The 243793-nt window shown below is 33.9% G+C and overlaps 1 protein-coding gene across 13 annotated transcripts, besides 3 other annotated features; it reads left to right on the top strand.

Moving 5' to 3' along the window:
• Nucleotides 10349-10548: a silencer, noted in NCBI's record as "silent region_17402". NCBI's record gives its function as "represses an Ori minimal core promoter by ATAC-STARR-seq in GM12878 lymphoblastoid cells {active_cell/tissue: GM12878}" and the evidence as "EXISTENCE:reporter gene assay evidence [ECO:0000049][PMID:35858748]".
• Nucleotides 10596-190135, top strand: EPHA7 (EPH receptor A7). 13 transcript variants are annotated; one of them, NR_164810.1, is made up of 17 exons: nt 10596-10910; nt 15388-15452; nt 18985-19654; nt 71744-71899; nt 73103-73438; nt 157733-157857; nt 160495-160663; nt 165453-165561; nt 166240-166295; nt 170688-170801; nt 171871-172056; nt 172632-172693; nt 174118-174327; nt 175359-175577; nt 183170-183363; nt 184702-184857; nt 186615-190135. NR_164810.1 is itself a non-coding variant. In NM_001376466.1 (17 exons), exons 1-17 carry the CDS (start codon nt 10814-10816, stop codon nt 186727-186729), a joined length of 2970 nt encoding a protein of 989 aa, NP_001363395.1. In that variant the 5' UTR covers nt 10596-10813; the 3' UTR covers nt 186730-190135. The 13 variants fall into 13 exon arrangements, 12 of the variants coding, with proteins under 12 accessions (NP_001363395.1, NP_001275558.1, NP_001363394.1 ...); NM_001376466.1 differs by having other exon boundaries at nt 175359-175508; NM_001288629.2 differs by having other exon boundaries at nt 170676-170801; nt 175359-175508.
• Nucleotides 203921-204090: an enhancer, noted in NCBI's record as "experimental_97174 CRE fragment used in MPRA reporter constructs". NCBI's record gives its function as "activates a minimal promoter by MPRAs in K562 erythroleukemia cells, with activity observed for the introgressed 6:93935868 variant allele {active_cell/tissue: K562}" and the evidence as "EXISTENCE:reporter gene assay evidence [ECO:0000049][PMID:34662402]".
• Nucleotides 231089-231589: an enhancer, noted in NCBI's record as "H3K27ac hESC enhancer chr6:93908284-93908784 (GRCh37/hg19 assembly coordinates)". NCBI's record gives its function as "activates a minimal SCP1, AML or CMV promoter by ChIP-STARR-seq in naive H9 embryonic stem cells {active_cell/tissue: H9 hESC(naive)}" and the evidence as "EXISTENCE:reporter gene assay evidence [ECO:0000049][PMID:30033119]".

Here is a 243793-nt window from a genome sequence, read left to right as displayed (position 1 = left end):
CTAATCACAGAAGAAAACAGTAAAAAACTGGATTACAGTAAAATTAATATTTATCAAAAGATACCATTAACATAGTGAAAAGACAAACCACAAAGTGTGGCAAGATACGTATATCTGACAAATGGTGCATATCTAGATATAAAGAACTCTTAACAGTTTATGAGAAAAAAACAGATGACTCAAATAAAAAGGCAAAAATTTTGAACAGATTCTTCCCAAATGATGATATCCAAATGGCCAATGAACATATACCTATACATACATATGCAACTCTGTGAACAAGTATTTCAACTCCTAAGAATACATCCAATAAAATGCACATATATGGTGTATTGCTTTGGGCTTCTATAGGAAAAACACCATAGATTCATTGAGGCAAACAACAGAGATTAATTTCTCACAGTTCTAGGGGGTAGGAAGTCTGAAATCAAGGTACTGTCATGGTTGGATTATGGTGAGGGCTCATTTCCTGGTTTGCAGATGGCCATCTTCTAGCTGTATCCTCGCATGGCAGCGATCATCTCTCCTGTCTCTTCTCATAAGAGCACTAAATCCATCCATCAGGGTTCCATGCTCATGACCTAATTACCTGCAAAGATCCCACTTGCAAATACTAATATGTTGGGACTTAGGCTTCAACCCTGAATTATTGGAAGGCACAAACATTCAGTCTTAGCATATGGTCATCAAATTAGAATTCTAGAACATATCATTTATAATTTTCAAGAGCAAGGAATTACTAAATGTATATGAACAGTAGGATAAATAAATCAATTTGGTTTATTCTTGCAATGGAATTCTGTACAACCATGAAAATAGAGAAACCACAACTACATGCACTATGCTCAATAACATGGACAAATCTCTCAATTGGTTAAGCGACTACACCAGACACAAATTACATAATAACAGATTCAGGTCACATAAACTACACAAAATGGAAAAACATTTTATTGGAAGTAGAGACTGAGACTTGACAAGAAGGGGGATTTCTGGAAGTTCTTAATGCTCTGTTTCAAAATTCCACTACTGGTTACGCAAGTGTACTCACTTTATAAAAATCAATCAAGCTGTATACTTAATAATAAGTACGTTTTCCTTGTATGCATTACTCTTCAATAAAATTTTTTTTTAATTCTAAATGATAATGGTGCCTCTTATCATTGAGAAATATTAATGGACTTTGTTGTTCAAAGTCTTGAAATCATCTAAGACTTGGAAGTTGAAAGTTAAGCCACAGCTACCACCTTTCTTTTGGCTTTATATTCTGGCAGGAAAGACCATGAAAATGTCTTGTGTTTTTGGCAGCAGTCTTCCACTGACTTTTCTTCAGCTTCTTGCTTGGTGAGAACAGTGGCAGCAATGATAGCTGAGGGAGTAAGGGTTCTTGTTTTCAGCTTCCTGATTCCAGAATCGCTGCTCCAGAGATGCATTCCGAAACCCGCTCCACAGGTGGTTTTAAGTGCAGAAGTGTCAGTGTTGAAGAGTTCTGCACGGATCTGGTGATCATTCTTGGAGGACCAGTCTAAAGCCTGTTTCTTCAGACTCATGGGTGACAGCCCCTAAGATGACCCCAATGATCCTGAATCCCAGTACTCAAGTCCTTGTGTATCATTCTCCTCTTGAGTGTGGACGGGACCTAGTGACTGCCTTGCAATGGGCAGAAAAGTATAGGTATCACTTCTGAGATTAACTTACAAAAAGATGGTGACGTTTATCTTTCTTGTGCCTTGCTGACTCTTTTTTCCTTGTGGTCCTGGCTCTGGATGTAAACAAAGTGTATGTTGTGAGTAACCCTATGAAGAGGTCTGTGTGGCAAGGAACTGACATTCGGTTTGCAGACAATGAAAAATGAGGTTGCCACTGTCATGCTGAGTGATCTTGGAAGTGGGTCTTCTGACACCTAACAACAGTCACTTGTGTTTTAGGAAACAAATCCTCCCCTTCAGCTTTGAGATTATCACGGTGCAGACTGACATCTCAATTGTGACTTTGTGGAAGACCCTGAGACAGAGGACTCAGCTAAGTTGATTGGATTCCTGACACACAAAAACTATGAGATAATAAATATTGGTTTTTTTAAGCCTCTGAGTTTTGGGCTAATTTGTTATGCAGTTATGTATAACTAGTACAATAATGTTCAAAAATTTTGTGAGCAGCTAATTTTCCAAATTAAATTTATTCAGCTTAAAATGCCTAGGGTAGTGTCTGTTTCATCAATAAAGTGTAACTTTTATACTCCCCACTGTGCCCTTTACATATTATCTTGCTCCCTGAAATTTCCTTTCCCCTATTCCCCTTGGCGGACCACCTATTATTGGCAACTCAAGGTCAATCTACAATGCCAGTCCCTAACAGGATGCTCTCCAGTCTGATTTATTGCTCTGAATATATCTATCAGATATCTACCTATCTCAATTAAAAGGCAGTATCCGTTAATTGTGTATTTCTGCCATATACTAAAATAAGTATTTCTTGAGGACCACAATGGAGAACATTTCCTAGTCATTTTTGCATGCCAGTACCTAGCCAAAACCTGGAGAGCAGAATGTATTTCTAAAGTGTGATGAGTGAAGGGAAATAAAGAATAAAAGAGGGAAGAAGCAAAGAATGGAAAAAGAAAAGAACAATTAACTATAAAACCAGTCATTTTTCAAATACAATATGGTAACTACAACATGATGCCCCAAAATCTGAATGAATTCTTCAGTGTCTCATTATGCAGCAGAAAACATATTTCAGGCTAAATGTTGCAGAATGGGATAAAATGAAACGGGTCAGGGCCGCAATAAGATGTACCTAGGTTTGCTAAGGGAAATGCTTGGATCTGTAGGTGATGGAAGTAGCCTAGAAAGGCAGGTTGTATATTGTCCAATAAATATTTTGACAGGAAGACTGGTACTATCTGCAAATGGTTGACATCAGACAGATTCAGAAAAACATAGTAGTAGTTGTCTAAAAGGTGGCAGGAAAAGTCAGGCATTGACGAGCAGTTCACATCCAGGCAGATGGCAGTTGTCCACATCAAGACAATGTATCAGTAACTAACAAGGCCTAAGGCATAAGGCCAGGTTCTGGACAAGGATCCCATTAGAGGGATGGGGAAGCAAAAAGTTAACCTATGGAATACACACTGTAGTTCTTAAGAGATTTGAATACCAATTTTAGAAAAACAGACATAGACTTTAATTCAAAAATGAAACAATGGTCCTCTGAATATTTAATTCGTGATCTTTGAATGTTGTCTTCCTAAGGCTAGGCTTAGTTTGCATAGAGACTAAGATGGCTTCTACTGGGTGTAGAGAAATATGTAAAATCTATGCATCACATAGACCTTGGAAATGATAGATATGTGTATTTGAATAGGTAAATATTTCTGGATCTATGTTTATGATGAATCAGACACCATTAGAGAAATACATTTTAACTATTTACTTTAGCATTGAGATAAATGCCTTATAATGGTAAGCCTTGAAAATTTTACATTTTGAATTACAAGTATTACTAGAGAATACATTTCGGATTAATCTATAAAGCATAAAACTGCAAAATTACACATTTCGTACAATGGTACACAGAATACACTATCTTAGTCAAGTTTTAACTATAACTTTAAAGATATATTTATAATATAGCTCTAGCAGTACAATTTATATAAAATTCATACTTTCATTCTCTGATCAAAAAATTTATCTATTTAAGTCTTAACCTTGATTAAAAATTAAAATGGCTAAGTGTAGGGCATTTGTTTTTAAATATTCATCATATTTTAAGATATTTGACTAGGTAGAACTCTAACATGGACTCTAATGTGTTACTACTTTCCTTTCCTTTTCATTCAGTATCATTCCGCTCCCTGTTTTATAGCCTTCTGACCAAGTATAACTGATTGGGCCAGAGCTGCCAATTCTCTAAAATGGACACAACTACCATTTATCTAAAACGTGATAATCCACTGGACTTTCTCAAAAGTACCTAAGAATATGCATGTAATTATTGTACTGCATTTCTTTATTAAAACTTAGAAAGTAATTGTTCCCTCAAAAGTTTAAATCAAAGGTATATGCAAATATATTATAATTTGTTAAAATAAAGACAAAGATATGATAGTATAGAAAAATTAATTTCAAGTTGAGATCTTAAAGAACTCTCATAAGAGATCTTGTACTTCTTATTGAAATGCAGGATAATTTCTCTTTTCTCTGTACTTGTGAGGTAGATAAAGTAGGTTTTGTCTTTTATGGTTATCATCTATCTTTAAATGAAGGAAATTTCTGCCAGAATTTTCATGTTTTTAAGTTTCACAGACTTTGCAACCAAAGCCTGCTTGTTAAAAGCTTGCTGAAAGAGTGACTATCAGATATTAAAATACTTAATTAAACTGAGATTGACCTCAGTCATTTCATCAATCTAAAATCAAATAGAGAATGTGGCAGGTTAATTCTGTAGCTTATCTACAGCAATGAGCCTATGAAACCAAACAATGATAATAATAAGCTCATAGAATCTGAGATGATGTAAAATTTTTATGAAATTTTCTGTCTGATATGAGTGCAGGGAGGGGAAAAGAAAACAACTTTAGACAAGTCAGATGATAAAAATCCTTACTGTGCATTGAATTTTCTTGCAGTTTATGGTCAATAGTGCAATTATAAAGATATCATCACTGTTGAAATCAACACAGAAAAACTGAATGGTTACCTATTTCTCTAAGTATATGATATTCTCCCTGTTTTCAAAAAGAAACATGAGTCACAAAGGCATCATGATGGGTGTTAGGTCTTTTGTGTATTGGGTTATGATTTATTCATCTGCGTATGTCCCTAGTGCCTTTTTGTATTTAATAAATACATGAAAAGCCTACTTTTGATAGAGGTTTTGGTCACCATTCTCTCTCTGGAATCTTATGACAGATTGTGAATCTTTAATCAGTTTGATCCACATTATCAAGAAGAAATACAGTCACTTATCTTTTTTAAGTTTGCTTGTCGAAATGGTCAAATCTAGCATCTCTCTTTTGAGGGCTTCTGCTCTCCTTAATTCCTCCTGAGAATCTCTAGGCATACACTCAGTCGAAAGGGATCATATTTTGTCCAGATGATTATAATGTTCAGTGCACTACTGACTTTAGTTACATCACTGTCATATCATATATCTTTTAAAAATTGGCTGTACTTAGTATTACTACAATGATACCTTGTTATATAGATCCCTCCATGCTATAATGTCACTTCACCTTTGAGCTAAAATGGTACAGCTCTTTTAGTTCATACTTGCATAATCAGCATAAATACCATAGCTAGGTTGCTGGGTTCCAAGGCCTTTGAATATCAGCAAATGTCTTCACCCAGTAAATTTTAAGCTCAATTGTATTTCCCTTACAGTAAGCACTTCTTTGTGATACTTGGGCTCATTTCTTTCTCAGTCAGAACCATTCTTATCTTTCAGAGCTTCTAATACTGTTAAAACTCAAATGGGATAGGTTTGGGATCCTCTCCTCCCAGGAAAGTCCTTGTCTCTTATATAAATTTGTCTTTTCTTCAAAGAGAACAACTGCATGCCAAGTCTAGAGGTATTATAAGACATCACCTCTGGTATGTATAGAATTTTACCCTTCCTCCATGGAGAGAATGTCCACAGCTTTACAATTTCACAACTAGGGGGCACTACTCCCGCATTTCTTTCTCTAAAACAGAAATTCCAAATTATTACCATACATAGAAACTCATTATTTTTTAGACCTCTTCTTAGACCTTTTTGAGATTAGTCAGGCAAGTTTTGACAGAATTTCATTTTTAGTATTAACCACGGCAGAAGATTAGGATGAGGTGTGGTGTCTAAAATACTCCTCAGCCTAGAAAGTTCTCTGGGAACTTCAGAGGATCCTTAAAAACTCTGGACTGTTAAGTCCCAGAGCATGCTCCATCCCAGCCTGGCCCTGTTCTTTGGGTAAAAGACTAAGATAAGTGGGAACAGACTAAGGAAGAGAGTATCTGAGGTCACTCTGGAAACTCAAAATTCTTCGGGTTAGTTAAAAAAACAAAAACAAAAACTGGAGCAAGCTTTTCCATAGTATAATTCACCTTCTAATGTGCCTTTGAGCCTATTCATTTAACTTGGCCTCTATGGACTAAAATAGGTCATAGGACATCTCACAAATTTTTATGAAGGCATTTTGTAGCCTGGCATAGGTACCGAGAGAAAAAGAAACTTAAAAGTAATCAATGAGACAAATATTATATATTCATAATATATATGTATATATACATGCACAAATACACACACATACAATTTCACAACTAACTCATCTTTACCTTGTACAGGGTGGACTTGATTGTCCAGGACACCCAGAGGTCCTGTTGCCCCCTGGTGGTCGCTGAATTATCACAGATCTTGATACCTAAAAATCCTCTGGGTGAAGAGCTTAAAAATTACAACATGAGAAACCATGGAAGCATGTAGAAGTAATTTGAATAATTTAAGCCAGTTCATCCTATCAATCCTGGTGATTTATGGCAAAATGAACTGGAAGTAATGGAAGAAAAGAGCCTCCCCATGCAAAATCAAGTTTGAAAAAAAAAAAATCCACTAAGAGCACCGAACATGTGCTACTTGATTTCAGGTATAAAGTGCTACATTTTCCTAGCTACATTTTGTTATTTTAATATTACTTAAAAAAAGAGTAATTTGACTGAACACTTTTTAATATTTTAGGTGATTAGAAAATTTCAGTGGTACCTCAGCAATAATATTCAAGTGGACTCATAATTTAGATATAAATTATATTTTTATTTGTTAAACTGTCTGAAATTAACTTGGAAATTGTACTTAAAGAATTATAATTGTAATCTTCTGAACTTTATTTATCTGACTTCACAAAAGTGTGTGAAATTTTACAAAGGCACAAAATAAATTCTTGACTTATGGTTTGATTTCTGACCTCTGACTTCCTATACTTTCAGCTAAATCTGAGCTTAGAAAAATTCATGAATTAATATGTTTTTAATGAGTTTAGGTTATGCACATTTTTTACATTAGACTGCAAATAAATATTTTATATACACTACATAAATCATGTTAATGTAAATATGTAAATGATTTTCCTACACAGTGGAAAGATTGTTTATATTTTGACTGAAATCACAGAATCCAATTTTCTGTAATATCTGTTAACTAAGACATAATGCTTCTTTTCTGCTTATAATCAATTTCTTCTGCACAGTACCTTTTCTAATTCAGTTTAAATTACCCTTTTTCTGTGATGAACTTGCATTTTCACATTTGCCAGCTGTGAATGCATTTTGATGATAAGTACAAAAGTAGTGGGTTCAGAAACAGCCCTTTGATTTCATTGTTGTTAACTATTTAGTTTGACAGTCTTGGATTTGTAACATACTGAAATCTCCAATTGTCCCTTTGCCCTCGAATGGCCTGAATACTAGACACACACAGTATAACCTTTTCTTTCATTTGAAAATTCATAGAACTTATTCCCTGAAGTCATTATAATTTACTCCTATTTCTCTCTTAAAATCAGAGAATATTTCCCAGAGTTAAACAGTGAGGTAAATATTAGTATTGTAACAAGTTAAAACAAAATAGCAGGTGTACCCTCATTTAGAATGTGTCTTGAATTTGGACATTTCCCTACATGTACAGTCATGTGATTATTGGTAATTATACAAATAAATAATACAAAATGCATTAAAATTGGGTATATCTCCTTAGTATCTGAAGAGAGGCGTTTTTCATCTTTCCACTATACATTTATTATAGATGTTGCAACAGAGGGGATATAAAATTGAAATATTAAGGTCTTAGTCTCTGTTTCCATTTACTTAAAATTCACTAAATATATGTGGACGACGCTATCAACTTAGTTGTACAATGAATGCATAAAAATGTAAAACTAGTTTTCAGAATTATTGCTTTGGCGCACAGGTGTTGGTCTCATACACTATTTGGTATTGCTCAGGAAGACAAGTTCCTTTTGAATTCACTTTATATACAAACACATCGCATTATTAAAAATAATTGATTAGAAATAATATGCTTAAATCATAAAATGAAGCTAAAATAAATTGTAATGGTGTGAGGAAGTTCACCATTATGTTATTTTAAAATGAGAAAGTTTTGTATACTGATAATTTTTATGTCAGTGGCTTCATGTACAAATAGGTCTATATGCTTTATCATTAGTCAAATACAGTCGAGTGTAAATTTATATATTAATCATATACTGTATGCTGAACACTGTCTTCTTGACTGTCATTTATTTTTATTTAAATGCTCCGAATTCTTTGTCAATATATCTAGATACTACAAAAGAAAGAAGAGAAGTTTGAAAAACCTAAAAATCAGTATCACTGTGCAGCTATGCAGGGAGAACTGTCAGCAGCCTGGCACATGTGCATTTAATGTGAAGCTTCTTGTCTCTAAAAATAAGAGTAAAGTTACACATGCCCCTGTGTCTGACAGAGAGAAGGGACACAAAAAGAGGACTCACTATACCACCTACACTCATCAGAGGAGTGAAGGATGTTACTTCTTTGGTTTCCTGGTTTTAATGGAAAAGTATTTGTATTCACATCATTGAGTATTAGTCATTCAATAGATGAAAGGAATATTTTAAACTTTAAAGGCCACCTTGGTGTCATTTTAAGAAGTGGGGATGAGACCCTGGGGAAAGTGTTGAAATCCTGGAGAATTCGTTTTAACTATTAGAAGTGGTTTAATATTTGTAAGTTTGTAGTTCTGTGAGTTCTAAAGACTAAGTGCAGGGATTTATGTTTTTAACTCTTATGTTTTAGTTTACAAGTTTCATCCTTAAATCATCTATTTGTGTAAATAAAGCTTCATCTCCTCTATAACAAGTGTGTTCTCCCCATATTTTTTTTTGTCTCTTTCTAAGGTTAATCTATTACGCATTTACATTTTCTATGCATCCTTTAAGGGACACTGAAGATGCTTTTTGATACACTTTCTAAAATATTAAATAGGCATAATGGCTAGGAATATGTAACATTGAAGAAATGTTTCAGAAACTACAGAATCAAAGAGGTTTAAAGAATAAATTTCATATCTCTCTTCCATGTTATTTTATTAGGCAAATAAAAACTACAGGAGACAATTTAACATAAAATACAAATAAATATCTGGGGGTTGTCATCTTAGAGAACTCCCTACTATAAAAAGCAGAAACAACTCAATTTACTTTATATTTCCAGATAGAAAGGTTGGAAAAAGTTTGGAGCCTTATGTGAGATCAAACTTTGGATCTATCGGAAATAAAAGGAAATCATAAATGACTGAGAAATATTTTTAAAGGAAGAAATTATAGGACAAAAAAAGAAATTCATCTTAAACATGTGATCAAGTTACTCTGTGTGACCTTTGAAATTGAAGATTTGGCAATTAAAATTTTAAAGTTCTTCCTCTTATTACCTACCTCTTGAATACAAAGTGTCCGAAACTGCCTAATGGAAAACAGATTTCTCTACGCAGCCTTCCTTGCCGTTCGGGTTGAATGAATTCAACTGGAGATATTGGTTATGACTTTTTTTATTCTTAGTTTCTCTTTGAAAGATAAGCATTGAATAATTCCTGAAAATGGTAAATACTTGCGAAGAGAAAGGTCTTGCTTTATGAATTTAATACGTAGTGGCATTCTTTAAAATTCAGTGTAATTTATGCAGCGAAATGGAAAACTATCAAAGTGGAGGCAATCCAAGGAAAACCTTAGAAAATGATAAACGCGTAAAAAAACGATACGCAACCATCAGAAGGTTCTCTCCTAATGTCTCACTTCGCTCAACAAACTATGGTGAAAAGACAGGGCGGAGGAGAAGGGGCGCTTAAAACAAAAGACTTCCTTTCCCACTCCCTTTTCCTCTGTTTCTTTTGCCAGAGCTTGTTGCAAACTCTTGGAAACATTGTTTAAACATAATACACTTGGTTACTTTATTCTTTCAGGGATTGTGGTGGGTGGTACCTAAAACTGACGGCTCTTGGAGTAACAGAAAAAGAGAAGTAGAAACTTTTCAAAAAGGCAAAAAACAAAGTTACCCAGCCCGCGGAGGTTCTAACAACAAAAAAGTAAAACACACTTTACTTAAAGGCACAGCTCATTTCACTGTCCGGGCTCCGTGCTTGGTAGCTGAGAGAAGGCTTGCTTCGCCTCTGGTTTCTAAAAGATCGCGCGGAGTACAGCTATAGAAAAGAGTGTAAGTTGGGAGCGTTATTCTCGGATTTATTCTGCTACGCGAAAGCTGCGGTTGCTAAAAGCAGAGCGTCCAAAGCAGCACACACCTCGGCTACCATCCTCGTTCTCCTCTGAACATCCAGCGCGAGCTCAGAACCTGGAGGGAATCCTGGACCAGCAACCTGACTCCGCTCGGCACCGATTGGCTCCTGCCTCGGACCCCGCCCCCGTGGCCGGGGCGGCCATTTCGCCGGGACCCGCCCCTTGGCCCTGGGAATCGCCTCCTGGCAGGCCGGCTGTGCCTGCCACTCAGCCCGAGTGGCGGAGGCTCTCAGCTCGGAGCCCCGCCCCCTCCCCCCCTAATTGATATTATTGGAGTGTGGAGCAAGCGGCCGGTCTGCAGTCGGAGACTTGCAGGCAGCAAACACGGTGCGAGCGAACAGGAGTGGGGGGGAAATTAAAAAAAGCTAAACGTGGAGCAGCCGATCGGGGACCGAGAAGGGGAATCGATGCAAGGAGCACAATAAAACAAAAGCTACTTCGGAACAAACAGCATTTAAAAATCCACGACTCAAGATAACTGAAACCTAAAATAAAACCTGCTCATGCACCATGGTTTTTCAAACTCGGTACCCTTCATGGATTATTTTATGCTACATCTGGCTGCTCCGCTTTGCACACACAGGGGAGGCGCAGGCTGCGAAGGAAGGTAAGGTGATGGGAAAGCAAAGTTTGTTCTGACTTATTTATTTAGATGTCTACCTGCACAAGCCAGCTCGTCCGCGGCGCTGCCGGCCGCGCCTCCGGCGCCGGGCGACCCTCCCCCGCCGGCTCCCCGCCCCCTCACCGCTGAGGCCGCTCCTGGCGGACCAGCGAGCGCGAACCAGGGCTGTTCCGAGCCGCCTACAGCCCTGTGCCCGGAGCCGTCCATCCGACGGGTGCGGGATTTCTGGCGCGGGCAGTCTGGAGGGCGTGAGCAGCAACGGGGGTGGGGTGGGGTTGGAGGAACTGCCGGCGAGCTTATTTCTTAGTACCTCAGGCGGGTCACATCTCTCTCTAGCTCGGTCTTCCTTGTCTCCTTATTCGCCTTCTGTGGGAGCTGCGGCCAGAGTTGGGTTGGAGACTGGGAAATGCAGCCCCTACCGTCTCCGCCAGCCCGCCGGCGAGTGGCGGGAGCCCGGAGCCTTCCCAGAGGGACCGAGACTTCGATGAGCTCGGAAAGCTCGGGTTACTAATGAAGTGCTCACTGCGTCGGAGGCGGCGGCGCGGTCCTGCGGTTGGCGCTCGGCCGCCAGCACGGAACAATAACGCCGCGGAGGTGAAGCGCGGCGTGCGGCGCGCGACCCGAGGGCCGGGGATGTCTCCATTCAGCGCGCGCTGCGCGTCGGGCCCAGCGGTCATGGGGGCAGCGGCAGCCCAGCGGGCTTGGTCGGGCCGTGGAGGCAGGGGGCGGGCTGGAGCTGTGCAATTTGTAAGGATGCCGCCTGGGCGACTCAAAGTCCCCAATTATTTGCCCCATAGTGCAGCAATTGAGGAATCCGAGTGCCCAATCCTTGCCAAAGACCTGAACCCTGAGGGTTGGTTCTGGTAGGAGAAGGCAGGTTTTATTTGGCAAGCTGTTACAGATACGCCTGTATATGGTTATGTTTTCCTTCTTTGAACCTTTGACAGAAGGTAAAATACCTTTCGGTGCCTGTAGTTGGAGCTGGGGAAAAATAAACCCTGTCAATGGAAGTCTCTTGCTTTTGAGCAGTGTCACAATCCCATCCCCAACCCCCCTCATCCCGTCGCCCCCCTGGTCTTTCAGGCTGTGTATCTAAGTTTCATTTTTCGATCTGTTAAAAGCAGAAGAGAAATAATTACTTATTCCTGATGTGTAGAGGGAGAGGAATCTGTTATGAAATTTAGGTCATGGTGGTTATCGGGCGGGGTGTTGAGGGGACTTACATATAGGTCCTTGATTCATCTATTTCTGAAAACTTAGTGCACCTTTTCTTTATTCTCATCGTGCACTCCTCTTAGTTCGCTCAAGCCCCCCTCAAACCCGGCGCCAAATTCTAGTCCTTCTTTCAGCCTGACCTTCTGACCCCACTTTCCACATCTGCAACCTGTATAGATGCTGAACCCATTCAGAGAACCCCGTGCCTCCAAGCTGGCGGTTACGCGTTTGCAGAAGGACGGACATCTGCTAGAAACGCACGCTCATCCCCTCCAAAACCACATTTCTACTCCCCTGACGTTAGCGATCAGAAACCTTCAGCCCTGGCATACTGTGATTCCTCTGGAATAGCGGACCAGAGGAAAAGTTTGCACCGCCGCGGCGAAACCCCGCGCGCGAACACACGCAGACTCGGGCTGGAGTTTGGGCTATAAATAACTGCATCACTAGGGGGAGAGGTTCCTGCAGCCAGAATGTCTAGTTCTCTTTGCTCTTCTGGGTGCAAGCTACGTGAAGAGGATTCTGATTCTAAGAGCCTGAATTCTTTAGATGCAGAAGTGTGATGTATAAAAGGCGCGGGGGTGATGGGAGGGAGGGTGGTGATCTGTGGCTGGCGGGCGGCGAGTGCGCCCGGCTTCTAGGCGGCGACGCCTCTAGGGCGCAGCGGCGACCAAGAGCTGGCGTTCTAGGAGTTCACAAGCCCCGAGGCGGCCCGCAGTACCCAAGGGCTAGCGCTGGGAACCGCTTGAAGCAGGTGCCGGGCCTCCTGGGGCATTTGGGGGTGGCTAGAGGAAGATAAGAAACCCCCTTCCCTCACTTTCCTTGTGCACGTTCTCTCGGGTTGGTCAGTTATCATCGCTACAGGGAGCGCGTGTCAGAGTCTGACGCTTGAAGGCAAAGTGCAGCTGCTTACTTTTTCTCTCCGTAAATGCCGCCGCCGCCGCCGCCTCTTCCTCAGAGGAGATGCTTCCCGAAAGCCACTCTCCTCTTCCCGAAAGCCACTCTCCTCTTCCCGACTCCTTCTCGAGCGAGGGCGCCACCGGCTCCCTGGAGTGCCCAGGTCTGGCAGAGGCGTAATGGATGCTTGGCGCGGCTGGCGCGCCCGTCTGGCAGCCCCCGCCCCGCCCCTCCGACGGCCCCGCCCCAGCCCCGGGACGCCAGCCTTTGCCCGCGCGGTCGTTGCCTGGGTCTGTCAGGGCGCGCCCCCAGTCTAGCCCCTCTCCCATCACCTGTTGGCCCACAGGACTCCGGGGCGCGGAGCCCTGGAGTCCTAGGCCTGGCCCCCAGCGTCCGGGTGAGCCGAGGGACTGCGCCTCCGCGGGCGCAAAGGGAGGTCGGCACTCTGCTCCGAGCGGGAAGGGATACGCGCTCTTTTGAGGGTTTAACCAGAGAGCGGACCGAGCAGAAGAGAGACGCACGGATCACTTGAGAGCGGCTTCCGATTAAACGTTCTCGGGCCGGGTTCTGTTTTGTTTTAATTTGTTAGTTTGTTTCTCTCTTAACTTGGCCATCACTGCTGTCTGCTTAGGTCCCTTGCTTCCACCCCCAGGCTGAGCTGAGGGGTAGCAGAATGGCAATAAACAGTAATCTCGCAATGTTTATTTCACTCTCAGAAATGACCCAAGAAGGTCACCTGCATTTAAAATCCTGTTGTCTATATTCAGCACACAAGAAAAATAAAATAAAAATTAAGAAAGCATCTCAAAAAGAGTAGAGTACCTGACCACCCACCTTGTTTCCCTGTGCTTCATGTCTGTTGTTGAGGATAAAAATAAACTTTAAAAATTACTTTTTATATAAATTCGCTAGTCCAACGATTTATCGATGTTACAAGTTGAAATTCAAATTGGCATTTTGAAAGTGTTGTGGGTGTGTTTCTCATTTGAAAGGGAGTCAAATGTTTCTGATCAAGTTTTTTTTTTTCCTGTCAGTCTCCCTGAGAGTCTTAAGTGTAAAACACTAAACAAAGAAACAACAACAACAACAAAACAAAAATCCTGGGTCTCTATATCTATTTTCATTTACAGTGAGTAACTTTGACTAGTGTGAAGGAATTAAACACATAATCAACTGTTCCTTTAAACAGATAATCAGTTGTTCCTTTGTTTTCTTATCATAACACATTTTTGTCTTTCAAATACATATTTTATCCCTAGTGATTGAGTTGTATAATTATTAAAAGTTCATATAAGCATGTATTTTAAGTAAAAATTTTAACATTTTTCTGAGGCTGATGTTAAGCCTATTGACATACTTAAAATTTATTCACTATTATTTCTGGACAAATTGATGCATTTGTCAAAATGGTGTAGAGTCAGATAAATATTTTTAAAGTGCAAAAACTTATGTAACTCTGAAACCAGTTTGACCAAAAGAGTGAGTGCTTTAGAAGAGTAATTGTCCAAAAAAGAAATAAAATATATCAAATAGAAATATTATGTGTATTAATATATAACATTCTAATGCATTCTCATACTGATAGTATCAGGAGCATTTATAACACTTTATATACATTTTAAATTAATCGCATTATGCTTTTTGATAGCATAAAAGTGAAATACAAGTGATTAGAAGTCAGAGTTGATACCATTTTGAGAATTATCTATCACTTTGAAAATTAAGAAATTAAAAAAAATGCTGAAAAAACTGATGCTTGACTAACCTGAATAAAATCTTGCAAATAATAGGCAATTTGGTTTTCTGATAACATTGCTTAACAGTTTTTAACATTTCTGTATTCATTTTAGCTTAACGACACTGTATGTGGAAAGATTTTTTAAAAGATAAACTCCAATTCTCAAAAGACAATAGAAAATACTGCTGGCAGAATGTTACAAATTAATGACTGGATCAAGAGTAATATAGGAATTATACCTTATTATGTTCATGTTATTGTATTTGACAAATTTGAACAGCTCAATGGTTTACAAAACCGTAATATATAATTACTGTGGAATTAATGTATCACATATAAAATTTCTACCCTCATTCTAATATTGCATTTTAAGATTTAATATTGTAATTAAAGCATACCAAATATAATATTGGTGTCTTAATATCTTTTTTCCTTTAAGGAAGTGGAATATACATGTATCAGGAGGGTGTTCATTTCACCATTGATTTACATAAATAACTACAGATCTTAAGTCATATAGTGATAGTTATATGAAAAGATTCACCTTAAAAATGTCTACATGTGTGCGTAAGTGTTTCATGTAACATATGGAAATACAACTTTCTTTTTCAGTACTACTGCTGGATTCTAAAGCACAACAAACAGAGTTGGAGTGGATTTCCTCTCCACCCAATGGGGTAAGTTTTTTTCATCATAAAATATCACTTTTTTAAAATAAGAAACAAAACGTTTCCCTTCCCTCCAGGGTAATTATTCACACTCTTCATGTATAAACTGTTTAATTCCAAATATCTTGTCCAATATTATGTTGCATTTATAATGAGACATTGAGTTCCCTGATTAGAGAGGGTATACTTAGAACTTGGGGAAATGGAAAAAAAACCTCATAGCCATAGTCTTTTGAGTTCTTATTGTGTGGAATCATACCTCAGGGTCCAGGCTGTAAATGCTAACTAATTACAGGGAACATTCCTTTCACAAACTCACTTAAACCTCTTTAGTTGCTTTATATTTCTAGTATAATCACCATGTCAGTGGTATATAATTCTTTAAATCAGTATGTAATCAATCTGTTTTCCTATTTTTAAAAGTTTCAGCATCATTCAAAATGTACTTTAAAATATAACTAAAAATGTACTATGTTCAACATTTTGGTATACAATTTACTATAAAATATTATATAGATTCTCCAAATTTATATTATGTGCTATCCGCTGTTATTAATCAGAAATGATGGCAAAGCCTGCACATATTACAATAAAAATCTGCAATAGATATGAGTGAAAATTGTCCAGTAATAACCTACCAAAATATTAGTAAATCTTTAAAAATACTAACCATTATTTTTCATATGTAAATGTAGCTCAGTATCCGTGTCTTCAGATCTTATTTTTAATTGTGAGAGAGGGCACATTCTTTATTCCTTATCAAGTAAGAGGGCTTTGAGAAAGGAGAAGATACCCTATTGCTATTTGTGTTTATCTTTGGCTTATTAAAAACCGTGTGGAGTGTAAGTTATGATACAAAAACTGTAGCATATTTTGCAAAGAGAAGAATGAAAGTTTGAAAGAGATTGTTGAGATCATAAAATCAGCATGTCAGGAACTGAAAGTTTAAGAATGTAAAATATGAACAAAACAAATCTGTTTAAGATATTTAGAGTTTTCATTAAATTTAATTTTTAAGATTCCTTTCATTCATATTGTGGTTATCTGTATTGGTTATGATAAATTATAAATCAATGACAACCATTTTACAGATTAAATATAAAAATTCCATGAGTTGGAGGTATGAATATAACACCTTTCTTGAGATAAGTGGTTTCTGTAAGTAAAATAATATACATTATAGACAGCCATTCATGATAAAAAATGAAACACCTTTCTTGCCAATGACAGATGTAGCCCATTTTCTACCATCCATCAATTAAAACAAATAGAGATAGAGGATGGTTTTATCTCTGAGGAGAAGTAAACTGATATATGATTGTAGTATTTCATCCATGTAATACACAAAATGACAAATTATGACTGTCAATGTTATCTTGGACTCAAATGGGCATTTTATCAGTCCAAAGTATCTTAACAGTTAACCCTACATGTCTGTAAACATCAACACATAATATTAGAAAACAATGATGGACAATATTTTCTATATCTGTGCAATAGGTTAGTTTGCATGTGACTAAATACCTAACTAAAAAAAATGTTCTTGAGATATAAGTTTTGAGAAAATATTTCTATAAACGTACTATAAAAATGCAGTGTCTGAATGAAGACATTTTTCCCAATGGCGTCATTTGTGGAAATGTTCATAATGTCTTAGAAAGTGAGATAATAAAACAACAGTTGTGTTAAATGAATTTATGTAGTCTCAATGTTTGTAGTCTACATCATAGTTTTCCTGAAGCATTCCCCTCTGGAATAAAATTTTAAATAAAAATAAAAATTAATTGGGTTTCAAGGGTAGTAAAATTGATTTTTCTTATACAGAATAAATGAATAAATTTGTTCTCGAAGTTAGATAAAGGAATTCTTAGGCTATATTCTTTTAAAATAATTAGCTTTGGTTTCTTCAAACTGCAGAGTTGTTAAAAAGGAGCACATTTATCTTTGGAGCTTTTGATTTTTTGGTAGATATCATTACTAGTTTTACTTCTTTCAGCAATTTCAATCTAATTAAGAGACTGAAATCTAGCCATCCAAATGGATGAATTTGGTTATGTTTGGCTGATTGCCATTCAGATTGTAGGCAGCTAACTGAAACAAAGGGAAGCTAGGCACACTGTTAACTAGTCACAAATGCAAGTTGAACTGAGTAAAAGCTGAACATTAAAATGGGTTCTTTACTACATTTGAGTACCTTTGATGGTATTAGACTGTGTATAACAAAATCACACCAAATATATAACATCATCAAAGAAATTTCTGAATTGTATTATATTGCTAATTTGTCAGTCTTGTTAATTTTCTAAGGACTGGTTTTAAAAGTATACATTAATATTGTACAGAACATTTAAATAAATCAATACTCAAATCAAGTATTTAAAATAAAAGTATTTACCCATGATTTTTATTTTCTCATCTTTTCTTGAAACAATAGTTAAAATATTGCATGCTATGCAACTTTGGACTTGAACACAAATGTTTTGTATTTGAATTTTTTATTGGGGAAATTAATATTAACATGACAATTTCATTATTAAGACATCATAAATACAAAGTGGGAAAATTATTAATAATTGTACGAAGAAAACAAACCATTCATTTAGGCTTTTAAGATTCCTAGGTGAAATGATTTTATTGATTAATGAGCGACAGAATATTATATATGGTTTAATAGTTTGAAATTGTTGCAAATTCTGACAAATGCACTTTTTTTCCTTTTTTGAGAAAATATTTAATATAGATTTGTTTGTAATGTACATTATATCAACATATAAATGGACATTTTTAAACATCTGATATTTTTCCTGTCAGAAGGTTTATACTAAATATGATCCAGCATGCAGATTTGCCATGTACATTTGATTGTCTATTGAAAGCAATTTATTTATAAAAATGAATCATACTCTTATAACTACTTATTTATAGTTATGTGGCTTTGTATGTGATATTATATATAACACTGGAATAAATAAATAGCTCTGTAAAATGTTACTTCCTTATATCTCATTTTGAAACGATTGTAAAATATTCCAAATTATAAATATCAACAGGTTGTTGAATGGTTTATTCAGAATACCGTGGGCATTTTCTTCTTCATGTTTTTAAGTACTCTGTAATCGTAAGTATGATATGGCCACTTAAAATGTCAACTGAGTTATCAAAAATTCTGCCAGGCATCCATATGTATATACTTTCACTGATAATTTAAATAATTGTGAGCTTTAGTCTATAAAAATTATAATCTCAATGGAGAACATAAACATAAGCAAACATGTAAAAAAGAAACACTAATATACTCACAGAAAGATATTAAACAAAATGAAATATTTATTGTATGTATACACAAAGCAAGCAGCATAAGTATGTTCCACCACCAGGATGAAGCAGAACCTGGAATCTTACATTCTCTGGTTTATAGTTTTGCCAGCATAGGAATCAACCTAACTTTTTCGAAGATCTGTATTTGTGAAGTACTTGCACTTTCAAAAGCAAAATGTTATTTTTTGCTGAATGACTGATGACCTTTTTTCAAATTTTACAGTGGGAAGAAATTAGTGGTTTGGATGAGAACTATACCCCGATACGAACATACCAGGTGTGCCAAGTCATGGAGCCCAACCAAAACAACTGGCTGCGGACTAACTGGATTTCCAAAGGCAATGCACAAAGGATTTTTGTAGAATTGAAATTCACCCTGAGGGATTGTAACAGTCTTCCTGGAGTACTGGGAACTTGCAAGGAAACATTTAATTTGTACTATTATGAAACAGACTATGACACTGGCAGGAATATAAGAGAAAACCTCTATGTAAAAATAGACACCATTGCTGCAGATGAAAGTTTTACCCAAGGTGACCTTGGTGAAAGAAAGATGAAGCTTAACACTGAGGTGAGAGAGATTGGACCTTTGTCCAAAAAGGGATTCTATCTTGCCTTTCAGGATGTAGGGGCTTGCATAGCTTTGGTTTCTGTCAAAGTGTACTACAAGAAGTGCTGGTCCATTATTGAGAACTTAGCTATCTTTCCAGATACAGTGACTGGTTCAGAATTTTCCTCTTTAGTCGAGGTTCGAGGGACATGTGTCAGCAGTGCAGAGGAAGAAGCGGAAAACGCCCCCAGGATGCACTGCAGTGCAGAAGGAGAATGGTTAGTGCCCATTGGAAAATGTATCTGCAAAGCAGGCTACCAGCAAAAAGGAGACACTTGTGAACGTAAGTAATGTGTCCTATTAAAACTCCACTTTGCCTTTTTAAATTTCAGTATCAGACATTTTAAACTTTAATAGTTATTTGAATACGTGAATCTGCTCTGTACCAGAAGCGCAATTCAGTAGATCTTAAACAAAGTCACCGTTGAACTTAGTGATTGCCCTACAGTAGCATCTGCACTAAGTGTATGTAATCAATATAGGTGATAATGAAATTTGTTACTAAAATTTAATGTGTCCTATGCTTAACATGGAAGTCAATAGTTGCACGTTGGGCTATGGAGTTTAGAGAGGAGTCTGGGTAGTTGGACATATAGCCTGGCAAGACTGAGGTGACATTTAACAGGATTTAATGAGATGCCATTCCTCCTGTTTTTAAACCCATATTGTCTGGGCCCTTGAGTAGCAGTAAATAGGAGGTTAAGAGGGCTGTGAATAAGAGCTCTAGTGACAGGCAGGGCATAAACGAATATATTTACAAACTTTTAGAATTATCTTATATAAATACTATAACTTTAATACAAAATTTTCAAATTTCACTTACAAAATCTCTGTGGTTACTTCTGAGAAAGGTGTGTGTTTTTTTTTTTTTTTTTTGGACTAAGTACCAAAATGACCACATTTTTGTGAAAGTGGGCCAAAGTAAAGTTTTAATTATTATAGTACACCAATTGCATGTTTTGAAACAATCATGTATGAATTAGTAAACTTTTTTCTTTGTTTTATAAAACCGTTTTTTTTCTTTCCTAGCATTATGTGGCTAAATATTTAAAACTATGTCATATGGACCTTCAAGATTGATAGATATTCTGTTTCTAGGTTTCATGAAAATAAATTATAAAGTTATGTTACTAGTGTCTCTTTTTAACTTATATAAAACATAATACATTAAAAATAACACATATATCTATATTTATTTTTACACCAGAGCCAGAAGCACAGGTTTTATACTTGGAATTCTTAGTTGAGCTAAAGGAGACTACTGATAATAATAACTATTATAACTAATTTTTCTTGATAACTTAGTATGTGCAGACATCCTCCATTTCCTTTACATACACAAGCTTATTTAATGAGGTAGGTATCATTATCATTTATGTTTTACACAATAAAAAAATAGAGGATATCAAGAGTAAATAGCTTGCTTGCAGTTACGTTAGTAATATTTGTCTGAGCTTAAATTCAAACTTGAGATATTCTGACTTTAGAGCCTAGGCAACGATATTGCCCTAGTTTTAATCACAAAGCAAGGAGAATCCTAGGAAATACTGTTTCAAGGCTCATAGTGTTTAGGTGCCTCATATACATATATAAATTGGATTACTTCCCCATAAAATTCTCATTCTAGTAGAATATTTTTAAAATTAAATAATTTTTAAAAAGTTTAGACCTGTGCTATATAGTACTGAACCCAGCAGCCACGTGTGGCTCTTTAGGTTTTGAAAAATGACTATTAAACATTGAGATGTGCTGTAAGTAAAAGTTACACACTGGATTTCAAAGCTGTACTGCAAGAAAAAAAAAAGAAAAAAAAGTAACATATGTCCTTAACAATTTTTAAATGTTGATTACATGTGGAAATAATCATATTTTAGGTATACTGGGCTAGATAGAGGATAATGTTAAAATTTCAGCTGTTTCTTTTACTCTTTTTTAGTGTGGCTAGAAATTTTAAAATTGCATTTGTGGCTCACATTGTGTTTGTATTGGATATACTTTTCAAATGGAGTAACTGAGCAAATACCTTTTTCTGTCCTATTCAAAGAGTTAAATACTTCATGTGGATGGCTGCTAAGCATGTAAAGTACCTATGGCTCTGCACTCAATTATCATCTTCACCAGAGGTGACATTGTGAAGTGAACTCTGAGCAAAACAAATGGAGATGATATAGGTTCAGGTCCCATAGACCAGTTTAGCAGTCTCCTTTTATGTCCCTGAAGGAGTCAAACCTGTCTCCTATTGTCCTGTTTCCCTTTCCCTCACTGGCAGTATTTCTAATTGAGTAGAAAATCCTGCAGTTTCCATATATGTGGAAATCAGAAACTGATGAAGATTTATCCCTGCTTGTAGGCAAAATGCTATTCCACTGGGTAAGTAGAGAAATATTCTCAGTGAACTAATCAATTCAATGAAAGGCAGCGTTCCTGTTGACAGGAGGTTAACAGTTACTTGAAAGTGATGGTGGATTCAGCAGTAACTGTTACAAAAAATTTTAGGAACATTATTGCACTTTAGCTATGAAAGGAGCAGTTTCAATATTATGCAGAACTTGATTGATATGAAAAAGGAACTTAAAACTTTTACACAATTAAAATGGGAAAAATAACGAAGTAGAAATACATATAAAAGTACACAATTAAATTTATCTGAGAAAAGATAGGAAATAACATTAAAGGCCCTGTGTTTTAAAGGTTTTAAAGAAGATTACGGGTTTTTGTGGCAGTTGTTTCACTTTGTATAATTTAACTCATTTATTTGTTAAGAAAATGTGATTTCCACATTTATTCATAAGAAAATGTGAACAGGAGCTGTTTGAGTTTTATGCTTCTAATTATAGAATTTAGTAAGAAAAGCAGTCTTAAACCACAGTAAATAGATATATTTATCATGAAAAATAAACCTCAATTTATTTCAAATGAGAAAAATCATCTCATCAAACATGGTACTGTAAAATTACTTACATTCATCAAATTTAATTGCAAGAATTGAAACATTTTACTACCAAAATTATTGTTACCTGCAAACTATACCAAGGTATTTAAAAATAAAATAAAATTACTCCACTGTCATCTTCATTAATTCTGCTTTTGAATACTTGAAATTAGGTATTAATATTATAGTAACATTTAATTAAAAATAAAAATACACGGTTAAAGGAGGCAAGATGCTGCCTTATGGTTTAATCGAAAGAATATGTGTGCGTTGTTATAAGTCAAGTAAATTGCTTATGACATAACTTTCTTAATTTTTAGCCTTGGTGATGTTGACAAAAGAATTAAATACCTTCTACTTAACCATGGAACTATGTTCATTTGCAAAAACACTTCCCTCCTTGGCATAATTCCAATGCATTGCTGCAAGAGTACTTGCCTCTGGAATCACTCCAGGCTTGCCTTTATAGTATTCTTCCTGTTTCCTTTCAATGATCCTGTTAAGAGTTTGAAAACAAATTCCAGTCCTATATTGAGGAAAACTAATGTGTTTGGGAGAGGATGCTAGTGAGTCCCTAGCCAAATGAGAGTGGTTAGCCACTTAAAGGCAAGTTTATCTGGGCACATTTTGAAGTAGCAGCCCATTGTGATGTTTGCTAGAAGACAATATGAAATATAAATAACTATAAAAAACTGATTGTAGGTTTGATGAGTTGATGTAAAAGCTTTTCTTCATGACTGAAAAAATAGCTCAATTTTGAAAACCAAATGCTTCTCAAGTCTAATATGTGGAGAACTTCTGTCCAATTCTTAAACATAGTATTTTTATGAGGACATCTCTTTATATTGATTTAAGAATTTATAATTTCATTTAGTATACTTTTATTGTCATTTTTTAAAATTTACAAGTTATGTAACAACTTTGATGCAAACTAGCCAATACATTTTCTTAGATAAAAAGTATAGTTATTTTAAAAATTGAGAGATCCTGTTATATTTTACATATGTAAATATTTCGGGAAGACTAATAAAATAAATATACTGAAGTATATTTCAATTTTTGTAACTTTTATGCAATTTTATTCGATTTAGAAAGTAGAATAGTGCTTGTCAAAGTGTGGATCTGGATATTATAACTTGGATTTGCATAGACAGTTTGCAGTTTATACTGAACAGTCACATTCATTTTCTCATTTAAACCTCACCACATCACTAAGATGTGGAAAATATTATTATTTTTCTCTTTCAACATATGAAGAAACTGAAGCTCAGAGATATTAATAAGTAACAAAATTGGATAAGAATTCAAAAATCCTGTTTACCAATTCAAGTCTTTTTTCCTCACTCCACTACTTCTCTAAAATTTGTTCTGGACTTTACCCAGTAGATTTTAGTTACTAAAAAACTAATGAAACTTTATTCTATGTAGGGTGACCATATGCCCGATATGCCTGGGATAATTGTTTTTTTTAATTAACACTGCTTCTTTTTGCTTTGAAAAATGTTTTTTTTTATTTGGATGATAATCCTACTTGTAAAAAATTCTTCTCATTTGGAAGTAAAAAATTCAAAGACATAAGATTTACATGCACATATATCAGAATATAGAAATGTGATTTACTTGCATTACTATATTGCTTAATTTAAATTTTCTGAAAGCAAATATGTAAAATTTTTCTTTCAGATGATTTCATGTAAAGGGGAATTCAAGTAATCATACACTTATAATTTTTATGAGAACTTTTCCTAATAGCAGCTTTTTAATAGTTTCTGTTAATGTTAAGAGGTCTATCATTATTTTAATAATATATAATTTATGAACATATGTATAATTTAACAAATGAAACAATACATTCAATTTTATAGCATCAGCAATATTTAAATTCTGTTTCTTGATCAAAGTTTTTGAAAACTGCCTTTATTTTCGCAGACAAGTAGCATGTAATTTGTACCATGAAATTTTCATAACAAATGAGTCTTTATATAGTATTTATAATCATTTATATATATATATATATATATATATATATATATATATACACACACACACACACACACACACACACACATATATACAGAAATATAAGAAACACCAGTGGGTTAGTAGCTCAGATGCCGGAGTCACAGTTTCAAAATGCTGGTTTCACAACTTATTAGGTGCATAAAGTAGGACAATCTCTCCAAACCTTAATTTCCTTAAGTATAAAATGGGGCTAATAGAAACCCTCATAGGGTTCTTGTCAGAATTGAATGAAGTAATGTATGTACAAATCCTAAAAATAGCATGTGGGACATAGCAAATAATCAATGAATGCTTATCATTAATAATAAAACAAGGAATTTGCTAAGTAAAGAAACCTCATGGTGATGAACAAATGAACATGTATCTCACAGGCCACAAATAGTTAAATATCCTTTAAGCAAGTAATTTCACACCTGTTAATTTATCTAAGAAGGCATTTCAATTAAAAAATATTTTACATAACCCTTTTTTTCCACCAGCAGTGTATGCAATTTTAATTATTGATAATAACCTAAATGTCCAAAGTTAAGGTGTATCACCTTGATTGAACTTACTCTATAGAATATCAATGATATTATAAAGGAATTTTGAATTTCTATTAATAATTTTGAATGAAAAACAAAAATTTGTATAAAATGACATTTAGAATTATGCAAAATATACATAGGAAAAAGAGTAGATGGTAGTCTAACAATGAATGTATCCATGTAGTGGGATTGTGGGTGATCTTTTGTTCTGTCTATAATTCAAAACATCTTGAACATTAACTTTTATTTTTGTACACTATAATTTTAAGTTCTAAGTAACCAGGTAGCTTATATAAAGACAACTTGAATTGTATCTCCAAAATATGGGTTTTTAAATTAAGTTTGTTTATGTATAAACACAGGGCTCAGGTACTATAGCAGTAGTAAGTGGCAAATATAGTTTAAATTATATAAAAGGTAGAAGATATTAATAGAAGGCATTCAATAAATACAGCTCATAGATTTTGTTCGTTTTTAGTTGTTAATAGATACCAAATCCTATTTTAAGTACTTGCATGTATTAAGTAATTTAACCTTAAAGGGAGGTGTTACTAATTTAGTCTAATAGAATGAGACTATTATTACCCAGTTTAAAAGAGAAAAAATACTCTTACCGTGAGAAGTATATGTCTCTCTCTCTCTCTCCCTCTCTCTAAACATGTGTGTATATATATATATATATGATTATATGTATACATGTATACATATATATGGTTATATATCTTATATAAGTTTGTATATATATAAATTCATGAATAAAAACAATGTAAGGAAACTGAAGCATAGTTACTTTGGGTTAAGTACTTATGATCACAGAGTGGTGAACTGCTTTTTAATCAAGCTAGTCTGGCTTCCGAATCCTTATTCCTAACCAATACCCTGGATCATGTCTTTATAGAGGAACATTTTATCTATTGCAAAGTCTTTTATGAACATAAACTTTTTTCAGAACATCTTGAAAGGTGATACAAATCTGAACATTTTCTTTCATTTATCATAATTTCGAAATATGTGTCTCTACCTTTCCTAACATCCTAAATATTTCACTTGCTTTGTCATTCTCTTTTTGATTCCAGTTTTTTCTTTAGATGGCCATCAGATTGTATTTTGTAAAACACAACATAGTATCATTATTCAGAAAGCTTCAGGCTTCTAATTACCTAGAAAAATTGTCTGTATTTTAAACTTGCATGTAAATTTCCTCATCTTCACCTTATTTTCTTTTCTAACTTTCAGTCACATTTTTATCACAGTTGAAGCCCCTGCTCCCTCTGCCTGATACTGTTCTCTCACTCTGCCTTAAGCATGCCCATAGATATTTCTACGATGTCTCATTATTTAACATTTGGCCTCAACTAAAAAGAAAAAAATTAACAATTATATATCTCACAATTTTCTATTATACTTTAATTATATGCATTCTTGAAGAGGCTTCCCTAGCTTCTTTTTCAAATTCTGATGTTGGTTACTGGCGGTACCATTCTCCTTGTTCTTAATCTATCTTGTTTTTTCCTACGTAGTTACCATATATTTTCTTATGGTCTCCCGGTTGTAGAAATTCTGCCTTTCCTTAAAATATCAATTTAAATACCACGTATACCCTGTTAGGTGATCTCTCCTTTTTCTTTTTTTTTTTTTTTTAAGAGATGAGTGTTGCCATGTTGCCCAGGTGGGAGTGCAGTGGCTATTCACAGGTGCAACCATAGTAGATCATAGCACACTACAGCCCAGCACTCCTGGGCTCAAGTGATCCTCTCTGCCTCCACCTCCCAAGTAGCTGGGACTGCAGGCATCTGCCACTATGCCTGGCTTCTCTTTTTGAGTACTTAAACTTTGCCCTTTCCCTAGGGGAATCATTGCATGCTATCTTATTTTATTCCTTGTCTTTTCCTCTTAAAGATTCTATTTTTTTAAACAGCTAAGCCTTGTGATTTTTTTTTTTTTACCTACCCGCCATGATACCTAGCAGTTTCTTACACCACCTTAGCCTTCCAATAAATATTTATGAAATTTCTTAAAGAATTACTCATAAACTATCCACTGGCAAAGCAAAGATTTTCTTTCTCTGAATTCATTTAATTCAGTGAATTTAAATTAATTTCAATGCAATTAATTGAATTTCTTGTATATGGCTAGTCTGTATGAGTAGTCTTCAACTTTGTGAGGATGGGAGTCCTTAACTACATTCCATTTTCCTCATAGCAAATAACAGGATAAAGTGCTAATAATTAGCAAACATAAACAAGACTGTCTTCTGGAGTTGAAGAATTTATTCATGTGAAGATAATATAACTGTTATCTATTGTCACATTCTCATGCTTTCTTACTGTCTTTATGTGTCTTTTCAATTTCTCCCTTTTCTTCTCTGAGGAAACAAAAGGCATTTCACCCTTGTTAGCATTATTTATGTCTTAAGAAACAGAGATCTAAGAGCCTGCTAACATTTTCTATATTAAGAAGGCCTTGAAGTGTGTTTATATTTATATTATATGGGAAAGCAACTTTTGTTATAAAATTATATTGTTTGCTTCCAAATTATATATTATAAATATTAGTTTGGATTGCAAAACAAAAAATAACAGAAAGAAACAAAACATGATAATTATCCCTAAGCTAATATTACCCTATTGTCTCTGTAAGTGGGAAATTACATAAATTCCATATTATGTCAAAACATTTTTCTCCTATTTGAGTTATACCTACACATATTACCTTTACAATTTTTTATGTCCTTCATTAAATTATTCACATTCAGAAACTCAAAATACTTGTTTTAAGACATTTTTGGATAGGTAACATACACAGATCTAGAACAAATGTCATCCCTGTGACCCAGTTCCACAGTATATTTTTCCAGGTACAACTATTGTTATTAGTTTCTTGTGTACCTTGCAAAGATAATTGCTCTTACCTTCCTTAAAAACATGGAGAAATATCATTTTGATGCTTAAAATTAGAATCATGTCACAATTTCCAATTAGAACATTGTAGGTTTTATTTGAAATTATACTTCTTTTTACCCATATTTAGTCATCTTTGTTCTCACAATGCATTTAACATGGTACTTGTTTCAGTAAATAAAGAAGGATAGAAAGAACTGATGAAAGGGGGGAGAACATAAGGAAATACGGAAGGAAATAGGAAACTAATGTGTCTGATTTAGTTTTCTGTGGTTTGTTAGTTTAGTGTGACTTCAGAGTGTTTCTAATTAACCTAGCATTGGGAAGTATATGGTCAGTCTTTTATAAATTTCTAGTGGAAGTTTAAATTGGCATCGGTTTCTGGCAGGCAGTTATAATACAAATCAATTATGCCTTAAAATTTTGCATTTGATTTGTTTTTCTGTGTAATTCATAGCTATTTTCTCTAAGATAACCACTAATCTATGAAATATTCATGATGATATTGTCTATCATTAGTTATTTTATAGAAATAATATTTTCATGGGAGAATTTTGACACAGCTATATATTTGATATTTTTCTCTATGTCCATACAAATATGATACATGAATACCAAAGGAAAGATTTCAGAAAATCTTTTTGTTTCAATTTTTCTCACATTTAAATAGCTTTAAATTACCTCATCCCCTGCAAAATATCTCACAAATTTAGTTTTATGGATGCATGTCTTCATTAGGATATTAATGTAAGTTTAATATGTGAAAAGTAGAAGGTCACATGCACATATAAGTTTTTATTTTTTAATCTGGTAGTAAAACAACTCAATTTAGAAATTAGTTCAAATTAATGAGTTATAGATGTTATTTTTTTTGTTTTCTACCCGTGTTACACACTTTGGCTAAAGTTATAGAATCTGTAGGTATATGTTACAATATTAATCTCGAATGATAGCATTTCTCAGGAAGCCAAAGTGATACATCAGCTGAAACAAATGTACATTATTTTTCTTATATTCTGTGATTTTGTTAAGAGTTATGGAAGGTTTATTATTTAATTTACTTTGTTTAGCGTCGATGAATGACATAAGAACAAAGAAACCCAGGGAAAATGCACTCTGGGATGTAATAGTTTGAAAGTTTTTTAATGGTTATATTTTTTATGGATTTTGAATTTTTTCATGTTATTTAGTCATTTAAGTTATTTACTGCTGATGATTATGTTATCTCTTGCTCCTAATGTATTAGAAAATCAGGGGGCTTTGAAAGGACACATACTGTGTTTAATATTTTGTTTCATGTGTCACCCAATTAGCACCTAGTTTAACCCCTGGCCTGTGGTGATGGTAGCCTCAGACTTACCCTGAACCCATTAACACTGAATTACAACCTTACAGAGAAAACCTAGATCTGGAGAAGAGATCACTGTGATGCTTTTATGAATAAAGCATAATATCAATCTGATACAATATTAACTACATATCATACATTTATCATTTTTAAGTTGAATGATTCAAAAATCTATTACATTAGTATAACCTAGTCTACTTTTTAAAGAAATCATTCTTGGTAGGCACAGCGGCTGATGCCTGTAATCCCAGCAGTTTGGGAGGCTAAGGTAGGAGGATTGCTTGAGGCCAGACGTTTGAGACCAGCCTGAGCAACGTAGTGAGACCCCAGCTCTGCAAAAATTGGAAAAGTTATTCAGGTGTAGTGGTGTGTGTCTGTAGTCTTAGCTACTCAGGAGGCTGAGTTGGGAGGATTACTCCAACCCAGGAGGTTGAGGTCACAGTGAGCAGTGAGTGATAATGGTACCACTGCACCCCAGCCAGGGTGACAGTTAGACCTTGTTTCTAAACAAAACAAACAAAAAAGCAGGGCAGGAATCATTCTTTCTAAAAGAGAGTTGGACCAGGAGAGGGATTAGGGGTGAATGGATAGGTGTGGAGGGATAGAACACATCTAAAAAACACTTGTATATGTGGAGTTGCTTGATAAAATAAAAGCTTATTCTGAGAAAAATAAATGAAAGATTAGTAATTCACTGTGCAATTCTATATTTCCAGTGATTTATATGTTCCCTGTTTATTTTAATAGTAGTTTACTATCATTATTTGCTAAACTAGTTCTCATATAGAAAATAATACCAAATGGCATTAGCTTACTTAATGACATTAACCTAATATATAGGTTAAATAAACCTAATGGATTTTTAAAATGTTTCATAATATCTTCTACATTTATCCCAGTAAAATAAGTGACTTGTATTATATAATGTCCCTATTTTAGTTGACATTTTCCTATAAAGTACTTTTATCCTCGAAGAGAGATGTGCGGTAGGATATGCCCCTCACCCACTCAGATATGATACACTCTTTATAACACAAAAGTTCTTTGGGCATTCTTGTACTCCTTTAGGGCATAATCTCTTTCAAGACAATTAATATTACAAATTCTTCAAGTTTGAGTGTGCCTTAAAGATCATCAAAGATAAATTAGAGGGTTTTTTTAGTCTTTTTATTTTTAAATAAATGGGACAACTAAAGTCCTCATTTATACTTCCAACAGTTCATTAATGACAGATTCAAAAGTAAGTCACATCTTACTCTTTCCAGTTTCCTTTCTCCTTTGCCAGTACACACACATAATACATATACACACACACAACCACAGATATCCAAAAGCACGCATATATAAATACACTCATATGTATGTGCACGCGCACACACACACAGAGCCAACAAGAGGGGAAAACAAAAGTCAACATAGTGGAGCAAGAAAACAAAATATCTTCTTGAATCATTTTTAGATTTCCAAATTTCTATGCATTAATTCCTTAATTTGGGAGTACTGAATAGTTAAGATTTCTTTTCTATGGAAATCTCAATTTACAATTAAAAAGAGGCTAAAAAATCCTGTAGAATATTATTGAATTATTTCACATTTTAAAAATAATAAAATAAAGCTACTTCAATAAAATCTTTAAATATTGCTTCACAGAACAACAAAGGTGTAAACAAACTTCTTTATTTTCAAGTAGATATTTAGGTTTTCTTTATCATATGGAATACTTGAAGGCTATTTATGTCTGGGAAGGGAAGAGAAAGTAAACTTCACTTTTTATATACCTCTAAGTTTCTGTGGTATTTTAGAACAAAAGAACACAAATTTTAGCAATTAATGATTAGGAAATGTGTTTTAAAATGAGAACAGTGGGCACCTCTTACGTGATCAGAAACTGAAGATTTGTGCAGGAGCAGAAGTTTTGCTGTTTTACCATGTGATTTCTGACCAGATCTCCTCTGAGAAACCTTTAAACTTTAACCTCTCTGCCCTTGCAAGGGAAAAGGGGCAATCACCCTTCTGCAATATCTGTTTCTCAAAACTGACTTTTAAAATTAACACATGTTAAGCTTAGACATTCAGGCTGTGAGCTGGAACTGGGAAAACACGTGGCTCAAGAGTTATGTTGAGACAGTGTTTTAGTTTGCAAAATAAACCTGACAGGAAATTTTAAAGTTCACTATTTAGCACATGTTCTTTACTGTGTCTAATGTTTATTCTGCACAAACATTATATACAGGAGAACTGTGTTTTTAAGAGCTGAACATAACAATTGGATCATTTCCCTCCTTTGTAAATTTTTCCAATGAGACAATTACTACTCCAAATTCAAACAGCTCTCTTGTTGATTTTCAAGATTATTTACTAGGACATCACTGTGTATGTATTCATCCTCTAATATGCCTCATCCTTCATTATAATAAAGTGTCTCTTCTTTTCAATCCCTGTTCCATCTGATTTCTTTTTTTTTTCCTTCTCCATCTTCTCTTATAGTGTTTTAGACACTGGCATTAAATGTTCATTTATCTTTGAGAAAATTCTACACTATTCCTTTAATGGAAAGATAAATAGTAATTTCAAAATAAAAATTACAAATCATACGGTATGGCACATTTTCATAATTTGAATTCTGGCCTTTTTTATAGAGCTAAGAAAATAAATCACACTTTGATCAATGCTGAAGGTTATAGTCTCTTTTGTAACATTTGGACGGTGACTTGTATAATTCCAGAATTACCACTCTCAATCAATACTGTAAAGGAACTCAGCCAAGATGTTTATAAGAGTACTTAATCAGTTAAAGTTCTTAATCTTTATTTTTTCTGAAAGCTGAAGTAGTTCTGTTATGGTGTGTTTCAATTTGAGAAAGAGAAATGGAGACCAATAACAAATAAGAATATACAAATAATATATAGAAATAGTTTTTGCTGCCAGGAAGATAGATTAAGGGTGAAGAGGTAAGAGTGAACAAGGTTAAAATACTGACACAACTTGTTCTGATCTTTAGTTTTTAAGGATTTTCTGTCATTATATACTCTGTTGCAGAGACAAAAACTATATGTTAGATCTGTAAAAGAACATACATATTCAGGAACCTGTGAATACAACTCATTTAAGCTTATATGTTACAAGCTGGGATAAAGTTGACTAGAAAAACAAAACACTGATACATACCAGAGTTCACATTAAGCACACTTTTTTATTGCAGCCACTTTCTTTTTCTTCCTTTTTTAAAAACCACTTTGTAGTGTATAATATGAAAGAAAATAACAAAACCAAGTCTGCTTTTGAATATAGGGTAATTTACACAGAAAACAATGTACATTATATTCATATAAACCTAAAGGGCACGGTTATTATTCATTAATGTTAATAGATAACTGAGTATCGCTTGCCAGTCAGACTGGAATCCAATGGAATGTTGACATCGATTGATGGACATACGCATGAGAATATTCGTAGGTAGACTGCTTAGGTCAGTTGAACACATAACACTATCCTGGACCCATCTTTGGGGGTGATAAATCTTGCTATTTTTCTTTATTCTTAAAAAACATTGCATATTCTTCAGAATTCATATAATTAAGATTAATTTAGAGTTTTAGGACCATATTTATCAATTAAGAGTAATGATTTATTTGATTTAAAGAAAAACTGGGTTCCTGGTGCTTCTGGCTCCCATATTGGAAGAAGAATTTTGATTTTGTTTACTCTGTTTTATAGAAAGAAAATTCTAAGTAAAAATTGATAATTACTTTTCATATACATATTTGAAATTATTGGAACTTTTCTTGAAAAACTATTTACTTGAGAGAATAAAAATTGAGCATCATGGATGCACAGCCTATATGACATTAAAAATAGAAGGAAACTGTGTTCTTACAAGTGTTGGTATTGTATTTTTTTAATGGGCTTCTCCACCTTAGTAAGTATACTTATTTTAATGATTGCGGTTAATGATACATCTAGAACAAAGCTTTTGGCTGAAGAAATTTTCATTGATAGTTATTTTCAACTATAATTTGATAATGTTCTCAATTTTAATGAAAACAGTAACACTAAAAATAATATTCAGAATATTCAGAATATTTTAATTAAGCTCATTAATAGATTCTATTTCAGAATCATATAATATATTATCATATATTTTTCTCTACAGTCTAACAAAAGGGTTAACATGGTTAGAATTAGTAATTCTTCATTTTTAGTGAATTTATTTTTAATTTCCCCATTTGTACTGGGGATTGTCATATTTATATTTATGTTGCATACATTTATTGGCTAACTCTGAAGTTCCAGATGTGCAAATATATTGTTATATTTTGTATGGAATAATTTTGATAGCTATATATTGTAGTACTTTAGAGCTGAGTTACAACTGCATGTTTCATAATAGTCATTTTTCCTAAAATGTGTTACATGTAAATCTATTCGTAAAAACATTTTATCATTTTAGCATATGCGTTTTTGAAAAGTGGAATTTGGGGTTATGTAATCTCTTTAACATTCAAGTATCAATAACAAATCTCGAACATATTAAAAGAGCTCACAGTCAGGATCTCAAGCAGCATGTAATTTATTATATCGTTATAGCATCTTTGTTAGGTATTAAATATTTTTATATGCTTTTAGTCAGGGTAGGATCTATATCACAGCTTCAGCCACTAGTAAAAAGCAAAATATATTTCTGAAAATTATGTAGAATTTTTTTCAGGTATGTACATTTTAAAATATGGTTGTCAGTAACAGTTTATATAAAATGACTAGAAAAGTACATTTTTTCTACCTACTGAATAGTTCTGTATAATTATTGTTTACACATTAGTCATCAAAATGGCATGAGATTTTGATTTTTCACCTAGAAATATGCTGTGAGATTATCCAAGGTTAATTTCGACAGATAAATGACATGTCACTTTCATTAAAATGACATTGGGAAACTGAGATAAATAGTTTAGCATTTTCTGTGCTGACATGATGTTTGCCTGTCTGATTGCATCCTTTCCAATAGACAGCAGAGACACAATTACAAAAAAAGACATCTGTGCCAAGGTTTAGCTAGCCAAAAAGGGCATGCTCTTGTATTTAAAAAGGTAGAGAATCCAATCGATGAAAACGTCTGGACCTGTTAGCACCAATAAAACTGAAGGCCACTGGGAAGCTCAGAGAGGGTCTTTGTTGTAGAGATAGAAAGAGACCCAAACTATGACACTTTCAGAGGAGAAGGGTCAGCAAGGAGGATCATCCATCTTCTTCAGTGGCAGCTTTCTGTCAGATTCTAACCCTATTTAGTGGAGGAACTAAGCCTCTTCTGTTGACACCAACCGATTCTCAGCCAAGTGTAAATGAAGCTAATATTCACTGACCTTATGCATAGCAAATGAAGCCCTATGTGTCATTTGAGAAATAATGTTATCTGACACTTCAAAAAGTGAGTGACGGACAGATGTGTGTGTGTGTGTGTGTGTGTGTGTGTGTGTGTGTGAAATAAGTAAAGATATATCCTTATCCACTTTATATTTTTAGTTGACTTTCACAATAACCACAGTTTTACCATTTTGACAGAAATTTAAGTTTGTATTATTTTTGTTTACATGTCATGACATTTTACATGCAGAGCTTGACTGTGCTGCAGAACAAGCTCGTTTGGCTTTCTTCTGTCTCTAAATGCAGTGCCTAGTTACAGAAAGAGAAGATTCAGTTTCTACTAATAAAAGCTGTAAATTTCCAAGACAATTCTGAATTACTAGTTCACACTCAAAACATAATGAAGGAATATATACATCTTTCACATTATTAAAACATGTATTGGTCTTGTTAGAGATCAAGTCAAAAAGGCTTTTTTAAAAACCATTTTTAAAGCATTGTCTAAAATCTTTTCTTTTTAGTTAGTAATTCTGTTAAAATCTAATAATCTTTCTTAGTCTTTAAATCAAGATTTTCATGTTTTGCTTACTAAGGATTATATTTTAAATTGCATATTATGCATTTCTTGTTTGGAAGGATTTTCCATAGTACTGTAAAAAAAATTCTCACAAAAAATAAAGTTTAAAATATGCCAGTAATAAGAAAAATGCTGTACATAAAAAATATTAAGTATTTGCTGTATTTTGTAAGTAAAATATTAATATTAGCAGAAATGAAAAATAGTGATAAAAATTAAATAATTTTAAAGAATGTATGGAATTTAAGGATTTGGGGAAAAGATAGGTTAAAGCATAGCACTGGATTTTCTGAGTTTCACGGAAGGTAATTATCTGACACGGTAGATTTCCTGAGAATCACCAGGACAGATCTGCATCTAATTGACATCAATCATGTTTGAACTGAAAATAAACAGTTGTAAAATTTTTGGAATCTGTGGATTGATTTTTGTTCACCTCATCAGTCTTGTTTATTTGTACTTATTAAAGAAGTGAACTTGCTTTTTGTTCTACCAAACTTAAAAAGACAGCATCTCATCAGTAAGATATTCTCTTCTTAGTTCTTTTTTGACAAGTATCTAAAATCAGATGAGATCTTACATAGTTTCCTCCTGGCATTGTTCCTGAACCTAATCATACAGACACTAAACATGTGTTTAGTCAGTTCTTCTTATTTTCCTCCCACATTTTTGTTAATCTAAGCACCTTTCTAAGTAAAATGGTGCTCAAAGACCACAGAGAAATTATCTGTGTTGATAGTAACTTCGCTGAGTTCTGACTTTTCTCTCTCTCTCATCAATTGTTTATCCTCAGTAGGATTTAGTTATGATATATATATATAAAAGGTGCGTATTTGAGTTGTAGCTTTGTTTATAAAAGATATGCAATATCTGCACATACAGCTACTAAATTCAGCCAATGAAGCCATTATTTTTGAAGTAGTACGATAACAAAGAATAACTTGAGAAGTTTTGTTATTGTTAGTAGTTGTAATGGTGGTTGTGGTGGTGGATTAAATTGAGCTAATTTTCAAATCTTTAGAATTGCAATAGTTTGTCTAAAAAGTCAAGATAAATCCGATGGACACAATTACATGCAAACACATACACTCAGAAATGACAGGAGCCTCTTATTATGGAGATAATTTGTATAAGTGATCTACACAGTCTAGTTTAACTCTACTCGTAAAAATTTATGAAAAAGCTGTCTGGAGTACAGATACAATTTGCTGTGCATTTTTTACATTAATTTGTGATGGACTTTTTTTTCAGAAACCTCATTCAAAGAGTTTCCATAAAAGAGGGGAAAAATATGATTTGGCTAAAAGGCAGTGGATTTGGCTTCATGGAATCACTGGTTAATGGATTTAGCCAGGTGTTCGAATCTAAATTGAAAGGGCCAATTGTACTTTATGATCTGCAGAAGTCATATTAGATTAGTAACACTGAGGTTTAGAAAGCAAAGTGGCATTTCATGCTGCTGTCAAGTAAGTTTCTACCCCTTTGCCCTGGGAGCTTAGAGATTTCAGTCTAGTTCAGTCCTAGCCCAATATAGGGTTTTAAAAAATATGTTAATCAGTGTATTTGGAATCATAAAGTCTTCTGTTAACTTTCTAAAATTATTCTTTACTGAATCATTTGAACCAGTGATATCATCTCACTGGACCTCTTAGTTTAATCTGAGAGGCGTTTTTTTTGGATGGAAACTTCTAAGACTAAAAGGGTACTAAATATATTTCATATACTAATTTAACAATCATTGATTGAACTACATCACTCAAGATTATTTAGGTACTGTATTTACATATGATACTGATTTATATTTCAGATATTTATTAGCCAAACAATTCCTAAAGTCACTAGGATTCTAGGTTCTGGAAAGCTATCATAGCTGAGGGCTATGGTTTGAGAAAAAGATGCCAATAGAGGGTTATTAAAGATGCCTAAACAATTCACATCACTTCGACATGAATTGTAATTTGTTAAAACAGGTCTTAAAAAGAGTTTCAGAAATCCTTAAATGCAGTCAGACTGTAGAATTGAAGCACCCTTATTCAAAGTTGATTGCAATTACAGCCACATATGATTATTTAATGAAATGAGATTTTTTTCTTAAACTAGTATTAGTTTCATGATCCTGTGAAAAGTAAGGTATTACTATAATTAATTTAATAAATAAGTTTATGTAATTGTTATTCCTAATAAAGAATTTCTGTTTCTATTCATTTTCAAAGAAATATTGAAAAATATTTAAGAAAATTGATTGTTGATTTCATATTTTATGTTTTTGTAAAGTCCTTGTCTGAAAAATATATCAAAATAGACATTATGCATATTGCTTTTAAATAATAAATGGTGTTTTATTATGTAATGGATAGGTTTGACATGCATACATTTTGCAATATGAAATAAATTATTTTGCATTTAAGCCATTAAAATCAACCTATTCTTTGGTGGCAATTTGCTATGCTGTGTTAAAGAATGCAAAATGTTATTTTGTATCTTTAAGGAATTACTTGTAGAAAAATAAGGTAAATGGATAGTATGCACTTTTAAATGCATTTTATTTTTTTCTGTTTAAAAATGTATTTAAAAATTTGATAAGATTTTTGTCATATAATCAGTTAGAGAATCATCAGGTGAATAGTGACATCTGTAACTGAGAGCCATGGAATTTGCTGTTTTTTTCTTTTGTGTCGATCTGGAGGGAAAAATAAATCAGTAGTTCCTATACCTGGTTTGACATTTCCCACCTTTTCCTATTGAGGCAGCCAGGCGAAAGCAGTCAGGACAACTGAAAAGGTAACCATCCCTTTGAGGGCATGGTTGATTTTGCTCCTGATTCTTACTGTGCTATAGGGGTCAAGGATATCTGGAAAGGCTTGACCTGTGTTTCCTGTCAGGAAAAGTGGGTGATTTTCACTTTCTACGCCTGCAGATCTCTGGAGTTACGTGTACATTGGAGTTTACTCTTCACTGCTTTGTCAGCATAGCTGTGGCTTTCTTCAGCAGTTGTGAAAGAATCCTGAGATGGAAGGAATTGGGTGTAAAAATTGCGTTATTCTGTAGAGCAGGAGAATGTACTGTATAATTTTTTACAAATTTAGATTGTGCCATATGATTTAAAAAATTTAGATTATTCCATTTTATTTAAGGAAATTGAGTCTAACGCTGTCTGATATGCTCCAAAGAATTAACACTATAATGAGTCAAAAACCAACTACAACTCAGAGTTTATATTTTTAGTTTTTTTTTTAATCTCATAAACCGTGAAGAGTTTAATTTTTATTCTATTTTTAGGTAATTGGAAGGTAAATTCGGAAGCAATAGGTTAGAAAGTGGAGTATTTTTTTTCTGTTGCCTGTGTCTTTTAGCTAGGTAACTAATTAACCAGCTTCCCCTTCCTCTGTTTCTCCCTCTCATCCTTCCACCTTTCTGTCTGTCATTTGTATTCATAAATATAATAGAGAGAGTTCATAAACCTATAGATATATTCATAAATATATAGATAATTTTCTCAGGTCAAGAAGTTCTGTAGTAAATCCTTTTCTTAACTGTAACTTTTCTTTGTGACTGGAGGAATAGTTTTTTAGTTTTGCCATGTTCAGGCTCCTTGCCTTGGTCCTTCTCTGTCCTTTTCTATGGAAGCATCAACGTCCACATGAGAAGAGGTTATGTTCATATACAAGAACAATTTGTTCTTGGTAATACCATATAATTATGTTTCAAAATTTGAATATTGGGAAGTATTTTCCAGTTTTCTTTTCCTCTCTTGCCAGTTGTCTCTTTTGGTTTGTTTCTTAGATGGTGATACCATATTAGTAGTTTCTCAAGTAAAGATGCCACAGAAGTTTCCATTTCCACTTTTATTCCTATAATGACCTCTCTTGCTCCAAGGTGTAGTTCCATCTTTCAGAACCTCCATGAATCTCTGGAGAGGTAGCACCTGCTAGAAAATTCTGAAGGGATTGTACTTTTCAGAGTACACTTATAACAAGGCTACAGGGATTATTAGACTAGATTTAAATACTTGTTGACAATTTAAATTATTACCAAAATTTAATGCATTTTAATGAGGGAAAATGATTAAACTGATGGGAATGTAATATATTGGGGGATTAGGAATTCTGCAGTGCTTCATGGAGAGTAGATCAAACACAACAAAAATATTGGCATTAACGAGAATTCAGTACTAAAAAGACTGTTGGGAAAAATGTTTGGAATTAAAACCAATTCAATTTAGTTCAATCAACATTTCTTGAGTGCTTTTTGTTTACAGATTAACTATGATAAATTTTGGAGAGAGAGATAAACCTGCATGAGTTTGTAGGTTGCCAAAAATACTTAAAACTAATAATGTTAACAATCCAGCAATGCATTTTCAACTCCATTTGAGAAATTAAATTTTGTTTTATTTATTTCCTTTAAAAATGCCAAAGTAACAGGAAAATAGAATAGTATAATGAACACCCTTATGGTCTTCAGACACTCTAATTGTTACAATTTTTCTACATTTATATCCCCACTCCCCCCAGCCCTGTATGTGTATAAACTTTTTTTTTTTTTTTGTCCTGGCTGAACCATTTGAAAGTAAGTTACAGGCATCATGACAGTCAATGCCTAAAGACTCTAGCATATGTTCTCAAAATGAAGATGTTCTCTTACATAAACACAATGCCATATTTAAAATCCAGGAAATTTAATATTTATTTTAAAATTTATCTTAATGTGTAGTTTCTATGTAGTTAATATGCCAGTTTCTGACCTACTTCAAATTGCCTTTTTTATGGCTGATTTTTTTCAATTCATGATTCAGTTAAGTATTTCATATTTGTTTTGTTGACATAATTTTTTTCTTTTCTTGTAATTTGAAACTTTCATTCACCTTTTTTTTTTACTGTACTGATTTTTTTTTTGAGAATCCAGACCAGTTACCTTTTAGAATATTCCACATTGTAGATTTTCTTATTTCTTTAAATGTTAGATTCAAGTTGAATTTTGGGGGCAGGGATACAATATAGTTGATGTGGTTTACTTTCCATTGAGTGACAGCATGCTGCTTTGTCTCCTTATTTCTGATGCTAAAGTTTAGTGATTTTGTTAAACCAGAACCCTGTATTATAAATTTACAAATTTCAGTGATACTTGGGGACACAGAAATTTTCCAATTCACTGACAATCTTTTACAAACTGCTTTATCATTAAGATGTCAACTGGAATCATTTGTTACAGATAGTACAAAGTGTTGATTTTGTGTATCTTATTCCTTCTGTATTTATTGTTTTATTCTGTAAGAAAGTTTTTTCTTTCTCTAGTCCCAACTTCTTGTTGTTATTGTTGAATAGTGCTGTGGACTCAGATTCCAATATCATTTTTTTAAGAAAACTTTCATCTTTTTAATTTCTAGTTGAAGAAGGGTGAAATTAAGTATTCATTTACTTTTGTGGCAGTTCATAATTTTTAGGATTGAAATTATAGCTAATTTATTCCAACGTTTGTTCTATTTTTACTTGCTTATTTTTCCTCTGACAAGAATTTAATGATACTTTACTTTTATGCATCTTTTGTAATGCGTAAATAAGTATTCCATTTTCAGGAGACTTTTTGAGACATATTTCAGATTAGATTGACAGCATAACCCTATTAAAGTAAGTAAATAATTATCAAGAATATTTCTTCCAGACGAATAGACAGAGGTGCCAGTCCAGAACCCACCACGTGATTAGCTGTGTGAAAGCGAAAGCTATTTAATCTCTCAAGACCTTTGTCTCCTACTTTCAAAGTGGGAAATATTAGCAGTATCTATTTCAAGAGGTTGTGTATGGAACAAGTGATGTAATACACACAAAGTACTAGCACATAGAAAATGGACAATAAATATGCATAAAAATGAGATGATGCTTGTAAAGCATTTAACACACTGTCTAACTCATGGTAAGATATCAATAAATGTTAGCTACAATTGTTATTCTAAGAATTGCTTTCTGGGTTTGTATTTTGGTAAATGTGGCTGGAAATGATACAGAAATCTTATTGATTCTCTCTCCAAATATCTCCAAAATCTATTCTGTCAATTTCTGTACATCCTACTGCACTATTTTGGTTTAAGTCTGTGTCTTATCTATCTTACAGAGTGTCAGTAGCCTCCTAATTTATTTGTGTGCATTTGATCTTGCTCCCCTTCATTATTTTTTCTACTCACTCTCCAGCGTCATTTTTTAAATTGCAAATTCAATCATGTTATGATTTTCTTTAAAATATATCATTTCCTCCCATAGTTTCTAAGATCTTTCTTAATATTTAATCAAAATCCTTTTTTTACTTACCTTTGCTTATCTTTTTATGCATCACCTAATGACACTGAATAAATATCCTAAATGTTTTATTCCCCCCTGTGATTATAATATATTGTAATTTTCTGCCTGGATTGTTATCTCTTTACAGAAGGTTCTTCTAAGCTTATCACCCTTCACTATTCTCCCCATTTCCTTCTGAACAAGCCCACAGTCGTGCTGGTCAGAGAGGCTTTCAATATGTACCCACTTTACTGTAATGTGCCCCATTAGATTATAGGTTACTACAAAATAATAGCATTTCTTTATATCCTTCACATAGCACCCTGCCTAACTCACCTAATGAGTAAATAGAAGAGCAATGATTACACATATAAATGAAGTCATTTAGATAACTTCTGTAAAGCAGGAAGCACCGATTATATGTCCTTATCCAAAATGTAGTGAAGTACCAACAAGTGATTTTGATGATGGTAATATTGATAATAATAGGGATTCTCTTCCAGGGTGAGAAAATGCCTTTTGACTTTTGAAAAGATGTCAACTTAAATGTCCAAGAATAGGGGATTAAGACTATTATGAATATCCTTATGGTGAAATGTCATTGAAACTCTTAAATTATGTCATTAAATTATATTTGCTTTCATGGAAAAATGTTAATGATATTAGACTAAGGAAGAAAGAAGTGCACAAAGTAATGTGATACATGTTTTTAGGAAAAGACTGGAGGAATATACAAGATAATGTTCATGTGGGTCATCTTTTGTTGGTGGACTATTTGGATTACTCTATGTTCTTTATATTTTCCTCCTGGATCATGAATTGCTATATGTACATGTGTATGTCTCTGTGTCTATCTATCTATTCTATCTATCTATCTATCTATCTATCTATCTATCTATCTATCTATCTATCTATCTGTCTATCTATCTAAGATGGTCTGGCTTTATGTCCTACACCAAATCTCATCTTGAATTGTAATCCACCGGTATTGGGGGAGGGACCTCATGCAAGTTGATTAGATCATGGAGGTGATTACCCCATGCTGTTCTTGTGATAGTGAGTTCTTATGAGATCTGATGGTTTTATAAGGTGTTTTCCCCCCTTCACTCTGCAATTCTCTCTCCTGCTGCCATGTGAAGAAGGATATGTCTGTTTCCCCTTCCTCCATGATCATAAGTTTACTGAGGCCTCCCCAGCTATGCGTAATTGTGAGTGAATTAACCCTCCTTCCTGTATAAATTACTCAGTTTGGGCTATTTCTTCATAGCAGTGTGAAAACAGACTAAAACAGTCAGTTGGTATCAGGTAGTGGGGTGCTGCTATAAAGATACCCTAAAATGTGGAAGTGACTTAGGAAATAGGTAACAGGCAGAGGTTTGAACAATTTGGAGGGCTCAGAAGACAGGAAGATGTGGGAAAGTTGGGAATTTCCTAGAGACTTATTGAATGGCTTTGACCGAAATGCCAATAATGATGACAATGAAGTTCAGGCTGAGGTGGTCTCAGATGGAGATGAGGAAATTATTGGGAATTGGAGCAAAGGTGACTTTTGCTATGCTGTAGCAAAGAGACTGCTGGCATTTTGCTCCTGCCCTAGAGATTGGTGGAACTTTGAACTTGGGAGAGATGATTTAGGGTATCTGGCAGAAGAAATTTCTAAGTAACAAAGCATACAAGAGGAAACAGAGCATACAAGTTTGGAAAATTTGCAGCCTAGTGATGTGGTAGAAAAGAAAAAAAAATTTTCTGGGGAGAAATATGCTGCAGAAATTTGCATAAGTAATAAGGAGCCAAATGTTAGTTGCCAAGATAATGGGGAAAATGTCTCCAGGGTATGTCAGAGACCTTCACAGCATCCCTTGTCATCACAGGTCCAGAGGCCTAGGAGGAAAGGACAGTTTTGTGGGCCAGGTCCAGGACCCCCCTACTGTGTGCAGCCTAGGGACTTGGTGCCCTCCATCCCAGCCCTTCCATCTGTGGCTAAAAGGGGCCAAGGTACAGCTCAGACCATAGCTTTGGAGGATGCAAGCCACAAGCCTTGGCAACTTCCATGTGGTGTTGGTCCTGCAGGTGCACAGACATCAAGAATTGAGGTTTGGGAACCTCCTCCTAAATTTCAGATGATGCATGGAATCACCCAGATGTAGGTGTGGAGCCCTCGTGGAGAACCTCTGCTAGGGTAGTGCAGAAGGGAAAAGTGGACTGGAGCTCCCACACAGACTCCCCACTGGGGCATTGCCTAGTGGAGCTGGGAGAAGAGGGCCACCATTATTCATACCCCAGAATGGAATATCCATGAACAGCTTACACGTGCACCTGGAAAAGCCACAGGCACTCATTGCTAGCTCATGAAAGCAGCCAGAATGGGGAGCCCCCCTCTTACATCAGCGTGACCTGAATGTGAGACATAGAGTCAAAAGAGATCATTTTGGAACTTTAAGGCTTAATGACTGCCCTATTGGATTTTGGACCTGCATGGGGCTTGTAGCTTCTTCATTTTGGCCAGTTTCTTCCATTTGGAATGGGTTTATTAACCCAATGCCTGTACCCCCATTGTATCTAAAAAGTAACTAACTTGCATTTGATTTTACAGGCTCATAGTCAGAAGGGACTTGCCTTGTTTCAGATGAGACTTTGGACTTGGAATTTTGGGTTAAAGCTGGAATGAGTTAAGTCTTTGGGGAACTGTTGGGAAGGCATAAATGTGTTGTGAAATTTGAGAAGGATGAAATTTGGGAGGTGCCCAGGGTGGAATGATGTGGCCTGACTCTGTGTCCCCATCCAAATTTCATCTTGAATTGTAATCCCTATGTGTTGGGAGCAGTCCCCCTCTGCTGCCCATGCTGTTCTCATGATAGTAAATGAGTTCTTATGAGATTTGGTGGTTTTATAAGGAGTTTCCTTGACTCCACTCTGCACTTCTCTCTCCTGCTGCCATGTGAAGAAGGACGTGTTTGCGTCCCCTTCCACCATGATTATGTTTCCTGAGACCTTCCCAGTTATGCAGAACTGTGAGTCAATTAAACCTCTTTCCTTTATAAATTTCTCAGTCTTGTGTATTTCTTCACAGCAGTATGAAAATAGACTAATTATCTATCTATCTATCTAGCTATCTAATCTATCCATCCATCCACACATCACCATCTCTATGTATATCTAATATATTTATATATAATTTTACAAAGAAAAAGCCTCATGGGAGTAGAACAAGACAAAATTACCCATCATTGTCTCATTCTTCAGTCTCATTAATAAGTGGGGTGCAAGTACTTTTTTGGTTGTTGTTAAATAAAAATATGAGATACCATTGTAGTTAATAAATATAGGGTTTTTTATTTTCAAGAATATTCCAGTATAAATTAAAAAATGCAATCTGGACCAATTTATTTAATATACTACTATAAATGTAGAAGGAAAACAAGTTTTGCGGGAGTTAAAAGTATGAAAGCGTTTGATTTTTATTATTCCTTTCTGACTGCTAGATGACATAGAGGTGGATTATTTAGACACACTGTATTACATAATATGTAAATATCTATTATATATTCATATGCGTACACATATATTTTTTCTCTTCTATTAATACTAGTTCTTGAGCTATTGCTGTTACTAATAAACCATTATACATTTGCAATCAGTTACATTGTTTTGTGGGAATGAATTTCATTTATAGAACAACATGCAAATGGGTAGCATGAGTTCTAATAGTAAATGTGCCATTTTATGTAAGGAAGAAATTGGTATATAATAGTGTATTAATCCCTAAAAGGAAACCAAATTAATTACATAGCTAATAAAAGGAAGTGCATACATTGCTATAATCTTCTTCAATGGCATATTAAATTTTGCCATATATTTTATATTACACACATATTTGTGTTTGTAGTGCAACTAGTTTTTGATGGTCTGTTATTTCATATTCCAAATCTCTGGGTTTCTTCCTTCTATTGAAAATATAGTAATATAGTTTTTTACCTTCATGCCATTCAGTAGGTTTGTTTTAAGAAATTAACACTGATTTTCATGCTAAATTACAAGAAATATTTTAAGAAGACAAATCGTTCAATAACAAGTTACAATATAAGTCAGAAATTAATTCTAATTAAAGTGAGGGAATAAATTTCAAGGAGGGAACAAATAAGGTCTTTCAGGAGATAATATGTGCATTGAGGTTTAATAGACAAATGTGCGATCCTGTGAGGGCACTTCTAGGCACAGTGAGCATGATGAACAAAAGTGGGTGACATATGAAATCGCAGCTCTTATTTGATGATCAGATAGCTAGGGCTTGAGTGAGAAGGATTATAGTGATAAAGCTAGGAAAGTAGAAAAGTTGCATTAAGTTCTGGAGGGCTTTCTATGTTGTACCAAAGAATTTGTACTACTCTTTGTAGTTATGGAACAATGGCCAAGAATTCTTAAGGAGGGCATAATGATTAAATTTTGGCTATAGTAATAACTTTAAGGGAAGTTAAAGTTATTACTGAATACTGAACTAGATATGAGAGAGGCTGAAGGCAACAACTTCTTTTGGAAAAATTTTAGGCAAAGACTCTGAGCTAAGATCCTGTTGCTGAAAATGGGAGAGAAGGGAGGGGGATGTGTTAGGGACACATTATGGAGGTAGAACTAGTGTTTAGTAAAACAATGAGATGTATTAAGGGTAACACATGACATTAGGTTTCTGAGTTTATTTTTTAACTATTCTTTTTAAGCCAAATTCACTTCAGCCAAACTAACTTGGTCAATAATTTTAATATTTTTGAGTGTGCTTATTTTACTTTCCTGATACTGATTTTCTTCCATCTCCTCATAAAAGGTTTATATATTATATGTCCTCCAAAAACTCATGTTGGCCATGCATGGTTGCTCATATCTGTAATACCAGCACTTTGCGGGGCTGAGGCAGGAGGATCCCTTGAAGCTAGGAGTTTGAGATCAGCCTGGGCAACAAAGCAAGACCTTGTCTGTACAAAAAATTAACCAGGCACACTGACACTCCTGTAGCCTCAGCTACTATGAAAGCTGAAGTGGGCAGATGGCTTGAGCCCAGGAGTTCGAGGCTACAGTTAGCTATGATGGTACTACTGCAGTAAACTGGGTGACAACAAGACATTGTCTATAAAAAAAGAAAAAGAAAAACCTCAACTATTACTCCTCCAGGAAGCCCTCTCTGATTTTTATGATCAAAACTAATATCTCCTTAGAAGTCCCAGAATATTTTATTTTTACATTTTTATGACAAATAAATTATTGCCTAAGATATTACATTTTGGTGGTGTAATTTGATGTAATCCTAAATGCAAGCCCTTAGAAATACATTTTGTTGGTGAAGTGCAAGAGTTCAGGGACCAGCGTTTACTCTACCACTTACCAGCTGTGACCTTGGGCGAGCTACTTAATCTCACATAACTTTAAGTTTCCTCACGTTAAACTGAGGAACCATGATAGAATCTATGCATTGAGTGACATCCAAGATTATTATTAACATTAAATTATACACACACACACACACACACAAAATGAGTTCTGATATAAGTCATTGTACACACACACACACACACACACACACACACACGAGTTCCAATATAAGTCATTGTATATTTTATATATATGTATATGTGTATGTATATATGTATATATATACACACACACACACTACAGTGTAATGTCCTTGGAACAAAATAAATGCTTGGTAAGTGTTAATTATTGGGTAGCATGAGAGTTTATGTTTGAATTATTTAGAATATTTAAGGGAGTGGGGAATGGAGATTTTCTTTTAAATGATGGGTCCATCAAATTAAGCTCTCTTAACATCGGGCTCTTAAAACAGGATAAAGACTTGTTGATTGGGTTCAGTGGACAAAGAGACGGAAGCAGTTTCAAATACTCACTTTCCCTAAAATCTCCTTGGTCATTCAGAAAGTCAAGTAGTTTTTCTTAGAATGAATGTGGCTCTGGATAGTGGCTGTGTGTGATGGTAGTGATACCTTTTGAAAATGACTTGGCTATGTTGGGACCTTTTCATGGATATTTTTAAAAAGAGTAGTGGTAGAAAAAGCTGGAAGGACAAGTTAGATTAAATCCTGGTGGGAGAGTTTTTCACGGACACCCACATGGAGCGAGTAGGATCTCATTGTATCGCTTAAACAGTGGTGAGGGAAAAAACCTCGTTCAGTAAACCGGGGACTGAATGGTAAGGTGGGGAAATGGCTGGAATAAGAATAGAGAGGTGTCATGAAGAAAGAAGAGAAATGACAAAGCAAACTTGTTAGCAGAGTGAATAAAAGTTTATTCTTAAATTATTTATATTGTCTATAGCAGGGGTCCCTAACCCCCACCTGCAGACAGTAGTGGTCACTGGCCTGTTATGAACTGGGCTCCACAGCAGGATGTGCGGGGCAGGCAGGTTCATTACCACCTGCGCTTGCGCTCCTTTTCCTGTCAGATCATCATCAGCATTACATTCTCATAGGAGTACGAACCTTACTGTGAACTGTCCATGTGAGGGACCTAGGTTACATACTTTTAATGAGATTCTAACTAATACCTGATGATCTGAGGAGGAACAGTTTCATCCTGAAAACATCCCTTCTACCCAGCCCCCACCCTGGCACCCATTTATGGAAAAATTGTCTTCCGCAAAACCAGTCCCTGGTACCAAAAGGGTTGGGGACCACTCGTCTACATAATAAGGACTCCACCTTCTTTATACTGTGAGATAACAACATTTGAGAGGTTAGTTTTAAGGAATTTTTCTATCCAAAGTTTTCTAAACTTATTGGATTGGTATAATGTGTACAGTTGACTTATATCAAATTCTTTTTATGTAATTCTTAGTGGTATTTGGAGCAATGTTTGTGAACACATTTGGCGAAATGATTATCTAGGCATAGAAAGCTGGATTAAAGTGGAAGAGGAACAAGATACAAGGCTGAGATCAAAGTGAGGAATTTCAGAATTTGTGACTGGAAATGAAAAATTTGACTGCTGATGATGACTTAAGTATGGCTGTGCTTGTTGACAGATGGAAATGCCATCAATTTCTCTCTCCAAAAGACTGAGCAGAGGAATTGGGATGAGAGGATCACAGGTATAAGAAAAAAAAAAGAAATAAAAAGAAAAAAATCTTTGTCACAGAATTCCAGGATGTAATTGTTTTTTCTCCTAACTTGTCAGTTTATTTGTTCCAACAACCATTGACATAAAGCTTGTAAACTTTTTAATTTGTGGTTAATTAAATTTGTGACTAATTTGCTGTTTATTAATTATCCATTTGTTATAATTAATAGATACATGTGTTAATTATGATGCCAAAAGTAGCAGCTTATTTGGTCTATAGAATAACTCAAAAAATCCTAGTTTTTAAGGGCCATATTTTAAGTGAAAAAGATTTTCTAAAATATAAACCTTTAGTTTGTTTCAGATAATGTAATAAAACACAATATGATCTTTTAGAGGGATATTGCATTAGATCATATTTGGGTTCCCCACAATTTCTTCAGTCCTAGATTTATGAAAATGAGATAGGTATCACTTAATTATACAGTAACTTAAAATAATAAATTTTATTGCTTATTTTCCTTTCAGGTGAGAACTTATTGCACTAAAGTTTCTCAATTTGTAATTGTGTTGTCAAGGACAGATGTGCATGGAGCACTAAAAATAGATAAATTTTAAAATGGCAAATGTAAATTCTTTGAAATAAATATACCCGATAACTGATAACATTCAGAAAAAAATAATTATGTATTGTATCTAAAGAGGTCTTTATTATTTTCATAGAAGATATATCTGAAAATATTCAGGAGGCATTGCTTAATGGCAGCTGAAACAAGTGAAAAGCAAATGGAAACAAGGCAGTCACCGTCTGCAGAGCTTTTAATAGTTTTGGTGAAAAATTAAGGACCACCTGCCATGTTGAATTTTATGAGTGATGCAGAGGTACTTGCCAATACATTCATGAATAAGTGAAAAAACAGGGTTTTTAATAGTAACACAAACCTTCAAATGGAGTTAATAAAAGACAAGGCTCTTCTTTACTGGGTGGAAAGTTATCTGCTATATAGAAAGGCCTATTGAATGAAACATTTGTCCTCAAATTCCCTTTAATCTACTGTGAGGTTCTGCCTGTTACCTCACTTGGAATAATGTGCCAATTTTGTAAGGATAAGGAGAATTTTATCCTTTTTTCATTCCCTTAGCTATTTGCTGCAGCATTTCCTTGAATTTCACAGTACCTGCCTGTTTTTAGCAGCTCTAATTTCAGACTATCACTTTCCTGAACTAATGTGTAAAAACTGATATTCTCATCTTTTTGATGGAGAATATTCACGAAATGCAATCCCAGTGAGAATGCCACTTACTAATGGATATTTCTTTCTCCGGACATCTTAAAAAATTCTGTTCAACTCTTTATACCTCTTGTTCTTTATAAAAATGGATTAAAATGCCTGGTACCATGGTGGAATGCTTTTATTGTCGCATATTGCTTTTGTATTATATACTGTAAGTGGTTATTGTTCACATTTCATGCCTTTAACAGTTTGAGTTAAACTATATTTTCGTTTCCCCCTCCCAAAGTATTTGTCTTGTGGCAGTTTAGAACTGGAGCGCAGGAATTATGAGAGATATTATTAGATTTGATGTGTTTGGTCTTTACTCTTTGCTTTTCTAAGATAATTGGGTACTGCTCCTACAGATTGAAAGGGTTAAATGGATTAATAATGGATTTTTTAAAAATGTTGCTGGAGAATGAAATCTGTTTTGTCACTGAGGCAAGAAACCCAGATTCTTCATACTAAATCAGGGTGCTTTAGTTAGTATGGAGGAATGTTAAAAACAAACAAAGAAACAAAATCTTTTCACAGTTTTAAACTTGTTTTTGAGCAGATTGATACTGGGAAATATATTGATTCTAACTCCTAAAAGCATTGGTAGAGGAACTGCATGGCAAAAAATTTCACAGAATCTCTAAATTTCAGAACTTTGGTGTATGTTTAGGTTATTGTTTGATGTATGCCTGCTGTATGTCTAGGTGTATGTCTTTAGTTATTATATTTAGAATGAATTTTACTAATGGACTCATCACTATAATTTCAAGAACGCTTTTATTTCCCTTTATTGTTATTTTAGTGATTATGGTGACATTCATTCTGCTATTATTAATAGCTCTTTTTTCACTCTTGAAAGGGTCCTGGTTTGATTGTATAATCACTGGCCGTATAAACCTTTTGGCATTCTATTTCCACGTATTTTATGTTTCCAAAACAATCACTTTTCTAAGTGTATTCTTGCATATTTTAGCTTTTTAAATATAAAAAGTTATTGTTACATATCGTATCCCAAGTTAAATTGATCTTCATGTATCTGATAATTACATTCCCTAAAAAAAGTTATTATAATGCTCTAAAGTTAAGTTATTAAACTGTGACTCAAATATTCATATTTCATAATAGCAAAATGCCCAACTATAATTTTTGGAGCCAAATCTAGAGCTGAAAATGTAAAGCATTTTATAGAATTATTTGTCAAATTTAATTAAATGGAAAGAAAAATTATGTTTTGGAGGAAGAGGCAATTCAAATTTTTAATTTTTCTTTCTACCTACCAGAATTAACCTTCAATTAGAGTAAGTCTGTATTAAAGCAAATTTGATTTTTATAGTTCATTACATATTTATGTTCTGATCATAGTGCCAACTATCCCATGTGTAACATAATTTTTACTTGAGTAATGCTAACGTATTTCTTTTTCTTGTATTACTTATGTTAATATAAATACTTGTTTATAATTTTATTCATTTCAGCCATATTCAATATATGTTTGTGTTTTTCATCTCCATTTCTATGTGGAATGGCTAGTGAATAAAATGTATACATTTATGAAATGATTAGAAAATTGTAATTGACAGTAATGAAGTACCAGATTGTACAGTACACACCAAATAACACAAGACTTTGACAGAAGTTTAGAAGCAGAATCCAGAATCTAGAATTCTAAATCCTGAAGCACCATAATTTACTAGAAACAGAAATGGATTCAGAAATGAATGACTGGGTTCTAAGCCTATTTTTACTACCTAGTCATATTTCAAAATATAGTAAGTTACTTAATCTCTCTGAGCCTCCACTTTTGTAATCTGTCTAATGTGGGAACTTTACTTGTCTTGCCTATCTCATATGATGCTTGAGGACCCTACTTGCAATTGTAAATCAAATTGCATTTTAAGTTCCAGTGTTTTAAAATGGAATCTGCTTGATGTATTCTGGATAAGTGAAAAGTATAAGAGTAGAGACTAGGGAATATGTTAAACATCTCTTGATTTCCCTTCTCAAAGATTTTCTCGATGTCCAGTTCCCGCTAAACTAATTGATGCATACTGCCTCAGTCTGCCGTCATCTTCTTACATGTCATCTTGCATTACCACCGAAGCCCTCCCGTTAGTTTTCTGCCTCTTGCTAATCCATCATGGCTACAGTAATCTTTCCAAATGCAAGTCTTATCATAACACTATCTTTTAAAATCCCTTCAGTAGCTTTCTTTTCCTCTTAGAAAAAACAACATCTTACCTCCTTTTCCTGTCTCTCTTTTCAGCTCTGACCTTTGCCTCTCTTCCACTTGTATTTGGCACTTCAGCCACTTTGACATTGCCTCAAGGCACCATGATCATTGCCTTAGATGTGCCATGATCTTTTTCCTCTCTATTAGTTATTTGCCTATGAATTGTCTCTTTCCAGTCTCTTGAATATCTCTTACATTTTCTGCAGGTTTCAGTTATACCAAAGAGTCCATGTTTCTACAGTGATCTCCTTTCATAACACCTAATGCTTTATTAGAATGGTTTAATTTATTATTGGCTTTCTACAAACTGAGAGGTCTATGAGGGCAGGAACTGTGTCTGTTTTTCTTCCTACAAGGGGTCTAGTTCTTAGCATAATAAGAACATAAGAAGTACCCAGAATATTTCTTGAATGAATTAGCGAATGACTGAAACAAATCAGGAATGTAGGATCCTGAATGAGGTGAAGTATGATAACGATTTGACACAGAGTTACTGTTATGAGAGGGTCAAAAGAATAACAAACAGGAATTGATTACATTGATATGAGAGGTAGAAGAAAGTAGAAACTTTTAAGTTTTCTGCTGTTAAAGGAATGACAAATTTGGAGGGAGATTTTCTTCTGGTTTTCCTTTTGAAATTTGAAATAGGGACACTGATATAAGATAAGGGATGGTGGAAATAACAATAGTTCTGTCAACTTAAATCTATGTAGCACATTTTTTTTTTTAGTTTTTCAAAGCTTTTTTCTTATTTTACAGAATTATTTCAAAGTTAATTTCCAAGCAAATCATCTAGGGAACTTTGAAGAAAACCTAATATTTTAAAGGATGAAACTAACTTTTCTAATGAAATTATGGTTTTTTTTGTTTAAATATTTTGAAAAAAAAACTAGCAATAACCATTATTTATTTTGTTTAGTTAGGATGGGCTCTATTACAAGGACATACCTGGAGCCTAGAAGTAAAACTGATACCTGTTTGTATTAAAACAGAATTTCTCAACAGTAGCACTATTGACATTTTGTACAGGATCATTCTTTGTTATGGAAGGCATATAGGATGTTTAGCAGCATGCTTGATGTCTACCAACTAGATACCAGTAACAGACCTCCTCCACACCCAGTTATGATCATGGAAAGTGTCTGCAGATATTGGCAAATGTTTCCTACAGGGCAGAATCACCTTCATTTGAAAACTATTGCACTGGAGAGTTAGAAATTATATTCCATAGATAAGAAAATTTGTAAAGTGTTGGAGCCTTGTAATTATCATGTAAATTTTTTATGGATCTTTGATTTCCTCATGGTGGTTATATGTAAAATGTAAAGCATCAAGGTGATTACTTTCAGATACTTCCAGGAATGCGGAACGCTAGGGATGCAATGCTGCTTGTCTCAGGAAACATAGACATCCGAGCAATAGAGTAGGTGATGAGAACTTAAGAAAAGAAAGACAATTAATTTATGTTTTGAGGGTCTTCCTCAGAGATGGAAGGAGAAAGCACCTGAGTCTGCCCAAATCTTTAACTTGAAGCCCAGGGCTGAGGAGTCAAAAAGCTCTTACATTTCCTCAAATGTGGGGCTTCCGTTACAGGGTATGCATTTATGCATACAATCTACTTTATTTTTGTTCAAATACATTGATACGGAAGACATTAAATGTTATTTTATAAGGGAAGGACACGATTTTCCAGACAATCAGCTACATGTATTTCAGTAGTTGGAAGAAGCATCTTCTGCTTCTGTTCTCATATATCATGATGATCAGTTATGTTCTCAAAGAATTCATGTCAGTTATTTGGTGGCAGACTTTCAGTGCTGAATTGGTTTATGAAAATGGACCAGGCGTGGTGACTTATGCCTGTAATTCCAGCACTTTGAGAGGCCAAGACAGGTGGGTCGCCTGGCACCAGGAATTTGAGACCAGCCTGAGCAATATAGCAAGGCCTTGTCTCTAAAAATAATGTTAAAAATTAGCTCAGTGTGGTGACTCATGCCTGTGGTCCCAGCTGCTCAGGAGGCTGAGGTGGGAGAACTTGAGCCTCAGCAATTGAGGCTACAGTGAATAGTGATCATACCACTGCACTTCTCCTGGGCGACAGAGTGAGATCCTGTCTCAAAAAAAGAAAAAGAAAATGAAACCCCACACAAAAAAATGTGTCCCCTGATAATTACTGGTGACAGTATAGCAGTGTGCCCTCTCTCTTCCTCTCTTGATTATTTTCAGACTCATTAATGATGAGATGACCAACCCCCACCTCCTTCTGACTATCTTCTGCCATGTCCACATGGCATAAATCTTTTATAATGAATGTTCTGTGGACCCACTGGATAGGAGAAATAACAATGGAAGAAATTCTAAAATATTTTCCTTTTGTGATCATGAATGAGGAAAATGGGAGCTTTTGTTTTTCTTAGTTGCCTTTAGAAGAAAAATTGTCAGATTCCTTAGGTTAGGTGGGAAGCAGATTAACAGCAAATTGTGTATAGAGACTTACATCACTGTTTAGGGTAGCAAAGAAAAAGCATGAACTGACTTCAAATGTAAGTTATATTTTCACAGAACTCTATTCTTTTTTCATTACTTTTTTGATTAGTGAATTTTTTATCTATACTAGCTGCCTATTAGGAGTTTGTTTTTTTTTTTTAATTCAGGCTTCCAAATCTTGGAGTTTTTTTTTTGTTTGTTTTTTGAGTCAAGGTCTCTCTGCTAGGCTCACTGTAACTTCTGTGTCCCAGGCCTAAGTGATCCTCCTGCATCAGCCTCTCGAGTAGCTGGAACTACAGGCACATGCCATCTCACTATTTTTTTTATTTTTATTTTTTTTTAGAAAGAGAGTTTCACCATGTTTCCTGGGCTTTTCTCAAACTCCTGAGCTCAAGCCATCTGCCCACCTTGGCCTCCCAAAGTGCTGGGATTACAGGTGTGAGCCACCATGCTTGGCCTCTCTGAGTTTTTATCAGTCTTGTTAAGTTGTTTTTGTTGTTTGGTTTTACATTTCAAGTTACACATATTGGAACATGAGTTTGGCATACTTTCTTCCATTATAGAGTGGAGGGTAGAGTTGTACTTCTACCAAAATAACATGCTAAACAAAGTAAGTTTATGGAGATCAATAACAGAAGGAAAACAGGCTTATTTTCAAATGAATATTTTTTAATGATATTATTTTCAAGGATCCAGTATACATTGTTTCCTTACTTGTTGAAATTATTAAAGGAATTTCTAAGTTGAAACTTTCAGACATTTAGTTACATGGTTTATATAATGAGGCAGTTAAACAGATTGCAAAAATGTTAAAAACTATTCAGAAATTTTTGTATGTTATGGAGGAAGCAATATTATCTTTTTTGAAATGATATTCTTCACTATGTTATAATAATTATGATGATAATATTAACTGATATGTGTAAATTACTTACTGTGTGCCAAACACTCTTACATTGTTCTTTAATTTAATCCTCATAGTGATCCTATTAGGAAAGTGTCACTATTATTCCTGTATTACAGATGAGGAAACCAAGGCAGTTTCCTATTGGTGATCTAATGATGGTTCTAGCACTTGAACTCAGGAGTTGAACTCAAGGTGTTTGGCTCCATAGCCAGCAGTCTGAGCGACTAGTCTCCACTGTTGTTTAATTATTTTCTTAACCATCCATATGCATTCACAGATACAAGTTTCTTCTATTTTGGCAAATAAAATTACAATGACTATAAATATACATAAAACCACAACATATTTGGCAGTGTCAAAGGTTCGCTAGTAAGGCATGACACTTAAAAGGAAGACTTAAAATGATTAAACTGTGAAATATAAAGGTAATATATTTGACACTTCTACATTTAGTTAGAAAAATATGATCTTGCAAGATTTTAGTGAGGGTATAATGTACTCAGCATGAGACAGATAGATGATAGAGAGATAGAAACATAGAGTATTTGTCTATGTATATAAATTCATATCTCTATTCTTGTCTGTAGTGCTAAAATAGAGGAGTGGGAAGACAGATGAGGGACTCAATTACCTAACCCAGAGGTCAGATATGGCTTCACTAAGGAGGTGACGTGTTTTAGAAATTTAGCAAATATACCTGTAATGACTCTCTTCAGGGAGTTAGCACTACATAGTGTACTCCTTCATAGAACTATCTCTAGATTTGACCTGAATATTTTTTTTAAAAGCTCTGGTTAAATACCTCTAGTGCGACTTCATGTTATTTTGAGGCTCTCTGTTGGTTAGGAATTTAATATTCTGTTACATTCTTAATAATTCTTCTGACATGTTATACATTTTTATTTATGTAGTGTTATGCTTTATTTCTCTGAAAATTAATTGATGTATTTATGAAACATGAGGTATATTGTGAAAGCCTTTATTCCTTTATGTACTAGTATATGTCAAATGAGCTTTGAAGTGATTTTTTTTTTACCTTTTGTAAAACATGTAACAATATACTAATCCATTAGTAAATGGCACACTTATGTTAAGCTTGTGATTATTCGAAAGAGAATACACCAGAAAAAAAAAAGAAGAGTGACAAATAGAGCATAAACCTTTGTCATTCTACAGAAATAGCTTTGGAGATATTGGTGAATCATGAGAGCTAAAAATACTACTAATCTTGATACCATCATCTAAGCTCTCTAATTAAACTGTCTCACATAATACTGTGTGATAATCCTATATGGTAAACAACTGGCAAAACCATGAAATATCAGATTCCAGAGAATCATGAGTAGAAGTCAATGGCAAGAGTGAGAACCTATTCCATACAATTTTCACAAATGATATTGAATATAAGAAATGCAGTGTAAAAGTACTAAATTACACGCAAGTTTCCCTGACCTGCCTTATGGAATTCACCATTTCTAATAAGTCAGGGCTTCTGTTCTTGACTCAAGTCTTTTTTTCACATGACCAAGTTATTGAACAATTACTTTACACAGAACATTTAGATTTTAAGAAAAGGTCAAGAATTATTGCTCTTGGAGATGTCTGTTAACTTTGTAATTTTTCCCTTTTGATATTGAAGCAATAAAGTAGAATTTGTGATTATTTTAATAAAATTAAATATAATATAAAGAGAACTAGTGGTTTCTAGCTGTTAATTCCAAAGATATATTACTATAATTATTGACTATATGTCAAAATACAAATATATCTTCTGTTATATAATCATGTATCACAATTAAATATTTGAACAGAAAATGTATGTATTTTAATCCAGACAACTATTTTGACAATTGTTGAAGACATATGCACTCTAAATTGTAAGAGTATATACCATAATTCAGAAGGAAGTACTACATTTTCAGAATTCTCCATCTCCTTTTAGTATAATTTTGTTTAAAAAGGTAGTGGAAGAAGTAATTTACTAAAAAATTAATGAAATCATGATATAGATATTAAGGCAAAGCCAATGTATAAACTTAACTATTATATTTTTCATGTGAAAAGTGGAATGTTTAACCATATTGAATAGCACTTAGGCTGTTATAGCTGCAAGCACAATGCTTTTGAGTTAGTCACTCAACACATTTCATCAACAAACAGAAAACTATTTAAAAGTTTGGACAACCTATGCCATTTGAGGCCATAACTTAGAAGGAAAATTTATAAAGCAAAGATGTAATGGAAATAACAATCAAAAAGCAATGCATCTTATCTTGCTAAAAATTGTTTTCTCTAAATTCTAACTTTGTGAAATATTTTATAGCATTCAACACTAATATATGATAAGAGTAGGATTTCAGTCTGGGAAAATCAAAAACCTTAAAACCTTATTGATTCTATGTCTAGACATTATCTTTTAACATCTGTAGCATGAGAAGATTCACTTTCTAGCCTCTTATTTAAACAGCTGCTAACTTAAACTGCAAAATAATCATGTTGAAAAATGGCAAAAGGAATAGTCATACTCTTATAAGGTTGTAACTCCCCTTTCTGTAATTGCTGATATTTGGCAAGTATTACCCTTTGTTTTGCTGTGCCATAGGTAGTATGCTCATTATGGTGAAATGAAATGAAAGCATAAAGGAAATGTTCAAGCATCAGATACCTCCTTTATCATTGGTGTTCATCCACTCACAAATGTTTATTTAATAAGTTCTTATACAATGCTTGATTATTCCTAAGTAATATAAAGATAAATCATTCACCCCTTAGCTTTTAGATATTCTGTTTATTTAGATGCATGTAAAACTAGTTTTCTTATCAGTCTTTTGAACATTTACCCAAAAGGGTAATTTAACTTAAATGTTGAAAAAAAATTGATTCTAAAAATATTGTCTGATCCATTCCACCTGGTATCCATCTGTGACAGTATGTCTTCACAATCTGTCATCTGCTTTTATCCTGTATGTTCTTAACCACTTCATTTGGGTGCAATCTTTGAACTGATTTTTTCCCTTCCTTATTTCTGGTGTTCTGGTTAGTATAAATTGACATTTTCAAATCTTTAGTCAGGTTTTGGGATGATGTATACTAATTAATTAGGAAGATGTAATGTACCATCAGCTCTCTATACATATTCGTTTATAGCACCATTAATATAGAGGTAGAATCAATCATTATATTCTAGTTTTTCATTTCCTTTGTAAGAACTTTCAATGCATTTTTATTTGGAAATGTATACATTTACTTTATCATCATTTCCTATGAGAAAACAGTACTTCACTTCTAAATTTCTAAATTCTTTCAGATTGAAATATATGCACACATAGGTGTTGAGTCTAATACTTTGTAGCGCTTGTCATTACAGTTGCCTCTCAGTATCAAGGGGGGTGAGTTACAGGATCCCCTTGGATACCAGCATCCACAGATGCTTAAGTCCCTTATATAAAATGGCATATATAGTATTTGCATATAAACTATACACATCCTTTTCTATACTTTAAATAATCTCTAGATTACTTACAATATCTAATACAGTGTAAATTCTAGGCATGTAGTTGTTATATTGTGTTGTTTTTAAAATTTGTATTTTTGTATTGTTGCATTATTTTTTGTTATTTTTTTCCCCAAATATTTATTATCCATGGTTGGGTTAATCCATGGATGCAGAACCAGTGGATACAGAGAGCTGACTGTGCTTTTTCTTTTTTTTTTTCTTTTTGAGACAGAGTCTCACTCTGTCGCCCAGGCTGGAGTGCAGTGGCGCGATCTGGGCTCACTGCAAGCTCCGCCTCCTGGGTTCACAGCATTCTCCTGCCTCAGCCTCCTGAGTAGCTGGGACTACAGGCTCCCGCCGCCACGGCTGGCTAAGTTTTTTTTTCTTTTTTTTTTTTTTGTATTTTTCGTAGAGACAGGGTTTCACCATGTTAGCCAGGATGGTCTCGATCTCCTGACCTCGTGATCCACCTGCCTCGGCTTCCCAAAGTGCTGGGATTACAGGCGTGAGCCACCGCGCCTTGCCGACTGTGCTTTTTCTGAGTTCACTCTGAATATTAAGGTACTTTACAGTTTTGCCTAGTTTATAACTTGAAAAATGTAAAGTAGTATATGTACATATAAATAAGTTTTCACCTTTAGTTTTGTCGTGCCCCTCCATAGGTCATAAATCAAATGAATTAGTATGTCTTAGAGACATATGAAATGTAATAGGAAACCAAATGTACAGAAGGGTGTGTGAATATATATGTGTATTTATGCTCATAATAAAAGAAAACAAAAGATGTAATATCCCATTGTTTTTAAATCAGTGTTTTTGCTTACTCTACAATTGTTTAAATATTTAAAAGAGAGCCAGTAAGAAATAAATTGAAATTATTTTTCATAAGAATCAGTGATATTTCTGTTTTCCAATAGAAATGTTAATTATTAGAATTTATTTTAATAGTGGCCTGTCTAGTTCCAAATTACCAACAGAAATGAAAGTATTGTGTACTTACTGTATGGCAATTCTCAGTAATCTAAAACTAGAATATTACTTTTTTGGGTTTGGGTAGGTCATGTATTTAAAGAGAGATAGTTTCTTAAATAATCCAGAGCAGGAAAAAACTATTATTCTTTAAATTTTTGCCTTGGAAACAACCCTGAAATGATAGTTTTGTTATAACTTATAATTCTCAGCTTAGTTGTTTTCCTTCTCTTGGACCTTTTCTCCCCTGTGTTCAGAGAAGGTATTCAATTATATGCTCCTAAAATGCTTTTAATTTCATTCGTATACTTTTTGTTGTTACTGTATTAAGGATGCTTACAGAATCATGTTAAAATCATCTAAAGTATTAGTCTAAACATGGCTGTGCAGTTGTCTCCCTGTGCAGCATAACAGGGAGACTTAAAGACTGAAAGCCAGTGAAGTGTCTCTCCTTACTTCTGTAGCCAAGGCTGCACTCCCCTCTACTAAGAATGTGCCACATCAGTCCTATTGCTCTGATGACTATGAAAAATTTACTAAGTGGTGTCAGTGAATTAACCTTTGGTAAGTGGGATGGTGTCACCAGATGCATAATGCTGGAGGATGGATAAGATTCCTTCATTCGTCCATTCAATAAACATAGATTAACCTCCTGCTATGTGCTGGACATTGTGCTAGGCTTTGGGAATCCATGGATACATATATTATAATCCCTGAACTTGAGGGTTTCACGGTGAGTTAGAGGACACATGCATAAAGAAATAATTATGGCAGTGTGAATGACATAGTGGTGGTATGTTGTATTGAGTGAAACTGTTCTCCTAAGTAGCCTTAAGAGCTCAGAAAAGATGGAGGAGGCAAAGCGTTTAACTGATTCATGAAGAATGGATGTTGCTCTTTTAAAAAGAATGAAACTATATAGGGTTATTCTTTACATATGTAGCTACTTTTTCTGCAGAGTTTGTTTTAACAGACAATTAAATGATATTCTGCTACTGGCTACGTTGTCTTTTTGCAAAATTCTATGGATGCAAAGTTAGTAGGATAATGGATACAAAGAGATGTGGCAAATTATTTATTTGGGTGTGGAGGTAAAAATCAGCAATTAATTAACTGGTTTTCTCTTATGAAGGAGTAGAAAGTATGAAAATACAGTCAGAATTCTTACTAGTTTATTTCTAAAAATTCTATGTATCTTGCAAGTGTGTGTGTGTGTGTGTGTGTGTGTGTGTGTGTGTGGCCTTTATTTTTCTTTTCTTTTCTTTCTTTTTCTTTGCCAGCTCTTTTTTTTAAAAAAGAAAGGATTGAGCTCAACAACATTTTTCTAAGCATTTATTCTGCTTGTTATTTTCTTTTATTTCTAAGAATTAAGGATTGAGTGAATACACTCATTGTCCTGACGCATCCATTTAATATGTCATGCTTCAGGGTAAACTGATTTCTTTATGATCTCCAGAAAATTTTCCACTGACATAACAGAAATGATTATTTACCTCCCCACATGTTCAAACTGCCTTAACCTGCTTTAGGGTTATTTGCTTCACAAGACTTAGTATTGATCCACATTTTATAACTGACTAAATAAGGAAACAGAGTCTTCACCAAACAGCTAGAACGATTGCTTTAACTGACAATTTTGCTTTAATCATTTTTAAAATTATCGCAGAAAACTGATAGTGAAAAGCCCATGTCTTGGACTGCTTTGCATAGAAGTATAGCTCTTTATTTTAGGAAATTAAGATGAAATTAATTATCTTCTTTTTAGCTGTGGATTTTTCAAGGCTTGCACCACAAATATATAGATTTAAATATATTATGGGAGAAAAATTAATTATTGACAAGCCACTCACAAGATAGTCCAATTTTAATCCTTCGAATTGGACTAAAGTTGCAATTTTTATTAACTTGAAGTAACCTGACCTTATAGAATATTCTTATATTGCCAGATCCTTCATTAGCCTCATTGAAAATCAAGCCAATAACTGCCACAGATAGCTCTCCAGTTTATATATAAAATTGGTCAATAATGTGTCCCTGCACACTTCCTGCATGTCTACCTGTGCTGAGTAGTTTTCTCATTTCACATTGATGAAATGCTACAGCTTTGGCAGGAAAGGTGACTTCAGAATTTATAGTCACCTCTGAAATAGGAGATAATTGGGCATGCTGTAAAAGATACAAGTTAAGGTACAATGTTTATAATTTATATAAGTAATTTACTATTAAATATCAGAAATTTAATTAGCTTAAGCTCATAATCAACTGATTATCCATACCATTTGAAGCCAGTGGTCAAAAGGATAATGTAGTGTTTAGAGATCCTCATTATTTGTCTTTTTAGCTGATATACCTTTTTGGTACATTGCCTGCCTGACACAGTAATAGATACACAGTATGCAAATAATAATAATTTGGTCGAGGAATGAATACTGGGCTATATTTGGTTAATAACTAATTTGTATTTCTTATTTGCTTACACATTTGGGAATAGGGAAAGTGGTTCAGAGGTTGTCTGGGGTAGAAACTACAGTGGGATCAAAACTTTGCTTGGAAATTGACATTGTAAAATAGTCACAGTACTTAACTAATTATTGAGTGCTTAGTCTATGCCAGGCAGCATACTAAGTTCTTCACGTGAACTATGCACTGTAATTCATAACAATCTTATAAGATAGTCTTATTATTATTTTCTCTATTTTATATATGGGAAAACTGGACTCAGAACTTGAGCAAATTTGTAAAGACCACACAGTGAATACGTACTAGGAGAGCAGCCAGTCTTATAATTTGTGTGTGTGTGTGTTCTAACAGTCTTATAATTGATATAAAGAACAAGCCATCCTACCTCTTTAGGATCATTGAAGTGAGACCTTATATAGTGAGACTGACAATGTCTATCATTCAAAATATGAATTTTATCTTTTGAAAAATGTGTTAAAATTATGTAACAGCAAATGTAATGTTACTTAAAAAGGGGAATTATCACTCATATTTTTTAACATAGAGCCTACACTCTCTGACCTTTCTCAGTAGGTTTTCATAATGAGAATGTATAATAAAACTGATGTGCAAAATTTATGATACTTTAGTAAATATGAGAACAATTTGAAAATAAACTTGGCAGTGGCATAAATGCTATTGAAAATTGTGCCTCCTGTCTGAAATCTTCCAAACACTAATTGTGGGGTAAGAACTCTCCTAATTGTTGCCTCTTGTTCATAAAGACATGTCCTCAAAGAAGATTTTTAGTAGAATAAAATGGTGCTGTGTCACAAATAAGCCAGACTTTTAAGTTCCTACAAATAAATAATTTAATGTTTGAGTTTATTAAGCTAACTTCCTCTAATTTAAGTATTTTTAGTCCATGGGAACCCCAGAATAATACTGTTTTGTCACAGACTTGAATTAGAACTAAAAGTACTTTATTTTACTGCTTTTCCTGTCCAGCTACTAGATCCTGAGATTTCATAGTTCATTTTTTTTAATCTATGGGGTGAACTCTCAGAGTAAACCTATGAGGACATTATTGAGTGACATCCAGAAGGGTTTGCATTTCATTTTGAATCTTTCCTTTTTTGCACAAGTTGATTCTTTTTAATAATTTACATGACTTAAAAATTCTATTTCTGGATACTTACCTGCATGAACCAAAATGAATGTGCACATCTTCGGAAACACAGACAAGGTTCAGCAACAATGGCACGGTGAAAGCGAGAGGTAAACCGGTTGGCAGACGGATCTCTGACAAGAATCAGACACCATCAGGGGTGCCGTGTGGATGCAGGACAGCCCCTGTAGAACCTGTTTTTTAACACTGTTGCTTGCTAAGGCATCTCTGAAAGACTAAGTGGGTGTACTGTATGTTTCTATATGGTATATTTGTAGGGGCGGTTAGGCTGATGATGGTAGAAACATGCATTTTTTAAAGACAGCATTTCAATTAAAACAATTGGAAGGTAGTTTAGCAGCTAGACATTTCATTACTGTGTTCTTGTTATAAACAATCATTTGCAGATAGAAATATAAATAAAAACTACTATGTCTGTAGCACGTTAGAGTTAACAAGGAAATAAGGAAGTAGAAGCCTAATGTGAAGTGGCTTTGCCCCAATTGTATGCTAGTAAATGGTGGAGTGTATTTGAACATAGATCCTTTGAATTAAAATCTGAATCTCTTTCACTGTATCATATTACCTCTTCAACACAGGCTCGTATTTATAAAGTAGAATACATAACAAGACAAAAATAATACTAGAATATTCTAACTTGACTTTTTTTTTCTTTTTTATCATTTGGATAATGACATCAGAATTATAGTGATCATTTGATGAAATAAAGAGTCATAACTCCAGACCTCAACCAGATTCTTAACATATTCTAAGCTGAAAATTTAAGTAAAGATGTGTTCACATAATGCTTTGTTTTATTTCATTTTACATTCTAAACTTTAGAAACGAAACTTTTTAAAGCTTCTTATTTTACATGTTTTTCTTTTCCACTATATGTTATTAATAAAACATCAAATAATTAAATAACACAAATTAATAACAAACACACACGTAAAATGCCTTGAAATGAGTTTTTCTTGTTAGTTTTAAAAATCCCCATGTTATCATCGAGCACTTAAGTACCTGTTATGAAAAACTTTATATTCTGCATGCTGTCTTTTCTAAACTCTTGCATGTTAGTTCCAGGGTGATAGGGATGTTGTTCCACAAACCATAATGTACTCATTACATCATGTTGTTTTTATCCTCCCTGCTCGCTGTTCATTCTCAACGTGAAAAATCATAGAATATTAGTGACAGGAGGTCTGTATTTTAGGCAGACTTTTGTAATTATTCCCACTGAGGCATAGTCAATAGGATTAAAACACAGATTCTGGATCTGTCCATCCCAGATGAGGTCAGTTCTTTGAGCAGTGGGAGTACTATTTCTATAAGCTGTGCTTTCCCCTTTGCCTTATAGAAACATAGATATTAATATGACACAAATATTTGAAAGCTCCTATGGAAACAGACTGGCTTTGCCTGAATTAAGATGAATATTCATCTGCAATAAATAAAATAACAGCATTCATTAGAATTCTTAACTACGTTTGTATGTAGATTTTACAACAATGTTAAAGCCCAGAAAGTTTCAATTACAGAACAATCTACTTACAGTTCATAATTAATAAACTCTTTACAGCTGCATAACTGTGGCCAGCAACATCTGCAAAGCCTTATATTTTACACACAGACATACATAATTCCTTCAGAAAATGTTCAGTTGTGCTTAAAATCACAGGTCTGGAAATGGGGTAAGACCTGAGGAAGCTGAGTCAAGTTGTATTCCTTTAGCTCAAGGGAGAGAAGTGGAGAGATGGGAGAAGGAAACCAGACCTCATCTGGCAAAGTAATGTGGATGAAAAATAAAAATGTTTAATATCTATTCAGAAATTCAATCACAAATATTTCTATAAAATGTATCAAAAATCTCCTCTAAATATAAGCTTGGTTTTGGTAAGACTGTTTTTTAAGTGATAAAATTATTACTCCTCAGATAAAAGATAAGCTATTATTTATGAAACTCCAAAAATACATACTAAATTAACAAATAGGTTAAAACAATACCTTGATAATAGATTTCTAATAGTCTTAAAAGTAATCCATAGGTAATTTCTTTTTTTAGTTTTTAATTTTTGTGAGTACACAGTAGTTGTACATAGGTAATTTCTTTTACCTAAATGCAACTTTATAAAATTTGATGCATATAGAGTATATATGTTAGAAAAATAAACTAATATAAGCAAATAAAATTTACTATTTTTTCTTAATGTTTGCCTGTTTAAGTGTTCAGATTTGAAGGTACATTACTGATGAATTTTTTTTTTTTTTTTTTTTGAGACGGAGTTTCGCTCCTGTCGCCTAAGCCCCACGCTGGATGGAGTGCAGTGGCACCATCTCGGCTCACTGCAGCCTTCACCTCCCGGGTTCAAGTGATTCTCCTGCTTCAGCCTTCCGAGTAGCTGGGGTTACAGGTGCCTGCCACCACGCCTGGCTAATGTTTGTATTTTTAGTAGAGACAGGATTTCGTCATGTTGGCCAGGGTGGTCTCAAACTCCTGACCTCAGGTGATCTACCTGCCTTGGCCTCCCAAAGTGCTGGGATTACAGGCATGAGCCACCGTGCCCGGCCCTGATGGATTTTATAATGAGAGCTTTATTAAGATATAATTCACATATCATACAATTCCCCCATTAAAGTGTACAATATATGGATTTTTGTTATAGTCACAGAGTTGTACAACTGTCACCGCAAATCATTTTTAGAACATTGTAATTACCCCAAATATAAGCCTTATATCTATCAACAGTCAAATGCCATTTTTGCTTACTACCCCATCCCCTGAAAACTGGTAATCTATTTTCTACATCTATAGATTTGCCTATTTAGGATATTTTATGTAAATTGAATCGTACAATATGTAGTCTTTTATGATTGGATTCTCTTATGTAGCATGTTTTAAAGATTCATCCATGTTGTTTTATGTGTCTGTATTTAACTCCTTTTAATTGGTGGATTATATTCCATTGTTCTAATTCATTCAGTAGTTGATGGACATTAGGTTGTTTCCACTTTTTGGCTATTACAAATAATTCCACTATGAACATTAATGTACAGGTTTTTGTGTGCATGTATGTTTTCATTTATCTTGAGTATATACCTAGGAGTAGAATATACTACTTGGGTCATGTAGTAACAATGTTTATTCTTTTGAGGAACTGGTAGTCTTTTTGAAAGTGGCTGCACCATTTTACATTCCCACAAGCAGTGTAGGAGAGTTCTAATTCCTCCATATTTTCACCAACACTTGTTATCTTTTTGGTTATAGCCATCCTAGTAGATGTGTGGTTTTGATCTGCATTTTCCTAATGGCTAATGATGTTGAACATCTTTTTAAGTGCTCAGTAGCCTTTGGCACATCATTTTTTATGTGTTTATTACTCATTTGTAAAGCTTTCATGGAGAAACATCAATTCAGATTCCTTGCATATTTTTGATTGGCTTATTGATGGATTTTAATTTTTGCACTTTTTAAAAATTATTGATAATATCTAATTTTACCTCCTCAGTGTTATAGGGGAGATATTTTATTATCATGTATTCTTTAGAGACTTTGATAGTCCAAGAAAATACCTGGAACCTCCAGGATGTTGGTTCTGAACACCTATACAATTTTTTTAAAATATAGAAATGTCTAGGCCCTAATAATGATTTAATTATTTGGATAGAGTCAAGACATTAGTGTCCTATCAAAGCCTTCCTAATGTTCAGCCATGGAGGATAGCCAAGCAAGATATGGATTATCAGTGCCTTAATGTTCAGGATGGTGTGAAGTATGTCTGAGATAAAAGTTGGTGCTTAAGAGTTCCAAAAAATCAGTCCATTAAGGATCAGGAAATCTTTTTTTGGCTGTAAAAGAACTCTAGAAGTAGGTGGATTTTCTAGCAACAAGATTGTCGGAAGGGGGATCCTTAGAAATATAATCAGGTAAGATTTCTCCCAAGCATGCAATTATAGGTCATAAACCTAAAAAACTGGACCAAGTATGGGTATCTGTGCCCTCATTCAGGAAGAAGATACATTCCATTTCTACTTAATTGCTTAAGTTAAAGAGGCATGGGAATGTATGGCTTTTGGGTGGCCTTTAGGATTGTTCATTTACAGTTGTTATACCAGTACCCTGATTGGTCCACTGACTGCATAATGCAAGTATAGTCTCAGTGGCCTGGCATCCCATTGCTTAAACAAAACATCTATTGAAGACAACTATGGATTATGTGATTGTTAGGAGAATTTAATGGAGAATCAGCATAGAAGGTTTTGGTATCAACTCTCTTGTATATTTAAATAATTTGATTTCAGAATTTTGGTGCTTTTTTATTCTTAAATAATTTATAAATGGGAAACCTGATTGCCTTTCATGTTCTTTGTTAAAAATTTTAAATTAAAAATATTATTTAAATCAACTTTGTGGGACAATATTTAAATAGTTGAGATTAAATACAATAAACTACATTTATTTCATAACAGTAATATAGCAGATCTTATGACTTAATGTGTTGTAATATAATTTAGTAGATATATTGCAGTAAATAATACTATTACTCTGGTATATAGAAGTTTCATGTATCTCCTAGATTTCCTTTTTCTTTGGTGGTTTTGCATTTAAAGAACAGACTAAGCAAAAACTTGCTTAACATATGAAATCTGACAAGATTACAGGTTTTAACTCTAGGATAATGAGCTTATTTTATTCATTAAGGCCCTAAGGACTAAAAGAACAGTCAAAAGAATCAATCCTAGGCCTTCATGGTATCATGTAAAAATACTGTTATTAAAATAAGAGGTGAAATATTATTTTTACAAAAGTAATTAAATATTTAAAACAATTTTTATACATATCCCTAATTTTTATCAATATAGTGAATGTTCAGTTAGAAAAGCAAAAACATCAAAAGACACAAAGTTACAATGCTATATTTTGTAATGTCACTAACTTTATCCATAGGGTACATACTATATCAAAGGGCACATGCTATATCAATTAAAGTTTGCTTTGAATTCATGTGCTATTGAACAGATTGAGAAATAAAGCAGAGGAAAAATTTGTAAAACTGCTGTTGCACAATTCCTAGAATGTTGTTGTATACTACATAATTATGTATGAAGGGAATTTAAGGTTTCAGAAGGCATTTACCTCTGAAGACTTTTTACTAGTAGTTTCCAGAAAACCAGCTGCATTTAGAGAGAGGAGAAATTGCCTGGATTTCCAAGTAGCTTTTCTGGGAGTAGTTGGTGAGCTCGTCTAACTTTCCTGTATGTATGTATCTCTCAGATATGCCACTTTACCCTGCTTTATCTCATTGAGTATTTAACTCTAAGTATTTCGTGTAGATATCTTATCACAATTTCTAATGTTAAGAGCATCTGTTACTGCTTTCCCAAGCTTTTTCCACCCAGTAGATCACTGTTATTATAAGAGGTACTGCTTTTGTTTTTTTTGCATGTTCTTGGCTTTACTCTCAACACCATTGCTCCAGCGCTTTTGTACTTACTTTTAATAACTCTAAATTGGTAGTTTCCTTTGAGATCAAATGAAAACTGGCTTGCTTCAACTTATTATTTTCAATATTAACTGAACTGAGACAGAATATTACTTCAAAGAAAAAATGTTAAGACTTTTATGATCACATTTTTCCGGTATTGCCTTTATCTATTTAATGATAGTCATACATATATTCCATAATTGTGCAGGTATCATCAGTGTCAAAATTCATAGTGAAATTGACAATATCTGTTTAATATCTCTTCTTAAGGTATGTTGGGATATTATTTCATAGCTTTCTAAGTTAAAGTAATAGCTTTCAATTAGTAAAAATGTATAATAAAAATAATAAGGATCCATTGAAAATTAAGTTTTAGGGTAGCTAAAGCCCTTGAGTCCCATTACGTAAGTGTCAAACTTTGGCTCTTTTAACAGTAAATGATGATGGTAGAATAGCATAAGGCTGAGTGTCAGTAGTCCTGTGTTTTAAATCCAGTTTTATCCTAGACAAACAGAATTATTGGAAGAACTCAGGTTACTTTTGCTTTAAATCTGTTTTCCCATCTGTTAAAAGGGTAACAAAATTCAACGTAATTTGAAAGTTAAGTGATAAGAGTTTGAAATTTCTCTGCATTAGTATCATATAGATTCTTGAAATCATGTAAGTTGAGCAAGGAATGCACCTCATTTGTGGAAAAAGGGGAATTAGCCTTTATTTAGAGGCTTTTATTTGCAATGGGAGAATGAGAATTCTGAGGAATTCCACTAGTAAACATCATTTTGGAAATGTTAAATCGTGTTGCCATTGTCCCCCCATAACCTCCTTGCCCTGTAAAACAGTAAACATACACACAATGTCATCAAAAACTTGTCAGCACACACCTCTTATTTGTCTGTATGTCTACTTTGGTTGTTTGTTTTACTTGTCCAGGCCTTAATGTCTCAGACAGCGAGTTGTGAGTAAAGCATTGCTTTCTCTGTTTTATGGAATGTTGTCTCTGATCTTTGAATTACAAATAATACATAAAGCAAGATACAATGAATATTTTAAAAAAGAAGAATTTCCATCCCGAGAAATCTAAGCTAAACCCTTTATCCTTTCTGTTAACCATATTTTTTAATGTGACAAGATCATATATTTAGAAACATTTTAAGGTTGTATATTTTTGTTATGTTTAGTAATCAATATCATTGTTCTCTCTATGCCTTATATTTGCAATAATTGCTATTGAAAACAAGTGAAGATGCATTATGCATCTTTGCTTAATGTTTTTGTAACTGCTTTCCTCTTGTATTAATTGAGAAGCCAACTAAAGACAACATAGCCAACTGGCTTCTGAGGGCAGTAGTGGGTCATAAATTTACAATGAGATGGTTGTAGCCCTGTATAAATCTATCTGTCTATCTCTATCTATCTATCTATCTATCTATCTATCTATCTATCTATCTATCTCTCTCTCTCTCTCTCTCTCTATCATCTATTGATCGATGGATCTATATTCACAACATAACATACCTTTAAATTGAGTCTTTAAATTATATAAAATACCTATCTTGTTAATGTAAATCTACTTTCTTGATGCCCCCTAAATTATTTTGAGCTCCCAAATATATCAAAATTGTGCATTAAAATTCAGCATTTGAACAGAAGTTAAGGGATGACTCAACTGTTTTCTGGAAACTATGACATCTCAGTACTTTAGGATTGTTCTTGCTTTCCATGCCCCGCAGAGTGAAAAATGTGGTTAATTTTTTGCATAATACCCAAGTGGAGAATATTAAATGAACTTTCAGCCAATAAATTAAATGCTAAATTTTTATTTATGTTAAATTTTCACTAACTTTTCTTTACAGATATGATTTTCTTTTAGCTAAATATGAAGGTTACTGAAATTTAAGTAGATGTTTATTTAATAAATATGAAGAATAGATTGAATGTCTTCAATATATAATATATTATATTAATAAAAATTATTGAAATAATGTAAAAATAACTTGCTAAATTTTCATTGAAAATAAATATAAATATATGAAATGTCCAGTGATATTAAATGGTACACTGTTACTGGATTTAATTATAGAATCTAAATGAATAAGAGCAACTTCATTAGGAGGTGGCAGAAATGCTCGCTGTCCATCTCTGTTCGTTGCTGAGAAAAGTTGCTGTGTTAGTGTGATTGCACCCTAACCCTCTCTCGGCAGAGGACAAACAGGGCCATAATCTACTTGCCGTTGATGGCTTTCCCCTTGTTTCTGGTGGTGCAGCCATCTCCTATTCATAGGATTTCATTATTTTTAGTAACAAAGAAGTTCACTTAGTGGAAACCAGCCTGCCTTATAACTTAAATTGGTTGAAATTCTATCTTGGAGTTTCCTGAAAATTTGGGAAAATATATTTCTATCATTTTCAGGTGAAAAATTTTACATAGTTATTTATTTCTAGTCTGGTAATTAAAGTTACATTAATGTTTTTCAACATGAACCAAATCAACATGTCAAAAGTTAGTTTAAAGCTATATTATATTAAGAAAACATAACTTGAAGTGTTCTAATGCAGACCAACAAACAGTTAATTATGTTGAAATCCAAGTTAAATTTGAATTATATATCGGAATTAAATGTTCTAAGGTTTTGGCTAAATAAATTATGCCTGTATTCAGTTTTCTGCTCCAGACTTTGGCCTGGTGCCAACTGCAGGTGCAAGTTTGCTGTATCATTTTGTTTGTATTATTTTGTTTTAAGATGAACTATCATAACATTTGGCTAGTGAAATACCCTAAAATGAATATTTTATCATCAAGAGCTTGTTTTACATACATCACATTTAATATTTGATTCCTTGCTAAATAATACAATTTTTTTTTAAAGATCGATTTGCTCTCATGTCTCAATTTTTGCTTTCTTTTGCATTCCCAGCCTGTGGCCGTGGGTTCTACAAGTCTTCCTCTCAAGATCTTCAGTGCTCTCGTTGTCCAACTCACAGTTTTTCTGATAAAGAAGGCTCCTCCAGATGTGAATGTGAAGATGGGTATTACAGGGCTCCATCTGACCCACCATACGTTGCGTGCACAAGTGAGTTGTATTATGAAAGTAAAGGACTTTCCAATCCCTTCCACTCATTTGTACTGTTGTGACATCAATGAAATAGATATTGAATTTGTGATACATTCTTAATTATACTTAAATATTAAAATTATTTTAAAATATTAAGATAAAATTTTCTTTCATAAGCAGATAGGTTTAGTAATATAAATATATCTTACATCAACTTTGGTGTTATTTCCGTGTCTGCAAAATTAAGATGCATTTTAATATTTTTCACATGTATCTCATAAGAATCATAAGTAAAATTAAAAGTTATTAGGGTCAGTCAGGCAGGGTGGCTCATGCCTGTAATCCCAGCACTTTGGGAGGCCAAGGCGGGTGGATCATAATCACCTGAGGTCAGGAGTTCGAGACTAGCCTGGCCAACATGGTGAAACCCCGTCTCTACCAAAAATACAAAAATTAGCTGGGAGTGGTGGCGCCCACCTGTAATCCCAGCTACGCGGAAGACTGAAGCAGGAGAATCACTTGAACCTGGGAGGCGGAGGTTGCAGTGAGCCGAGATTGTGCCACTACACTCCAGCTTGGACAATAAGAATGAAACCTCGTCTCAAAAAAAAAAAAAAAGTTATTAGGGTCTTGCATGGATATTAAATGTTATTAAAAAGTAATGGTTTCTGAATTAAAATTCCATTACTAAATAGAGCAGACCTCACTAAATAGAGCAAATCTCACATCTTGGTTCTTCAATTAATGAATGTTTGAGAGATCCAAATCCAAAGCCAATCTCAGGCATTGCTATAAATCATTCTTGAGTACATTAAAATGAATAAATGTATTCCCTGTTATGTGGTTAAAAGGAGAACTATTTTTAAACTACTGCACAGCTGTTTTTTTTAGGTGCATTAACTGTACTGTTTTAATTGCTTGGAAGAAAAATAGTTAAAGACTGTGGCAAAAGTACAAAGACAGTTGTTATCCTGTTTTCATTTTGACGTATTAAAAGGAAAATAAATAAAGCCTCTTGCCAAGTGAATTCAAGGAGGCTTTTATACAGCTTCTCTAGTAAAGGTAATGAAATGTTTATGTGAAAGAAAGCATTTCAACTCGTTTTCTCTTTGGTAATTGAGCCACTAGCTTAATGCCCCACACAGATCCTTTTGTTCTTTTTGTTTGTATGTTTTTTTTTCTATTTTTGCTTATTTACTTATTTATTCTTGGTTTCCCAAGGGCCTCCATCTGCACCACAGAACCTCATTTTCAACATCAACCAAACCACAGTAAGTTTGGAATGGAGTCCTCCTGCAGACAATGGGGGAAGAAACGATGTGACCTACAGAATATTGTGTAAGCGGTGCAGTTGGGAGCAGGGCGAATGTGTTCCCTGTGGGAGTAACATTGGATACATGCCCCAGCAGACTGGATTAGAGGATAACTATGTCACTGTCATGGACCTGCTAGCCCACGCTAATTATACTTTTGAAGTTGAAGCTGTAAATGGAGTTTCTGACTTAAGCCGATCCCAGAGGCTCTTTGCTGCTGTCAGTATCACCACTGGTCAAGCAGGTATGTTTTGTGTTTATCTTCACTGAATGAAATAATGTGACTACCTAAGTGAGGTGTCTTACTTGAACATTTAGTTAGTTTCTCTGCACAGAGCTTGATTCTTCCAGCTTGTTGATTATTTACAGCTTTAACTTTTCCTGTTGCTTGTTACACCATTAGTGTACTCATTAACATCTTCAGAGATCTGGCAGGAGAAATAAAAGGAGATAAAATTGGCCAGGCGCGGTGGCTCACACCTGTAATCCCAGCATTTTGGGAGGCCGAGGCGGGCAGATCACAAGGTCAGCAGTTCAAGACCAGCCTGGGCAACAAGAAACCCCATCTCTACTAAAAATACAAGAATTAGCCGGGCATGGTGGTGCACACCTGTAGTCCCAGTTACTTGAGAGGCTGAGGCAGGAGAATCACTTGAACCTGGGAGGCAGAAGTTGCAGTGAGCCGAGATCGTGCCACTGCACTCCAGCATGGGTGACAGACTAAGACTCTTGTCTCTGGAAAAAAAAAAACAGGAGATAAAATTGTAAACCCTTAAGACTGCTATAAAACAAATAACTCCACTGAAAGATCTAGAGGAGGGGAGTGAAAATAGTGGTCAAAATGAAGTAAAGGATGTATTCACACTTTTACCTTTTTGTTTGTTATGCTCATGATCATAAACTACATGATAATTAGGAATAATGAAAGAGTTGGCTTCATTGTCTCACATAATGTTACCCAATTTTTTACTACATAGACTATGATCTTTGTAATACATGACGAGTCTGCATTTTAATATGCATGAGGGAATTTTAAGTTCATCAGTAGATTTGTGATCATATTAATTTGCATTTTTATATTCGAATAAATGGCAGATTTCATGAGGATTTCAGAAGAAATGGCATAACCATGATAATAGTGCACTTGTAGCTTAGCCTAAAGGTAGTTTACACTTATTTTCTTACTGGCACTTGAAATGCCCTCCTTAACTTATTCTTTGTTGTGGTTAGTTATGTTTTGGAAAATACGAATTGGAGACTTTCTAAACCTTCAGAAAAATCTTACTGCTGAAGGAAATCTCAGAAATTAGGGGCTTTCTCAGTCTTTTCAAAAATTCTTATTGCTGAAGATAGATGCTATGTAGTAAATGCAACAAAGTGCTACGTTATCAACAATATTAAAATCGGGCCTTTACTAGAGTAGTGTGTTGTGTGAACAATGTAACAAGCTAATAACAAGGTCCTCTTGGTCTTTGGCTGGCTGTCTAAAAGCAACCAGTGTTATCCCAAATTCCTGGACACAGACTAATCTATTCTTCATTTCCATGCTAATTTTAACCAACTGTTACCTATTTAGATTATATCTACATAATGAAAACTATGTATATGATCTCAGACTTACCATTTTTTAACAAATTAGTGGGTTTTTATTCTAAAGGTTTCATTCTGATGCTTATTTCAAAGGCTGTTTGAATCAGATCTCCTATTTATAAGAGCAGATATCGGGAGGTAAAACATAGAAATGTAAATCTTTAATAATTAGACAAAAAATAAGTGATTTAGCTAATTACCTGGACTTACCTATTTTACTTTGGACTTACCTCTTTTATTAGACATATTTATCCTATTTATTTTAAAATGCTGTTGTCATAAGATAGTTCCACTTGCGTTGTTTTATATATAAATTTGTTGTCATAACTTTGCAGTGAGTGGATTTGAAACGTTTTTAGGTTTATGATTTTGACATAAGAGCTATCTTTTGGAAGCATTAATATAAACTTGGTTCTACTAAGTTAGAATGACATTCTTTTATTCCTGCTAATATCAAGAAGTGACATTTTTATTTTTGAATATAACCAGGAGATGCTGAACTGATACCAGAAATAGTGTTTGTCAAATTGGCCACTTTGGGGATGTCTTTTCATGTTCCTAAAATGTCTATTGTTTGATTTCTCAAGTTAATACTATACAGGCTAAATATATTATCAAATTTCTGTAAGTTTCTGGAATCAAATATTTCGCAGTTGTTATGTAAAATGGCTTTGGATGTTGACTCCCTTCTGGTTAAGAACAAACTAGGTTGGCTGGAGGGTTTTTTTTTTTTTTTTGCTTTATTTGTGGGGGAGGTTGATTTAAATGTACAATAAATATATTGTGATGATTGTACAACAATCCTGTAAATATACTAAAAATACTTAATCGTATATTAAAATGAGTACATTTTATGCTATTTAAATTATACCTCGATGAAAAGAAAAAATGATAAAAAGAATACCTATACATTTATTAAATAACATAAACATAAATAAAGGTTAAAAAACTAGGTTTGCAGTTTTGTATTAAAATACTAATTCATGATTGCCTAGTCTGACTACATCTCAAATGCTAAAACTCATGAATTTACAGTTAACTTTTTCTAACAGAGAAAATTTGGAATGTGTTAGTGATTATTGTTCTTTTGTGTGAGTATACTCAGTTCCCTCCATTACCATATTTTTGCTCTTCCTAAAGGGGGGTGATTTGAGACTTTGTCCGAGTTCAAAACTATCCAAGGAACCCTGTAAAACCCTTGAAATTATCATTCTCCATTAAACAAATAGCATCATTTCCAACCTAGTTCATGCTGAAATCACTTCAACAATGAATTTAAGTCTATATTTCTGGTTGGTTATCTTCCTCCTCAGCAATCCACTGATGCCTAGCATAAAAGGGTTTATTAAGAGAATTTCATGTTTCTGGGAAAGCTTAGAGAGTCAGGATAACAAATAATCAGCCAGTGCTTGAAAGGTAGTGTGTGTACTTTGTAGTTCCTTTTCTGTTAAGTTTTGAGTTTGGAGCACAAGACCCTTTACCAGTATTTGTGTGAGTAGAAGTGTATTGAATATCCTTTGCTCACAGGAAGAATAGGGCCATTGGTATCAAGGGCCCTGAGTTCTAGTTTCTAGTCTACCACTATGAGGTATATACATTTTGGGTTGATCACTAAACTCCTCATGAAAAAAAAAATGGGGATAAAATAATATCTACCTTCCTGTATTATCATGTTAAGTGAGATGATGTTAGAGGAAACTAAACTCATACATTGCCATAAAAATGCTAATGCAGTGAATAGCAAAATGAATGCCAATTAGTCCTCTTTTTATGTAACTCTTTGGGAACCTGTCAAGGCAAAATGGACCAATTTCTTTATCTGCAGAAGCATGAGGGAAAATAATGTGAGTGCAGAATTGGCAGTTAACGTATTATAACATTGGAAGAGGGAGAAATTAATTTTGTTTGGCCTGTAAAAAATATGACTTATCTAGTTATCAATTATCTTATGATAGAGGTTCTTATGTAAATCTTAGCTTTAAGATAGATTTGTATTGAAAAGCATATTTTAATATTCATATTTATATACTTTTAATATTTACTTATCATGAACATGCCATACACAAGCTGGCTGAACCATACATTTTTGTTCTTGTTGTTTTGTTAGTAATTATATTGACCTATTAAGGCTGAAGTCACAAAGATCAAGTTACGTACAACGGAGATATTTTTTAAAATATAGAAGTAGGGGGAAAACATATGTATTTAATTTATGACATTATGACCCTTATTCTTCCTTATATTTAAAAGTTCTCTTTAAAAAATGCCTTTTTTAACCTTTTATGTTAAGTTCAGTGGTACATGTGCAGGTTTGTTACATAGGCAAACTTGTGTCATGGGAATTAGTTGTATAGATTATTTCATCACCCAGGTATTAAGCCTACTGCCCATTTGTTATTTTTGCTAATCCTCTCCCTCTGGCCACCCTCCACCCCACAGTAGGCCCCAGTGTGTGTTGTTCCCTTCTGTGTGTCCCTGTGTTCTCATCATTTAGCTCCCACTTATAAGTAAGAACATGTGGTATTTGGTTTTCTCTTCCTGTGTTAGTTTGCTAAGGATAATGCCCACCCACTTCATCCATGTCACTGCAAAGGACACGATCTTGTTCTTTTTTGTGGCTGTGTAGTATTCCATAGTTTTCCATTCTTAAGCACTATTTAAGTGCTGCTTTTTAATATTAGTTTGTCCAACTACACTAAGTACCTAGTGCATGTCAAGCACTATGGGGGATGCTAAGGATAGGAAGGTAAAGAATGGTTCTCTTCTTAAGTATCTAACAATAGAACACTTTATTATAATGTTGTAGAACAACATTGGGAACAAAATACAAAACTCTGAAGAATGATTCATTCAGAGAACAAATGAAAGCCCTTCCATAAAAGATGTTAGTCAGTCTAGAGTTTCAGAATGGATGTGATTTTGCTAGATGTAAGAGTATAAAAGTAAATCCTATTCTAGGCCCTGAAGAATACTACCCCTTTTCTGTAATCAGAACATGGTAATTGCCACTACCTTCCTTCCTGAGACTAAGTATCGTAGCACAGAAGTAGTATGCAGAAGTATGAACGTTAATAAAAACAGATCACTCAAAAAATGCTGTTTCTTTCTTTAATACTTCATTCACTCTGGGATTATTTAAGCAATTGTAATATGTGGTCTCTCCTCAAAGGGAAATAAATGACTTAGCAATTATCCTTCAAATCAGGAACTGTGTCATGTTTATCTGTGTCACCACCATCAAATACAGTCTTTTCTGCATACTAGCTGTACAAAAAATGTTGTGGAATTAGGCCAATGGGAAAACCAGAAAAATTAAATCATTATACAAGAGTGAAACCATTAAGGCATTAATAGAAAAGACTTATTATTTGATATTAGATGACATAATTACATGATTTTAGACAAGTTACTTCACCTCTTTATACTAGAATTTTCTCCTCAAGTGGTACACTATTTGACTCGTCATATTGTAAAAATTGAGCAAATAGCTTAATTCCAGGTACATTTATTAGAATAAAAAGGTGTGTTACTGTCCTGAAACAATTATAAGAGCAGTAATTAAAATATTACTATTTATTGAACACTTACTATGTTCCTGGTACTTTTTGAAATGTAAAATGTGCATGAAAAGAGTGTCAAAGTTGAGTCACCTTTTTTGGCCTCATATTTTCCCCATAGGCAACGGAGAGATTTGGGACATAAGACCTCTCAGACCTCCACATATATTTATAACTAAATAAATAAAGTAGTAACTCAGTATAGAGTACAAACGTATCACTATGCTACACTATTCACTGTACACTATTAATAGGTGAGTGATACTGTACATATACTACAGTTCTTAATGAGAGTGATAACTATTTTAACGCTCTGGAAAGCATCTGGAAGGAATTAGGATGAAAACTGAAACCTCTTGAAAGAGGTTAGGGATAGTTTCTCAAGTTGGGCTCCCCAGGAAGCAAATACTTATATGGAGATTAGCGTGCATGAGTTTTATTAGGAAGAATGTTTGGGATCAACACCATCAGAGAGAAGGGAAGCAAGCAGGACCAAGCAGAGCAGGGCTGAGCTGTGATGGGGTCTCATTGGAATCATCAGCCAACTCCATGGGGAGTGCTCTACCTGTAATGAACCCTCAGGTTGTCCCTAGGTGACAGTTTTATACGTCTATGTTGTCCAGACATGGGTTGCAGTTTTTCCTAGGAGTGAGCAAGGTGTTACTTTTCAGAAAGGAAATTCTAAATGAGGCAGGGAACTGAGGCCTGTTTTCTGGCAAATATCTCGGCAGCTGGGCAAATAATTTCTTCAGTGCTTTTCTAAGGAGAATGTGGGCAGCCCATTACAATATCCATTATAGAGGGTTAAATTATGCAAAAGAATAAGAGTGGCAGCATTCAGAGTGTGATTATGGAATAATGGTATGAACTGGATGAATAAAGATTTGTGGGAAAGATTACTGGGGAATTTTTATTTTTAGGAAAAGAATCTTTTCTGATAGACAGCGGGGAAACCGGAGTGTTTTTGAACAGGAAAGTAACAGATTGACCCTGGTTTAACTTAAACTTTTGTGTATCTTCCGCAGTACATTTCACATATTACATATAGTCGTTTGTTAAAAAAAAAAATTCCTGCCTAGTGTTACTGTGGAAAAAATGTGCAAAACATACAGTTTCTGAAAATATAAGAAAGCTTCAAAGAATCTGCCATCAGGGTGTGGAGACATCTCAACTATCTTCAAAGGTCTCTTTAGAGTCTCTCAAAAAGAATTATGTTTTATCCCCATCATCAATTTTGTTGTGTATGGATGAATGATCTATATGACACTCACTCAGATTATATTAAAATTTGAACTAAATTTGTGGAGTTGTTAAGACAAGAACTGATATCATTTTAAAAGTAAAATTTTGAGGGTTCGAATGACTTTACAAAGGTCACACGGTAAATTATATAGTGATGACCCAAATGATTGCAATCAAATACACTTCTTACCTCAAAATTATTGTTTATGCAATCTTACCATAGAGTGCTATCTTTAAAAATGTAGCTCCATAATCCATTACACGAGAAATTGCAGATTGGTTTAATGGTCAGTGATAAGAGCTGTTAAGTGAAAAGGAGACCTACTAAGAAGTGTTATTTCCTGAGAATATTAACAAATGTAATCTTTGTGGGATAGCATTGCTAAATATAGCATTTGCCTTCTCATTACTGTTTTATTATCTTTCTTCAAGAAACTTTAAAAATAGCCTTGCATATTTTAAACTGACCGACTTTCCTGTGTTTTTCAATGCCCAGATCTAATTTCTCAGCCAAAATAAAGGTTTGCGTCAGTATTCCCTTTACTTTGATTTGTAATGTTTATATAATGTACCAGATGAAATATAACCTGAGTCATGTGATATAACATTATACATAAGCAAAATTATCCCCAAAAAAGACAAAACCAACAATCATTTTCTTTATTTGTCAGAAGTAGCTTCACTCACATGAATTAATGTGACTCAACTGTGACTGTTTTCTCATAAATTAACGTAGATCGTCTCTTTTCAATGATTTAATGGACACACATCAAGTTATATGTCTTTTAATAAGTAAATTAATTCCATTTAAATTTGTATATTTTTATACTTGTTAGGAATATATAAGATTGATTTATATTTTAAAGGAACATGATATTGAGAAAATATATTTTCTTATTTTAGAACATTTATTGGTTATATAAAGTAATATTAAACACAGCATTCTCCACAGGGTGAAACAAGGCATAATTGTTTTATCACTAGGTTAAAAATATATAAATGCAAAAAACAGGAACCATTTTGTAGAGATAGTGTTATTGTTATTAAAACATACATTCATATGTACACCTATGCCGTCTGCAGCAGAGAATCAATCGAATAAATTTCCTTTAACAGTAAACTGTTCAAAATATGCATTTCTGTTACATTTAGACATTTTATAAACCTGAGGTATCCGAAAGTGCAGGATTTAGTCATTCTAATTCATGCCCTGCAGGGCATGACATTTTAGTAATTCATATGCTTTGCTTAAACAAGGAGTAACTTTAGACTGTTAGTGAAATTTATTTAAGTATTTTTGTGACACCATAAATATGAAAACATATATATATAGATACATTTACATTTTTATTTAGTGGCTGTAAGTTATTAAAACATACAAAAAGGATGATATTTTAGATAACTATTTTAATAAAATTTTAATTAGGTAACATACTACCATGTTGACATTAATACTAATAACCAGGATTTATGTAGTGCTTAGTATAAAACATGTTGATTCCTTTACACGTAAAGGCCCATATGTTTGCACAGTATCTTCACATTCCGAATTTATCATGTAAGTTTAAGAGAAAATTACATGTTTCTGTGATATGGTCTTATACTAAGTGTATCATATATTTGTAATATTCTTCACATATTAGTTGTGAAAAGTTTATCTTTCCTCTTAGGCTTCATTAGGGGAAAATGGCGGTACCTTTGATCATACTCTCTAGCCCCATCAACATATTGGGCCCAGGGTAGATGGTTAGTAAATATTTGTTGGCTGAGTACATAAATTCTTTGTATACTGTAATATGCAAAGAAAATTTCTTAGACTATCTAGGTTGTTACAGAAGACATTAATTTAATTCAAATGATATAATGTTATTTAAATTATGCAATGAGTACATAAGTTAATAATTTCAAGTATAGTCATTTTGCAATTTGGTCCTAAAACTGTAAATATATTTAAAATCTTAAACTGTTTACAGCCATAATGTGGTATTTACACAGGAATTTTAAACAAAAGCTTAACCTTCTTATAAAATATTAAAGGTACAAATAAACCTTAACTTTGAAAACTTTCGTAATGCTTCATATTTTGAAAGCTTGTTGAAAATATAATTAATTTATATCTTTTATATAACATTGAATATGTAGAAGCACAGAGATCAGGATTGGAGATGCTTTCTTTAGTACCTAGGAACATAATATCAGCTTTTCATACATTATTTTAATATTTTTTATAGTTTGGTATATTTAGGTTTTAATATTTTTGTATTTTTTTTGGTTTGGTGACAGCTTTAAGGCTACAGCACATCACTGTGCCATGACTCTTCTCAATTAAAACATACATAAGGAAATACCTCTAAGTAACCTGTGTTCTCATCCCCACACCCTAATCTTGCCACCTCAACTCCCTGATCTCCAGTCCCAGTATCTTTCTGAGTTGTCAAAACTATCCTTTTCTGATATGGTTAATATTTGTAATGAAATAGGCTTATGTTGAGGTTATGGTGACAAGTTGATCTGCATACTGTTTAATGGACATGCTCTTAGTAGACTCTTGAAAAAATCCTAGTATAGAGTGTTTTAAGTTGCGTCTCATATTTCCAATTTAATGCTTCTTTATCTTTTCTTAAATTATTTGATCTTTGAATTGCTACTTTGTAAATAATGATGTTTACATACTTGGGAAACAAGAGTTCATTTTTTGCAATAACCCAGTTATTCTACTGCTGTGATGGAATTGTGTCCCCTCAAAATTCCTATGCTGAAGCCCTAACCCCCAATGTAACTGTATACTTTCCTCCACACACACTGAGAAAGGCCATGTGAGCACATAGCAAGAAGATGGCCATCCCCAAGCCAGAAAGAGAGGCTTCAGCAGAAACTGAAATCTGTTGGACCTTGACTTGGGACTTCTAGCCCTCAGAACTGTGAGAAAACAAATTTCAATTTAAGCCCCTCAGTCTGTGGTATTTTCTTATAGCAACAAATGCAGACTAATACTCATCCCTGAGATAATTTAATTCCATCCTGAAAAGTCTTTATTTTCCATATGCATGAGGACAGCTAAGGCATGTAAAATTTTATTTATGGGACAAGAAATGACAGTGGTAGAAATTTTATGCATTTTTATGATTTTTCCCCTCCAAAAAACCCTTAACTTGTTTAGTGCAGTACCTTTGTAAGTAGCAGAAAATGACCAATAGTAATGTTTTATTTTCAATGTCCAAGACAGGTTTTTATTTTTTAACAGAGCCAGTTAATCATCTAATAAATTTTAGAAGGTGATACATTGATGGTAACAGAACATCCAATATAAAAGTTATAATAAATTTTGTTCCCAAGTTTTGAAGCTTGGGTAAGTTTGTCAAATTCTTGGCAATTTTAACCTAATAATTTCTACAAGATTAAGAAGTCAGTACCATTTCAGGATTTTCTTAGGAAAAAGTGTTTATAGCTCTATATTTTGGAGATACAAATTTGTAATTTGCTAAATTTAAGCATCCTCTTCAAAAAATATGACTTCCCATTAGGATCATTATCCTGGAATAGTCCATAATGATGGAATTATGTAAAGTAATTCTTATTACATGCATTGCCCTTAATAGAAGATCGTTTATTTTGCAATTGCGAGTTTATGTAGTAGACATTGTAAGTAAGCTGAATATTCATCTACTAAAATAATATTTGCAAATAAATAGCCACTTTAGAGTAAAGAAGTTTGTAAGCTGAATATTCATCTACTAAAATAATATTTGCAAATAAATAGCCACTTTAGAGTAAAGAAGTTTGTTCAAGTGATATATAGAAAATCTGTTTTAAGTAAAATGTGACTAACTGGACCACATGCTCTTTACTTTTAGGGGAAAAATACAAAAAGCAAGTTAACAGGAGGAACTTAAATAAAATATGCACAGTTTTTCAGGGCATAACCTTAGGTAAATATATATTGAATACAGTCTCTTTTTCTGGAGATAGTAAACAATTATAAATCATAAAAAATAACAAATATGTTATATTTTAGTAATACCCTGCCAAGAATACAAACTAACACATTTGTAATAGGTTTCCAATATACATTGACTAAAGAAGTGTTTTTGGTTAATCCTTCCTTGACTGAAACCAGTTACCTGATTTGCTTGGTTCTATGGTACAAACAGGTTTTGTTCCATGAGTCATGAATTAGTTTTTATGTAGCTAGCTATCGTGCCCATTTCTCTAAGTGTTATTGAAGCGGTAGCATTGTGGAGACAGACGCAGTTTCAGAAAAATTTCATTTAAGAGCAAGAAATCAATAAGCTGCATTTCAGAGAATGAAAAGCCAATGGATAGTAATTTCATACATTATTCATGTAAAGACAAAGACACATAATATGAATTGGTAATAATGATGACGACAGTAGTAAAAACATGGGCCCATAAATTTTAAGTACATATTTAGGTTTTCCCCCAATCCCAATTCCTATGCACTGCCACTGTCAATCATATACACCATTTTCAGCCCTGGATCAGCTAAGGGACATAGCCTTGAAAGCTATGAAATGTAGGTGAAAGATAGGAGATTGTCTTTAAATTTGGACAAGCATTTAGTTGTTGTTCTGTTTTCACTACATGAGTTCAGAGGGAGTAAATGTTGATTATTTTATCCCTTGCTTCGTTGGTGATGAATTGAAGCAAATTTGATCCAGACAAGCAATCTGGTGGAATGATGCAGAGCCATCCAAAAAAACATCTGTACTAATCTACCAATGCAGTAAATTAGAGCTACAAGGAAAAGGCATTGATCCACAAGAATCATTAACAGTTTTAACCAACTGATCCAAGTAATAGGGTAAAGGAGAGAACACTATCAAGATCTTGTTTTTCAGATCTGTCAGTTACAACTGCTAAAGCATGATTGTTACTTGTTTGAATTTTAACTGTTTTTATGACTTTGGTTCCCTTTGTACTAGTGTAAGCAATGAACAAGGATCAATTAAGAACCCTGGGAAAAAATTACCCAAATTCTCTGCACTTAATTTACAAATAGGTCAATCACAAAGGGAGAGATAATTGCTGCAGCCTTAACAAAATTAGTCAGGGACAAGGCAGAGCAGATGATGTATGTTCTGTGGCAAAATACATGGCAGAGATGTACATACAGTCATGTAGCTGCTTGCCTTGTTTAAGACACAAGGACTACAGAGGAAGATTTGTGAAAAACAATTAGCATAGCTTTAAAGCATGCAGTTCTTAATTATCCATAGCGTGTTGACATCAGATAATTAGTGTCTTAATTTTTAATATTTCGTCATTAACTTCAGCATATAGAAAGATGCAGAACGTTGTCTGAGCATAGCATCCATAATGGAAATTGTATATGATGATAAAAACAAAACTGGTTAAGCCATATCACTATTGTATTATTCAAATACTGCTAATACTCTTAAACTCAGCACCCTTAACTCTAGTTACGTCAGACTATAACACTGTGAACTGATGTATTTATGTGTATAGACATGTATAGACAGTAATAAACATATGTTCTTTAACCTCATACATTTTATGAGTACATATATATTCCTAAGAGAATGGGCATTCGAATGGTGGTAGGGCTTAAATGTTACAGCTTTAGGAATCTTTTGCCTATAGATGGTGAGTTAATGAGTGGCCTCTCCGGGGAAGAGGAGTGGAGGTATAATTTAAAAGTGTGACAAAAAAGTTTTGAGAAAACAAATAGTTAGGATGGAAGAATCTCAGAAGCACATGACAAAGACCAAAGAGGGGTGGCCAGGCCAGTTGAATAAGGGGGCTGTCACAATTACCAAAGGAAGGGAAATTTTCTCATTAAGTTAATCATAGAATCAAGTGTCACAGGAGGTCAATAGAATGAAGACACAAGAAAGTCTACTGGATTTGAAAATTTGGAACCATGAGAAACAGTTTTTACTGATAACTTGAGGTAGAAACTATCATAATGATGTTTACCATGGTCAAAAGCAAAGCCTGACACTATGGCATACGTAGTAGAGTATTCAGCTCAATGATGGCTGAATTGAATTGTAATAGATTACTTTTTATGCTGATTTCATACAACATTTATCAGACTGGTAAAGACTTTAAGACAGAGAATGAGTCTGAATTATGTTTGGAAAAAATTACTGCCTTTGTTCTTTTCTAATACATTATCATAACCTTGTTTTCTCCTTGTTTTGACATCTCATCCTATTTTCTCACATCCCTGACATCACCAAGAACCCAAATATAGCCTCACACAAATTTCATTGTTGAGAACCTGATAATCTCAGAAATAAAGGTCATAAAAAGAAAGATGTTAATTGTACAAAGATAAACTATGCATTTATAACTATCTGTCATCTAAGATAGTATCATTAATATTAAATGCTATAACATCAAAGGACTGTTTATACACATCTAATACAGAGACTGTGTTATGCTAGATAGATGATAGATGATAGATAGATAGATAGACATATATCTCTTCTTTCTCCAGTAGATTTTAAATTATATGTCCCATATCATGTACTTGCCAATATAAAAAGTATAACCACCTAAAAATTTGGAAATTTTATTTTTGCTATGTGCAGTATTTGTTAATACTGATAAATCTTTTATTTTTAGACACATTTCCTTTATCTTTGAAAATTATATAAACAAAGAACAGAAAGCCATTATCTTATTTCAACAAATGTCAGATATTAATATAATTTGTAAGTGACTTCTGGTACACTTGCTGCATTAAACACTGGTGTTATGTTTGAAAATACAACAGCTGACCTCCTTTAGACTGCTGCCTGCCTACTTTGATGTTTCATTATTTTCTTCAATCCAAGGATGAAATGGATGAATGGATCTTAATTATAGTGTCCTGGTGACTCTTTTTTCGACCATTTTTCTGGACAAGCATCAGCTAATCTGACAAATCATGAACAGTTTACTTTATAGTTTGGCTGGGATTAAGTTACTAACTGGAACCTGCAGGGAACGCAAAAAGCAATGTCTCCTGATAAAATGCACTGGGTGTTTGCTATGCCTGTTTTCAATTTTAATTCATAACCTTTAGGAATGAAGAACTATAAACAGATAATTCTCTGACAGATATATTTTTATACACTTAAATTTATAGCACTTCAAACACAAACCCTGTATATCCAATTTACATATCTAAAATCTACATCATGTGTTTGACTTTGAATTTTTTTATTTCTGAAGTTTTCACTGTGTAAAAAGAGCTGCTTTGTAAATTTTTTTATGTAACACAATTTTAGAAATATTTCTTTCTTAGAACTAGGTTAAAACATCTGCAGTTATTATTTAAATTGCATGTAAGTGATTATAAAAATTTGATTATGTTTTAATTTGAAGTATTTTTATGTGATCCTGGGACAGATAGATTGTTGAAGGAATTTGAGTTCAAATTTTGGATGTTTTTCAAGTTTAAATTAAAAAGTATAAAGTTTTGGAAAAGTCAAATGACTATTTGAGGGTTTGTAGTAACTGTTGTAGATCAGTATTATTCAAAGTTTTCCAAAGAACAAAAAGTGTTCAACTTTTATGCTTAGGTTATTATTATTTCTTCTAATAGTAATTGATTTTTTTGTGAATTCCATATGCCATCTGCTGGATGACACGATTTTCTTGTTCAGCATGAAGTTTGTTCTTGCAGACAATATGTGTTTTCTTTACACATATCAGTAAAGACGTGTTCATTAGTTAGAGTAGGCAAATGAATAACATGTAAAGCCATATTTTCTAATAACTGTCATTTAATTGGATATTTTGTTTCATCTTTCTTCTCTTAGATGCATAATAAACATATATACGATAACTCAATATAGAAATTAGATTTAGTATCCTTCTAGGTAACTGAAATTACCCTGCCATCCTTATAAAACAGTATTTTTTATTGTTCTTACACTGTAAATAAATGTACTGGCAATAAAGAATTAACAGCACATCCAGGAGGACTTTATTTAATAATGACAATGTAAAATACTTCTTGTGCCATTCTATTTATCTAATTTATAACTCTATTTGATTACTCCAGCATGCCTTTATCTGTAAGAATTGCACCCTAGGGACTAGTCAACTTATTAATTCATCACTTGTCATTTTTTATGGTTGCAATCTCCATTATAGTATGAGCATAGAGTGATACTCTCTTCTGAAAGCTGCCAGCCAACTGGTTCCAGTCTAGGTGACCTTTTGTTTGTAACTATGGTCCTAATGGTTTTTCTATTGGCTTCTATTTCTAATAGATTACATTACAATCTACTTTTTTGTCTTATGGTATCATGATGAGGATAGGACAGCAAGAGTGAATTCCACACCTGCAATTACAGAGTTTTAAAAAGAGGAAAGACTTGCTTCAAGTTAACCTGTAGGCTTTTTAAAAAATGCCTTTTGATTTATCTGTCACCTGATCCATCAGCAATGAATAATTTTCATGGAAGGTGCACTTTAATTACATTCCCATTTGACTTGCATTATCAAGCCCTATCTAGGTAATTAATCTCACCAAGTATCCAATTTCGGCCTTTATTGCTGGCAGACAGACCTTCAGAATTATGTGTGCTTGAGTGGGTCTTGGGCCTTTTTCACCAGGCAGGCCCTGAAAGAGATCTGAGGCCTTCCAAATCTTGAAAGTATGCCTATGAATTTTTTCTCTTAGATATTGTGAATAAATTAAATTATATTTGGCATCACAAATATACTTCCATAATCAAAGAAACCTATAGATTATTATAATCATGAAAATGATATTAAAATTGAGTCACCTTTCACTTCTAGGTATAACCAATCTGCATGTCATTTTGTATGTAGAGGACCTGTGCTGAATTATTAACTGTAGCTAACATTTGTATCAGTTTGCTGGTGTAAGTTTGCAAAAGCTACCATCTAAACTTCAGCATGTTGGTTTAGTTCAGGATTTAAGGTTTATATGAATTGAAGTGAATTGGGGTTAAAGATGGTTAGATAAAATTAGAAACATTTACAATTAGCCTTGTACTTTAAATTCAGTTATATACTCTGTTTTCTATAACTTTCTTTATTCTGAATTAATAGATACCTCACTTTTTATACTTTCCTATCTTTTGATTTTCATAATTTCTATCTCTTAATTTCCGAAACTGATTAATGTCAAAGGTCAGTGATCCTAACAACTTAGTTGACACACACACACACGCACACTCAAAGTAAGTTTGAAATATAAAATTTGCCTTCTGTTGTAGTCTTATTTTATGATCTTGTGCAAAAATGCATAAATGTTTTATGATTTGTATATTTGGAAATTATGATTACTGTATATGTAATATTTTGCTTCTCTGAGAATATTTCAAGAAACCCTGGGGGTTCTCTGAAAATCAAATTAAAATATAGAGTAGATGGATTGGCTGTCTGTTTGAAAGTGACCTAAATATCTGCCATTATTTTAAGCTATAGATTGTCTGATTTGCAGAAGAGAAGGCAGTCCAATCTTTAATAGACTAAATAGGTTATAATGCTTACCCAGCAAGAATTTTGGAAAATTTGGACTGATGGTACTAGGAGAAAGGGTGAGTACTTTTCCAGTTTCCACTGTCATTCCTATGCAGGTGAGCCCATGAATCTCTGCCTCTTGCCCTGAGTTCTCTCACAGACTACTACCTGTATCTTCACAAGGCCATAGATTGTGATGGCATTTATAAGTGTTCCACTATAAAAACCAACTTTACACAGCTAACTTTGTTTTTTTTTCTCTCAATGTATAACTTTAATTGGACCTTTTGATTTTTACAAAAATAATTGAAGACATATAATATGGATTTCTAAAACATTTAACATTTCTTTGTAAAAATCACATGGAACTTTTTACCCAAGTATTAGTTTCCCTTGTCATTTAGAAATAAATCTTCAATTTTTAAAAAGTGGCTTACTTGCAATTATATATAGAAACGTTTTACTACAGGTTGAGTGTCCCTTATTTGTAATGCTTGGGACCAGAAGTGTTTCAGATTTTGAATTTTTTTTTGGAGTTTTGTAATATTTGTATTATACTTACTGTTCCCAGTCTAAAAGTACAAAATCCAAAATGATTGAATGAGCATTTCCTTTGAGCATCATTTCGGTGCTCAAAATTCTTTTTAACTTTGGAGCATTTTGGATTTTAAATTTTCAGATCGGGTATTCTAAACCTGTATCCATAATATTTCTAGAATGAAGATGTGATAATTTAATAATGTTTTCATTAGATACATTCATGATAATTGTTTACAAACCACACAGTAGGTTAACTCAGAATTTAAATTGGTCAAGAAGATTCATTACTGAATGATTTACTATTGTGAATTCTGTAGTAAAGTTTATGTATGCACATACACATATACACACGTATACATACACACTCAGATATGTATATATCCTGTTTGAATATATATGAATTCATATTTTACATTTTTAAAGAAATTGTTTTGTTTATATAGTATTGACATACTTCCTGTAATAATCAGGCATATATAGCTAAACAAAGAGTTTGTGGCTTATTAACATCTGTCCCTATGTTTATTTCCCTTTGGAACCTAGGAATCATGAGAATTTATATTTCTCAGTAATTGTTATTGTTCCCTGTAACACCATTTTGAATTGGAATATGGCGAATATAATTGATCTGACTTATATAGATAAAGGGAGAGATTATTTGTACATTGTATAGTAAATAAATAGGGTCCAGTTTAGTATTTAGGAATGATTTGTTAACCAGAAACATTCCCCAAAGTTATTTTACTTTTGTATATTCTTTAGACATATGTTTTTTCAATGTATTGACATGCCAAAAATATGTATTGCCTGGGCTGTTTACATAGTCAATAAATATATCGAGCCCAGTGGATTATTTTTCTATATCAAAATAAAATCAGTTTCTATGTAATAATGCATCTAGAGAAAAATAGACATAAAAGACATATCAGAGAAATTGGACACTGAATTTAGAATCAAAATGTTTGAATCCCAGGTTGATCAAGTTGTTTTTTGACCTTGGGCAAGTAATGCAATCTCTTTATCTTATTAGTTAATCTCAGTATTACATGAAGCAATATATGAAAAAATGTTTTATAAAATAAAAACCTCATTCAGTTATGAGTTAGTGGTGTTGATGTAGTAGAATTGAATTCTTTGCTATAAATTTAACTGTGGCAAAGTGCAGTTTTGGAAAAAGTAACAAAATAATGCTGATTATTATACAAGATTAATGTTGTCTTCAGTCTCACAATATGTAACCCTCTCAATAACCGGGACTACAAAAGAATAATAAATCGTTGACTATTCTTTAAACAAGTAATGTTGACACTTTTAAATACCAATCTCTAGGCAAAATTTTACCAATTAATGAGTTGTATTAGATATAATCAGTTTCTAAAAATGAACTTTGAATTCTGAAGACACTATCTCCCAATAAATTAAAAACTTATTTTATTGCCAGTTTTTGTATTATATGTTTTTAAAAATGATGCTAAGTGTTCATGTAAAATTTTATTCCTGTACACTTTGAGAAATTGTTATTTAATAAAATGTTGGTATCCTACGGTATTATATGTGTGCATATATTTATATAAAATTTAATATTTATTTAATTTAACATAAAATTTGATTATCTCTCTGTACATATAGATATAGCTATAAGGAGAGATATATAATATAGAGATATATAGAGATATGTAATATGTATTACAATATATAATACATATGATTTTCTTCTCTATCAGACTACAGGACCTCTTCCATCATTGCACTCAATTTATATCATGTTTTGAGGTTAGATAGTATAACTTTGGAAGACAATTATTTTAAAGGGGAAAATTGAAAAGATTCTAAAGATCAACTCTCTGTAGCTGTTTTAAGTTTTTAAGATATATTCTGTATCTCACCTCCATTAAACAAATAAAAGAATGAAAAATAACCATTTTATTGTTTCGATTATTATTTAATATTCAGGTATAATTGAGAACTTTGAGGAAATTTTAAACATTTGTGAACATCTATTTTTGAAATTTAAGCCTATTTATAGCCAAACTGGGCAAAAAAGAAACATGATTTATTGGAATACCGATTTGGAAAGAGAGTTGAATTTCAATGGTTCAGAGGTGACATAGGAATCACAAGCAGAATATCCCTCTGTAACTTTGTAGGAGCTTCCAAGGTACCTGAAAGTCACTCTCTTATTTAATATATTTGATTGGTTTTAAGCTATTGAATCCATACACACTAACACATACACCCTGCTTAGACTATTTCAAACTATTAAATGTAAAAAGCAAGAATTAGGAAGCTGAAGAATGTAAAACACAAGAAAAGAGAGAGAAGAGAGAAGCATGTGATTTCCTCAAGCACTCTGAATTTGGATGGAATTGCATATGAATGACAGCAGTCCCAGACTTTCCTTAACCGCAGAAAATTGTTTTTTCTTTTACATTTCTACTCCCAGAGGCTGTTGGTGGGGATTTGGGGGCAACATGATGATATTCTTAGGCTTTCTGTTCAAGACTTTTGTACTGTTTGATGAGTTATCTCCCTTTTGTTCTCTCCCTCCCAATGCTTCTTCTTCCCTCCCTCCTTTTCTTTGTCTCCTTCCCTCTTTTCCTCACCTCCCTCCATCCTCACTCCATTTCTTCCTTCCTGTTTGTTTTGGTGGTAAGGAACTATGTACAGAGGAAAAAGCATGCTACAATATGAAATCATTATTCCAGTGTCACAAGAGTCATATAAACGGTGAACAAAGAGCAAGCTGTTCCTGAGAATTCATTTATTTGCTTCCAGGATGCTGCTGCTTTTTCCATCCTGTGATACTTACTTCTCTTTCTGAGGTATATCTAACTTGAGAGCTCCAGGTTTGAGATCAGTGGTGAGAACAACAGGCTTGTCTGTGATACTCTACTGTTTGACATAGAAAAATATTGAAATATTTTCTTTTCCTGCCAGCTCTCTATGAGAGAAATCTCTCAATTATCTACTGAATATGTTTCAACAAATCTGAGTGAGTTTCTTTTAAAGTAGTTGTTTGAGGCCCTTTGAAAATAGATTTTCTTTCCTTTGACACTTATACATTCTTGTAAACAAAATACAGCACAATGCCCAAACTGATTTTATGTTTATACAAGTACTTTTTTTCTAAGGGTAGAATTGGTCAAAAAACTATCCACAGAAAATTAGGTCTCATTTCTAATCTATATTCCAGAGAATAAAAATAGACTTTTGTTGCAGCCTTGTGCAATCAGTGTGTAAAGACATTCACTTACTAAAAGAACTTGTGATTCTGACCTTTTGGAAATGGTGTGCAGTCACTGGAACCTTGCTTTTGATCACTGGTAATCTTTGACATTATTGAGCAACCTTATCCTTGTGGATCTTTCTTCAGTGTTCTGGGTCAGTCTCCCATGGGAGAAAAGTGGAACTTTGAATTGCGGATTTGAAAACACAGCAGCAATATTCTCTTCTGTTGTTTAAGGTATTTTCTGTGAAGATTCTCACTGTACTGACTGTGCATTCAGCCAAACACAGTAAAACAAAACCAGCAGCCACTTTTAATTAGTCATTGATACTTCCTTTTTATGTCTTTTTTCTAACTACTTCAAACTGCCACCCCTATAGAGGGCAAACAAAAGGAATAGGTTGGCTGATAAAAGCTTCTTTGTTTTTCCTTTTTTTTTTTACAAAAATAATACTTTGTAAACTATCCAATTTATATTACTCCACTGATCCTTCAAATTTATGGTAAAATTGTTAAGTTGGAAGAAGGATGCCATTCAAAGCAAGAGGTTACTCTTGGTTACTTGAGCAGTGGCTGCTATTGGAACTGGTATTGGGGATGAACTATTCACTTCTGTTCTTAAAAGGGTAAAAGGAGCTGGGCAGGGTGGCTCATGACTGTAATCCCAGCACTTTGGGAGGCCAAGGCGGGCAGATCACAAGGTCAGGAGATCAAGACCATCCTGGCTAACACAGTGAAACCCCGTCTCTACTAAAAATAAAAAAAATAGCTAGGCGTGGTGGCACGTGCCTGTAGTCCCAGCTACTCGGGAGGCTGAGGCAGGAGAATCACTTGAACCCAGGAGGCAGTGGTTACAGTGAGCCAAGATCGTGCCACTGCACTCCAGCCTGGGCAACATAATGAGACTTCATCTCAAAACAACAACAACAACAAAGTGTAAAAGGCTTTGAACAGTTGTACATTTGACTGCCCACTACACTTTCAAAGTGAGATACACATGAAATCCAAGCAATTTGTAACATATGAGATATGAAGAGAATCTGAAACTTTCATGTATACCTTGCATTTGCCTCGTTTTCTGATGCTAAACTCATTGAAGAGGTTGTGAGAAATATTTTATTGGGCAACCTTAAAATATAAGTTATGTGATGATTATATATTATTTTTCTTTCTTGTATTAAAATACTTTTATTCTAGTAGTAGGGTAGCAGTAGGCTTGAAAGTTTTAGTGCTCAATGTACTACATGAACTATTTTTTAAACACTACTTTAAAAAGGCTTTTAAAGGTACATCAATTATAATGAAACATTATCCAATATGTTTTGGGTACCAAGGATAGTACTTGTGCCTCTCTTGTAGGTTATAGCAAGAAAGATTCATTATATGTCTCTCATATACTGGATACATGTTCAGATCTCTATCCAGCCATTTCTGGATTATATCAAGAAATGAATTAGATAATTTCACTATGTGTGATTTGAATTTTAATGATCTCTTTCTAAATAGAAAATTTTCCATTTGTCTATTTAAATTTTCACAAAATACAAAGAAAAATAATGTAATTTATTGTTACTCATACCACAATAAGAAGCTAATAAGGATTCAAAGAGTGTAGTTTCCATGTCTGTATTTTAATTGTTATAGATAGATAGGAATGGGATTAAAAATTTAAAAAAAAAATGAAAACTGTGGATGATTATTACTGGTTAAGTTATGGGTCTAACAGGTTATTCCTTTTTGCTCCTATTTTCCCACTACTATTCTACATCTTTGCTGGTGGTCTCCCTTCTAAAACACAGGTGCTTTTTAAAAATATAATTATTTCACTTTTTAAAAAGTATTTCCTTATGTCCTTAATGATACTGAGAACTTTAACAAATCCTTTGGAATTATAATATAAATACCAATGAAACTGTAAAATTTGAAATATAATTACTGTGCCAGGTTTGGTCAGGGCAAAACACTTACATTACAACCCTACACGGATAGTGTATCACATATGTTGATGATTATGTTTTACATTAGATGAAAAATCTCATTTTGTTCTAAAACTAAAAACAGAAGTAGAATAATTTTTATAATATTTCTTGAATATCTCCCATTTTTGGAAGCAGAAAAAAGTAAGACTAGATTGACGTAAAATACATTGAAGGATACATTCTGGTCTGTTAACACTTAATTGACCCTCTAGGAATCAAACTTGCGATAGTTTTGTGAGGAATATGTTATTACTCCAAATGCTGAGAGAAGTTAAACAAATTGCCGAAGGTGATAAAGCCCATACAGTTGCTGGGTGAGACAACACCTGAGGTTATATGGGTCTGTGGCCTGTCTTGTTGCCTTCTAGGTTATTTATTTCTTCCTGTCCTTGATTTTCACACTTGTGTTGTCCTATTTCTGGGGAAAAAAAATCAATTCTAATAAAAGTGATGCATACTAATACTGGAAAATTTTAAAATATGAGCTACACATCGCAATCTTTACTAGTTTTGGATTAAGTTTAAAGGTGAAACATGCAAATATGTTCATGGTTATCAGAGAATGAAATGGATTTGCATCACTCGTTTAACCTTGATATTTGTGGATTTGAGTCAGAATAGCCTAGTTATAATGCATGGAAAAGCCACAGGGATACAGTTTTCTATGCACAGTAGCAGAAATGCTAACACCTTAATGTGCTTCTTTGGAGATATTTTTTTCTACATTATATATTAAGTTTGTTCTCTAGTAGTTGGAAAGTGTTTTAGATTGTAGGTATTATATATGCTGGTTAGAGAATTATCTTTAGAAATATAAAATTAGTTTAAGTTCCTAATAGATTCTGGCTATTAGATTTTTGTTGGATGCCAAATTTGCAAATATTTACTCCCATTCTGTAGGTTGTCTGTTTACTCTCTTGATAGTTTCTTTTGCTGTGCACAGGCTCTTTAATTACCTCCCATTTGTCAATTTTTTTGTTGCAGTTGCTTTTGGCATCTTCATCATGAAATCTTTGCCAGGGCCTATGTCTGGAATGGTATTTCTTAGGTTATCTTCCAGTGTTTTATAGTTTTAGGTTTTACATTTAAGTCTTTAATCCATATTGAGTTTATTTCCGTATACGGTGTAAGGAGGGGGTCCAGCTTCAGTCCTCTGCTAATCAGTTATTCGAGCACCATTTATTGAATAAATAGTTCATTCCCCACTGTTTGTTTTTGTTGACTTTGTCAAGGATCAGATGACTATAGGTGTGCAGCTTTATTTCTGGGCTCTCTATTCTGTCTAGTTTTGTACCAATACCATGCTGCTTTGGTTACCATAGCATTGTAATATAGTTTGAAGTCTGGTAACATGATGCCTAGAATTGTCCTGAGTAAGTCAGCTCTTTTTTGGTTCATATGAATTTTGAAATGGTATTATCTAATTATGTGAACAATTTCATCGGTATTTTGATAGGAATAACACTGAATCTGTAAGTTGCTTTGAGCAAATGGCCATTTTAACAATATTGATTTTTTCCTATCATTTAGCATGGAATGTTTTTCTATTTGCTTGTGCTATCTCTCATTTCTTTCAGCAGTGTTTAGTAATTCTCATTGTACAGATCTTTCACCTGTCTAGTTTGCAGTATTAAACAATCCTATTACAAAGTGGGCAAAGGACATGAAGAGATGCTTTGAAGAGAACATACAGGTGGCCAGCAAATACATAAAAAAATGCTCAACATCACTAATCATTAAAGAAATGCAAATCAGAATTGCAATGAGATCTCCCAACAGTCAGGATGATATCATTAAAAACTCAAAAAATAACAGATGCTGGTGAGGTTTTGGAGAAAAACTTATACACTGCTGGTGGGAATGTAAATTAGTTCAGCCATTGTGGAAAGCAGTGTGGTGATTTCACAAAGAACTTAAAACAGAACTATCATTTGATCCAACAATTCCATTATGGGATATATAATGAAAGGAATATAAATTATTCTGCCATAAAGAGACATGCATGCGTATGTTCGTCACAGCACAATTTACAGTAGCAAAGTCATGGAATCAACCTAAATGACTATCAGTGTTAGAGACTGCATGGAGAAAATGTGGTGCATAAATGCCATGGAATACTACATAGCCTTAAAAAAGAATGAGATCATGTTCTTTGAAGCATCATGGATGGAGCTGGAGGCCATAATCCTAAACAAATTAATGCAGGAAAAGAAAACCAAATGGTACATGTTCTCACTTACAAGTGGAAGCTGAACACTGAGTACAGAGAGACACAAAGAAGGGAATGACAGATATCAGGGCTACTTGAGGGTGGAGTTTTGGAGGAGGGAGAGGATCAGAAAAAATACCTGTCAGATACTATGCTTATTACCTGGGTAATGAAATAATCTGTACACCAAACAACCATGACCCAAAATGTACCAATAAGACACCTGCATATGTACCCCTGAATCTAAAATAAAAGTTTAAAACGATATAAATTTAACATAAAAATAAATATGAAATTAGTTTCTATTATTTTGATGAATTTGAGCCAGCATTTCTTATGTTTAAATTAATACTCTGCACAAGTTAATTGCTTTAAATCTGCCATATCACGATGTTGATCATATCAGTTTATTTGAAATTCAAAAATACTCTAAATCATATTTTTTACTTAATTGTATTGAAATTTTAAGGCATTTTCTGAAATAGCTCTTGCTTTTGTCTTCAGAATTTGAGATGTATTAATCCAATGTGCACAATAAACAATGTTTTTATAAACTTGTTTACTTTTGTCATGCACATATATATTACCATATAGCACAAAAATTAAATTTAACATTATAATTGAGTTCCTATAAATTGCATATAAAAATATATAAGCCACTTAGCAAAGAGAGAGATGGAATTTGTAATATAAGTATGTATCAGATAAAAGATTACAAGTATACAAAGCTCATGTTCTGTAGATAACTGTTCATTATTTATAGTACTTACTAGAAATATAATTTGCCTGAGTTGGGGTGAAAAGAGTTATAGTTACCATTATTGTACTTATTTTATTTTATTAACATTTTTATCAAATTATTGCTTTTCTCAAGTTTTTTTGTTTATTTTTTGCTTGCTTTATTCAGTTCTCCTTGTCACCTTCCACCGGGTCCACTGAGCTCCACTGTACTACACTTAATCTTAGCCATGATGCTGACAAGCAATTGAGCTTCACTGTAAATACACTTTGAAACCAATTCTGTGAGAATATTTTTAAACAAGTGCTATTACTAAAAGTCTTATCAAAAGTCAAGTACCTGTTTCCCGTGATATCAGTGAACAACAAAAAAGTCAAGCACCTAACAATGTCAGGTGTGTAGCAGTTGTATAGTATGTATTTTTCTGAGAAAATAGATTAATATATTATTTCTATTGAACTGAACTGTGTGAGGCAATGTGGCATGTTGTCTACATTTGCCTTAAAGCAGAGTTATATAATGAAAGCCTATTAATTCAGCCTTTGCTTGTGGATGCTATGAAAAGATAAAATGACATAGTGGTTTACAATAGTAGCTGAAAAATAGAAAGTACGTATCTTTGAAGAAATAATTAATTGATAAACTAAACAAGGTATAATATGGTTGAATTGCTATTTGCCACACACATACAAATTACATGGGGAAGTTATTGGATGAGAAAGCAACATTGCCTCAATTGTTTGTATATTTCATGTAAAGTAATAATTTGTCCTTAGGTATTCAGATGATTTCCTTAACTCTCCATGATCATTTCTTTGAAAAAATGTTTATGTGTGTACATGAAATAAATTTAGTATGCATTCTAGACAGAATCTCTGTTTCTAAATAAGTTATAAATCAAAAAGTAAGACTCATGTCTAGGTTTGGTTTTTAAAAGCTCTGAATTTTTTTTTTTGTATTTTTCTGCTAAATATATAATCTGCATATTTCAGGAAGGCATGTATTCAGGAGTTGCAGAATTTGGAAAGGGATTAAAGGTAAAGAAAACTGAGAAAAGACCTTTGTGTTTAGCAAGAAAGATATTATTGAAGATCTTAAAAAACACGATTTTATTATAGTGGTGTGACTATATATGTGGAATATAAAACTAGGGAGACTTGTTTAGGCCATCTCTGTTTACTTCTTTTCTTAAAATACAGTGATATCCTTCATTTTTAATATTGTAACTTATACTTTTGTTGCCAAAGTTATAACTAAACTTTTACAGATTTACTGCATTTCCATGTTGCTAATTTTACAATTTGGCATCTGCAATACTTTTCTCCAAATAGCCATTAGTTTATCAAAATGTTTGACATATATGCCCACTCTTGACTGTGAACCTAAACAGACCGATCATCTAATGAAAAGCCAGTTAAGAAATGTTCAATATTGTGGGTAGGTGTGCATGTTCTCCATACAGCAAAGTCCTAAGATCAGTTATAGAGTAAGGAGTTAATAAATGCTTTACACCTTTTGAAATGCCTTCTCAGCTGATACCCAAGGTAACATAAAAAAGAGAAAAGTAAATATTTTGCCCTTGGAGAAAATGCTGTTGATTGGCTTGGATAAATAACTTTCAGAAAGGAAATCAGCATATTGAAGAGCTATCTGCACCCCTATGTTTACTGTAGCACTATTCACAATAGCGAAGATATGAAATCAACCTAAGTATCGATCAACAGGTCAATAGATTTTTTAAATGTGGTATATATCTACATAATGGTATACTATTCAGCCATAAAAAAGAAAGAAATCTGGTTATTTGTAGCAATGTTGTTGAGCCTGGAGGACATTATGTTAAGTGAAATAAGTGAGGTACAGAAATACAAATACTACTACATGTTCTCACTTATATGTAAGGGCTAAAATCTTTAATAGAAGCAGATAGTAAAATAGTGGTTACTGAGAAGGTTAGGGGAGAGAGGAAGATAGAGGTTGGTTCACATACACAAACTTATAGCTATATAAGAGAAATAAGCTATGGTGTTCTATAACACTGTAGTGTGATATAGTTAACAATAATTTATTTTATATTTTCAAATAGCTAGAAGAGAGGATTCTGAATGTTCCCAGCACAAGGAAATGATATTAACAAATGTTTGAGGTAATGGATATGCTAATCAATCTAATTTCATCATTACACATTCTATACTTATATCAAAATATCACTGTGTACCTCATAAACATGTAAAATTATTATGTGTCAATTAAAAAGAGTCACTTTCATCCTATGATTACCATTTTGTGTACTGTTTGAAAACAATTTAATTGCTATGTTTGACATTGTATAACAAGAATTATTTCAAATTCTTTAGTTATCTCCTTCTCTCATTCCACTGACTGTGGCATTTTTCTCAATTCCTCCAAAATATAGTTTTTCTTCTAACTAGTGTAAAAAGATAAACCTGCTTATACTTTAGGTGAGAGTTTACATTGCTAATAATTAATTAGTATTCTTGTTCAGTATCTTCTGCTCCAAGAATGAGTCTTTGTTGTTTTTGTTTTTTTTAATTTCACTTCAGCTGATGAGTGTAATGGAAAGAAGATGGGCTGTGAAGCAAGAGTCTTGTTTTCACTTTCCAGTTCTGCCGCAGTCTCCTTGTATAAAGTAGAACATATGTATAACAAAAGTATTTATACAAAATATAATTTAAAATATTTGAGACAATAAGATTATTTGAGAAAATCAATGAAGTTACTAAGTTTATTTAGTCAGTCATACTCTATAATGGATACAATGTATTCTTTAAGCAATGTCTCCTTTTTTAAAAAAAGTATACAAAGAATAGCTGTGTTGGAAAAGTATTTGAAAAATCAAAGATGTCAGGATTCATACACAGTTCATGGCATAGCACTCATGTTCTTTATTAGGTGTGAAGTAAAATTCTTGGAACAGTTCTTGGCCCATATGCTGTTGCTAGTTAGCATGTCTAAAAATGATAATTGTATTTTCATATTTACATTAATATTGCTTATAATCTGGCTTATATACTAATTAACAAAAGCTTTTAAACTTTCTGTTTGAAATAAATAACGATTAGCAATTAAACATTTCAGTTACTTCTGATTTTAAAAGTATGATAAATGTTTAGTGGCCAGTGTCTCATTCAGAACTTGTAGGTCATACTCTGCAGTTATTTATCTTTGGTGTGTATTACTTATATTATTACAATGCAGATCTGAAGAAAGAGGATTTTCATTCAGTCTGACACTAAAATATAAAATTCTTAAAGGAAACAAAAGTTAAAAGTTATTGGTAATGAAAAAAATACCCTACATCACTTTATTCACTTTAGTTCCCTGAAGAGTTAGTTATTTGTGTGTATATGTTATTGTTAAAGTTATTTTTAATATTAACAGATGAATATGGATTTTTATAATGCAGTTTTGGTTAATTCATTCTGCAAAATGTGACCTTGACTTGCTGTTTTTCTCTTCCCTCCTTAATAATGTTATCTTTAAATTAGAAAATAGTACTTTTCATATTTGGTCTATTTTATTGTATAATCAAAGTATTATTTTGCCCATGTAGTCTTTTAAGGAGACCATGCCATTTTCTATTCCTCTTTCTCCCTATTATTTAAGATATGTGCTTAGAGGGAGCACATTGATTATGTAGGGCTTCTATGAGAATTCGCTAATGAGAATATATTATTACCCAGATTGAATAGTGCCCCTTTGATGCATTAAAATTGCCATGACTCAGGAACCAATGTCCTAGGAGAAATCTTGGTATCCAAGATAATAAAGTCAGGTAAGAAAGACCAGATTACCTCTATTTTGGGTGAGGAAAGATGATTAAAGTATGACTTATGATGCACTTTAGAAAAGTGTGGATTCCATCATGCCAAAACATTTCCCAGCTGGCTAATACTTGAAAAGTCACCAGTGAAATGTTTTCCCTTAAAACTCTCATATATTGTTGTATCATTCAAAGATATTTATTCAGCATTTCACATGTTTCATACATTACTCTAGATGCTGGGAAAAGCTATAGACAAAAAAAGAAATCTCTGTCTTTAAAAAGTTTCTAGTAGAAGTGGAGTGCAAGTAGAACAGACAGAAATATACTAAATGTGTAAAATATAAAAAATTAGATGATGTTGTTCAAACAAAATACATAGGAAAGCCATGAATGGAGTGTCAAGGGATTACAGTTTTTAAAAATTTCCAGGAAAGGCTTTATTGGAATGACGTTTGAATAAAGGCCTGAGTGAGATATGAAAGCAAAGCCAAACGGAAGAAGAGTGTTCTGGACAGAGAGAACAGCCTGTGCAGGTCCCAAGGAAAGAGCATGTTTAGCATGTTCAGTGGGGGAGATAAGTGTATCTGGTGTGAAGAGAGAAAGGAGGAGAGTAGAATAAATGGAAGTTGGGTGTTAACAGAGTTGCAAGGACACACTGTGTTAGACCTTGCAAGTCATTATAACCACTGGCTTTAGATGAAGACTGAAAGCCATTGGAGGGATTTAAACGGAAGAATGACATGAATATACTTTCATAACCATCTCATTAACAATCTCGCTGCTGTGTTAAGAATAGCTAAGAGGGGTTCTCAGGAGCAAGAGATTAGTTTAGGAGGCTATTGCAATAATCTAGAAGGTGGCTTTCACTAGGGTGGTAGCAATGGAATGGTAGGGAGTAGTGAATTCTGAATCCATTTTGAATACAGAGTCAACAAGATGAGCACACTGAATGTGGAATATGACAGAAAGACAGTGGCCAAGGGAAGCCTTGAGTATTTTAAACCTATGCAACTTTTGAAAAGATGAAATAACTAGTAACTCTAGACAGAAAAATTTGTGGGAGAGACAGGTTTGAAGAAGTTTAGGAACTCAGTTTCTGTCATGCTATGTTTAAGATGCTACAGTTGCCTCTAGTTTATGTGTGATATTGGGGTTAATTATGTAAATCTGGAGTTTTCAGCATCGACATGGAATTTAAAGTCATGAACTAAATGAGATAAAAGGAAGTGAGTATAAATAGAATAAAAACCAGGGTTGAGGTGTGAGTGCCAGGGCACTGGATGATGAAGAACAATCAGGAAAAGTGACAGAGAATGAATGGCCATTGAGATAATAGAAAAATTCAATTTGATGCTCAGAAAGCAAAGAAAGTTATTTCAAGGAGGAGGCAATGATCTGTCCCAAATGTTGATAGCTCTGCAAGGTGAGGAGTGAGAACTGAACTTTGGATATAATCAATTCAGTATGAGTCTAGTGGCCATCAGAACATCTCATGTGTCTTAGACTGCACTGATTTATAGAGTAAAGGTGGCTGATACTCAGCTCTGCTCGGCACATGCCACTTCCAACTGGGAATATTGTGCCCAATTCTAGATAGCACAGATTAACCGTCATACAAATGTATTTTAAAGTGATGGGAAATATGAGGTAACTCACAATCATGTAAGATGGATACCAGTTGAAAGAATGGGTTTGGCTAAGTTGGAGAAAACTAAGAAGATACAACAATAAAAATTTGCAGCTTTATATCTTAGAAAGTTCTTTCTTATATTCAGTTACAATATGTCTTTCTGTTGTTTCTGCCCATTCATTGATGTGCTTAATAAATATTAAGCACCTGTCATGAGTCATTCTGCTCACCGCTGGATGTGTGTTAGTATGAAATAGACAAGATTCCTCTGTTCACAGAATAGATTCTCTGAAAGATTTTAGTCCAAACACGTCATATGCTATGATGGGATCCCAGGATCTATTCCTGTATTAGCAGGAAACTCACTTGCTAAAAACAATGAAGAGGAGAGACCTTACCTTTCAGTTTCAGTGAACAAATAATTTCTTAGTTTTAAAACTTGCTTCTACTTATAATTTTCAGTGAAACTGGAAATCTTCACATAGAGATAATTTTAGGTCACTTTCTAGTCAGCCTTTCTCCTAAGTAAGTTCTAGTTATGCCATTCATTAGATATTTAACAGTTAACACAAGAAACTATCTTCGTATATTTTATATAAATAGAGCATTCATTTAAAATCACTCTTTAATATGTTTAAGATGACACTGAATGTTGTGCAGTGTTTTATTGAAATTAGGGTTGTGATTTTACTTGTTTGTTGAATACTTATTGAGTGCTTACTGTATGCCAGGTAATTTGCTGAGGGCTGGATATTCAGTGGTGACATGAACATAGCCTCTCATGGAACTTAGACTATAGGGAGAGACAGATTTTAATCTCTTTCCTTTTTACTTCCCACTATTACCACGGCATAATTCTTTAGCGTTCTTATGAGATTTTCATTACATGAATATTAGACTATGAATAGAATTATCTGCTATGTAACTAATGTTTGGTGAACACAGCAGGCAGTTTATAAATCTAGAATTATTATTCTTGACTCTTTGTTAGATCTCATTGATGGCGAAGAGAGGATGTTGTGTCATTTTTTTCTCAGCAAGTGTGGGCATCAGCACTACATCTATCTTGAGCCAGCAGAGCAAACAGATAATTATTTAATATCCTGTGTTTGATGATAACCATTTTTCTTGGCAAATGTTTGAATTAAGCAAGTTTTCTTTATTGAAATTTTCAAGATATGAAGTCCTTCTTTTTAGCCACTTAGATATATTTAGAAACTTCAAAGTGTGTCTAGTAAATATAAAATATTAAGTATACCAGTAGATTCGTAACAGTTTTTTACTGCACTGCAGTTAACCTTGGTTAAATGTACACCTGTTTTCAATACCAAGAAAAGTGGTGGTTCATTTTGTTGGAATTTTTAAAATTTCCTTCATTTATCTTATCTATTATTTTTACCTTGATTCTCTAGGTAGATATATTTTGGTAAGATTAGAAAATGTAGAAGGTGGGAAGGAGTGGAGTATAGTTGGATGATAGATATTAAATTTTACTATTTTAAACAAAGCTTACAATTACAGAAAATTTTAGACAATTGATCATAGAAGATATTTATTTTAAGTCACTTGCGCATCACTGGTTTGGCCTATATTATGTAGCTAAATAAGCCTGGCTTTTGTTTTGATAAAGAGGCATATATCTTTTTAGAAGGACTTGGTGATGAACTCCTCACTTAAATAATTTTATTTATTAAAAAAGAATAAGTGAGATAATGCTGAAGTTTCTATAATATAGAAAACACTTAGGACCAATTGTTTCTGAATTCCATTGATTGTGTCCTTTGAATTTAGGGTTAAAATTGAGCTATAGCTTATTTTGTAACAAGTGTTTCCCTATATGCATATATTATTCCTGGCAATTCTAAATATTTCTTCAGCTGGTAGAATCTTCACTCAGTCTCTGTCTGTACACCCACTCTCTCTCATTCTCCTCCCATACACTCTCATTTTTTATACTACATAACCCCAGTTTTAGAAAAGGTAGGTTCACTGGAAAAAAAATGCCTTTTTTCAGGATTGTTATTAATAAGTACAAAATAAAATAGTGAGTGAAAAATCTATCAATAAAAGGCTTGCACATATCCCTTCTGCCCTCTACAATATGAACCTCTTTTGCTTCTATTCTTACTATGAATACACAGAAACATTTTACTCAGCTTCCTGGCCAAGGCCTTGATTTGTAAAAAATTATGAAGTTCTCAATGCTTTTATGTTTGTTTGCCTTGGTGATAAATAGTGAATATTTGTCTTTCTCTGTATACGTGTTGAAGGCACCCTTGATTCCCTCTTTTCTTGATCATGTTTCTGCAGTCTCAAAGAATGGAATTCCCCTACTTGCTGTAGCACACTTACACGCATATTTTTTTAGAGTGTGGCAACTGATATTATTTAAGAGGTAGGATACATATGTTGAGAGGGTCTAGTTTCCTTCTTCCAGATTTAACTTATTGTGCACTTACATGTTGTATGAGTTCTGTGATCCCATTTTTGCCTCAAGGCCAATCCTGCTAGATTATTGTATTTCATGCCTTTCATCTGCCCTTGGGTTTACAAAAATCTAATAACGGTTTATAGATGACTTCCCCAAGCTAGAAAATCTAGTGGCACTGATGTTTATGAGGATCAATTTTATTTTCAGATAGAAACTTTTTTAAATTACCTGAGATTTTCTTTGCCACTCTTGTATAATCAGAGCTCAATTAAAAAGATTCTGATGAATATTATGAGGATTTAATTAGAGGCATATTTTATGTTAGTTAATATACTCATATGTTGGTAAAGGAAGTTATCCCAGGACTAACTTAATGCAGATTTTTAAAAAATCAGTCTATCCATTAACAGTAATTTTGCAGTATTTTTGTAAGGAAACACATCAAAAGACAGTAGCAATACTTCTGCCTTAGGTGAAAAATCTCAAAAATATTTGTTGTGCTCAAAAGAGTCTGTCTGCCCCTTCATGGATGGTTTAAGATAACTTCTGGCAACGGAAAGCAGACCACTGATAATACTTGGAGGTAGTTTTGTATTCATGATTTAATACATGTGAAATATGTAATGGAGGGTCTCCTGGAGTTAAGATTTTAATATTTCAGTTGTAGATAACTCTCTTTGAAAACATAGCTTTTTATACAGATTTGGTGTGAAAATGTTTAGTTGAGCAGATGGAGATCCAGCTGGTAGAATATATGTTTGTCAGGGTATCTGGCATTTAGCTACATCCAAAAATGATATCAAACTGAAAGATGCTAAAGAGCAGCACTGTATGAAAGCCAGTATGATCAGTTAAGGGTAGAGTCCTTTCATTTTTGATTTCCTAACCTTGTAGAAATACATTTTAATCCAGATGGAATTTTTAATTTTAAAAATAAAATCTGAGAAAATGTAAATAAAATTGTCAAACATCTGCCTTTCCAAAATCTTGATTCTAGTAGGCCAGGAAAAACATGCTACTTTGTGTGTTAAAACTTAGTACCTAATGAATAGTATATATTTGTACGTGTACAATAAACATGCACATTTCCCAGAACTTTATATTCTGTATATTTGGTATCATTATTTTGGTTTCTTGAGCTAAACTGTAAGAAGTGGTGGATGGTAATCGAGTAGAATATTAAGAGAAAGAAGGAAAGAATTCGTGGAAGAATGACAAGAGTCCTAAATGCACTCGAAAACGTTTTACCCCATTGGATTCCAGTATTTAAGTCCCCACTGAGGTGGATAAAAGGCCAGCTTAGCAAGGAATCATGTGTTTACTCCTAAATTTTAGAGCCTTTACATTTAATTGATTAATACAGTCTGCTTATTTGTTTCTTTCATAAAGAGACGAATATGTAGAAATAAATTATTTTGTTAAAATGCTTAAATATGTATAATCAAAAAATTCTATGTTATGCATTTGAAGTTGTTTATTTTAATTGAAAGCAATTGAGCAAAACCAAAAAGTTTTCACATCTTTTTTTTGTTTCCCCTTTGAATACCATATTAATAAAATCTTCATTCAAACTTTTAAATTAAGTCCACTGAAAATGCCCAACTTGATTAACTGCTATTCTATGTGACCCTCAAAAAGTGATAATTGACATATTCATTCATAGTGCTAGTAAAACACACACACACGTAAAGCACAGATGGGGGACAGTATGCTCCCTGAATCTGTAAAACTGCTTACCATAGTGAGTAAAAGTATCTGTAGGTGACTTTTGGAAGGCTTCCCTCAGGGATTTATTTGAATCACTAAATCCAAAGAGAATATTTAATCCCTATTTGATACAATGAGTTCATGAAAATGGGTCCTAATTTTGAAGGTATAATCAGAGTTAAATAGTCACTAGTATGCCTCTCTAATTCAGTCATTGATATAACCTGAGCTACGTGCACTGCTTTAAAATATTCCCTTACCAAAAACTAAAGCTGGGAAGAGCATGTTCCTTAGGAGCATGATTTAGTAAATCCAGACTTAGAAATTAATTAATGAAGAGTATGCCTCTGCAAAACTCCAGTATATTTATCAGAAAAGCACCCCTCTATGAAATAATAAATCTTTTGGCCTTCCTGGGGGGCTTTATATTTTATAAAACAAGACAAAAAAAGGAATTGCTTGCAGTAGATTTTAAGCGATACAAAATTTCCCTCTAAGTTTTTGTTGGAATATTTCTTCCTAAATTTTAAAAAGAATAGTAATTAATGCTATATTTTTTCTTCAAATTCCATCTTAAACTTTACTTCTTTTATCTCACTTTCCTACAGTGTAAATTATATAGTATACTTTACAGATATATAATTTTAAAATTACATACAGTGTAAATTTTATGCATCTGTATATATGTGTATACATACATGTTTGCGTGTTTATAAAATATGTGCGTGTATGCATCTGTACAGTGTGAAAGCCTGTGTGCTTAGCTTATGACATATTGAGCCTTGTATTGTTTTTTACATTCATTATTCATTCATTAATTCAATGAATCTTCACAGTGCTCTATAACGTAAGTAGTATTAATGTCCTCATTATAAATATGAAGAAATTAATGTATAAAGAGTTTGAATAACCCAAGGTCGTACAGTGGCAGTAATCAAACCCCAAATTGTGCTCTTAATCAAAATGCCTTATGGCTTTTTCTAATTTTCTAACATTTCTAAAAGCCAACATTAATCTCAAAAAGAGATAGTTTGGACATTTACCTGAGTAACTGACCAGTTAGTTTAACAAATTCCTGTAAAACTGATCAATGAATGTTGATGCAGTGTGGAGTTGTGTGGACCACAGGGACCTGGAGAGGGAATATCTCCTTTATAAGGAGTAATCACTTCCCTGTTCTTGCTGAAGATGCGTAAGTGCCCAGTGGGGTCAGAAATGTCAATTCCAGAAGTCTAGTCAGAAATCTAAATTTGTCAGTGAAATTTCAGATATTATAATTTTTGTCTTGTAATTAAACTTAATAAACAAACACCACCTTAATTGTGTCTAACAAAACAAATATAGAGAGAAGAAATAAGAAGAGCACTAATTAGTGAGCTCAGTCATATCCAGACATTGGAGATTGAGTTCCAAGGATAAACAGACTCTGAGACAGAGATACATATGCAGGAATTTTATTGGGGAATGCTCCTGGGATCAATGACTCACCTATTGTGATTGATATATACATAATCAACAAATAATATATTACTGTTGCCTACTGTTTGATTCTTCTATTCTCAAAATATCTTCTCAAAGTTGATATTAGGTGCTTGTTACAATGCAAATACTGAGAACCACACTCAGGAAGTTTTGATTCTGTAGACAAACTTGGTGGAGACCAGTTATATACATTTTTATAAGTATGCAGGTAATTCTAATGATTTTAATGCATATGCCACATATTGAGATGTACTGATTTAAAAGAGACATATATAAATACTAATTCATATATTTTCTCAAGGGTATGAATTGTATATTGTAGATCTTTTTATAAGCCCTCCTCATAACACGTGATAAGTAGATTGAATTTACTGCTATTTTATTTAGCAATTATTACATGATACAAAATATACACAAACTATCTTGCTAACTATATAACATTTTATAAGTGAAATTATATTTCAATGAATCAAAATTATTTTTGAAAATTTCTGACTTGGTAAGCTCCTACAATCCCATATTTCAGCATTTTAATGCTGCCTCAGGACTTGGCTAATTGTGTTGGGCCATCTTGTCTCTAAAGCATTAAATACTAGCAAAGCTGTGTAAGCTTTAAATATAATTTTCCAAATTATATTTTCCCATGAATGCTTATGAAATTTCATGTTATCAAAATTGCAATAAATTTCTTTATTATGAAATATACTTCCCTTAGCTTTAATTGCACCTCTGACCTGTGTCTAATAGCATCTTTTAAAACCATGAAAGAGAATACTAAGCATTATACTTCTACAGAACTTGTTTTTTCTAGCTACATTCTTAAGTAAATTTAGTAAATATGAAAGGGAATTGTTTTTCTCCCAAGTGAAGTAAAATTGCACTACAAATCATTTTCTGCTAATGATTGTATTCTTTTAAAATAGCAAAGCATATTTGGTCTCTAATCACTTTGCCTATCATTGTAATGTAATGTTAATTTTAAAGAGTTCTGTTTTGGAATGAAAAACTAATATACTGAATCTTTATTCGAAATGTACTTATATATTAAAATGCTTTGCTAAGCTTTTGTTAAATCTGCAGAATATTCCAACATGCTGAAACTTCTTAATATTAAAATATGACATTTATTAAAGCACTTCTGAGTAAAATAAAACCAGGCATGAAAATATAATATCAGATACAATTTCTACAGTTTCACAAGGAGGTTAGCTAATCAATGAAATGGATCAGTGATTTCTCCTCCTTCAATGAGCAGCCCATTAATACTAGCACAAAATACATGCTAGACAGTTCACCACTGAGTCACATCTTTAATTATCTATCATACTTTCTTATTATAATATTTTATCCAATTTATCCCTAAATATCTAGTAAATCTGTACTAGTAAGAGGGAGCCTCAGCATAGAATATTTTTCAGCTTACCACAGAAATTGAAAAGATATATAAAATCAACTTTTATTGCTGTATAGATATTATTTTTCATGTGAATTTATAATTGTCAGTTATCAATTATTAAATAAAGGGTATAATATTTGATTATGAATATATGTAATCTTTCAGGAAATCTTATTGAATCTACCTTCCAAATATTTGTAAAACATGTGTATATGGAATATGACCACTTTCTTCACTTCCACAGCTATGTAGCCCCCAGCATTTCCTATCTGGATTACTGCAAAACTTCCTAGTAGGTCTTCGTTGTTCTATACTTGACTCTACATCCAGTTCTCAATCACAGCAGTTACATCCTTTTTAAAGCATAGACCATTTTGTTCCTCTGCTCAGAAAGCTGCTGTGAGTCCACATCTCACTCTGAGCAAGAGTAGAAGTCTGCCAGGCTTTATGTGATCTGCTGCCTATCCCACCTCCTCAGCGTCTGTGGTCTCAGCTCTTACCACTTACCCCCTCATTCATGTATTCCAGGCATGCTAGTCTCTTTACTAATCCTTAAAACACACCAGAAGTGTTCCTGTCTTTGGGCCTTTGTTCTAGCTGTTCCTGCTCCCTTAAAATTATCTTCTCCTGGATATCTGTTTGGCTACCAAACTCATCTCTATCAAATCATTGTTCAAACCCTGCATGCTCAATGACAGTGTGCAAACAACCTTACTTAATATAACAACTTGTAACTTCTTAACATTTTTGACCCCCTAACCCTACTCTTTCTAGAGTATTTTGCAACTTCCACACCATAAAGTTTCCTTAGTTGTTAAATTTATTGTCCATCTTTTTGGGGAAAATATATGTTTTACTAGGATAGAGATATTTCTTTTCCTTGATATTACTTCCTAAACGCTTATAAGAGTGATGTGAACATGTGAGGCCCTTAATAAATATTTGTTAAGTAGAATTGAATTGAATTCTAGTTTGTGACATTAGGAGGAAGATAAATTATTGAATGCATATCATTTTTATTTAAGAATTGAAATCTAAATTTAAGTGACAACAATGGTTCAGAGGTTGAAATGCCAGAAAAATTCATTGTATTTTTCAGAAAACACCACTGTTTTTCTTTTCCTTTCAGCCACAGCAATAGTTTCCTGATTCTAGAATTTGAGGTAACTTTAAAATTGAGAAAACAATTTTTAAGAAGGAAAAGCTGACAAATGATTGCTGCCTTCTTTTAAATCTTTGTTATTTTTTCATAAAAACTACATGAAGTTCTAATAATGAGTCTCATTATGGTATCATTGCCAAAATGGTCATGCCATAGACAACAAAGCAAAAACAAACAAACAAAAAACAAAATGACATAGTACTTTTATGTCTACTGTTTATTAAAAGCAGTTGTCTTTAAAAACTAAGCAGAAAATATAATTTTAAGATTAAGGTCATTTTTTAAATTAAATATATTTACCTTTGTTAAAATGCATAATTTATTGCATTACCTGTCTTTTTCTCATTTCTCATGAAAACTGCATCAAGAAATTGTTCTTATCTGCCAACCTGCACTTAGATACAATGAATTAGGGAACTTGTTGGCTTCAGAATGCGTGGTTCCAAGTAGCTTCTTTCTGTGCATATCTTTCACTTTCTCACCAAGCAGATGGCAGCATAGTGGCAAGTTATGGAGACATGCAGGCCAATTTATTCTGCCATGCACTAAAAACTGTGCTAGAATTTGTGGGCAAAATAAAAGCAAGAGAAGGAAACTAACACTTTTTGAGAGCCATATTATATACCAAGCTCTGTGTTAGTGTTTTCATATACACTATTTTATTCAAGAAATCCTTGAATTAGCAAGAGAGATATGTTAACACATAGGAGTACAGTATGTCTTATAAGTACATTTTTTCTTTTTAGAAGGGTAATGCCATAATTGGATTAGTCATTTGAACTTTATGCAGTATAATATTTCTATCAAAAAGAAATGGTGGGACTTTCCAGATACAGTAAATGATTATGAAGAAGGTATTGAGGTGAGAATGAAAGTTATGATTACTGGATGGCTGACCTGAAGGAGGATGAAGAGTTCCAATTCATATGTAACCTCATTAGATAAGCTGCTTTATCTCTCTCTAGTTAATGACTCTCCAAGGGGTTCATAAGCCAGCTGTGATGGCAGCAGGAGCCAGCTTCACATATTGTAGGTGCTAGACACAACCAAGGATTTCTGCCTTTATAACAGCTGAAGGGGTTGGAGGTGGGTTGGTTTGATATGGAGGGAGGATACAACTTAACTATGTTTTAATTCAGGCAAAATGGGCTCTGCTCAAGCAGTTAATATCTGAACTTGTTGTGATTATGTGTAATTCTGTGACCAAGTTTAAATGCAGCTTAAGACTAAATCTTTATATGCCAAGGCCTCATTAAAAAGAAAATTAATAATTAATTCCTTTGCTAATGTTAAAATTGAATGACCTGAAAAATGTATCTGAGAATTAACCATGGCTATAATTCATATGTAAAAATACCAAGGCCATCAAAAAACTGGGTCCTATAGAAGTGTGTTCCCCCAATTTAGTACCTTTACTTGTTGAAGAACTGTTTTTTCTCAGCTAGTTTCTACTGCCTTTTATACCATGCATTCCTAGGACTGGCTCCCACCTGTTATGTATGGGAAATGTGAATTCATTTTCACATTAGCTTATTTAAGACATAATTAAAATAGTAAATCTTTAAAATCCCTATAGTAAATTCCAAAGCCAGAAAGTTGTGGGATTTCTGCAAGAATATTTTACATCTACCTAGGCAAACATACCACTTACACACTAGAGAATAAAGCCCTCAAGAGCATCTGCCTGTAAGTTTGCTTGCATCCTAGAAGAAAGAAAGAATGAGGAGAGAAGAGAGAAAATCCAAAATGTTGAGCATGTTATTATATGTTTAGGAAAGAGCAGCCAGGGAGAAATGACCCTCATAAGCGCAGCAGGTAGTTTTACTAAATGTACAAACTGAAATTACTATGTTCCATCTTAGGACTATAGTTTAGTTTTCCTCTTGTCAAGGCTAATTATTATTTTCCAACTGGCTTCTAAATGTTTTCAATATTTGTTTGTATTGCTATCTCACTTGTATAGTTAGAAGCCAAGCATATAGGGAATGTATTCAGAGAATCTAATAATGCATACTATTCATTTACGTAATGCAGAAACTCAGTATCAATAGGAAATTCTTGAAAATATATAATCCTTCTGAAATATAATCAGACATAGTAAACAATTTTGCTTTAAGTTTACTTAGTCATTTTTACTAGTTAATATAGAAAGTAATTTCTTTGCACAATTGATATTTTATATGTAAATAATTTATTGCATATCAGATAAGCAGTTTGTATCTGATAGGTAGATACTCAGAAGAGTATATATTGCTTTAAAAGTATAGATGTTTTCACAGAAATAGTGTTACACACTATCTAGAAATTCTATAATTGCAGTATGTAATATAATACAAGCAATGTTAGAACAGTAGCTTTCAAAGTCTCTGAAAACATATGTAACCTCACAGGGAAAACTCCTAAATATTTTCAGGTTGATTCTACAAGTAAATTCTGATGTTATAAGCTAATTGACATATTCAGTTCAATAAAATGAAAATCTTAAAATGATACAATTTTAAACACTGTTAGGAAGTTAGAAAGGGGGTGTTATTGCAATTATTCTTAAACATAAATAATCTCCTACATATGCATTGTTAAATATGAAGGTTTTTAGAAATCACTCCTTCCTGCCTTACCAGTTATGGTTTGAGGGAGTAAAGTAGGCTCATTTTAAGGATCTGTTAGCTTCACTGTTATTATTATAACTACAGCAGTGCAGGCCCTTCCTATGTTAGCACAGCTATTTCATTTGCTTTCTTTCCAATAATATGTTCTCATTGTACCCTCTTATCACTTTCAAAAACATAGGAGCTTAGCTGAGCCATTTCTTTGACTTAGAGGAACTTTAGTTTCTACAACAGGAACAATGAAATCAACTTTTTTCCATCTATATAGTTTAGGGTGCATATTCCAGGGGGTCTAGTCCTACAACTAGGTTCTTAAAATAGAACATAAACTGTGGATTCCTAAAGAGAGGATCAAACACTGAGAGTGAATTATTAGTACTTTTAGCATAAGTAAAATAACACACTGTGAGAAGATTAGTTTCATAGGCCATGAAATTGATAAGACAAAACACAGTACTTCTTAGGTAAAAAGTTGAACAAGAAAAGATCAGCAGAGAGTGAATCTGTTGATTTTAGAATTCAGTGATGAGCACTTTGAAAAATATGCAGCAGAAGCCAAATCACTTATTCATCTACAAGAGTAACACTAATGTTACAGAGATTTTTCAAATACAAAAAAATAGACTTGACCATTGGTTTCCATAACCAGAGATAACAGCTGAAATCAGAGCAAGCTGTTATATGAAGGGGGATGAAGTTTCTGTCATTTAGATTGTTACATATTAAGTATTTTCTTTTGAAATTTGTCATAGATTTGCATGATTTAGGACCTTTGAAGACAAAGACAGACCACGCAACTGCTGCATATTCTTATAATTATACTCTTTATTCTATGGTTTAATTTGAATCTTTGAGATCTTTGACACATGGCTTACAAGAAATTACCCTAGTTTTTGTTAAGTGTGAATACCTAAGTGGTACATATTTTAATCAGAGATTTAAACCCAATGAAAGCATCTAATATTCTGGTTTATCAGATTTTGATAATATATATTTACTTACTAATCACTTAATACATTTTATTTAAGAAAATTATATTGTCGGCCAGGCGCGGTGGCTCACGCCTGTAATCCCAGCACTTTGGGAGGCCGAGGCGGGCGGATCACGAGGTCAGGAGATCGAGACCATCCTGGCTAACACGGTGAAACCCCGTCTCTACTAAAAATACAAAAAATTAGCCGGGCGTGGTGGCGGGCGCCTGTAGTCCCAGCTACTCGGGAGGCTGAGGCAGGAGAATGGCGTGAACCCGGGAGGCGGAGCTTGCAGTGAGCCGAGATCGCGCCACTGCACTCCAGCCTGGGCGACAGAGCGAGACTCCGTCTCAAAAAAAAAAAAAAAAAAAAAAGAAAATTATATTGTCAGTCTTAATGTTAATTTTCAAGTTTTTAATATATAAATATCATAGTGACTTAACATTTTTAAAGTTTGCAAGCATCATTGAAATATTTATTCAATAACTATAATATCTAATAAAATTCATAGTTCAATTCCAGACAATTATCAGTTAAATCTAAGTTCAGTTTTCTTGAGTAAACATTTGATTTTTTTATATTCCCACAAAATTGGTTGTATTCTTCAAATAACACCTACTCATATGGCTTTCATGTTTGGTCATCGTTGTAGGTCCTGTCTGTAAGGTGGTCTTGTTGCTCTTCGTTGAACTAAGAGCTCTGCAAATGGTCAGTAGATGTATGCTTCACTTAAGGATTGTGAGGCAAGTTAAAACAGATATGGAGGTTGGACCTGTCAGTGAAAGGGTCAGCTTTTTTGCAGTTAAATATGTTTATGCTACTTTGTTAAATACTCATCCAAGCCTGAGATTCTTCATCTCTGCAGTTGTAATCACAATAGTAATAAGGATGATTACTATGCTAGTTAAATAATACATAAATGATTAATGTTAGACAATATAATAAGAGCTGTGGTAATGGGTGTATTATATAGGGTTTTTGCCATATAACAGTTCTTAGAAGAAAAAAAGCAGTTTAGCCAAACTGAAACTTCTTGACATTTATTTTCTAATGTAATTTTGAGACAGCTATTGTTAAGTAGAACTAATACCTTATAAAAACAAGGCAATTGAAATAAATGAATGAAGAGAAGGATAAGGAAGTTAATGAAACAGAAAAAAAAACAGGAGAAAAGACTGTGGACTGTAAGACATAGAAGAATTGAAAACGAGAAGAAAGATGAAATGAGTGAAATTATAAAATATACCACAGGAGTAGAAAAGATAAAGGAGGAGAAAGAAGAGAAACATCGTCTCTAAACTCATTATTCCTAATGAATTTGCTACCATCTTACATCTGTCTACCAGTTAGTACTAGGCCATGGTACTGTTGCCCCAGATTTTTCTCCTTCCTAGCCTAAGACCACCTTCCTTAGTCTGGTCCTATTTCTTAATCATCACCTCATTACAGGGTAAAGAAACTTCTGCTTGAGTCTTTATATTGCTTGTTCCATATCTTTTAAGAAAACTTAAGCTTAATGATTAATACTTACTTATTTTTATTTTTTTAAATCAGAAATCATATGAAAAAATGCCTTGGGTCTAATTTAACAATCTTAATTTTTTATTTAGTAATTGTTTTGAAAATAGAATGTATTTTATTCTGCTTAGTTATCCATATTTAATTTTGTTTGTATCTTTTTTATACCAAATAAGGATATTTTGCTATATGAATGAGATTCTTTTAAAACATATATTGTTTCTGGCTATAAAAGCAGTTAAGTGTTTCCTGAAGAAAATGGGAAATCCAGATATGCAAAATAGAAAGACAAGAAAGAAAATAATCACCAGCTATTAAAATTTTCCCAACTCTTCATCTATAGTATATATTTCATCTTATATGCTACTTTTTCCTCAATACCACATAGCATCATTTTCTCATGAAATGAAATCTTTTTGAAAACATTACCACCAGTGTTTTTATAATATTAATATCTGAAGGATATTTAGATAGTCTCCAACTCTCTACCACTACAGACATACCTGGTTTTATTCTGTTTTGCAGATATCGCATTTTTTACGAATTGAAGGCTGTAGCAGTCCTGCATTGAGCTAGTCTATCAGCATCAGTTTTCCAACAGCATGTGCTTACGTTGTGTCTCTGTGTCACAATTTATTTCATTTTTTTTATTATTATTATAATTTTCATAGTGATCTGTGATCAGAAATCTTTGATGTTACTACTGTAATTGTCTGGGAGCACCATAAGCCATGCCTGTAGAAGACTATAAGATAGCAAACTTAATTGATAAATGCTGTGTGTGTTCCAACTGCTCCACCAACTATTTCCCTATCTCACTCCCTCTCCTTGGGCTTTCCTATTCCTTGAGACAGAATAATATTAAAATTAAGCCATTTAATAACTCTAAAGTGCTTCTAAGTGTTCAAGTGCAAGAAAGAGCTGCAGGTCTCTCACTTTAAATCAAAAGCTAGAAATAATTAAACTCAGTGAGGAAGGCATGTGGAAAGCTGAGATAGGCCGAAAGCTAGACCTCTTGCACCATACCATTAGCCAAGTTGTGAATTCAAAGGAAAAGTTCTTGAAAGAAATGAAAAGTGCTACTTCAGTGAATACACGAATGATAAGAGAGTGAAACAGCCTTATTGCTGATATGGAGAAAGTTTTAGTGGTCTAAGATCAAACCAGCCATAACATTTTCTTAGTCCAAAATATAATCAAGAGCAAAGGCATAGGTCTCTTCAAGTTAATGAGGGCTAAGAGAGATGAGGAATCTCAGAAGGCAAGTTAGATGCTAGCAAGGGTAGGTTCGTGAGACTTAAAAAAAAAGGAGCCATCTCCATAACATGAAAGTGCAAGATGAAGCAAGTGTTGATATAGAAACTACAGCTAGCTATCTAAAAGGTCTAGCTAAGATAATTGATGAAGGTGACCACTCTAAAGAACAAATTTTCAGTGTAGATGAAACAGCCTTATATTGGAAAATGATGCCATCTAGAACTTGGTATCTGGAAAGGAGAAGTCAATGTCTGGATTCAGAGATTCAGAGGAGAGGCTGACTCTCTTTTTAAGGGCTAAATGCACCTGGTGAATTGGAGTTGGAGATACTGCTCATTTAACATCCAGAAATCTTAGGGCCCTTAAATTATGTTAAATTTACTCTGTCTGTGTTCTATTAGTGTATCAATGAAGCCTTGATAACAGCACATATGTTTACAGCATGGCTTACTGAATGTTTTAAGCCCTCTGTTGAGACTTACTGCTTAGGGGAGGAAATGCCTTTTAATATATTACTGCTGATTGGCAATGCACCTGGTTACCCAAGAGCTCCAATGGAGATACAGGAGATTAATATTATTGTCATGCCTGCTAAAATGATATTTATTCTGCAGCCCATAGATTAAAGAGTAATTTCACCTTTCAAGTCTTTTTTAATAAATACATTTCCTAAGACTATAGCTGCAATAGATAGTGATTCCTTTGATAGATCTGGGCAAGGTAAATTGAAAACTTTTCTGGAAAGGATTCACCATTCCGTATGCCATTAAGGACGTTCATGATTCATGGGAGGAGGTCAAATTTTCAACATCAATAGGAGTTAGGAGAAGTTGATTCCAACCCTTGTGGATGATGGTGAGGGGTTCAAGACTTCAGTTGAAGAAGTAACTGCAGATGTGGTGAAAATTGCAAGAGAACTAGAATTAGAAGTAGATGCTGAAGATATGACTGAATTGCCACAATCTCAAGATAAAACTGCAATGGATGAGGAGCTGCTTCTTATGGTTGGGCAAAGAAAGTGGTTTCTTGAGAAGAAATATTGTCTTCATGGAGACTCTTTGAATATTGTTGAAATGACAAAGAAGGACTTAAAATATTACTTACATAAACTTAGCTGATAAAGCAGTGGCAAGGTTTGAGAAGGTTGACTTTAATTTTGAAAGAACTTCTGCTGTGGGTAAATTGTTATCAAACAGCATCACAGGCCAGGCTCATGCCTGTAATCCCAGCACTTTGGGAGCCTGAGGCTGTTGGATCATGTCAGCCAGGAGTTCAAGACCAACCTGAGTAACATCGTGAGATGTTACAATCTCTGTAAAAAAAAAAAAAAAAAAAAAAAAAAATAGCTGGGCATGATGCACATGCCTGTAGTCCCAACCACTTGGGAGACTGATGTGGGAGGATCACTTGAACCCAGGAGGTCAAGGTTGCAGTGAGCTGTGATCACACCACTGTAGCAAGACACTCAAAAAACAAAACAAAAAAAAATACAGCATCACGTGCCAGAGAGACATGTTTCACAAAAGGAAGTGTCAATTGATGCAGCAAACATCACTGTTGTTTTAAGAAATTATGACAGCCACCCCAACCTTCAGCTGCTACCTGATCATCCAGTAGCCATCAACATCAAGGCAAACCCCCTCATCAGCAAAAATATTATGACTCGCTGAAGGTTCAGAGGATTAGCAGTTTTTAGTAATGAAGTATTTTTTAATGAAGATTTTAGATATAATGCTGTTGCCACTTAATGGACTACAGTATAATGTTAATGTAAACGTAACTTTTTTTTTTTTTTTGAGACGGAGTCTCGCTGTGTCATAGGCTGGAATGCAGTGGTGTGATCTCTGCTCACTGCAACCTCCATCCCCCGGGTTCAAGCAATTTTCTGCCTCAGCCTCCCAAGTAGCTGGGATTACAGGCGCCCGCCACCACGCCCGGCTAACTTCTGTATTTTTAATAGAGACGCAATTTCACCATCTTGGCCAGGCTGGTCTTGAACTCCAGACCTCATCATCCACGCAACTTGGACTCCCAAAGTGCTAGGATTACAGGCGTGAGCCACCGCACCCAGCCTTTGTTTTGTTTTTTAAGTTTTGTGAAACTATAAAGTGAAACATTGTGTAAAAACATTGATGTCATCTATTGGGGGATTTTTCCATTGCTTATTTTTATTTAATTTTCAGTGCGTATCACAATATAACTGAAAAATCACTTGTTGGGGGTGGCCGTACAACTTTCTCCATTGAAGTCATAACCAAAGTTTCTATGAACCTGACTCATGTCATAGGCCAAGTAATTTATTCCAAAACCTTTTAGCACCATGAAAATTAAGTTAATTTAAATAATTCATTTTTATTGAAGACTGTTCAAAAACATACCTCTTTTTAGTCTTCATTCTTTTAAAATGTACTTGCTAGATGCCTGATAAAGCAATTAAACTGTCAAGAAATTAAGGACTGTGAACCAAATCTAAAATGACTAAAGTGATTAAAATCCACCTCTTAAAAATTAATTCTCCATGCTTCTGATCTCACTTTCTTTATTTGCCATTTTAAAAAGTCAAAATTAAAAAATGTTATTTTCTGATATTAGAGCATTAACAGAATACTTAACGATATTGTTCATTTAATTGTGCAACTACTCATGGCCTTTAACATCAGAAGTTATGTTAATGCTTTTACTTGCTAGTCTCTGTGAATATTCATTTTGTTCTTCACATATGTTGATCTTAAGTATAGAATGTTTTATGATAAAATATTTTATAATGGTATATTTGAATGGGTATGAATTTATTTTCTTATATAATTATCTTGAATTATATAGGATCACAGTTTATGAAATTCAAAAAATAGATTTATTTCAATAGCATATGTAATAAAGATATTTTAATTAGCCTTATTGGGCAACAGATACTTTTTGCAATGTTTAATTAAAAATGAAAATGTCTTTATAAGTCATTATTTTATATCAAGTTGAGCTTTTTAATTATGATTATAAGTGCTGAAAAAAAAATTGTGCCCAAAAATATTTTAGAACTTGGATGACTACAATAATTTCTTCATATCAGCATTTCATATGGTAAAATATATGTATAGAACATTTTGAAAGTAGCCTTCATAACATGAAGAATTTCAGAAATAAAGTCTTATTTATATGCTGCTTTTAAAAGAAAAGACATCTCTGAAATGTATTTGTTAAAAGATGTTTGAGGCTGGGTGCGGTGGCTCACGCCTGCAATCCCAGCCCTTTGGGAGGCTAAGGCGGGCAGATCACCTGAAGTCAGGAGTTTGAGACCAGCCCCACAAACATGGTGAAACCCTGTCTCTACTAAATACAAAACAAATAGCTGGGCATGGTGACACATGCCTGTAATCCCAGCTACTCAGGAGGCTGAGGAAGGAGAATCACTTGAACCCGGGAGGTGGAGGTTGCAGTGAGCGGAGATCATGCCATTGCACTCCAGCCTGGGCGACAGAGCAAGACTCTGTAGTTTAAAAAAAAAAAAAAAGTTTGAATTATTTGTAAGTAATTGTCAAACTAGTTGGGGCTTTTAAAATCTACACATAGGTAGTCAGCTAGCTATCTTAACTATATAGCTTAACACCTATGTGCAGAGGTTAGAGCCCTAATCTAAAAGCCATTAGGAATGATGCCTTTAAAAATGTGGTATTTATATAGGACTGGGAAATGTTGAACCTACATTTCTCTGCTGTGGATTCACTTAGTATGTTAGTATATTCCTAACTAGCTATTAACTCTTAACTATATAGTTGAATACCTATGTGTAGATTTTAAAAGTCCCAACTAGTTTGACAATTATTTATAAATAATTCAAACATCTTTTAACAAATAAATTTCAAATATATCTTTTCTTTGAAAATAAACACGTAAGTAAGATGTTGTTTCCTTTCTGTGTACATCTCAGAAAGGGATATACTAACATATTAAGTGAATCTTACAGCAGAGAAATTTAGGTCCAACATTTCCCAGTCCTACATACACACCACATGTTTAAAGATATCATTCCTAATGGCTTTTAGATCAAACTCTAAAAAAAGTAAATAAATAAAGTAGTGCTTCTAATTGTAACAGCAAAAAATAATAAGATATATTTTCCTTTGGTATAATGTAATCTATTCTACAGTAGCCAGAGCAGGTGTTGAAAAGCCTGTGTACTCCAATCATCAAACCACAGAGAAAAAATCCTAGTATCCCGAGCAAGAGGGGATGCTGACAGTTAGAGCCTGAGACAGTTTGAATTATCATGTAAGCATGTCACTCGAGTGATTAAACCTCAAAAGATTAAAAATGGTCAGCATCTCATGAGATACAAAGAATATGCTTTCTGTTTGGACAGTGCCAGTTTTCGGTGACTGATTATTGTTAGCTTTTTCTGCACACTAGCATTTCTCCCAGCCTACACCCTGCACCAAGAGCACAGCAACTCAGGATCATATTCTCTCTTTATTCTGATAGTGATGACATCTGAACAAAAGTGCACAAATCCATATTCATCGGGAAAAAGTCTTGATATTTGAGAACTAAGTAGATATTGTTTACTACTTTCACTATTTTTGAGTAACCATAGAAGTTACTCTCATTATTACTAAATCTTCCTGGTTTCTCCCAAGCTCAACGTATGGATGAGTAGTAGTACTATCCTCAAAATGAAGAGGACAGTACATGTTTATCCACTCATTAGGGAATTAAAACATAAGCATAATGATTGGTCTGTATGAATATGTAATATATGTGCATACATATCTTACCATATTTATTTTTTCCACTGTCTACTAACTACTTAATCTGAATGTCATAAGATTTAATCTGTATTAGTCAGCCTAAGGGGAGTGCAAATAAACTTGGCTCAGAATTGCATGCTTTACAGTGTAAAACTTAGAAATTATTTTTTAGTTTTCATTGAATAGATTCAATCCTTAGAATCTGTCTATTTTGGGAAGAAAAAAGTGGGATTACATCCTTCTTTTTATTTTCCACAATACCTATTCTTTAAAGGATTGTGGAAATGGTTTAGCCCAGAGTAAGCTAGAAATCACTGCATAGGGCTTATTCAATGTGTTATCAGTGTCAGAACAACTTTTACCTAAATACATTCAAAGCTTTCTTATCTTTCATTTATTTCTGTTAAATGATGTGGACAGTGTCTTTTAACTAGAATTTTGTATTTATGTTTGCTATCATGGTGAATTTTTTTTTCTTTTTGGTACCACATATTGTCACATTGGTTGATTTTCTAAAAAAATACAGAATATCTAACATTTGGTTGATGCAATAATTGGTATCATTATTTAAATATTCTTTATAAAGAGATGCAGTTTAGATGGGTTTGATAATTTATAGACTGAATTTATTTTTATTAGCAGTTATGTTTAAGTCCTGTATTCAAATATTATAATTATACTTCTTTTATGCAATAGTATTATATTATGATTTAATGGAGATATGAGCAATTCTAAATGTGTCAATCCCCTATGATATTTTCTGTTAAAATTAATTATAATTGCTACTAAAATGTAGAATTTATTTGATCCATCTTCATAAAGAGAGTTTTTTTCTCCTTCTAGAGGGAATTGATTTATTTCACATGATGACCAAAACTAAGCATTCTTACAATAGGTCATAATTCGGTTCAAATTGTAGCATAGTGAAAATAAAACTGAGGGATGATTGTCTAATGCTTTGGAAAGTTAATTTGATTATTTTTATAGGAGATGTATTATTTACACATTTCATGATAAATATTGATTTGAACTGCACATGGGATTTAGTTTAGAAATCAGGAAAAGTGAAAGCAACTGACTTAAACTGAACATTTTATTAAACATTGGAATTTGTTTTACATTAAAATGTATATTTAGTTCAGTATAACATAGTTTACATGAAATATGACCTAGCTTTATTTAGGTCTTTGTTTTACTCTGAGTCCTTTGGTTTTGTCATTTTTAAGTCCATCATACTGTGCCATGCACACACATTTGTGGGATTGGCTAGTTCAAAAGAAATTATTTGCTTTAATTAATCCATTTGGATATTTAAGAAATATATTCCTAAAACTTTTTAGTACTTTGTGCAAACATGATTCTTGGCAAATTCCCTGAGGACATTTTTTTATATTTTCACCCCAACAGAAGCTAACATTATTGTACCCTTATCATATTAAGTGAGATAAAATGTAAACTTCTCAATACATTCTCTGGCCTATCAGCAAAATAAAAAGTCATTCAACTGGGATTTCGGGAGACTTTATAAAAGCAGAGAAAAATTGTAGGCCACTTACAAAATTCTGCAGTCAAATTATATTTTAAAAAATCCATCTAGAGTTAGAGACATGTTTGGACTAATTTAGTTCAAGTAAGTATGATTCTTGCATAAATAGTGATTTTCACACTGCCCTTTTTTATGTAAAAATATTAACAAGTATTTCTGCTTTTTAGACCAAAATAAATTATATTCCGATATTTTATTATGATATCCATTGTATAGACTGATTTATTTTAAAGCCAGGAGTTTCTAGGTAAGTACTGAATATCTCTTAATGAGAATAATAGTGACTATATAAAATACTATTATATCTGTGTGACCATGCAGGTTATATGACAACAAAGAAGAAACTTAAATTTTTTTTATTTTCTTCTGACAGATAAGTTTGCAAAGGTGGCTCTAGTAGAGGTATTGACAGTAGCAAACAAAAAAATCTATTCCCGTAGGTAATGAAATAAATTAATTACTTATGGTTTTCATTTACTAGGTAGTTTAGTCTGTATTATTTTCACAGTAACCTCAATATGTCTAGTAAGTCTAAATAAACATTAAATTTTATTGAAGAATGAAAAAGAAAGCCACACTCAGAGTCACTAGTTGTTGGTAAATACATACTTTAATTGTATGTATTTTGCTTCTTTGGTTACCAGGAAATATTTCTTTCTCACACAGGCTCTTTAGGTTGGAATTGCCTGAGTGGCTTTTAATGTTTATAGAGGAAATGTAGGAGGAATGATTTCTTTTAAAAAATGATTTATAACCCCTATAGGGATTCATAATATTATTAAGAAATTTTAATTCACTGAATTCTGGATAGCAGAACTGCTTCAGCCTCTTACTTTTTTTTTTTGGACTTTTACTTTCATAATTTCTCCTTTCACTAATACCATCTTTTACTTTTATTTTGGTCTTTTACTGTTCACCCTGCTTAATCAAATCTTTCCCCATCCTATAAGGTCTAACTCATGCTTTCCTTCCATGAACACTTTCAGTTGTGCATTGATTCTACATACATATATTTTGTACCAGGAAGTAATAGGGAAGCTATAGAAATAGTTGTGGACAAAAAAAAACACATAAAAATTGCTAATATAAAAGCTTATAAAGCTTACATTCTAGTGAGGTGGGGCAGACAACAAAATAAATTAATAATCTACATTGTATTTTAGAAGGTGATAAACAGGAATGGAAGTAGAAATGGGGTGGTGAGGCAGGGGTTGATTGACAATTTTAAGTAACAGTAAGAGGGTGATATTTCATAATGTAGAAGAGGAAAGGAAGCAAACCATGTACATATCTAAGGAAAGAATCTTCCAAACAGAACACCATCTGTGAGCCATGAGGCTGAGGCATGTCTTTTGAGTTCTGGTAATGGTAAGGAAACCAATGTTGAAAAAGCAAGAGAAAGAGAGTAGGCAGTGAATTCATGTAAATACTCTCAGGAGTTGGGCTATTGTACTGAGGCAAGTGAGAAGCCACTGGAGAATTTCAGCAGAGGAGTGACATAATCTAACTCTGGGTTGAAAGAATTCTCCTCCTATAAAACAATGGCCTTCATTAAGGCAATCATTTTTATCTAATTTCCCGGACTGACTTCTTACTTTCCTAACCTGATTATATGCTCCTTTTAGTCAAGGACATGAGATATAATCAATCTTTTTATATTCCCTACAGCATCTAGAATAAAGTAGGTGGTATAGTGGCACTCAGTAGAGAATTATTGATTTGGTTTGGGAGGCTGGAGCAGAACAGATAAAATAAGCATTGCTGCCAGCATTGGCAGCTCCAGAAATCTTTTCTGCACAACTCCGTTAGTTTACCTTGTAAATACAAACAGTCCAATAGAAGCTGCCTTCCTGTCTTCAATCTAGAACTGAGAATAAATCACAAATAATCAAGTTCATCTGTATTGTCTTTCAAAATCTGAGCAAGTGTACACTTGCTCAGTGTATACTACAAGTATATACTTGCTCAATGTATACTACAAGTATATACTTGTAGTATAATTACTATACTACAAGTATAGTAATTATTCATGACAGCCAATCCATTCTAGAATGCCTACTATTCCTTTACAATTTGTTTTAGCAGATCCTGTGATTTAGTCAGAGAAATGTCCAATGTCCTCTTCGTTTGAGTGCAGTGAAGGCTGTCTTTAACAACAGATGCAAAAGCACCTTTCTCCTATTCATTTCTCAGACATTTATGTCTTGCAGCATGTGAGAAGCATATTAAGTGCTAGTCAGGTAATAGAAGAAAGGTTTCCACAGATAATACCTGACAATTCAATCAAAGAAAAATCGGGGAAAAATTCATGGAGAAAGGTGGCTTATAGACGATAGGTGGAGTTCCTTGGACATTCACAGAATAAACAGCATTGCCTTGATTTCCTTTTCAATACTTCAGAAATATAACTTCACCTATCATTTTATAGCATCATAAATCACCTATCTACCGATGAAATTACATTTAAGACCTCAAGTAAAAGCTTAATTAATTTAATTTTAAAACGCAGAGCAGATACTATGCTGATCCATATGATTGTGTGTATGCCTTTGTCTTAATTTATTTCCATGTTGTTTCTTAGAAATGAATGTATGGTAAGATGTACTCCTTAAGGTAATATGTATGCTAGATCTAAAAATGCAGCCATCAACAAACATTCCCATCTCTACATCCAGCTTGATTTTTTTTCTCTTTAGCACTTCTTACTATTAACAGAGCATATATTTTATTTATTTGCCTTATTTTCTATCTACCCCCTTCCCACCCCTATTAGAATGTAAGCTTCTTAGACTCTTCTGGAACGAGACTGAAACAGGCAAACACAGAAGTAAGGAGATAGGTTAGCAAGCTATGAGAAGGTACAGTGCTGTCTTTTAATGTAGTGAGAAGTGCTTAACACTGGCTGTATTTTGAATATTGAGCCAGCAGGATTTGGTGTAATAGACAGAGGAGTGTTCAGTATAACTTCACATTCTCTGGTCTGAGCAAATGTAAAGATGAAGTTTCCACTGAGACAGCACTAATTGTGAGCAAAGTAGGATCACGGGCAAACATCAGCAGTTAGGTTTTTCATGTGCTCAGTGTGAGGCAACTGTTGTATGCCTACACAGTACATGGCCTTGTGATTCCTGATCCATTCTTCTTGATTCCCTTGCTCTATGTGTATGGCAGGTCTTTACCCCTGCAGGTAGTGTTTCCCAGGCTACCTTATCAGCTAACTTTTGACAGCATGTGGCCCCTATTAAGAACTGGCTAGAGCTTGGAAGGCATAAGAAGGCAAAAAGGCGAGTATTTCTCCCTTTTTTCTGTGCTTTAAGTGTGGTTTCCATCGGCAACTATTTCTCTTCCATGACTCCAGGTCCCTCCATGCTGTTCCAGTTTGTCCTCATTTATTCCTGTCCAGTAACTCTGCCTTCTCCTTTTCCCTCTCCAGTGAAAGGATAGCAAAAACATCTTCTCTTGCCTGAGGCTTGTCAGCTCTTCTAACATCTGTATAAACAACTTCATAAATTAAATTATCTCTGTTTCAAATATATGTTGCTGTTCTTGCATCCAGATTTATATAATTTACAAGTAGAGATAAAAGGTAGAGCAGTCTACATCTCAGAGAATTATATGCGCCAATGCAGTTGAAGAATTCTAACAGTCCAGGTACCAGAGGGAGTGAGGTGAGAATGATAGGAAGTAATAGAGAGTGGCACCCTGGAAATTGTTAAGTATAAAAAGAGTAATGATGAGGTCTAGGCTATGCCATGGGAGGGGACGGTTGAAGTATTTGGAGACATGAACACTGAAGAACGAGAGGTCAAAGAACCCAGGAGTCATAGTTCAGTAAGAATTATTTACCTGGAATTTGATATTCATAAATATTATGACAGGAGTAGTATCAGTAAAAATGTCAGTGAGCTAGGGACTAAAATCTTCAAGGAGTGAGAAAGACTGACCTGGAGTCTGAATAGCAACAGCTTGGAGGGACAGAAGTCACATAATCAGTTGACATAAGCATTATAGCTATGGGATTTTATATGGAAGTGAAGAAGTAGTTAAGACTTTCAAGGTTATAGAAGAGAAGAGCAAGGAGAATTACACACTTTCCGGCCCAGTGACGGTAAGGGTGGAAGAACAACCAACCCTACTTAAGAGGGCTTCCAGAGAAGCTATGTGCTCTCAGAAGTAAGCAAGATTCTGTGAGGATGTTAGAACAAGAAAGGATAGGGAACGTTGAAGAAGATGGTGAAGATTTTGCTGATGACTAAGGATAGAGTAAGGCATGTGGTTATACTGTTATGGGTGCAGATTTGTGTGGAGATGATAATTCAGATGTCGAGCAATGACTTGGGAGTACTGGGTAGTTGTGGTAACTGATGTATCAAGGACAAAAGACATGGAGGGATTATTCTAGATTGTCTTTGAGAAAGATCACATTCACTATGCTGTAAGTATAGGGAGCAAGGGAGAGGCAAGGGTTTTCCCAGGATTACATAGAACTTTGGCTCCTCTGTCATCACTTTTGGTGATGTGGAGATGACAGACAGTTGCTATTATTGGGAGCTAGTGATAATGTTGACATTTTTACTAGAGTATATGATTTGAAGTGGTTTCTATTTGTCTGTAAAAAAATCGCTATTAAATTTATTATATAAACATTTATAAAGTATTTAACAACTTTGTTTTGAATGGATTTATACAGATTTTACCCTTCAAATGTTGTCTACGTTTCCCAAATTGTAAGATCAGTTTTTTACAGCAGAAAATATATTTTAAATTTCTTGTATATTTCAAATTAGCTAGAAGAGAACTGTCATGTTTCCAACACAAAAATATTTTAAGTAATAGATATCTATCTCAATTACTCTTATTTGATCATTACACATTTTGTACTTGTATCAAAGTATTACATGTACCCTCAAAATATGTACAAATATGAGATATCAATTTTAAAAAAAAGAAACTTAAAAGAAAATACATTTTAGAGCAGAGTAGATAATATATTTACTGTGGCCAGATATTTAAATTCTGAGGGTCACTTCATCACCTGTATGAGAGATACAGTCATATGCTACATAATGACATTTTGGTCAAGGACAGACGACATACACAACAGCTGGCCCATAAGATTATAATACCATATGTTTACTCTGCCTTTTCTGTGTTTACATATGTTTAGATACACAAATACTTACCTTTGTGTTACAATTGCCTACAGTATTCAGTACAGTAACATACTATGCAGGTTTGTAGCCTAGAAGTGGTAGGCCTCATAGCCTAGGTGTGTAGTAGGCTGTACTATCTCAGTTTGTGTAAGTACACTCGATGTTTGCATAATGATGAAATAACCGAATGATGCATTATTCAGAATGTATTCCCATCGTTAAGGAATGCATGACTGTATATTTGTTTCATGCAACAGAACAAATTAAGAGACTTTTAAAAACAAATTAAACAATATTCCCCTTATGTTATCTAACATATCTAAATAAATCTGAAATATTTATTGAATGCATTATTAAAATATGAAGGTCAATTGGGAGAATTTTCATAGTTATTTGGGTTATAGCTTTAAAAATTACAGATTAAGTGTTAGCAAAATTTGACTAAACATCGAGGACTGTTTATTATTGTATTCATGTATAATTCTTTTTAAAAAATTATACATGTCCAGAAATTCATAAAATTATAAAAAATTGTAAGAAAATAAAAATTGTCCTAAATCTTACTGCATGTATTTCTTACATTTCTCCAGGTGTGTTCTGTATGGCTCTTTACTATGCCTGTATTTTTACATATGTAGTTAATTATTTTTGATAAAATTTAGATCATACTGAATATGTTGTCTCATTTTCATTCAACAAAGTCATCAGCATGTTGCCACAAATGTTTCTAGCTATTATCTGAATGCATGATTTCAACTATCACTGAATCCTGTTCTATGATTGTAGTACTATTATTTTAATCATGTATATTTAAGCAGTTGTTACTGGTGCTTCTCACGTGAGAAACAATCTGTGTTTAAATCACTATACCTATCTTTTTTTAAAAAAACTTTCAGTTCAGGGATACATGCGCAGGTTTGTTATGTAGATAAACTCGTGTGTGACAGGGGTTTGTTGTACAGATTATTTCATCACCCAGATACTAAGCCTACTACCCAGTAGTTATTTATTCTGTTCCTCTTCCTCTTCCCACCATCCATCTTCAAGTAGGCTCCAGAGTCTTCTGTTCCCCTATTTGTGTCCATGAGTTCCCATCCTTTAGCTCCCACTTACAAGTGAGAACATGTAGTATTCACTTTTCTGTTCCTCTGCTACTTTGCTAAGGATAAAGTCCTCCAGCTCCATCCAAGTTCCTGCAAAAGACGTGATCTCATTCTTTTTTACGGCTGCATAGTATTCCATGGTGTATATGTACCACGTTTTCTTTATCCAGTCTTTCATTGATGGGCATTTAAGTTGATTCCATATCTTTGCTATTGTGAATAGTGCTGCAGTGGGCATTTGTCTTTATGGTAGAAAGATTTATATTCCTCTGGGTACCTACCCAGTAATGAGATTGTTGTGTCGAATGGTAGTTCTGTTTTTAGCTCTTTGAGGAATCACCACACTGCTTTCCACAATGGTTGAACTAATTTATACTCCTACCAACAGTGTATAAATGTTCTCTTTTTTCTGCAACCTTGCCAGCATCTTTTATTTTCTGTCTTTTTAAATAATAGCTAAACTGACTGGTATGAGATGGTATCTCATTGTAGTTTTCATTTGCATTTCTCTAATGATCAGTGATATTGAGCTTTTTTTCTTTCTTCTTTTTTTTTTCTTTATTTTATTTTATTTTATTTTATTTTTTTGAGACGGAGTCTCGCTCTGTCGCCCAGGCTAGAGTGCAGTGGCGCGATCTCGGCTCACTGCAAGCTCCGCCTCCCGGGTTCACGCCATTCTCCTGCCTCAGCTTCCTGAGTAGCTGGGACTACAGGCGCCCGCCACCACGCCCGGCTAATTTTTTGTATTTTTAGTAGAGATGAGGTTTCACTGTGTTAGCCAGGATGGTCTCGATCTCCTGACCTCTTGATCCGCCCGCCTCGGCCTCCCAAAGTGCTGGGATTACAGGCTTGAGCCACCGCGCCCGGCTGAGCTTTTTTTCATAAGCTTGTTGGCCATATGTATGTCTTTTGAAAAACGTCTGTTCATTTCCTGTGCCCACTTTTTAATGTTTTTTTCTCTTGTAAATTTGTTTAAGTTCCTTATGAATGCTGGATATTCCACTAATAAAGCAGAAAAGAGAGAAGATCCAAATAAACACAGTTAGAAATCACTATACCTGTCTTTGATTATTTTGATAATCAATTTTCAGAAATAGACTTATTTAGGTAGAAAGTATTGGAATTTTATTGTGGATAGCCAAACTGACCTCCAGAAATATTTAACTACCAAGAGCCCTTATCAAAACTGAGCATTGTCTTTTGGTTTTCAATCTTTGCCAATGTGATAGGCAAAATAATTTCTCATTTAAAAAGGGATTACTACTTGGTTTAAGGCTTAGTATTTTTCATATCCTTATTGGCAGTGTATGTAGTGTGTATCAGTGTCTCTTTAGGCCTCTTTACTGATTTAAAAATTAGGATGCTCTACTATTCATCAAATATGGCTGTGAACTCTTTTGCATATATCAGTTCATATATGTATATATAATATAAACATGATTTGTTGCCATTTAATTTTATATATGCTACTCTGCATTTTTATGAGTCTATCTTTTGCTTAATGGTTTATGGCTCTGATATGATGTTTGAAAGCCTTATCCATAACAAAGTTAGGAAAATATTTATTTCTGTGTTCATCTTTTGTTAAATGGCTTAAATTTTATGTTAAAATTTACTTTATCAAGATTATGGTTTGTTTACAATGTGAAGGTATTTCTGACTGTCGGCTCCCACTAATCTATTCAGTAACGTTGATACCTTTATTATTAAACGCATCCTTCCCACATTATTTTGAAAGACTAATATTTTTTTCCAAGGCCAGGTAGAGACTAAAGCCTGTTTCTAGACTTTCTGGTCTTATTTAATTCTTTATTATTTATTTTGTGGCTAATATGGCATTGTTTTACTTATCATAGATATCTGTTTCACAGATATTGATATACCAAACATGTCTTTGAAAGAATCTCTGAAATGATACTTATTTAAAGCTAAAGTTTGCTGCACTGAGGGCTACTTTTGTTTCTACCCAAACTAAGGATAATTCCGTCTCTAATCAATGGGCAATTACATATAAAATATTATAATGGAAATAAGGGCTAACTCAGGTATTTTGGAGAGAGATATATGCTGAAGTAGAAACTTCAGTGGCTTGAAAAGCAATTAGCTCAAGCCTTTGTAGTATGTCTTGGTGCAGACTTGGAGATATAGTGTATATGGACCTCAATTACTGAGTTCCTGTTTTTAGTAAATAGCTGCCCTGTAGGTCACTAAGTGCTATTGCTGACAAGGTTGTGTATGAGAAAGCTTTTATTTTAATAACCAGTGGCAACTGGCACTTACAAAGAACCTTCCATTTCTCAAAATTCTTCTTTGGTTTAGAACGGCTATACAGAATTGCAGGCACCTCAGGGATAGTAGAACTAAACCAATTATAAACAAAGGAATAAATGAGACATCAAAGAAAAGGAGTTTTTAAGTAGAGACAGAACACCAAAACTTATTCTTATGAAATGTGGTTTGGTGTCTTTATGACTATATTGACCAAAAGAACTTTGGTTTAAAAATATGCTTTACTTGAGATCCAAACACAATATCCTGCAGATAAGTAAATTCATTTTCCTCAGAAAGAAAAATAAGCTATGCCTAGTTCATGTAGAGTCTACACTGTAGTTGTCAGCTTTAATGTTACAAGTTTGGTGATCTTGGGAAAGTTACTTAAATTATTTTAACCTGTATCCTATCTGTAAAATAATGAAAATGCCTTCTGTGAAGACAGTTTTGAGGATTAAATTAGGTAATTATATAGAGTGCCTTTCTCAGTCTGCAGTATGCAGTTGAGAAATGAATGGTGACCAATGAAAAAGCATGATTATATTTTTATTTTTAAGTAAATTATATTTTATATATTTAAGTTATACAACATGATGTTGTGGGATACATTTAGATAATAAAATGATTACTATAGTGAAGCAAATTAACATAGCCATCATTTCATATAGTGACCTGTTTGTTTGGTTTTGTGACAAAACCAGGTAAAATCTACTCATTTAGCAGGAATCCAAACACAGTATAATTTTGTTAACTATTCTCATGTTGTATATTAGAATTCTATGAAGTTGCCAATGTGATAGGCAAAATAATTTCTCATTTAAAAAGTAATTACTACTTGGTTTAAGGTTTAGTGTTTTTCATATCCTTAATGGCAATGTATGTAAGTATGTATCAGTGTCTGCTGCTTTCTAGCCTCTGACCTGCATCATGCCATTTTCTCCTCACCCCCTTCTTATCCCTGGTAACCATTATTTTATTCTCTATCTCTGTTTATTTGACTTTTTCTTAGATTCCACGTGTAAGCAAGATTATGCAATATTTTTCTTTATGTACCTGGCTTATTTCTCCTAGCGTAATATCCTCTAGGTTCATCTATGTGGTGGCAAATGGCAGTATCTCCTTGTTTTGTTTAATGCTGAATAATATTCTGTGTGTGTGTGTGTATTATATATATACATATATATATATTTATATATATATTTATATATTTTATATATATATGCTATGAATAGTTTATCCAGTCACCAACAGATAGTTAGGTTATTTCCTTGACTTGACTATTGTAAATAATGTTTCAATAATAAGGGAGTACAAATATTTTTAGAAGGTGGTAATTTCATTCCCTTTGGGTATAGTCCCAGAAGAGGGATTGCTGGGTCATATGGTATATCTGATTTTTAGCTCTCTAGGAACTCCATATTGTTTTCCATAATGGCTGCAGCGATCTGTGTTCCCACCAAAGTGAAACAAATGTTCCTCTGAGGAACATTAAATCTATAAGGGGCTATGTAATATATAAGGTTTTATATAGAAAACCACAAAACATTTTCAAATGGCATTAAGAAGACCTCAAAATATAGAAAGGCATAAAATATTTATTGCTCGAAAGTATTAATATTTTAATTATATATAAAGCCTTAAATTAATTTATTAATTAAATATGAATATGATATAACTTCCAGTAGGAAGTGGTATGTTTGTGTGTGTCTGCTGAATTAAATGGAAGATCAAAAATGGCTAAGAATAGCTAAAATTATTTGAGGATGAAGTTATGGGGATGTATTATAAAGCCATGAAATTCAGAAAATGCATTGTCAGCAGAAAGATAAGTGGCATAAATAGGACAGAAATATCAAACAATGGAAATATATATAACAGAGGTGACAAAAATAGATAGTAGTATACATGATAGATAAAATCAGTTCCATAGAGTAAAGACAATTATGTAGGGAAAATAAATAAACACTTTCAAAGAAAATATAGACTATCTTAATGACCTTTGATTAGAGAAGGAATTCCAGAAAGCCCTGTCTATAAAGAAAATCTTGATAAAATTGACTATAAAAATAAAAATATAAGACACACAGTGGAAGAAAACGTCATATATATTTGTCATATGTATTTAAGTATAATTAGATAAAGAAATATCTATTATATATTTATTTAAAAAGAAAACCACAAAACCGTAAGACAGAGACAAGCAATCTAATCACAATGTGTGAAACTGAAGGAAAAAGAATGTCTACTAAATACACAAAATTACAGAAACTACCAAAATGGAGAGCAATGAAAAATTACTTAAGACATAATTAAGAAGTGTAAAATATTAACTAAAAATATAGCAGCATATTAAAGGTCATCCCAAACACACAAAAAATGGAAAATTTCATAAACGGCTGGTTGAACTGCAGATATGTAAATCTGATTACAAGTAATGTAGCAATATTTATCAAACTGAAAATTATCTCACTACTGAAATTCTAGTGTACACATTCACACAAAGTTCAAAATGGTTGATCTCTCTCTCTCTCCCCATTCTCCCTCCTTTTGTTCCTCTCTCCCTTCCTCCTTTCCTCGTTCTCTTTATCTCTTTCTCTCTCTCCCTTTTCATCTTCCTCCCTTCCCCCCTCAGTTTCAAAAAGTAAACACACTGTATGATTTGGAAATTTTTCTTAGAAAAAGTCAATTCAAAACTTTTCAATATTAATCTTTGAGAAGACCATTAAACAAGCCAATCTGGTTTTAATATAACTATTACATATTTCAGATAAATTCAGTAAAATATATACAAGCAAAGAAAAAGTACTGATTTTATTCTACTTTCTATAACCCTCCAACATTGTGACTTATCAATGCCATATGTGAATCTATATCTATTAATGTATGCATTGAAAAAGTTGGATTTAAGCTGAGCATGTAAAAATAAACAGATATATTAGTTAATTTTGAGAGCTGGCATGTTATAATTAATACAACTGTAGCTTTATATGATTATACATGTTATATATTCTTTGAAATAAAACAACATTTAACTACCAATTTATGACATTGTTCTATTTGTTAAAAAGAAAAACTAGACATATGGACTATTTTTTTCTTCTTAAAAAAATGTGTTAAGGAACATTCCCCTTAATAAAAATCAGGGTAGTTACCCATCAAAAAATATATTTCTCCAGTAAATATTCATCTTCAGGTTTAGTATATCAGTAGTTATATATAAATTCAGCTTTTTGAAACATCACAATAGACATTTTAACCGTAATAGTCATGGGACTTAAATTTAGACTACCTTGTCACATCATCCCTGATACACTGCCCATTTAAGGGCAAGAAGAATCCTTATTACATGAAAAAGAATTTATTTTAGTATATTCTATTCAGAGTCCGTAGTTAAAACCCAGGCTATGTTGTCATCTTCACATTCAAAATCATAGTGTATTAAGACTTTTTCCATAGCTAACATCCTTGAGGTTGACATCTTCTTGTGACTGAGTAGATAGCAGCAAGAAATTCAATTACAGCAAGCCAGCTTTGTCATTGCACCTGTCTGCTTGCACGGGAAATGATTTGTAAATTGGGCTTTATCTTTCCCGTCCCATAAATCTCCTGTCCATAATTGACACTTGTCAGCATAGATGAATAGCGGGAGAAAGAAAACAGAAAGTAAATGAGTAGCCCACCTGGGAAAAATGATGTCTTGTTGCCTTTGGGAGTCATTTACAAACAGCAGTACCTGCGGGCCAGTTTTTATCCATAAGCACGTTGCAAACATTTTACTATTGAAAAATACAATGCCAGGGCTGAATCATAACAAAGACAAGACAAAGGAACCATAATTAACATATAACATTTTTCCAGAGAACATAAACATGTCTTCCAAGGAAATTGAAAGCTTTTCTTTACTGTTTGTGATGCTCACTTATTGCTGCTGCACATTTGTAAGTATCGAGTTAGCATCTGACCTGTCAAAATGCATTCATGAAGCAAGCATTTTGGTTGTCTTGGGAGTTGATATTGTCACTTGTTACACAACTCAACATGAGTTCAAAGTTGTTTGATACCAGTGTCGACAGATTGGTTTTAAAAAGACGTGAGAATGACGATATTTTCTTTCAAATGTCAAAGAAAAACAGGATTCCATAATGATGATCTTGGGAGCAAGCACTACCCATAAAAACATGACAGATAAACCTTCATATCTAATTTTTCTAAATGTCTTATATGACTTCACATCTCTTTATGAAGCTTATCTCATATTGCAAAATATTTTTACTTTAAAACCAAAGGAAAATATTTCAGAATTCATTAATAATTCTTAATACTAAATACCTAAATATTCTGAAACATAATTCTTAAATTATCACTAAAATTTGATTGTTTTAAATTTTAAAAATACCTAAATAAGATTAAATGATAGATTGAATATTTTGCAAACTAAATTATGAATAACAAAAAATTATATATATATATATGGGTTTACATAGTCTTTTCTATGTATTACCTGATTTTTAATAATCTAATTCTTAAATGTGTATGATTTTGTCAATATTTTTAAAAAATCTTTAACTTAATATTAGAAAAAAGAATTTATCATTTCTTTTCAATTGTACAAGGCCTCAAACTATTTCTCATCTCTATCATTTACTAGCATCTTCTAACTTAAAAGAATAACATCTTTCTTACCCTCTTTGTGCCCACAGATCAGCATGAATTTAAAGAGTTTATACCTTCTCCAAAATGAGTGCAAACAATTAGAAATGGAGCACTTGGCAGGAGCGCAGATTTATCTTGAATACCTCTCTCTATCACTATCTTCCAGTCTTATCACCTGTAGTTCAATGGGTTGTTTGCCTTTCTCTCTAGTATTCATAGAAGTTGTAAGCATTATATTATATTTACACTACAAAATGAAAAGTTGTCTGATGATGTTGTTACTTCTCTGTAGGTTATTGTTAGTGTAAAGTAACTTATTTATTTATACCTACTTTCATATGCTGAGCTTGTAAAAACAGTTGGGAATTTCTTGGATATTGATCTAAAGCAATAGATATTAATAGCCTAATACAGTAGTACTCCATAACCTTTTATCTGGGTCAGCTTTGTCATGTGGCAACTTAACTGAATACCGCCCCCCCAAAAAAAAACACAACTTTTCAATACAAATAAGAATGCTGCATTTCTGCCTGTCTCTTCCTAAATCATCAGGTTTCCCATAAATAATATTGTTTTTCTAAATGGTATCAGCAGTTTAGACAGAGATATTTAAAATACTAGGGTAAAATTAAAATATTAGGTAGCATTGAAAGTAGAGATGTGAATACTTTTGTATTTATGACTGCATTTACCAAGTCATGTTCCCTATTGATATGCAAAATAAAAATAAGTATTAAAAAATAAAAGTAATAAGTTGGGGGCAAGGGGAGGGAGAGCATTTAGCAACTTGGACAAAATGACTTAACTAATAAGTGACAGAGCTGGGATTGTGCCTTTTCTTGCATGACTTCAAATCTTGTGAAGGAGTGTGGGGAGTGTCTTCAGTAATACACTTTCTGTTTACTGTAGTTAACTATATATGCTTATGAGACAGTACCCAATCATATGTTATTGTTTAATTCCAAATATGAGAAGTAAAATTTATGTTGATTTGAAAATATTTTTTCTAACTTTGGAATATAATGGAATTATATTCCATGTATGTTACATACCTTGAATATTTTGATGTGTGTGTGGCTAAAGTTCTTTTGCACCTTATCTGAGGAGTAATGTACAGTTTTGCAAATGAATCATTGGGAAGCAACTGACAAATAATTCTTGTTTTTGTACACATAACCTGGTAATCTGGTTCCAGAAAAGTATTTTTTTTTTTTTTTTTTTTGAGACGGAGTCTCGCTCTGTCGCCCAGGCTGGAGTGCAGTGGCGGGATCTCGGCTCACTGCCAGCTCCGCCTCCCGGGTTCACGCCATTCTCCTGCCTCAGCCTCCCAAGTAGCTGGGACTACAGGCGCCCGCCACTACGCCCGGCTAATTTTTTGTATTTTTAGTAGAGACGGGGTTTCACCGTTTTAGCCGGGATGGTCTCGATCTCCTGACCTCGTGATCCGCCCGCCTCGGCCTCCCAAAGTGCTGGGATTACAGGCGTGAGCCACCGCGCCCGGCCCAGAAAAGTATTTTTTATCTGTTGTTTAGTGATGGAAGTTTAATCAATTTTGCAGCTTTTGTCAAATATTTTATTTGCCTGTGTGATTAGACGCTTAATGATAATTCTCTTTGGTCTTTGACTAAAAAAACAAAAACCGTAAAAGCCTTAGAATTCTGTTAAATTCAAAAGTTCTTATTTTAAAACATTGCATAAGGAACATTGCATTCAAAATAAAATTTTAGTAAGTACAAACTGTAGAGAGTATTCCTTTTATTTCTCATTGATATGTAGTACTTTATAAACAAAATATGTTACACAATTGCTTTTGCTTGCCATCCAAGACAGTTTAGGACAGAAATCAGGGATGTATCCATAAGGGGGTTTTCAGAGACACGCACTACTGAACAAATTTTATTACTATCAAAATATAAAATTTACTCATTTTAAAGAAAAATTCGGATTTCTTGGTCAGTGATTTGCAAATAGTAAGTGAACATCTACAGAGTAGTATTTGCAACATAAACTACTGGGATCTATTTCAATGTTGTATTCATTGTTTGCAGCTGTATTTTTTGTTTGCTTTATGATGATGATGATGAAATGCAGAATCCAGTTTATATTAACTATTAGATAGAATTCCCTTTAAAGAGTCATTTGTGTGACTTTTGCTGGGCCACAAATCTTAAAATGCTAGGACACTGGGCATTCGTAAGAGCCTCGCTGTTATGTTTAGTGAGAAGTCCTGTAATGGAAGGTACTCATACCCTGTGTTGCTTCACATCTCAGCAAGCAAACATTACTGCCAAACCTTGGTTATAGTTTGTATATAATCTAATGGTTTAAGCAAAAGAGATCTAAAACTGAATAATTAACCTAAAGCTAAAATTAAAGGAGAGAGAGAGGAAAGAAAGGAGAAATTACTTCTATTCCAGAGGAAGATTTTAGATAACTGAAAGTTATCAGACTTCTAGGGACTAATTCCAGTCTCTCTGAATTAGACCTGGCAAATTGCTAAGAGTTGAAGAAATTTCCAATGCCATTTTGTATGTATTACCTATCATTTGAATGGAGAGCTGAAACCTTATCAATCTTGTACAATTATTATATATAGAATTCATTTTTAGAGAATATGAGCCAATACAGTTTCCATGACAGCATTATATTAAATGAGAAATATTTCCAAGAAGGTACAAGTCATTTGTTACATAATACTTTTCTGTAGTTATCATATTATGGAATTCACTAGTCAGAGAATTACCAAAATATGTTTGTTCATATTTTATATGTCATATTTTATATTACTATATATAGTCAAAATTGCTTTTGACTATAAATATGAAGAACTTTTTATACAAAAATCATTACATATGTGTATATTTATGCACATATACATATATGACAAGTTTAAAAGGAAACTCTTGGCTTAGATACTATAAAGAACTATAAGCATTTTATTACATGGAAAATTACAATAAATATTAAGAAGATGCATGTTGTGTATAAAATAGAGTGTATATCAGTTTAGACAAAAATTGTTCTTTAATAATTTGTTCATATTTTGCTTTTCCATCCAAAACGGTTTTAAGGCAAAGGGAATATATAAACTAAAATCCTTCATTGTGATGACCATTTAAATGAAAATTCAGGGAATTGACACTATCATTTTGATGGGCTTTGTTTTATTAGTAAGTGTGTTATATGTAACCAATGATTTTATATGTCCTACTTAATCTCCAAATTCCTGTTTAGGCATGCAGACAAAATGTAATGAGAGAACTTGGTTGCATTTGGAATATTTGTTTAAAATAAGGTAAACCTTAAGATTACTTTTAACAAAATTATTCTACATACTTTCTTATTTTTTTATTTTTTTATTTTTTTGAGATGGAGTCTTGCACTGTCACCCAGGCTCCAGTGCAGTGGCGCGATCTTGGCCCAATGCAAGCCCCACCTCCCAGGTTCACGCCATTCTCCTGCCTCAGTCTCCCAAGTAGCTGGGACTACAGGTGCTCGCCACCACTCCCAGCTAATTTTTTTTTTTGTATTTTTAGTAGAGACGGGATTTCACCATGTTAGCCAGGATCTACATACTTTTAAAAGCTATCTGTTTATAAACTATGAATTAATAGTTGTAATTCATTGTTATCAAAATTTCTTAGTGATATATTAAAAATTATCAAAAAAATTATTGCTGACTTTCAAGTTGTTATTCTAACTATACATGGTATCACTAATTTGCTTCTCTGTCATTTGAGAGTTAATGATGTTTCCCTCTTAGAGAATTGCAATATACATTGCAAGCACTAGTTAAAAATATAAAGTGATCTTGAGGTGTGTGTACAATTTTACAAAGTTTTATAAGATATTTTAGTACTTGAGCAAATAAATAACCTAGAACTTATATGGGGGGAAAAAAAGCTTCCTATCCAAGAGGGAAATTTTAGATAATTGATAGTTGTTATTCATTCATTTAAACAGAATTTAATATATGTCTAAAGTTGCATGCTGTGATAAATAATGGGAACATATTGGTTAGCAAAACCAAATGTGGCCTCCCCATCACTTTATGGTACTTGCAGTCTAGTGGGGAAAACAAATAGTCATCAAATGATCATACAAACGCATGCCAATTTTCAGCTGTAAAGTGTTATAAAAAGATATTTGCTAATTCCACTAGAACACATAAGAGATGGATTTTACTCAGAGAAGTTAGGAAAGTCACTTTAAGAAAAGAACAGTCAGAATGATATCTCAACTTGGTGTGAAAAGCAGCTGGGCAGAGCCAAGCAACAGAAAAGAGTATAAGGTGCACAAAATGAGGGAAGATTTATGCATGGTGAGGCTGGAAAAATACATGGGGCTCAGACAGTAAGTCATGGTAATGATTTTGTTTCTTATTCTAAAAGTCATGCAAAATTAAGTATTTTAAACAGTTTTTATTAAGTATAATTTGCATATGATAAAATTCACCCAGTTCAAATGTATAATTCAGTGATTTTAATAAATGTACTGAGCTGTGCAAGCATCACCACAATCCAGTATTAGAACATTTCCATAACCCCATAAGATCCCTTCTGCCCATTTACATGTATTCCCATTCTCACCCCTAGACCTAGGCAACCACGAAACTGCTTTGTGTCTAAAATTGTCTGTTCTAGACATGTCATATAAGCAGGATCATACAATGTCGTCTGGCTTCTTTCACCTAGCCTAATTTTTTGAGGTACTTCTATGTTGTACTGTACAGCCTATCCATCCATTTGTATTGAGCACTTCTATTTCTTTGTATGTATTCTACCTTATTTGTTTGCTAGTTTATGAACCTTTATGTTGTTTCCACTTTTGGGCTATATGAATAATATTGCTGTGAACATTCACATTTAAATATTTGTGTGGACCTGTGTTTTCATTTCTTGCGGGTAGATAACTAAGAGTGGAATTACTAGGTCATATGGTAACTTTATATTTAACTCTTTAAAAAAAACTGCTTTTACATAGTGGCTGCACCACTTTGCATTTCTACCAACAACGTATAAAGAATTCTATTTTCAAATTCTTGCCAACACATGTTATTATCTAGATTTTTTAAAATTATAGTCATTCTAGTTGGGTGTCAAGTGATATCTTACTGTAGGTTTAATCTGTATTTTCCTAATAACTAATAATGATGAACATCTTTTCATATGGCCTTGAAGAAATTTGACTCTTGCTTGAGGAGAAGGGGTTTGCAAAGGAAACAAAGTGGTAGCTAAATAAGGAGAACACATGGACACACAGAGGGAACAACACATACTGGGGCATTTTGGAGGTTGGAGGGTGGAAGGAGGGAGAGGATCAGGAAAAATAACTAATGGGTACTAGGCTTAATATCTTGGTGATGAAATAATCTGTACAACAAACCCCCATGACACGAGTTTACCTATATAACATACCTGCACAGGTACCCTTGAACTAAAAATAAAAGTTAAAAAAAAAAAAAGAATCAACCAGACAGGAGAAAAACTAGAAGAGAATGTGCCACAAAAGCCAAGGAGAAAAGGACAGAGAGATTAAAAATATTAATGCTACTGAGAGTCCAAGAAAAGTAGGGATTGAGAAAAGCACTTCAGTGTGAGTAACCTTATCAATAACTCATTTAATGGAATGAGGTGGACCGAAGCCAGACTAAAGAAGGTTGAAACATGAAAGGAGTTGAGAAATGGAGAAAAAGAATATGGACAATTTTTTTCATATTTGGCTATACAGTGAAGAAAAGAGATTCCCCAGCAGGTGGAAAGAGTTATAGGCTTGAGAAACAATTTTATTTTCATGGGAGAGTTTACACAAAATCTTTCAGGAAGAATCCAATAGATAGGAAGACACTGGCTTATATAAAAGAGTGAAGGTAATTTGTAGTGTCACACCATTATTCGTTTATTTAGCATATACTAAGTGCCAAAAATATGCATGGTGGAGTATTCCTTGTTAGTACTGTGAATCAATTTGAGACTTTTTCAAATAAATATTTCTCAATTATAAAACAGAGAAATTAAATGTTATTGAAAGTCTTTTAAAAAGTACTATATTCATGCTAGTTAACATATTATATATGCCATCTAGTAAATGACTTCTGTCACTGGAAATATGTTTAAATCACCGGATGTGACTGTTTCAGACGCAACCTTTGCCCTGTTCAGGGTCTCCACAGCTGTCTGGTCCTGGAGGGAAAAGCTTCACCTGAAAACTCCCAGATACAAGCAAAAAATATTTTTCTCACCTGCTACCTTTTAAACCTGACAAATGAAGGTTTAATGCTATCATATATAGTCTTCCAAGCCCCAGTTTAAAAACATTATTTTTATCCATGATCTGGTGCCTTCACTTAGGAAATCTGAATCAATTCCTTTGGTTTCTTCTGTTCTATATTCAGAGAAGAAATTAACTGGGGAGCAGGGAGAATCAAGTTAAGTGTGTGATCTCCCTCTCCTCTGCTATTGGGATGATGAAGGTGACAGACACTGCTAGTTTTCTCCCTAATATCTTCTTTCTTCTTATTTACCATATTTTTTAGTGCAGCAGTACAGCCAGATTACATTTTAAAAATCCATTTCCCAGCCTAGGGAATAAGATGCAAACAGAAGATTTCCATAGCTTACTGGAAACTTTGGCTTTCCTAATTCAGGTGCTGAGCATTCGCATTGCTTATTCCTTCTCCATGCCGCAATATAGATGTCATAGGTGTGGTAGCAGCAACAGCCAAGAGGGAAAGGCCATGAGAATCATCTGTATAGCCTTGAACAACTGAATAAAACATAGATGCCCATCTGTAGAATACATTTGTGTGGGGGTGTGTGTGTAGGGTGTGTGTGTGTGTGTGTGTAAGGAAAAACAACAACAATCAAATTACTAGTTTTTTGAGTTTTCTTACTTGAAGCCAAACAGACTGTAACTCAGAGAAAGGCAAACTTTTTCTGAAAAGGGCCAGGTAATAAATATTTCACATCCTGCAGGCCATGTTTTCTGTGTTAGAATTCCCCAGCACTCACATTTTGGCACAGAAGCAGCCAGAGGGAATATGTAAAAAAGGGTGCCGCTGTGTTCCAATGAAACCTTATTTACAAAAACAAGTGGCTAGCCAGATATGGCCCATGGGCCACAGACCCCAGCTCTAACTGAAAAAAGATGAAAGTCAGTACATCATCTACTTTATATTTATATCCTAGTTAGTTTTTGAGTTCGTTATTTCTTGCTGGCTGGAGATTATTTAGGAATAAAGCCGGAACTTCATATGTGGCAAGAGAAGGAGACAGGCAGACAACAAGCAAAAGTTTCTGTCCTTGGCTAAGAGATATCAGAATATGGGGAGAATTCAGGGAGATCTTCATTCCTGTAATTGAAGCAACTGCATCAGTAGAAATAGCAAACACATTTTATTCTTTGTCTTGGTTTTTCTCTTTTGCATAGTTAATAATATTAAAACAGAATTGTTTTCGATTTCTTATCTGTGCAAATTTACAATAGTTTAAGAACATTCTGGGTCAAATACATGTTTGTTGGCTGGCCTAGCAATCTGCTATTTCTGATATTACTTCTGTGTTAACTCCAAATTACAAACAATGAAATTACAAATTAACTTTTGGAGCCAAACTTATTCATAAAATGGTAACTCTCACTCTGTATAACTATTCATTATAAGCCAGATCTTCCCAGTGCAGTGATTCTTGGGTATTAATTAGCTGCGTTAATTTTCTCTTGGTACTAAAATATTATATAGTAAATTAATGCTGCTTTGTAAAACAACAACTTTAAAATAGAAGTTGCAAAGCTAATCAAAATGTATTTAGCAGAAAATATTAAACTTAAGTGCTCAGTTTGTAACAGATTCTTGCAATAAAGTGGTAAATCTTGACTAATATTGAGAACTTATTAAGCAATATGAATTTCTTAAGTTTATGCACTTTTGAGATACAATGTATTCAGAGTACCTGGAGCAATTGAAATGATAAGTTTTTTAACTGTACTTTTTTTTAATTATACTTTAAGTTCTGGGATACATGTGCAGAATGTGCAGGTTTGTTACATAGGTATACACACGCCATGGTGGTTTGCTGCACCCATCAACCCATCATCTACATTACGTATTTCTCCTAATGCTATCCCTCCCCTAGCCCCCCACCCCCCAACAGGCCCTGGTGTGTGATGTTCCCCTCCCTGTGTCCATGTGTTCTCATTGTTCAACTCCCACTTACGAGTGAGAACATGAGGTGTTTGGGTTTCTGTTCTTGTGTTAGTTTTCTGAGAATGATGGTTTCCAGTGTCATCCATGTCCCTGCAAAGGACATGAACCTATCCTTTTTTATGGCTTCATAGTATTCCATTGTGTATATTTAGCACATTTTCTTTATCCAGTCTGTCATTGATGTTGATTGGCATTTGGGTTGGTTCCATGACTTTGCTACTGTGGACAGTGCCACAATAAACATATGTGTGCATATATCTTTATAAATGAGGTAGTATTAATGAGTCTCAAGCCACATTCATTTTCCTTCCTTTTCACTTCCTTCTCCCCCTGCTGCTGCTGATCTTTCTTATTCTTTTCTTTCTCCTTTCTTTCCTGTTTCTTTTCTTCTTCCCCTTGTAGGATAATCCACTTTACAGATCATCACTCTGAGGAACACCAGAATGATGATTTTGAAAAAAAAAAATAAATGAGCAAAGCCACTAACGAGGAAGAATTCTGCAAAAACTAACATTGTTAAATCATGTTTAAGAAAGTCAATTTATGTTTGATATATATGGGTTTTAGGCCTGGAAAACATACAGTCAAAAAATATAGCAGGAAAAAAGGAGAGAAATAAAATAAAAAGATAGAATAAAATAGAAACAACTATGGTACTGATAGCAGCCAAAATATAATGAAATTGATCATTCTCTTCAACCATTATTGAGAACTTTGGGATGGAGTAAATTAATGGTATAATATGGAACTATCAAGCATTTTTGCTGTATGAATTATGTTTTGTATTTTATCAGCTTAAATGAATATCACTTTAAGAATAGGCATACCTTCAATTATATTTTATGTAATATAGTGATTTCCAAAACTTTAAATTGTATTTATAGTAATTAGTAGATGCATATTATATATCTTTATTTTCCTTGATCCATATGCACATAAACATGTGAAGCAAAGGTTCTGTGAAACTATATTACTGTGTCCGGAATTGGGGGGTTCTTGGTCTCACTGACTTCAAGAATGAAGCCGCGGACCCTCGTGGTGAGTGTTACAGTTTTTAAAGGTGGCGTGTCCAGAGTTTGTTTCTTCTGATATTCGGATGTGTTTGGAGTTTCTTCCTTCTGGTGGGCTCCTGGTCTCGCTGGCTTCGGGAGTGAAGCTGCAGACCTTCGCGGTGAGTGTTACAGCTCTTAAGGCAGTGCGTCTGGAGTTGTTCGTTCCTTCTGGTGGGTTCGTGGTCTTGCTGGCTTCAGGAGTGAAGCTGCAGACCTTCGCATTGATTGTTACAGCTCATAAAGGCAATGTGGACCCAAAAGAGTGAGCAGCAGCAAGATTTATCACAAAGAGTGAAAAAGCTTCCACAGTGTGGAAGGGGACCTGAGAGGATTGCCACTGCTGGCTCGGGCAGCCTGCTTTTATTCTCTTATCTGGCCCCACCCACATCCTGCTGATTGGTCTGTTTTACAGAGAGCTGATTGGTCTGTTTTGACAGGGTGCTGATTGGTGTGTTTACAATCCCTGAGCTAGACACAAAAGTTCTCCATGTCCCCACTAGATTAGCTAGATACAGAGTGTCAATTGGTGTATTTACAAACCCTGAGCTAGACACAGAGTGCTGATTGGTGTATTTACAAACCTTGAGCTAGATACAGAGTGCCGATTGGTGCATTCACAATCCCTTAGCTAGACATAAAGGTTCTCCAAGTCCCCACTAGACTCAGGAGCCCAGCTGGCTTCACCCAATGGATCCCGCACCGGGGCCGCAGGTGGAGCTGCCTGCCAGTCCCGCGCCCTGCTCCTGCACTCCTCAGCCCTTGGGTGGTCGATGGGACTAGGCACGGTGGAGAAGGGGGCAGCGCTCCTCGGGGAGGCTCTGGCCATGCAGGAACCCATGGGGAGGGGGACGGAGGAGGCTCAGGCATGGCAGGGTGCAGGTCCTGAGCCCTGCCCTGCAGGGAGGCAGCTAAGGCCGGGGGAGAAATCGACCACAGCAGCTGCTGGCCCAGGTGCTAAGCCCCTCACTGCTCGGGGCTGGCAGGTCCCGCGGCTCTGAGTGAGGGGCCCGCCGAGCCCACGCCCACCGGGAACTCGCGCTGGCCCGCAAGCGCTGTGCGCAGCCCCAGCTCCTGCCTGCCCCTCTCCCTCCACACCTCCCCGCAAGCTGAAGGAGCCGGCTCCAGCCTTGGCCAGCCCAAAAAGGGGCTCCCACAGTGCAGCCGCAGGTCGAAGGGCTCCTCAAGTGTGGCCAGAGTAGGCGCCAAGGCCGAGGAGGCGCCAAGAGTGAGTGAGGGCTGCGAGGGCTGCCAGCATGCTGTCACCTCTCATTACTATCTGCAGTGAACTCAATTTTTATTCTAATTTATTTTTTAAAACTTCGGTTGTAATCCATTCATTGTGTTCACAATAATGAAAAATGCTGGTGTGATGGAAAAGTATTTGGGAAATTATAAACAGTGTAGTCACCTATTAAGCACTCAGTGTTCCGTAATGGAAGTTTTATTTAAATGGATAAATAGGATTTATTATGAATGTGTATGATTAACAGAATGTGTAACATCTGCCTTAAAGACAAATCTCATATTCCCTTTTTCTTCAGTTTCCTTCTCATGGACCCTGTTCTTAATAAACAAATTATATATTGTTTAAATACATGATTTACTGTTTCTTAAAAGTAAACCAAATCTATGAATTTCCAGAGTATTATTATGTACATGACAACGTTATAAACATTGTGCACATACTTTGGAAGAGGAACTAATAAGCTTACTTAAGCACATAGTGACATATATATGTAAAATTGTATATATTACATAAAATTATTTGTACATTTTATGAAATATATAATATATAAATTTACCTTATCTAAATGAAGGATTATACTGATGTGCATGTTGTAAGGAAATACAGTTATTGTACATCAAATTTAAAATATAATTTACCTGTGTAATACAGAAATCCATATTGTAAAGAATTTAAATATAGCTATGGAAATTTAAAGATACCCATAGTATGACATTTAGACTATGTTATCATGTCAAAAATTGTCAACTGGCATTATAATATTTTTGAGATTGGAATACTATTATTTCTCTCTTTATTTAAAAAAAAGTTCTGAGGTCAAAGAAAATGTGCACAACTGAAAATGTTACTCTGATGACCTGCAAGGGAGGTCATTAACTAATGTATGTGTGTGTTTGTGTGTGTGCGTAGACATGTATACACATATTCTACTTAAAGGTTTATTGTTAAAGGAGTCTGGTTGTAGGCCATAGCTGTCCCATACTTCCTGATAAATCATTTCTATGATTATTTTGTCATTAAAGCAAAGCCACAGTTATATAGTTGACCTTGTGAAGTACCCTTTGGCTATGAATTCATGGAAAATTAAAGATGGAGCCAGTTTACTGACTGTAAAAGTACGAAAGTAGTTTAAAACAAATCATTCAAAGTATTAGTTTCCTCACCAATCAAAATAGAAGTTACTTCATCCGTGTATTTCTCTTTCTCAATATATTTTATAACATTTTGAAAAGAGTGTGTGTTGTTGGTCTTCGTCTCATTTTGGTAGTCATTTCATTTTCTTACAATGATGTATCCCTTCTAAGTGACTTAACATTGATGATGTACTTTTCTAGCTAGCTCATGCATATAAAACAGTATAAATTATACAAATGGATTATTTACTGAAATAGCTATTTTATAAAAATTATCAATGTGATTTCAAAAATCTAACATTGCCAGCATTTATTATGGAGAGTGCTGGTATCCCACCTTAGAATAGCAATTTATGTTCCTGCAAAAGATTTAAAGGAATTATTCTCAAACTCAGCTGTCCGTCAGCTTTATCTATGGAGTTTTTGAAAAATACGAAGGCCTGAATCTGATCTTAGAATCAGAGTATTCTGGAAGGTGTCCCAGGTATCAGTAATTTTAATACAAACAAAGTCATAATAGAATAATAATACTTTTTTTTTGGAATTCTTACCACATGCTAGGAATGATTTTAAATATTTAACATTTATTTATATATTTAATTTCCATAACAATTCTATTTATGATGTAAGTATTCTGATTATCCTTATTTTAAAGCTGAGAAAACTGAGACACAGAGAGGTTCAATTTTCTGCTCAAGGTCACACAGCAAATAAGCCACGGACTAGCTTTCTGGCCCATGCTCTTCATTCCTATACTCTACTGCTTCTCTAAGTTTTCTACCTTTAAGGAGCATCAGAATAGCTGAGGAGATAGACAGGTATAACATAATTGAATGACACATTGTGTAGCCACTCAACTATCAACAGAAAATGAAATCTGTATTAGTTGAAGCAGAGGAAGAATGATTCAAGGAGTTGTTGGTTATTGGTGGAGGCCACTAGACAGAAAAATGTGTGCCCAATCTTGAAACTGAGTTTGTTATTATCTAATTGATATAAAGTTATCACTTGCAGATTATAGATATGATGCCAACAGTCTTGATAAGCTGTTTAAGTGCATGGCTATATACCAACCAAATGCTGAATTACAAATGGGGTTGACAACAGGAAAATATTCTGTGTGTTTTGCTCTTTACTGTCTCCCAGGAATATGTTGGCACTTGATTTATATTTCATCTATGTTAGGATATTTAGTTTTGCATTTAGATTGTTTGTGAGCATTCATGTTCTAACTTGTTTTCTGGATTTAAATCTCCTGGAAGGTAGTAACTGAGACATCATCATCTTTGCAATTCATACAACTCTTTATACTATAATCAGTCATGAGAAATTATATGTTGAAGGTATGAACGAAAGGAGTTTTCATCAGAAATCAGTAAAAATGTTATAGTAATCATACCTTTTGGGCATTTTAGTGTTACAGTGAAGGGTATTTAAGACTAATGCTAGCGTACTTTTAAAAGTCAGTGCTACTCAAAATGCCAGCATATGACAGATAAGTAGCTAGCACCAGAAAGAAAATGATCAAGGAAGCTGCAAAGAAAAAGAAATGCTTCTTTCATCAAGAAATCTTACTAAGAAAAAAACGTCAGCTGAGCTACAAAAAAGTGCTTACTGATGTAGTTGATGTACATCTGACACAAGTTCCTCTCACACACCAACAACTTGCAGCTGTGTTTTGAGTAGCCAGCCTGCACTTTGAGTGGCACTGCTCTAGAATATTTTAAATAATAATAACCAAATAAATTGCTCATTTTCTTTTCTAAAGCAAAACCTCTAAAGGAGTTTTAACAATTGCCACATTTTGCCTATTCAGTCCATGTAACTTTGCCTACCTCTTTTCACCTGTGGGCACTAGACCACTTTGAAATATTTTACTCTTCTTATAGGATTAATTAATTAGATACCAGTTTGCCAGCAGTTTCATTGGATCATAATTAGTAAGAAAAAGAGGTGGGAAAGGACCATGCTTATTGATAAGTGTCTGGTCAAATAAATCATGGTGCATATGTATAATGGAATACAACAGAGCTGATAAAAGAGTGATGCAGATCTATATGTGTTAAATGATATGTTATAAAATACAGCATAAATCAAAAAATATCATTCATGTAAAACATGCACATATTTGTGTTTACCTAGACAATTTCTGGAAGGATACCAAATAAATTGCTAAGAGTGGTTGCTTCAGGGAAAAGTACCTTAGTTACATGGGGACAGGTTGGGAGGGAGTGTCAGTTTTCACGCTTTAGTATTTTTGAATTTTGTCGCATATACACACATTTTCCATTTAAAAAATCTCTGCTCAGCTTAATCTCTTCTAGTATCTGCAGCTTCTGAGACTGCTACTGCCTACTGAGCAGATCCCTATGGGTCTTTTGATCCTTATATTCTCAAAACCTAATGTCCTGGCACATCATGGATTCTCAGTAAATATTAAATGAGTGAATGACTGCTTAGCTTTCCTCTTGCTAGTTTCTGCTCTCAGGAAGTGTCAGAGCCTAGAATTTTGCAGTATATTGAAAAAAAGTTGGGAATTAGGGCTTTAAAACGTGAATTAAATAAAAAATATGACTCTGAGATGATGCTACTTAATTTTTAAGGCTCAGCTTCTTCACACACACACACACAACAACAACAAAAAAAAACAGCAAGAAAAGCAGTATTTACCTCATAGGGTTTTAGAAGGGAAGAAATCCATCTGTCTATCTATCTAATGTTGCAAATTCTAAGGAACTATAAAAATCCACAATGCCTTGCATATAGTAAATGCCAAACAAATACTTGTTGAATAGAACTAAACCAGTAAAAAGATAGTATTACTTGTTGATTGAAAAGATAGATAATGTGTGTCTTACTATCAGGAACTCCTTAACCATTCTGAATTGTCATGTTAGGTCATTATTGAGTTATTCTTTTGTAAGACTGGTATGAATAGGACAGCCAGTTTGGGGAATTTGCCTAATTTATACCTACTGTGTTCAAAATTTTATCTTTTTCACATTAAGAGAAATTCTATTAAAATAAAAATTTATGAGGTGTTACACATTAACCTTTCAACAGTTGACATTTTAGTCAGTACTTTAGCAGAGATTAGGAGGAGTCCTAGTATGTGTTTAGCAACAATGACCAACAGTAGCTCTTCTCCACAAACTGATGCCCCTTAAAGCCTTTTACTTATAGATTTTTCTGAGAAGTGCTAACTCCTATAATAATTAATTAAATGTCCAAACAATTGGTTTCCAATTACCTGGTGATAAAAAAGAAGAAAACTTTATTCTCAGAAAGATGTATTGTCAGATCATTTTTACAATCGCTGCCTTAAAGAACAGAATGATTCTTGGTTGATCAAATTGTGAAGTGGTGACTTTTGTAGTTCTTATTAGGTATTTTATTACTCTACTGAAGATATATTGATTTAACTCACATGTATACCTGACTGGGGCCACTATGCAGGATGCTTTTATTTTCCTACTTTTTCAGCTCAACATCATATTTTTTTCCAGAACTTTCAAACCTTATTTCTTAGTCAAATTGTCTTTTTAGTAACTGTTTCTTGAATTTATTTAGAAATTCATTCTGTTATATATCTTACTATATTGTATATTTTACATTTTGAAAATCATTATCCTAATTGGTATGTTAAGTAGATAGCAATGCAAATAACATAATTTAATTTTGAAAAAACATCATTTCTCTTCCACCGATTTTTTCAAATACTTATTATAGAATGAAAATTTATGTTGGTTTTAACTACAGATCATGCTTCTCTCCAGCCAAAGATAATTTGACAGACGTCTATCACAAAAGAATAGCTCATAATTGCTACAGGTTCAATTACCCTTAGTTCCTGTACTTATTTTTTTAGCTAAAATTGCATATGTATCATTCTTAATATTATTAGCCACCCTGTTTTTCCAAAGCCAAGAAATTGAAATGTTGTGAAATTATGTGTTTAGCATTTTTTATGTATGTCTACATACTCTAGAAATAGAATTGCTGTGTTACATGATACACTGCACTGCATGTATAATTATGGCCAAGTATTTCATTATTTAAGCAAATTTGTATGTATTTTTATGTGTTTTTCCTATAGTACAAAGATGAACACCTGTGGGGAAGAGTGAGAAAGCTAAAAGTTGTATATTTTAAAATACTAAGCTCATAGTAACACACGCATTTGTTATTTCAAGGATTGCTAAAAATGAATTTCTTGCTGATAACGTACAATAGGAAAAGCGTTCCATGAAAGAGCATCATTCTACTATTAGCAGGTTTTCCCTTGACTGTATTCCAGAGATATCTTTATTTTTCCTTTTTGTATTTACCTAATGGATATCTAACAAATTTCAGTGGATTTAAAAACTTGATATATTTGCTGAAAGATCATTTTATGCTTGTTGACCCATCTTACCTCATTGTACTGTTGAAAAATACAGGTATATTTTTCCATCCATTCTTTGTTTAAATTCAGTTAGAAACATGTAAATGTAGAAAAAATGAATGGTATAAATAAATGACTTTTTAAATCCAAAGTGAAATTCATTATCTTGGTTAAGTTCTTTTCTGTGAAACATTGTGTTTTGGGTCTTAATCAAGGTCAATATTCCTTGATTCCATGCTATTTCAACATACAATTTAATATCACGTTATTTAAATATGCAATCACTAGCCTGTTTTCATAATTTCATAAAAATTTCAGTAGGTCTGCTTTTTTTACTACATGTATTCATTTTCTATTGCTGCCATAACAGATTACCACAAACAGTGAACAATTTAAAACACTCATTTATTATCTCACAGTTCTGTGGGTCACAAGTCTGGGCACAGCAAGGTTCAACTACCAGCCTCACAGGCTGAAATCAAGTTATCGGCTGGTCTTGGCTCTTACTTGAAAACTCTGGGGAAGATCCACTTCCAAGCTCATTCCTGTTGTTGGAAGAATTCAAATTCTTTGCTCTGATAGGACTGAATTATTGATTTCTGTACTGGTCAATCAGGGCCAGTCTGATCCTAAAAGCTGCCCTTGTATCTTTGCATGTTTCTCTGAGGTCCCCTCCAACAATGGCAAGTTGGTTCCTCCCACAGTTGAAATTTCTCTGACTTCTACAGCATCTCTGTTTGCTCTTAAGGGCTCGTATGACTAGATAGTGCCCACTGGGAAGAATCCAGGATAATCTCTTTATTTTAACGTCTGTAACCTTAATTATATTTACAGTACTCTTTTGGCCATGGAATTTACATATTTACATGTTTCAGAGATTAGGGTATAGACATCTTCGTGGGGTCACTCTGCCTACTTTGCTGTGCTTTAAAATTGTCTTTTTCCCTACTTCATGCTAAGAAATTTTCCTTTACAAATAGTTAAGCTTAACCTGTTGGCAGGGGGTAGAGGGAGGCAGTACATAGACCTTATGAATAAATTCCATTCTGTAATTTAAATACGTGTTTTGTAATTGAATTTTAGTTGGAAATTGATTAAGATCAAAGATCACATATGAGTGCTTGAAGCTCAAAATCTGTAAAAATGCTGATTGGTTCAGGTCTGTACATAAACCCACCATTCTTGTTACTGATTATTTTTCAATTTAAAGCCTTATACTAACAAACCCATTCCACAAATTTACTTTTGTGCCTGTCATTAGACTTTTGCTTTACTCTTTCATCAAATTTATCAATTTTGTTTTTATGCTGTTGAGATTTACCACTTTGAACTCTGGAAACAAATTTTGAATTTCCTAAGGTCTTCTTGTCATTGTCATTTGTGAAGATTCCAAATATGATTAATAATTTGCTTCATGGCTTAGTCTGTTTTATATTTTATTTATTTGTTATATCTTATATCCCTGATAAGACTTGAAGATCTTTAAGGGCAAAGGAAGTTCCATCTGTTTTTTCAGTTGAATTTAATTTTTATTTTTGAATACTTCTAGAAACTCTAGTGAAAATGAATCTGTTAATTATTTGTTAGAAAACCTACTAAAAATTTATGTTCAAAAAGCTCTGTTATATACAGTATTTGTTTTCTCCTACATCTTTCAATTTGGAACTTTATTGTTGTTGGTTACTATTTATTATCTTCACATAATTCCAATTACAACATGTCTAATTTCATTTTGATAATTATGAAAATTATAATTTAAATGTTATAACACCAAATTGGTTCTTGAAGCATTTAATTCATTTGTATATTCATTTGTATATTGTCACTTGTATATTTCATTTGTATAATTCATTTGTATACTGTTATTTTCTTTTCAGAAATGAACTTTAGATTGTAGTTAATTGAATATTTTGGTGTAAGAGTGAGCACATTTTTAGTGAGATTGTTACAATAACGTTAATTTAGTAAATCAAATATATTGACCATAGAAATCATTGTGTTTTAAGATTAACATACCTTATGCCACTTTAATTTTACTTTAACATATAACTTTATCTGAAAATAATTACCTTGTTAGAATATAACTAGGCTAGAGATGTTTTTGTTTATAAGCTGTATATCCTGTGAGTTGTGTATCCTTTATACCTAAGATACTGAAGCTCAGGGAAAATATAATCACGTTTCCTGTACCAAATGTTGTATTTGAAGGACATTAGACAGAGAGAGATTTTTCCTATCATGCAGTTTATCCATTCTCAAGGGCCATGTGCTAGTGCTTCCGTTTCTGACCCTCTTAAAATGTGTGACTTGATATAGTATCAGCAAGGGATACAAGAAAAAAAGAAAGAAATATAGAAGAATTCAGGAGTATATTCACTTACAGATATGGATCCTGTGCAAAAGGGAAAATACGTTGCAGCATATTTCACTGTCAGCACTGTGATATGAGTTTCAAAATATTATATATTTGAAGTATTTTTAGCAGCTTTTCTTTTTCAGTTCCCAATTGCTATAATTTTATTGGTAAAAATTATTTTCCAGGATGGAAATAATGAATGTAATTTTAGTGTATAACTTGCAAAAATCATCTCATTTTATATTTAGATCTTGTTTCAATGTATCAGAAACTAAATAGGGTAGATTTATAACCCAAATCTTTTCCATAACCTGAAGAATTCAGAGTCTCCTGCCTCTTTTATCATACCAAGCAAAGTGATAGTTAGGGATAGAAACCAAGCAACATGTCTTAGTGTTTGACTTATACTGAAAATCACAGTAGGCTATTGGTGTTATTTGAAAGAAACCTAGAGATTTACACATACGAGCTCTCTAACCTATTTCTAGCTAACTTATTTTCAAATGGCACACATAAATGGTAAACTCTGATCAGAGACCAGCAACTCCTGGGTAACTCAGTATGTTAACCATTGCAGTATTCTCACCTGTGCTGCAGTCTATTGTTTTTACTAGTTAAAATGTAAATTTTTTGGAATGATTTTGTTAAGTAAGTTATGCTACTAGAGATTATTTGTCAAGTAGAGTCTCATGTCACAATTAGTTGGAGTTGGATTCCTAAGGCCATGGCCTAAGGAAGCAGCCTCTTGAACGTTGCAGTCTACTGAGTTATGCTAAGCAGGTTCTGGGTACAGAGATGTGTCACTTTAGAGATAAGTTATTGTTTACTGTATATGTTCAGGTTTCAAAAGTTGTGACAAAAATAAGATTTCTTACTAGAAATTAGCTTCATTGAAAATATATCAGAAATGCATTTAGACTGTAAACACAGTTTGTTGAGTACTTCAGCTACATCTCCTTCAAGGGAAAGTTGTCCCACTTAAACTGCCCTCGTTACGCTTTTGTTAGTAATCTGGGAGGAAATGAGAGTCATGTATCTTCCATGTCCTTCCTTCAAAATCGCCAAGCCAGAAAGAAGTGAAAAATGTGGTTTTTAGACATTGATACAAGAAAATATTAAGTAGAAGAAACAAAATAAAGCCAAAGGGATAAACATCGGAAGGTTGCTTAAACGGCTTGGTCCCATATAATTGCTTTTCTGTCAGCAGGATTATTAACAGTTTCAGACATCTGAAAATTAAATTAATAGCCTGAAAATATTTTACAGAATGAGATAGAGCATGGTACATGAAACATAATGACCCCACTGAAATTCAGCCAAGCCAGTGCAGCTACTCATTTAGACAGAGTAGACAACTAGTTAATCATCACTGAGCAAATTAGACGAGCAAATTAGTTTGCTACATTCCACAGACTTAGCTACCAAAAAGAGTATATGTCACTAATTAGAATGAAAGAACTCTAAGCATATTATTATCTATATAGAAAGAGAAAGCAAGATTGTAGCTTTGAATTGCTCCTTTCAAAGCTTGAAGCCTAGGTTACGTAGGTATAAATTACACATGCAAGAGTCCATGTGTATGTATGTGTGTTCATGCACATAATTTAAGTAGCAGGCAGCCTTTGCATTTTCTTGCATCTTGACCTAATAAAGTCTAAAAATGTTTTCCAAAGTTGTTTGGAATTCTTTGGGAGTATACACACACCAAGTGAAACATGGAAACATTTTTAAAAATATGATTCCTTTAATTGAAGATCAAAGTAGCCATTTCATACACTTTTTCTTGCATCATATTAAATTATTTTTTCTTTTAAAAAGTGTATTGCTGTTGCATGTGAAATAAATATTTGGACTTAGTTTATCACTGGAGATTAATCTGAAATCATATTTTCTAGCCTTAATTAGCATTCATTTGCTTAATTGTCATTCTCAGCCCCATCATTTCCATTTTTCACTAACTTGAACAATGCTATCTTCTGCTGTTTGCACTTTAATTTAAATTTCTATTAAGGTTTATGAACAGTAATAAGGTCCTGTTTGAATATTCATTAGCTTCTGAATTGTGAGCTATGAAAAGGTGCTTTCTTTTACCTTAATGAAACTGGCACAGCATGGGACTGATCAGTTGTGACATTTGATTTGAGGCATCCAGTGAATTTTCTCATTGTTTATTGACACATCTTGTCCAAACAGCTCCCTCGCAAGTGAGTGGAGTAATGAAGGAGAGAGTACTGCAGCGGAGTGTCGAGCTTTCCTGGCAGGAACCAGAGCATCCCAATGGAGTCATCACAGAATATGAAATCAAGTATTACGAGAAAGTAAGTGCTAAGAGCAACTGAAATGTACAATGTGCTGTGTGTCTCATGTCATCCTACTGTATTGTAGACTAAAGTTGGTCATTATGCCAACAATTTGGAGCTACTTCAAACTTCGTAGTTAATTTTAGCCATTTATAATAACCATCTCTGTGAATCTCTGGCTTATCATTATAAATGTGATTTCTGTGTATTAAGTTTCTGTGTTACACAAATGAAAGTATCCCATTTGTAGCATATATATTTATTTATTTATTCAATTTCTGATATTGTAGTAATTAGATGTAGGATATTTTAGTACCACAGAAACCACACAGCCCAATGCATTTTGAAAAATATTTTCTTTAGTATGTCTGTTTGGGACCTTAATGGTTTGTTTAATTTATGTGGTTTCAGTGATGATAATGACCTCAAATAATTTAATAATTTGAAATAATAAGAATATTTTGTATAATAAATATGTAGTTCTTCAGACTTACAAATCAGATGATGTTATTTCACTCCTTTAAATTCCTCCTGAAATTTATTTTATATATGTTTTAATAATCATGTATGGGACTTATTTACACCTCTCCTTCCAGGAAAAATATTATGGCTTTTTAGCACCCAAGTGCTGCCTTTTTAATCCACCTATAATGACTAAATTTTAGTAACTAGCGATACATCTGAGTATATGAGTATATTTATTTCTGTTTCATTTGGAAAGAGAGAGAAAATGTTTATGTGAGCCATGTTCACAGATCGTGATTTAAAACCCCACCTCACAGACAGACTCAGTGCAAGGTTTGAAACGTGGAAACCATTGCTATTACCAACAGTAACAGTAATAAGTGTTACTATTTTTGGCTTACCTGAGTTACCTGAAGTGCTATAATACACATAACCATTTTAACTGTTTAGACAATAGAATTAGAAAATAGGAGCTTAAAGCTTTGAGAAAACTTTGGGGATGAATGGACATGATTAAATAAATTGAAATGTATATAGTACATTGGCAATAGATACCTTTGTTTTTTTAAAGAAAAATTAGTTTAAAATATGATTTTGTTTTAATGTTCAGATTAAGTTTAAAATATTTTTGCTTGTTACTTACATTATGAATTCATGACTTCATGGCTAAGGTTGCATTTTATATGCTTCATTTATCGTCCCAACAAATGTGTTTTAGAGGGGATTATTGTTTTTAATGCTGGTTTTGGTATATCTGTTTTCCCATGAGAGCTATCAGTTATATTCTCTGCTTAAATTGCATCCAATTTCAAAAGCAATGAAACACATAGGTGGTAAGAGTAAAGTTTCTTACAATATAAATCTGAAATATTTTGCAAATATTTTCTCTAGAATAAATATGTTCAAATCATTTTTTGGCCTTACAGAAATCTACATTCACTAAATTTGCATATTAGGCAACTAAAAGACAATAATAATATTGTATTGTATTATATTGTAATGTATATGCACGCATGCGTGATGTTTGTGTCACCTGAGTTATGCCTAGGTCTTTCGTTTGAGATAAATACATGTAATACAAACTATCATTTTTATAAATGATTATAATGAGGACAATCACAGATCAGTTTGAGTGAATCAAGCTTAAGTATATATTTATTTACACTTTTGCAAATCTCACTGTGAAGGCAAATCAAACAACTTGATTGACATTTTAAGATTTCAATGAAGAATTTCATTGCCAGATAAAGTTGAACACATGTATTTATTATACACCAAATAAGAACTCTCTAATATTGTATATTATGAAGTATAATTTTTACAACTTTTATTCATAAATAGCTTGTGAGAATCATATCAAGGAAGATTTAAATTTTTATTTATTTAAATATTGTTTTGATGGAGTTTTTATATGCTTGAGTTTTTACATTTATTCCCTTCTTAATCTTACTATATATGCACATAAAATATGTTTGATAATGATAGGATAAAAATTGTTAATAAGCATATAATTGATTTTAGTAAATTTGCATTAGCTTTTATATCTGAAATATGAACAAAATGAAATAAATCATGTTTAAAATATTTTCAAACCATAAATCATATATATTTAAACTTTAATATTTATAATTTTACTTTAAAAATATTTCATTAAACTGTTTTGCAGAAGTGGTTTATTCTGTGAGAAATTCAGGGTTGTTTTAAAAAAATTGGTATGTCAGTATAGTAGTAGTGTTATCTGAATTTCTTGATTTAATAACTTTCTGGATTTTTAGCATCTGGCTTTTTTTCTTGCTGAATAACTTTCAGAAAAAACTTAAGAGAACTACATTATGATTTGATGACCTCTACTAAACTGTAGATTGTACAGGTGTACCCACTGTTTGACCAATAGGATATTTTATTATATTATGGCTAAATAGTTCTTGTCACATATTACTTCTGCGAAAGCTAAAAACACCATAAATGTTTTAACTAAATTATTTCGCCCTAAATATATATAACAAAGGCATGTGTTTCACATTTTCATTTTATATTACCTTAGAAGTGATTTAACTTTATAATATTCCACAAAGTACAATGTAGCCTCTATAAAAACAATGGAGCAAATTGAATTAAATTGAAACAGTTGGCTGTCAAATTGTCTGGTTGCAATCACAATTAAATATTTCCTCTAAATATTGTTTCTAGGATCAAAGGGAACGGACCTACTCAACAGTAAAAACCAAGTCTACTTCAGCCTCCATTAATAATCTGAAACCAGGAACAGTGTATGTTTTCCAGATTCGGGCTTTTACTGCTGCTGGTTATGGAAATTACAGTCCCAGACTTGATGTTGCTACACTAGAGGAAGCTACAGGTAAAATGTTTGAAGGTAATTATGCCTTTGGTTTGGATTCCTACTCTCAATAACTCTAGCATATATTAATATTTTTTTCAATATTGAGGTGATCATTTGCACCATCATAATTTTTACATTTACAAATAAATATATATGTACATATAAATGTACTTTGTAAAAGTTCATAATAATTTAACATTTGCTGTTTTGTTTAGCAATTTTAGAACCTTGTGATTTAAATTAGTTTCTTTAACGCATACAAGATTTATTTTTTGAAAAAGGTGAAATTAGAAACAGAAGCAGGACTGATTCAATTTGTGTATTGACACAAGATGTGTTTGTCGACCTCGAAACAATCTTATTCTAAGTGTGTCCATCAAAGCAGCTACTTCACAGAAACCCACAAATGAAGCCAGAATGTGTAGTGAGGTGGACAAGAGAAAGATGGTATCTAAGAACCTGTATTAATTTAAGTGAATTGCCCTTTAGCAATGATTTCAAAAATTAGAGTTCAGGAAGGTCTTAGAACTTGTTTTTATTTTTGTTTTTGACATTTTTCATTTTTGTTATGGAATATTTCATGCATACTAAGGAATCTATTTAAAGTAGATATGAAATATAAGGGAGATAATTAAATGAATATCCCTATGACCACTCATCTTAAAAATAGAATATAACCAGTATCTTTGAAGCCCCTTTATCATTTTATGTTTTACAATGCAACAAGATTATAGTAAAAATGCATGTGTATATATAGTGTATAAGAAGTAAGCAGATATATCTTGGGATGGATGTCCCCATTTGCTGTCAGAGTCCAAGTTCAGAACACCCTGAATACCACTGCTGTTGCTCCTCCACAGAGCTGATGTCTCAGTACATGTTTCTATATTTTGGAGTTTTGATTCCTCCTGATGTTACTGCTCAGGCACATGGTTTACCCAGGTGTTATCTCTTCTCCTTGCCAATCCAGCCTTCCTCCAAAATTCTAATCAAAATTAAGTTGGAAAATATTATATGACTTTTCTCAATTAAAAATATTTAAACAAATTAAATTAATATTTTGATTAAAGAATTATTTTGGCTTTAAAGGAAGAATTGTATAGATCTTCAAAAGGTGGAGTAAATTGATAAATATCCTTTGCATTAACTAATGTTTGTAAAGTTTGCTAGCAGTATTATTCTTCCACATATTTTGTTACATTTTAAAATAAATCTGTAACTCTTATAGCCACAAATAATAAAAACGTATGCTGAAATCATTTTGACATATAAATCATTCACATAGAGTTGTAAACATAAAGGCATCAGTTTAAAAATTTACTACATAATTTGATGTGGTAAACTTAATACCATTATTCATGATTATTCTTTTTAAATAGATTATATAAGATCAAGAATCAGCATATCAAAGTTTAGTGTCCCCCAAAACATTAAAGCATTTTAAGTTAAGATTTCAACATTTAAACATTTGAGTGGTTAGTGTTAAAATGTGCTCTAGTAATTTTCAACTCAGATCTATATCATAATATCACCCTGTAAATTCAGATATAATAAGATACTTCAAATTATGTTTTTCATCTTTTAATAAATAGTTTAAACTTAAAATGTCAGTTATCTCACATTTACCCAACCATTCCTTATTATTTAAAAACACTTTTAGATTTCAAAAGTTTCAAGATGAATTTATGCCTTTTCCTGACTTTGTAAATTGAGAATATTAAACCAAACTATCATTTAATGTGTGCTGAGATTCATAGATATCATTTTTATTATTTAAAAAAGAAGTAACCAAGACTCAGAGATTAAAGTAGTGGAACCTGAAAGATCACATGAAATGTATGTTAAGAATGGATTTTTGCATTAGAATTTAGTGATTTTTACTATCAATATATTCTCTCCTACTGGAATGTCAAGTTGATGAAAGAAGAATCCATATGTCTTTTTCTTACTGTTGTCTTGCCAGTGCCTACTATGGTTTCAGGCACAGAAGGCACTCAGTAAACTAGCAATAAATGAATACTTCACACTGATCAACATAGAGTGAATTATTAATATCAATCAGTATCAGTAGAGAGCTGCCTGGTTTCAAATCTCTCTGCTCTGCCATGTCCGGTTATAGGAGTTTGGATGAGCTGGGTCTCTGTACCCTAATTTCTAGTATAGTAGTACTCAATTCACAAAACATTCTGAGGTTTAAGTTAAATATACAAAATGTCAAGGAGAGCCCCTATCATGGAAAGTCTTAAGTGTCAGCTGTTATTAAACACAGCCTTTCTCAAAATTTTCCATCCCAGGAGCCCTTTTACTATTAAAAAATGTTGGGGATATCAAAAAATGTTTTATATTGGTTATATCAATTAATATTCACCAAATTAGAAATTAAAATGGAAACTTTAAAAACACAAGAACACACAAACATTTTATTAGCCATCAGAGTCATAGTATTATCATGTCATATACCTTCTGAAAATCTTAACTGCATTCATAAGCAAGTGAGAGTAAAAAAGTCAAATAACATCTTCATATTATATGAAAATGACTTTGAACTTGCAGACTCTATGAAAAGTTCTTGAGGACTCTCAGAGTTTTCCAGACTACTCTTTGTGAACCAGTGAGTCAGCATAAGGTACTATGCTAAGAATTAAGGAGGCACAGAAACACACAGTTCATGATCTTTATTAAAAGTTCAGTGAAAGACAGGGACAGGTACACAGATTCTGGCCACACAATTAAGCAGTGGTGGAATGCATGGTCCAGTGATATCACCATGTCAGGGAGCAGTGACTTGCTGTGCCAGAAAGCAGGTCAGAAGGTAAGATGCAGCCTAAAAGAAGTCACTTGAGCACTGTTTGTAAAGAGAAATTTGACAGTCTCTTCCATTGCACATACATCCTAAAATCCCCTTCTGTGCAGTATCCTATCTACTGTTTCGAGTTTTTAAACCATGACATTCTGTTTATAGCCTTAGCAAATTACTTTTAATATGTATTGCCCTGAAATAGATGAAAATATTAACCATAATGTCAACTATGGAAAGATTAAAGTACGACCCTGACAATATACAAAAATGTATAAATAAATATGCACAAATTCTGATTCATCATTCACCTGAGTTCATTTTTCTCATTAGAGTTCTCTTTCTGAAGCTAAGGGAAAAACTGAGCCTAAGACAAGCAGAGAATTAGGCCCATGGGACACATCGGTTGAATGGAAAGAATTTCATAACATATGTACATAATTTTTTCTTCCTCATGACTGGAACTACTCCATTCTTTTTCTTTCTTAAAATGTACATTAAAAAACAGACTAAAAACAAAAAATAAGCAAATTTTTAAAAGACTTGAAGTCATCTTTTCTCTGTTGTGTGATAATAGGCTGTAATTCAGAAATTAGTATTTGAAAGTTGTTTTCTTCTTCTGTTTTTTTAACCTTTTTAAGTTCCCTCAGGGAGCAATTCAGCAGGTGATAAATTAGAGAATGTGTATAATCTTCTTTGTTCAGAAAGTATCTATTAGACCAGAGCGATTTTTCCTGTTTTTCAACACAGGAGCTATCTCTTGTTAGCATAGGTATACAAAATTAAGAGATAAGTTGTCAAAAGGAGACAGACAAACTAGAGAAAGGCCAATCTGAAAAAAACTTTATACTTCCTATTGTGGCAAGATATGTTTTGCCTTCATATGAATTACTTCTCTAGAGATCTAGTCCCTTGCCATCAACAAGAAGGAATGGTATTTCCCATCCTGCCTTAAATTAAAGATTGCAGCTCTTGATTGTTTCAGAGATAGCAAATTATATTAGTTTGACATTATGTATTTTATGATATTTGCAACTGGATCATTTATTGGAATATTCATTTTCATTGTTTCATATGTCCTTGATGATTTTATAAAGTCTGTATTGCTACTGAAAATATGAAACTCTGGGAAAATATGACAATTGTGAATCATCATATAAATAAAACTTCACTAGTTTGGAAAAATGGAAGTGATAAGTGCAAAAATTCTATATCAGAAGGTGTTTTAAAAGACATGCAAACATGTACTTCTTCCCAAAGAGACTGTCAGAAAAGTTCAGCCAGGTTTGCCTTAATGAGCATAGAAGAATTATTTAGTATTGTATAGGAAGGGTTTGCAGTTAGGTAATGATAGTGTTTTTTAAAGCACTTGCAGAAAGTTTGCTTTTTCTAAAATAGGCTAGCTACTTTGTAATCTTAAAATATGAAATGTGTTTACTCATACTTCATGAAAATTAACACAGACAATGTGGCTCATCTTTTTCCTGAATTATAGTGGACTATAAATTTATGATGTTTATGATTACATGATGCTTTCCATTTTAATTGATGATATGAGAGATAAAGCATTTAATGTGTGTTAAGGTACTTCAAAAATACATGAGGTATGTATTTTGGTTCTGATTTCACATACCAAAAAACAAGACACAAAGGGATCAAAATCAAATGCCTTGCTGAGGAACAATAGGGATTTAATAGCACATGCAGATCAGATGTGTCTATCTCTTGATTTATAACTAAGCTTTCAACAACTAAGCAGGAATATAATCATTCAATAAGGCATTTATACGTTCTTTTGTAGCTGATAAATGGAAAATATGTGAAAGTATTGTCCTTACAAGTTCTTTAAAAGGCAGAAATAAACATTTATTTAAATTTACTTTGTTACAATATAATGCAGTTATTTAAAATTATAAAGAATTAAATAGAAAAGATAACTCTAATTTTATTTAACCTTTCAAGTTCTTGCATGGTGTCAAGTATTTCTGAGCCTATTTCCTCTGTTTACAGCTACAGCTGTCTCCAGTGAACAGAATCCTGTTATTATCATTGCTGTGGTTGCTGTAGCTGGGACCATCATTTTGGTGTTCATGGTCTTTGGCTTCATCATTGGGAGAAGGTAGAACACAAAGTTGTTCTAATCTCTAACATAAAATGTATTGTTTTTTAAGAATTATGTCAGCCTATTACTTAGTGTAATAAAATTTTAAATAGTAAATGCAAACATTCTTTGATATAAAACATTAAAGGTCAATAATGTGTCATTCCTTCAAGATCAAAATGGAATATGAGTTTGATCACTGCCTTTCATTTAAAGAGAATGAGTATTGCAGTTTTTATTGGGTGAATATTTTTGCTTATTTTCAGAGTTAAGTTTTCATAATAAATATAGAATATACCTGGGGAAATGTTTACTCTTTTAGCTATTAAATGTTTGTGGACACCATTTAAAAAGTTTTTCTTTTCCAGAAAGAAATATAAGTAAACATTCACCTGTGACTATTTGTGACTCATGAATATTTTTGTAAATTGAACCTTGTGGATTCAAATCATACTGAATTTTGTGTATTCAATCTAAATGTATTTTTTAAAATGTTCCTTTTACATTTTCTCACACAAAAAGTTTGTTTTCTTTGCAATTTTAATCGTGAATCGCTATATTATTACTAAATGGATTCATAACTATGAACAGTAAATTTAACTCTAGTAAGTTGTTGAGTAACTAAGGTACATTGTACTGAATATTAAATATATAAAGTAAAATGACTGAGATTGTCACAAATTTGCTTTCTTCAAGGCACTGTGGTTATAGCAAAGCTGACCAAGAAGGCGATGAAGAGCTTTACTTTCATTGTAAGTGTTTGGCTTTTCTTTATTATGATGTACCCCTATTAACAGAAAAATCTGGTTATTAGCATTGGCATTAACAAAGTCCTCATGCATCATGCTTGAAATTATACCATGAGCTCAAAATGTTGCTTTAAAGCATTTGAATCAGATGTTTAGAATTAAAATCATGTGATGTGAATTTGAAAAAATAAAATATGTTCAGAAATGTCATATAATTGCAGGATATTCAGCTGCTTTTACATCACAATGTTTCATTTTGCAAACTTTGCCCAAGTGTTTCTTACCATCCTAATAATAATACATTAAAGGTTGCATGTGCCCCTTCTCTAGCTAAGGAATGTCATGTCAGGTTACAAAGATAGGCCCTTTTTTAATCCAATGAGTGATGCTACCACAAAAGGCTAAATTAAGGAGCCTCTTTCTCTTCAGCTACTATAAATTACCTATCATTGATAGATATTTCATAGGACATAAATAGTATAATAATAAGATTCATACTTCTGATGTTTTCCTATGGATTTGAGTTAGCTTATTCTTAAAAGTTCATTTTAGAAATCATATTTAGAAGAAAGCTTAGGGACCCAAATAAAATAGATGCCTATCTGCATTAATCTTATTCTTGTTGCAATGAAACAAGATGGCATGTGAAAATGAGAGCACTGAGAGTAACTGTTATTACTTTATGTAGGCAAAATCAAAACCTAACAACCAAATTACTTCAGTTATGATAGTTGATGATGTTCTTACCTTTACCTATTTTCCCCATTTTTAATCCTTAAGAATATTAAAAACCAATTTTATTATTATTTTGTAGTACCCATAATCTTTGGCAAATGTTCTCATGTGTAGATAAATTTCCCATGACATAAGATGTAAGAATTGTATCTTTTGTTGTGTTATTTATTAGATTCTTATGTCAATATCTGTGAAGATACTGTCCTATACCCATCCTAAAGTCATAAGAATATCAAAGCCTCCATCAAGAATTTCTAATACATTTTAGATTTTCTTTGTGATACTTTTTTTTTAATAAAAAAGCTCAAATGACAATGTGTGGTTTAAATACACAAATTGTAAATGCTCTTATCATTCCTAAATTTTCTCAATGTGTTTGTATTTTTGAACCAACAGTTACCTTTAGTTTTCAAAACAGAAGTGCTTTTATGTAACACAAATACAAATTGAATAAGAAATTCTCTTGAATCTCAACCTCTGATGATAAGAAGGGCATGTGGGGTAGTACAATTTACTACAAATTGAAGTTAAATGTATGCCCGGAAGTGGCTTTATTATAAAGTTTAATATTCAAGGCCTCTTACTTTCACAGGCCTTTTTTAGGCCCTGGGAGTGCTGTAGCAAATTTATGTATATAATCATGTATTCTTTCCCCTAAAAAAAGTATCCCAAACTGTATATGGGGTAAGCCTCAAAAAACTTAATATACCCCTGAATATGACTGAATATGTGTGTTTCTATACCCCACTTGGGATTATTTGATATGCCCCCAATGTCAGAACTTCCTTTTGCTAATCTGGCATTAATTTTCCTGCGACAAGCCTCAGTGAAGAGAGAACCATAGGTAGTTTATAGCTAGAGGAAATAGAGAAAAAAGTGGAGGTTACCTTTTTTTGTTTCTATTTAATAACATGTGAGAATATTTTTAACACTTCCCCAGACAGGAAGGAGCAGATCAAAACTTGAATGCCTAAATTTTATTTCTAGTGTAGAATGTATATAGAAGAGTAATATAAGACTGTAGTTCCTGAAATCCCTGGTCCTGCCCATATGTGAACAATTTAATGGCACAATTATTTAATATTACCATAATCAGTATGTCACTTTTCTTTTATTTATTGAGCATATTTGAAATATCCCCCAGTGATCACATACACCAGTTTATTTACTTTTAACTTGCAGGTTAATGCAGAAGGTCAGTTGAAACATGGCTTATCCAAAATTTGTTGTATAGCCTTATGCTTAATTGTCATCAGTCAGTTTTAATATTTTTATGCCATTCACTTTTTTCACATTTCACATCCAGTTTGTAATTAGAAAATATATAGTTGCATGCCTTACTTGCTAATATAGACAAGATAAACTTGCTGTATATAAAGTTTTCATCATTAGAGAAAACTAGCAATGGTGGTTTTAAGATATTGAAATTTCATGAGAAATCAAAATAATATTTTAAAATACAAAAGTTCATACTCAAGTTGGGATAAACCAGAATATTCAGAAATAATGTCAGTATTTTCCTTATTTTAAAACATTCATTTTTAAATGAATAATGAAAAAAGTGCACTTAACATATCCTATCCTGGTAAATTCTTAATATTTTGAGTCACCCTTTTTCCAAGGATATGTTTTCTTGTCATTTGATTAAAACCAGGTATTTTATTTGATTTTATGATTACTTAATATAGAAAGTATAATACTGTGGTAACCAGCTGTTTACAAGTTGCTGTCTTTTTATTCCTCTATTTAGTACATGGACAATTTTCCCAGGTGCTAGAACACCAGATTGAATTTTTACAGAAACTTGAAAGCAACCATTTAACTAGCTTTTAGAGCACTGAATTTAATAGAATGTCCAGTCATTTGTATCAGGCACCCTCAACTTTTCATGGCCCCAAGTGCTACATTTAAAGATATAAACACAATGGAGGAATTTAGTGAAGCAATTCGAATTTACATTTTGTTTCCTCCTACCATTTCTTCTAACAATGTCTTCAAATCCAAGCTGGGCAGTATTTCATGTTTTTATGCCAAAAAAAGCTCTGGTCTGTCAAAATGTTTTATGACAGCTTGAATAAAGAACCATCAGAGACCGTTTGAGATGCAGAAGGTTACCTCCAATCTAGCTCCCTTATCAAAACAAAATTTTAAAAAAATGAAAGAAAGAGAGAATAAAAAGGGAGAAGATGGCTCATTCTCCATCTGCCTGCCAATCTAGGAGGTTAACCTATTGTTTTCTTCCCTTCTCTCTTTTTCTCTTCCCCTTTTCCCTATACTCCTTCTTCTCTCTTTTCTCCTTCTATCCCCTCTCTCTTTTCTTCTCGTGTTGTTTTTTTTTTCATCTTCAGCTTTAGTAACAAATGAGCATCTGTCAGTTTTATAAACTGCAACAATAATTGTTTAAGACAATCAATTTTGGATAAACAATCAACTACAGCAGAATAAATCAAGATTTTTAAATCCCATTTTCCTTTATACATTTTGCTTCTTTTTGTTATGTGTTTACTTTTAAAATATAGTTTTAATGTGATGACATAAGCACAGTTAGGCTGCAGTGTAATATATAAAGAAATATATTGTTCTCCAAATAGTAAGATTTGATGAAAAGATTGTTCAGTGGCTTTGTTAAAACAATAAAGTTTTTTTGAGGATATAGTGTAATTTTTATTGCATTAATATAACCAAATATATGCCTATCTATCTTATCTTTGTCTTTTACCAAATAGATTTGGAATACATTATTGTAATTGAATTTTATTTAAAGTTGACATAGTATTATCTGTTACCTGCATGCTTCTGGGTGCATTTTAAGAAGATTTTAACTTTTAAGATTATTCTATGTTGTTTGCATTTTGACTACCTTTTGTGAGGCATATTGGCTACCTCCTCAGCAGTTAAGATCTTCCAGAGCCTTATAATTGAAAGTTCATATAAACCATTCCTCTTTCAAATCGCTGTCATACTTGGTTAACAGATCCCAGGAATATTGTAAATTTTCTAACTTTACTCTGCATTTTGTATATCTGGCCTCTATTGCCCTTGAAGGTGAAGATGAAACTGTCTTTAGAAGATATCTCTTTGATTCTGTGATAGAAGTCCCTCACATCTTGTATTAATTTTATGTATATATCAACGGTGGTTGGTCTTTAAAAAAATAAATCAAAAGAATAAGTAAGATGTCTAAATGTTTTTAATATTGCTGTCAGTGTAGTAGGCTACCTGTAAATGAAATGTCTTCTTTTCCCAGTGTATTAATTTGATTGATTGACTGACTGGTAGATTTACAAATGTGTTTCCAAGTCCATTACAAACCTTAATATGGCTTGAACTATGCCATGATAGCAGTGAATTTAATTAAACCTCCAGTCTGATAGGCATGTCAGAAATTTTGGTGAATGTCTTTTGTTGATTTACTGGAAAAGCAATTCAGTTAGTAACCTATGAGCTGGATCCTATGTTACCTATAGAAGCTTGCAGATAATACCTATACGCCAGCAGACTGAAGTAGTCTGTTAAAACTGCTGTGAATCAGGTGATGTGGAAGCAAGTTCACTGTTCCAAGGAGCACTCTGCATAATGAAATTCCTGGGCTGACTGCACAATAAGTGCTTTGCTTCATCACAGTCATGCTTTCTTACATCATTACAGTTAAATTTCCAGGCACCAAAACCTACATTGACCCTGAAACCTATGAGGACCCAAATAGAGCTGTCCATCAATTCGCCAAGGAGCTAGATGCCTCCTGTATTAAAATTGAGCGTGTGATTGGTGCAGGTAAGGCTATTGTAGCTTCCTCGTTCAGCTGTTCCATTTAGCCAAGATCGAAAGTCATACATCATAATGACAGGCAAATAATTATCCCTCAAGTATAGAACTTTTGCATTTACCTGAACTGTTGGAAGCAGTGAGGCTGTACTTGTTTATGAAATCTTATGAAAAAATGTGAAAAACTAGCATGTGGCACAAAGAATCCATATATTTTTGGTTTTCTGTTGGATTTTTAAGATATTGTTCTACTACAAGCTACTTTATAATAGCTCTGGCCTGTCATTTAAGAAATGAATTTGTATTTTTAAAAGGTCAGAAATTTCCAGAATTTTGCTGCACATTTCCTTTTACTTGATTTACTGTCTTCTTACAAAACTTTCATTTTTATCTTTTCTCTTGTATTTGTAGGTATTAGCCATTGTACTTTAAATTCATGTAGAAAATTAATGTGTATGAATTAAAGGGAATATTTTCTATATGTATGTATTTTTATACTAATTATACATTTCTGATTCTAATTCCTTTAAATCCAGTAGACATAGTGCATATAAATTCCAGATTTTAAATATTTAATAAATATTTTCTTCTCAAAATTAAAAGGAATAGCAATGTTTAGAATTTGCTGATGTGTCCTCATGCTTTAGTAGGTAGTCTAGGTAATATACTAATATAATATATATAAAAAAATTTTTAAATATATAATATATAATAGCATAATTCAAATCTAAATGTTGACCCTGAGTGTTGGTTAATTCAATTGAAAAATAGTAGCCTGTTTAACAGTTTAGGAAAGCGTAACTTCTATGAAAGAGCTCTGAACTGTATCTTCAAGTTTTAATTTCATTTATGCCATTATTTTCATAAACAACTTTTGTGTCTAGGAAATAGACTCCCCTATATATGGGAATGTATTCAGTGTAACTCACAGGGCTTTACCAAGTATTTTTGAAAATATTTTAAAATGCTTTCAAATAATTTACTAAAAGTTAAAGAAAAATAATTCAACGCATTTACTCTTAAAAGAAAATTACAATATTTAGAAACTAAAATATGCCTGCTTGTTCTGTTACTTCAGGAGAATTCGGTGAAGTCTGCAGTGGCCGTTTGAAACTTCCAGGGAAAAGAGATGTTGCAGTAGCCATAAAAACCCTGAAAGTTGGTTACACAGAAAAACAAAGGAGAGACTTTTTGTGTGAAGCAAGCATCATGGGGCAGTTTGACCACCCGAATGTTGTCCATTTGGAAGGGGTTGTTACAAGAGGTAGATATTGGTTATATCTTTATTTTATCAAAAAGACTGAGTGTCAGAAATTAGTATTATTATGTACACAATAAAACAAATTATGAAATATGTTGCACAGTCTAAATGAATGTGTTTTCTTGGTATGTAACTAATCAAAAAATTCTTCCTTTATGTTATCACCTCAAGGGAAAAGAAAGCAGAAAAAAAATGAATGCAAGATTAGAGTTGAAGAATAACTCTGATAGATGGAATGACTGATAAATGTTTTTATTTCTCTTCAAGAGACATAATAATTATGCAATATAGTCTTTACATTTTACATAAAGTGTAATTTTCTCTGAGTTTTACTCACAAAGCAGGAGTCAGAAGAACACAGTGACTTTTATTTATATGGTTTAATTTTATGAATCATGACCATCTTCCAAGCAGACATATAATGACTTTTTGAGCTTAGCAGCAACAATAAAAGAAATGCTCATACTTCTCACACTCACTCTTTCAAAAGAACACCATGTGTTTTATTGGGGGATGAGAAAGGAAATGACCCTCCAGCTCAGGTTACGACTCCTGAAACTTTTTTTTTTTAATTTTAGGGAAACCAGTCATGATAGTAATAGAGTTCATGGAAAATGGAGCCCTAGATGCATTTCTCAGGGTAAGTACCAAAGTGATCCACTTATTCTAAATATACTATGCTTGCTACCAATATAATTTTATGAACTTTTTTTGCAATGTAAAATGAGAGCCTTGTAAAATAGTAAGAGGTTAGAAGATTGTCTTTGAAAATCAGATTAATAATCAGAGTTCAAGACTAGATTAAACTAGAATATTTTGAGCATTGAAGTAATACAATGTGGTCAAGAAGTTATTTCCATTAATATTATTACCTGAGGTATGGAGGATGCCCGAAGCCCTGTAATTTGAATTCATGTTATAAAACAGTATATACAATTGTAAATGAAATATAGAGATAATATGGAAAAGACTAAAAGGTGAGATAACCATTCTGTGTTGACACTATGATCACAACTCTGCTCTGTAGAACCATTTCTATTTTATTGTTAGGTGAACACCAAGCATAAAATGTATGACTATTAACATTATTTTTCAAATTAATGGTATGTGGTTTATTTGTAAATGACATATAAATCCAGAATATATAAACATAGATATTTTTATTCTCAGAGGCTTTTTAACTAAGAATATTAACATGTGAACATTTTTCCAAATGGCAAAGAAAAAATAATCTAAAGAAAAAGAGAACATGCAAAGTTATTTAATATGATCTAGAATCATATTTAACTCAGGCGTATAAACAGTCATAGGATTTAGAGAAACTTTTATTGCTGCATCATCATGATAAAAGTATCAACTAGAAAATTAATCAACTCAGACTAGCATACTTCATCCAGCATGTTTATATTCAGCTGGAGTAATTTTTTGGTTAAAATGGGTTGGAAGTGGCCAGTCTGGTTGCAAACAGTTCTCAATCCCATTTGCTAGTACATCTGTCCTAGAGAATCCTTGTTACAAGTAATGCTCCTATCAGTAGCAAAACTAAGAAAAAATGAAATGGAAACAAAGTGGCCACTACAATTACTTTCTACATTTTAGTTTCTCTTCATTTTGCCTCAAATATTTCCCCCGTTGCTCTTTTTTAGCATTTAGAGGAAAATAAACCTTATTATATGTATATTAATTTCTTTATATACTTTTATATTATTTAGACTTTTTGGCATGTGGGGAAAACACTTAGCTATTGGGGGTAATTTTTTAGATACTCTATTTCCAAACTTAAAAATTAGCATATACTTTTGGACTTGTGCAAACTCAAACTGTTATTAGTTCATTTTAAAATATCAAATTAGTATAAATAACTAAATGATTACCAAAATTATCTTATTTGGCTGTCAGCTAAATAAGCATGTTATTTTTTTCCACAGGTATCCATATTATATAAAAAATTAACAATTCCTATTATACAATAGCAAATTGCTAGCACGCAGATATTTTTCATGGTGATTTTTGTCCCTTTTAAAGTATGCAGTTAACTGGGCTTTTATTTTTGTCTTCCTGCAGAAACATGATGGGCAATTTACAGTCATTCAGTTAGTAGGAATGCTGAGAGGAATTGCTGCTGGAATGAGATATTTGGCTGATATGGGATATGTTCACAGGGACCTTGCAGCTCGCAATATTCTTGTCAACAGCAATCTCGTTTGTAAAGTGTCAGATTTTGGCCTGTCCCGAGTTATAGAGGATGATCCAGAAGCTGTCTATACAACTACTGTAAGAAAAAGTCATTTACTGCACTTCTTCATATTCTTAAGATTTTTCTACCACGAAAGCAGGACCTAATAATGTAAAACTAAACAGGAGAAATGAAGCAAATTGAGCTAAGCATTTTGAGGTTGCTTTTTTTGTTTTTTGTTTTTTGTTTTTCTGGAAGAATCATTGTTTGTACAATATATATATAGACTAAGAAGGAAAGTGTTGATAACATGACTGCCCTATATTGGGAGAGTCATAGAATATAGTTACGTACAAAAACATCTAGCTACTAGCACTCATATTTGTAGAAAACTGTAATCACATTTTAAATAAAGATTTAAAGGAATATTAACTATGCTAATCCTTATAACTTTTGTAAGATTAGAAAAAAAGAAAATATGTGAGAATGTATTTAAATTATCCATATTTTATTTCATTTTCATAGTAACTTTGCCTAGTTTGTCTTTGTTGTGGCTGTTGTTGTTGTTGTTGTTGTTGAGATGGAGTTTTGTTCTTGTTGTCCAGGCTGGAGTGCAATGGCACAATCTTGGCTCACTGCAGCTTCCGCCTCCCGGGTTCAAGCAATGCTCCTGCCTCAGCCTTCCGAGTAGCTAGGATAACAGGCGCCCACCACCACGCACGGATAATTTTTTTTTGTATTTTTAGTAGAGACGGGTTTACACCATGTTTGCCAGGCTGATCTTGAACTCCTGGCCTCAGGTGATCCACCCACTTCGGCCTCCCAAAGTGCTGGGATTACAGATGTGAGCCACAGCACCCAGCCTGTCATTGTTTGTTCAATATACTCTTGCCCTAACACCACACAAATCTCAATCAGTTGAGTTGCCTTGTAAACTTGAAATGATGAAACTTGTAATGGTATTCTAAAAATCAGATAAATAACTTTAAATACGCATAGAGATTCAAGATGGGTAGACCTGATGCTGCTGAACTACCAACCAAAAATGCACATATGTATTTATGGTATTGCCATAAATAATATATCAGTTATTATACATATTTAAAATGTTCATTTCTTTTTATAACAGGGTGGAAAAATTCCAGTAAGGTGGACAGCACCCGAAGCCATCCAGTACCGGAAATTCACATCAGCCAGTGATGTATGGAGCTATGGAATAGTCATGTGGGAAGTTATGTCTTATGGAGAAAGACCTTATTGGGACATGTCAAATCAAGATGTAGGTGTTACATTCATTTAAACAAAAAGGATTGAATACATTAATGGCCAGTATTACTGGAACATGTAGGTAAAGGCTCATTAAGAACACTTTTAAATAATTATAAAAATACAGTTTTCCACAATTACTACCACACTAATTACCATAAATTAGTGGTTCTACTAATTTTATTATTTTGGCTTTCATTTTGAATAATCACTTTCTCTTTTTATAATATAAATTCTATGGACACAAAATAGAAGCTTACTAATGATATTTCCTCCTTAATAAAGATAATGTTTCCACACTTGCACAGCTGGAGTGGGAGCATCACATGAGTAAAAGAATCATTTGTGAAGAGGAGGGAAGGAAGTTTGGTTGTGCTTTGTTTTGTCTTTGAAGCTTATCTTTTTCTTTTAGTGTTCTAAGAAAATTCTTTAAATTATCTACTGTTGATTGGTTTAAGTTTTAGTTTCATGGGACAATCTAGATTTTATGATCAATATTAGTAAATGTTTCATAGTGATATTTTAGAATGTAATCACAATAAGAATATCTTTGGAAATTCCTTTTAAAAGTATATTTATTAAATGTACATACCCTGTTGCCATGAGGACATGCTAAAACATAAAACATACTGTTTTCCGTTGAGAAAAGAAACTGATGGTAGTCCATGTGAGCGTGTATACATCTCACACCAAGAGACCACTTATAAAACAATATAGCAAAAGTGCAAAAAAAAAGTTGCTTTTATTAGGTTGAGTTTGTTAAAATGGCCATTTTGTAGGCCAAGAGCACTTATAGTTCAACCTATTGAAATATGAGTGAAAATTAGATAAATGTAGAGCCAGTATGAAATCTAGGAAGATATCCAGGATTGTACTAAAAATCTGGTGGATACCTTGGTTCAGAGCTGATGAGCCAATTCTCTAAGGAAGCACACTGGAAAGTTGAGAAGTTAAGGTTTAGAGGTGTATGAAGACCGATCAAATGGACTCACTTTTCTATAACAGAGATGTAGTACACTTGTGGTAATTAGAAATGAAGATGTAGGTTTGGACAAATTGATGAAGGAGTTTTCAGAGGAGTCTGGAAATGATACTAATGCAAATTCTTGGAGTGTGGAGTCAAAAAAATAAGTAGTGTTTAAGGAAAATCTACATTGGGTCTTAAAACTTACAGTAGTGATTTTTAGACAACTAACATTTAGACTGTTTTATATGTTGTTGATAAGGTTATTTTTGATACTTTCCCTACAAATTTTTTCATTAACTGAGAAGTCCACAGTCTGAAAAGAGGAAGGTTATAAATCAGTTATATCTATTGATATTTTGAATTGGATGATGACATAAAACTTTTTCATTTGCTTTTTGTTTTGTTTTTGTTTTTCAAAGATAAAAGTCTAAATGATGAGTCTGTTTGGCAGAGGCAAAGTTGTTAATATTTGACAGGTCTCAGTGTCAAAGATTTCATGGACTGTCAAAATTTGGACAAACAAATCCTTAGGGCAGAGAAAGAGAAATATTTACATTCCCTAGACACTCCATGGAGTTTCATTTCTTTTGACACCTTCCTTCTGTATTGGATTCAAACATAAAGGGACTGACAGGACTGACAAATTCAGAGTTCACTTAACTTCCAAAAACAAATAATGGAAATGGTTAAGAAGAAAAAAATTAATTTCTCCAATTTTAAATTTTAAAATGTGTTAAGTATTGTTTTTTGTTTTTCTTAAAAATGAACATTATGAATATAGCCTTACTATACCAAGGATTAATATTTTATTAGTCAAATGACATAATTATGTCTATTGTGCAGTTTAGTTTTAACCTAAAATATTTGGCACATTCTTTAATTTTTTTATTTAGGAGGTCTAAAATAATTAATAAATTTGGTCACAGGTTTGTTTAGCAGTGAGAGATTACCTAGATAGGTCAGTTTGTACAGTGAAATTGATATTCATATTCTTCTTATTAGATAATATTCATTATTTTATAATTATGTCAGTAGAGTGCTATTTGAACAATTATATGTTTAATTTTCAATATGCAAATGGAGAAAAATCAGATAATTTAGGATAATGATTTCCATTCTGGGATAAAATTTTCTAGATAAAAGCTTTTTTCTAGGAATCTGTGGTAGGAGTTCATGGAGAGACTTAGATCTATGAACCCCTGTGAACCCCTGATACATGTGGAAACTGCTGTGTATGTGTGAATATATTATTTTTTTTTCTGGGAAGGTTGCCTTCCTCAGATTTTCAGATGTATTCATTGTCTTTTAATTAGCCTAGATGGATTTATCAAGTGAACCAATTAACTCTACATTATTAAAATTTAGTTGCTAGGAATTTGTCAGGGATTTTAGAAAGCCCTCAAATTTTAAATGCCTCAGATTTTAAAAGATTTTTTACAAGACACAAGAAAACAAGATGTACAGTGATGGTTACATTTCTAAGCAAGTCCACACAGTTCCAGGCTGAATGCTGGATAAAGTGAGGTTTTTGTAACCTGAAGAGACACAAAAGGGTGGTGTAGAAGCTAATGAGTGAGAAAGTTCTGGACTATCTGAACAGTTTGTGTAACTCTGGACAAGGCAATGAACAAGAAAAACCTAGGGAAAACTAATATACCTATACATGACCAGACTCATACTCAAATAGGTTATCCATTAGTTAACCCTTGAATGGGCACTCATTTGTATTTTTATGTGTCTATTATTTTCTTAAGTTTTAACTACAATGGAAACAGTCGGATTCAGTTAGTTGCAATTAAAACCAAGAGGTTGAGCTTTCCAAATAAATTTCCAACTTTCGTTCTTCTAAAAAATCTGCAAACATTTAGCTCTTTCCATTAATGACTTTTCAAAGAAAAATCTTCATGTATGTAAATGTAGTCAAATATAAGAAATATTGTGGAAATTGAAAATATCCTTTTGGTTTTCACAGCAGCCATCTTTTAACTGAATTTTATATCTTGATTCATCCAAATCAACTTTTTACCCTCAAATTATGAAATTTTGAAGTTTTTTACTATATAGATTTTTTTTCTTCTAGCAGTATTTTTCTTACATTAGTATTTTAATGTATTGTAATATAAGAAAAAATACTACTAGCATAAAAAGAATAAAATCTATATAGTAAATTAGTATCCTAATAGTTAACATAAGAAAAAAGTATTTTTAAAAAAATAACGTAAGAAAGTATTTTTTTCTTATATAAAACTAGGCCAGTAAATTGTTAATTTTCCTAGTAGGTAGATATTAGGATGTTAAAAAATTTAAGCTTTTTTAAAGATATGAGACATAAAGATAATCCCTTAAAGCCATATAAGAAAAGTCATTTAAGGGCTTGGAAAATATAATATACTCATAAGTAAATGTATTCTCAGCTAAATTGTGAGACCTCATTTTCCTTCTAAAAGTCATCACTGATTTATGACTTTATATTTTTTCATGTTAATATAGAAGCAAAATTATGATGTTGTTTTATGTAAAACTTTGCCAAAATCTCATAAGTGAAGTCCAACATATTTAATTGCATAAAATGTGGGTCATGTTATTGTGAGGTTAATGAAATAGAAAATGAGTATTGAGCAGAGGACAGAAGCCAATCATGTCATATGCCATTTTGAGTTATTACAGGCTCGTTAATGGGGTCTTACTGTGTTCCTTTTTCTCTTAATTACAATGGTCATACTGTAATAATATGGAAACACTTCTCAGTAAGTAACTTTTGTTTTTATTTCTAAGTATTGCTTTACAGCATTTGCCAAAGAAGTGGTCCCTGTTGTGTCCCAGAGATCTTTTTTAAAATTACATTTACCCAAATCACTTCTGGTTCCTCTGGGAACTATTTAGATATAGAATTGGTTATGAATGAATTTTATTAGAATACTAAGGCAAATACAAGGAGTTTCTAGTAATTTCACAAGAATATGTTTCAGATGAATTCAGTGAACCAGTTACATAATCCTCTAAGAAGTGGAGGGCCAGCTATCTTACCTCTGTGCATTGTTTTTCCAAGAATATCTAACTATATGAAGAATGTACCTATTTTTTCATTGGAAAAATAATGCCATTCTTAACAGCACAGGCTCTGGTCTGTGGCCTACGTCAAATTCTGTCTTTTCTACTAACAGCTACCTGATACTGACTGGCCCTCTCTTTTTTTTCCTGTGCGCCACACATTCTTTATCTCTAGAATCAGTATAATAATGATACTTAAACCTAATAAGGTTTTTGTAAGAATCAAATAAGATAATTCAAGTTTAAAACCATGCCAATCATATAATAAGCACTTAATAAATATTAACAATGATTATTAGTTGCATATTTAACAAGAAAATTGTTTTACTGCTAGGCTAATAAATGAAAACTGCAGAACCTCAAAGTTCAGTTTTTGCCTCAATTAGCTCCTATTGGCTGGTTTTGTTTCAAAGGGTGTATCTTGGATTATGCCAAACTGCTCTATAAGGTCGAAGAGTTCCCAGCAAGTACCTTAAGTGTTCATGTCCATAGGGATGTGACTATTAATGAGATTATTAAAGTCCCAATATCTCTTATTTTAAATGTTATATCTTGTTGTTATTCCTTTAAAAATGTATAAAACATTATATCTTTGAATATAGCTAGGAGTTTCACTTTGAAGTGAGATCAGTGTTGTTTCTCTACAATAACAAAAGGAATCATTAAATTTCTGTAATGCAGTAGGACAACTACAGAGGTTCATTAACTTATTTTTCTAATAATCATTTAATGGTCCTATGTTCAGTGCTACAAAAACTTAAGAATATATTGTGTTGAAAGCTAAAGAATCAATAATTTTAAGTGTTATTCTGAAAGCTTGAAGTGCTATTGAAAAGTATTATGTCAAGAGGGCATGATAAGATTTAGATTTACATTTTAAAACATTATTTGGAGGGAAAGAAAAAAGGAAAGATCACTCGACTTACATTGTTCCTTTCAGGACACCTGAAGATAAGCTATAAGCAGGGAAATAGGTTAGGAGGTGGTGGGAAATAATGAGGACTGAATTAATGTTATGAGCATTAGAATGCAGTCATGTCAAATCAGAAATAGACTGTATGTGTTTAAATAGAAGCAGCCTCAAAGACAAAAAGCCGCTCATTTTCCAATGAAAAAAATACCCCCAATTGCTTATTGTGTGGTCATTTTGAATATATAAAATTTCAGAAGTTATTAGTTTATTTATTCCCAGCTTGATCTGCTATTTAAATCATTTAACCCAACTTTCTAAAAGTAAATTACTTTTACTTTTATTCACATTTTTTAACATAACATTTTTGAATCCAAGTACAGTGCTATTACTGGAATGTTTTGCAAAACCACTGAAATTCTTAGCACTTAAAATGTTTTTTAAAAAATATAATTTCTCCTGTACTTATATATTTGTGATCCTTGCAGAGTTACCATTTGTATATATTTGTTTGATGTATAGCTTTTAAAAGGGATATTTTAGAGGAATGTTTACAGTGATATGCAACATTTGTAATTATGGGATCATAAAAGGAAAATTTTAAGTTCTGTCATATGACCTCCATTGCATTTAGTACCAACACTGATTAAGGTCACTTAAGGCCAAGGTGTTTTCTCCATAATTGTTGTTCAAAATAAAATACTTAAAGAAACACCTCAGTGTGAAACTTTGTAAAGACTTAACTATGAGATAATCACTCCATCACTTCAGGGATATGTATATATAGAGAAAGATATATAAATGTAGATACAGATATGGAAAAATACTTTTTCTAGTATTTGAGCATATATTGTATTTGGGAAGTAGAAAATCATCAGAAAGTGGTGACTAATTGTGTATATAAGAGGATGTGAGGCAGGAGGATCAGGATGTGAGGCCCTGGAGTTCAAGGCTGCAGTGAGCTGTGATCGTGCCACTGCACTCCTGGATGACAGAGCCTAGTTACAGAGCAAGACTCCGTTTTTTGTTGTTGTTGTTTGTTTGTTTGTTTGTTTGTTTTTAAAAAGAGAGAGAGGGAGAATGAAAGAACCTGGGACAGTTTTCAGCTTTCTGACTGGGACTGGATGTGCCGTTAGTTGAAATAGTAAAGGATTGGGAAGAGAGGTGATAAATTCAATTTTAAATATATACAGGGGAGGTACCTATGGACAATTCAGATGAAAAGTTTAATAAACTGATAGAAATACAACCTAGTGATTAGGAGAGAGTTTGGTCTTAAATTTTATACTTATATAAATTTTCAAAAATTACTATAACTAAGTCCATCTATTTACTTTTTAAACTTTAGAGTTAGAGATTTTTCTTAAAGAAAAAAGTATACTTTTTTCCCTTATACAAAAGAATTTTTTTTCAAATATTGTTGATGCCAAGTACTGTACTCATTACATCCTATCCTACAACCTTTTATATTTTAAGGTGCTATTTTTGAATGTCAGCATGCATCTTAAGGATGTGTTTCCCTAAAAATATTAAGACCATCAACATTTCTTAAAGCCAGCTTTTTGTTTGCCTACTTTTGGCCTTATTTTCTTTGAAAATTCAAAGATTTTTTTTTTCCTCAGAGGGTCATTTTTTGTTACATTTCTACCATTATATCAGTCAGTGTCAAAGGATTTGTTCTTCCCCCTCGAATGCTGTTTTAGTGTTCTCCGATCCCTTCTTATTTCTGCTGTTTGTCTTCTTGTTCTCTTCCCTTTGCTGCTCAGATTTGGAACATTTTCAGGTTTTTAAGATCTATTTTTGCCTTTCATATAAATAAAAAACCCAAGTCTGAATGATAATTTTTCTGATTGCTACATACAAATGTTTATAGGGGCCTATTTTTCACTAACATTCAAAGCTTCATATAAACAGTTTTTTAGGCTATTGGATATAATATTAGATATGCCTATTAGGCAGTGGTATGCTATTAGATATATTAGGCTATTAGATATAATATTAGATATGCCTATTAGATAGGCAGTGGTATGCTGATAAAAAAATAATAATAAAAACCAGCTCTCTGGGAAAGCCCTGATTTGTACCCTTTCCCTATTTCCTGCTGTAACCCTTCCCCCACGCTGATTTCAATCTGCCAGTGTAAGGTAAGGGAACTTGGAGTAGGGAAGGGATGCAGTCGCCACTCATAAACCAGTACAACCTCGCTCCTGTCTTACAACTACTGTCTTATAACACTAACAATAAGCTTCATATTATTTAAAAGACTCATGTGCTTGGTAATATTTTCTGTCATAGTACATTCATATTATTTTGCTACCCTGTTTAAAAGTGAATCATTTTGGCTCATTCTGGGTAACTCAAATTCCTTTTACAACTTGCAGAATTATTAAATGTATGGGCACATATGGATACTCACAAAGATATACAAGTAAGATAGTTCCATAACATGTTCCCTTTTGAAAGCCTCTGGGATGATGTTAAAACTATTTCCATCTATTGTACCCTGGATGAACTTAATTGCTGTTCCCTATTGCTGAATTAACTAGGAAATGTCATCATATCCTGCACTTCACGCACTCCTTAATAACATGCTTAATATTCATGGAAATTTTGGGAAAAAAGTAAGTCTTTTGTGAAGCATTGTGCCTCATTCTTCTCTGGATAAATCATTTTGCCTACCAGGAAATTTGGTTTATTATAATTGAACCTAAATCAGTAATATTTGTAATGTCCTTTTGGCTATTAGGTTATAAAAGCAATAGAAGAAGGTTATCGTTTACCAGCACCCATGGACTGCCCAGCTGGCCTTCACCAGCTAATGTTGGATTGTTGGCAAAAGGAGCGTGCTGAAAGGCCAAAATTTGAACAGATAGTTGGAATTCTAGACAAAATGATTCGAAACCCAAATAGTCTGAAAACTCCCCTGGGAACTTGTAGTAGGTAAGAAATGCCTAAGGGAATGGAATCTGGGAGAAATTACAATAGTAACATAAACCATTTATCTCCTCCACCCCACCACAATGGCAAATTGACTTTTGTGTTGACGTATAAACTCATATTAAATGTATTGCATTTACTGAAGTTTATTTTTTTCTTTTCAGTTAGGCTTACCTTAATTAGTGTTTGAAAAGAATCTATTAGTTATTGCATTTTTTAAACTTACAAGTATCACTAGCTGCTTTTATAAAAGAAACTTTATAAACTGGATTTTTGTGATAAGATAGCAGCAGTTCATATTTTCAGACCAATATTATTATTATTACATGGGTTTTTATTACTGTTGTCCTTGTTTTTTGTTATATGCATAGTATCTATTTAACTGTTTTGCTTCAAGTCATTTAATAAATGATTCAATGATGTTAAAGTTTATAAGAGAAATTCAGGCTAGGTGCGGTGGCTCACGCTTGTAATCCCAGCACTTTGGGAGGCCGAGGTAGGTGGATCTCGAGGTCAGGAGTTCGAGACCAGCCTGGCCAACACAGTGAAACCCCATCTCTACTAAAAATACAAAAATTAGCTGGGCGTGGTGGCGGGCGCCTGTAATCTCAGCTACTTGGGAGGCTGAGGCAGGAGAATTGCTTGAACCCGGTAGGCAGAGGTGGCAGTGAGCTGAGATCACGCCACTGCACTCCAGCCTGGGCGACAGAGCGAGACTCCGTCTCCAAAAAAAAAAGAAAAGAAAAAAAAATTCAATACATGATTAAAGAGGTGTACTCATTAAAAAGAGTCCATTCATCCTTTGCATTTGGCTTGCTTGATTGTAATGCATGTTAATAGTTATTCAGCCTCAGACGCCAGGTAAGATTGATGCTCTGGTTTACATTGGTAGTAAGTTAGGCACCTGTGGAGGTGTTCTAACTCCCCAGGCATTCACAAGAATGCCATCAGCAAAGGAGATGCACAATATCTCTACAGCACCCTCGTGGCCTGAACAGGTTAGAACACAGCCATATGTGCATCATTTACTCCCAATTACTTTTGGAAAAGCAAATGAACAATTATTTACTGATTCCAAATATTGTTGGCTGTACTTTTAAAAACATATGGAAGACAAAACTGGGTGGTCATCATATCTAAATAAAATGTAAATTTAGGAGTTTGTAGTTACTGGCCTCCTGGATGCTTTAGGTTTTTATTAGCATATCGATGTATTTTTTATTATGTACACCAATTAAAACATCTAATTTTGTTCTTTATACCTTAATTTTATATGGGCCAAAACATTCTTTCTTTGGTATTTCAGGATAATGTTCGCTTTTCTGTTTCATTTTTATCTAGGCCAATAAGCCCTCTTCTGGATCAAAACACTCCTGATTTCACTACCTTTTGTTCAGTTGGAGAATGGCTACAAGCTATTAAGATGGAAAGATATAAAGATAATTTCACGGCAGCTGGCTACAATTCCCTTGAATCAGTAGCCAGGATGACTATTGAGTAAGCTTAAACTCTTAAAATTGTATTTAAGGATTTATTAGGTACAATCTACACTTTATACATTAGGTTATCTTCTTTATATTAAAAGAATTTGAATCCCAAAATCAAGATAAAAAAAATACTTCTTTAACAAGTTCTTACTGCGTACCAGGCATTATACTAAATAGACCTTTAAACATATTACCTTTTTAACCTTCACAACAATAATTGTATGAAGTCTATAGTTTCATACCTATGTTGTTGCCAACAAGGCTAAAGTTCAGAAAATTTAAATATTTCCCCTAAGCCAAGTTAACTAGTAAGTAATAACTAATTTGGCTCCATAGCTGGTGTTCTAAACACCATCCAGTGAGGCTTCCTCTGTAGTTAACTTCTGTATTATTTAGATTCCTATTCACTGGGGAAACTTTCTCCATTGCAAAGGAGGATTTCTTTCACCATGTTTGTGTTGAACTTAAATAATTTCAAAACTTTATACTCAATGCTGAAATGCATTAGAACGTCCAATATGATTATTTCTGAAGAGATCAAAAGAAGCTTAATTCAGTTAACCATAGCTTAAAAGTAAGAGTTCAACTTACTTTTTGGAAGATGTATGATCAATTCTTTTTTTTTTAACCTGAAAAAAATGACCTGATAAAGCAACTTTTGAAATTTCTATGAACTTGAAGTTAAAAGAACTCACTTTTCCTGTCTGGCTCCATCACTAATTATGGGTTCCTGGACAATCTAAAAATCTCTGAACCTCAGTTGACTTGGCTGCAGCATGACTTTCATGGGTGACATAGTTCCTCTCAGTCAATGTGCTTGAAAATGGAAAACAATAATCAAGGTTCCATTTGTGGGATCCTATATTGTACTGTCATCGTTTTTCCAATGAGATGAAGACCAGCAATCAAATATTATTTTCTGGTATATGCCAGGAAATGTCACGTACATGGGTTTAAGTGTGTGCATGCTATTTTGTTCAGTTTTCTTCCAGTCACTATGTGGGCATTTTTACACTTGGGTCCCCAAAGCAATCTGTACCCCTGAAAACCCATGTTTCTCAGTCACTGCCATGAAAAACTACGGTGCTATAGTTTTGCAATATTTTAGCTGCTTGTAAAGACATCAGCTCATTGTATCTGGCTATTAAGAAAGGCAAAACACAGATCCAATTCTTGATTCAAATTTAAGCTATTAAATTTAGATGTACATTTTAAAAGATAGTTTTTATAACATATAATGAAATGATTGAACTCACTGAAATAAGTAGATAACCAATAATATGCTCAGAATTACCACACGTTAATTGAATCCAGTATAAAAACTTACATGGTCATTGATGAGTTCCAATTTTTCTACTAGATCCCACAAACTGTTTTCATTATCCTTTATCAAGCTTTTTCCAGTTAGAAATTTCTAAATCCCTATTAGGTTCAAGAATACAACATTTCAAATAACATTTCCTAACCTTTCCTTAAGTTAATAATAGTTTTAAGACTTTAATAATTTCTTATGTAAAATTTCAAATCACTTTAAAAGTGAATTGAGAGTAAATTGAGAACCTGAGCAGTTAGGTTTTTACAAAGGAGAATGTTGATGTAGGTTTTACAATTCTGATCTGCTGCAGGGGTGTGATCATAATACCCAAGAACACTAAGATAAGATCTATTTGGCTAAGATAACGTATTTAATTAAACAGTTGATGACAGTTTAGTGCCACATTTATTCTTTGTAAGGTACCTAATAAAAAGTGCATTTGTCTTTTTCAGGGATGTGATGAGTTTAGGGATCACACTGGTTGGTCATCAAAAGAAAATCATGAGCAGCATTCAGACTATGAGAGCACAAATGCTACATTTACATGGAACTGGCATTCAAGTGTGATATGCATTTCTCCCTTTTAAGGGAGATTACAGACTGCAAGAGAACAGTACTGGCCTTCAGTATATGCATAGAATGCTGCTAGAAGACAAGTGATGTCCTGGGTCCTTCCAACAGTGAAGAGAAGATTTAAGAAGCACCTATAGACTTGAACTCCTAAGTGCCACCAGAATATATAAAAAGGGAATTTAGGATCCACCATCGGTGGCCAGGAAAATAGCAGTGACAATAAACAAAGTACTACCTGAAAAACATCCAAACACCTTGAGCTCTCTAACCTCCTTTTTGTCTTATAGACTTTTTAAAATGTACATAAAGAATTTAAGAAAGAATATATTTGTCAAATAAAATCATGATCTTATTGTTAAAATTAATGAAATATTTTCCTTAAATATGTGATTTCAGACTATTCCTTTTTAAAATCATTTGTGTTTATTCTTCATAAGGACTTTGTTTTAGAAAGCTGTTTATAGCTTTGGACCTTTTTAGTGTTAAATCTGTAACATTACTACACTGGGTACCTTTGAAAGAATCTCAAATTTCAAAAGAAATAGCATGATTGAAGATACATCTCTGTTAGAACATTGGTATCCTTTTTGTGCCATTTTATTCTGTTTAATCAGTGCTGTTTTGATATTGTTTGCTAATTGGCAGGTAGTCAAGAAAATGCAAGTTGCCAAGAGCTCTGATATTTTTTAAAAAGAATTTTTTTGTAAAGATCAGACAACACACTATCTTTTCAATGAAAAAAGCAATAATGATCCATACATACTATAAGGCACTTTTAACAGATTGTTTATAGAGTGATTTTACTAGAAAGAATTTAATAAACTCGAAGTTTAGGTTTATGAGTATATAAACAAATGAGGCACTTCATCTGAAGAATGTTGGTGAAGGCAAGTCTCTGAAAGCAGAACTATCCAGTGTTATCTAAAAATTAATCTGAGCACATCAAGATTTTTTCATTCTCGTGACATTAGGAAATTTAGGATAAATAGTTGACATATATTTTATATCCTCTTCTGTTGAATGCAGTCCAAACATGAAAGGAAATAATTGTTTTATATTATAACTCTGAAGCATGATAAAGGGGCAGTTCACAATTTTCACCATTTAAACACAAATTTGCTGCACAGAATATCACCATTGCAGTTCAAAACAAAACAAAACAAAAAGTCTTTTGTTTGTGAACACTGATGCAAGAAACTTGTTAAATGAAAGGACTCTTTACCCTAGAAGGAAGAGGTGAAGGATCTGGCTTGTTTTTAAAGCTTTATTTATTAAACCATATTATTTGATTACTGTGTTAGAATTTCATAAGCAATAATTAAATGTGTCTTTATAGATATTGCAGGAATGTATACATATTGTGATTAATGCTTTCAAAACTTATGAAAATCATGAACTACCCCAGAATTGAACTGTTGTACTTCCAAAGAGAATTGGGCTGTTTATAATGATTTTAATAGAGAAAGATCCCAGGGATCGGTCATAATTGGTCTTGTTTGATAATGTGGGCATCCACAAACAAACAAACAAATAACAGAAACAAAATCTGTAAATGTTCCTTTGTAAAACTTGTAAATTTTATTTATACTGTCTTGTTTTGTACACACATTTCTCTGTAGTGGGCTCTGAATACATTGAAAATGCACTATATTTTTCTATTTTACTTGCAGAGCATCACAAAAGAACAGGTATTTTCAGTGCTACATAATGTGTTTTCCCACATTTAGGACCAAAGACGGCTATAGAAAAACTCAAATGGATTGCTTCCCAAACCCCTCCCCACCCTTTTTTTTTGGTTTTAAATCACTGTACAGTGTTATTTGATATTTTAATTTATTTTTTGATTGACTAGAAAAATCATTTTAATTTCACTAAAATGTTTTTTGTCCCTAAGGAAAAGTAATCTGTAAAAATAATTTTAATTAGCATAATACAGTCACCTAGACACTTCCATTTGTAATCTTTGTAATAGACTGTAAATATATTTTTGGAACTATAACACAATGTGCTTGAGGGTTATTTTTCAGTGTCTGCAGTGTGTACAAGTGTTTATACTAAGTCCAGCACTTTACAATTCTAATCAGTAGCATTGGCCTTTGTGAGAATGAGTGAAAGAGTTTGAGTGAGTGTTCTTAATTCCTTTTGGATTCTAGACTCACTAATAATGAAGTTCTTTTCTTGTTCATAGCTTAAGGTGCTTATTTTTTCTATTAAAATTAAATTAACAAAAGCCATTCTAGAAATAGAAGACATAGTATGGTACATGCAAACGGTGTCTTTCCTGCTTTTTTCTAGCACTAGATTTATAGTTGAGTAGTCTTTCTTGAGTAGAAGGGCAGAATAAAAGTTTTTTTGAGTTTTTTTCAAAAATAAATTTTTCCTTCAGCAATATACCTCATCTGCCTTAAATTTTTTACAGCTCTTTACAGGGAAAGGGGAGAAGGGATGGGAAAGACACACAGCACAATAGGAAGTGTATGATTACATCACTATCTCGTTTGTAAGTTTCTTTTCCTAATCAACATTATGATTTCGAAATACATGTATGTGAAACAAATATTAAGAGAAAAAGAATTAACATTGTAATGCTGATTGTAATACTCTCTTCCAGAAAGAGATGAGATGGTATAACGATAAGAATGTACAACTTGCACCTTGAAATCTTTTTTTTTAAATAAATTAGTGCTCAGGGGAGGAAAAGTAGAGAAAGTGAACGTCAAAAATAGAATTCCAAAATTATAAAAATGCAAAAGGAAATGGCCTCCTTGCTTTAATAGAGCCACCTTTTTTAGAACACTGTCCTCACACTTGACCTGTGTTTTGCATTCAGTACTGAAATAAAAGTAACTTGTTCTACATTTGAATCTAACATTTTCTCAGCAATTGATCTGGTCCTTGTTTACTAGAACTGGTGGTTTATGCTTGTCAGAGCACTATTAGTTGAATCATATTGTATACTTATGTAATCTACATTAGCTAGTACTGTTTAGGACTATATTTTAATTGCTCTTCTTATCCGTGTTTTTAAGACAATTAAAATGGTGTGATTCACCTCTCTTTTTTATTTAGGTAATGCTGATATTCTCCCTTTTGTTTCTTGAGTAGCCTAGAACTATGCTACTCACTGATGTGCATGTTCAAATAAATTACTGATGTGTATTTTTTTGCTATATGTGGAGAAATCATGGGGAACTCGGGGCGAGATGTGCTTTTCGTTGGTTGAATTTGTCCCTCCTTGCCTAAGAAATACTACAGGGGTCATCCTTTTATAAGGACAAACTGCTTTTGAACAGTGTCTTCAATGTATCAAGCACAAATAACTCTTTCTTCAACATGAATCATAAGTCTCTTTTTACCAGCTTAAAATAATAAACAAGTCTATTAGACAATGTAAAGAAAATCCTGTCTCCAATCATTGGTGGATTCCTTTATATCCCTTACATGTTCTTTGTTTTCCTATACAATATTACAAGAAGAGATAAAGTTTTATTGAAATAGTTGAGTGGACCAATCAGAATACGAAGAAAAATGAATATCCATTACTTCCTTTTGTTCTCTTGCACACTAACCTAATTCCACTCTAATTATTACAGAATAACAAGATTATGTCTTCAAAGAGCCATACTGCCAAACAGTTATAATCTTTCTTGCTCCTTCCTGAAACTACTGCATGATACTAACAACAATATTTGCATGAGAGAGGAAATATTTTGTCGTTGGACGTTCACATATATTTTAAACATTTGATAAAATAAATGAACTTAGATTTTTTTTTCATTCAGGTTACTAGATCATGCAAACGTTAAATCCAAAACAAAAGGAAAAAGTGATAAATCTGGTTGAATGATTGAGTTGTTTGACATAGAAAGTGACTCAGTGACATTCTAACTTGCACCTGAAATGATGAATACTAAGCACTCCCTATTTTAAAACATCACCCTCTTAAATTCCCCCCAAAAATGAGAATAATAGGCAAATGTCAGATGAGGCGCTATTGCTAGCTATCATACTTGTAGTGATGAGGCTCATGCTACACTAAACTGAAATTCAAAGATAATCTTGATATCCTGGCCTGTCCCTGCCCATTTCTGATATACATATTAACAAAATGCTGCTCAAAGATGCAAGACATAAACCAACATTCTTCTTAATTTTATACAGTGATAATTATATATCCTGGAACACTGAGGGAGATCCCGGAAATTATAAAATTATCTCCAAAATATTAGATTTATAACTGGTACAAAAATACACTATCATAAGCCATTATTAAAATACACAAGTTCCATAACTAAATAAAAATTATATTTAAACATTTACGGTAATCATCAGTAACAATGTTTTCATTGAAGCACTTATCTCCTACTTTTACCCTTCGTTGTATATTGTTAGCTGCAATGAAAAGTCAATGTCAATTTTGAAGAAAGCTACTGAAAGAAACACACAAATCAAAGAGATTATCTAAATCCTAAATGCAAAAACTGTAACTCCAGATAGTAAAATGATAAAGATAACATGGTGACTGGCAAATTTTCAAGCTGTGGAGCAGCATCCTCTTGGCCTTGTGTTGGTGTCCCTGCAGTATCCCACACACTCCTACCAGCTGTTCTTACTCTTCTGTCTAGTGCATCTCAGCATAGCTTAAAGAATGTGGGCAGGAGAATAAAATATTTCAACAGGAATGCTTCTGCGAACTTCATTAGAGTTAAGTGCTGTAAGGGGGTGGATTTTTTTTCAAGTTCAATAATTGGATGTAATTAAATCTGTAATTAAAACAATAAAAGTCCTCTTCTGATTGACCTTGAGGTTAAAATAAATGTAATTAATTGATCCAATTTAATTGGACCTATTGCACAAAGTTTAGTAAGTAGTGATGCACTAGCCAACTATTTTGTAGATAGGTAACAGTAGTAGGAATTTCTAAATTTGATAATTTGGCAGCAATAACAAGTGAGGTGTTGTCTATTCTAAACCTCCATTAATGGCAAATAAAGCTCCATCGGATATAACCTGCACCTTGTATTTCATTAGTTTAAATGTCCTAGTTATCTACTGCTGAAGATTATTTTTATCTCCCTCTTGAAATTCAAATTAGGTATATTTGTAGATTTTATATATAACTAAAGAAGGTACAATATGTTTTTCAATGTGCAGTTAATCATAGATCTTACTTGAAGATGCTCAGAGGAAAAAAATGAGCAAATTTGTTTTAAGTAGCATGGTTTTAGTCTCACCATTTCACATAACTGAAACTAAATAAAATGAATGACTAGACAACAAACAATAGGAAAACGAATAGAAAATGTTAAGCTGCATATGCAGAACATGTTGAAATAAATCATAGGATTTTTAAAACTTCATAGAAATGAAGCAAACAATTTAAGAACACCTTTAAAATGTAACATGAATTTGCAGATGCTTATTACACTGATAGCACAGACTCCACAGCAAATTACAACAGAAATTTCTGAGTTTAACTTGATATTCTTCTGTCAATTTGCTAGAAATATGCACTATTTACATTAAAAAACAGACAGAATATGAGACTAAAATGTATTCCTCCCAGATGACAGACACCCATGCCTTTCTTCATTCCTAACATTTGCAAGAGTGTTTTCAGAGATCTGCTGGGCTGGAGATCTGCATTGTAATTCTTTGTTTTCACTTAGATCCTCACCAGTTACACACTGAGCTCCATATGAGTTCACCAGGACCCAACTTAACAGGAACTACAGGAACCTGACACTGAAAACAGTCATGCTTAGTTTTACCTGAGAAATGAATGTGGGTTAATGCTTGAGTTACTGCTATTATTGTGATGGCTTCTCTCATAATAAAGGAGTCCCTGTTCGGTTAGGTTAGTTGTGGAGCCAGCAGAACAAGGTGCAATTAAATATCTTCTACTCTGCTTACAAAACAAGACCCGCAAACATTAAATACAATCTTTCATATTTTGAAGAGGATTAAGTAATATTGTATAGAAATTTGTATAGAAAAGGCAGAGATGAATTACATCAAATCTTGAAAGTCAAGTAGGAGAAATTGAGTTTAATAGAAGAGGCACCACAAAGCTATCAGCAATTTTGGCCAGAAAAAAAGGATATGGTGGAGATGAAGGTTAAGGTAATGGTGTCTGAAATACAGATTAAGTTAACTACTGACTGTTTCTGGATCAGATCAATAGATTATACGCTCCTTGACTTATGAAGGGGTTACCTCCCCATAAACCTATTGTAAGTTGAAAATATTCTAAGTGGAAAGTGTATTTGATGCCAGCAACACAGCAGAGGGTCCCCAACTTAGTTTCTTCACTTAATATGGGGTTATCAGGACGTAGTCTCATCCTAAGTGGAGGAGCTCCTTAGAATTTAGGTAAATAAGAAGTAGTGGGCTTCTATAATTAGATTGACAATCTAATGTTTTGATTAAACTATGAGGTTATGGCCTCTACTGAATGCACAGTATGGCCTCTACTGAATGCACAGTATGGCCTCTACTGAATTTCACACCATGGTCAACTCCACAAATCATAAGTGAAACTATTCTAAATTGGAAACAGGCTATACTTCCATGTTCCCATTCTTTTGCTCTCCAGCTTCACATTCCCCCCCACATTTCTTTTTCCTTCTTTCAGTTTTTTGTTTGTTTGTTTGTTTGTTTGTTTGTTTCCTTAGAAAGAATCTCACTCTGTCGCCCAGGCTGGAGTACAGTGGTGCGATCTCAGCTCACTGCAACCTCCGCCTCCTGCGCTCAAGCAATTCTCTCGCCTCAGCCTCCTGAGTAGCTGGGATTACAGGCGTGTGCCACCACGCCCAGCTAATTTTTGTATTTTTAGTAGAGACAAGGTTTCACCATGTTGGCCAGGCTGCTCTCGAACTCCTGACCTCAGGTGATCCACCTGCCTCTGCCTCCCAAAATGCAGGGATTATAGGCATGAGCCACCGTGCCAGGCCTCCCTCCCACATTTCTAAATGAGAGAAATTCCCCTCTCCAAGATATAACTCAAAAGTTATTTCCTGCAAGTCTTCACTAACGCTAGGAACCCAGAATTAATTCTCTTTGGCGCTTTGCTTACACTGCTGCTGCTGCTATTATCTTACCTTGTTCTGTCAGATTATTTGTGTGTGTCTCTCCAACTAGATCAAGTGCTCTTGGAGGGCAGAAGCCAAATGGAAATCTTTGTTTTATGTCCTTAGGGACTTAGCAGTTTCTGGCACTCAGTAGACACTCTATAAATATTTTAGAATCCTTGAAGTGTAAATTAATTCAAATTGTTTTCTTCTTAAAAGGTAGCAAGAATCAGGTGCTCTGAAGGATGCACAAAGTGCAGGAAAGGTGGTAGGAAAACGGGTGTTGAGGGAGAAAACTAATTTCAGAGCATGGATGGATGCTTCTGTGATGGACTGGGGAAGCAGGAACGCCCTGAGGGGCTGAGAGGAGGAGCAGAGGTGTGAACCTGTGAGAGAAAGGAGGGTGGAATAAGCTGATTAGTAAACAAGACCAGGGTGTACCACATAGCAGCACCTTCCAGATCTTGAAAAAGAATAGGCGGCATCAATGGCTGCAAATAGTAAGGCCAGATCAAATAATTTGATATCAAGTGGAGGAAATTGGACTTGATGAGAGAAACAATGAAGGATTATTTACCAATATCTCATTTGATGAGGGAGACACATGGTAAGAAAGTTTTTGAAGAAACAGCAATATGCAAAGGTATGTGAAATGTGATTTTGACCACTTTAAAATTTAGACAAGATGAAGACAAATATTTTTTTCTTCCATAATGAAAAAAAAGCCCTCATTCTATCTCCCAAACTCAAGATATCAGTAATTCTATAGTTAAGTAAAAATATAATAAAACAGAATGTTGTTGGCCAGCCTGTAAGTCTACTTAGCATTTATATCATGAAAAAGGTAGCATCGGGTGGTGGGGTGATTGAAGAAGGTTTGAAGCCAGACGGTGTAGGATTTATTCTTATTACTACATTTGTAACACAGGGAAAATGATTTTATTTCTCCATATCCTTTCTCTTGTCTGTAAAATGGGCAAAAATACTACTTACTTTAAGAGTTGTTAAATTTGTTAATTGATACTCAGAAAGTATTTATAACAATATTGAGTGAGGAAATACATGTTAGCTCTTATTGCTTTGGGTAGTATTTTTGTCTGCATTTCTATCTCTTTAGCAAACATTTATAAATTCATTGCTGTGAATTCTGAACAACTAACTCACAAATGAATTTTAGAATTTAAATTATGTTTTTGTTCCAAACCTCTTCTTTATCCTTTATTCAGTTTTTGTTGTGTTGTGTTTTGTTTTGTTTCTTAATCATCATTAATCACATCTCTCAAATCAGTACACAGAGGGTCAAACTTCATTAATCTGGCCATAAACAATTGTTCCCCACATCCAGCTGATTTTGGCTCTTCAGTATCCCTTGAATCTATCACCATTCCACAGCCACTGACCTAAATTAGGTTTTCATCATCTCTCACCTAGATTAATGTCACATCCTCCGAATCTGTTTCTCTACCTCTATCTAATCCTTTTTACTTATGACTTCCTGAGTAAATTCTCTAACACATATCTGATCACGCTATTGCCTAGTTTAAAAGACTTTGGTGGCCACTCACAAATCAGAAAGTCACACTCAATTATGTAATATAGCATCAGCAATTGGGACCCTGCCCATGCATGATCTTCAACCCTTCTCCTCTCTTACCCATGCTTCTGCTGGACTGAACTACTGGTGTCTCCTGCAGCATAGTTCTTTTATATTTATTTGTAATTACGAGTTATCTGAAGGGGATAAGCAAATGTACTTTACTCTTTTTAGTATATACTGAGCTCAACACAGTGCCCAACGCAGAATTAACGGCTAGGATGGTTTCTATTCCTATCCCCTAATGCAAGAATATGTAATTACCACTAAAACAATTCTTATATTTGGAACATTCTACTGAACAAAAAAACGGTTAAATTTGAGGAAAAGCACACAATTCCTACTCAACATGTGCTGCTATAATTCTCAGTCTACCCTGATTCTCTGCTCCCAAAGCAGCAGCAGACACTCCTATCTGCCATGTATTTGGAAAGACGGCCAAAGAGGTGTGCATCTACTGTCTTTATACATTCAATGTGCTAATGATAAGAACCAAAATCTGTTCCTAGTAATTGCATTTATTGACATAATTTTAGTACCATTTAGGAGTAAATAGATCTTCATGTTTCCTACTTGCTTGTTTTATATAAAGAGTTAACTTTCCATTATATTATTGCAGAGAGTCTTTCTGCATGAGCTATGGCCATGGAGTTATTATAAGGAATCTTCAGTTTTATATGCTTACTTAGCACTGTGTATAGGCTGAATAAATACTGCTTTACACATGGTAGATACATAATCAATGATTTTGACTGAATAAACAATTATGTAGCTGCCTTTGAGGCTAAAACATATAATACATAAGTGCAACTGAAATGTAATATCTTTCACTTACTTAATACTATCTCAATTTTGACTATTAGTTATAACTATCATCATGCATAAATTCATATAAATTTGATATGAAAGAAGAATCTCCACAATTAGCCTAAATACAATCAAGACAGAAAAAGAAAGTTAAACGGTTTCAAAATTAGAGGACTTCAACAGTGGATGTGTTAGTCCTGGCTCAACCATTTACTGATTCCTTGACATTGCAGGAAACAATTTAACTATAAAACTCAGTTTCTTCATCCATCAGATTGGAGATACCTGTCTTGACTTATTTTTCTCCAGTGAATTTAAGAAAACTGCATGAAATTAGACAGCAGCACTTAAAATAATATAAAGCAAATTAAAAATAACATTAAGATGATTTTATCTCTTTGGAGAAAATATATCTTCGCAAAATGCCTTCTTATATGTTTCAGTTTAGCCTGATAAATCCCAGTATATGTATGTAAGAAAAGATATTGATGCTTCTTATTTGTAATGATTTTGGTATATTTTCTTGGTATCTAGGATGGTATTTTCTAACTTACTTGTGGCTTCTCAACCTTCATGACTTGGATGTTATGTAGTCCAAGAATTTCCCTCTAGCCACTGTTTTGCTTTTCCTTCAATGGCTTCCACTCAAGCACAGGCTCCGTGTTCAAGATTGTTCTTTGAGGCTTCTATAGCTTCTAGAGATCTTACACGTAATCTGCAAGGTCTCTTAATCCCATAAACACTAGAGTCATGTTCTCTATCCTTCGAACTTCATACCATTTATCTACCCTTACAGCCTACCTGGAGTTTCTTGGCCATGATGAATTCTGTGTGGTGGCCTCTAGGTTACAGGAGGTGGGTGTTACTCAGTACTTGTGTAAGCTGCCTGGATTTAACAACTGCATTTTCTGCATGAATAAGTGATGTTTGCTTATTTACTAGTGCTCCAGGGTATGGTAAATTTTGATTTCTCTATTTTAATCTTGTTTATATGCATATCTAATTATGCTTGTTTGGTTTAGCACTGCACAGATGTGTTAGGTAAGTTATTATCAGTGGTTTGCTCATCTTGAAACATCAGCCACAGGACTAGAGCAGAACAACTAGAGTTGAAGCAACGTGCCTGAGGTTTGGTCAATATTGTTTTTAGACTCCATATAATTTTAGAGATTTCTAACTTGGATGTAAATAATCACATCAGATTCAACCATGGCAGGTCTGTTCTGACCCTTCTCTCCAGGTCTCAGATGATTTGAATCATGTAAGGTGACTGATATTTTTGAGACTTTTCTTGTTACTCTGGATTTTCAGGTGGCTCACTGCATTTAAAAGAAAAAAGATTTTTTAATTTTAATGTATTTCACACAAATAGGAAAATGTATGCATATGCATAAATATCAATGCTTTGAAACTAACCATTTCAAAACTATTGCAACTGAATAAATAAGCATATAAATACTATTGACATTAAAGAAATACATTTCAGGGTTATTAAACTCTTTGACTTGCTTGGTAGTTCCTCCATCTTTGACAATAAAGTTGTAACTACTATTATGTGTAGATCCATATAATTTCTGACAATATATGGCATATTGTGTCTTGATTTGCATTTTGCTGGTTCCTAAAGAGCTTGCAATTCTGGTTCTTAAACATCTTCTCTTCATTTATCAAGTTATCGGAATCTTTTCTCAATTTAACTTTAGAAAATCTGTTGGCAAAAGCGAGGGTAGTCCTTGTTTTAATTTCAAAATTAGATGTCTAAAATTGTAGATGTGTTAGTCCTTGTTTTAACTTCAAAAGTAGACGTGTAAAATTGTTACCTTCATGGGATTCCAAGATATGACACTGAAGTCTCTTCTATTCTCAGTCAGATGGTGACAGTTTGAGCAAGCTAGACATTCACAAATACTTGAGCTTGTCTAGAGGGAAAGGTTAGTAATGTTTGTCTGTAAAGAAGGTGTGAAACTCTTTTGTTTCTACTTTCAAATCCCAGTTCACCAATTACTGGTGGTGTGACCTTAGACTAGTTAATCACATTTTTGCCTCGTTTTCTCGTTTGTAAAATGAGAATGGTAAATAGTATCCATTTCATAAGGTGCTGATAGAAATAAACTAATTAACATATGTAAAGCCTTGGAAGAGTGCCTGACTATAATTATTTTAATCATTAAGCTCTGTCACTAAAGATTCCTCAGTATTTGTAAGTTAAGAGGGCAGCAGCCTATCTAAAGATATGCTTCATTATAAGCATTCAAATAGAATCACTGTGAGCAACTTAAATGTCAAGCATTTTACTAGGCCTCAGAGTCCTATGATTATGGAGGAATAAATGAGAGAAAATGTAGGGAACCCAGAAAACAGCTTTTAGAGAACTTTTGAAAAAAGAAGGCTATGTACCTGAATATGCAGATTTCCAGAGCAAAGCATAGATTCTAGGAAAAGGGAAGAAAGCCTGCTTATGTACTATCTTGGTGCACAGATGTGAACTATGGATTTCTTAAATCCCCTACAACGACTGCACATTTATTAGAGTAAGACACATTTTGCTTAAGTGAAAACTTGACCACTCAATAAATGTGACTTTGAGGCTACCTCTCAAACATTTTGAATCTGTATCATCATCAGCCTAATTGGGCTAAAGTACCTCTTCAAACTGCTGCTTTAAGAAGAAAAAAAAAATAGATATAGCATACTCTCTACTAATAAAACAAAATGTTTACTTTCCTTGACCAAACGAAGGGATTGACAGGACACACAGAGGTATAGAGTACGCCTTTTCCTTGGTCTACCAGGATCTGTTTCCAAGGACAGAAATCCTCACAACAAAGACAAGTGTAGTAGTGACTATATCTTCACACTGTACACAGAAACCCCAGCTAGTCTCTTCTGTCCAAGGAAGCTGAAATTTTTTTCAGTCTATACCTACCCCAAAATGCCTTATTAGTAAGGAGCAGCCAGGGTATGATGCAGCCACTGTCCTTTATTATCAACACATCTAAGAAACAAAGCCTTCTGTCTCCACCAATGGCCTCCAAACCCAGAATATAATTTGAATGTCAAATTTCTTAAGATTTAATTTTAAAAATTAGCATCACTCAGAATTAACAGTAAGTTATTCTAAAACTTAGCTAACATTACAAATATACTAAATCTAAGTAGAAAAAAAAGTAAAAAAAAAAAGAAAAAAGAGATAAGAAGCCATTTAGTTGTTGAAGCAGGGGTAAAATTAGTAGAATAATCAAAAATGGGCTAAGAGTTGATGTAATACACCCCCCACAACACACATCTACAGGAAAAAGTTCATTAAATGGGGTGTTTGTGAACATATATGATGCCCTGGCATTTGTAATCATAATGCAATTCAATACCTCAGATAGTGTGAATGAGACAATAGTTTGTGTCTCAAACTCGGTGTAATTTAATAATGAAGATATATAAGCCAAAGAAAGAGAGATACCTAGTTACCATTTTTACAACTTAATTTATTCTTTTGCCCAAATGCCTTTTCCTTTCACTATCATGACCCATGAGAAACTAGTTTTTAGGAAAGTATACCAAGAATCTGCCTGTCTAAAACTGCACAGGTTTACAAAGCCCATTTCTTTCCTATTTTCTAAATAGTTATAGAGAGAATCTTGAAAATTATAGAAAAGCACAATCTTCCTCTACTTTATCTTCATATGCATTCCATATTGTGTCACTGGTAGGAAATAGTATCTTGCCTTCATGCATAGTTCAGCATATAAAAGATAACTATTTGAATAACTAAGCAAAAAGTTTAAGTAACAAAAAGCAAGTCAAGAAAGTATATATACCCCCATCCTTATGTGAGTGTTTTAAAATATGAGCCTGTAAACCTCTAGTTATTAAATAGATAACAGTCAGTCATTGAACTTAAAATCCTAGCCGAGTTAATGTACCAGGCAAAATCCACATTTGAAATATTGTGAAAGCTTAAAAGTTGTCCTTCAACTTCTGTTAGCTGGACTTCTCTGTTTTATTGAGGAATTTGAAACTAAGTGTTTTCATGACTTCTATATTGTAAAATTCCAATTCCAATTATGAGTTTCACCATATTCAGAAGTATTTTCACTGATTTTTCAAGACTTTACTGCTGGGTATTTTCTAATTTATTTCTTTCACTTGGAGGGCAGTAGGTGAGGCTTGCTTGAAATAATTGTTTTTTAAAACTTTTAGTGTCTTACCTACTTCTCAGATAAAGTCCCCACTAATTTACTTACAGGGATCTTAAAGAAAAAAAGCAAGAAAAGTTGGCCTTTAAATAAACAAAAATAATGACATAGCAAATAACTTAGTATTAAATAACCTAAGATCATCTTGAGAGAGGTACAATTTCCATCTTTACCTCAAAAAATTTTGATGGCACTATGAAGAATCACTTGCAAATTTCTTATCGGTCTGTACAAATAAATAGAAGCACGGTTGGTCAAAGTTCCTATGAGAACTAGCACTTTCTCACACCATCAGCAGATTGGAAATCGTTTGTCAAAAACCTTGAGAGACCTTGGAAGTTAAAACAAGAAATAATTTTACTTCAAAGAATTCTAAGTAGAATACCTTTCATATTTAGGTTTCAAAACAATGTTTCCTTTGCTTAATAAACTATAAGTTAAATATTTTATATGACTATCAATGTAGAACCTACTTTTCTTAGGAGCAATCTAAGACTACTCACTCTAATTATCTTGCCGGCCCTATAAATACTAGCACCCCACACCCTCTGTATTAGCCCTGATCACGTTGTTTACAAAGTTTGAAATCTTGCCAAATACTAGTATCCTTTTAATTATTATTATTATTTCCAACTTTCCTTTGTTATTACTTCTTCAAAAGCTAGATATCATTGAAAGCAGCCAACCACAAATGATTTCACCTAAACGTTTTCTTTAGTATAAAAATCTTTAGTTTGTGAATTGATATTATAAACAAGAAGAGAAAGAGCTGAGTCTAGGACTCAAATCTGCAACCTAACACTTATACTGATGAGTCTCAAATTTGATGCACGTTAGAATCAAATAAGGGCCTTCAAAAAATATGCATGTCTCGCTACCACAATGAGCATTGTGTTACAATTGGTCTGTGGTACAACCTGCACATTAGGATTTTTTAAAACTCAGGTGATTTTATTGTGTAGCAAAGTTTGGAAGCCATTGATTTGGACTATGGTTTACAGGCTTTAGGACAGAACTAAATAACACTCTTCCAGCTCTTTTCTCACTTAAAGAAAATTTTATAAATGATAATTGCTTGCAAATCTCTTTTCTACTCCCACTCCTCCTAACCTCAGGAAAAATGAAACAGTTGCCTCTGTCTCATATTTTTTATAAAACTGTAGACATGTCTACAATGAGGAAGTGTTTGAGAAAGACTCTTCATCTTGATTATGTTAATCTTCCTTAGTCAAGAAATGGGAAGTTGAGATCATCCCTCTGCATCAACAGAGACATGTTTATCATTGACATAAAATTGTTTTGGGGTAACCTGAATATATCCTTAGGCTTAGTAAAAGATTCATGTGGGTCACTTTATACTATGTAGAATACTAAAGGCTAAGACTTTTTTTACTTTTCCAAATGGTATTATTTCAGAATTCTAAGTGATTCTATATGAGCGCACCAATTTAACTCCTTAATAGTACTCATGATTTTGCTTCTTCATGGAAAGTATTTTTGACTATAGAGCTTCAGCAAGACTTATAAATAAATGGTGATTTTCTAACATACAGTAATAGCACTTTATAACATCTTTACAAGACAAAATATTTTAAAAAGTTATAAAGTTCAATTTTTATGGACAGTAGTGAGGTAAATAAATACGTTTAGGTCCATTTTACATGGGCTAAAAGTGAAACAAAAAATAGTTATTTCCAGAGACTTCATAGTACTGAAATTGGTTTTTTATAACATTCTAACATCTTAATGTTAGATGCTTTACATATATAATGTTAGATGTTTAAACGGTAGAATTATTCCTTGGATATATATAATCAATATTGTAGGCTTAATTTATTGAATGTATCAGGTGCTCTAGATCTTATCTGATTTCCTTCGTTTAACTAGTAATAACTAAACATTATTTTCAAATATATTTAAACGTGCAATAGTAAAAATAATGAGTTAATCTGTGTTAGTCATAATACTGTTATTGATAAACATAAACAGAATCACAACATTTTGCCAGGAATATGCTAAATCTGGTATGTGAATTATTTCAATTATGTACTCTAAAACTAAATAAGGTGAAGATTATTGTGAACTCAATTTCTAAATGTGGTAATAGAATTAGAGAAGGTAAATGATTTGCCCAGATTACACAAAGAATAAACTGGCATCCAGGATTCAAACCAAGGTAGATCATTTCCAGAATCCATATTTAATATATTGTAATGAAACTAACACCAGACCATGGCTGGGTATGTAACTTTTAAATATCTTGAAGAAAAGTTTTAAAACTTGTACTGGCCACTCTTTATTGGCCAATGAGATCTGTTATCCAGATATTTAGGAACATGAATGCATATTGATTTTATTTTATTGTTAACCAAATACTAGGTGTCACCACATGCAGTCTTACTTTTTATATGATTTGGGATGACAACTAACAAAATCCAAAATATTTTTAGAATAGACCCATAAACATTTTTCAGACTGAATACTCTATTGGAGTTAACTATCTGGATATGAATTAGTGAAGCTTTCTTTCTTAAAAATAATCTGAGCGTATGCATTAAATAGAAGGAGAATATTTATTGCCCATTTGCAGTATATACTTCATATCCCTTCTTTACCCTCTTATTATCTGAAAATCACACTAGTATTAGGGGCCAGGCTCTTTAGCACATCAAACTCAAATGGCATAACCCATAACTGCTTCCTTTGAAGGACATTCTTTAAATAATTAACCCAAGCAGCCTTGAGAGTTTTCTAGTAACTATATTGACAAGGTGATATGTGCTCTGATGTGTTAAGGCAATGCCTAAAACTCAGCAGTTCCTTTTGTAAATTATTGTCATTTCATAATTGCAGACAGAAATTGCATATTTTTAGATGAAATATCTAATAAGCTAACTGTCTATAAATTCTAAGAGGAGTTACCCTTTAAAAACAGTACACTACTTTTTGGTACAGATTGAAAAGCTGTATTAGGGCCGATCATAGTGGCTCATGCCTGTAATCTCAGCACTTTGGGAGGCTGAGGTGGGAGAATCTTTTGAGGCCAGAAGTTCAAGACTAGCCTGGCCAACATAGCAAGACCCTGTATCTACGAAAAAATTTAAAAAATTAGCCAAGCATAGTGGAGAGAAAGAAAGAAAAGAAAAGAAACCCATATCAGAACTATTGATGAACATAAACTGAATTACAGGGATAAGAACTATCCCACTATCTCCAATCCAGAGAGGATGCTAGGATAGTTAAGGGTGCAGGAAATACAAACATACATGAACAAATCCACACATTAGAAACACAAGAGTTATAAAGTCTTTTGATAAGAAAATAAAGAAATATATAAAGGTAATAGCTAAACTTAGATGGATATTTACTGATGACATTATTACATCATAGCCATCTGTAGAGGAGTTTAACTTCTAGACTCAATATATACCTTCTTTTTATATATCATGATATCTCTGTGAGGCAGATATTCGCAGTCCACAGATGAGAAAGCCAAGTTCTAGAGCAGTTGAGTACAAGGTCACACATCCTTAGTGGCTATATTTGACTCTGAAGCACCACACTCTTACCTGCATACCACATTAACTAAATTGTTTGCTTATTTCTGCCTTCCTGGTTCTAAATGTTCTCGCATCTGAGCAGGAGAGAAATACAAGTATATATTTCTAGAATCTTCTCATAAAGCTTCCCAGAACCATAAAATGTGAATGTCTTACATTATCCATTAAAGAGCTAAAAATACAAAATGTGTAGATGAAGAAATACTTGTATTCAATATGATTTTTATTTCAGGTTTTTCTAGTGACAAGTTTAATTTTTTAAAATAGCTTCCAATCAAAAAAAAAAATAAAGGGATGTTATTAGTATAATGCAGTTCTCCAATTTAAAAAAAATAGTTTTAAGATATTGAAAGAAATACATCAGTAAAATTTAATAGACAATACTTAAAAATTTGGAATAGTGAATAATCAATTTAAAAAAACTATCTTCTCAACATGTGCTATAAAAATCTCCTAAATCTAGTTTTCAGGTGCTGGGAGCCATGACACTTTATGCTGTTTATAAAAAAGAGTATAAATGGCATAAAATATGAGGAAAACTCCATGCAACTTAAAAAAAAAATGTTGGAGAATAGAAAAACTATAGTAATTTTGCAGTCCTGAATTACATACACCTAAAATTTATTTTATTAGTGTCCTAAAGTTGCACTGTAATACCTGGGTCTGTAAGGTTATCTGATAATGATTCAAGCCCGCAGTCAGAAACACGTGGTTCTGAAGCTGTGGCTCCACCTCTCTATCTCCACCCTGCAGGCTTGTCACACCTCTAAGTTCTCACTGCTAGTCTTTTTTTTTTTAATTTTATTATTATTAGACTTTAAGTTCTGGGGTACATGTGCACAACGTGCAGGTTTGTTACATATGTATACATGTGCCATGTTGGTGTGCTGCACCCATTAACTCGTCATTTACATTAGGTATATCTCCTAATGCTATCCCTCCCCCCTCCCTCCACCCCACGACAGGCGCCAGTGTGTAATGTTCCCCTTCTTGTGTCCATGTGTTCTCATTGTTCAATTCCCACCTATGAGTGAGAACATGCAGTGTTTGGTTTCTTGTCCTTGCAATAGTTTGCTGAGAATAATGGTTTCCAGCTTCATCCATGTCCCTACAAAGGACATGAACTCATCATTTTTTATGGCTGCATAGTATTCCATGGTGTATATGTGCCATATGTTCTTAATCCAGTCTATCATTGTTGGACATTTGGGTTGGTTCCAAGTCTTTGCTATTGTGAATAGTGCCACAATAAACATACGTGTGCATGTGTCTTTATAGCAGCATGGTTTATAATCCTTTGTGTATATACCCAGTAATGGGATGGCTGGGTCAAATGTTATTTCTAGTTCTAGATCCCTGAGGAATCGCCACACTGACTTCCACAATTGTTGAACTAGTTTACAGTCCCACCAACAGTGTAAAAGTGTTCCTGTTTCTCCACATCCTCTTCAGCACCTGTTGTTTCCTGACATTTTAATGATCGCCATTCTAAGTGGTGTGAGATGGTATCTCATTGTGGTTTTGATTTGCGTTTCTCTGATGGCCAGTGATGGGTAGGAAGAATCAATATCGTGAAAATGGCCATACTGCCCAAGGCAATTTATAGATTCAATGCCATCCCCATCAAGCTACCAATGACTTTCTTCACAGAATTGGAAAAAACTACTTTAAAGTTCATATGGAACCAAAAAAGAGCCTGCGTTGCCAAGTCAATCTTAAGCCAAAAGAACAAAGCTGGAGGCATCACGCTACCCGACTTCAAATTATACTACAAGGCTACAGTAACCAAAACAGCATGGTGCTGCTACCAAAACAGAGATATAGACCAATGGAACAGAACAGAGCCCTCAGAAATAATGCCACATATCTACAACTATCTGATCTTTGACAAACCTGACAAAAACAAGAAATGGGGAAAGGATTCCCTATTTAATAAATGGTGCTGGGAAAACTGGCTAGCCATATGTAGAAAGCTGAAACTGGATCCCTTCCTTACACTTTATACAAAAATTAATTCAAGATGGATTAAAGACTTAAATGTTAGACCTAAAACCATAAAAACCCTAGAAGAAAACCTAGGCAATACCATTCAGGGCATAGGCATGGGCAAGGACTTCATGTCTAAAACACCAAAAGCAATGGCAACAAAAGCCAAAATTGACAAATGGGATCTAACTAAACTAAAGAGCTCCTGCACAGCAAAAGAAACTACCATCAGAGTGAACAGGCTACCTACAAAATGGGAGAAAATTGTTGCAATCTACTCATCTGACAAAGGGCTAATATCCAGAATCTACAATGAACTCAAACAAATTTACAAGAAAAAAACAAACAACCCCATCAAAAAGTGGGCGAAGGATATGAACAGACACTTCTCAAAAGAAGACATTTACGCAGCCAAAAAACACATGAAAAAACCACTGCTAGTCTTTAAAGAAACTGATTACTTAATTCAAGACTTTTGTGGATAATTTAAGGAATTGCTTAGGGGCAAAATGAATAAATAACACTAACAAAAGAGACTTTGTTTTTAATCTTATCTCAGTACCCAAATCAGGAATGTGGTGACCTCTGAGGCTAGTTTCCTCATTGTCAAGTGAAGACCTTGAATTTGGTCAGTAGATTTCAAATTCTAGTGGGCATCACAATCACCAGAAGGGCTTGTTAAAGCACAGACTGCTAGACTTCACACCCAGAGCTTCTGCTTCACTGGGTTTGAGGCTGGGTGGAGGAATTTATATGTCTAACAGGTTCCCAAGTGATGCTATGTTGCTTGTAGGGACTACACTTTGAGAACCACTAAATTAGATGATCTCTATGTTTGCTAATATATCTAACATTCCAATTTTTTCTACATGAAGATTTCAAAATATTTCCCCAATTTTTCCTCCAACAATATGTCTAATAACTGACATTTTTACATTTGTATTGCACAAATAATAGTATCAACATATCATATTCACAAAGTCTAAAAACCCTAAGAGAGAACCTTCAGTCTTTTCCAACACCTTGTTAGAAGAATGAAACTGATACCTAATCTATTGTTTTGTGTCTAATGTCCTTGTTATTAACATTAACAGAAATGCAGACTGAGAAATTAAATAACTTCCACAAAAACTTGCTAGTGAAAAAACCCCAAGTTTAACTTAAGTTCTTTCTTCCAGGGTAACTAAACTATGCCTTAGTTCAATCTTGCTTTAGAGATGTGTTTGATATTATATCTTCTACTGAGGAAGGATTTTGAAATTATTTTGGTATCGCTTTATGCTCTAGACACGAGTAGATTCAAATCTGAATCAACACAACAATCTCAAGGTGCAATTTTTCTGGGTAATAGTGTGAACACAATGATACCAACAGTCAGAATAATTATCATCACACTACAGCATAGTAGTTTGAATGTGTATCTGATGTGTCAGCTTTGATGTGAATTCTGGGTATACATATCGGTTCCATAGTGCTTTTTTTTCCTTTCAAACAGACAAGTTCAACAAGAGCTCTTTAGCAGTCATGAGACTGGGGCAAGGTTATATAGTAGCCTGATATCTCAGGCACTCTCCTGTCACACAGCTCTTACTGCTATACTTAGCAAGTAATTGTCAGCAAAGAGCCAGAGGAGGAATCCAAGGGCAGACTTACATATAAGAGGGTTATTCTCTCATAACAGCTATGGGCTCAGTTTGCTGTGGTCAGTTTCCTCATGGCAGATTCAAATTTATCTTTCCACACATACAGGATATGAAAATATTACGTCCCTTTTCCCCACTTTTATATTAATCTGTACCAACTATCAATGCCTGAATTCAGACCATGTCTTCCTTATATGGGGAACAAAAACACTTTCTCATCAAGGCAAGAGTGTTTTTTTGTTTTTGTTTTCCTAATCTCATGAGGCAGGTGTGACACTTCCGCTGATCTGGTCTTAACAAGCTGTGTTGGCCAAGCCAGCAGGGTGGGGTGGTAAACTATGCTACCCTCCTAGGAAGTCAGACAGTTAAGAAAGCCTTGTTCATGTGACCATAGTCTTTATGTTCTTCTGCTTGATTAGGCATTCCAGTACTCTAGTCTTGCTCCTGAGTACCGGTTTGGGCTCTGATTCTTATGGTTCAGTATCACAGTTTTTTGCATCTGGCCTTTGACATTAAATTGTCTAATTCTAGGCAGTTAGTGAAATTCCTTATTATAAACAATGGTATCACAAATAATGAAAAGACATAAGTAAGAATTGTTTAATTTCTGGTGAATTTCAGATACTAGGATTGAGTTTGGCAGACTCATAGGTATTTAAATGTCTCTCGGTTACCAACAGTTTTGACCTCTCTACAGTGGTACAAGTAGCAAAGAGTAGCAGGAGTAATGACAGTTCTGTTCTTGTTCAGTGTCCATTTTATGTTCCCATTAAATTATCATCACATGAGAAAAAATGCTGTAAGGCTTGATTGTAAAGATTACCATAGAGCAAATTTATACTAAACAATAGAGAATCAGAAGAGTGGATCTTCTAATTTTAAACATTTTGCAGATTCCTCTTAATGTCTATACTAGTTTCGGAAGTGCGATACATTCTAGTCAATCATATATATCAAAATGTAAATCTAGTCATATGTGTGCATGTGTTTTTATGATTTTTACTGTCATAGGAAGAAACCCATATCTGAAAAATTTGCTGTCCCATATTCTTGTGAATATTCTTAGACTTAATTTAAGATGGTATGGACATTCACTCTACAACTGCAAATAATGTGTATGATTCAAGCTCAAAAGGTAAGACATTGAGTTCACAGGCACAGGTGTACATGTGGCTCATTATGTAGAGTCTTCGCTTGAGCAGCCTTTCACAGGGAGATGGCAGTGAGTGTAGGCATGGTGGCTCAGAATATACCTAGGCCTGGGACAGAGAAAGACAAAAGCCATAGCAAGAGAAACCCAGTTTTAGCATGCTCCACCTTTTGTCCACAAATGGTCCAATTTCCCTAGTGAGGAACACTTGGTGATATCCTGCCATGTTAAATATTTGTCAGTTGCCTACCCACTGTTCAATTGCCTTATCCACTTGGCTAAACTACTCTCACTTTCAGACAAGTAGCCACCCCTGCAGTGCATGTGCTTTAAGTTGGCATCTAAGAATAAGGCTCTATTTATTTACACTTTTAGATTTAATTTTGTTATTTGAAACTTAGGTACACAGATTTGGATTATTCATGATCTTTGGCTTTTGAAGTACTTATTTTATTGGTCCAGGCATGGCCCACTTGTATATAATTACTTAAATAGTTTAGTTTAGTTTTTTATTTTTCAACTTTTATTTTAGGTTCGGGGGCACATGTGCTTATTTATTACATAGGTAAATTGCATGTTTCTCGGTTTTGGGGTGTGATTTTGTCACTTAGGTAGTGGGCATAGTAGCCAATAGGAAGTCTTTCAACCCTTATCCTCCTCCCACCCTCCACCCTCAGGAAGGCCCCTGAGGCCTCTTGTTCTCCTTTTGTGTCCACATGTACTCAATGTTTAGCTTCCACTTGCAAGTGAGAATATGCAGCATCCAGTTTTCTGTTCCTGCATTAGTTAACTCAGGATAATGGCCTCCAGCTTCTCCATGTTGCTGTAATCAAATTACGAGGTATATACTCAGTTTAATACCATACTAAGAACCCATGAACCAAGCATCTCAAAGCCTAACTGAATCTGATATTATGTTGGTCATTATTATTCATATGGTTTTGCCAAAGGTCAAATAGATATAGGCATTACATCCTGCCCACCTGATAAAATATGTGATAGTGGACAAATAGTTTTTGTTTTCTCATTGCTCACAGCCCCTCCTTTGGGTAACTGATCACTGTTCATACTGTGATTGTGCTAGTCTACCAATTCAAAAACTCCATGCAACTAGCCACAGGGATGGGTACGTGGCCCCTGCCTGAGCAATCATGGCAAACCACCTACCTGGCTACTGTGAGTGAACTGTAAGTAGAACTTTCCGGACCATTGTAACAGCTGTGGCTTTTATTTTGAGCGAGATAGTGAGGCACTAGAGGGTTGAACAGAGAAGTGTGGTCCGATGTACTGTGTTTTCGGGCTACTCAGCTGCTCTTTGGAGAAGAGAATCAAGGAGATGAGCAAGTCAAGAATTTTGTGAGGAAAGGATCCAAGCACAGTCTGACACCTCCAGTGTGTTTTTTAACAACCTTGTGCTCTGTGCAGAACATGCTGGCAAGCAAAGAAATTGCATTATGTGCAACAAACTCACAGCACAGCCAGTATGTCTCTGTTCCCTCTGTAGAGTGCACATGCAAAACTTCCTTGGAACTTGTTAGCCAGTGGCTCTCACACATGCCCCCAACTTTCTGTATTCCCCACCCTGCAAGGCAAGGGGTGGGGCCCTTTTTCTGCTGCATGAAGTAGGGTGCATTCAGCCACACTGCCATGTCAGCTGGAAATTGATCCACTAGCCATGCAGAGCCAACTCATTGCAAGGGGCTGGGTTGTGCGTGCTCTTTTCTCTTGCTGTGAGTAAACACTGCACCACTTCAGCCTAGTGTATGTGTTTTCTGCTCTCAGCAACCTCAAAGCATGCACTTATCTGGGTACTGCTTACCTGACTTTTGACATTGGTCTCACTCTTGTTACATCCTATACTGCAGGGCAATGAAACAAGTATCATCTAGGAGGGAGATGAAGTAGATTGAAGTAGGTTGTAATAGTGGATTTGGTGAGAAGAATTAGATTATAGATACATGCTGAAGGTAGAGACAACATAATTTATACTGATTGGAAATAGATTGTGAGTTAAAGAGGCAGAACAGTAAACAGTGTTTGAGGTCAGGACTGAACAACTGGAAAAAAAGAAAGTCTCCATTAACAGATGGCGAAAACTGAACTGGAAGAGGCATCAGTTTGGAGCTAGGTAGAAATCAATTTCTATTAGGAGAATACAACTTTGCAGGGGCTAGTAGATATCCATATGAAGGTGACAAGAAATAGTTTGATAAGTGGACCTGGAGTTTAGGGAAGAGGCTGAGGCTAGAATTTAAGTTTGGAAGGTATCAGCACATAGATGACAAGTAAAGCCCGGAAACTGAATGAGATAATCAGGAATGAGTGCAGACAGAGACATGGGCTAGACAATCCAGGGACACTACAGGGTGCAGGTAGAGGAAGGGGAGCCACCACTGTAGAGCAAAGAGGGACAGCTCCTGAGGGTAGGAAGAAAGCCAGAAGAGAGTGTTGTTCTAGAAGATGGAAAAAGGGGGGTGTTTCTATAGGAAGGAGGGATCAACTCTGTCAAACGTCACTTATGAGTCAAATAAGATGAGGATTGGGAATAAATCAATGGACCCTTGACAGCACCAGCTCTTGCAGAATAGTGAGGTGAAATATTTATTGGAGTAGGTTCAAAAAAGAATGGGAAGAGACAAATTGGAGATAGTGAGTACTGATGTTAGGTTTTGTCCTTGAGAGTTATATTTTACTCTTTTGAAAAGATTTACTTGCTATTCGACATTTTACTAAATGTAAAATGTACATGGCAATTAATTTAATAAATTCCTTCCTAACATCTAATGAAACATCTGTGTCTTTTTGTCCCCTGCAATGATTGAGATGTATGGCATGCAATAAAATTATTAATAATGTTATCCTTTTGAATGAGAATCTACTCTTCGATTCACACCATTAAATAACCTTCTTATCTGTGAGCCAAAATGTCAGCCAATACGTTGGACTGGGTCCTAAGAATATTGGTGGGTAAGAAGAACATTCCTTGGCTGGTTTATTTTTCTTTGGTATTAGTGCTTACTTGGCTCATCTCAACGTCTGTAGAAATTGCTTTTCACCCAGGAATTTGCAAATAATTTAGCTGGAACATTTCTAACCATATGTATATATTTTTTTTTATTAAATCCTGGCCAGATTCCATCAGTTCTGGAGCTGTATTGTTTTACAGATTTCATGACTGGTTTGTCTCATAAAGTAGAACAAAATCTAATCTTTTTTGTTGTTTCTGGGTATCAGTTTCATTTGGCAATGCTAGTATTTCAATAGCATCTACAAGATGTCTGATGTTGGGTCATGGCTGAGAATGAGCCATTATTGAGCATTTTTGGTAACACACATTCGTTAGCACAAGTCCAATGTATCACCAGACAGACAAACAAAGGTTGGCTATTTATTCTGAGCAATGTGTCCCTAGAAATCTACTTGGTTTTAACTTTAGTACAAGCAGATGGATTTCAATAACATACACAAAACAAACCCTGCAATTTGGGAAAGAATATTTACTTTTTTCCCGAAACTGTTCCATTTAAGCTTTGAATTTTTCACATACAGTAATTACAGCAGGAGAAAAATTTATGATAACATAGGTTACAAGAATTTTAACAGAGACATTTTAAAATATAAATATCTAGTGATATCAAGCTATATGATAACTTCATTATATATTTCTGAGATTTTTAGATGCATACATAGATAATTTAAATATATATATTATTACCACAGCATAATGATTTCTAAATATCAGATTTTAAATATCTATATTTAAAACTACTATGACTACTGTTAACATCTCTATGTGTACAAACTAGAACACCTAAAAGAAATGAATAGATTCCTAGAAACATACAACCTCCCAAGTTTGAGGCAGGAAGAAATAGATTATGGAAAGACCAATACCAAGTAATTATATTGAATCAATAATTTAAAAACTCCGAACAACAACAAAAAAGCCCAGGACAAGGCGGATTTACAACTGAATTTTACCAGATGTACAAAGAACAGCTGATACCAATCTTACTAAAACTATTCCAAAAAGTCAAGGAAGAGGGATTCCTCCCTAACTCATTCTATGAAACCAGTATCACTCTTACACAAAATCAGTCGAAGACAAAACAAAAGAAGAAAACTACAGGTCAATATCCCTGATGAGCAAAATGCAAAAATCCTCAACAAAATACTGGCAAACCGAATCCAACAGCACATCAAAAAGATAATACATCACCATCAAGATCGAGTGGGTTTTATTCCAGGGATGCAAGGATAGTTCAACATATGCAAATCAATACATATGGTTCACCACACAAACAAAATGAAAAACAAAAACCATATGACTATCTTAATAGATGCAGAATAAGCATTAGATATAATTCAGCATCCCTTCCTGATGAAAACCCTCAACAAACCAGGCACTGAAGAAACATATCCTCATATAACAAACCCATAGCCAACATTATAATGAATGAAAACAAGTTGAAAGCATTCCTCCTAAGATCTACAACAAGACAAGGATGCCCACTCTTACCAATCCTATTCAACATAGAACTGTAAGTCCTAGCCAGAGCAATTAGAGAAGAGAAATAAATAAAAAGCATCCATATTGGAAAAAAGGAAGTTAAATTATCTCTGTTTTCTGATGACATAATATGATACCTAGAAAATCCTGAAGACTCCGGCAAAAGACTTTTAGAATTGATCGACGACTTCAGTAAAGTTGCAGGAGACAAATCAATGTACTAAAATCAGCATTTCTATACACCAATAACATTCAAGCTGAAAACCAAGACAAGAGCACAGTCACATTTACAATAGCTACAAAAAAAAACAACTATGAATACACATAAAGGTCTCTACAAGGAGAACTACATAACCCTGATGAAAGAAACGAATGGAAAAAACATCCCAGGCTCACGAATTGGGAAAATCATTATCACTAAAATTTTATACTGCCCAAAAACAATCTACAGATTCAATGCAATTCCTGTCAAATTACCAATGTCATTTTTCACAGAATTAGAAAAACAATCCTAAAATTCATAGGAAACCAAAATTGAGCCCAAATAGCCAAAAAAAAGAAGAAAGCTGGAAGCATCACATTAATTGGCTTTAAATTATACTACAAGGGTATAGTAAGCAAAACAGCATGACACTGATACAGAAATAGACACATAGATTAATGAACATGATAGAGAGCCCAGAAATAAAGCCACACACCTACAACCACCTGGTCTTTGACCCAGTCAACAAAAATAAACAATGGGGAAAGGACACTCTGTTCAATAAATGGTGCTGGGAAAATTGGACAGCCATATGCAGAAAAATGAAGCTGGGCCTCTATCTCTCACCATATACAAAAACTAACTCAAAATGAATTAAAAATTTAAATGTAAGACCTGAAACTATAAAAGTCATTTTAAAAGTCTAGGAAAGCCTAGGGAAAACTCAACTGGACTTTGGCCTCAGCAAAGAATTTGCATATAAGACCTTAAAAGCAAACGCACAAAAACAAAAATAGACAAATGGGACTTAATTAAACTAAAAGGTTCTGCACAGCAAAAAGAAATAATCAACAGAGTAAACAAACAACCTACAGAAGGAGAAAAAACTATTTCCAAACTGTGCATCTGGCAAAGAAATAATATCCAGAGTCTACAAGAAACTCAAACAACTGCACAAGAAAAAGCACAAATAATACCATTAAAAAGTGGACAAAGGATGTGAGCAGACATTTCTCAAAAGAAGATACACAAATGATCAACACACATAGAAAAAAATGCTCAACATCAGCAATCATCAGAGAAATGCAAATTAAGACCACAATAAGATACCATTTTACACCAGTCAGAATAGCTATCATTAAAAAGTCTAAAAACAACAGATGTTGGGAAGGACTTGAAGGGAAGCACTTATTCACTGTTTTTGAAAATGTAAATAAGTACAACCTCTATGGAAAACAGTATGGAGATTTCTCAAAAAACTAAAAATATAATTACTGTTTGACTCAGCAATCGCGTTACTGTGTACCTTCCCAAATGAACAGAAGTCGTCATGTAAAAAAGACATCTGCACTTGCATGTTTATTTCAGTACTGTTCGCAATAGCAAAGTCATGGGATTAACCTAAGTGCCTATCAGTGGATGACTGGATTGAAAAAAAATGTGGTATATATACACCATGGAATACCATGCAGCCATGAAAAAGAATGAAGTCATGTCTTTTACAGCAAGATGATTGGAGCTGGGGGGCGTTAATCTAAGTGAAATAACTCAGAAAATTTAATACTGCATGTTTTCACTTATAAGTGAGAGCTAAACGGTGGGTACAGATGGACATAATGATGGAAATAATCAACACTGGGACTCCAAAAATAATCAACACTGGGAGAGTATGGGAGGGTGGGTATGATTGAAAAATTACCTATTGGGTATAATGTTCACTATTTGAGTGTTGAGTACACTAGAAGCCCAAATCTCACAATTATGCAATATATTCATGTAATATATGTGCACATGGAACCCCTGAATCTATTTTTTTAAAAACTAAAAAAAAAATCTTTTAACACACATCCACAATATATGTTCATTTATTTATTTATAAAGTGGGACATATGAAACATATACAAATGTGTGCAGTTTAAGGAATGATCTGAAGATGAAATAATTAGTTTCTCTTTGTCATGGCTTCATACTGCTACTATCTAGTTTCTCAAGATATAATATACCCTTAAAAATAGGCTTAGCATGTCAATGATGAATGAAGTTTTATATTTCAAGTAATCTATTTATTTATTAATTTTGGGCGGAACAACTTTTACTCAAATTGTCTCTTCTTTTTTTTCTTTTTAGACAGGGTCTTGTTATGTTGCCCAGGTTGGTCTTAAACTCCTGGGCTCAAGCAATTATCTTGCCTCCGTTTCCTGAGTAGCTACAATGATAGAAGCAGCTACAGAAGCTAATATGTATCAGAGGCTTCTTATATATTATTAATATTTGCTCTAAGAATAATTTGCCTAGCTAAGTTGCTATTATTTTTATGTCTTAACATGCTTGGGAAGAGCTCTGTTCTAGGTGAAAGACGCTGCTTCAGGACTTGGAGATTCAAAGTCGCTGGCTTCATGAAGCTTACATTCTATTAGGGGATATAGATGAAGCAATACACAAATGTCATCTTGAATGCAGTAAGTTCAAGGAAGAAACATCCAGCAATATAAAGAGAAAGAGCTATTTGAGATGGAGTATCCACGGAAGACCTCTGAAAGGTGACATTGGAGCAAAGACCAGAGCAAAGTGAGGGACAAAGACTTGTGAAAGTTTGACAAGGAGTATCCCGGGCAGGCAGTTGGTTTGTTTGTTGCCTGTCTGGCTCCCTCAGAATATAAGCACCACAAATTCAGGAAGCTTCAGTTATCATGCTAACTGCAGGTATCACAGTATACAGTGCCTGGTACGGAGTGAAAATTCCATAAGTATTGGATTAAATCAGTTTTCAAAATATTTATCTTTTGAAAAATTAGTTTGGTGATAAGTTAGGGATGAATTATAAAAATGCAGCATACAAATATCTTTTAATACTAAATCTGCCATAATTTTTTTCTAAACAATGATATGAAAACAAGTCCAACAAGTGTTATTAAGGAGTGGAAAATATGCAGGGAAATTTTAAGTGGAATGTTGATTATTAAATTTACAAGGAAACAAAAGTAGAGAGCCAAACAAACAAAAGAAAAAGGAAGTCACTCCATAAAAATTTAGTTTCTATGGAAACCCAAGTTTCAGCTCTTAAACATTTTCCAGGGACTAACTATGCTGTTTGGGCTGTGTGGGAAGCAGATGCTGGGATGGAGTTAGGAGTTCAAGAGTTTTATTGGATGGTAACACCTGTAAACAATGAAAGGAGAAGGAAGCAAGGCAGGAAAGAAAAAAAAAATCTTTAGGCCTCAATGCAATGCAGCACTGACAGATGTAAAGGGAAGGCAGAGCTAGGGACAGAGGAGAGGAGAAGCAGGATTAGGCAGCAAGTGCCTCAGGCTGAGTTGCAGATCTCAAAATGTCTCCACCAACTCAACAGGGAGCTCCAGAGCAAAGATTGCCCTTAGAGGAGGCCCACGTTGGTTAGAAATGGCCAGGCCCTTGGACTCCCACCATGATCAGTCATTTGCTGGGGTCTGCCAGAGTGAAGCAGAGGCAAATGATGCAGCACTAATACCCGCAGGCTGTCAGCTAACTGTGCTTCTTGCAGCCTGACAGCAAGCTCTTCCTTGAAGGAAGATCAGAGAGGTGCACCTCCATGCATGACACACTCACAGAAGAGGAAACACCTGTGGTGTCAAACTGGATGGCCTTCCAGGGGACTCACATTAGAGGTCTCACCTCCACCCTTCTTGTTGTTCTCTCTGGTGCTGGTGTTAAGAGTTTTATCAACAACCAGACTCTTTTGTAAAAAAAAAAAAAAATTTAAGGTCTCCTATCTACTTTGTGAGTCTTGATTTTGTTAATAGTAGATTGTATAAGTCAAAAATCCATGTCATTGGCCACAGGTAAACTGCAAACACTGTAAACTGCTAAAAGCAAATGGAGCAGTTGAAGGTGCAACATCCTACCTCCTGCCCTTTTCTCAAATTCCTTGTAGACTCTTCACGACACATGGTTGTCCTGCACTAGTGCAGTAAAGTTGCCGGTTCAAGTCTCTGTTAATATTAGCAGAATTTTTTTTTCAATGTTTTGTCTTATTTATTAAGACACACACATATGGAACTGGAAATGCCAACATTTCCTCCATTGTCTGTTTGTGGAATGGTAGTAGTCTGTGACATGTAATGAGGAGATGCATAAGAGCAAAGGCAGGTCTGCAGGCTTTTTTTTTTTTTTTTTGAGACAGAGTTTCACTCGTGTTGCCCAGGCTGGAGTGCAATGGCGCGATCTCGGCTCACCGCAACCTCTGCCTCCCGGGTTCAAGCGATTCTTCTGCCTCAGCCTCCCGAGTAGCTGGGATTACAGGCATGTGCCACCACGCCCGGCTAATTTTGTATTTTTAGTAGAGACAAGGTTTCTCCATGTTGGTCAGGCTGGTCTCAAACTACCGACCTCAGGTGATCCGCCTGCCTCGGCCTCCCAAAGTGCTGGGATTGCAGTTGTGAGCCACCGTGCCCGGCTTCTGCAGGCCTTCTGAAGGCACTATTCTGTGAGGGATTTTGCTCACTGCATCTGCCAACTGCTGATATCAGGCAAAATACATGCAATTCTGGTAGCACTACCTTTAGTTCTAGCTCAAATGGCTCTTAAGATGGCAACTTAACTACCATTTATTGAAGGGGCTTAATACATATCAGAGGCTTTTTGTATATTATGATTATCAGTTGCTTTAAGAATAGTAAGATTATTTCCTCCATTTTGTAGATGGTAAATCTGAGACATAAAAGGAGATTAAATATCTTGCTCATATTCACACAGCTATCATTTGACAGAGTTGAGATTCAAATCCAGGTCTGATTCCAGATTTCATATTCAAACATGTTCTAATTATTTCTCACAATGAGAACTTTAACAGCTTGCTAAAATATTGTTACAAAAAATAGAAAGAAGAGTCTCACTTGTTTATATACAGGATATGAGAATGTACACATTAATTTTTGTTTAGTAACTTTTTTTCTATCTCAATATTTTACATTTTGTTTACTACGGGCAGCTACCCTTTCTGTACCCTATTTATATTTCAAAAACTGTCTCTTTATTGCTGTCAAATTGAGAACAGTTTTCTTATTTGTATTCAGGTGACAATGAGAGGAAGCTACCAAATGATGCACAGGAAGAAGGCAAGGCTGTCATTATAAACTGAGTGTGTGAGAAACGCCAGTCAATGCTGGTGGCTCATAGGCTGGCCCACCTCTTCCCTCCACCCCTCCCTCCCTCCCCTCTTCCCCCTTTCCCCCTTCCCCCTTTGTCCCTTTCCCCTTTCCCCCTTTCCCCTTTCCCCACTTCCCCACTCCCCCCCTTCCCCCTTTCCCCGCTTCCTTCCTTCCTTCCTTCCATCCTTCCTTCCTTCTTCCCTCCCTCCCTCTCTCCCTCCCTCCCTCCCTTTCTTCCTTCCTTCCTGCCTTTAGAAGCAGCCTCTGCCTGCATGGTAATGTGCTGAGGGCAATGCTATTGTCTGAATGCTCTGAAACCAGAGTAACTAGCTTAAAGGAGACTTAGGGAACACACTTGGTCCACAAAGTGAGCTTCTGAATCAGGCAGAGTCCTAGTTCACCTTTCACAGAGGGTGACAAACTCTGTTCTCTTCATACTTGGCAAAATTACTTGGCATTGCCATGTTTATGTTCCTGCTCCATGTTTAAAAATTCCTGGAAAAAATTCTTCTTTGACACCCTAATAAGAACATCCATCTGAATCCAGATCAGTGTGCATTGGATGCTTCCTGCCAGGTGTTGCAGATCCTTCTGTACTAAGATGTTTGTGATTTTCTGAAATTGTGCAGTGTGAGCACTCAGGAAGCAGGGATCTTCATTTGGCTTCCACTGGCTCCTTAGTTTGCTCCTGCTACAGTGAATGAGGATTCCAATTCCATAATTAGAAAATCTCCTAGGCCATCTTCTCTAGACTGAACAAAGGGAGGTTGCATGGCCCCCTGACACTGGGGGAAATAAGTCACTGCCCTAGAAGAACTCTCTTTGGCTACCCTGAAGAATCTGTGTAATCTCTGTGTGGCCAGTGATATGCACTCAACTCATTACTTCTGCTCTAGAATGTAAGCTCTGTAAAAGGAATAATTGGGTCTTTCTAGATAGGTCTCTATCCCCAGCACCCTAGCACTGAGGCCATCTTAGCTGATTGATAAATATGTGCTTATATGAATAGAAGAGCTGAAAGGAAAGGTATCTTGTTGTTAATTTTTGTTGGTTGGCTGATTGGCGTTAGCCCCAAGACATGCTACCTCAAAACCTGTCATGAACGAACTTCTTGTAGATCCATGTGAGGCTCCTCAACTCTGGCTTGTTTTTTTCTGTGTTTGTTTGGTTTAGTTTAAATTTTAATTTAATTTTTGACAAATTATAATTGTACATAAATACAGGGTACACAGCCACGTTGATATACATACAGTGTGGAATGATTGATTTTGAACCTCCCACCTTAACTAGCTTCCTGTACTGGTTCTCTCTGTCACTATTTATGTCTCCTCTGGCTCTGGCTGATCCTCCAGGTTCTGGCTCTTTGCTTTCCCTAACTTCTCATTCCTGCCACTTTCTTCACACTCTGATCTCTGCTTCCAGGATCTTTGCTTCCTAGGCCTTTTTATTACAAGCGTGACTTTAAAGCTCAGTGGCCAAACTAATCTTGCCCTCAAACAGCCATCCTCCTGTCACTTTCCTTCCCTAACCTTCACTTGTGTTCTTTAGGTGGAACTATGTCATGAACACTGGGGATTTTCTTTGAAAGTAATGATGCTTGCTAATGTGCAATGCTTCTCTGGGAACAGAGACTGACAGGTATAGCACAACTAAAGTACCCTCACCCAAGGTACAAATGAAATGCAGCGTGGCTTTCCATTCTCTGTACTTTGAAGATATGTTGTCGTTCAGCAGCCATCTGAGCAGCTATTTTGAGCATATCACTAGGCCAGTTTCTGTGAGGAATACAAAAAAGCAGGTTCCTCACTGTTCAGTGGCCTGCAGGAAGAGTAGTGTTGGGCATAGCAACGAATACAGGGAAAGATAACGGAATAGAAGGTGTATGTGAGCAGTGCCAAGATAGCAAGAGTTTTAGGAGCAAGTTAATTGCTAAGAATCCCAAAAACAAAAAGTAAATGTTTTACCTCAGGCTGTTTTGGATTCACTCCTAAAGAACTACAGTCATCTTGGGAGGGTTTTCGTATGCTGGAAACACCCAGTGGGACAGATGCTAAAACGTTTTATCTATCATATTTCAAAAGGAGATCATGGAAGGTGTTTCCTTTAAAATGTATGCATTAAAATATTTGCCTTTCCAACAACTTATACTGCAAATATTTTCCCCTGTGTTTTCCATACATATTTCACTTTAAAATAAAAATCAAAGAGATGACCTTAAAATATATTACCATTGTTATTTTTTTAATATGCAAACATTTGCACAACCCAGACCACAAGTCATGTGAATAATTCACAATTTATCTTTTTTTTTTCTATTGGAGAGAGTATTATCTTCCATACTGCAAAGAATTTGGCTCCTTAGTCAATAATATTTAGCAAAGGAAGTGGAGGAATGTAGAGTGATAATCTGAGATGTAAGCGTGTTTCAGCTGCCACATCTCTGAAGCAATAATTCCTTTCTTCTGAGAAAATACAAAACTTTGTATAGGTTACCCACTGTTGTGTCACAAACAACCCTAAACTTTAGTGGCCTAAAAGAACAACTCATTTTTCTGTCTCATGGTTCATGGATTGACTTAGCAGTTCTTATTCAGAGTCCGTCATGTTGCAGACAGATGATGGTTGAGGCTAGAGTCATATGAAGGCTCAACTGAGTTGAATATCTAAGATGGCTCATTCATAAGGCTGGCAGTGTGGGCAGGCTGCTGGCTGAGAGCTTTTTTAGGACTGTTGAGTGAAACACATACATGTAAACTTTGCATATGTCTTTGGGCTTTAGACAACATGGCAATATGTCCCCAGAGCAAGCATTCTAAGAGGCTCAAAATAACTAAAAAACTTCTTATGATGTAGCCTCCAAGGTCCCAAAAGTCATTTTCACTATACTTTGTTAGTCAAGTAAGTTACCGGGAAAGTCCCTATTCACAGGGAAGGGCATTAGGCTCCACCTCTTGATATGAGACTCAGCATGTGTATAGGGACCAAGACTATCTACCAGTTGGCCTGTGGCTATTACAATTCATATCTCTCCCATATACAAAATACGCTCATCTCCATTTCAAGACACACATGTTCTCATTCCAGTACAATATTAGCTCAAAGTCCAGGAGCTCATCATCTAAATCAGGTCCTGGTATGATAAAGGTTTCTCAAGTGTAGTTACTTTCAGCGAAAGCTGTGAACTAAGGAGACAAGTTAGCTGGTTTCCTCACACCCACCACACAATGTGGCTGCAAGAATAGGACAAATGCAATAAACTCTTCAGTGAAAAAAGTTGGAGAGTATGGAATGGGAATAACGTAGCCGTCACTAGTCTAAAGCATTTCTGAATTCTAGCTAGGCATATTATGTCTTTTTTTGTTTGTTTGTTTGTTTTTAATCAGGCCCTGATTCTGTTCCATGGGAGTGATATGCTGTTTTAGTTTCTGCTCTCTGGACTTATGGTCTGTGTTTGTGACTTTCTCAGCCTACTTCCTATTATAGACTTTTTTTTCCTACTTGAATTGTCTCTTTAACTTTTATTTTTAGTAAAGAGAAACAAGTACAGGTTTGTTACATAGGTATACTTGTGTCATGGGGGTTTGTTGTACAGACTATTTCATCACCCAGGTATTAAGCCTGGTACCCATTAGTTATTTTTCCTGATCCTGTCCCTCCTCCTACCTTCCACCCTCTGAAAGGCCCGGGTGTGTGATGTTCCCCTCTCTGTGTCTATGTGTTCTCATCATTTAGCTCCCACTTGTAAGTGAGAACATCAACTGTTTCTTTTTCAATCCAAGATAGCGAGTAAAATTTCCTTGCAAACTTTATGTTTCTGATCAATCACATTAGTGTTCACTCTAATAAACATGAGTGGGATCTGCTGATCTCTTAGATACAAGTTCCTCTTTACCCTGACAGTCAAGGTGCTACAGGACAACACTCTTAGAATTTTTAAAAGTCCTTTTGTCTAGCAGAGTGTTCTAAAAAGCATGTCCTTTGTCTGCATTTGAATATCCAGTTTACCCAGCGCTATTTATTGAAGGAAGATACTGTCCTTTCCCTGATGTGTTCTTGGTGACTTTGCCAAAAATGAGTTGACCATAAATGTGTGGAATTATTTCTGGCTTCTCTATTTTTCTCCATTGGTCAGTGTCAGTTTTTATGCCAGTATCATGCTGGGTTTATTTATTTATTTCTAGATGGGTCTCACTATATTGCTCAGGCTGGTTGCAACCTCCTGAGCTCCTGCTTCAGCCTCTCAAGTATCTAGGACTATAGGCACATGCCACCACACCTAGCTACCATGCTGTTTTTGTTACTACAGCTTTGTAGCATAATTTGAAGTCAGGTAATGTGATGCCTCCAGCTTTGTTCTTTTTGCTCAGGATTTATTTGTCTATTCTGGGTCGTTTGTGGTTCCATACAAATTTTAGGGGCTTTTTTCTATTTCTGTGAATAATGTCATTGATATTTTGATAGGGATTTCATTGAATCTGTAGATAGCTTTGGATAGTAGGGACATTTTAATAATATTGATTCTTCTAATCCACAAACAAAATATCTTTCCTTTTTTGTGAGTTCTCTTCGATTTCTTTCATCAATGTCTTACAGTTTTCATTGTAGAGGTTTTTCACTTCTTTGGATAAGTTTATTCCTTAACCAAAGAGTTTTGTTTTATTATTAGCTATTGTAAATGGGATTACATTCTTGGTTTCTTTTTCAGATTGTTCACTATCGGCATACAGAAATACTACTAATTTTTTTGTATGTGGATTTTGTATCCTGCAGTTTTACTGACTTTATCTGTTAATAGTTTTTTGGTGGCATCTTAGGTTTCTATAAATATAAGATCATATAACCTGCAAGCAAAAATAAATTGTTTTCTTTTTTTCCAATTTGGATGCATTGTATTTCTTTCTTTTGTCTAATTGTTCTGGCTAGGACTTCTAGTAATATGTTGAATAGAAATGGTAAAAGTGGGTATATTTGTCTTGTTCCAGATCTTAGAAGGAAGGCTTTCAGTTTTTCCCTGTTTAGTATGATACTATCCATGGGTTTGTTATATATGGCCATTCCATTACTGTGTTAAGGTATGTTCCTTTTATATACAGTTTGTTGAGAATTTTTATCATGAAGGAATGTTGAATTTTGTCAAATTCTTTTTTTAACTACTGAAATAATCATATGGTTTTTGTCCTTTATTCTGCTGATGTGATGTATCACATTTATTGATTTACATATATTGAACCATCCTTGCATCCACAGGATGAATTCCACTTGGTCATAGTGAATGATCTTTGAATGTGTTGTTGAATATGGTTTGCTAATATTTTGTTGAGGTTTTTTGCATCTATATTCATCAGAGAGATTGGCCTGCAGTTTTCTTTTTCTATTGTGTCTTTGTCTGGTTTTGGTATCAGTGTAATACTGGCCATACAGAATGAGTTTAATAGTGTTCCCTTCTTAATTTTTTTGGAATAGTTTGAGTATCACTGGTATTACTTCTCCCTTAAATGTTTGGCAGAATTCAGCAGTTAAGCCATTAGATCCTGGGCTTTTCTTTGATGGAAGACTTTTCACTACTGCTATCTTGTTTCTTATTATTGATCTAGTCAAGTTTTATGTGTCTTCGTGGTTCAATCTTAATAGGCTATATGTGTCTAGAAATTTATTTATACACCAAAATCAAATCAAAATGGAGTAAAGATTTAAATGTAAGACCTGCAAGTATGAAACAACTAGATGTAAACATTGGAAAATTTCTCCAGGACATTAGTGGTCAGAGAAAAGAATCCTTGAGTAAGACCTCAAAGGTAGAGGCCAAAGCAAAAATGGACAAATGGGATTATATCAAGCTAAAATCATCTGCACAGCAAAGGGTACAATTAACAAAATGCAGAGGCAATCTACAGAATGAAATAAATTATTTTCAAATTATTCAATTGACAAGGGATTAACAACCAGGGCACACAAGGAACTCAAACAACTCAACAGCAGAAAAAACAAATTATCCAGTTAGGAAATGAGCAAAAGATCTGAATAGATATTTCTCAAAAGAAGATATATAAATTGCCATCACGTATATGAAAAAATGCTTGACATCACTAATCATGAGGGAAATGCAAATCAAAACCACAATGAGATATCATCTTATCCCAGTTAGAATGTGACTGTTATTAAAAAGACAGAAAAGTAATAGATGCTGGTGAGGATGCAGAGAAATGCTAACTGTTATACACTGTTGGTGGGAATACAAATTAATACTGCCACTATGGAAAACAGTATGAAGATTTCTCAAAAAAAAAACCAAACTAAAAATAGAACTACCATATGATCTAGTAATCTATTACTGGATATATATCCAAAGGAAAAGGAATCGATATATTAAAGGGATACCTACATTCCTGTGTTTATTGCAGCACTATTCACAATAGCAAAAATCTGGAATCAACCTATATGAACATCAATAGATGAACAAATTTAAAAAGTGGTACATATACACAATGGAATATTATTCAGTCATAAGTAAGAATGAAATCTTGTCATTTGCAACAACATAATGAAACTGGAGAACATTATGTCAAATGAAGTAAGCCAGGTACAGAAAGCAAATGTCATATGTTCTCACACATATGTGAAAGCTAAAAAATTGATCTCATGGAGATGGAGAGTGTAATGATGGTTACTAGAGACTGGGAAGGGTGGTGGGGAGGGGGAAATAAAGAAGGGTTGGTTAATTGGTACACAAATACAGTTAGAAGAAATAAGATCTAGTGTTTGGTGGCAAAATAGGGCAACTATAGTTAACAATAATTTATATATATAAATAAATATTTTTGTATATTTTAAAAGAACTAGAAAAGTGGGCTTAGAGTGTTCTTAGATTGTGTTAGATTGTAACACAAAGAAATAATAAATGTTTAAGGTGATGAATATCCCAATTACCCTGATTTGATCATTGAACATTGTATACTTGTATCAAAATATCACAGGTACTGCATAAATATGTACAACTATAATGTATCCATAAAAGTTAAAAATGTGGTCATTCAGGACTACTCAGAAAAAAATTTTAAAAATTGGGAAATTATATCTGCAAGATTCATGGATGTTTCATTGTTTATTTCTTAGAGGGTCTTTGAACATATTCTTAAATTTTTCTAAGCTCCAATAAAGGATTGTAGAGTTGCACCCTTGACTTTGTCTTTACCATGAGGCCATTTCTTGCTTCGAGAAATTTTCACTGGCTAGAAAGACAATCCTGGGCCTTCTATAATTCCAGTTTAAACTTCTTTCTCTCTCTTTTATCATTTGCTGCTTTAAAAAAAAAAAAAAAGTTGTTACTTTCATCATTCTGCCTAGAAATCTCCTTAGCAAAAATAATAGGTTGGCATATTCTATTTTCTATGTTCTCATAGGTAGATAACTGTTGCCCAACTTCCTTCCATTATATAACAAGAGGGCACCTCTTCTACAGTTCTGATAATGACGTCCTTCATTCTTCACAAATAGTCTTCTCAAGGCTCTTGTATCTTCTGCCTGGCTTCCAGTCTCAAAGCAATGCTAATTTGTTTCAATTTTTTGTTGCAGCGGGACCTCATTTTGAGACATAAATTCTGTTTTAGTTATGTATTTCTGGGAAAAAAATTACTTGAAATATTAGTGGCTTGTAACACCCAGTTTACTTTGCTCACAGCTTTGAAGGTCAGGAACTTGGGAATAATTTGACTGGGAGATTTGTCGCTGATTTATATGTAGTCATTCAGAGCATCTAGGCCAGAAGATGAACTTCCAAGATGAGCTCTTCACTCATATGTCTGGTGTCTCAATTTTCCTCATCCTTTCCCTTGTGGTTTCTCATCCTCCAAGGCCTTGCCGCATGTCTTGGGCTGTTTACAGCGTGGTGTTCTCAGGTAGTACCACTTATTACATGGCACATAGCTTCCAAAAGGAAAGAAGCAGAAGCTCCGAGGTCCATGTTCAGAACTGGCTCAGCATTATCTGCTGCATTCTATCAGTCAAATAAGTCATAGAGTCCATCATTCTGGTAGACAGTGAACTGGAGAAATAGACACCTTTTTTTTTTTATGTGAGAATGCTAAGGTGTCATTGCACAAGGGTAGTTAACTTAGGAGATAGAGTCATGAGCATCTTTGAAAAGTACAGTCTGCCACTCTCTCTTTGATGTTCTGGCCAAAACCGTCACTCCACAGTACCTCATAACTGAATTCTACCACCCATCAAAGCTATTCAATGCCTTACCAAAAGGTTGATGATATCTTATTCCAATTAACATAAAATTAGCTTCTAATAAAAAGAGACACTTTATTATACTGAGAACCTTATTTTTAAGAAAAAATTTAGATTCTAAATGCAGGCTTAATGCTCCATCAAAAACTTACTCCTCTGTAATTTCTCTAAAATGTAATAAAATATTAGAAGAGCACAAGAATTATCAGATTAAAGGAGATGAGTTCAAGTTTGTTCTTGACCTAAAATGTGTGATCCTAAGATGTAAAACAATATTTACAAGTTTCTGTATGAAAAGAGAGATCCAAAAGTTTTTTTATACAATTTAGCCATCTGCATTTACTTCTGACAAAACTTTAACAATCAGAAGATTGCCAAGTAATCTGTGAAATGCATAGTATTCAGCATATATCTACATATATTATTGTAACTTCATCATGATTTTTAATTTTTCTCAACTTCTAACTTTAAGAATTTTCTTTATACAATGGCATAAACTTACCATAGAAACAAAATCCAATTTTGGTTTAAAGAGGATGTTACTATGAAATGGCCACAAATAAGTTAACACTTCCCTCTGTTTGAATGATAATATTTTGATAACATTTTATAGCAACCAAAGAATGAAAGAAAATCTGTTTTAAGCTTTTGTCTTTTAATCCTGTTGATCAGGATTTATTCATAGCTGTTCCAATGTCAAAATAGCATGAACTGTTTTATTTATTTTATACTAGATACTCCTATAACCTAATACTATTTTGGGCCATTTTCTTCTGAAAACTGCATTGTTTAATATTATCGAAAGGAAATCAGCATGTGTAAGATGTACTGATTGGAATTTTTTTCCACCGTGGCATCCATTCATAGGAAAAAGGAAGACTATTTTATATATAGCTATGCTAGACTGATGTGCATACCATCTAAAAGCAAGCCTAATTTTACCATGGTCTGGTGAAACACCAGGCTATGGTAATTCTTGAGAGTGAAACCTCACACAGGATTCAGGAGCTTGTGGGACCCACTACCAATATGGGAATATGAGATCAGAGAGTGTATGTTTAGCATAAATGGAGGACACCTGGGATTTGGAAGTCATAGTGTTAGAAATTCTATTATTGGCCTTACTGAGTTAGGACTATTATTTTTCTAGGCCTCCTTTCTCTTCCTCTTCCTCTTCTTTTCCTCCTCCTCCAACTTCTTTTAACATTGCTTGAAGGTTTTAAAAGTTTTTAATAATTTCTTTATCAACAGCTGTATTAAAGAATATTTACATATAATAAATAGCACCTATTTAAAGTAAAAATCTGATGAATTTTGACATGTGACATATATCCAAAAAACCATCACCACAATAAAAATAATGAACATCGCTTCACTCCAAAAAGTTTTTTCATGTATCTTTGTAATCCCTTCAAAATCCCATGCAACCTCCCATCCTCAGGCAATCACTTATCTGTTGTCACTGTAGATAAATTCACATTTTCTAGCATTTGATAAAAATGGAAGCATATAGGATGCACTTCTTTTTGTCTGGCTTCTATCACTCAGCATAACTATTTTGATTTTCATCCATAGTATTGAATATATCAATAATTCATTTCTGTTTATTATTATGTAATATTTCATTGATGGATATAACACTATTTTTTATTCATTTTCTTGTTTAAGGATATTTGAGTTGTCCAGGTTTTTGCTATTACAAATAAAGCACTATGTATAATTGAATACAATTATTTGTATGAATGTAAGCCTTCCTTTCCTTTGGGTAAATATCAAGAGTGCAATAGATGGGTCATATGGTCAGAGTATGTTTAACTTTTCAAGAAAGTATCAAATTGTCTTTCAGAGTGCTTGTACCATTTCACATTCCCAACAGCAGTGTGTTAGTTCTAGGCCCTTCACATTCTCATCAACACTTACATCATCAGACTTTCAAATTTTAGACATTGTAATATGTGTGTAGTAGTAGTAGCTTATTCTGGTTTTCCCCGGTGACTAATGAGGTTGAGTGTCTATTGTATGCATATTTGCCATCCATACATCTTTTTTGAAGAAGCGTTTGTTCAAAACCTTGGCCTATTTAATATATTGAGACTATTCTTTTTAAAAACAGTTTTCATTGTAAATAAAAAATAATTTTTATTTTTATAAATAAAAAATAAAAGTGATGTTTATTATTTTTATTGTGGTGATGGTTTTGTGGATATATGTCACATATCAAACTCATCAAATTTTTACTTTAAATAGGTGCTATTTATTATATGTAAGTATTATTTAATACAGCTGTTTTTAAAGAAACTATTACAAACTTTTAAAACCTTCAAGCAATGTTAATTTTATTTTTATAAATAAATATGATTTTTATTTATAATTGATACATAATTGTACATATTTATGGGGTACAAAGGGATGTTCAATACATGTATACAATGTGTAACAATAAAATCAGAGTAATTTCTCCATCCATTACCTATAAATTTTATCATTTCTTTGTGGTGATAACATTGAAAATTTTCTCTTCTAGCTATCTTGAAATATACACCACATTGTTAACAAATATAATGTATTTGCTATAGTCACTGTGCTGTGAAATAGAACGCCAGAACTTATTCTTCCTGACTGTAACTTTGTACCTGTTTATTGGGGACTATTCTTGTTGAGTTTTAAAAGTTCTTTATATATTCTAGATAAAAGTCCTTTATCAGCTGTATATTTTGCAAATATTTTCCCCAGTCTTATCATTCTCTTAACAGTGTCTTTTGAAGAGCAGTTTTAAATTTTGATGAAGTTCAATTTATAAGCTTTTCTTTTATGTATTATTATTTCTGATGTTATAGCTAAGAAATTGTTGCTTAATTCAAGGTCACAAAGATTTTATCTTATGTGTTCTTCTAGATGTTTTATAGTTTGGGCTTTACATTTAGGTTGGTAATACATTGTGAGTTAACTTTTTATATGGTAGAAGTTATGTCTCAATTGTTTAATATAGATATATAGTTACTTCAATACCATTTTTTGAAAAGACCATCTTCTCCACTCAGTTTCTTTGAACCTTTGTCAAAGCTCAATTGTCCATCTACATGAGTCAGTATCTTGAATATTCATTCAGTTGTATTGATCTATTTGTCTATCTCTATGTTGAGACAATACATTGTCTTGATAACTGTCTTAGATAGTGTTAGTACTCCTACTTTGTTCGTTCTTTACAAATGTGTTTTGGATATTCAAGGTCATTTGCATTTCCATATGAATTTTTTAATCAGCTTGTCGACTTCTATTTCACATTTATTATAAAAAACTTAACATTAGTATACTTTATTACCCCCCTCCCAGTCTTGGTGCTATTATCATATTTCACTTTTAAATACATTATAATCCCCACATTATGTTATTATTAATAATAGGGATTACAGGACAGCCCATACACAATTGAATCTAGCATCATTTGATGAAAAGATCCAATAACAAAAAGTTGGGAAACATGTAAAATAATAACTTGGGTTAGAGGTTATGCTTGTATTTCTCCAGGCAAAAATCAACAGCCAATTTGGATATCATCAAGACACCTGAAACCTTATTATGAGCCAGATGCTGAGGAAGAGACTCCGTGAGGATCCCGAGGACTCCCCAGTTGCAGCCATGTCGAGGCTGACACTGAGGAGGACCCCAACTGTCACGAGCAACACCCGTCAAACACAGCCACCCACCTGGGGACAGATCAAGAAGCTGTCACAGATGGTGGAAGAAAACCTGAGGAAAGCGGGACAACCAGTCAAAATGAGTAATTTAATGGTAGCTATGATAGCGGTTATCTCCACTGCCGTGAGTATTCCTTCAATAAAGGCTGGTAATAATGCCTGGATGCAATCACTCTAGGACACAGTTACACATGCTTTCTGATCTCAGTATTTACCATAATAAATCTGCTCCTATAATTGAGGCATACCGCCCTCAAAAACCTATTTGTAAACAGGATTGGACCCAGTTAGAAAAAATGAACGTACTTTTTTAGGAAGATTGCATTGCAGAACAGGCAGAGGTGCTGCACAACTATTCCTATGGGAACATTATTAATTGGTCCCCTAAGGGGATGTTTAGCTTAAATTGCACCTCTCTGCGTGCCATGGCCACACTATGTTCAGATGATCTGAACAAAACAGTCAGATGGTAGAAATGATAAGAAGTACGGCAAAAGTTCCTATTAACTGGAACCATGGCGGTATAGTGGCCCCTCAACCTCGAATGATATGGCCTGTTCTAGGAGCTAAACAAGGATTTGTGGAAACAATCAAATGCTCAAAATGTGGGAAAGAATAAAAAAGCATCTAGAAGGACACACTACAAACTTGTTTTTGGATACAGCAAAATTAAAAGAACAAATATTTAAAGCATCCCAGGCACACCTGACCTTAATGCCAGGAACTGGAGTGCTTAAAGGAGCTGCAGACAAATTAGCAGCCAGTAACCCATTAAAATGGATAAAAACACTTGGAAGCCCTGTGATTTCAATGATGACTGTGCTTATAATCTATGTTGTTTGTCTTTGTATAGTCTGCAGATGCAGATCCGACTCCTGTGAGAAGTAGCTCACCGTGACAAAGCTGCCCTTGCTTTTACCTCTTTGCAAATCAAAGAAGGGAGACATGTTGGGAGCAAGCCCCCCAAAATCTGGCCGTAAACTGGCCCCAAGACTGGCCACAAATAAAATCTCTGCAGCACTGTGACATGTTCATAATGGCCATAACGCCCAAGCTGTAAGGTTGTGGTTTTACGGGAATGAGGGCAAGGAACACCTGGCCCGCACAGGGCGGAAAACCGCTTAAAGGCATTCTTAAGCCACAAACAATAGCATTAGCGATTTATGCCTTAAGGGCATGTTCCTGCTGCAGTTAACTAGCCCAACGTATATCTTTAATTCCGCCCAACCCTTCATTTCCCATAAGGGATACTTTTAGTTAATCTAATATCTATAGAAACAATGCTAATGACTGGCTTGCTGTTAATAAATACGTGGGTAAATATCTGTTTGGGGCTCTCAGCTCCAAAGGTTGTGAGACTCCTGATTTCCCACTTCACACCTCTATATTTCTCTGTGTGTGTCTTTAATTCCTCTAGCACTGCTGGGTTAGGGTCTCCCTGACCAAGCTGGTCTCGGCAATTAATATATTTGTTTAAAGAGCTATCTTTTAAAGATATTTAAAACAACAAATCTTATATATTTTCTCTCATAGTTACAATTTCAGGTGGTCTTTATTACTTTTGAAGAAAGATATTTCCATCTGGTGTTATTTTTCTTTTGCCTGACTTTACTTTTCTTGGACTGCAGTTCTATTTGTGATGAATTATTTCAGCTTTTGTATAAAAAAAATCTTTAGGCCGGGCGCGGTGGCTCACGCCTGTAATCCCAGCACTTTGGGAGGCCGAGGCGGGCAGATCACGAGGTCAGGAGATCGAGACCATCCCAGCTAAAACGGTGAAACCCCATCTCTACTAAAAATACAAAAAAAATTAGCCGGGCGTAGTGACGGGCGCCTGTAGTCCCAGCTACTTGGGAGGCTGAGGCAGGAGAATGGCGTGAACCCGGGAGGCGGAGCTTGCAGTGAGCCGAGATCCCGCCACTGCACTCCAGCCTGGGCGACAGAGCGAGACTCTGTCTCAAAAAAAAAATAAAAATAAAAAATCTTTATTTTTCCTTCATTTTTGAAATGTATTTTCACTGGATATTGAATGGTGGTGGACAGGCCTTTATCTTTCATTACTTTAAAGCTGGTACTCCTTTTACTTTTCACCTGCATTGTCTCAATCATCTTTGTTACTATGTCTATGATATGTCTTTTCTTCTCTGGTTGTTTTTAAGATTTTCTCTTTATCACTGGTTTTAAGCAATTTGATCATGGTTGACTTGGTGTAATTTTCTTTATCTTTCTTGTGCTTGGATTTTTGTGGGGGTTAATAGTTTCTATCAAATTTGGAAAATTGTTAGTCATTATCTCTTCAAATTTTCTTGTCCCCATCTTCCTCTTTTAGGTACACATGTGTTAGGCTGTTTGGTGCTGCCCACAGCTTACTGATGCTGCATTCATTTTTTAAAAAATTATGTTTTGTCTTTGTTTCATTTTGGATAGGTCTTATTGTGGTGTCCTCAGATCACTAATCATTTTTTCTGCGCTGTTTAATCTGCTGTTAATCTGATCTGATATATTTTTAATTTCAGGTATTAGAGTTTTCACATCTAAAATTTTCATGAGTCTTTTTTTATTGTCCATGTCGCAACTTAAGTTTTTGGACTACAAAATGTTAAGTAGAGACACAGACAATAGAAATATGGACTACAGTTGTAATAGCTGTTATAATGTCATTGTCTGCTGTTTCTAACATCTATTTCAATTCTAGGTTGTTTTCAACTGATTATTTTTTTTCTCATTATACATCCTGCAATCCTGTTTCTTTGCATTCCTCACATTTTCTGATTGAATGCCAAACATTGTGAACTTTCTTGGTAAGGTTGTGAATATTTTTGTATTCCTATGAGTATCTTTGAGTTTTGTTCTGGAACACAATTAAGTTATCTGAGAATAGTCTATTTTTTTCAGTTCTTGGTTTTAAGATTTTTGAGAGGGACCAGATCTGTATTTAGTCTAATTTTCCCCTATTACTGAAACAAAACGCTTCTGACCACTGCAGCCAATGCCTCATGAATTATAAGAATATCCAGTTTGATTGATAGGAGTAGGCACTGTTCCCAGCCTTGGATGAGCTCCTAGAACTGTTCTGTCTAATCCTTTTTGGGTATTTCTTTCCCTGGTGTTGGGTAGCTTTCTCATTTTTAGATGTGCTATACTAGGCTGCATAATCAAGAAGCACCAGCCTCCAGGGTTCTCTGTCTGTGCAGCACTCTCTTGTCCAGCACTCTCTTCCACAATCTCTAGCACCTTGGTATCCCAAGACTCTCAGCTTTGTCTGTCCAAATCAGAAAGTCTGAGAGGTCCCTTCATGTCCCCCTTGCTGAACCACAACCTGGAAACTCTCTGAAGCCGAAAGCTAAGGCAATTATAGGGCTAACCTTGTTTATTTCCCATCTCTCAGGGATCATCATTCTTTCTTGCCTAACATTCAGTGTCTTGAAGTCCATTTTTTCAAATTTCTTCTTATTTTTAAAACGGTTTTGTTTCGGTAGGTATAGAAGTTTGTCCTCTGTTATTCCATTTTGGCTTGAAAGGAAATTTTGGCTTTTTCTCTTTATGTTAGAAAACAACACTCACCTCTAACTAGTCTGGGCAAAGTGTCTTTTATCTGTCTTAGATTAAGAAAAACAAACATAACAAACAAACATATATAAACCTAAAAATTATCCAGTGTTTAAAAGAGAATTTAAAACCATTTTGAACATTTAACAGAGAGACATAAAAAGTACCAGAGAGGAATTCCATTCACAACTCACATATCTCTCCAAGTCTAGCTTCTTGTAGCTCAGCTGGGTTCCAGCCACCTAGCACTCATTCTGCCCTAGAACTATCCCCAGACACAGCTGAGAAGGAGGGTCTCTTTTTCTCCGCACCTTTTCTTTTCTTTCTTCTATCTATATGGTTTGATGTATCTGCCTTTCTAATGGAAATCAATAGAGATTTTCTAGTCTTCTTTCAAATTTTCTCTCCACCAACCTCATAGGTGTAGACTTAAAAGTTCTGCCTTCAGAAAGGGTAAAAATTAAAACATGGTTAAGTGCTGTGTGTATGTATATGTGTGTTCATGTGTTTGTGAGAGACAGAAAAGGTTGTGAACATGTATATTTTAATTTTTCTTTTATATTTGTCATAATCTTCTACCTAGAAAAGTAATAGAGTTAATCACCCTCATAATTAGACAAATAGCATTTCTGTCTGGTCCTGGTTTCCTGATTATTAAGGTATCTTCCGGCTTTAAAAATCTGAAGGTCGTTGTGGGTTGTATGACTTCCAATCCTTCTATATGGTTCTAAAGGCATTTATAGAGGACTGAAGACCTGAAATGACAGGAAATATCTCTGTGTGACATGACAAGAAGGGAGGGACCTTGAAGAGCCATTGCATATTTTCCCCTAGGATCACCCTATCTGGGAGAGCTACATTTGTGCTCAGGGCCACCACAGACCTCCAGTTTAAAGGTTAGACAAGAGTCTTCAGGGGAAGGTTTAAATTTACACCTTCTTGACAGTCTGAAATAAATGGCCCTGGCTTGATCCCTACTACTGAACTAAGCAGAGATAAAAGTCTGCTCAGAGTAACCAGTCATGTGTAGATATGGGGCTGAGAAAGCTTTGCTTAGAAGAATACCTGAGAAGGCAAACTCTTTTAGGAAGAGTTGTCTTCCTAAAAGCTTCCTCACATGATTTCATGTTGTAATAACATCTGTGTCATGTCTTTTCTATAAAAGAGAATCTTCAAACTAAAATAGTAAAACAGGTTAAGCATGAATTTAAATTCAGGCTAGGAGAGAAAAAAATGTTATGCATGAAGATAAGACAGCACTTAAATATTTTAAATTCATATCTTTAGGCAGAAACAAATTAAATCCCAGTTTAGTGTAACAATTCACATATTGATTCAGTAAATATTTATTGAGTGCCTACCAAGTGCCAGCACTGTTGTAAATGTTTGCTCATACAGCAGGGAGTAAAACAGATAAAGATCCTGCCCTCAAAGTACTTTTCTTTGTAATTGTGATTGTAAAAGTATTATCTTTACTCTTTGAAGTATCATAGGGAATGGGAAACTGCCAGATGACTGGAGATGCCAAATTCCTTCTTAATATTCAAAAGAAAATGGCAGCAGCAGAATTCAGAAACTGCATCCTGGGTGACAACCCTGGGTAAAATTAGAGATTAGATTTGAGTCCTTAAAAGAAGAAAAAGGAATTACTTAACAAATGCCCAATTAGACTAGTCATATTAACAGTCTTGCTTCATTTTAACATTGAGTTATGATACAAGAAAATCAGGAGAATTCTATGTGCAAAGTACACCTTGATTTCAGCAGGGCATTTCTCAGTATTTCCACATTACTTTGAGGCTAGATAAAAAGGCTGACTGAATAAGCACTCCCTAAGAATCTAGATTTAATGGATTATTACCAAGTTGGAAGGAAATTTAAAATTTTTTAGCTGATATAAATGTATCTTCTCCTAATCTATCTTGACATAAAAATAAACTTAATAGTGAAACACAGGCACAGGTATGTAGTAGGATAAAAATATACCTCACACCGTTTATATGAGGATTAAGAGTTCTGTGCTTGTCACATCATAGGAACTTTATAAATATCACTCTGATCCTCCACTCCCTGGCTCAAAACATAATATTTACTTTTCAGCCTGTTCCTGAATATGTGCTTAGCTATCACTATTACTAAAACAGAATATAAGAATACAGGTTGAGTATCCTTTATTCAAAATGCTTTGGACCAAACGTGTTTCAAATTTCACATTTTTTTTCCAATTTTTAAAATATTTGCATACATATAATGAAATATCATAGGAATGGAACGCACATTTAAATGTAAAATACATTATGTTTCATATAAAACTTATACAATTAGCCTGAAGGTAATTTTATGCAACATTTTTAATAATTGTATGCATTTGTCATATGAGATCAGGTATGAAATTTTCCACTAGTGGAGTCATGTCAGCACTCAGAAAGTTCATAATTTTTTAGTGTTTTGGATTTTGGATTTCAGAATTAGAGATACTCAACCTGTACTATAATTTGAACTTTGATAATATCTGGTGTTCTATTAGTTTTAAAATGATGTAGGGGCACTCTTTACATATTATATTACATGAAATTATTTAAATTTTAAATGTAGTATGTATACTAATTTTAAAACACAGATAACTTATTGACTTTTAATAATAATATTTTTGACATAATGAGAGTTCAAAATATATAAATAATTCACTTTAAAATACCTACATTTTCTCATAAGGTGAAAACAGAAAATATACTTAGTCATGTTTTCAAAAAAATCTACATGTTTGGTTTATCTTTTCTGTGAATGTTAACACCTAAATAATATGCTCCCAAAGATATGTATAAAAAAATGCTCTTTGCATCATTGAAGCCAGAAAAAAATTGTGACTTTAGGAGAGTGGTTATGTAAATTTTAGTACATCTATACAATGAATTATAGAAAACAATAAACAGTAAGAATGTGAACCTATAAATATTGATATGGAGTGATCTCAAGAAAACTATGGAAAAGTCTCACCACAACACAATTTATTTCCAAATAATGTAAAAAAGCAAAAAGCCAAGACATATGTACATCTGTGTGTGTGTGTGTGTGTGTGTTTGCGCATATATGCAGGCAATAAAGTAAAGGAAGAGGGGCTAGAAGGTGGTACTTAATTATTTTGTAGTGATTACCTCTGATGATGTAAGAAGGAATCAGTATGGTAGAAGTGAATGGGACATTTATATTTTCTTCTCATTTCTTCTATATTGATCACATCTTTGAAAAATTTTTATTATACTTTAAGTTCAGGGATACATGTGCAGAAGGTGCAGGTTTGCTACACAGGTATACACGTGCCATGGTGGTTTGCTGCACCCATCAACCCATCATCATCTATATTAGATGTTTCTCCTAATGCTATCCCTCCCCTAGCCCATCACCCCCTGACAGGACTTGGTGTGTGATGTTCCCCTCCCTGTGGATCACATCTTTTATAGAGGCCTGGCACGGTGGCTCACACCTGTAATCCCAGCAATTTGGGAGACCGAGGCAAGCCGATTGCTTGAGGTCAGGAGTTCAAGACTAGCCTGGCCAACATGGTGAAATCCCGTCTCTACAAAAAACACAAAAAATTAGCTGTGTGTGGTGGTGGACACCTGTAATCCCAGGAACCCACAAAGCTGAGGCACGAGAATTGCTTGAGTCCGGGAGGCACAGGTTGCAGTGAGCCAAGACTGCACCATTGCACTCCAGCCTGGGCAACAGAGTGAGACTCCATCTTAAAAACAACAACAACAACAAAAACTTTTATAGAAAAATGCATGCATGTATTTCTAGTATAAAATAATTTTTTAAAAGCACTGATATTACTTATAGGGATTTAATGTAAAAGAATAACCAATCTTCAGAATTTTTCATCAAGAGAAGAATCCTTTAAGCCAGACTACCAGGAGAATAATCAAGGACTCAAATCCAAATTATGAATTCATTGTTTGAAAAGAATAATGAAATAATACTCTCATGATTAAAATTTTCTTCAAAAGTCTAATTTGCCTATACAAAGAAGCAATTTTGCCATTTGCAATTAGTCTTCTTTAAACAATATGAGCAAATATAATTATCGTAATTTCTTTTCTACTATTGTTTCACAAGAAAAGATCTAAACCAACAATATAAAAGTGGAAGATTCATTAATTTTATTTTATATTATCATTTCAATTAATTTGCCTAGATTGATCCTCAAAATAGAGTAAGAGCTCATCTTCTACTTTTAATATTTACAAAGGGAATTCAGGCCCTAATCTTGATTGTAATCATGGTATTCTCCTTTGTCACCTCCTATTCCTCTTCGTTTTTCTTTCTTTCTTCCCCTTCTCTTCCTTCCTCTCCACTTCCTCCTGCTAATACTTCTTCAAATGGCAATTCTTTTATTCATTGAATATGAACATTCTACCAAATTGGAATATGTAGAATGGATTTACCTGTTACTCATATTAACTGAATCAGCATCAGTGAAAACATTTTTAAATATTCTCAAGAAAATCTTTAGAGAAACCGCCCTCAAGTTCAGTGTCCCCAGCAATACCTCCACCATATATTCCTGCCTTTACCTTTTTTCATTTTTGTCTCATGAAATATCAGCATTTCTGAATGTAAAATAAAAGTTCTGATGTGAATCAATTATTTCACTTGAATTTAGATATGTTCCAGAGAAACTAACTCGTCCTTTCTCAGGGCAATGCCTTTGTTGTTGCTGTGTCAAAAATGTCATCTCCTCCTGCTAGAGAGACCTGTATCATTCGGAACAGGTCGTAACGTTTCTGTCTATCTTAGCAAGTTATATCATCTTTTAAAGAGGCTGTCAGTTGGGTCATAGGTCACTTGAAGCACTTATTTTGTAAATTGTGGATGTTTTATTCTTTCAGAGGTGCCAGAGCACTTTGTTCTTGTTCCTTTATAAATTTTGCTAAGAAAAAAAGAGCTGTCATAAATCACCTTCTTTGACTTTCACTGGGTCAAGATTGTATGTTTCAACTTTAAGAAACAGTTAACTACCACATAGATTTATTTATTCTTCCTATTATAAAGAAATAGTCAAATAGAAAAAAAAGATATGTGACCATCTGTGTGATAAGCACATTCCTGTTACAGTAATTGTGTAGACAATTACTCCCCATATCAATCTACCTGGAGAGGGCCTCTTTGTCCTACTCTTTGGGTATAGGTACAAGACTTCTCCATTTTTTTATACCCCATTAATTCCAGGCTCCATCAAAGTTCTTCTCATGCTCTCAGAGAGGAGAGAGAGAGAGAGAGATCTTCCAGACTTGAACTTGACAAGTATTCAGCTTTAGTTGAGTTCCATTGTGACCATGTGCATATTTTAAACATTTAAAAAATATTAGTTCAGAGAAAACAACTTATGACTTGGCTCTGCATAGATCTCAGCCCTTTGATAAAAATGCAGAAGCAGAGAAGTGCTAAGCATGACTGAGGCTAAATTTTCAACCATCTCATTTGAAATCAGCATTTAAGTGGAATTAGAGAAAATAAAGTGATTAGAGAAAATAAAGTTATTTCATCTCCTCCTGCTAGAGAGACCTGTATCTTTTGGAACAGGTCATTTGAAATAGAGAAAATAAAGTGATGCTTTATTTATTAGCAAATATTTGCTGAGTGTCTACTCTGTTATAGGCAAGGTTTAAAGTGGCAGAAAGAAAGGTGAAAGCAAGAACAGGCAAAAATTGTTGGCCTCATGGAGTGTAAATTCTGGTGCACACCTGTGACTGTGGACTGAGAAGCTACCATGTCAAACCTGCTTGGGGTTTTCTAACGATCCTCCCAGGCTGCATGTCCTTAATGATGTCCAGTTATCACCCTAACACTATGCAGAGATGACTGTAAATTTTCTGAAGCAACTATGTACTTGGAAATACTATAATGAATATAAACATAAACATGAAAGCGAAAAAAAAACTTTAAAACACTTGGGCATATAAAGTGTGGTAAGTATATGACAAAATAAAGACCTGTGAGAATTTTTCTACAACATTAAATTTTCTGTTTTTCTTGAAGAGCAACCAGAAAAGAAGTGGTATAGAAGCCAATGACCCAAAGTTCAGACTCAGAATTTCTTTATAAATGTTGAAACTCTGAAATATTACATGCTAATGCTGTCAGAGTTCTGTGAAATATGACTATCCCTGTTTCCTGGACACACCATCTAAGAAAGCTCAGGCTTTCTCCTGAGCTAAGTTTTTGGCATAGGCTGATACTATGATGAAAATGGTGATGTTTTGGAAATATACATACAATTTGGCACAGACTATATATTCTGAAAGTGTAACTTCTGCCATAAAGAAAAGATATTTAAAAGTTAGCAAGCAGTGTTTTGTTTTCTGTTGGGAAAGTGGGGGGCTGGAGGAGGGATAGCATTAGGAGAAATACCTAATGCAGATGACGGCTTGATGGGTGCAGCAAACCACCATGGCATGTGTATACCCATGTAACAAACCTGCACGTTCTGCACATGTACCCCAGAACTTAAAGTAGAATAAAAAAAGTTAGCAAGCATTTTTAGGATGCTGTAGCAAAGGTAAACACCTAAATTTGTCCTACTTAATGGAATATGACCTGAGCAGCACAGTCTTAGGGAATGGGTTTATAAAATAAATTGTAATTTAGCAATTGTGAATGAATGGTTTATCAGTTTAAAAAAGATTTATGAGCATATCAGAAAGAAAAGAATTTTCCAGAAAAAAGCCCTAAACACTTATTGGAAGACTGATTAAGAAAAAAGAAAAAAGTAAGAAGGTGCCTCTATTGTTACTGAGGCTAGACATTTTGGTCCAGAATCCATTGGCCAGTATCAGATAATTTGGTTCTGATTGATTTCTAACAGGTTTGATAGGGTCTAAGTAAAGTCCTATTCTGTGCTCAAGTTTTCCCTGGCTGCAAGCAAGGATCCTAGCCTCCACTTTTAACCACTGACACCATTAAAGGAAAGAGAGGAGAAGGAATTGCTCATGTCTAGTGGCCAGTGGATCCACGCTAGAGTTATTTGACAAGTAGCAACTCAGGACGTGCCAGACAAGGCTAATATTATTCATTGCAGGTAAAGTGTCTGCTGGACACTTAAAAGGCTTTGGAGAAAACATATGAAAGCTGGTTTCTTTTTTGCAGGGTTCCTGAGAACTAGCTGCCAAAGCAAAGGAATTCCAATATCCTAAAATAATTCCTAAAATATTATCCTAAAATAATTAGGAATTCCAGTATCCTAAAAGTGAATCTGTTCCTTAGTGTGCCATTTATGTGTTGGCCAAAGGCCAAGATAGGATAACACTGTTGCAGAACATTAGCCTATAATCAAGAATCATCAGCCTCACAAAGAAGGTCAATATCACGAAAAAGACATTAAAAATTCTATGGAATGCCCCATGAAGCAGATTTAATACGCTAAGCACCTCATAAAACAGACTTAATAGACCAAATATTAAATAAAAAGGAGAAATAACCTTAGGTAAAATAGATATATAAAATCATAAAGAATATTATGTACAATTACACATCAATAAACTTGAAAATGTGGGTAAATTTGAGGCAAATAATGAAACGCCCAAGTTGGTTCAAAAGAAAGTAAGAAATTTGAAAAGATTGATAACCAATAAAGAAATTTGAGTGTAATAAAAAGGCATTCTCTTCAAATAGTTCTAGGCCTAGAGGGTATAACAGGTAAATACTATCAAAATGTCAAGGAACCGATTCTATTTCTCTTTCCAAACATACTTCTGCAAATTAAATCAATGTATTAAATTAGGCAAAGTGTCCAATTCATTTAACTATGTAAGTATTACCTTAATCCTTAAACTAGGAAAACAAAATTATATGCAAATTTTAAATAAATATAGGTAAAAAATGTTTAATTAACATTAGCTGATCAAAAAGTTCAGGGTACTAACAAAAGAATTCATCGTAATTGAGTAAATTTTACCTTGAAAGTGTAAGGACAGTTAAATAAAAGAATATCACTCAGTATTTTCCATCACATTAATGGGGGAAAAAATCACATACTTTTTCACATACACACAGAAAAGTCATTTGAAAAGCTTCAACACTTATTTAGGATAAAAGCTCACACAAACCAAGAATAGATAGGAAATTCCTTAACTTGATAGAAGTTGTCTCCCAAAAACCTAAAGCAAATGTACGAGGAACTTTAGGAATATCATCTTTAAAGTTTGGAAGAGGGCATGAATTATTGGTGTTGCCTGTATTGTACAATATATTATAAAAGTCCTGGCAACAGTAATATAATAAGCTGTATGGATAGAAAAGACAACATTGTCATTATTTCCAGATCATTTGGTAATTTATCTAAAAAAACACAAAGGACAAACACAAAATCTTTTAAAACCAATAATAGACTTCAGTAAGATTGTTGGATTGAAAAAAGTAGCCCCAAATCAGCAGTACCTCCCCATACCAGCAACAACCAAAGATAATATAACAGACAAAGTGCAATGAATGTTTGAGAACTAATTTAACATTCTATTAAAGGACACGATATAAGAGCTGGATAAATGGAGAATCATATTATGCTCATAAATTGGCCAACAACACCATGAAGAAGTGAATTTTCTTTAGAAATAGGGAAGGATTTTTAAAACAAGCCATGAGAGCATAAGCAATAAAAAAAATTTGAATTTATTTTACAGTAACAAACAAAGCAGTTCATTTAAAATAAAAATTTTAAATTAACAACTAGAAAATGTTAGTAATATAAATAATACAAAGAATCAACATCAATAAAATGTAGAATTTCCAATAAATTTTTTAAAAGTAAGCCAAAAATATGGGGAAATTAAATGAACAAGCAATCACAGAAGACAATATTAGAATGACAATAAACATGAAAATTTTTAAAAATTAAAACTAATTTTTAATAATTTATCTAAGATTATTTAACAATATTAATTTAAAATTAATATTAAATTAGACATCTTAATTTTAAAAAGCCAATGGAATATCATTTTTCACCTATCAGATTAGCAAAAATAATAAAATCTGATGCTATTTTGTGTTGGCAAGACTATTAGGCACTGATTCTCAATCATTTCTGCACATGGGAATCACCTGCAGATCTTTAACTTATCCCAATGTCTGGCTCCCCAGCATTCTGATTTACTTGGTATGGACTTTCAAAACTGTGCTTATGATTTAGGCTTGATCAAAGAAATATCATGTGTGATATGCTATATAATTTCAAATTTTCAAAGGAATGTTAGATAGAATATTAAATTGTGAATCCTATAGGAACACCACTACTAATAAGTGGAAGTTGCAGAAAAAAATTGGAAAAATTTTTAGCAATAGTGTCCAAAGAAAGAAAGACTTTCTTTGCTTGATTGAAAGCTGCACATCACTGGAAGTGTTCAAGAACATGTTGCATAGTAACTTGGTAGGGTTTGCAGAGCCAAATTCAGGTTATTAGACCGACAGTTAGAAGAGATGACCTTAAAATTATACTTATAAATGTGATACTTGACACACTGATTACAGTCCAAGCTGAATCTCCCTTTCACCTCTTTCCTGCTTCCTTTTGTTTTCAAAAATTCCTGACTCAGCCTCTGTCTTGGGGGACAAAAAAAAGAGGCATAACCCAGAAGGTGGCTGTGTATTCTCAACTCTTGTTTCTATATGATTGTCGTGGTCAATAATTAAGGAGTGACATGGAAAATAGAAATATCACACTGATCAGAGTATGCTTAACAAAAT

The sequence above is a fragment of the Homo sapiens genome, chromosome 6 (genome assembly GCF_000001405.40).
Source record: "Homo sapiens chromosome 6, GRCh38.p14 Primary Assembly".
NCBI lineage: Eukaryota > Metazoa > Chordata > Mammalia > Primates > Hominidae > Homo > Homo sapiens.
This window is presented reverse-complemented; position numbering and strand designations above follow the sequence as displayed.

Excerpts from the sequence above, each read along its gene's own strand:
- EPHA7 (NM_004440.4), top strand. The coding sequence starts at position 10,814 with ATGGTTTTTCAAACTCGGTACCCTTCATGGATTATTTTATGCTACATC. Across the intron at positions 172,057-172,631 it reads GGAAGGGGTTGTTACAAGAG|GGAAACCAGTCATGATAGTA; the intron begins GTAGATATTGGT and ends TTTTAATTTTAG. Across the intron at positions 174,328-175,358 it reads AAGCTGTCTATACAACTACT|GGTGGAAAAATTCCAGTAAG; the intron begins GTAAGAAAAAGT and ends TTTTTATAACAG.